Source organism: Poecilia reticulata, chromosome 8 (genome assembly GCF_904066995.2).
Source record: "Poecilia reticulata chromosome 8, P_reticulata-male-v2, whole genome shotgun sequence".
Lineage (NCBI taxonomy): Eukaryota > Metazoa > Chordata > Actinopteri > Cyprinodontiformes > Poeciliidae > Poecilia > Poecilia reticulata.
The window spans coordinates 5,902,846-6,164,373 of NC_088837.1; the positions used below are offsets into that span (position 1 = coordinate 5,902,846).

Below are 261,528 nucleotides of genomic sequence, written 5' to 3' on the forward strand. Positions count from 1 at the left end.
ATATATATAGAGAGAGAGAGAGAGATGTAGTACTTTTATTGTTTCACAGACAGGAAGACAGACATTAAAAAACGCAGTAAATTTTTTATTTTGCCTTATACCTCACTTCTTTTAGTAAGTGACTAAGCCTATTTTAAATTACTGTTTTTCAAGAACAGCATTTGTTTGCGTCACTATAAACGCAGTGTCACAAAGACAGTTACCTAAAAAAAAAAAAGAAGAAACAAATTGTTTTTTAATGTCATTTTTATCGTTATCACAATAGTACCATAAAATATCGCAATAAAATTCTTAAATCCATATTGTCCACCTATATCGCCTATGACGACACATTTGAAATCAGTCGGTCACCGCAGCGTTACTGCATCTCACATGTAATCTGGATGTAATCTGTTGGCACACCAGTAGATCCAGCTCAGCTCGAGACACGGTCAAGAACAAAAGTACAGAATCTTGTTGCATTGTGAGTTCCCACAGCGGCAAACGCTCCGTTCTGTTATCCAAACAGCGAGCATTGGACAGAAACAAACCGAGTCATGTAGCTGTTCCTTTAACTCCTTTTCTGTTCTGCCTCTTCAAGCACACCGCATCACACGTGTTCCCAGTCGGGCTGCTGATTCAGCTTTCAGTCAGCTCTTCTTCCACAATCAGCCCTCATCCGCCCTCCACACACCATCAACAGACCGTGACGCTCTTACTTCACGGACGTGTTCCCAAAAAAAAAAAAAACAGATTTGTTGCCACCGTTAAGATAAGATCATTCTCATAAAACTTCAAGCTAGTTTGGAACCCTTCAGGCTTAATATGTTGCGTTCATTTATTAAATCTTATTATGGCGAACCTTAAGTTTAATAGTCATCTCCAAACAGTTGTTGGCTAACCTTTTTTACTTGTGATGACAACATCTGCTGTAGAAGAAGTTTGTCTTTATCTCTGGTGGTAAGGTTATGCAGTTAGGTTACACAACAGAGCAATATCGCACGTCAAACAACCACGTAGGGTGAGGTTGCTGAAATTCTGGCATGGTTGTGACCTCGTAATGTACAGGACGGCATGTACACCATTATCTACTGTCCAAAAATGCAACATTAAAATGCAAGATATTTTCTTTGAGACTCTCGCTGAATCTGGTTTGTGGAGGAGAACAAATCACTGGTAGAGCTTTCACAGGCTGCCAAATTACTAGATGTACAGTCCACCGTTAATGGTCCTCCACTGTTAGATAAAACCATTTTTACTGTTGGGTGTATGAAATATTCATGCAAAAGGCTTCCTAATTCTCACTGCCTATCGCAACAAACCCACACACTACACGAGGAAATGCAGGATCACAAAGACGGTGTGGTTTATTCTTTCCCATTAGCCGCATTCCAGAAGCAAAATATCTGGATATTTATACAACCAGAACTCTCACTCAAGATTGTTTGAAGTGTCAGAGATGACCTTAACACTTAAAACATACAGTTTGAATGGCAATTGTCTCCATCATTGTGTCTAGACTCTGACAGACGGTGTGTCCTGAGGACACATGGCCGTTCAGCGGTGACAGATGGCTGTATAGTGGCCAGCGTGGTTGGCCAAAGAAGTTCTTGCACAGCTAAAGTGACCGGGACGGCATGTGTTTGTGCATCTCTTTAGACCAATGTGAATGAGATGGAAGAAAGTTGTGTGGTGCTGCTTCCTCTAAATCCTTGTGTGTGCAAGGACTGAGGCAAATGTAGAGGACTGTGGCAAATGATACAAGTTTTACTTGTGTGGGGTCGGTTGGACCCCGTTTCTAAACACAAGGGTTAAACCAGTGTTTCTCAACCCTGGTCCTCACCGCCCCCCTGTTTCTGCATGTTTTAGATGTGCCTCTATTCCAGAACAGCTGATTCAAATGATTGCATGACCATCAAGTACTGGAGAAGTCTTATAATTACCCAGAGATACAATTCAGGTGTGTGGCAGAAGGGAAATACCTAAAACACAAGAAACAGTCTGCGGCACAACCTCTTTATCCAGCTACTGGTCTGACAAACGCGTACATCAATTGAAATGCTGTCTGCATACATAGAACTGGACACCCTGAGAGACAATGTACCTTCCAAAATATTGATATAGATTTAGTCACTTAACAAACACATATTCAAATGTACTTATTGAGATTTTTCTGACAGGCCAAAACATCCCTGTCCAACTAATCATGAAGTAGTTGGAGAGGGTTATGTGGTTTTCATTTTTTAAAAACGGATGGAAACCTGAAAAATATGTTGGAGATATATAAAGGGAGGCATCATGCAAAATTGAGTTTTTGGGCTTTATATTACACTATAATGACATTCCCTCATCAAACACACACCTGGAGTGTTGCTTTGGTTCATTCATGCATGTTTGAGAAAGCCTAGAATCTCCCGTGTCAATAATTCAGGAGCCCCTAAACGCCCTCTTGGATCATCTGAGTTTCTGCCCTCCAGGGCACCCATCCCTTAGCATCCTCCCCACACGGCTCCTTCAGACTAGCGGCAGCAGCAATAACAACTGAAGATAACACAATGAGTTGATTGTGCTATAAAAGTGGTCTTATTTTGTGGGGTGAAAAAAAGCAATATTTATGATATTGTTGCTCTGGCTAAATGCTTCTAGTTCCATCCATCAGTTTTATGCTGGTTCCTAACCACCATCAACTAGGACGGTGTATTCATTACTGGTTAGGGTTTGAGTTAGGATGACCTATGGCAAACTGCAAACAGGACTTGTTCCAGCTTTCCTTACATTCTGAATTTCTTCATTGCTACTAGCCCAAAAGGTCCAGATTTGAGGAGTACATGACTACAAAATGTATTTTAAGAAAAAGTAGCTTCATAGCATTGTATTTTTTACCCTTACTTGAGTAAAAATATGTTAAAATAGTGCTACTCTAACTTGAGGAGAATTTTTGGGTACTCTACCCACCTCTGGATTTAATGAAGTCCATTTGTAGCGCACGCAATCAAGCAAAACAAAGACCCTCGTCAACATGAAGAAACCCCAACATTCCACTTGGGGGCAGCATTGTAAAGGTATTCCAACATTTCCTCTGTTCCAGACCAAAATTAAAAGCAGATGTGCAAAGAAAAAATGAAAGCAATATAAGAAGACCAAATATCCCAACAGCGATCAGATAACATATCATTAGACCCACTCAGTTCGCTTATTTTCTGACCGAGGCTATTAAAACATATTTGAAGCGCCCAAGAGAAAATTTCAGTGGCTCTCTTTGGAGTTAACTGGCAGAGAAAGTTGAGCCAAAGTGTAACCCACTGCAATTCCTTGTAATTTGACACAAACACATGTAATGTCTGCTGACTTCAACTACTTCAAACTTAAACAAATAATAATAACACAAACTGCAATCAGCTTATATAATTTTTTAATCAGTTTAAATATATATATTTATAAAAAAAAATTTAAGCAGGCACGATTATTATCTTTTTTCACTCGGTGCATCATATATATATCTACATGACCAAAGTCAGTGGGCGGGGCTAATACTTCTTCAGTCACAGTAATTGGTCAACAGTTTAGTTGCTGTACAGGTTAGCCAATCAGATGAGACACAATGACAGTTATTGTTTCATCACTGACAGTATTACATGAAATATTAAGCAGTTAAGAATTGGAATAACTATATTATTACATAGAAAGCTTAAAATTTAAGATTTGACTAATGGTTTCAAAAAATAATTAGGTATTTTAGGAACGTTTGACACAATTTTTAATTATATTCGGTTACTATTTATTCAATGTAGATATCGCATAAAAACACATTTTAAAAATGTCTTTGCTATTTAACATTGTTATTATTAAATTGTGACACTTTTATCCAACGACCCAATCATACAAATTGACAGGGAGGAGCTGAAAAGCAGTTAACTGCTCGACGGAAGGAAGCGGAAATAAACGTCGAAAACCTTCTGCTACCAGCTAGCTTCAGGCTCACAGGACAGGGCTGTAAGCGACGTTGTACATACTGTGGGGGTATCTCTTTAGAGGAAGCTGGGAGAGCGTCAGACACAGCAAAGGGTTTTTTTTTTTTGCTTTTTACTTGGGCAGCTTCGAAACGGAATAGTACAAGTGGTAAGACACTCTTCTGTTGCTCCTGTTTACACAGACAAAACGTGTAGTCCGGTAATTTCTCGACGGTTAGTCAAGTTCGGCAGTGTTCTGAGCTAGCTGCGCCTCTACGCTAGCAACAACAGCTTGCCCTATGAAAAAAAGGTGTTTTCTTCCCTTTTCACGTTTGCCAGAATTTCCCCGGTAGGGGCCTAAGTTATTTGTTAATGTTTCGTTTTCTCGTCGTTTTCCCTTTCACCGCATCTTCCATAAATACGTCGTCGTCAGTTGGCCGCCGGTTGAATTAGATGGGAGTAAGTTTGAGAATCGCATCGCAGTTATTGTTGCCCGACCGTTAGCCGGCATGCTAACTCTAACGTTCTAGAACAGTGGGCGCAGTCTATTCCCTGGAACCGAATCGATCTTTTCTTCTTCTTTTTCCTCATTTAGAGACCCAAAAAGTCAAGAGGAAACGGTTCGTACGTGCCCTGTTGTCTAAAACGGGACAGACACGATCCTGCCCGAATTTATCCTCATGGCCTGGGAGTCGAATGCTGATGGCGTTTGAAATTTTTTGAGGGTATTTTAATGACCCGTTTCTCTGTCGAACCTCGGCTGCCAAACGTTTGTAACGGCACAACTAATTTTGCTGTGTTCGCTCCTTCCTGCTAAAATAGTTTTGCATACCTTTCGCACATCACGACATGGGTTGTTTTTATTTATTCCACGTTAAGAGTTATGGTTTGAACTCGGTTGCTTTTAACTGCTCGGTGACAGTTTGTGTCTGATATCTGCGTCCGCTTTAATGGACTTATTTACACCAGAGCAGTATTAGGGGAAGCTCATCAAAACGCTACCAGAGGCGCACCGGGAAGACAACATAATAGGATAACGCACCTTTTATCCTCTAACTCGGGACAACTTCTAGGTTTAGTCACCGTATCGTTCTCGGCTCGGCTTCACAATCAGCTGACCTTTTTTTTTTTTTTGGTCGTATCTGGTGGTTTCTGCTCAGGAAATGGTATTGGAATTATCTCTGATTGTAGTAAAAATGTCTTACTTTTTTCTTTTTTGACTGTTGACAACGGCAGTGGATGTCTAAAGCAAATCGTAATTGGATGCAGCGATTGGAGGGACTTGTGGAAGAGGTCCCAATCACAAACAAGCTCTGACCTGCTGCTTCTGTTTACAGGAGATTCCAATTTTGTCTTCCAAAGCTCACAAATCACAACATACTTCTTTTTGGTCAAGCCAGATCTTTTCCTAACTTGGTTTTGCATTAATCTGCCACAAAACATACATTTTACTGTGATTAATATTAATATATATTTTTTTATTATGAAGCCAGCATATCTACGCAGAACATGCTTGTTCTCTGCTTTGTGTCTAATCAAATGTCACACATTAAACCTTGTTGTTGCAACAGATGTCAGTATTTAAATAACATTTTACAGAATATTACTGCAGTATTCATCAGATTTATCCTCATTTTTACTTCCTTGCAAGCTGATTTAGTCAACGTTTTTCTTGTTTTCCACACGTGGAAATGCAATACGAGTCAAATCGCACGACTGTCTGCAGATGAAACTGTCCGACTTGATGTTTAATAGAAAAAATAAGCGTTTTTAAAATTATTATTTTTGCTGTCTGTTGGATTACCTATTCCTTCATTTCCTGCGATCACGTAGGAATTTAAAGTGGCCTTTATGTCGAGCTTGATTATTAATAATTGATGTCTGGACTACAGCCAGCGTCACACAGTGTGACAGAGAGAGGGATGAATCTGTTACGTTGCTGCTTTTTCAGAGTTGGCATGATTTGCAAGATCAGACTTGTTTCTGATTTAAAAATACCACTGTCCAAAAGCGAAATTATCCGGTTCTGTTCATCGTAAGATTTCTTCTTTATTCTGAGTGTTTTTGTAGTTTTACTTAGAAATGTCTCGTCGATTACGAGGACTGCCAAATTTTAGTGACGAAAGCGACACTTAAAAACTCAAAAAGCGATGATGTGAGCATGAGGTCCTAATGGAACAACAATCTTCATTCAAAACATGCAGCATCAATTATTGATAATGTTATCCTTTCAGTTATAACGGCGATTATTGATACGTGTGCTAGAATTTTGGACACAGACCGAAGCAGAAATTCTGCTAAACTAACTAAATTTACTAATCATTTTCAAGTAAATGTGTCTTTATCTCTGAAAAATTCTCTATAGATTCATTTGTTTTCTCTCTGTCGAGTAAAACTGGGTGTGTAGCTAATATTTGCCGGTTAAGCTATCAGCCTGTGGTAGTTGCTTAACGAAGATGCTGCACAGTTTGCTAACTGTAGTCTTTTTAAAACTGTGTAATTTTAAAAACTGTTATGTTTGATGCTCCTTTAGCTACTTATATTTATTTTTTTTCTTCTTCAGCCAGCTGACTGACGATGTGCAGCAACGTGTAGGATGCTTCACACTTCAGTAGAAAACTCTTAACTCCCACCATTTCCGCTGGCATCTCATTTAAAGGAACAGTACATAATATAACGGGCACATTCCCACAAAATGTCGCTGAACCCGCTTTAATCTGGAGCTTCGCTTCCTGGAGTGAAATTTAAATGTAACATTTTTAACTAACAAGTTATGTCTAGCGAAAGCTTGGGAGATGTCTCTTAGCAACCGTAACCACACGCGCACGCACATGGCTGCAGCAAATATGAACCGCAAAGGAGATGACTGACTGAAAATGTTTGATAACCAGTTGCTCTGAAATGTTCAGCCTCCATCAATTATAAAGGTCCACTTTTAATTTAATAGTTTCTCAAATTTCGACCCTTGCTCCACCCCAAATTTGGCTCCCATTTTTTCACTGTTGATGTTTCCTTATAACCACAATCCCTTGTGCAGTCACTCCGCAAAACAGAAATCTGAGCTGTAACTGCGCTGTCCTGTGTTTGCAGGTGCTGTCCTGTGACCTTTATGTAAGGTCAAAGCCCTACAGGAACGGGTCATCGACGGGAGGAGAGACTCGGAGAAAAGCTGACGACCACGGAGGCCAGGACAGCGCGTCGGTTTCGAAACAGAAGAGTATCCACAGCCGAGTTGTTTTGCTGTGAGTCACCAAGACCATGGAGGCCATCGCCAAATACGACTTTAAAGCTACTGCCGACGACGAGCTTAGTTTCAAACGCGGAGAGGTCCTCAAGGTAAGCGGCGGCTTGTCAGGCTGATGAACGGACTTATGTATTTTAGGAGAACATGAAATGTTGGAGATTATTCACCTGGTTTTGTTTTGGATTTAAATGGAGGCTTGACAGCAGTGATATTCTGAGAAAAGCTGCACTGAAAAGAGAACGTTCTCCCTTGTGCTGCTAATTCTAGCAACTTTCATGCAGGATAAGTTTTTTTTTTTTTTAAATGGCTGGGTTTTCTATAAGATGAAAACGATCATTAAAATAAAAGGTAATTATTGTACAAAGGAAGCCAAATTAAAGTTTAGAGACTATTAACAATTTAAGAACTTTTTCTGGATCTACTTAGCGATTTATGCTTTCTGATGTATTTGTTCACAAAATAAGATTTCACTTGAATTCAGTTCTGAATCTTCTTTGCCATCTTTAAGGATCCTAATTTCTGTTCTTGGCTGTAGGTTTGATCAATTTTCTCTCTGGAGAATCAGCCATTATCTGTAGTAAAGACAGAAATAAAAGGACTACTGTTAAGCTTCCAATGGATTAAATTCTGTTAGCTTAAGAAGAACACATGTGAAAAGCCACTCAGCTCTGTGGGCTTTTAATGGAATCTGTTCGTCTGAACAACAAAATGCTTCTACAGGCAGTGCTGGATTTACATTGATGCAGGAGGAGTTGGCTCATTGGTTTGGCTTTTACAGAAAATTATACACTTCAAACAATGTTAGATTTAAAATATTTTTATGTAACACTGGGCGTCGAGGATTACTTTACTGTTCTTAAAGGGGGATCAGTGCTGTTTCAGCAGAGAGTATTGGAAAGACTTCTTATCTCAGCAGGAGGCCTAAAAGCACAGAGAAAGTCAGCTTAGGAAACGCTCAGCCAAACAGGACTTCTACCATATTTACCTAAGTGAAGAGAAAGTATTCTATTCCTCTTAAGTTTAACCGTTTATGTAAAACTGCTTCTTCTTTTGTTTACATTTTTTTTTCTAACTGTCCAAAAAGTTGACGGGGAATATCACCTTTTGTATTTTTTATTTATTTTTTTATTTTTTTACAGAATTGGATATCATGTATTAGTTTGTTTCTGTGGAAATTTGATCAGTGATTACCAAGACTGGGGTCATTAGCCAATAAATGTTTGGTCTTTTATGTCCTGTTGGAAATTAACTTAAGTTAAAAAAAAAAAACAGTAAAAGGATAATTAAAGGGTGCACTGATAAATTGGCCTCAATTTTCTTAATTTTGTGTAGTCTGATACCGGCTGTTGCTTGCACAGGGTGTCTGTGCATCCTTAAAAATCTTAAATTTATCTATCTAAAATTAAGGCCTTAAAATGCCTTAAATGTACTGAGAGAAAAAAGTTGGCCTTAAATACGTCAATCAGATGTCTTAAAATTTGTCAGAATTATCTAATGTAATTTTATGTAGGTTCCTCTATTTTTGCAGGACTGTTGCGCAAAACCTTGAGTTACAGTCAGACATCTTCACTAGGCAGTTGGGTCTACTGCTTAGTAGCTGCTAATATACTATGCAAGGTTAAAGCTAGCTAGCTTACTTCCATCCATCATGGGTAAAGGCAAATTTATCACCAGTTAGTGGACAATGTTCATCTTAGCCATTGGACAACTCCTTATGCTAACCCTTATCATTGATTTATTTGCAGTTTTGTGCATTCCAGTCGCAAAATGGGTCTTAATTTCCCCCCCAGAAAGGTCTTAAAAAGTCTTAAATATGAGATGGTGAAACCTACAGAAACACTGTACAGGAGAAACCTGTCTCATCCTTCAGACTTCATATTACATGTGTGCGGTTAACACATTCCAACTTGGCAACCCTATTGCTATATTTTGTGTGGTTTTTTTTTTGTTGTTTTTTTTGGTAAGACAAAAAAAATCGGTTTTGGTCAAAATTGGAACTGGCAGGTCAGGTTTTTGAAAAAATTAGTGGTTGGCTAGAAAACTGCAGTAGGTGCACCCCTACATATACATGCTGACAAAATGTGACGGAAGATGAAAACAATTTGGTTATTTATGCTTTTTTCTTACTAGTTTGGAAACTGAAGTTTCCAAACACATAAAAATACTTTCTTTTTTGTTTTTACTTTTTATCTGTAGAAGTCAGTCAGATATTAGCAGAAAAATCCCTGACACTGACACACTTTAAAAAAAAACAACCCATCTTTCTATTTTTTTGAGAACCTTTTTAGTGGGATGAGTGAGGATGTTTTAGAACTCCTTACCGTAGTTTATATTCAGAAGAAACTTTTTTTTCCTTTTTCTTTTATGAAGGTTGTCTCAGCTCATTTCTTCTGCCTTCAGTTTGGTCACGACTTGAGCTCACATAAAACCTAGTCGGGCGAAAACGCGTCCTTGTTTTTTTTTCTTTTTCTTAAGTTTTTCTGGCTTTGCTTTCATTCCAGTTAAGTAGCTTGATAATATGATAATCATATTAATAAAAACTATAACCATTTCCAACTTTGACTACTCCAAATAAAACTAATTTTGATTGGGACAAATCGAATCCCTCGTGGAGAAATGACCGCAGATGGGAAAAGCACCAAGAAGTTGAGGTTCAGCCTTACATGGCCTTATGGCGTGTAAGGCCGTTTTTTCCTTTGAGACCGTCCACCCTGCGTCCTGTGCGTCTGTCACCAGCGCTATCTGCTGATGCTAATACTAAACAGCTCCGCTCCCAATACAAAGAGTGCCTCTCATAAGAGGACGACCCCGTGTTAAGGCTTTGCATGTATACAGCATCCCTTAATCTCACTCTATTTTCAGTATCACTCAGAGATAGTGGCTACGTTACTAACATGGGCTCTTATCTTGATGGTGCATAAAACGACCTTTTTCCACCTACAATGTAGAGGCTTAGCAGATATTCACTTTTACCAAAGACGTGCTGTCATTTGATCTTTACATAGTTGCTGGGGTTTTTTCCCTCTGCATTAGATCTTATGTAATTTTTGGTTTTTGAAGATTTAATTTTTAGAAAATCTGGATTTTTTTTTTTCTTTCCCCCAATCAAAGGTCTTCTTGTGTTTCCATAGTTCAGAGCGATGTCAGCAAGCCCAGGGCTGCCATCTCTTGTTTTATTGATTTTATTTATTCATGGGTTTTGAATTCAGGGTTAGGGTTAGGCAGGGTCAGGCTATGTAAGGGTCAGGCTAATTTCTTATTTTAATTTTTTTACATTACCAAAATAGTCGTAATATTACCAAAAATAGAGTTGAAACGATGCAAGAATAAAATCATAGTATTAGCAGGATGAAGTTGTCATTTTTTTTGAAAACTCCAATTCGAAAAATAACAAATTAATCATTCAGGCTTTTTCCCTTTCACTAAAACAACTTTTTTCTTGCAATTTTAAGACGTTCTTCTGTTAAAATTTTGTCTTCATTCTGCTGATACCATAGCTACATTCTTGTAATTAAACAAAACCCTCATAGTCGGGGCATGTTGATTACTGATGCAACATGGCGCTTCTGAGGTCTAAACAACACCTTCAAGTCTGTCGATTCTGTTTGTGTATTTGTGTACTGCATGTATTTTTTATTTTTATTTTTTTTAAAGCACTGTTGCCTCACAGCAAGAAAACCTCCAGCTCAGCTCCCTTCAGAGCGCCCAGGTTCTTCCATCTATGCATACATTGTTTGTTTTCTGTATCTCTGCAACCAACCTAAAAGCTTGCGGTTCCTTTTAAAGCAAAAGAAGACGTTATTTTCAAGCAGGAAATTAAAATTGACATGAATTTTATTTTAATCTGTCTGATCTGATATTTTTTTCAATCTCTAATTTTGTCAGACTTTTAGCGTCGTTGAGAGATTTTTAGGTATTGATAACGGTACCAGCTACATGTGTTAAAAGTTTATATTCACATCTGCGTTAAGGAAGTCCAGGTTCCCCACTAAATGGCAATCCTATTGCATTTCTTTCCCGTTTTACAATCATGACGTGTTGTTGGTGTGTGTGTGCATACTGTATACAAAGCACATTTCCATCGTTATCTGTACACGACAGGCAGATCTGTTGAAAAACCCTTCCTGTTTTTTTTTTTAATCTCTTCGATCAGTTTTAGTCGATAGGTTGTTAAAACCAGCAAGTTTTCAATCTTGTTTCATTAAGACATTGTGCTAAACAACCTTGAGGACTTGCGTTAAAGATTCTTACAGTGCAAATGTAAAAGTTTAAGACATTCTGCCGTTAGTTGAAGGTGAGTAGCTTGGTTTCACAAAATGATATCTCATCATGCGTGGACAAAAAGGGGAAGTTTCTTGCCTTTTGAGATCCTTTTTTTTTATTTTTGTCTTTTTGTGCAAGTGTCTGGTCTCGCTTGCAGATGTTTCCACAACTCATTTGCGTGTTTGTGTATTTAACCATTTTCTACCTTTCTCTGGTTTTCAGGCCGAGTGGCTCAAGTCGCCCGCATGTACGCATTCAGTTGTAAATTACATAATATACCAACCGGCCATTATGAACATTTGAGGTCGACTTGGGCCAGATGTCTTTCCACATTACTGTCAATTTCATCCGAGGAGAACAAACTTAATCAAAATTTAGCTTTCTTTTTTCTTTTTGTTCATTTGCTGTGTGAGCAAATGGTTTTGGAGTCGCACAGCAACAAGCAAAGTGTAGGCCACAGTGACGTCTTGTCGTTGCCTTGAGCGTTGGACACTTGTTCTCATTTCCTCTTTAAATAAATAAAGATTAACAGCCTTTATAGCTGACCGAATTTGCTCCTATTAGCAGATCGCTGAACCATGCCCCGGCAGCATGTCTTGCAATCCCTCTTTATCTGTACGGAACCTGCTATTAGTTCATATCGTTATATAGAATCCGATGATGAAATGGGACATTAAATAGCTTTCCTTTTCTCGTGAAGCAGGGCTGAGGTGCGACGTAACCGTGGACTGAATGGTTTGTTCCTTCACTTCCTGTTTGTTCCATTTGGCACTATAGCTGAAAATAACACTTTTATTGTGCTCATTCAAAAAAACGAGGAAAAACAACCCCCTCCCCCCAATGACCTTTTTAGTTCTTTAACCTCCTACCTCCCAAACACACAAATGACCTTGGACTTAACTGTACAGGGATTGCCTGAGGAAGAGACAAAACATTTCGAAACACACTTTGAAAATATCCGTGTAGGCATCGATCTAATCCTTAAACTTTAGAAACTGAACAAAATATGACTAGTGATTTTTCAGCTCTTATGCAGCAGAAATGGCAGATTTATTTATTTATTTTTTGTACAGCTTTTAGGTCAGTGACCTGATCAGTACTTTAGATGTTTTAAAATAAAAATCCTATGTTAACAGCTTTCCAGTTCCCAAGAATCATCAGGGTCTACCTAGAAGTGCTTAGCCTAAAAAAAAAAAAAACAACTTTCAACTTAATTAGCAATGGAGCTAGAGATTCTGAAACCAGGCTAATACAGCTATGCTAGAATAACTTATTTGACTGTAATCATTGCTGAAACCGAAAGTGCATCGATGGGTTGTTGGAATATATATTATGTTCTGTTGAAACCTTCATGAAGGACATTGACCTGTTTGAGAAACCTGAGCCAGCGTTGGGGAAAATCTGAATTGCATATTCGGTGTACCACGGCAAACCGTCGTCTGGTCCATGTAAGCTCTTTGGCTTTGCTCCATTTTCAAGTATTATCGCTAAACCATCGTCGATTTCTCCCATCTTTGTCTCGTTGCATCTCATGCTCTGGTTAATGCTACAGTTTAGCTGCTTTCACATCCTACTCGATCTCTTTTTCTCTCTCTGTCTTCCAACCCCCAGCAGCTTCCTGTATCTAAAAGAAAACTCCCACCAATTTTACATGCGCACTGTAAAAGTTGCCGGAGTTTCACATTGCAACTTTGTGTCTCTTGAAGCTCTTTCATAATCACTTCTTGGAGCCACAATTTACAAAACTCGGCATTTATAGAATTACATAAATGTAATTCTCCTAAGATCCCTGTTTTTGTTTTTTTAATTAATGATTCATCATTGAATGTTGATGCTTTGCATATTGATTTGACCTCTATTGTACTTGATGAGGAGTAACAGATCAGAGCTGCCATGCATGTTTGGAATTTCTTTCGAAATCTTACTCTAATTTAAGATGGGTTTTAACTTTTTTTCTAAACTTCAATTTCCCACTCTTTGCTGATTACTCTTTTTTTAAATAAGTCGCATATTACGCTGTTTAAAATGGATCAGATTCGGCAATTTCCATCTGTTTCAACACTCGAAGCAACAGCTGTATCTTTTTCCCTTCGCACTTTTGCCATAGAAGGTTGCTTACTACTCTCTCAACCAATCAACTTCCACGTTGCTGCACATTTTTATCAGCAAAGACTCTTTTCGACGTATCAGCTGAGTTTTCCAGGGCTTGCTTTCTCTCCCACTGTAAATCTCTTCTACAGAAATCCTGTTATCTTGCATAAAATAATATTGCATCTTTTTTTGTTAATTTTTGTTTGTTTTTTTGTCTTTTCATTATTCTCTAGATTAGACCAGCTAAATGCCCACCTGAATGATTCACTTTTAAAGCGGTACTGGGAACATGTAAAAGCTCAAATATTGGCTTATTTTAGTAATGGAAGTGCTGTTTGAACTTTTTTCTGCCTTGTGTCTGTGTATTGAAAGCATGAGCACAAAGTCAACACATGGCATGAACAATTGTGCATTTAAGCTTTTTTTGCATCAGCAAATGCCTACTACTAGGGCTAAATGGCTGCAAAGCCAAGCAACAGTTCTTTTTGAGGAAAAATGCGGGTTTTTTTGCACTACATGTTGCTCACACTTTAACAGTTTCTTTATATCTGCTAAGACAAAGCAAGATTGAGTATATATTGTTGGGTTTGAGTTGTAAGTAGCCAAGTGAAAGATGTGTTAATCACTGAAAGATAACCAGTATAGAGTACATGTCCCCTACAAATATAGGCTCTACACAGTATCTTCCAATAGTTTTCACACCCTTTGAACTTTCTCATTATTTCTCATGTTACAACCTCAGATTTCATGTCGCCAAGAAGTACAGCATAATTGGGAAGTAGAAGAAAAGTTAGGTTTTTGCAAATTTCGTTCCCTGTTTAGTAACTGGACTAACTGGACAAATGTCCAACGTGGCATTATACTAGTGACTTCGAAAGTGATCCAATAGTATGTCTCTTCTTGACGCAAGCAGTGATGGCTTTTCTATTACTGAATCAACAGACGGATACCAATAGTGTCACCCTAACTCTACCATTTAGAGTTGGGGTGCTGTCTTCATACTGTATGAAGACGGTATTATCTACTGTCTTCATACAGTATAAAAACACTGTATGACGACAGCTCATTGTTAGTTATTGCCTTGTGCAATCTTTTCATTTTTTGGGTTCTAATTCAGATTTTCTGTTTAATTTTTCTTCAGTTACAATTGAAACGGATTTACACCAAACCGCTTGGTGTAAATGAAGCAGATGTGTGGTAGAGAACTAAGCACTCCATGTCACTCTGAACACTCAAAGCCCATAAGAGACGCCTTTTCTTCCCCATAAATAGGACAGGTTGTCAGTGGAGATGAAGCTTGACCAAACTAAATGCAGCACAATCCTGGGAGAAAACCAGGTTGAGACTTCAAAAGACTTGATAAGGATGGAGGTTTCATGGAGGGTTACATCAAAGACATTAATGGTTTGGAATTGTTTAGTCAAAATTTAGACCTAAATCTAACAGCGAAACACTAGCAAAGCACAAAAATTGACGTTTTGACAGTCTCCATCCAATCAGACAGAACATGAGGGAGTTGCGAAGAAGAATTGAGTGTGAGAAACACGATGCCTCACCAGACTGTCAGCTTTAACTGCAGCAAAAGGTGCTTCTACAAAGCATTGACTCTTGTAAGAATATATTGATCACTATCCACTTGGGTCTATCATAAAATCCCACTAAGATGCAATGAAAACTTCCACAAGGCACATGAAAACAGACTGAAATGCACAGACTGGCTGTTCTTGACTGAAGTAAAAAAAAAAAACAGCTCATTGTTAGTCATTGCCTTGGGCAGTCTTTTCATTTTTTGTGTTGCAATTCAGGGTTTCTGTACAATTTACTTTTTTTAAATTTTTTTTTTTATGTATAACCTGGGTTCACAGAAAGTTCCCTCCACATCCTGTCATCGAGTTCTGCAGAAGCCTGTTAGGGACACATCACTTGAAATGAGGCGTGTTGAGGCAGGAACACTCTTGACACATGCAGCGAAGTTGTAATCAATTGAACATTTAAAGAACAAAACTGTTTGAGTGGGGAAAAAAATTAACTGCTGGTTTGCTGTTGTGTAGAATGTTCATCAAAAACTTAAGGGTGTGAATGTTAAAACAATAGAGGTTTATAGCAAAATGTTCTGTCACTTTCTAGTCACATGTTTCACTATGCAGAATAAACACTTTAGGTGCTTTAACACCAGCCCTTTAGTCAAACTCTAATTTGTCTAGAACTTGGTTTGGGGAAGTTAGAATGTTCAATCAAACTCTGGTGTGCCTAAAAACCTTAATGTAATCTTTGGCGAGGTTCGAATGCAAAAAAAAAAAGAAAAGTAGGAAGCAAACTGTAGCGCAGGGCATTCTGGGTAAATTCAACCAAAACGAACACGTGAGTCTTGCCCTAGCAGGAGAAATTGCCCGTCTTGCAACTGCTAAAATCTTGACGCTGCTCGATTTTTGTTTTCATTTTGTGAAGATGGAAGTCGTCTTGGAAGAAGAAAGAAGATGGAAGGGTTTTTTTTGTCGTTTCCTTGTCTGGTTCTTGGTGCAGCGCCACCACAGGCGAGGAGGAGGAGAACAGGTCTTTCAAAGTGTTTGGTTTGTTAGACACAGTACTGTTAAAGAGAACAGCACCAACTGAGAATGTAACAAATGTTGCAATTTTGGCCCCCAATTAAGCAGAGTTTAAAACCCCCTTAGAGGAATGCCCTCTCTTCTTTTCTTAACCGTTAGGTCCCTGAACTGATCACAATGTGGTTCTGTTTGCTTTGTGTTGCTCTTGCTTGAATTTTATTTGCATGTTGTGCCACCTCTTTTTTGGCTCTTCTTTCCTCTTTCCTCAACAGTCTTTTTTTTTTTTTCCCCTGTACTTATCCCCTGAGTGTCAAACCAGAGAACTGTAATTAGGTCTCACTCCTCATCTCCATATCACTCCCTGCAGATGTGCCATAAAGACGTCAGCTGCTGTATTTAAAGATTAAATTATTCTCTCTGTGTGTTCTTTACACACATTTCCTTCCTTTTCCGTCTAACGAGAACAGTCCAAACAGAGACTTGTTTGATGTGGGGGTTTTGTTTTTAATTTTTTCTTTCCCTTCATAGTTTGATTTGCTAATCTGGCTAAAGTAGCCTATATTTTACCACATAAATGAAAGTAGAATGGTCCAGATTATGCAGATTTCAGATGCTAGCATTAAAGGCTTGTGGCACTAAAACAACAGCTGTTTAGTAAAGCTGCACTTTGCATCGAACGGCTACAAGATTGGTGTTAATACCTTCTAAACCCAGCAGTTGCTCCAATACAAACACACTTGACATCGATTTAAGGTTGTATTTTTTTTTTATTTTCCTCACTTCTCAATTTAGTGTAAAGTTCACCATTCGTTCCCTTGCTTCTAAAAGTGACAGTGTGTATAAATTGCCTCAAGCTGAACAAAGAACAGAACGATGGCTGTATTTAAATTCCCCTATAGAAAAGGTTGCGCTCAGTTTGTTTTGGCCATTTAGGTTAAAGATGTAATGTTCGCTTTGTGAAGCTGTGACTTTGTGGTCTAACATGGCAGTGGTCCATTGTCGTTTTGTTTTTGTTTTTTTCCCCCAATCTCAACATTCATCTCAACATTCATCCTAACACCTCCAGGTTATTTTAAATCGGCACACTAATGCTTCATCACCCATTTTGAAGACTTAATCCCACAGTCATCGTCTCTTGCTGTGCTGACTGGTAGCTGTTGTGGGCGTGAATCATTCAAAGATGTGAAGCTGTCACTGGGATCCTCACTGCTGTCTGTATATAAGAAATAATCACTTTGTTGTCTTTATTACAATTGTTTGATGATGAAATCTCACTTCCTGCTAACCCACAGATCCTCTACTGAAGATAAAATTCTACTTTGTATCCCTATAGTCGGTGTAATTTAACTGAGAAAAAAAATGTTTTAATAGGGTGTACATCTTTTTATTCATCTTAATTTCAATGTTAAGGTTGAGAATATTGAGGTATATAAAAACGTTTTGTGTCAATTCGTTTGTGTTTACATGAGTCGAGTCGAGGTGGCGTTCCAGCATGGCAGCAGATTCATTCTTTTAATCCAAAATTCAAACTCCTAAGTAGTTGACGGCTGGGTCAAACGGGAGCTTAGTTTGTCTTCTGTTGGTGCACACTTTTTTATTGAGTTGTGGGCAGTTAGTGTGTCAAAATGCTACGCCACAATTTCCTGCAGGACTTCAGTTATACTTCTTTGTCAACGATGTGGTGCGAGTTGAGTTTAGGGTAAATTTCAGATGAAAAATAAAAGGAAATCAAAACATATTTCTTGTGAAGTTAGAAAAGTGTGTGTGGTGGCTTTGTTTTCTGCCACTTCTGATTATAAAACGTGAATCATAAACACCTGATGTTTGTATAAATAGTGATGGGTGAGATGTTACTTCATTCTCTCATGTAGTTTCAGTTGAAAAGGATGATGCTAGCTTGTCCTGTTTTGGATGTGATTTTTTTTTATTTTTTCTTCTTGCTTCTCCTTTTTAAAAAATACTTTAATAGACAAATGGTTCCAGTCAACCACAAAGGTTTACTTTAAAAAGTGGCAATCAAGTAACTGTGTTCTCCAATTGTTATGCTAATGCTGCTTAGATAAAAAAATAATAATAATAATGATAAAAATAAATTTGACCTTGCATCACCTTGAAATTGGCCTGTCTCTTTAAGAAACTCCCACCCTTCCATCATTTCCTCACAACAATGCTTTGCTGTAATGCCGCTTCTTAGGAGACTTTTACTGAGGAGTAGTTTGGATGATAGCTTAAGCAGACGCGTAGTTCCACCAGGTGTTTGCTAATTGCTGCTGGCGCTAGTCTGAAGTTAGCTGCCTGGAGACGGAGCTTGTCTTTGGACTTAAGTTGTAAATTTTGCCGCTTCTATTAGTGAGTATATCGCAGTATGGAACCTTAAAGGATCATTTTAAATAGATGGGGGGTTTTTTTCTTTGACAATAGGTCTGTGCCTATTGTCAGACGCATTACATTCATAAAAAATCTGCATCGAATCGCTAGGCAATGAGAGATTTGCCTCTCTAGTTAGCCATGATAGCTTGCTGAGATCCATGAACGTGAAGTTTCGTTTTTAGGGACTTTTAAGGCATTTGTTAGTATCACAGAGCTAACAACTTTTAATCTTTCCTAACAAAAACGACAAAATGAATTTGATAGCTCAACATTACTTTCTAAATACTGACGGCTATATCTGATTTTGCCTCAGCAAAATTACACAAGACATCAGCGTAAATATTTGAACTCCCATCGATAATGACACAGGAAATATGACAGACTAACATACGTATTATCTGAATGATCGCTTGTCAATTTTCTTTTTCCTTACAATAAAGACAGAAGCATCTTCCAAACCCTTTTTATTGGGAATCTTATGATCCAAAATGGAAGCACTCTTAAGGCACTGTGGAAAAAGTGAAAATGAACCAAAAAGCAACACTAATAATCAGAGGTTTAGCCATAATAACAATTATAACTGTTTTTTGCTTAAGGGTCTGTTTTAAGCTGCCGAACATATAAGCCACTGTTAGAAGAAACGGCTCTGACTGGAATAAATGGCTTGCTGCTCCTTCTGCTAATGTGTTCAGTTATCTTTGTCTGGTCCTTCCATTATTACATATCACACTGTTTTGTGACTCCAATTACCCGGATATGACTGTAAAAATCTGTATAGCAATGTTCGACTTCACATATGGAAGTTGTATCTGCTGCGCCGTCTGAGTAAATGAACAAGCACTGCTTTATGGACATCAAGATTGCTTTATTGTGTGCAAACAGGCGACATAAGGAGTTTTGATGGGTCCATTAAACCCAGCGTTTTGGACGTGGTACACTTTGGACTCAAAGGTCCCGGTGAAGCTTTAGCTCATCTGTCTTGATGCTTGGGCCCAACCCGCTGCAAAAGTCCGATTAATTCATACTCGAGGTAATCCCTGCTCCTGGTTTGATTCAGGTTGTGCAGATTTTTCTTTTATCTCTGCAACTGCAACTTTTACGTTGAGTGCATCTCTGAGCAACATGTAGTTCTCCAACGCCTCATGACAATTGCATGAGGTTGCCAGGAAGGACAAATATAGATCTGGTGTAATAGTCTTTTACTCGGCGCTCATATCCTGCCGAAATCCAAACAAACGCAGAGGTCCCTAACTCTTGCCGGGCAGAGAATAAACACGGGTCTATTGTAGGGTAAACTACAACAGCCACACACGTGTCACTGACCTCGTAACAGAAGGAGACAAAAGGAAGGAATCATTTTGTGCTGCAACTCTCTCTCTTTTCTTTCCCCATATCGCTCAAAATTTGATGAAGCCGAAAAAGATCAAACTGGTGTCTCTGCATGTGATTCATCAGATTATTCGAGTGAATATTTTCGCAGGACTTCCTGACTAATAAGTTCCACGCTTGAGTCTGATGTGGCACATGCTCATGTTTGACACACACATGGGTTTGTGGCTAGAAATGCTATATTATTTTTAGATTGCAGGCTTCTGAGGGAAGGCGGAGGTGGGGACAGTGGCAGCTGTGGAGGAGATAATCCCAGGCCGAGACCATAGCCTGTCAAAGTGAAACTCCTACAGCTATTGTGCTTCAACCAGATTAAAACAGACCCAAAACAAAAATCTAAAAATCAGATGAGTGAATGCACGAGTGAATGGAAGTGGTTGGGTTTAGAGCTCCCAAGTTCATGCAAAGCAAAAATACAGTTCCTGTTTTGTTTAGTTTTTTTAAAGAAAGAAAAAAGCCAACCTAGCAAATATTATTTCTCTTCCCCCTCCCCACATGAACCTGCGTCACGTTTTCTTTTTTTTTTCTTTTTTTTTGGGATGCATAAAGAAGTGGTCAGAAGTTTGTGCACTTCACAAAATGCTTTGCATATGATCCCATCACGTATGGTGTAGAGCGAGCTGCTTTAGTGCAACTGGAACACGTTATATTTTACAACCTCCGTAGCAAGACTGGCGACGCAGAAGAACAAGTTTTTATGCAAACCTGTGCACTCGCACGTCAACGGGAACTGAGCTGGATTATGTAATGAGCTGAATTAACAGGTCCTATCAAAACGTAGAGGAAGCATCCCAGAATTAGCCCAGCGCTTCAGGAACTGCTCAACAAAACTTCCTCAGCTGGTGGAAGATGATTACATAAATAAAACAATTAAAAAAAAAACTTTACCATATATGTTGAGTTCTGCAGTGTGTTGCTGTAGTAACTTCAGAAATGTACTCCATGAATATCATTTAAAACTCCTCTAGTGCAGAATTTAGTGGGGGTTTTTGACAGACATTCCCCTTGGCTTTTACTGCACTCAAAATGCAGAAAAACGATCTTTGGTTTTCCCTACTCAAGGTTGTAACTCCAACACATTTTAAGCCTAAAATATATACAAATTATTCAAATATTCCACACATTTTCCTCTTTCTCAAGGCTGCCAAACCCCCTGCTTCCTCTCTCAGGGAAGGCAGACTTCATGATGAACCTGAATCTTTGGATTAGTTTCACTTCAGCATTCAGAGCTAAAGCCAGGCGGTCACTCTGAGCGTCACATGATGCTCATGACTGTGCGCTCCAGGCACTGGACTAGCCCTCAAGTTTAGCTTTACTGTACACAGGCAGGACTTTTTTGTTTCTTATAAAAGCTGATAAATGTGCACCTTGGAAAATAATTTTGTTGCCAAAGCACAAAACAAATGTTCTGACAAAGTGTAGTGGTTCCCAAACAGGGACAGGACTTCACTTGGGGTCACAGATATGGATGTGTGGGGTCTTTGAGGACCTCTTGAGAAAATAAACTGAATGCTAAAAACGGCAATGAGCAAACATGTGCATTTTCTAAACGGTGTGAAAGACATTGGGGGGTGGGCAACTTGAATAAATAAAGGCAACATATTGACCCTTGATGCTGACTTGGTGAAAATTTTAGTTAGCTCAACCAAAAGTCAGGGTCATGAGCCTCATGCTTTTTTTTTTTTTATAGCAATTTAACAAAAAAAAAAAAAAGCTCTAACCTGCTTATATTTTTAGCCTTCTATGATATGCAGAGGACAAGTTTGGAGGGAAAAATAGAAAACTATTTGGATTTAACATTGTGCACTGTTTAGTATCAGGACAGTGATTTGCATTCATAATAACTGTAGTAAGTTATTACTTCTGTAAGTATATTAGCGTGGTTGGGATCACAAACCTTAACTAAATGCTTTACCTGTGAATGTAACAACTGTGTTTAAATGCAAAATGGCAAAGAAGCCAAACAACCAGAACCTGTCAAGGTTTAGCTATTTGTAGCTACCTGAATGAAGAGCCAACAGGCTTCTGTTAGATGAGATACTTGTTTTGTAAAATGGTTTCTTACACTTCAGTTTCATCTTCATGCTTAAACACATTATTGGAGCTAACTTTGAGTCTTCGGGCAATAATAACTTCCACACCGAAGAGTAGTGTTAGTGCGACCTAGTAACTCTTACATATGTTGTTTGATTTTTCTCTGCGACTTTTTGTTTTTTAGCTTTCTTTTACTGTTTGGCTCAGACTGGACCAAAGTACCTGCCCCTATAATATCTGGTACCTCTCTTTACATTCTAAATAGAATTGCCAGTAAAGTCACTGTCACGCGTGTGAATACGGACACATGTACTTTGACCCACTTCTGCTTATGACTGATCTTTGGTTCTGGTCCAGGGTCACTCCCTCATCCTGTAATGCTGGTCTTATGCAGAATTAGCAGCTGGGGGAAGACCAGGGACAGCTGGCATTCTGAGGGGTCAAAGGAGCAAATAGACCACAGTCACTCGACAGCACATTAACCAATCCAACAGCTGGGATTGGCAAACCGTAGATTATGCATTTAAGAGGCAATAGAATGAGAAAATGGCAGACTTTTCCTTTAGTATGTTTCTATTTATTTTATGTTTCTCGTTCACCCTGTTACACTTCTGCTGTTATCAAAACAATTCATTGGCTTTATTTAGGAAAGTTCATCCGAGACCTCACACTCTGTCTCTTAACACGATAAGCAGTGAGTCTAATTAGGACAAAAAAACACATTCCTCTTCAGGGTTCATAGTCAGTTTTGGGAGAGAGAGAAAAAAAAGGAATTTAAGTTCTGGATAAGAATTGAAGAAAAGAAAAACTGAATACAGTTCTCTTTATTTTAGGGATGCGCCGATCTGAAAATTTGGACTGATATTGATATCCGATATAAATATTGCTTTTATTGCCAGTAATTACCTCTGCTGTATAACTTTCACTACCCTTTTGACACCTTGGGGTAAAAAAACAAAAACAAAACGCAGTTCTGAATTCACCACTGCTTCTATGCTTCAGTTAAACTCCCCACAATCCTTAGCTACATCACTAGCTACATAACCATTTACCTTAAATTGCTTAATGGAAACATTCACAGACGTATTTTTCGAAGCCTCGTCTGCCACCTCGGTTCCTTCTGCTGTTTTTTTTTTTTGTTTTTGGAAGGCTCTAGTAACCGAGATGGAAAATGGAGACGATGTTAAATGCAAACTTGGCTCTGTAAACTGAAGCGACATAACATGGTTTGTGGAGGTTGCATCAAATGAATAAAACATTTCTTTTCCTGTTTTGCATTGTAAAAGGATAGCTTCCAGTGTTTCTCCCTGGACAGTTTATGACAGACTCTGCTTAAAAAAACAACAAAAAAAAAAAAGCTCCAGCAGCTTTTTCTCAAAAGTCCCTCTTTTGAAACAGATTTCTCCACTTCCTTCTTTCATCAATTCAATTCAGTTGCCATATTGTGTCATGTCTAGCCTTCTGTTTATCCAGGTTAAGACAAACATTTCTGTATCTTCTTTTTTTGCTTAGACAGAGTTTGACTGACTTGTTTTTCTTTCTGTGCTTTCAGGTGTTAAATGAAGAGTGCGATCAGAACTGGTATAAGGCAGAACTAAATGGGAAAGATGGATTCATTCCCAAGAATTACATAGAGATGAAACCCCATCCGTAAGTATTAAATGTAGCTGTTGTGTGTAAGAAGTGTCATTAATTTTCCTTTTTAAAGCATTTATCAGAAAGAACCCTGCTGCATTTGGTTGATTGTAGATCTGGATGACATATTATAAAAGTGACATCAATATTTTCATCGTGATTTCTGATTTGTGGTAATATTTTAAAATGCATTTTTAATCATTGTTTTCAGCCGTATAATACGGTGGCTAACAGTGAATCAGACTTTGAAACTCCTTCCAGCCACAGACAAATGTGAAAAGTCCAGCAGTAAAAGTGTCTTCTAATCACTCTGGTGCAGTCCGCCTGCTCACTTTTTAAAATGGTATGTTAGCTTAGCGAAAGTATTGGCAAATAATAAGCTCTGTTTTGGAAAAATGATAATCTGACTACTCGGTATGTGTCCTCTGATGCTGAGCAGAGCCTTTTAAGAACTGGTTTTACACATTGGACACAGCACTCATGTAGATTTAACGTTGAGAAATCGATATTTATCGATCTGAGTTGAAGTGGAACAGGTAAAAAAAACAACATAGATTTGAATAAAATGTTTGCCAAAGCAGCTAATTTACTCACTCCTTGTTGACGGCATTAACAAGCCTCTTCAGCCAACCCGTTTCTCTGTTAATCATTTTTTAATAATAGTAATTCTCAAAATATTTAAATGACAGCCAAATCAGAGCTTTGCAATTTTGATGACAGTGGGCCTGTTTTTTTTTTTTCCTCTTACACGAGTCTCTTAAAAAGATTGATAGTTACTTTTACTTCTGCGTCTATGAATGTAACATCTCTGATTGTGAATGTCGTACTTTTTTCAAATAGTTTGATTATGCTTTTTTTTTTACTTTCACTATGATGCTGCATTTACTTTTTTTTTTTTTTTGTATGGAGAGTTTTCAAAATGCTTGATTAGTGACAGTGACTGTTGCTTTGAGAATAATAGATGAAGATGGGTTGATGTGTGAATTTCTATTAAATTTTGGCATCAAAAGCTGAAAATTCTACAAGACATGCTTTAAGTAGCCAACCAGAGTTCCCTGATAGCTTTTGAGCATTTTACATGGCAACCTCCGAATGCAAGAAATTGGTAGCATTTGCTGTCGCATCAAATAATCTAAAACACACATCTGTTGATAAAAGCTTTACGTTTCGGACTAAGAACCAGTTGCATGCAAGGTATAGTTTGCCTGCAGCTTCTTCAGATAAATCTTGGCAGGATCCTTGGACACGTTTCCCTCTGGACCCACATTGAGTGCCAGATTACCTCTCTGTTTAATAATGTGCTCAGAGCCTCTTACACTTAATTGAATATTGACCTCACTGCATCGTTGCTGTGGTGCCGTCAGAAGTAACTTTGTGGAAGGATGGCTCTCACTCTGCTGGGCGTGTCCTTCTTTACTCTCAAATCTCTCTCTTTTCGTCGGTGCTGGTGGCCAGTTGTTGTCTTGGCAGTAAAATATTTGGACCACCGTCCCTTGTATTTTACAGTAAGAAGAGCCTTGGTTCATTTGTTTATATGTAGCCTGGGATTTATAGCAACAAAATTTGAAATGGTTGCTTTCTGTAGATCTATTGTTTGGTTTTTGATCAACATTTCTGGTTGAAATGTGTATTAATTTTTTTTTTAATTATATCTTTATTAATTCTCAAGAAAGTAACATTTACATGACATTAGGCATCACCAAACTAATTTCCACATTTGAAATAGTGTTCACATGTAGTCTATTGCCTTATAACAGTCAAAACAAAAATATAACTATACTTCTGAGAAAGATTATAAAATGATCATAAGGAAAAGAGTGTGAAGGAAGAAATTAAGGGAAAGAAAGAAGGGAAAAATAATTGAAGGAAAAGGAAATGCAATAACAAAATGCATTAATAATTTAACATGGACTCGAACGTTACAACTAGACAAGAGCTGATAAGGGAGATTCATTGTTTTATTACTTTGGGTAAAAATATTATCAAAATATTTGAACAAAAAAAAATTATAAATCATGTCACAGATTTAATATCAATATTTTTTATTTATTTTTTATTGAATACAGCCAATATTTGTGTTGGCAGTTAAAAAAGACTAAGAAAATATTTAAAAGCCACTTAGATTAAACAGTAGGTTGTTTTAAGAGTTTACATTGAAACGCTTAAGTTGATTTTGCTTTTTCCACAAGATATCACATCTTGCTTTGCTAATATTACCTAGCTAAGTAGCAGAGCCTGGTTATTTAGCACTCTTACATATTGTATTGTCCCAGACGTTTAGCCAATTTTACTTTTAAAAAACACTTTTATGTTAACGGTAATAGCTGACATCCTATAGATTCCAGCCTACAGACACGTTACAAGGTCGGTTATGCTAGCTTGACTTTGATAACCTTAACATGTAGATGTGCTGCAGAATGTTGTGTGGTTTGATTCGGAAAGAAGAAAAATAAAGGTGGCCCTCACACTAACTCTGAAAAACCATCAGCAGCACAAGTGTTTAAATTAGCTAATCGACCTCCTCTGTATTCAGTCACTTATTAATCGCAAAATAAACATCAAGCCAGAAAACATAATATTGTAGCAGGCTGAATGTTCTCACGATAAACAGTGGAGCTGTTGTCAGTCAGTTGCTATGACAACAGGTCTCTGTGTGGCGTAGTCAGCAAAAACTTTGAGGAAACAAAAGAATAAGAATGGTTTTGACTTGTTCATCCATTTTTCTGTTATTTTTTCCTTTGCTGTTGCTCACTGCACTAAATTAATACCAACATCTCCAGTTTTCATTTTAACGGAATTGAGATATTTTCCCCCTCCACTCCTTGAACATGTCTTCATTTAACAGTAATTTGACAGGAAGTAGGTAGGAAATAGGAGAAGACTTGCAGCAAATGGCCCGAGACCGGGAACCGAACCCAGGACAACCGCGTTGATGTTGAGGAGTATAACTTCTGCTTATGGTGCGCTTCCTCTACCAGCTGAACCACCCAGCAGCCCTTTAAATACGAGAAATGAGATGTACTGGCGCGATAGCATGTTGAAACAGGAAAGGGAGGAGCAACTCCGCTCCAATCATCTTCAGAACTTTTATCTGGCATTTAGAGCCAGTATATTTCTTGAGCTCCCTACTTCTGATCAGAAACTTTGATACGAAAAAGGGTGAGGATACATGGTGAAATGTGAAATTTATGGCCTAACTTTTTGCTACATTTACAGCTGAATTGTATTGTTTTCTGAATATCGCAATATACATCGTATTGTGAGCAGAATATCGTGTATCGTGAGGTTATTGTATCACTACAGCCCAAGTTCAAAATATAAATATGCATTAACCATAGGACATGCCCATCTTGAAAACTTCAACAAAAAATGTTTCCAGATCAAAAAATTATCAATAAGTGACCTCTTTTTTCTTTTTATTTCTTAGAGGACAAAGGGGTTCCAATTATGTATTTTTTTTAAACACTAAAACAAATTTTCCTTTGTGATCATGTTTTTATTTTTTCTAATGGCAAACCCCTTGCAACATCTGTACCAACATATGCTCTTGTATCCACATGTGAAATATTAAATTATCTGCTTCACTACCTGTAAACATCAGCTGCATCAACACATGAACTTTCACTATAATTATTCTTTGAAGCAACACCTTTTGAACCTCTGGCTCTGGTAGTTGTGCTCATGACCTTGCCTGATGTCTTTTGTTATTTTTTAACCCCCAGTTTGTCTTGTGGAGTTTTCCAGTCATATTAACAATCTGCTCCAAATGTACCAGGCTTCCACACAGCTCTATAGACATGCTCACACTGCTTTGCTGTGTAACAGAGCACAATGGTGTGATTCAGCACCCAATCAGTCATGCCTGTCTGTAGACAGATCTTTGACCCTGCTGAACAATGATTGCGTTTTGTGACTCGTGAAAACTTGTGTGTGTGTAACCATAACAGTAGCATGTATCTTGCCGATTGTAGTTCTGATTTTAAACGTCTTTTTTTTTCTTTTCTTTTTTTTTTTTTTTGGGTGCATTAATTGCTCTGCTATCAGGGCCGATCTAACAGGGAAAGGGAGTATGTGCAGACTTTCTGTCCTGCCAAGTCGAGATGCAAAGTGGATTAAGAGTTGGCCAGTTCATCACTGATTCCCAGCGACGTTTGAGGGAGCCAGGATCCCAGCTTTTGGATGACGTCTGGTTATTTACACAAGTGTAAAATCTTAACATGATTTGTCTTTTTTGCAAATCTCAGAGCAGATCAATTGAGTTCACACCACTTTTAATGGCTTAAACCTGATTTAAGCAGAAATAATTATGTTGCTCGGCTCATTGTAGACCTTGAAGCATACAGGTTGTTCTGTTTTTAAATCTGCGAAGCCATAAAACTCGCTTTGCCATTATCGTTACATAACTAGTCTGGCTGTGGGTGTGTTGAAGGACAGCTTCATTAGAACAGTCGGTGCTGGTCTGGTTAATGCTGTAGCTTTTCCAGCTATGCCTCAAACAGACCTGCACGTTTCCAATGGGAGGAAAGCACTGATTCTTATCATTTGATTTAAGGCTGCAGCAATCGATTACGTAGTAATCGATTATTCTGGCGTTTAATCGATTAACCTGACTTATTTTTTAATTGAACATTTTGTAGGTTTTTCATTTAACCACATAAGCTTTTTTTTGTACAATATTAGAAATGCATTAAAAGATGCAAATATGGATTTTTATTTTTTATTTTTTTAATGAGAAAATTAACATTATATTGCCTGAAATACAACACCATGGTATTGCTTTTGGTGTATGCTTGATCATTTGTAGCAACGGATTCACCTAAAAAAAAATAAAAATTTTTTTAATGGGTAGCAAAATGTGCATAATATGCTTAAAATTTGAACCAGGTGAAGCTAAAAGATGCCAATTAAGTTCTGAGAGGAACATATTTCCAGACAAAGATGGTTTTTTGTCTTAAGTGCAAAATGTATCTATTTTGACTTAATGACTGTTCTTTCAGCAAATTGCCATTTTTGGAGTCTCTTTTTTTCCCCTCCATGTAATGTTTAATTGATTACTTATATTGACAGTTATTTCTATAATCGATGAATCATGATTCATTCGGGGGGGGGGAGGGTTTCTTTAGCTTGATTGCATACATGTTACAACATGGTGGCGACATCAGTTCAGTTGAATTCTGTTTCAATTCGTCACAAATGTCTCCTCAAGCTGCTTCCCTAAAATGTTTGAACCCAGATTCATAGTCATAGTCAACAGTTAAGGTCAGGTTATCATGCCAGTTTGCCAGTGAAAAGTTTTTCTCTCTCAGTTAAATGGCCACCTGCATCAAGTCACTAATGCATGAAAGAGCATGTAGAAACAGTAGACATTTAATAGAATCAACTTAATTAAATTAATCTTGATTTATCAATTATATCAACAATAGTCAACTAACTGTCAAATTTATTTTATCCACTGCTTTTGGAAAGGTGTAAAGAAATCATTCACAGGCTTGTTTGTGAGAAATGACTGACAGACCCGCCCATGGTTAACAATAGTCACCTCACTGTTGACAACTTAGCAACTGTGTTGCTATATTTAGCAACTTTTCAGACAAAAACAAATCGTTATCGTCCAGAATCGGAATCGGCAGGTCAGGCTTTTTGAAAATTGGTGATTGGTCAGAGAAGTGCGATCGGTGCAGGCTTAATTTTCAGCAATCCCTCCTACTCAGCATGACTTGGAGTTTAAGGAGGACATAGCAGACACATTCACTGACGGGGGGGGGGGTAAAATGCAGAAGCTCGTTCTATGCTAAAGAAGTAAATCGCTATTGGCAGCTGTGGCTCCATACAGGAGGGAAACACGGCTAAATATATGAGCTTTGACACGAAACCAAACCAATGTAAAGCAAATGGCCTTGTTTCCTGTTTCAACATCGGCTCCTCCATTTTTTTCTGCAGCTATTTAAATCTTGGGTTTATTGCTTCCTACCTGTTGACCAGCAGGATTTCCTTCCATTTTTTTTCTCCAAAAAAGGTCAACCTGAAGCTAAATCCATTTGTTTGTATGCAGTCAAATTTCTACAGTACAGTGACGGAAGTGGCTTTTGATGACGACAGTAAAATAATATTTGCGCCTTTTTCTTTCTTTCTTTTTTTTTGTGGCGTTTGCCTCTGCAGGTGGTTCTTCGGGAAGATTCCCCGCGCCAAAGCAGAGGAGATGCTAAACAAACAGAGGCACGACGGGGCTTTTCTCATCCGAGAGAGCGAGAGTGCGCCAGGAGACTTCTCCCTGTCGGTGAAGTGAGTAGAGCAAAGTCAAATGTCAGATGTCACACACATGGCAGATATGAGTCAGGGTTCAGTTTCCTCCGAACTCGGCTTTTATTTCCTGCTTCTAGCACTTATATGTTGGGTCTAAGAACTTTTCTATTTGGCGTGGCTGTCATTTCCTTAACCTGGTGGTGCTGCCATGATGTCACCGATGTTTCTTCGATTTGTTTTGAGTGCCAAACTTAAGAACTGTAATTACCTTCCTTTTTGAACCATCCAGGCAGATGATTAAAAACAAAAATTACTCTGTAGCATGCAGTGTATCTAAACACCACTGTGGGATAATTGTTTTTTGCTTCTTTTTTTTCTTTTCTTTTTTTGTCAGCGTTTATAATTTTGCACCTTTATCTTTTTCCAGGTTTGGTAATGATGTCCAGCATTTCAAGGTCCTTCGTGACGGGGCTGGGAAGTACTTCCTCTGGGTGGTGAAGTTCAACTCGCTCAACGAGCTGGTGGATTACCACCGCACGACTTCAGTCTCCCGCAATCAGCAAATCTTCCTGCGAGACATAGAGCAGATCACCCAGGTACGAAATGACACCCTGTGACGCATCCTTAACTAACAGTTTGACACAGTTCTTGTACAGTGACAGAAACTAAACATTAGGGGGTTTTTTTTTTGTTTTTTTAGTGGTTAAAAGGTTTGCAGAGCATTGCTCATTTAACCACTAAGCCAGATTACATTGACTTTTAATTAACTTGGTATAATTTATCTGCTTTGCAGAAGTATTTTTAAACTTAAATTTATAACTTTTTTTCCCCAGTGTGTTTTATAAATTTTTTTTTTATTATTATTTATTGGATGGACCAAAAGTATAGGGCTGAATTGTGATATGGAAGGAAGTACAGACGCACCACTCCACGTTTTCTCCCTTCTGATACCGATATTTGATGTTTAGTATCGGACGATATGATCCGATACAGAAAAACATTGCTGAACTGACTGAGAACGTTTTATTTTTTAAATTCAGACATAAATGTACTGAATTCCAAATTTATTTAATAACTCTGCGCCAGCACGGCACACACAGCTTCACAAGCTGGTCAAACATGTAAAAACAACAACTTTACTTTGTTTAGTCAGTGCAATCAAGAGTAGAATAGTCAATGTAAAATGAATAATAAAGTGACACTGGCAGAAACGATAAGTTGACTGCCTTTGGTCAAACTTGCAAAAATGAACTACACCAAACCTTTGAAATTAGTCAGAAAGAAATTCTAAATATAATGTAAAGTAAATAATAAAGTATGATGTCGCTCAGAGCATAAAGCATAGAATTACACTGACTAGATCTGCCCTCACAGATCAGGCACAAATGTCACAATATACCACTTGGATATTTTTCAATATCTGGACTGATAAAGATATTGACATCGGATCGGTGCATCTCCAGAAGGAAGACGATACAGGGGCTTTGAATATTCTATACATATTGGAAATCTGAAAAGTGTGGAGCTTAAAACTGGACTTTATCTGCATCATTTTAACACCTACATGTGAAACTGTTTGTGGTTATTCTGACTGGCTCGTTGTTTAGTGTTGAACTTTTCCCCAGACTCGAGTTTTGTGCAGCCTGTTATTGTTGTTTTTCTTCCCATGCTCCTCCTGCGTTTAGCTCCATTAACTCTCCCCACAGCGCCAACATAAAGGTGGGAACGTCTTCCTCATGCCAAACGTTTCTCAGCTAAAGGTTCAGTTTGGTTCTCGTCTGACGACATCCATTTGTCCTCCCCATTTCTGTTGCAGTCCTTGCATCACACAAAACCAGACTTCCGATGACGTTCTTTCAGCAACAGTTTTCTCCTTGTTCATCCTCGCATTCAAACTAGATCAGTAAATACAAATGCCTTCCCACACTCCTCGGGTTGTTATTTAAAACATTTCAAACCACGTATTTTTCCCTCTATTTCACAATTGGACTTTCTGTGAGTCAGTAACTTAAAAAAAACATTAAATTTGTGGTTGAGACGGTGAAAAAAGTGCAAATACTTTTACTAGTTTAATGTCGTCTTTTTGTGGTGTGTATGTTTTATGTTTTTTTTTGTTACTTTTTTTTTTAAGATAAAGGCCTGAGCCTCGTATATAAATATAAAAATGTATCTTCTGTGTATTATATTGCGTATAGATTCATCGTCGAGAAAGAAACATCTGTCACGTTCTGCACAGACCACAAGCCACAAAATGCTAGCAGCAAACAACTTACATGCACATGCTCTATATAAATCTTCATACACTGAAAAGATGTTTAAATGCTGGGTAAAGTGAGCTGATGGGGGTGGGGGGGGGTCATCATTTATCTGTACTATTTATTTGGTGAAGATCCTGGAGTATCTCTTTTTTTTTTTTTATTTCTTCCAAAACAGTTACATTGGAAAAAATGACTAATTGTTTTGCATCAGATTTCAAAGACGGTGCAGATTCTCCGACCAATCGGATTCCAAAGCAATGAAGGATTTTTTTTGCGTTCCGTCTAAATCTCTTTCACGGTTTGAACTCCTCCTCCATAGTTTGAGGGTGGCCTGCTTTAAAAAGGGTGGGGGGCAGAAAACACCCCTGGAAATTTAGTGGTGGTTAAGTTGCAGGCTGCAAGTTTGAGGGCCAGCGGCAGGGGAAGGCAGAGAGGAAGCAACCCAAACCACTCAGAAATGAAATGATGCTGCAGGTGAGACAAAGGGAAAGGCTGAGTTTGTGTGTGTGTTGGTTGTTAATGTAGTATTGTGTGTATGACGACAAATTCACACCTTTTTTTTTTTTTTTTTTTTTACAAAAGTATAGAGGGGTTTGTTGTTGTTTTTTAAACCGAGGGTGACTGCAGTCCATTTCATGTTGTTTGTTTCAGATTTGTTTTATTCAGTTTAACTGTATATTATACATTTCACATTAAATGTGAAAGAAGTCTTGAAATTATCTTGTTTGACATCAAAATTAGAGATGCACTGATCCAATATTAATATCTGTTTTGTTGCCAATATTGGACAAAAATTGTAGGTCTGTTGACGATGTGTCCGATCCATAAAGACAGATCTGTTCAGTCTAATTCTTTGCTTTATGCTCTGAACAGCGTCATGCTTTATCATTCTACATTATATTTAGAATTCCTAAAAACACTTTTTGAACCATTTGAAAAAACATTTGGTTTTATATATTTCACCAAAGTAATTGACTTATTGCTTTTGTCAGTTTCACTTTATTATTAATTTTACATTGGCTGTTCTACTCATAATTGCACTGTACAAAGTGAAAGTTGTTCTTTTTACATATTTGATCAAACTTATAAAAGTTTGTCCATGTAAATTGTTTGCTGCTAGCATTTTGTGACTACTGGTGTATTTAAATGTGCTGTACTGGTGAAGAGTTATTAAATAAATTTGTGCTTCAGTACATTTAAAAAAACAAACAAACATAAATATATATATTTTTTTGTCAATTCAGAAATGTATTTTTAATTTTTATTACCTAACCTCTTATCGGAAGTGGGGGGGGGAAAGTGGATCGGTGCATCCCTGGTGACACTTGTTTGTCTAAGTGTGCTCTCTAGTTTTTGACTTACTACACATTCAAACCGTCACTTCAGAAAAACCATCATCATTATTTTTCCATTTAATGTCTCTCTCCTTCCCCTTCAGCACCCTACGTACGTGCAAGCGCTCTTCGACTTTGACCCGCAGGAGGAAGGCGAGTTGGGCTTCAGACGCGGCGACTTCATCCAAGTCCTGGACAACTCCGACCCCAACTGGTGGAAAGGAGGCTGCCACGGCCAGACGGGCATGTTCCCCCGCAACTACGTCACGCCCGTCAATCGGAACATGTAAAACGAAAAGAAATTTCAGACCAACACAACAGCAACCATCACCACCATTATCATCATTGTTCTTGACCTCATCCACCCCGCCATCCAACCCTGCAACCAACCCCCCCTGCCTCCTCCCCCTGCCCCGGCCATCCCATGGTGACCATAAAAAAAAAAACGAACACGAAGAAGGCAAAAAAACTGAAGAAAAAAAAAAAGAGACGGAGAGAGAAAACAGGAGTAGAGCTGCCGTAGGCGTAGCTACGTGGGCGGCAGCAGAGCGGAATCGACCTCTATCCGCGCCGAGAAAAGTTTGCCTCCCTGCTGAACGCCTCGGCGAGGACCGAACTGTCTGAGGGAAATCAAAACACAGGAGGGAGGGGGAAGAAAGAAAACAAAACAAACAAAAACTTAACTAAAGCATAGTGCACCAACCGTGAAGATAACCAAATGATTGAACCGCTCCCACAGCTGCTTCTGTCTTCTCAACTTCTTAAGATTCTGCCTGTTTCTGTTCCTTTTCTTTTCTCCTTACTTCTTTGCCGCATGTTGTTTTGTTTTTTTGTTTTTTTTAAAGATCACGTCAAGGAATCGTCTACCAATTAAAAATCGTAAGTCGTTTTAAAGAAAAATGGAGAAAAGGCTAAAAAAAAAAACCTGTTTTAAATAATGTACAAAAAAAAAAGAGAGAGAAGCGAAGCCATCTACGACATCGCAGCTAGTTTCCACGTTCTAGACCGTCGGCATGTGAGCGTTGTGCGTCTGTCGGCTTTATAAATGAATCACGTATAGAGAGAATCCATTTTTTTAAGAATATATATTATATATTTGTATGTTTGTCTGTTTTACCTCTCCAATTTTTTTTTTTGCCCATTTGTAAATTATGTTCAACCTTCTCGTTAGCTTAGATAAGACCTAGTAGCTCTAGAATGTGATAACTGTCGACATTGATTTCCCCTTTTTTTCTTCTTTTTTTTTTCTTTCTTTAACTTATCCGAGGTCGCTCGGATAGCGCGACACGACGTTTTCTTAGGCTTTCAGAAGATTTCTTGGCTTTGTCATGCAAGTACGGTAAAGTTTAGTCCTCTGAAGGAGTTCGGTCTGGTCAGGAAGCTAACGACGACCGGCAGTGAGAGCCGGCAGTGCTGGAAAAAGGCCGGCCACAGCCTACGCTAACACACCGATCGCGAGCCACGCTGGGGTTTTTTCTGTTTTTTTTGGGCAGTGAATGTAGCTGATCGCACCGACAGACAAATATGAGGGAAGCACGGTCGGAGAAACTGAACCATACAACCACCACAAGGGATTTCAACAAAAAAAAAAAAAAAAAAGGAAACGAGACATGCTGAAGTAGTTAGTGTTGTCTATACATTTCTAGAAAGTTTGAGAGAGTGGTCTATATGTACAGGTAGTTAACGGTCATATTCAGACACATTAAATGCATGCGTTAGCAGACACTCTCCTGCAAAGCAACAAAAGGGGCTGAGTTCAGATAATCGCGTCGTGAGATCTGCAAGTGGCAGATTCACACTTTGGAAAACTGAGATTGTTTTTTCTTTTCTTCTTTTTTTAATGCTAAAAGTTGAGAGATCAGCTGAAATAATGTAAACATTTTTTTGTTTTTGTGTTTTAAATGTGGTGTGTGGTCAAGCACTTTCTTTTTTTTTCCCCGAACATTCTAATTTCTTCTTCTTCTTTTTTTTGTCCGTTCCAGTGTGCGTTTTGATTTACTGTTTTGTGTTCACCTTATTTTCGTTTCCGTTTCTCGTTCTCTCTGGATAGTGCCTTTCTCTCTGGTGTTTGTGTCTCTGATCTGCTACTATGAGCCCCCTGGTCCCCACCCTAAAAACATAACCACCACCTCTGCTCTGGATCTGTATTAATAATAAATGTAAATAATCCAAAATGTCCTATCTGATTTTAAAAAAGGAAAAGAAAAAAAAACTCAGCCTCCTGTCCTCCATCAGCCCACCTTCACCTTTTTTGCCCTCACCATCAAGGAACTGTTGTCTCTTTCTCCTCGTCTTGCATAATGACACTGTTTTTGCTTTTTTTTTTTTTTTATTTGCGTTTTTTGTTTTCAATTAATAAAATGCAATTATTAAAAAGGTTGTCTTTTATTTCCTTTTTTTTTTACCAATACAATTCTCCTGTTGCTAAAAGTAAAAATTAATTCCAAACAACTACTCATTTAGCAAAAACCTTTTTTTTTCTCCTGACACTTTTAGTCTAAAAGAAAGTAAATTAATTTTGACATTGTAAATAATATGTCACCGTAGCCATAGCATGAAGTATTCTGGTTTTGGAAGCAGCGACTTCACTGAAGTAAAAGAATAAACAATTTCTGGAATAGTTAAGATTTTGAATTGTATTGCTTTTCATTTTTCTGTTCTTTTATACCCTAATTATAAATACCTAATTTTCATTATATAGTATTTAAAATAACACCCAGTATGTGCTGATATTAAGCTAACCATCTGCCTTGGCTAGCCTGCATTCCGCTCCTTTACAGTATATGTACAGTATATGATTGAAGTCGCTTCTGTAAAGGGAGTTATGTATTTTCCACATTCCATATATACATACTACCATTTTATTGCACAATCAAGTACCTGCTAACTTCAATTGTTTATTGTATGTACCAAAAAATAACTTAAAAGAATTTTGACTTTGCAATATAGACTTATCCGACTCTTTGAAATTGGCCTCTGTCTCTTGAAGGCCCTCCGACACGTCCAACATTGAGCCTTCATGATGCCGTTTACAACTATATAGAAGCTCATTAACTTGCACAACTCTGCCCAAACGTATTAGATATTTACTCTAGAAAAACTGGTAGAAAAACTCGTCTTTGAGTACATTTTATTTCCATTGGCTGCTTCAGGGTTTACTCTTAGCAAAGATCAAGTTCTTGTTTTTAAACTGAACCCTGAAGGATCAACACCACAGCAGGCTTTGACAACCAGGGGTTTCCCTAAAAGTTAGCGCAGGATGTCGATACACTTACAAGCCTTAGTTATACTTCGGGTATTACAGTATGCATCACTAAAGAATTTCATACGTCGTAATTTTTATTTTCCACCAGTCACTCTATTCCTAAAAATTAGTGTAAGAATCAGGCTACAACCAATAAGGGTTTTTCTTGTGCCTCCTGAGACTGAGATGATTCAACAGCCGATCTAAAAGAGGAAGCTGAATTCTTTTTTTTTTTTTTTGAAGTAGAAGGTTGCATTGCTCTATATGCTGCATGTAGTTGCAACCCTGCAAGATGCACCAACCACCCGTCTGATGCTCCGTATGCGTCACCTGTTTCTTTTCTTCATAATCGGCGCTCGAGAGGTCAGATTCTGTTACATCAGTGCCGCTGTGCTCTTTGTGGGCCTCTCAACTGGAATTATTCCAACGCGTTGTGGCTCTGAAATAATGCCATGCTGCCCGAGTGCATCTATTCATCTCTTTGACAATCAAATGAACGAAGTCATTCACACCGCGGCCTGTGCGATTGAGATGAAAGCCGATTTCTGTCCCGCGGCGTGTGTGTGAAATGATAAAACGCAAAGATGCCTTTACTAAAGTCTGAGGCTAAAGTAGCATTTCTGCCCCGGGGAGGAGAGAGGGAGGGTTTGCCTCTGAAGTCTGACGAAGCTGCCATATGGTGCCTGCTGTAGAAGTGGAGAGCGAGGCTTTAAAACCCCCTGCCCTCCATTCAGTCGTGACACGTTAAGATGATTTGAGGATTTGCAAGTTCCGAGTTTAGAAGATTATCATCACTATGCGAACCAGTGCACGTTTGTGCCACGGTTATGTGAGGTTTTTGTTGTTTCTTTTTCAAAACCACCCAGTGGTTTCCATATAGGATTTTTACATACCTTGAACTAGAAATTAACCCTTTCTTGGCGTTTTAATTCAATATCAGTACAAGCTATGGTATTCTTTGAAGGTTTGCGAGGGTACATTTATACGGCAGGTCTTGAAGCTCAATTCTTTTTTTTTTTTTGGAGTGGTGGTTCAAACTACTGAATGATTGCACCACAATCATTCAGTAGCAGTTTGAATGGTTTGCAACCCGCATTGACCAGAAGAGGAATGTAAAACGTCACACAGCAGCGCACCATTTACGGAAGTAGAGATGGATTCAACCATACGTGGATTGATTTTAGTTATTCAGAGCTGACAGTGTTGTCACAAGATCGTAACAAGAAGGAAGCTAATAAAAAAGAACATCTACTGGCAAATGGCCTTTTGTGGAGCATTGACTGCAACTTCGGTGGGCAAGTCTGTTTAGTCGTGTACTCGGAACTAAGAGTGGTGTGATGCACTTCAGTGATACAGATTTCTTTCATAATTGTCATTTTCAGACATTGTTTACGTCCTGATTTACTTGATCGGACTTCTTTAGTCCAAAATTATGATGGGTGTCATAAAAGTCGGATTAAATGTGGCATAACCATTCAGACTGCACGCTCTTTGAAAACTGATACATATCCGATTTAGTTCTACGTGAGGAAGTGGAACAGATCAGATTTTTTGGAGGTGAAAAGGTCAAAGTTGGGCTGTTCAGACTGACGTCAGAAAGTCAAATTTAAGTCTCGTGTGCTTGCTGTGTGCCTTTGAGAGCCTTTGAGAACAAATACCATCATCAATACCAAGGAGCCCTTGTGGTTAAGGTGATGGCCACGGTCACTTGAAAAAGAGATGGAACTTCCTGGATTAAAAACTATTTCCCAAACCTGAAACATCTCAAAGAAGACTGTTCAATTCATTATCTGTACGCAGCACAACTGCTATTGTGGCAGTCCATCGATAGAGAAATTCCAGGCATTAATCAAAGCAGCAGAGGGACCCACGGTAAGTCTGCAAGAGAGCTGCAGAGATACTCAGCTCAGATGGAAGAATTTGTCAACCACACAACTGTTAATCCCCACAAAGCTTTTATGGAACAGAGGTGGAAAGAAAGTCACAAGAAGTCCTGGTTAGATGAAACCATGACAAAACTGTTTGACCCACATGCAAAACACCTCAACCACACTGTGAAACATGGTGGCAACATCATACCGTGGAGGTGCTTTGTCGGGATAGGGGAGGTGGTTCAAGCTAGATGTAGGCCAATAGAAGGGAAATGCTCCGGACCGCAAAGGATTGGACATTGGAGGTTCAGAAACGTACCCCAAAGGACTTGTTGCGAAAGTTAGCTTGACAAAGCATTGACTCTAAGAATCTATACACAAAAGGACTCCACACTTGTCAGATTTCCATATGTAAGCAATGTCGAAAGAGATAAACTTTGTTGATTTATGTGTAAAATAACATAAAGTGAACTTAAATCACAAATCCATGCAAACAATAGACATCTCTGTAGAGGTGGAGGTGTTTGATACGCATTAAAGTTATCAGATCACTTGCTTGAGCTGCATGAGTGCATGCATTTATCTGGCACGCAAAGGTTGAGACTTTCCACGCCACTCCCCATCAGCGCCACAGGTACAGGTGATGAGTTGCGACTCTTACATCACGACACGTCTGGCTGTGTTTGGACTGACATGAGGCCAGCTGTACTCAGTACTAAAGCTCCATTTAGGACACGCATTTTCCGGCTTAACCAGTCAAAACACTGTAGCGTGGTTCTTCATCTTATTAAATCAATCTTTATGCAAATTACATGTGTACTGCAAACATTGGATTCATTGTAGCCATGTCAGGGAGTGTTTTTGCGCCTGCTAAGTATCCCAAATAAGCTTTACAGTCAGGGGGAAAAGCAATTTAAAGTACTTAGTCAAATAAAATTGGATATTGGATGCAGTTCACTTCCTGGATTTTTATTTGTTTATTTTTTAAAGCCACATACAAATTTTAGTACTTCTATAATAATTTCTGAAATTAAAGTTTCCTGGTCCAAGATACGCTGAAGATTTCTTCATCTCTGTTCAGTGATTTTGTGCTAGTATACTACTGCCACCTCCTGACTTTTATGCGTAACTGCATTTTTTTATTATTACGCAAAAACACTTTTATAAGTGTTGATTGCTTTCTGTTGGGATATATTTAAGATATAACGGATATAATTTTTCAATTTAAAATTTTTAGGATTATTTATTTTTACAATATTAGTGCTATTTTATTGCTAGAAGATATTTTTTTCTTTTACTGTAGAACTACCAGTGTTGATGAATGGTGAGTCTTTATTGACTTTGCACAAAAATCAGATATTGAGTATAATCGGTGCCGGTGCCAGCCGATTGTTGCGAAGTATTGTCCAAAGTAGCACATAATAGCATTTTGGTAACCATTTTTGTTGGCGCTGCTATTTCCTGTTGAGTCACATGACCGTCTTACGTATCCTGACGTAAACTGTTAGGACTTGTTAGGAATTTTCGGAACATGAGTTAGAAATTCCTTAAATTTTGTTAGGACTTTGTAGGATTTGTTTTACGCTCTGGCCCTCAAAGGTGGCTAACATTTTGAAGGCGCTTTATAGTGGAGGCGCTATTTCATCGTGTATTTGTTACAAAGGGACAGCACATTCCGCAACTGAAGAGGTTAATTTTCTTCTTTTTAATCTTGAACACGGAAATTAATCAGCAAATAGGAACGCGTGCAATCAAATATGTTTATTATGTTAAATCGTAATATAACAGTAGCATGAAAATTTCTTTCATAAACCATAAAGAAAATGATCGTTGTCGGCAGGATTCGAACCTGCGCGGGGAGACCCCAATGGATTTCTAGTCCATCGCCTTAACCACTCGGCCACGACAACACATGTATAATCGGCGTACATGTTCTTCTTGAATGGATAGTCAATTGAGTAATCAATATTTGTGCGATTACAAAAAAGATCTGTAATCGCACAAAGCTGATGCGTTGGATACGTTTGAGTTATACATAAGCAGTTCGTATCTTAACTTTTATTAAACCAAGTACCACTTCTGATAGAAAATTCATTCAGTTAGCCTCTTGACAGTTCTAAATTATTGTGTTAAATACCAGATTGAAAAACATGTAAATAAATTTAAGGTTACTGTGCGGTTTCATTTTATCATATTATTTTATTTCCAGAGCCTCTCCGTATTGTTTTTCAATAATCTATTCTCTCACACACATTCTTGTTATTCATACCCAACAATTGGGAAATAGAGGATATGGTAAATTACACTGGTCAACACAAAAAAAAAATTGTCTACGTTTTTTCAGCTGACTATTTTGATGAGCTGAATCCAAAAATCACATTCGTTTTGCTCCATCAGGTCAACGTTTTGAGCCATAGGCAAATCTTGATTTTTTACAATTCTGTTTACATGCATTTTTTTATTTCATTTCAATTTGATTTTTTTCATGTTCTAGAAATGAAATTACTTACTTATTCAGACTACAAGTTAATGGGTGATGTCATCAATTGCGAAACCTCATTTCCTTAATTCGCTTCCGGTCATAGCATTTTAGTAAGAGTAAAGTGAAAATCCTCTATATTGCATAAAAACGAAATGGCTTCAGCCAGAAGATCTTGCAAAAATAAACCTGACGTATTCTGTTACATCTGCGGCGAATACACCCTTGTGCCTAACAGGAATCCAGTCACAAGTTTCATAAAGCGTGCTTACTATGCTTATTTTGGTATGAAACTTGGAGATCAGGACAAAGCTTGGGCGCCACACATGGTATGCAAGGCATGTACCGAGTATCTGCATCAGTGGACAAAGGGCAACAAGAGTTGTCTGAAATTTGGAATTCCGATGATCTGGAGGGAGCCAACAAACCACTTCAGTGACTGCTACTTCTGTGGCATTGATGTTACTGGGATCAACAGAAAGAACCGGAGCAGCCTAAAGTATCCTGATCTTCAATCAGCACGTCGTCCTGTAGCTCATTGTGATGAAATTCCAGTACCTGTCTTTGGAGAACTTCCTGATAATAGTGACGACGATTCCACCAGTGTTGAAGAAGAAGAAGAAGAAGAAGAAGACGAAGAAAAAGTGGTTTTTGACAGTGATGCTCCACATCCTTTTTCCCAAAATGAGCTGAACGATCTAGTTCGCGATCTCGGCTTGTCAAAATCCTTAGCCGAACTGTTGGCATCCAGATTGAAGGAAAAGTATCTCCTCTCTGACAGTGCTCGCATCACCTTCTATCACAACAGGCATCAAGAGTACCTCCGCTTTTTCTCTGAAGAGAAGGACTTGGTGTACTGTACAGATGTTGCGCAGCTTCTGCGTACACTTGGAGTGCCAAAATACGAACCCAAAGATTGGAGACTGTTTATTGACAGCTCCAAGCGATCCCTGAAATGTGTTCTTCTGCACAACGGCAACCTGTTTGCCTCTGTACCCCTCGCTCACTCGACTACACTAAAGGAGAAGTATGAAGCTGTGAAGTATGTGCTGGAGAAAATTCGTTATGATCAGCATGAGTGGTTCATTTGTGTTGACCTGAAAATGGTTAACCTTTTGTTAGGACAGCAGTCCGGGTTAACGAAGTACCCATGCTTTCTGTGCATGTGGGACAGTAGGGACAGAGATCAGCATTACACGAGGAGGAACTGGCCTGTGCGGGAGGAATTGGTGCCTTGCAGAGTAAAGAACGTCATCAACAACCCTCTGGTGGACAGAGGCAGGATACTCTTCCCACCACTGCACATCAAGCTCGGCTTGATCAAACAGTTCACCAAAGCTCTGGACAAGAATGGTGGCTGCTTCACTTACTTGTGCCAGGCTTTTCCAGGATTGACCATAGGGAAGTTGAAAGCTGGCATCTTTGACGGCCCTCAAATCCGTCAGCTTATCAGAGACTCAGATTTCGAAAAATCAACGAATGGAATGGAACTGGAAGCGTGGAAGGCTTTTGTTTTGGTCGTGAAGAACTTTCTTGGCCATACCAAGGCCAGCAACTCCGCAGAACTTGTCACCAATATGCTGACTGCTTTCAGAAACCTCGGATGCAACATGAGCATCAAAATGCGTTACTTATTCTCACATATGGATCGGTTTCCGGAGAATCTGGGATCAATGAGCGACGAGCAGGGCGAGAGATTTCATCAGGACATAAAAGAAATGGAGACCAGAAATCAGGGACGCTGGGATGCAGTCATGATGGCTGATTACTGTTGGACTCTGAAGAGAGACATCTCTGTCGCTGAGCATTCTCGGGTTTCCACAAAACGGAAGCTCAAGCCCTAAATTTGGAGCAATGATGATGGTAACATGCACTTCACATGTCCATAACATTCATTAATTAATCAATGTGGACTGCTACATTTACAGTAACCGATGTTTGTAACATTTCATCGATAAATTGTGTTAGAAAACAATTGATATCTTAAAAATCTAATTCGGATGAGAAATATTACTAAAAATCGACCGATAATGTAAAAAAATTTAATTATCCATAATAATCCATTTAGACAAAAAACTCGGATTTAAAAATGAACTTAGCATAAAAACGTGACCTGATTGATAGAAATGGATGTTATTTTTGGATTCAGTAGTGGATGTTTGTAATAAATCAGTTGTCAAAAGATAAACTATTTTCAAAAAAAAATTTTTGTAACCCTGTGTTATCGTTGTTGATGCCAGATTGCTTCTCTGTTAGATCGCTGGTTACTTGTTACAAAGGCACCAAGATACTTACAGTATGTCAGAAACCATTGACATATTGGGATTTTCATGCACAAAAATCCTCCTTTCTTTGTTCTGAAAAACAGAAACTATCCGGTGACTGTTAGGTTTACAGAAAAACTGAGATGCTGGATCAAGAACAATTATGGACACCAGAGTGAAGGTAGAATCTGGTTTATTTCATGGTTTGAAGATAGATGCAGGCAGCATGTAGGCGGTCCAACATATGCTCTATAGAGGAGAGGTGATGGGCTAATATGCTTTCATTTGCAGAACATTAGTGGGGATCACAGAGGTAAGTTTCACTGTAGCGGATGAGACTGGGAGATGCAGTTGGAAGTATGCACACCTGCAGAGGGAGAGACATTAAAAAACCCACGCACACATATTTCTGCACACAGTGGTGTGCAAGTGATAGTGAACTTAGAGGACCAAAATGTCTCGCTGACTGAGGAGCACAGAGCAGAATTTGCCAAGTGGTGATTTTTTAGTATTTACAAAAGGCGCCTTGTGGTGCCGACCTGAAGGTAAAAGTCTAAACTGTTTGTGTCCAGGATGTGTGGGGTCAGCAGAGATGTAAAATGCCCTTTTTTCTGACCCTAGAGTTATGGTCTTCCCTATGAGTTATGGTCTTCCCTATGGAGAGGAGAATATCTGTTTTCTGGATCGTCAGGTCAGTGTTTACCTCAAATCGGGAAGGTTAAATTGCTGTGACTCACTTACATGGAGCAGGAGATAAACGGACAGATTGGAACCTCAACTTTTTTCTTTTCTTTTTTTTTTATTTGCAGACATTGGTCAGTAATTCAAGAAAAAGAGCTGAGCCAAAAAGCTAAATTCTAGATTTCCCTGCGTAATTTCATTCAATATGAATCACAATTTCATTCAATATGAATCACAACAGAAAGAAATCTACTTGTTTTGTGTTGTTGCAAAATTTGACTTTTAAGACGAAGGAAAAAATAAGTAACACTGATCTGAACAGTATTAATGATGGCTAAAAATATTGTAGTAAAATATTTGAAATTAACAATTTATAAGCTTATTATATGTTTCTGATATAAATAAATCAACTTGAAAGCAAATCATGACATACAGTGTGTTTTGTGTCTACACTAAAATTATTTATGTTTGTTTTGTTTCGTGAAATGATATAATAATGCACAATTGTGGCGTTCTGCCGCCACCTACATGAAAATACTTTATAGCTGGCGTTAGTAATCCAGCTTCCAAGATCCATTTTTACATTTTATTTTATTTATTTTTTTTGTAAATGCATCATGCCGTTAAACAAAACCAGAGATGATGATGTGAATAACAACGTGAGAATATTTTAGTTACTGCTACATTGTTGCCACTGAGCAAGAAGCTGTATCCCCACGTGACTCCTGTAGTGAGGCCCTGCTGTTTGTTCAGCCAGAGAGGCAGAGAAGAAAAATGGCGGCCCTAGGCGAACCTGAACGGGACGCCGGGCTAACGTTTTGAGCTTTCACATTCGAAGGGACACGGGGGGGGGGCTTCGAGGTGTTGTGCCGTTTCTGGGGTCCGCGCTCGTTCGGCTCCGTAGGGGCACCGTTTTCGCTCGCATTCGCGTATGCCATTTGCACGCAAACCTTGGCATTCTAAAATAATAGATTTCGCCTATCATGAGAGGGAAAAGGGGCAGGCCGCCCAAACCGCTACAAACCGACGAGGCATCCCCAGCTGCAACCCGGGGTCTGCGACCCAGGAGGAACCTGAAGCCCAGGTTTAGAGATAGCGGGGATGAGGACGCCGAAAGCCCGACGAGGGAGCCCCCCAAAACGGCCAGAAAGAGGAAGGCAACGTCAACACGGGGCAGGGGACGAGGCAGAGGTGGCGGTGGAGGAAGAGGAGGCAGAGGTGGTCGCGGTGGAAGACGGACTGCTGTGTCCAAAACAGTGGTGTACGACGACCACGAGAGTGACGAGGAGGACGATGCTGTGAGTTTACGGTCGGAGGAGGACGAGTTTGTTGAAGAGGCACCTCAGTCCGAGGAAGACGAGGCCCTCAATGAGGAGTCTGACTGCCTGGAAGATGATGTGCTGGACGAGGAAGAGGATGGTGCCAGCTTCTGCACAGAGAGTAGCTTTCGGAGCCAGAGCACTCACGCCAGCACTCCCGGTAATCACTGGTCACTGAACGGACCCTCAGCTCTGGAGGTCCCGTCTGGGTCAGAGCATGCAATAATAGGAGCTTGTGTACAGTGCAGGAAGCAGTAAGGTTATTGTTCAAAATGGAGAATGCACACTGTATGCAAACAGGCCGCATTGAAGCCACTGCAGGTGGATTGAAGCATCAACCGTATCAGTAGCCCGACCCGTTTCCGTCGCCTGACGTTATCGTGTAGTTCACACTCATTTCCAAAAAGAATCTGAGGGTCTGTGTAGCTTTAGCTGCCATAGCCGGAGCTAATAACTTAGCTTATAACAAGCTAATGTTAGCACTGAAGGTGGCTGTTGCCTACTGTGTGACAGCTATTAAAAAAATAAAAACAAAACGCACTTCATATTTGCAGCCCACACTTTTCAAACCTTTGCTTGAAACACGAACTTTAATTCTTTTTTGTTTCATTAGCCGTAAAGAAAACAAACACACACAGCTAACTAACACTAGCCTAGCTAGCATGCCTGTAATTTTTTTTATGCTTTGACAGCTTTCCTTAGGCAGAACAAGTTGCTTTATTTGTTCGAGACTCTGGATAGTAATTACACCTAATGTCTTCGTAGTAAACCCATCATCATAGAGAAGTTTAATTAGCGTTAACGTTGTTCACTAATTTGACAGCCACTGTGCTGTATGAGGATGAGGCAGCCTCATTAGCTAATGATGAGCAATTTCAGCCATAGTAGCTCTTGTAGAAGTCTCCAGCTTTGTAGAGTTTGCAATGTCTTCAAAAGCATTTAAGTGATGAAATGTACTTTGTTTCAAGCAGTTATTGAATAATTTTTTATGTTATTCTGCAATGATGTGCCAGTGTAATCAAATATTTTTTTCTTTTTATCCTGCAGGAAAGAAGAAGTTACGGGCTCCCCGTCCTCGCACTCCAGTTCTGGAAGACAAGGAAATCCCTCTTCTTGAGCTTCCGGAGACCTCTGAGGATCTCTTGGTGCCCAGTGTGGAGCTGCTCAACATCAGCTCCATCTATGAGGTGCTGCGGAACTTCAGCTCGGTCCTGCGTCTCTCCCCGTTCCGCTTTGAGGACTTCTGCGCCGCCTTGGTCGGCCAGGAGCAATGCACGTTGATAGCGGAGATGCACATCTCCCTGCTGAAGGCCATCCTACGCGAGGAAGACTCCTCCAACACTACTTTTGGTCCCGCTGACCTGAAGGACAGCGTCAACTCTACTCTGTACTTTATCGACGGCATGACCTGGCCCGAGGTTTTGCGGGCGTACTGTGAAAGCGACAAAGAGTTCCACCATGTTCTGCCGTACTTGGAGACAGATGAATATCCGTGCGGTTCTCTCGAAAGCAAGGTTAAGGTGCTACAGTTCTTAGTAGACCAGTTCCTCACCACTAACATTGCCCGCGAGGAGCTCATGTCCGACGGCAGCATGCAGTACGACGACCACTGCCGCGTGTGCCACCGTCTGGGAGACTTGCTGTGTTGCGAGACGTGTTCTGCCGTCTACCACCTGGAGTGTGTTAAACCGCCGCTGGAAGAGGTTCCAGAAGATGAATGGCAGTGTGAGGTTTGCGTGGCGCACAAGGTGTCTGGAGTCACGGACTGTGTGACCGAGGCACAGAAAAACAGGCCCTACATCCGCCAGGAACCCATCGGATACGATCGCCACCAGAGGAAATACTGGTTCCTAAATCGAAGGATTGTTATGTGAGTTGGGGCCATCACCGCCTGTTTAGCTTACGTTTTTGGTGACATTCTCTGGTAATCCATATTTAGTTCAGATTACATAATTTACACATTAAGCAATACACAGTAAGCCCAACAGAATAAACCTTCATATGCCTCTGTATATGTTCAGATATACAGAGGCATTACAAGAGCTCAACATTTTCTGCAAAGCATTCAAACACAAGAGAATATGTTTAAAGCTTTTGAAAACTCAGATCAATTGTATAATCAGAAGATGATACAAGAACTTCAAATTAGCAATCCATGACATCCTGTTTCCCTGGGAAACGGAGGTTAATTTCTTATTTCTGCTATCCACTATGTTGGAACCATAATTATTTGTCCACTCCAGACAAACTGCAGGTAAAACAAACATCTCCAAAGCTCATGGTTAGGGAACCAAACCATGATGCCAATCAGTCATTACACAACAAACTATTGACAAGGAGTGAGGCTTGTTCTGGTAAAGGTAAGCAGTTTACTAAAAGCTGCTGTTACTTTGACTTGAAATGTGTGTTTTGGACACACAAGAAGAAGATTAAACTAGGACATAGAAAGGTAAAAATGAGAAAAGGGATGTCATGCTTACTGTTAGTAAAGGTGGATGGTTTGTGGTGCAATGAGACTATTTGTCTTTCAAAGGGAGTGGCAACCTTACTTAAAACAAAATCTGATGAACTCTAACCTGTAAAACAAAAATGGGTTATCGCTGCTTTTTTATTTTTTTATTTTTACAACGAGATTATGATCAAAAATTGATGGTAAAGGAAAAACAGTTCTCCAGACATGGTTCTCCCATGGCAATCTTAAGAGACTAACCTAAATCCAAACTCGAAATCCTTTGGACGTGAGAGCACAAGAAAAGACCTGGAATTGTTTTGAATAAATGTTCTCAAATTAATGGTTGGATTGTTCAAAACGTTTAGCTTTCTATGCATGGTTTTCAGGGCTGCACACCAATTTGTCCGTGTTTGTTCTTTATCGGCTGGTTTATCATATGAAGTTTGGAATCAAATAGATTTAGTTGAACACATCCCTGCGAAGAACGAGACAGAACCTATGGTGATGAGTTTAGACGCAACTATGTCTAAACTCATCATAATGTTGCTAATGTGTAGCTACATTAGCTTTTTGTAGATGTGACCGCAGTAGGTAATTGTAGCTAATTATGTTATACATAATATGTACAGCGCTACATTAGCTTATTAGCCTGTACCATTACAAAATTAGCCTGTACAAAGTCACTTAATCCATAAAATTTATACGGGGCAAGTAAAGCCTGGTGGCCCGCCAGACTTATAATGCACTGGGGAAGGAAACCCTACTAGACATCCATTGATATTTTGGCAAGGATCGAATATTTTTACAGATTAGACCCGTCCTCACATCCTCCGTTGTCTCTTCCCAGTGAAGAAGATGGGGAGTGCGAGAAGAAAAATATCTGGTACTACAGCAGCAAGGCACAGCTGGAGGAGCTCGTCGAGGGTCTGGACAAGGAGTACTGGGAGACGGACCTCCACGCCACCCTGGAGGAGATGAAGGAGGAAATGCACGCTCACATGGACATCACAGAAGATCTTACCAACCGAGCTCGTGGAAGCAACAAGGCCTACCTCACCGCCGTCAACGGTACGCCATAAACCTGCTTGCCCTCAGGACTCGAGGGGGGAAACATGTGGCACCGTTAAGCAAACGTTTGATTTGCTTGGGATTATGTCTGGCTCAAAACGTTTAGGGAAAGCACACATCTATCACATCGCCAAAGGTCTGAGGTATTTTATCAAGCTACGTGTTTCGACGCCGGTGACAGTTGGGTGTTGCCCTTTGCGCTCCCTGACATAACGAGCAACTGTTTTCCACTCGGCCTTCCTCCAAGATGCTACAGTGGTTTGAAGACCTTTTCAGTTCTTAGCCAGCAGTTTCCGTTTCTGTTTGGCTGCCCTATCATCTCTCTCTTTCAGCCAGACTTCCTTTGTGTGTCGCTACAACACTTAAATCTTGTCAGCAGTGAGATTTCTTGGCGCCTTTGGCTTAAAGGAACACTTACGGGGGGTATGTTTCATTGTCTGAAGCGTGCTCCTGCTGCAGGCTGCTTCCTGGCATCAATCTCATGTGTTGGTGCACATGATCATCCAGTAAAGTTTTTGGAAGGATAGGAGTAACAGGGTGACTTAACTCACTTTTGGTTTACTCATACATACTCAGAGCCAAACCAATCAGAGATCACATTACTGATTTCAAATCAAAGATCTTTGTCAATACACGTTTTGGCTCATCGCGATTTATCTTGAAAAATAAATCACTTTCAAAATATAAATTAGCTTCTGAAAAATGAGACCGGATTTCAGAGCGGCCAGTCTGCGTTGATGAATAGCTACAAACCCAGTAAACATTCAAGTGTTTACTACTCTGTACTACTGCAGCTGTAAAGGAGTCTCTTGAGACTACTATTTCTGTTCCTACTAATAGTAATACTATTATTCCTACATTACATTACTACATTATTACTGCCTCAAAGAATGCCTCTATGACAGGTTGTGCTGAAACTACAGGGTGTACTTACTTTCAAAATAATTTTCACCAACCAGGAAAACTGTATCAGTTGAAATTTGATTCCGCATGTTTTCAGCAATTTTCTTTTTTCAGTCTGTATGGAAAGTGAGCAAATGACAGCGTGCCACTTTTAAATATTTCATTCTATTCTGAACAAAGCGCAGTGTTTGGATAAGATGGTCGTTTTCTGGAACCGCATTGCAACTTCTTCACCGCGTAACAACGTAGGGATTAAAAGGAGAGCAGTAGATTAGTTGTACATGGCAGATTATTGAAATCCAAAAAAATTGATCAACAAAACATAATTTTGCTTCTAACGACGGTGAACTAGTCGCAGTTTCAGACCGCCCAATCGATTTGCCCAACAGAAAAAAATGCAATTTTTCAACAATTCCAATGGTGCCTTCAAATGATATGGCCTGAAACGGTAATGGCGCCTGGGTTTCAGTCTAATTGCATCTTTTCATCTGCAGAGGTGTCCGCGGAGCGTTTGAAGATCAGGCGAGAAGAGCAGGAGGCAAAGAAACGAACGGCGGAGGGGAAGAAGGAAGCAGAAGGGGGCTCCGTAAACACGACCGAGCTCCCGACACAGAAAAACAAAGTGGAGGACGGCGAGCCCACAGAAGACACTAGTTCACAAGGTAAAATAAAAAAAAGAAGATAGAATACGCTCTACTTGCTTATGTTTTTCAAACACGTTTTGAGTGAATCTGTGTCGATATGACTCCGTACCACAGCAGCTACCGCTCAGCCTCCTGCAGAGGAGACACGCGTGTCCGATTCCTCTGCCTCCCAGGACGCAGCTGCACCCAACACTGAATCTCTAGAGCCAAACAATGAAACGGCTCAAACTGAGAACCACGAGGACTTAACTCAACTGGCAACAAAGGGACAGACAGGTACCCCCCCTTCACCGCCCCTGAGTCATTGTTTGTCCTAAAGTCAAGCTTTCACACCCTGCTCAAGGTTTTCCCCAGAAAACTTGCTAAACCCGGTTGTAGGGGCGCTAGTCATCCAGCGGCCCACCGTGTATTGTCAGAAGACACTATTAACGAGACCTAAAATCTTAAAAATTCCAATTGTTAGAATAAAACTAGCAATGCTTAGCCTAGTGGGGACGAATGTGAAGTCTGGTGACCCGCCAGGCTTATAGTACACAGCTTCCTGGCTGTGAGATAAATTAAAACAAGCTTGATCGTTTTCATCCTGGTTAATATTTTGTTTACAGAGACCTCGTAATCCATTTTATTTGTGGTTCTAGTTGTATGTAGGTTTTTATTTCAGTTTTATTTATTGTTTTGCTATGCTTTAATTTGGATATTTAAAAGATCTTCCACTTCCAGGGTTAAGAGTTTGTTACAAAATGAAAGACTGTTGGTCTTTGAGAGGGCGAACTTGACAACATAAGTGGTCTGAAAACAACATGATTATCGTTTATCGCAATAATTACTCGGACAATTTATCGTCCAGCAAAATTTGTTAGCAAGTGTGTATTTCTGATCCTCAGCATGTTTGAATTGTAAAGCTCGCTGGTAATCCTGATTATTTTTATTGTTTACCATAGCCTATCAACTGCAGCTGGCTTTTTTTTTTTAGAAAACCTGCTTTCACTGCTTCCTGTTCTTGGTTTTCTTTAACATAAATAATGTAGACGAGCAGCAGAAGTCTGAGTCCACATGCGAAGACGCAGAAGGTGATGAATCGTCGTCACCGAGCCGAAACAAATCACACGAGCGGCCGTGTCAGCTAGACGCGCCCAGCGACGGGGACCCGCTCTCTGCACCCAGGGGCCTCAAGAAGGTGGAGCCCCCCGATCTGGCCGACAGGTCCTCCCGGTCCTCCTTTACCAGCCAGGATGGGACCGGTAAGCACAAACATGGAAAATTGAAACATCGACCTGATTTGAGTTTCGGCTGTGTCGAATTGTTCTTGTTTTAACGATGTGAGGGCGGCTTGACTTCTTTCTACCAGAGGACTATAATGAAAGGATGAAGAAGGAGAGCGGAGCAGGACACGAACCGAAAAATCTAATACAGAAAGGCAACGAAGGGGTGAGGTGTCCTGGTGGATTCTTTTTGTTTGTTTTAAATTAAATGTAGAAGCGTAAATGTGACATTTTTCTTGTACTTCAAAAAAAAATATTTATTTGTAATGATTGCAATATGTCTGTGGAACCTAGTCTGCTGTATTAAATCGAGCAAAGTTGTGGTAACAGCATGTGAATCATGCTGCTAGCCTTAAAGTGGAATAAGTCACGTGTATAGAAACCAGGGGAGCACTGATTGCAGTTTTCTGGCCGATCAATGATCTTTTAAAACTGGCCAATTCCAATTTCGGCCAATGCTGTTTTTTTTATTGGTGTTTTTTGTTTGAGAAGTTAATAATGGTGACAAAGTTGGCAACAGTAGAGAGACTTCTGCTAAATATACACCTGCAGATGTCTGACTAGATCAGTGCATACGAACAGTTTCACATACAAGTATCGGCCGGTCTCCCAAAACGAAGGAAACTGGCACAGATTCGCCGCCCCAACAGAAACTGAACCCTCCTGCTGATGAACTCCTAACACCCGTCCCATCTCCGTTCCAGTCGTCTCCCACTGCCAACACGTCGCTCCTCACCTTCCTGAAAAGGGACCTGGCGGTGAATTTGAACAACCTGTTCAAGCTGGGTCAGGAGGGCAAATACAGGGTATACCAGAACCAGTACAGTACCAACACCTTGGCGCTCAACAAGCATCAGCACCGCGAGGACTACGACAAGAAGCGCCACCTCTCGCACAAGTTCAGCCTGACCACGGCGTCCGAGTTCAAGTGGAACGGCTCCATCCACGGGGCGCGGAGCCTGACGGTCGCCACGCTGCGCCTCACCATCATCCAGCTGGAAACCAACGTCCCCGGACCGTTCATGCACCCCAACTGGGCGTCGCACAGGTACGTCTGGGTGGCTCTTTCTATTAAATACAGAGAAACGTCAATGTTTGTGTGTATTATGTCATTGAACTGTATATTTTTCATTTTTCTTTGTAGGACCAACTGGAACAAAGCAGTACAGATGTGCAGCAAGGCCAGGGAATTTGCTCTGGCCTTGGCCATCCTGGAGTGCGCAATCAAACCGGTCGTCATGCTGCCCATCTGGAAGGACTCTCTCGGCCACACGAGGTAAAGGAGGAGCAAGGCTCAGCTTGGCGTTTCACTGATACGTGTCCTTGTCAACGCTGTTCGTAAGTTTCGCGTCTTGTCCTTCAGAATGCACCGGATGACTTCCATGGAACGGGACGAGAAGGAGAAGGTGAAGAAACGAGAGAAAAAACTTGAGGATGAAGAGACTTTGCAGCAGGCGACGTGGGTGAAGTACACCATCCCCATCAAACACCAGGTAGAGTACGGAAATATTATTTGGCTTGGAAAGGATTTATACGAAAACATGTTACACTTTTCAGACTTTTTTTGTGTGTGTCTGTGAGAAAGTTTAAAACCTCATTTCCTTTTACTGCAATATTCTACTGTGCTCCGTTTTGTTTCCATTGTCTAAAATCCCAATAAAATTACATAGAAGTTTGTTTGTTTTTTAACCTGGGAATATGTTAGTTTTATGTAAGGCGGACACAATTAATCAGATTAATTGTGATTAATCGATTGTCGAAATAATTGTCAACTAATTTAGTACTGGATTAATTGTTAGCTGATGTATACAGACTCAAAAAAAGGCAAATTATGGAAATAACACCATATCCAGAGCAATAATTGATAAAAGACTGTACAAAAAAATATATATATACATTTTGCATTCTTTGTCTGTAAATACCCAGAACTCTTCAAGTGGAATAGTTTTAGTTTCACCTAGTTCAGGTTCAAATATAATTGCACTTTAGGCAATAAAATGTACAAAATCAGCTAATGTGGTTAAATAAAAAATCTGCAGAATGTAACGGTTAGTTGCAACCCTAATTCCATGCATACCGATCCGTGTTGCACATATAAATGTTTTCTAATAAAGTGTTTTTTTTCTCCTAAGGTGTGGAAGCAAAAAGGGGAAGAGTACAGAGTAACAGGATATGGTGGTTGGATCTGGGTCAGTAAGACGCACGTGCCGCGCTTCGTTCCAAAGCTGCCGGGGAACACAAACGTAAACTACCGCAAGGAAATGGAAGGTAAGGCAACTTCCTCCAAATGTGTCCGTTGTCCTCTGTTGTATGTTTTTACATTTGAGGCTTAAGCTGGTTTTTGATTTCTTTTTTCAGCTAAATCAAGAAAAAGTGCAACAGCTTCCATGAAAACTGAGGATTTAAAAGAAACTGAGAAGCAGGTTCCTGAGAGTGCAGAGGTCAAGGAGCAGGAACCCGACTCATTGTCCCAGGATGCATCTGTGGTTAATGGCAGCCAACCCCTCGGCAACAACGTGGAGGACATTTCTGTAAAAGATGAGCAATCAAAACCTGCTGGTGAAGAGAAAGAGGAGGAAAAAATGGATGTCGACAAGAAAGGTAAAAATCTGCAGTTGTGAACGTGGTTTTAATTCTTTCGTAGGCTAACCTCTGAATCTCTTTGTCCAAGATGAAGTCGAAAGCAGCTGTCCTTCCCTGGCTACCGCAGTAAGGGAAACATCACAGGCACCGGAAGAACCCAAAACCGAGGAGATCCCCGCTAAAATCTTCTACGACGTCGTGAACGTCAGCGAGGGTTTCCAGCTGCGAACAGCCTACAAGAAGAAAGTAAAGCCGTCCAAACTGGACGGGTTGCTGGAGCGGCGGGTCAAGCAGTTCACCCTGGAGGAGAAGCAGAGACTCGAGCGGATGAGGCAGGCAACCCTCCTGTCAAAGACGACGGCCGCGAAACCCGCCGCCGGCGTCAAGATGGAAGGAACGGCAAACGCCAAGCAGCAGCTGGCTCTGCCCTCAAGCGTTAAAACGGAGGAGAAGGAAGAAAACCTACGAGGGCCAGATCCTGTCGTCAAAAAGCTCGACTTTGATGAGGAGAGCACAAACTCAAAGGCGGACGTCAAATCTGATTCCGCCATGTCCGGCCAGAGTAACTTGGCCGAGGCGAAGGCCGTTGACTCTCATAAGGAAGTGAACGGAGAGCCGGAACTCAACAGCATCAACAGTCGTCTGCTGGAGACGACGGGGAACAACGAAATAAAGAGAATCGGAGAGAATGTCAAGAAGCGGGGGTACGAAGAAGTGGATCAAAGCAGCGGACAAATGGACTCGGAAAGCAAAAGTAGTCTTTCACAAATAAACGGCAAAACCGTCTCCGCAGACTCCGCCTCTCCGGTCCAGGGCGACAAGTCGGATCCCGAGAAAGAGCCCGTCAAGTCTTTGATGAACGGGAACCTCTCACGAAACGATCTGTCCAGCGTAGCACACCCGCCACCACTGAAAGTCCCCAAATTGGAGAACCACGTTGAGGACAAGGCAGAGTCTCTGAACAGCGGTGATTATTCAGCCGTAACGAGTGAGGGGTCGCTGCCTGTCAAGCTGGAATCGTCCAGTACGTCTTTCCACAGCAGTAGTACTACAGACAATTGCACATCTAGAGAGGATGTAAAGACCTCAATCGCTAACGACTCCTCAAAGGAGCCTCAGAAATCTTCTATGCACGACACATCCAACAGCTCCAGTAAAACTCCCTCAGCAGAAAGTAGCTCGGTTTCCTCCGATACCGTTTCTGCTACCCCCCTACTGGGCCTAGCGGCACCCGTCTCCCTGAGGAGAAAACCCAGCGATGCCAAAACCACTGCGCCCGTCTCCACGACGGCTGGCTCCATGACGATCAGTAAAGAATACTCCACAAGAGACAGGGTCAGCTTGCTGCGGTTCTCCAAGTCCAAGAAGGCGCGCTCTGGCACGGCGCTGCCGTCCTACCGCAAGTTTGTCACCAAGAGTAGCAAGAAGAGCATTTTTGTACTGCCTAATGATGACCTGAAGAGGCTGGGGAGGAAGGCGGGCATCAAGGAAGTGCCCATCTTCAGCTACAATGCCAAGCCGGCCACCGATATCTGGCCCTACCCTTCGCCTCGGCCCACCTTTGGGATCTCATGGAGGTCGGTGACATGCACAGATTGTACAAATCTTATCTTTCTTGCTTCATAAACATCTATTTATGTAACTTTTTTTTTTTTTTAAAGATACCGTCTTCAGACTGTGAGGTCACTGGCAGGCGTTAGCTTGATGCTAAGGCTGCTGTGGGCCTGCCTCAGGTGGGACGACATGGCTGTGAAGCCTTCTGCTGCGGTGGGAACGACTCGGAAAGGTGAGAAAAATTCATCATTTGCTTAGGGCTGAAACGATTAATCATGATTAATCGATTACTGAAGTAATCGTCAACTAATTTAGTAACTGATTAATCGTTAACTGGAGTTTACAGACTCCAAAAAAAGAAAAGAAAAGAAGGCCAGTTACTGAAAGAACAACACAAACAATGCAAAACATTAATTTGCATTTAAGATATTTTAATTTTCAAACTTTAGCAATAAACATTTATTTTCTGACATTAAAACATATCAGTTATTATTACAGCTGCTTCTCTTTTTAGTAACAGTGATGAAATTCCTGTCATGTCAGTTTGGCAGACTGTTTCCTTTCACTGTAAATCTCTCATTTTAGAGCCGTCCACAAGTTTTCAATTGCATTTTTCTTCTTCATTTTTCTTTCTTTATTCAATTTTTATTCTAAATAATCTACTTTTTTAATGTTTGACTTCCTTAGAGCCGTAACTCGTCTAAACTAACGAGGCTTCTTGTCCAAATGGAGACTTTCTCCTCATGCGTGACTTAAAACTAGGAACCGTTTTGTCTCTAGAAACTACAGACACAGACATAATCACGACAGAGATTATTCGACGGAGGGACGTCGGGCCCCATGGCATTCGCTCAGAGTATTGCATCAGGAAGATCATCTGCCCCATCGGAAACAGGGACACTCCCAAAGGTAGGAGGTTTTGGGGGGGGGATTAAGTACCACCAAATGTAAATTTTAAGAGTAATCTGGACAAAGCGCATTATAAGAGAAATAATATAAGACAAACAAGAAGCATTTAACCCTTTCTGTGATTAGAAACTCCAACTCCTCAAAGGAAAGGTCTGCGCTCGAGTGCCTTGAGGCCTAAAAAGCAGGAGCCGGCCAAACAGACGGGGCCTATCGCTGTGGAGACGTGGGTCCCTGAGGAGGAGCTGGAGCTTTGGGAAATAAAAGCCTTCGCAGAGAGGTTAGAAACACACAATCCAAATTGTCAAAACTATGAATATATTTTTGGGTGAATGAGTCATTTTCAGAAGGACTGTCTCTACTCTTCATTTTTCATATTTTTTTTACTTGGTTGTCCAGAGTGGAAAGAGACAAGTCACAAGGCTTAGATCCATCCAAAACCGGCGGGACTCTGAAGACCGCAGAGGAAGTGAAGGCCCATTTGGAGAATCAGCTGAAGCAGGCCAGACTGGCGGCCCAGCAGGTGACGACATGACACAGCTACGGCTGCAGATTGAGACGGAACACTGCGTCTGTCAGCAGTGTGTCTGCGCAGCCTTGGAAAATCTTAATGTGTCTAATATTAAGGTCTTAAAATGTCTTAAAAGTCATTAAAGAGAAGGGGAAAAAAGTTAGCCTTAAATACTTTAATTTATACTTTAAAAAGGTTTCTCCAGGTCTTAACTGGAAATGTTTTTTCAGAAACGTCTCGAGCAGCAAAAACTCAGCACAACCGCCACTACTGCCACGACCACCACCACCACCAGCACAACCGCAGTCAGCGCTCCCAGTACACCGACCTCCACCGGCCAGAGGATGAGTCCAATGACATCTGGAGCCAAGATGGTCCTGGCCTCCAAACTGGGCTCCCCGGCTCCCTTCCAGCAGGACAAGAACTTCCACCAGTCCTTCGCTTCCTGGGTGAAGCAGGGCCAGAACAACAGCAGCAGCAGCTCAGGTAAGGAGTCATCTAGTATCATCGTCACAAACATTCATGTATCGGAGACGGAATCACCAAAAAGTGTTGCTTTTCAAGCCCAGCCATTCATACAACGTCTCGTCTCTTTTTTTAAATATAATTGTTCATCACATTCCATGTCACTAATCGAAAATGCCTTGCCAAAAAAAATTATTTCATAACTCTCGGTGTCCACTTTCAGTCCTACGAAAATCAGCAATTTTGTGACTCTGATGTTGGATCCGAACCTGACGTGGGAACTAAAATAGAACAAAAAAATAAAAATCCAACTTTTAAGCGTTCTACTCGTTCTTGCGGACTTGGACCTCACAGTGGACACCTCGGCTGTAGGTCGGCCGTCGCCGCGGCCCCTTTGTCCGGGTTACACGTGACTCCAGGTGGCGTGGTGTGTCTTGCAGCCTCGGCGGCCACGGCGGCCGGCAGCATTGTCGCCGCCTCAGAGCAAACCTTCCAGATCGCTGGCGGCCCAGTGACTGTGGCCGGCCACGTCCTCGCCACCAAACTGCCGCTGCCCGCTAACAGCAAGATTGTCACACTCAATGTGCCTTCTACTCAAGGAGGTAGGGAGCATGAGCGCCATCCGCTTTGGCAAGGCCAGTGGGCTGCGATTGCCAAAACGGATGGGAAAACTGTCCTGTGGAAGGCCTAAATTTGTTTTACGTGTTGACCCTCAGCATGATGAGTAAATTGTCCCCTCGTGAGTCTGTACCGATGGAAATGTGCATGCCAGTTCAAGAGTCTTAAAACCACTTAGGTGTTTATTAAACACACAGCCACACATGCAGAGCATGCCTTTACACATTTGTATATTAATCTACAACGCTCCTCTGCTGACATGATGGATTTTGTCAGCAGGTGTAGTTCAACAGAAGGTTCTGGGCATCTTCCCTTCTGGACCTCCAGCAAACCTCCGGACGTACAGCACATTACATCCAACAACTGGGAACATCAACCTCAGAGCCGCAACCTCCAGCATCCAGCAAAAGGTCTTCTGGTTTTAAATCCATCCGTTTTATCCAATACACAGAGTGTTTTTCTTGATAATCTTAAAGGTTGTTTTTTTTTATGTTTCTTCTAGGCCACAACAACAGTAAGCCAGACACCCGGTGCAACAGGGAACCAAATGACTTCAACAACGGTTCGAATTCCAGCAGCAGCTCAGCAAGGTGATTTGACAAAAATCAACTTTTTTTTTTTTTTACTTCTAAGCCATACAGAAACAATAAATGTCTCAAATGTGATCCCAGGTCAGCCGACTGCAGTCCAGATGGGTCACACTCAGCCTGCAGTCACAGCCGCCTCCGGTATGCCTTCCGCTCCCAGAACTGCAGGCCTGCCAGCCTCTTCGGGTCCAGTCACCACGACTCCCGGACAGGCCCCGAGGCCGCAGCAGGGCCAAGTAAAACTCACCATGGCTCAACTCATGCAGCTGACGCAGAGCGCACAGGTGAGTTTTTGCTTTCTTTCCTGTTTGCCTGTCTAAAAACGGAGCTGTCGCTCCCACTGTGAAGGAAAAATATTCATGCATTCACTAAAAAAAAAAAAAAAACCTTAAATTATTTAGATGTGATGTTAAAGATGTTGAGTTTTTGCAAGATCTCAAGTTACAGATGTTTTCTGTAAGCCTCTAGTTGAAGGCTGGTGACTTTTTCCCAAGGACGTGATGGTAACAGAGGTTTCTGGACTTCTTGTTTATTATCAATTTCTGTTATTTCAGGTGGATGAAATTCTCTTAATGTCCAAGTAACTGGAACTTGTGCAAAACAATAAAAAAAGGCTTTATGAAATGTTTCAAATGTATATGATCTGTATGAATTTCCATTTTACACATGAACAGTTGGTGGAGATTGCAAAAGTTTAGGCGGAGGTCATATGTTTCAATTCTGCAAGATTTGGAACAGTAACTCTAGTAACAGTGACTGGCCTTGTAGTTGTAATAGAGACTCCAGGGTGCCAGAAAATTATGTTGGGGATATTGGAGGGCAGTTTCAGAAAAAGCGACTCGCTGTGGGGTTTGAGTCTGTGAACCTTTTTCTGGGCTCAGAAAGTTTGACTGAAACCATGTCTTAATTTTCATTTGATGTTGAGAATATTGCTTCTGACATTTTTCAGGGGGGGAACCCGGGTCTGACTGTGGTGATCCAGGGTCAAGGCCAGACCCAGGGACAGCTTCAGATCATCCCGCAGGGTGTTACGGTCATCCCCGGACCCGGTCAGCAGCTAATGCAGGCAGCCATGCCCAATGGACAGATCCAGCGCTTCCTCTTCACTCCCATGCCCCCGTCGTCAACCGTTTCAACTTCATCCCCCATGAACGCTACCCCTACAAAGCCCACCACAACTCCAAGCCCTCAAACCCTAACATCTTCTCCTCCTCAAGTGCGAGCCGCAGCCCAAGTCCAGACGACTCCATCAGCCTTAGCCCAAACGCAAATGACCGCGCCTCTTCCTGCCCCTACACACGTCGGGAGCCCCTCACCAAAGCCGAGCTGTGCCCCCAGCCCAGCTTCTGTTCCTGGCCAGAACCAAGTCACGTCCCCTGTGACGCCTACACCTCAAGCCTCTCCACAAGGACACATTACAGCTGCTTCATCCGTCCCCGCACAGGCACATATGTCTTCTCCAGTGCCTTCTTTAGCACAGCCTTCCACACAGGTGTTAACCCCCCCGCCATCAGTTGTTGCACACCCGCAAGTGGTGAGATCTGTCGGTGACTCTCCACAAAACCTCAACCCAAGTTATAAACCAGGCTTCTCCTCCACCCCCACACAAATCCAAGCCATCCCTCAAACCCCAATCTCCACCCATACAGCAGGTTCACCTCCAGCACAAACCCAAACTGCAAGTTCCCCTCCCATACTGGGACACACTGCTCTCCAAACCCAAGTCCAGTTCCAGCCCCAGTCTGTCTGCTCACCTCCAGGCTTGACCTCAACCCACCTCCAGATGCAGACCTCGAGTCCCGTGTCTGCTCCAGTGTCGGTCAGGCCAGCTGTCCAGGTCTCACCCCAGGTTCCCGTTTCTGCCTCGCTACCTTCGCCTGTCCAAATACCAATGCCGGCCCTGGCGCCCGTCTCAGCTCCTGTTATAGCTGTCGTGTCCACCCAGGTTTCCATCCCTTTCCCAGCCAAAGCTCCAACCCAAATACAGGCCGCACCTTCTGCGCCCCTTCATGCAGCCATGGCAAGCGCTGTTGTCACACCTGTCACAGCCACGTCTACCATACCTTCAGTGGCAGGTAAAGAACCAAAACCCAACACGTCATTGTACTTTTTCTTTTTTTTTTTAAATATTCACTTCCCTTTGTATTTTTTCTCCTTTCATAGCTCTGATAGAACAGAGGGCAGCTCAGCCCAAAAACTGGACTCCATCATCGTCTTCGCAGGCTCCAGCTCAGGCTGTAACTCCAGTCACACCACCCGCCATGGCCTCCGTTCCTTCGTCTGCTCCCGCACCAGTCTCCATTCACTCGCCCATCGCTCCTTCGCCTCAGACGTCTCAGACTCCACACTCCCAAGTGCTGGTCCAGCATCCTACCATTGTATCTGTGCAGCAGGTGTCCCACGTGGCAGGATCAGCGGTGCAGGTCAGCATGAAGGGGTTACCCGTTTCCTCCGTTGTGTCCGCCGTAAGGCCCGCGCAGATCCAGACCTGCAGCCAAGTCCAGCAGATTCCACACCTCCAGCCTCAAATTCAAGCTCCAATTCAGTCCCAGATCAGAGTTCAGTTCCAACCGCAGGCTCAAATACAGCCACAAACACAACAATCGCCTCAACCCCAAGTGCAACCCCTTACTCAGGTTCAGTCCCCCCCCATGCAGCTCCAGGCCAGGACGCAGCCTCAGTACCACCCCCAGGTTCAAGCTGCGTTTCAGACGCAACCTCAGCCGACGCAACAGCCTCTGATTCAGTCGCAGCCTCCGGCGCAACCTCAAGCCCAGACTCCGCTTCAGCCGCAGCAGATCCAAACCCAACTCCACACCCAGGTCCAGATCCAGCAGCAGCAGCAAAACCAGATTCTCGCCCAAAGTCCGCAGAAACCCCACGTCCACGTTCAAACCCAGGTCCAAACTCAGCCTCAGTTTCAGGTGCAGTCGCCGCCACCGACCCAAGTCCCCCAACCGCTGCAGGTCCAGCCCCACGGCCAGGTCCAAGCTAAGCTCCAGGTCCAGTTCCAGCCTCAGAGCCAGCCTCAAGTTCAAGCGCAGCCTCAGTTGCAGGTCCAGTCTCCCATCAGGCACCAGCTCATCACCGTGTCGGGCCTCCAGCAGCCGGTGCAGCTGCTCTCCGCCCTGCCGCCTCACGTCGCCGCCCAGATCCAAGCCCAGATCCAGGCGCAGGCTCAGCAGCAGGGGGGCACGGTCCCCCAGCAAATCAAGCTGCAGCTGCCCATCCAGATCCAACAGGCTGGGGGCCAGATCCAAGCCCACCAGATCCAGAACATGGTGACCATACAGGCACCAGCGAGCATTCAGGAGCAGCTTCAGAGATTGCAGCAGCAGCAGCAGCAGCAACAACAGCAGCAGCAGCAGCAGCAGCAGCAACAACCACCAAAGAAGAAGAAACATAACGAGGCTAAAAGGGAACCCAAAGACCAGAACCTGCATGTCATTAGTCCTAAAGATGGCATTCAGAAACCGGTGAGACGCAATGGCATAACAGTTATTCATGTTTTTTTTTCTATATGAATGAACTCTCTCTCTAGATAAGTTGAAGGTTAATGGGATTTTTTTTTTTTGCTTGTCAGATGGCAGTAAAGCAAAATGCTTCAGCAGAACAACTAAAACAAAGGAAGAGCCTGGCTGCAGCAGAGCGGGAGGAGAACCAGAGGTTGGAGCTCAAGTCATAAGCTAGATATCACTATAATTAATATTTAAAAATACTTTATTCATCCCAAAGGAAAATTAAACTTTGCAACTCATATCCAACCCGATCACATTTATTCAAGTAACTTTAAAAAAAAAAAAAAATTACATTTAGTAGTAATTTTACTTTGCTGTACTTTGTACTTCTACTTGAGTAATTTTACTACAACGTGTCGCTGCTCTTGAGTGAAATTTCTGGATTCTTTACCCACTGTGAGAAACTTCACTGAATGAAAAACAAGCTTGCTTTTTTTTTTGCAGTTTTTTTTTAATAGCTAGGGCTGAAATGATTAATCGGAGTAGTCAGATTAATCGTGATTAATTGGTTATTGAAATAACCGTCAACTAATTTGGTAATCAATTAAACATTAACTGGAGTATACAGACTTTAAAAGAAAAAGCCATTTACTGGAAGAACAACATATTCAGAGCAATAATTAAGTCAAAACTGTACAGGAAAAATATACATTTTCCATTGAAGATAAAAAAAAAACTTCTTTCTTTGTCTGTAAATGTGTTCTACCCAGAAGTGGCAGTTTTAGCTTCATGTTCAAATTCAAATGTTTTTGCATTTTAGGCAATAAAATGTTTATTTTTTAATTTTAAAAATGAATTATTTATTTGTATTTTTTCGCGTATTTTTAAATTGGAAAAATCTGCAGAATGTGGAATGTTTTCCTTACCCGATTAATCGTCATAACGTTTGATTTAAAAAATAATCATCAGCTGTAGTTCCACACAATTAAAACAGCAAAGCCACAGCTAAAGCTCTACCTTTCTCTCCCTCTCTCTCCCCTCAGAATGATCGTGTGCAACCAGGTGATGAAGTTCATCCTGGACAAGATTGAGAAGGACGAGAAGCAGGCTGCGAAGAAAAGGAAGAAGGAGGAAGTGGTTGAGCAGAAGCGCTCCAAGCAGAACGCCACCAAGCTGACCGCTCTGCTGTACAAGCACAAAGAACAGCTGAAGGCCGAGATCCTGAAAAAGAGGGCGCTGCTGGACAAAGAGCTGCAGCTGCAAGTTCAGGTTGGTTTCCGGAACTAAACCGGGCCAGGATTTCTAGAAATTGCGATTCCAGACTCTTGAGAAGTGATTTGTCTTCCTAGGAGGAGCTGAGGCGGGACCTGGCCAGGCTGCAGAGGGAAAAGGAGAAGGCGCGCGCCGCCATCGCCCAGGCCGCCGCGGCAACCATCAAGGCAGCCTCCTCCCACCCGTCACACCTCGCCCACACGTCGCACTCCTCTCACAGCTCCCAATCCTCCGCGTCCTCGTCCCACAAGCGGAAGCGGGAGGAGGAGCGGGACAAGGACAAAGGCAGGGACAGGGACAGGCACCACGAGAAGAACAAGAAGCGGGACCGGGAGAAGGACAGGGAGCGACACCGAGACCGGGACAAAGAGCGGGAGCGCGAAAGAGAGCGCGACAGACACCGGGACAGAGATCGGGACAAGGAAAAGGAGCAGGACGGCGACGCGGAGCAGGATTCCGGCTCGCTGAAACACAAGAAGAAGAAGAAGAAGCTGTCTTCTACCTCAAAGGACCACAAGAAGGACACCAAGCTGTACTGCATCTGCAAGACGCCGTACGACGAGTCCAAGTGAGCTCAGAGGGCTTCCCCGCCATATTTTGGTTCGAATTCAGTTCGAATTCTGCAACGAAAGAACATTCTCTCCTCTCTCGCAGGTTCTACATCGGGTGCGATCTTTGCTCCAACTGGTTCCACGGCGCCTGTGTGGGAATCACGGAAAAGGAGGCCAAGAAGCTGGAGGACTTTGTGTGTAACGACTGCAAACGCGGCCAGGAGGGGCAGAGCAACGAGGAGCTGTACTGCATCTGTCGGACGCCGTACGACGACACGCAGTAAGGCTCCGCCACTCGTCTCACTTCTGTCCATGGCTGCTTGTCGGTCAATGAGTGCAATTAGGATTAGAACAACCAATGTAAAATATACATTATAAAGAAACTGACAAAAACAGCAGGTTGACTAACTTGGTCAACTAACCTTTAAAAAGTAAAATAAATAAATAAATATTAAAGCACGAGATCTGAAATTGCGGCTCGTTGGTGGACGTGAGAGCACAAATAATCGTGGCACATCATGTAGTAAAACCTCGGATAGTTTGCGTCTTCTACGTCTGTGTCTTTCCATAAACCCTGTGTCGTCCCCGTTCAATCCTCACCCACAGGTTCTACATCGGCTGCGACCGCTGCCAGAACTGGTACCACGGGCGCTGTGTGGGCATCCTGCAGAGCGAAGCCAATCACATCGACGTGTACGTGTGTCCGCAGTGCCAGTCCACGGAGGACGCGATGACGGTGCTGTCGCCGCTCACCGACAGAGACTACGATGGGCTGAAAAGAATATTACGGTCATTACAGGTACGAGCTCTCTCTCTTTTCTTTCTTTACAATCTGAACTCTGGATTTTTACCAACCGCTTAACGTTTGTCATGTCATCACCACAAACCTGAATATATTTTCTAGAGATTGTGAAGTCTGTGTTGATCAAAATAGATGGACTTTGTATTGAATGTTTTTTTTCAGAATTTTACTAAGTGTGTAAAATGTGATGTATCTTTTTCTGACAAATGTGTCCTTTACTAAAAAAAAAAAAAAGATAACTTTTGCCTGTTTGTTTTTCGTCAGTCTCACAAAATGGCGTGGCCTTTTCTCGAGCCGGTGGATCCCCACGATGCACCGGATTATTACCGCGTGATCAAGGAGCCGATGGGTACGGCCTCCGCTCGGCACATGCCTTTTAGTGAACGCAACGCTCGTTTCATACTCATTTGTCTCTCTTTCAAGATTTTTCCACAATGGAAACCCGTTTGCAAAAGCGACATTACCAGAAGCTCACAGAGTTCGTGGCGGACGTGACCAAAATCTTCGACAACTGCCGCTACTACAACCCCAACGACACGCCCTTCTTTCAGTGCGCCGAGGTGCTCGAAGCCTTCTTTGTACAGAAGCTGAAAGGTTTCAAGGCCAGCAGGTAGGGCGTGCTGCTGCTCCTGCCGAACCGAGGTTCTGAGGATTTGCTTGTTTGAGCCCGTAAAGATTTAATTTATTTATGTAGAAACTCTGCCATGTTTATTTGTTTCTAACTTCATCCGTGTTTTTATGTATGCCTGTCTTGTTTTTTTTTTTGTTTTTTTTTTTAACTACAAGCATGAGTGACGCAGCTTGAAGTCATAGAGTGTGATTTATTTTCTACATGTGCACATGGTCACAGTCATTGCCTGGAAAAGTGTTCATACTATCAGAAGTTTTTACATTTTGTTGCGTTAAACCACAAACAGCAATGTGTCTTATTGGGACTCTGGTGGGCACCGCTAACTGAAAAGCTAGCTAAACTAAAGCACTAATCATAAACGTTGGTTCCACTAACCACCACACCAACATGGTATTTATGTAGCAGGAGCTAACGCTAAAGCGCTAACTTCAATTCAAGCAGCAGTTTAATTTTGACCTTGTAATTTGCATGTTCTACAATGCCTATACATTGTTTTTATTGAGAGAGCGTGAGGAGAGGAAACAGAACTGCCACGTCAACACTTTTCACCCATGGTCAAAATAAGAGTGCAAATATAAACGTTGAACTTGAAAATTTCTTAATAGTCGATGAACAAAACTTCATCACCAATGTCAAACTATATTGAGCTGAAAGTTTACAAAACGAAACAGCCAATTAAAGTAGAGCAGAAGAAGATAAATTAGGGGACGCCAAGTGTGCTAAACGCTTTCAAAGTGCTAAATGAGAAATTAGCTTTGGTGTCGGCATGTTAGCAGAAAAGTGCCGGTAATTGTGAACTGGAAAGAAATTGTAAATGTTTTTTTTTATTTTATTTTATTTTTTTATTAGGCCTGCAACCTATAATCAGTTAATCTATTGATTAGTCTAACGATTAATTGATTAATGGATAAAATTCTACTTGTTTTTATTTAACCACTTCAGCCTTTCATGTACGACATTAGAAATACATTAAAAGATGGCCTTGTTTTTGAGTCTGTGTACTCCAGTTAACGATGAAGCGATCACTAAATTACATTTTTTATTGGGTTAATAATCAATTAACCCAATTAATCGTTTCAGCTATGGTTTATATTGGACACGATTATGCATATTCAGCCCCCTGATGAATGCTCTCATCATCTTTGCACATCTTTAGATTAAATTGATTGTCCTTCCATAACTGAAGGACGTCTGGAGCTCGGCCAGATTAAAGTGTTTGTGAATAGATATTTTCAAGTCTTACCTCAGAGACGGTTGGCTCTGCTGTAAGAGAGCCAGCGGACCTCTGAACCAGTTCTTAACTCTTTTGCAGTCTCTAACATTTTTTTTCCCAAGGATTTCCCTGTTTTAAACTCGGCTCTTCAACTCTTAGCATCTTCTCTGTTCAGAGTGAGCCGTTGTGCCAACTGAGGCTCATTTGCTGTAACGGTGACCGGTCAAATAAACCTGTTCCTATTCTTGTGTAGGGGATTTTTATTTGTAGAAAGAGTTGAGTATAATTTCTCTTCCACTTCACAATTACGCAATATGTTGGTCCAACATAAAATCCCTGTAAAACACTGAGGCGTGTGGTTAAAACGTGACAAAATATGAAACACCTCCATGAACGCTTTTCGCAAGGCGCACTACGTCTCACCGTCTCAACACTGACTCTGGTTGCGTCTCTGACATGTTTTTGCGTCTGTGTGTGTGTGTGTGTGTTTGTGTGTTTGTCCACCTGTGCTGCATGCCTGTGATTTAAGCCATTCCATCTTCTTTTTGTTTCTTGCAGATTGTCTGATTCTTAAGTGTGCCAGTCTAGCTGGAGTCTGGACTGGATGCTGGGGGGTCTCTCTGTTGACACTGAAATAAACAAACAAAAAGAAATGAATTATGTGTTTCCAAAACGGCAAAAAGTCTCAAGAAAAGCCCCCTCCGCACACACGTGCACACACGCAGACTCACAACCACCAAATGTGCTCTTTGTTTTTTGTTGTTTTTCTGAAGAATGAGTTGTAATCATAGCGGAGCAGGAAACATGGCAGCCATTTTGTTCTCTTTCAGAAGAAATTAGGATACCAGCGTTTGTGCTCAATCAAGCGTTTTAAATGCTTTTTACTCACAAGCGCCTATTTATTTCTGTTGAAACATCTCAGTTGAATTGGACATGTTGAAGGTGTTGACTAAAGTATATATATAAAAAAAAAGCTGCATATTTTTTTATAAAGGTATATTTATGAAACATTTTTGTATGTTACTTCACCTTTAGTTCTGGATGTTAACTACATTTTATGATGTACAGTGGTTGTGAGATTATATGTCTGACTGTATTTGACCCTTTTTTAATAATAAAAAAAATGATCATTTTAGATTATTAATATTTTCTTAATCTAAAATGGTCTGAAGAGAGAGAAGTGCGTCTTCCTCGACTCCCAAGGTTTTGCGGTCATGAAAGGTCTGGTCTCGAACGGAGGCGTTCGCGCCAACATGGCCGCACATCATGGCCGCACAACCCCCCCCACCCCCCCCACCCCCACCCGAAGCGTTTTGCATCTTCTGTCTGTGACTAACTGCAGCAATAAAGAACCTGAAGAGCTCTCAACTCTTCCCCTTCTTCTCCACATCCTGTAGGTCTCATAACAACAAGCTTCAGTCTTCTGCCGCCTCTTAGAAAGCATCGCACGTTGCGCAAACACAATGCACTTGCCAGGAATCTGGCTTCTTTCTTTTTCCTCCCTCTCCGCTAACTGTGACTCTGATGGACGCAGGGTTGGTTGGGGGGGGGGGGGGGAGGGGACCTGTCCTCACAAAGCGGGCCAGCGCAGAGAGAGGCAAGAACAGAGGCATTTCAGATGGAAGTTTACCTCGGAGAAAACTCTTATGGAGCTCTCATGTCTCCATTTATGTTTTTATTATTATTCTTTTTTTTTTTTTAAGTCATTTTTCACCCAAGCGTTGTAAAAAAAGAAGTCTGGGTTTTCTTGTTGTTTTGTTTTTTTTTTGTTTTTGTTTTGGTCTTCTCAAACAGGGACCTGCTATGGAAACGCAATGACTGAGTTTATCTGAGCATCATGTTTCAAGAGTTTTGTGTCTGAATTCAGATGTCACAGTGGAGCAATGTTTTATTCCTCACGCATTTCCACTCATCGTTCATTCTGAAGCGGCATGAAAGACGGTTTTAAGTACTAAAGTACTAACTATGTGGACATCAGTAGTCTTGGTTAAACGTATATAAATATTCTACTGAGAGTATGATAATAAGCTATTGTAAATGACTTGCTTTGCAGTAGTGACTGAGAGAATGAAAAGATGTATTTCAAGGTTTCCTGCCCCTGTTTGTAAAAATTCATTGAATTTTGACTTTTTTGTTTTGTTTTTGTATTACAGCTGAAGAAATATTGATGTATATGAAACTTAATAAAACTTAAGACTAATTTTCTCTATTTTCCTCTCCCCCCCCCCTCAAAAAAAGTGAATATGAGATTGTTTACTTCACTTTTGTCTCCATATATGGTCACATAAATATAAACTCAGAGAAATGTATACCAAATTCAGTCTGTTAAATTGGAGCCAGAAATTACAAAATATTTTTTTTTTGTTTTAAATCTAAATTCATGGTTTAACTCCATAAACTGAAAAACGTATCTGCTTCAACTTGAGTTTTAATTTTGAGAAAACGCTTAAAAATTTTTGCAATACATTTCTGTTTGGTCATTTAAATGTGGAAAAAAATGAACTGTTGCTGAGAATTTACATACTTTTTCCATATATTGTAAAATTTCCTTTTGTGACATGAAATGACTGAAAACTTAAGATCAAGTTTCAAAAACGTATTAAACCACTTTCATTTAATCGTTTCAACAGAAATGCTTGTATGTTTCACCGTTTGAATTTAATTTTATTTAGTGATATACATTAATTTTTACAGAAAATGTAATCAATAGCTTTACAGCTGTTATAAAGCTTTATATTAACTTTACGGTTTTGTATAAAGAGGGGGCTTATTGTAGGCTTTAGAACAAAAATAAATGAGCCGAACTGAGGTTTCTGTTGAATAACTTCCTGGTAGAGAATTTTAAAAATCACCGTCGAACTCTCTCGATCCTGGAACAGTTTGTTCTCATTGTGACCGTAGGTCAGTATTCAGCCTGAACTGATCCTGGGTCAGGGCGAACTGGAGTCCATATCTCGCGATGTTCTCGTGAAGTGACGGTGTTTCCGGTGACGCATGTAATTTGTTTTCAAAACGACCAATGAACGCCGGCGAATGAATGCTTTGACTTGAATGGCCCAATCAGAGGTCTTTTTTCTGGAATTTAAAGGTCTGTGCGGCATTTTCTGACTACACAGCTCCTGTTCCAGCATTAGGTAAGTGTCCCGACTGCTACCTCTGATTTTTATTAAATATTTTATATGCTTTGTGGGGTTTTTTCACGTGGTATTTACCATTTTCTGGCTTAATTAACAAATGTAGTTGAATTTAAAATTTGAACGTGGTGTGTTCTTATCTTGACATTTTCTCGTGCCTTATTATCACGAGGCAATTCAAGCGAAATAACAAGCGACATAAAACCGTTTGTTTGCACAGGAATTACACCACTACAAGACCTGTTCTCTGCACTCCCTGATCACAGCAAAAAAAATAAATAAAAAATGTCCGAGAACGTCGCACGCCTGAACAAATTCAAGAACAAAGGCAGAGATGCTAACGTGAGTTTTATACGACCGGCCAAAGCTAGAGCTTACCAAAAATGCTGAATCCATAATTATACGCTTTATCTGAATTTAACGCAGGAGCTCCGACGCAGGAGGGTGGAGGTGAACGTCGAGCTTCGTAAGGCCAAGAAGGATGACCAGATGTTCAAGAGGAGAAATGTGGCCACTGCCCCGGATGAGGCGACGTCTCCCCTCCAAGAAAGAAACCAGAACTGCCAGGTGAACCTTTTAGCGTCCTCTTAATTCAAATTATTGTTAATAGCGTTAAAAATGCCTTGGCGCATAGCTTGCCAAAGCCCTAAGCGACATAGTTTTCATATAAAGTTGATGTTTTTGGGTCCTATTTTTGTCCTACATTACTGCCAGACTACAATGAGTAAATTAAGGGGTTAATTCTTCACACTAATGTGGTCCCAAGGAGAAGAGGTCAGGTATATTATAAACTACAATGTGAAATTAACAATTACAGTACAATATAAAAGGTCACTCTGATTTTGATATAATGGTTAAAAAAAAAAAAAAGTCAAATTTTAATGGGCTTTGATAATCATTGACTGAAATGTGGGGGAAATAACTTGCACTTTTGTTTTTTTGGACTTTAACAAATATTCAGGCAGGGTGATGTAGCAATTTAGGGAGATCAGTATTATTCAGATATCTCGATTTAACCCAAGTATGACCTGGGCAACTATGCCATGAGGCTAACGACGTGCAACTCCAAGTAGGATTATTTGGTATTTGTTCTTATATCTGCTTATAAAATGTTGTGTGTGGCAGAATACTTCCTTTCTGTTAATCCTGTTTTTTTTCTTACCTGTGCAGGCATTCAGACAGTGGACCGTCGAGGAGATTGTTGCAGGAGTGAACAGTGACAGTCGTGAGTCCCAGCTGCAGGCAACCCAGGCTGCACGGTAATTCATCATTTATGAAAATAAAGCTGCAAGCCAGAGCTTTTTTTTTTCCCCATTTTATATATATAGATATATATTCTTAACCCCAATGGTTCTGGTGCAGGAAGCTGCTGTCCCGTGACAAACACCCTCCCATCGACCAGATGATTGCCTCCGGCCTCATCCCCAAGTTCGTCTCCTTCCTTGCCCTCACCGACTGCCCTCCGATCCAGTTCGAGGCGTCCTGGGCGCTGACCAACATCGCCTCGGGGACGTCTGATCAGACGGCGGCCGTGGTGGACGGCGGGGCCATCCCTGCTTTCATCAGCCTGGTCACCTCGCCCCAGCAGCACATCAGCGAGCAGGCAGTCTGGGCTCTTGGAAATATTGCTGGTAATTAGCAAAAATATATGCGTGTTTTTTAGTTGTTGTTTTTTTGTGCATAATTATTCACATTTACTTCTCTCTTCAGGCGACGGGTCGGATCTTAGAGACAAGGTGCTGAAGCACGGCGCGGTGGCCCCTCTGCTCACTGTGCTGGCAGTCCCTGACCTCACTGTGAGTAGCATTTTCTTTGAAATTGGTTCAAATTATGGTTTGAAATTCACCCGAGTGACATCACCCATCCCAACATTTTCAAATTTAAGCAGCAATTTTTTCTTTATTTTTTTTCTCCAGCTTTTGCTTTGGATATATTAATGAAAGTTTGAAGGTCAACCAGCCCCTCCCCTCCACATTATCAAATTCTACTAAACTGGTGTCAAACGTTTGTGCAGTAAACATTTTTGTTAATATTATGTTAAATCTTTCGAGAGGTCATGAAAGGTCAACCAGCCCTCTCCTCCGTCAAATCAGACAAAATTGTCGTCACCTTTATTGTGGTCGTCCAGCAAAAAAAATAAATTCTGTTTGAGCTTTTATATTGAAGATATTAATTAAGGTTTAAAGGTCAACCAAATGTTTTTGCAGTAAAAATGTCACTTGCGCTGCCATCATGTTGAATATATTTTTTAAAGTCTTCATAGGTCAGCCCTCTTTCATCCCCCTTCTGTTCACATTTACAAAAATAATCTGCTCTGCTACATTTGTGTAGCAAAAAAGGCTTCTGCTGCTTTTGCTTTCACTATAGTGATGACTCCTGCAAACTTTTTTTAAATCTTTAAAATAATAGCAGCACAAATGTTTGACACCAGTTTTGTAAGATTTTCATTTGTAATTCACCTCATCCGCCTCTAGGTGGTGTCCTAATCTAGTTAAATCTTCATTTCTCCATGCCAAGCTTTTTTTATTTTTATTTTTTATTCCTTCTCCTCTTGATCTCTTCACAGCCCGGCTATCTTAGAAATGTGACCTGGACCCTGTCCAACCTCTGCCGCAACAAGAACCCATCCCCTCCCACGCACGCCATCCAGCAGATTCTACCCGCCCTCATCCGCCTGCTGCAAAACGACGACCTGGAGGTGTTGGCCGACGCGTGCTGGGCCATTTCCTACCTGACGGACGGCTCCAACGACCGCATTGAGATGGTGGTTGAAACCGGCGTGATTCCTCGCCTGGTGAAGCTGCTCGGCTTCCAAGAGCTGTCCGTAGTTGTACGTGCCGAACTTCACAAAACTTGCCCAGTTCTCTACAGCTACCACGTTTCTCCCGGCTCTTGAATAATCCGCTTTTTGTCTTTTCTCTCAGACTCCAGCGCTCCGTGCTCTAGGTAACATCGTGACCGGCACAGACGAGCAGACTCAGGCTGTACTTGACGCCAGCGCATTGTCCATGTTCCCCCAACTGCTGCGCCACAAAAAGGCCAACATCCAGAAAGAGGCAGTCTGGACTCTGTCCAACATCACGGCAGGGAAGGACACCCAGATCCAGGAAGTCATCAACGCAGGCCTCGTTCCCTACATGGTCGACATGCTCGTGCGGGTACGTTCTGGGCACAGTTATCGTGGTTCAACTAAAACTAACAAACTGAAGTTGAAAACATTTTGGATAAAAACGGTAATTACTAGGGGGGGAAAAACCAACTACGAACTACAGGACATTGTGTGTTTATTTAAAACCTACTGAAATTCTAGATGCATCTTTAATTTTTGTGTTTATGAATCTATTTACAAGTCTATTGAAATGAACCATATTAAACTAGCAAAACCACTCTAAAAACTAATTAAAACAATCTGAAGTAGACAGTCGCAACAAAATAAAGCTTTTTTTTTTTTTTAATTATGAAAACCTAAAACTACTATAACCCTGGTTCTCGATCAAAGACGGCAATATGGAACTAGATTCATTAATCAGTTGGAATCGGTTGTTTGTAAATTGAATAAAATCTGAAAACTTTAATGCACAAAGTGGAAATTTCTTATCTTTCATATCAAATTATTTAGTTTGGTGCTTTTGAAATGTTCATTGAGAACCAGTTTCTTAAAAAAATTGTTTGAGGCGAGGATAAAAATGTTTAATTTCCTTCCTTGTGTTTGTTTCCTCTTGTCTCTGCAGGGCGACTACAAAACCCAGAAAGAGGCAGTGTGGGCAGTAACCAACTTCACCAGCGGGGGCACTGTTCAGCAGGTGGTCTACCTCGTCCAAGCCAACGTTCTTGAGCCGCTTCTGAATCTACTTTCCTCCAAGGACAGCAAAATCGTCCTCGTCATCCTGGACGCCATCACCAACATCTTCATGGTGAGATGTTGAGACCAAGACGCACGAACGCCACGGCTTTATGTGCAGCTTCTCACATTTCAAATTTCCCCCATGTCAGGCCGGAGATAAAATCGGAGAGTCGGACAAACTGAGTCTGATGATCGAGGAGTGCGGTGGCCTGGACAAGATCGAGGCGTTGCAGGCTCACGAGAACGAGATGATCTACAAAGCCGCACTCAACCTGATTGAGAAGTACTTCTCTGAAGAGGTGGGTAGAGATGTTCAACCATTAGCCTAGCCTGACGTGTTAAACCGTGTGTGACGTGTTCTCGTCTGCTTTCGTTGAAGGAAGAGGAGGTGCAGTGTGTGATCCCTGAAGCTACTGATGACGGTTACGCATTCCAGATCAGTGAAAACCAGAGCACTTTTAATTTCTAAACGACTTGTTGCTTTCATTCTGTACTGTAACCTCCCACTGCTACGGTCTGTCCTGTGTTCATGTGACGTTTGCTGATATTTGTATGTATTGTACATACTCCTTTTATAACGAGAACAAATGTGTAAATAAAGCTGTTGGATCGTGTTCGCTCTTTTTGTTTTACTTTTATAAAGTGCATTAAACTTTAAATACTGACCAGGTTTAGTCAAAGACTTCATCTTGCAACAAATTAGAGAAGTGTGTGAAACATTTTTACACATTTGAAATGCCATCAAGTTCCATCCCTTGTTGCACGTTAAGGTTTTTTTTACTGTGTATTTCTGGTCTAGTTTTCAGTGTCAATATATTGGCGCACTTGAAATGAGACAAGTAACTTTTCAGAAAGGTGTTAATATTAAAGTATTGGCAGATTATCGCATTAATAACATGAGGAAAAATGTCTTTGAAATCTCAGTGAAACTAGTACTTCATCAATTGACTTAAAACTCATATTTCTGAAAAGTTACCTGTAAGTCAGTTTTTGCCTTTCACTAGAAACTAGATCAAAATTACTTGGTAAGATTTTTTTTTGTGATCTCTCAATTGACAAATGAACCAGATAAAAGTTTATTCTAATTAGTGGTGGAAAGGCTTCCATATTTTGTTGCATTATTTGCTGCATTATCTGAGTTCCCAGCTTTCAGTGTCAGATTCAGGTGTAACATCTACATTCAGAACTTTCTAATAGAAAATAGATGGGCATCTCAAAGGAAAACTGTAAAAGTAAATGATTTTTATATGTAGTAATGTACAGAATATTCAGAGTAAATGTTGGCAAATCAAATCCATGCAAAGCAGTTTTTTTTTTTTTTTGCATGTTCTAGTGTTTCAAGAACAAAAAATGCTCATTACTTCCAGTTAAAAGAAACATGCTAGATGAAAGGATGGAGAAAATCTGTGAATATTAATTTAAGACATAACAGTCTGTTGGGTTTAGATCTGGACTTTGAATGGGCCAAGATGTTTTAATCTGGTGTCAAACGTATGGCTCCTGGGCCATTTGTGGCCTTTGGAACGACTCCATGTGTTCTGTGACCAAAATTCAAGATTGGTACGAACTTGGTCCATCAGCACATGCAGCAGCAAAACTCACAATAAGATTATTTTCTTAATTTTCATTTTGTGTGGCAGATGAGTGCTGTCAATTTTGGCTCCTGTGACAAAGTCTGGTGCTCTCGGGTGCGTCATCTGGAAGTTGGATCTCTGTGCCAGTCTCAACTCTTTATCAAATTACTAACAAGATTTGAAAAAAAAAGACTTAAACAATTATTAAATCAACCAATCTTCATATTAATTTAGAAAGTTTTCCCTACCCCTGTGAAGAAACGCATCCGCACAGCATGATGCTGCCATCTCCGTGCTTCACTGAAATATGCAGTTAACTTCCACCAAAGTGGACTCTATTTAGAAATTAGGTGACTTCTGAATGAAAAGTGGTTCATATGGACTTTTTTGTCGATGTGTCTCAAAAAATACAATTGCGCGTTTTCATTGGTAAAACCGAAAATTATTGATTTGGTGTTAATGCATTTTTAAGATGACAGATTTGTTTGAAGGTAAGTAGGTGTCGCTCACCGCCGCCGCACAAAGCGCACAGTGACCCCTGTGTGTGAGTCACGGTTCAGCGCCACATGCTGAAGAAATGCCTGTCTCTCCCCCAGAGAGTGCTGTCGTCACCGGTCAGCTCTGGAAGCGGGACCTACCCCGGAGGCTCCGCACTTCAGCCGTGGAGGAGCTGAGAGGAGCCCGGGCCAGTCACACAGGCTCTCTCCGAAGATGTGAAGATAAACACCGCGTTACAGCACCGCGTCCTCCTCACTTTCCATTACCGGAGGAGACATTTTTCATTTTTTCTTTTCTTTTTTTTAATTATTTTTAGTTAAAGCAGTCTGCTGCAGCGCTTTTTATATTTACGTTCTTCCCTCTTTTCTCTCCCTTTCTTCTTTTTAATTTTTGGCATTCATGAGCGGTCGCTATGGCAGTTCTGTCCACATCCGGGCTACAATGCTTTGACTCCATTATTGTCTAAAACTGGCGGAGAGGTTCATTAAACCTTATTATTATTTTTTTCTACATCCAACGACACGTTTTTAGTAGGCGCAGTGAAGGCTCGGATCAAGAGGAGATGTCTAACCAAGGAGTCCGGCGGAATGGCCCCGTCAAACTGAGATTAACAGGTAGCCAACAACGCTTTTTAAATCCCCAAATATATTCCCACACACTTAGCTAGGGGAGGCTGGGTGTATTTGCTGGAGGTGAACAGTTCCCATGGGCCATGGAGTTGGCTCTCCCCTCTTGTTGTTGTTACTCTTTCTACAAGAGCTCCACGTTAATTTAATTATGAATTTATTTCACGTTGCTGGCTTAAATGCGGGAACAGGCGAGACTGAGCACGAGCGAGCGCTGCATTTTGATATTATTGTTCTTGGAAATAGTCTGAGCCCTGCGATTGTCGCCAGTAACCACCTCCACCAGACATAACAGGGTTCCCGGGGTTGCGCTGCTCGGTGCAGTGCAATGCGATGCAATGGTTTGGTTCTGCCTATTTTATCACTACTTTGGGCTTAATGAGGAGTGGAAAAAAGATGAGCACATTAAGAAAAAAGAGCACGTGATGTATTGCATTTCCAGATACTTGAACACATGTGTGCCTTCCAACTGTGGCACCGCTCTGCTTGACAGACGGCTTCCCATTTAAAGTTGGCTAGCTTGGGCTAGCCTAGCCAGTTAGCTCTAACCAAGCCTTTCTGGCAGAACAAGGCTCGGTTTAGATAACAAACAGCTCCACCGGTCACGAGAGTTTATAACTGGCTCTAAACAGTGTGCAGTGGCCCTTAACTGTCTTCAGACAGGCAGCTGGCTCCTTTGTTTGTTTTTTCTGGTTAAAGCAGGTTATTATTAACCCTTTCCTGCATAACAGTAGATGTTTTAGGAACATTTTCTAGAGAGTTGTTTCTCAAAGGAAACGATTTGATGCTGAAGAGCATTAAAATACATTTTAATTGATGTCAATATTGATGTCTATGTGGGTTTCAAAAGCTGTAATTTAAAAAAAAACCCGAATATATATTGAAAAGTTGTGATCTGGAATCAAAGACATTTGGTCAATTAAAAATAAAAAAATAAAAAAATAGTATTATTATTATTATGAAAGAGCTACCATTTTCAGTGCTTAAAATAAATATGTCAGTTATGAAGCATGTAGGTTTACATGAAAATTATAAAAATAAAAAGAAGAATACCATATTTGAGTACAATAAGGGCAAATTTATAACATAGGAAAATACAGTGTAGTAATTAAAAATTGCATATCCTGATTTAAAAAAGTTCCAGAGTGAGAATTTAAAAATGCACAAAATGTGCCTGCATATTTGTGCATTCAAAACAACAGGGTTAATGAGTTTGATGTTAGCTTTGTTGGTTATAGTCTAGGAGAAATGACCTTTGATGAGGCTCTTTTATGCACCTAGGATGCAGTAGAAAAACATCTCTAAAATATGTAACTTAAAAAAATATATACTATACTCAGTGACTTGAAATAAAAATGCGTTACATCATTTAAAAAAACAATCCTGCAATTGAGATGTAATTTTGTCTGTTTTGATTGGAATCCAATCCTAATTCAGTAACAAATAAAAGTATTCACTACAGTAGGCAGCAATTTGAAAGCTGCTTCCTTGTGTATATGTTTTGATTTAGATCTACTTGAATAAAAGCCACTTTGTTTGATAGTATTCTGCCCCCTACAGGCCAATGAGTGTAAGTCAGTAAAACGTTTCCTCAAACCTGCAGAGCAGTTGTCAGTCAAAAATGCTGAATCATCTTTTATTGTCATCATACAGAAGCACAATGAAATTTGTTTCAGAAACAAAAAGACAAACAACCAGCATAAGTCAAGGGCAGACAGGTGCCTGATCTTATATCTTAGCAGTGCTTCTATAATTTGACACATCATATATTTTACACCAAATAACTCCAGACTCATATAATTTTCAGAGTGTTGAAAATTATATGAGACTTGATTTTAGAGAGTCGCGATATACCAGCCTTTTTATCTGCATTGGTTAACTTTTAATAAATCAGGATGGATGCCATGAGTAAAACTGGGCTGGTATCAGTAACCGATGTTTGTTTCCATCTCGTTTCCCTTTATGTATGTGTTTCTGGGGAGGGAATGTAGGGCGGCCATGTGATATTTGTTTTATCAGAGTGTCAGAAGGATTGGGAGATCTGTATAAATTAGCAATACGACTAAATATCGGTTACCGCTGATGGCAGCCCAGATTTTCATATCGGTGCATTCCACGTTGATTTTACGTTGGGGAAGAAATTGCAAATCTTCTGTCCATGATTGTGGACATCCATGACGGCATTTGACCTGAAATTTATACCGTTACTGCTTTGCAAATGTTTTCGTATTCATAGAATATGACAGAGTTTTTGAAACCAAAATAACGTGCTTTGCAGATTACTGTGGCTGCATAAATTTGAGTCTTTTTTTTTTTTTTTTCCCTTTTGGTTTATAAAACTGAAGTAGAATAAATCGCAAGTGCAACTACATACGTGGAAGTGGAGCTGGTGACCGTGTTTGTTATTGTAGAGGAAGCAGGTCAGTGTTAAACTATACTATTATTGTTATTATTATTAGATCAGCAGTCCCGCCTAAACCAGTGACCCGCTCTCACCTCTGCGTTGTGATTCATTGTGAAACAGTAACATGTGATTCCTCTGCAGCCGCATTATGCTGTGCTGCTCTCTCTCTCTCCTGCTCTCTCTAAACCACTTGGTTTGTGCCTTTTTCAAACAAACAGGGAAAAGAAGAAGAGGAGAGAAAAAAAAAGGGTTTACATGAAAGCAGTTTGGTGTTTTGACTGGGACGGGGGTCACACAGCTGCCCTTTACTTGATCAACAGCCAGGTCGTGACCTAAATGCCTTTTAAAGGGGCTGTCTGCTTCCACCAGGAGGAGGGGGGCAAAATGAATGTTCAAGCCCTCTGCGGTTTCTGTCTGACAAAAAGCAGAAACTTTGGGTAGTTTTAGTTAACGTGGTCAAGGACGGCGAGCTTTCGACCGTGTTTGTGGTTGGTCCGTGTTCGTTACTGGGAATTTTCACGCATGACTTGGGGGCACTGCAAAACACTGCAAGGGTTTACTTTAGAGAGAAAAAACTCCCAACATGTTCCATGACAGAGAGAGGTTGAGAGTCAGCTTTGCTGTACGTCTTTCAGCCTTCCTGTTATCTACCAAAAATATTCCTCTCTAATGTTCTCAAAGAAGCAGTTTACTTTTTAAATGGCTTCTTAAGCACTTTATGAATCCTAAAAACTTTGATCTGAAATTGGACTCTCTTGTAAAGATATTGGAATATTGCTTTTTCTAGGCATGAATATTATACAAACTGTAATTATGAACGGTATATTGAATTCTCATAACCACATAAGACCATTAGGAATGCACCAATATGGAAAATTTGGGCCGATATCGATAGGTGATGTTAGTATTTCTGTTGTGGCCAATAAGTAGGGTGCACCGATTGCAGTTTTCTGGCCGATTTATGATCTGTAAAAAGCCTGACCTGCCGATTCCAATTTTGGCCGATACTGATTTCTTTTGTCTGAAATGTCGCTAAATTCTGCAAGAAAGTCGCTAACTTTGCAACAGTAGCCGCTGACATGAGCTGGTGGGACGGTCTGTCAATCAAACCGGAGCAGAAGAGGACAACAGTTGATTTTTAGACCTTTGCCGATAAGATCGGCTTCACATGGAAGTATTGGCTGATCTCAGAAAATGAAGAAAATCGGGCAATATTATCGTATATCGGCGTAACTTTTGGGACAATTTATCATCTAGCAAAATTTGTTATCCCGACAGGCCTACTTATCGTAGCTTCATATTTTCACATTTATAGTGCAGTCCTAATTCTCAGGCCGTAATATTTACCCTCTCAGTGATTGGTGTTCTGGACACATTTCCTCCATATCTTTCTTACTTGCAAAATATTCAGAACCAGAGCATTTTGTCATGAATTCATTTCAGTGCTGCCCTGGTTGACCTGCAGTTCTCTCCTGATGGAATGCTGGGAATGTGTGTGCTGTGAAAAATGGCAGGACCCTGCAGACCAGCTCTCCTTTTGATGCTGAGTAACCCAGCACAGCATCTTAAACACCCTCGCTTCAGGAACAGCTGCACGTCCGGATCATTCTCAGCGCATTCGCTCACATGCATTGTTCTTCTGTGGCCTGTCTCCATGACAAATGTTGCTGCGTATTAAATGATCCCAGAAATGATTGCGAAAAATTATATTGTCATTTTGAGATCATTTTCAACTAACAAGAATGACATATTAATGCAAATATACCGTCTCAAAATTTAACTCAATTGAATTTCTGAAGATTTAACACTGAAACTGAAAAACAAAATGGATGGATGAAGTTTCTGTGGTCAAAATTACGTTTCAAAAGATAATAGTAATCAGTCAGCTTAGACCAGGAAAACAGGGAAAAGTGGCAGGAAGTGCAAACTACTTCAAATTGGCTGTCAAATGTTTGCAGCGTCTCTCAGGATGCCGACTTTTCAATAATATTAAACTGGAGCATCTCTTTAACAACTGTTGTCCAGATGTAAACTGTTTCACTTGTTTCTGCTTATCATGCGATGTATTGATTTATCGCTTATTGGGACGGGCTTACTCACTCTTGCGTTTTCTCCTGGGTCTCAGTTAGGTTCCTTTGAACCGTACAGGGTCGGTGTGACAGAACCTCCACACCGCGGTTGTCCACGCAGAGGCGAGGCTCGTCAGTCGAATGCGCCTCTGCAACACGACTTCTGGGTTTCCTCATTTTTTGGATCCTGACACGTAGCTGCTTATTAGCGTCTCCTCAGCGAACGAAGCGTCGCTACATCTGAAGCAGCTCCTACAGCTGTTTGCCTCGTCCATTTGAACCAGATGTTCCACATGTTTGCCAGCTTCTAAACTTGAAAAAGAAAAACAAACAAAAAAAAGCTTCTAAAACCAACACTTTGGAGGGTGTCTCGTCCCCCTCTTCCTCCTCCTTCCTCCTCTGCTGCCGTACAGCTGATCACTTCTATGTTATGTCACATGTAAACAGAGCTAATAGCATTACATGCTCCGCCGTCTGGGGCATAAATTACACCATGAAAGCACGGCTCATTGCTTTGTGTGATCATTCATAAATTCTCCCCTGGCTCTTGGAGTGTAGTAATTGAGTAGGGGGCGTGGAGGTGGGGTGGGGGCACCTTCTGTACAGCTTCAAATGGGATGACATCACTGGAGGCAAAGCCACACAGAGCGTATTCCTTCGGATGGGATTAGGATTTTGCAATGAAAAAACAAAAAGAGAATCTGAAGTGTAAATACTTTTTTTTTTTTTTTTTTTTTTTTTTTTTTTATTACTGTTCAGCTCCACATTCTCAACGTCTATTGTTGCTCCGTCCGGGGGTTTCACGTGTGACTTGTCGAGCATATGGTTTGCTCGTCTGAATTCTTTGGCCCGATGCGGAGAGAGCTATCTCAGTGGGATTCCCTAAAAGTCTCTACTCACATTCCCACTTCTTCCTCTTCCCTCCTGTTCTTTCCGAGTGTAAGCGTCTTCCCCCCCTCAGGCCGAAGCATATTTCAATATTTCACCTCCCACCCGTACTGACTGAGCTCCTACGCACTCCTAAAGAGGGGGCATCCCTGAATCTTAAAAAGTCTTACATTTATGCATCTAAAATTAAGGTCTTAAGAAATGTCTTAAATTCACTTTAAAAGTTAAGTATGGTCTTAAATTTTTGTTGTGGCAGGGCTATTTACTCATTCATTCTCAATAAAGTTTTCTGTCAGGCAAACATCTTCATTATTTTCTGTGACAAAGTTTTTTTAGGCTACCGCTAGCTAGCTGCTAACAGGGTTGGGCAATAAATCAATAATATGTATTGCAATACACGTGATCAAAATCAATAGGTAGTACGTCTGATAGGACATTCACTGAACTCTGATTCAGAAACGTTTAATTGCTGACGATTAGCAGTCGATGATGCTGCAGCTGTTTCTGTGAAACTGGAGGTTGCCAGTGCCGTTATTTTTGGAGTAAAACCTTGTTTTAAAAAAAAGGGGGTCCTGTCTGTTGGATGACTGACAGTTGAATGGGCACAGATGCCGCCTGAGAAGAGAACAGACTTGTTTTAAAGATGCAACAAAGGCTCTTGGGGTTTCACACTGGCCCCACTGTGTGGTGTGGCCTGAAAAGGCTCGAGGTCTCTCCTTTTTTGTATGCTTCTTAGTCTGACTGTAGTCCACAGATGAGGGGGGTTGTCTTTGGATCTTTGTTGGTTAATTGAAGAAGATTTCCCTGCAGCTGGGCTGGGGCTTTCTGTAGACGCACAGGACCTGACGATCAAGGAAGTTTTAATGTGGTCTGCGCTAGCTCTGGGTGCATTCATGTGGTCTCAGTCAGAGCTGGGTGGTTTTTTTTTGTTTTTTTTAACAGTGGCTGTATGGAAGTGATTTGAGTTCATCTGGGTGTTCAGACAGGATACGTCGTAAATACGCCATGATTAGCTACATGTGGTGAGAGGGGCCTCAGTGTGGAGATGCATTTTAAGGGCAACATTTCTCCATTTTCTTTTCTCTTTTGCTTTGAGAAGAAACGTGCAAAAGTAAACAAAATGATCTCGAGCGACGAGGGGGGAGCGTTGAAGAAAAAAATGACGGTGGGAAGCTGAAGCTGTTATGGCGCATAATTGGTAAACATTTGGTTTCTCTCCCGCTGAGAGCCTCCTGACAATTTAAATAGTTTCGGCAATTAATTGACTTGCCGGAGTTTGGGTTTGGTGTTGGTTCAGCTGCGCCACGGCGATGACTAAGCTTTCCGCTCTCGGTCCTCCTTCAGAGGGATTGCTCCCTGGCCCGAACATTTGTCCAGACTTCACCTCTGGCAGAACGTTCCACCGTTTGAAGCTCACTTTTAATCATAAAGGAGAGGTGTAGTGCTTGTGTTACTCAGCGACATGCCAGAAACGTCATAACGCTGGGTGGCTTACAGCTTTAGCCTGTCCCTCTGTGTAAACAGTAGCCGATGAGCTAGCTGAGTGGATGGCTTGTGTGGTTTAGGGAGGCCAGCCAACCAGATCATCAACGCGTCATTACGTCTGCTTTGTTGTAGCAATTTCAGAACCATCTGATTGGAAGGAGAGCGTACACGTAGCAATACAGATCTAATTATTTTGTTTTATCCTTTTCGATTACGCACTAACTTTGTCATGGTGTCTTTAATGGAATCCCAGTAAAATATTTGTGGTTGCACCCAGACATAAAAAGTGTGAGAACTTTTGCAAAGTGATGTATATCGACTTATAGTTCCAGGACAGATTGGTTTCTGGTCATCTAATAATTCAACAAGCTGTAAAAATTAGGGATGCACGGGATGGCGGTTTTCAATTTGGGCGGTTGCCCAGGGGAGCATCAGAAAAGGGTGGGGTACCAAAAAACTAGAAAATACAATAATTGTCTGTCGTACCCTGATAGTTGTATGCATGTGTGTTGGAGTACGTTTCCCTTAGGTGCTGTTGAGAACTGGAAGACTGCATTACCTGTTTTCTGCTTTCATTTTGATGGGTTGGAGTTCAACAGAAGGAGGGGCTCGTTCTGGGCACCATTCCTGCAGGAATCTGGTTCTTGTGACGTATCGGCATCAACGTCGGTATCGGATAATTTTTGAAAACATCAGTTTAATTAGTTAAACTGGGCCAATATTAGCAACCAGTGTGTTTGTTTCCTCCTTGTTGCTTTTTTTTTTTTTTTGGAAGGGAGAGGAATGGCTGTATATGGTATCAGTAAATATCGGTTATCGACCACAACGGCAGCATTGATATTGAACGGCGATATCGGCCCAAATTTTCAAATCGGTGCTTTCCTTTTTAAAAATGCAATAATCTATGAAGAAATGCATTTAATTGTTATTTAATCACTAATCACTTAACTTAAATACCTTCAGTCTGCACTGATAAATTAAAGCTGTGTTTGGACTGCCATTGCTGTGCAATCTCTAAAAAGCTTGCTTCTATTTCCAGAGCCTATGTGAAGTATTTCAAAATAACTATAATTAACCACAAAGAAGCAACCCTTAACTTGCGACAAACCTTCATATTCAACACCTGACAGAAACCTTTGATTGTGCGTCTGAACCGGACCAAATCTACAAGTAGAAGACATCATCCGTCTCTCATTGCAATGAAAAGACAAAGTTCTGTGTAACCTCTTTGAAAATCAATTCTGAATAAAGTTGCTTCGCCTCCAGTCAGAGGGACAGAGTGTGTTTTATGTAAAGGTCCATCGTCCTTCTGTTGGGTTTGAGTGAGACCGTCTTCAGAGGCCGGTTCTGTCAACCTGGCTGTGGTTTTTAACGGGTCAGAATTGGATTAGTGGTGAATGTGAGGGAAGGGAACTTCCACTGATGGCTTAATGGATATTCGGCTCCTGGCTTTACTTCTATCTTCCCTGCCTCACTGTCTGCGTAATCCTGCTGTGGCTTTGCCCCCCGTTTTGGTCCCATTTCTTAAACTAGAAATCCCTTTGAAGTTGGGCCTGTCGCAATTAGCAATAAATCCATTAATCGCATAACAAATGACAGCATGATTTATTGTTTTTCTCTTTTCTCTTTTTCTACCAAAAACTCAGTGACTAAAGTCTTCAATCTGGTGCGTTGGTCTCAACTAGCCCCCTATTTTTAAATTAATTTTGTTTACAGAGACTTCTTATTTCATTTTATTTATTGTTTCTGTTGTTTTCTTTATTCATTCAGGATATATCTAGTGTTAAATGTTCATTAGAATTTAAAGAGAATTAATCTCTGGCATTGTCATACCATAACCATTTTACTACGTCTCAAAACAACATTATCATTTATCGCAATAATTTCTGGGACAAAATTAAAACATTTATCATGACTGCCTATTTGAAGTTGCACTCTGTTTAGTCCTGATTGTGATAGAGTAGGGGTGTCCAAACTTTTTGTTACATCAGTCAAAATTGTTGAGTATTCATGGGGTAAGAAAAAAAACCCTAAAATCAAGCTAATAGTTGTCCAGTTTTTATTTGTAGGACATTTTTTTGTATATCCACAACGTTGAAATGTTTTTTTTTTTTCGTGTTTTGCTGTATTAAACCTTTTAGTTTCCAAAGTCTTTTAGGCTCACTTGAACTAATTTACTGCCAATTATAAGAACAGGATTTCTGTTTCTTGCGTTCAGAAGCGCTTGGTACATTTAGCTGAGTTTAACGCGTTCAGTAAAAGCTGATTCGTGTGCAACAAAGTGGGGTTTCCAGAAACGGTTTCTGGATAGACGTGGTTCGAGCCTTTTATACAGGCTTGTTTGTGAAAAGGCTTTGTGTTGTGGTTAACAACATAAAATGATGTCTGTAATAATTATTAATCTGGTTAAAAACAAAAAGTTTAATTCTTGAACAAAAAAAAAAATCTGACCAAAGGCCACAGATGGTTATTTCCACTCACTCATTTTCTTTTTCTTTGCAAAATACTAATACTTTTTTGACATATTTTCCTTTTTTGTGACATTACCACAACAAACTATCACTTATTGGTGCAGAACTCTGAAGTGGAAAAGGAAATTTCTAAAAACATTTCTAAAAATGTGACATGTCTGAATTTTTCTCATTCTACTCTGACGCCGCCAAATAAAATCCAGCCAGATGCCTTTACGTGAAACACGGTGGTGGCAGCACCATGCCGGGAGGATGGAACTAAATCTGCAGTGCATCAGACTGAGCGCTGACTTACCTTTCATAAGAACAAACAAACTACAAACATGCATCCGTCTATACAACGGAACGGTTTGATCAAACTACATCTATTTATTACACCGAACCGATGGCTTCTTCCTAAAACCTGATAGACATGAAGCCATTTTGCAAGGAGCAATGGGGGAAAATTGTCTGTCTTTTGAACTCCTTTCAAAAAACCTGCAGCTTTTCCAAAGTATCGATTTATGTGGCTGGTTACAAGAGCATGCCGCACTTTTTAGATTGTTTAAGGAAAAGAACAACATTGTGCGAGTATGGATCAGCAAACAGGGATTTGCTCAGGCTCTGCATCTTACTATATCCTTCCAGGGTTAACTCTGTATAACATATGGAAGGTCCTCCAGTCTGCCGTGTTACGGACTGAGGGGTCGTTGATGCAAACACAACAAGACGCCAACAGCTGTATGTTTGGATTCGCACAAGATCGCATTTCAAATGGAAGCTCTGCTCAAATGGAGCAAATCCACAACAGGATTGTAAAAAAAAGAAAAGAAAAGAAAAACAGATTAAACGCACTGTAACCTCCCCCCACCACCACCACCACCGCCGCACATGGCGGTTGTTACTCATCCACTTGAATATCGGTTTCTCTATGAGAGCGAGTTTCATTATGTGTAACCGTCTGGTTGATAAAAGTTGCGGTTTGCTCCACAGGAAGACGGTAATGAAGCTAACCTGCAGATCAAAGCTGAAACAGGAGTGCCTGATGATTCACCTCTCGGGCAGCTTCTTCTGCAGACACTGTTATCAGTCTTATTGGGAAACGCTGGTTCCGGTGTGTCTGACAGAGCTACAATAGATGTGGGAATGATGGTCGTTTTCCTCTTTCTTTCATTTTTAATAAACCAGATGTTGGAATTTTCCATTTTATTTTTGACTGAAATAAATTTATCATCCATCCAAAAGTCAAAGATTTGTAATTGACGGCAAGAATTTTAACTTTGGACAGATGTCAATGTGCTGGCTACTAAGTGCCTCTTTGAAGTGTTTAATGTCAGCCAAACACCTTAAATTTGGGTTTCTATGTAACAGACCAGTGGTGGGCATACGCCTGCTATTAATCTGCTAATGCGCTAATAGAGCCAATTTTTGTTTTAGCTCTTTCGCTAACTTTGACAACTTTTATCGCACTTAGCTACCCTTAAGAAATCAAACAAACTAATATACTTGGCTGTTTTGTAAGCTTTCTGTTGAACAGTTCGACATCTGTGCTGAAGTTTTGCTCATTGCTGCGTTATGTTATGAATTCTTCAAGTAGTTAGATGTTTGTATTGATACTCTCATTTTGAAGTGGATGAAGACTACTTATACGGCAATCCCATTTCTTCTCTTTTTCCCAATAACTTTATTTCAAACAAAAAACAAAAAGGAACAAAATAAAACATGGAAAATAGTGAACAAGATACAAATACAATATCTAAGGACATTATAGAACATGCAAAGTAAAATATATCAAAATTACATTCTGCTCAAATAATGTCTTTAAAGGGGACATGTAATTTGAATTGAAGTTGGCGCTTTAGCACTACCTTCTGCTAAATCCCATGTTGGTGTAGCAGAACTAAACTTTTTAGTTTGCAGTGCCCATCATTGTAATAGACCAATGCAAATTAGATCCAAGATTTGAAATGAATGGGAAAGTATACATTGTTTTAAACAACCTTTTCAAATAAACTAAACTGTATTGGTTCAAGAAGCACATTTTTCTTCAAGCGTACCTGTAAACCCTTCAGGTATTTGCACATCTAGAAACTGGGATTTTTACCGATTCCTCCAAAAAAAATTCTAGCTCAATCAAATTGGAGAACATCTAATTAATTTTTAAGTATTGACACAGATGCTCAATTATACTAAGTGGGGGAAGTTGAATGTCCTTTGATTTAAAGCAATGCATTATATAAGTAGGGTATTTGTCCTACTCTGCCCTAGTCTCAAGTCTTTCGCTGCCTTCAACCGACTTTCTTAGGGTTTCCCTCAACACCTCTACTTACACCAAGGTAGGGTAGAGTGGCCTCTTTGGGTGGGGAATGAGGTCTTGAGACTGGGGCAAATGGAGGAGTTTAAGTACCTTGGGGTCTTGTTCATGATTGATAAGAAATGGTGTGGTGTGGGGTTGCAGAGATTCGGAGGCTGTACCGGTCTGTCGTGGTGAAGAGAGAGCTAAACCAAAAGGCGAAGCTCTCGGATTTACAGATCGATCTACGTTCCCATCCTCATCTACGGCCATCATCTTTGGCTAGTGTCCAAAAGATCAAAATTGTGGATACAAGCGACCAAAATGAGTTCTCCGCAGGATGACGTGCAGGGGGGAGTATGTTTCTTGGCTGGCCTGGGAACGCTTTGGGATTCCCCTGGAGAATGGGAAAAGGGAAGTCTGAGGAAGTCGTGAGTCTTTCTACTTGGACTTCTTCCTCCGCAACCCAATACTGGATTAAGCAGAAGACAATGGCTGGAAGGATCTTTATGTTTTTCAAGATTTGTCAGAAATCTTGGGAACCAATCAAGTTCCCTCCCCTTTACTTTTGTTGCTTTTGTTTACTACGTCAGATCCCAATAAAACACATTGAAAGTTGTGGTGGCAGCATGACAAAATGTTCAGGCACCAAGAATACTTCCAGGGTATTTCATTTGGGCCGGTCATGCCACTTGCTAATGGTTGCTATATGGATGACTGAGCGCATTGTGAAGGCTGATTATTGCCTGCAACTACATGCAGCGTCATTCAGCTGTGCCTTTTGATCAAGGAACCACCCCCGTGAGTTAATTATGACAATTTAAGAGAACGCTTCACATCTCAAAGTACGATGACGAAGCGCTTTAGCAAATTGCACTGTAGCGTTTCGTGTCTGATTAATGCAAGTTGTTGGGAGTATTAGACGGTTGTCTAAGTTCCTTTATTGGCACGTCAGACAGCAGAAAACGGGGAAACGTGGCTGTGATGTAACAATAGCTCTATGGCCGAAACTTCCAAGGAAAGTTGGCGGGCAGGGAAGCAAAGTAGCAATTTTCTGGCAACGAAGAGGCAAGTGTGGCCATCCACCTCTACTAAACAGGATGGTGCTACTGCTCCCGCAGCTTGATCCTCTATCTTCCTCAATTACATCAGAGGGGACGAGGAGGCCAAGAAGCGAGGAAAGGCACGCAGCCGCCCACAACAGCCCTTGTCCCAGCCAGCGGTGCTCCGCTCCACTCGTTGTTTTCACTTCAGCCCCAGCCGTGATGGCACTGTGGAACACTTTACTCGCCTGGATGACTTTCTGTTGGACACGTTGAGTCGTACACAGTGGAAAGAGAGAGTGATGTAGTCTGCAGGGGTAACAGGAATGCCACTGCAGATTGCCATTGTGGCATAGTTTCCCACTTTTCGCAGCTGAAAACGGGGAGAGGAGTTATGCAATTACAGTGGACTGTATCTTGGAAGGAAAAGGTGACGTTAGATGGATGAAATGTTCTCACACTAAGAATGTAGCCAGCCTCTTTCCCCCCTCACATGTGTGGATATGTGTGTTGAGCTTCTCTTATGTTGCTGAACAGGTTTGTTAAAAGAATTTCGAGTTAACTGTATCTTATTGGAGTTGCGTTGCTATTGTGGTTCTTTGTACCTTGTCTTTGTTCATGGTCAGGTTTGGTTGCAGGGCAGGCTCAGTTTAACGTCACTGTTTTCTTCAGGTTCTTGGGTTACTGTGACTACATTTCTTTGGGCTTAAATCATTTTTAAAGTTAGTTTCCTGGCTGTTTTTATATAATAATCACTGTAATGTTATAGATGTATCCATCTTGTTGTGACGGACATAAAAAGTATATTTTGTGTGTCTTTAATTGTCTGATTGTTAGAAAACTCAGTGATATGCATCAAGAAAACTGATGTAATTATTAGAAATGCACCAATTATTTAACCAAAAGTTAAGAGTGAGACAATTTTCCCTTGATTGCCTGTAATCTATGATCAGCAGATCAACTACTAAAAATATTAATATTTTCTCCCCACTCATACGCCTCAACGTGTCCAACTCCTTGCATTTGCAACATAACTCTTATTTTTTCATCTTTTTTGTTCCATAGCTCATTAACAAAGAGCATATACTTTGATTTTTTTTTTCTAACAAAAGATTAAAAGTCGGATACATGTATTCATGCAAAATGAAGCTCATCATTCATTAGGCTATAAGCTTATAATGTGCTGCTGAATTTGAATTAAAGAATTTGCAAACCTTTTTTATTGCTAAAATGTCAGATTTTATTTATTTATTTTAAATTTCTCTATAAATTTGACATTTTCTGTATATTTTTTTGTTAATCGCCGAACATCAAATTAACCCAGGTGTGTTTATCACCCACTCGTTCCTTCTCAAATTCTCGATTCTTGACGAGATTGCTCTTTCGTTTCCTCACACCAGGCGCATGCAATGGTAATGGATCCATATCTGAATGAGACTGTTATTTTTAACTTGGAAAGTACAGTATTTTTTTTTCCTTGGTAACCCTTTTTTCTTCTATTTTTTTCCCCCTCAATAAAGATGATGTACTGGTGTATTCTGTTACTGCTGTTCCTTTTCTATTTGTCTAAGTCTTGGAAATTACGGCTCCGTAGAAAGTATTAAAGGATATTCCTGGCACTTCAGGATTCCATGATCACTTCGCTTCCAATGACTTAATAATATTTGTGTTATGTGACCGAAAGAAGTCTCGTCAGATTTGAATATTACATAAGTGGATTTGTTAAGGTTTAAGGAGCAGGCCAAGGGGATGTATTCCTGTGGTTGTAAGTCGGTGCGCAACTTTTGCAGACCTGGGTTTGGTTTCTGAAACTCCCCTCTTCTGCCTAGTTGCATTTTTCAATCATGAAGTTTGTCCCTGTAAGAATATTTTTTAAAAAGGCCACCTACTTCTGAAGGAAAATGGTCGTTAATGATTTACACAGCATATTTTGACAGTCAAGCCGTTCCCGTTTCTGTGACACGTCCAAACTAATTTCTAAGGGGGAAAAAAGTTTTATTGCCTGGAAAATATACTAATTAGCTCTGTCTGTATTTGATAGTTTCTGTATCTTTGACCTTATACATTAGGGGTATATCAGCTGAACAAATAAAAAATTATTTAAACAAATCTGGGCCGATTATTGGTACGCCTCTGGTAACATTAAAGTAATCGGGTGTACCAATAAGTTGATCGGCCAAATTTTCCCAATTTTGAAAGACGGGTGATCGAGCGATATTTACATCTTATCCACCAATTTTATCTACCTCAAGTCAGAAAATGAGCCACTGTCCTCTTTAGCAACAGTTATCCCTGTTGCCCAACTTAGCAACTTTATTGCTATATTTAGTGACTTTTCAAACAAAAAAATCAATCCCAATCTTCAGGTCAGGCTTTTTAAAGATCAGTGATTGGCCAGTAAACTGCAATCGGATCACCCCAGAAAGTAGTGGAAGAGCTAGGCCTGGCCAGTAAGCGTCACCGTGTTCCCGGTGTTTATTGGGATGAATAGCTTCATGTCTGCGAGCTCGTCATGCGTGGAAGCTCCAGAGCTCTCCTAATATTAGCCCCCATCTGCTGCGGCCCCGATGATAATGATCTACAGAGACCATGTGCAAGACTAAACACTGGAAACGGATCAGGAGACGCTTCAGACACCAGATGACACGAGATGAAGAGCAGCTCGACTGGTACGCTTGTCGGCAGCAACTTGGAAGTCCGCGCTCTCACCTTCACTCTCCTTTCAGGCGTCGCGTCCAAGAAAACGTCGGGGAAGGAGTGGAGAGGGGAAAAGGAAGCCCCTTTTGTTTGTGGAGTAACAATGTTGCGCGTGAGATGGGAGTCGAGTCGTTCAGACAAACAGGCAGACGAAAGGTTGGGGAGCGGGGGGGGGGAGTATGTTCCCGAAAGATGCCTCAGACTGTCTGGTGGTGCTGGGTCAGTGCGTACGACTGGAGGAACCAGGTGGACAGGAAAGGGAGGTTCAGCACACGGTCAACCTGAGCTAGAGGCCTGAATAGATTTGTTTAGGTTCACACAGAGTTACAGTTTCACGCGAGCAGACGAGTGGCTGGTTCTCTGAAGCGGCTCCTTCCTCTTGTTGAGCCGCGCTTCCATGTAGTTTAGACTCAGACATGGACGGGAATGGAGGGTTATTAGCAGCCAGTCGTGTTAGTTCCCACAACCCCACTTCCTCCTCCTCCTCCTCGAAGGCTCCGGCGTAATGGTTAACCACAGCACAGCTGAATAAAAGGAGTCCTTACTTCCCCACAGTGCACAGTTCCTTTCCCATGATTTCTTCTTTTTTTTTTTTTTGTCGTAGCGGGTGTCAAAATGACTGCAAAAGTAGCAGTATTTGTTCGGATCACAGGAAATGAAAAAACTTTCTTACTTTCATCTTGACTCGATCGCTGATTGCTGCCATGGCGACGCTCCCCCTTCTCTCTCTCTCTCTGCCTGTCTCCCTTAGATGTCACGTGACGGTTCTCTCCCCAGGTGTTTGGCCTGCGCCTGGCAGCCTTCATTGATTCGTGCACAGTGAGACTCTTTGTGCGTCGGCCTGGGAGAAACTCTCTGCCCATCCTCTCCCCACAGGTGGGGACGTTAACTCCGGTCGCACTGTTGCTGCTGTCGCCAATCAGAAATAGCTTTTGATTAAAGGCGTCGAGGGAAGGAACTGCGTCAACCCGGGGCCGATCGTCGGCCGTTGGGTTCGCTTGGTTCTGCTTTCCCAGCTGTCCTCTGGGAAACTGTTCTGTTTGGACTCCGGTGTGAAAAGCCATGATGTGATTTAGTAAGGGAGAGAGTAGCAAATCCCCCCTTTTTTTAGCTACTTATGGTTGTATTTCTGCTTTGCCGCTGACCATTTTCACGTTTGACAATATGCGATTGGTACCCAAAGCATTGTTTTGTTTTTGCTAACTTTTTTTCATTCTTGCCATTATGGTGAATGTCTTTAAGCAAAAAAATAAAAAATAAATAAAAATATTTTTCACTTTTGGTTTCATTGTGACTTCAAATATCTTTGCCACTCAGTGGTCTTCCTGTTGTCTGCGCCCCGCCATGACTCCCTCCCCATGTGCCCTCATCCCCATCCGTCCACGCTGCGAGCGGAATGAGAAACGCGGGCAGCACAGAGATACCCTTCTCTCAGCTTTGCCTCAATACTTGCCGTCACTATGACAACAGAGGATTTTAGAGGGAGGAGTGGAGGGGTCTGGGGTGCACAGGGCATTTTGAATTGGCGTCTGCCTTTTTTTTTTTTAGGTGGTAGCAGGGAAGAAAGTTACCCGTCTTGAGTGTAAAGGCATAAAGTGACCTTATTGTTTTGTACTGTAGTCATATTTGTCTTGTTTTGTAATCCAGGGGCTGCAATTTCTGGATGGAGAGCTTATGCTATAGAGCTGCACAGCATATCGAATCACATTTGTCATTGCCAAGGACTGTTCAGATACAATACTTGGCAGTATATATTATTTCAGGTGCTGTGCATTCATACAGTACTTGCCAACAGTATAACATAACACCTTAGTATCAATTTTGGGGACTAAGATAAAAGTCCTGCAGAAAAATGTTGTCACTGCAATGAGGGCACACAAGAATAGCGAGGAAATATTGCTTAATCATCAGTCAATGTTATGATCACAACTAGCAGTGGTGCGCACACGTCTGCTAATGCGCTAATAGTGGAGCTAGTTTTTCATTTGGTGCGTTAGCCAACTTTGAAAACATTTACGTAGCGCACTTCCCCCATAAATAAATTTTTCTGGATAAATTCTAAAGTGCTAATTTACTTGCATGTTCTTTAAGCTTTCAGTTGAATAAAGTTTGACATCCGTGTTGAAGGTCTTGTTAGCCACTGTTAAGAATTTGTTGCTATATTTAGAGACTTTTCAGACTCAAAAAAAAAAATATATAAATATCGGCCTTTATCGCATTCAGCAAGTTGGGCTTTTTAAAGACCTGTGATTAGTTCGAAAACTACAATCGGTGCACACATGATTATGCAGTGATTTTGTAAGTCAAGCTATCGCATTACTCTTTGATTAAAGTTTGTTTAATTAATATTGTACTGTAACAATTATATTCCCCTCTGTGATAGTAATCTAGTGTACTAATGACTGTAATTGTAAGTCGGTGCCATTTAGCTTGTTAGATTAACGGGAATAATTTTTCAACTAAAACCTGGGCACTGCAGGTATCATCTAGCTGTTACCTTTAAGCTAATTGTGTAAAAAAAAATCTTACTTCTGAAAGTAGTTTTTTGTAATTACTCCAATGCTAAATATTCATAATTGTTTTAACGGCTCTTTAGGGGCTTCCTTTCTGCTGAAGTCAACACTCTTGCATGTTTTACTGGTTTTTAGCTCTGTTACTCTGCCCCTTGTATGTTTTCATAAGGAGTTTATTTAGGTATAATTGTAGTGTTGCCTTCCTGCTGTGTGGCTAGCTTAGGGCTGCTAATGCACTCACAGGAGGGTCTGCATTTCTTCCCTCCACTTTAGTTTGATTTAGACTGAGGTGGCTGCTCTTTGGGTCTTCCATGTTTAATTGTCTTTTTTTTTTTAAGTGTCTTATGGTCTTGCCATTGGGGGTCGATTTCTGCATAGGAGTTGGGATTTGTCAAGCTAATTTTTGCTAAAATTCAACTACAATCAGCACCTGAATTATCTAGAATTTTTAGTAATCTTTATCTCGTCAGTGATTTGTGACTAAATCTACAACCTTCCACTGATTTCCACACCACCAATCATCTCAGACAAACGCAAGGCTTTAGCTCATTCCCTTATCTGTGTCAACAATGAATGAAATCAGTGGAGTCGGAGAGAAGAGCAAGGTGTCTGCAGCACCGAGTGCGCGACCGCACACTGTGGGCAAGTGCTCGCCTGCAGTTCGCGAGGAATGCGACAGAAAATGATGCATACCAGATGTTTGAGAAATGAGGTGGGTTTCACTGGAACGTAACACATTCCCAGGGATGTTTGTGGAAAGATTCTTCCTCATCTGACGAGCATGTTCTGCAACGCCGCCGCCGCCTCCCTGTCACCCCGCCACCCTTACCCCCCAACATGGCCGTGCAGCCCGCTTAGTCAACTGTTTATCCGTCTGCCTCCGTTTCTTTAATCTCGCTTGGGAGTTGCGCTTTAGTGCGATTTTTACACCGCTTGTGTGTAAATATTGACACGAGTGAAGTTGGTGATGTTTGTGGACACGGCCCTTTAAAAAGTATGAGAGCCAGCACTGTTTCAGTTCCAAGTTAAAGTGATTCAGAGTGACATTTGACATGGTGTTAGTGTCTGGGTATGTGTGACATGGAGCGCAGGGCCAGAGGAAAAGGCAGGAACTCATGACTGAGTAGCTTTAGCTTAAACTTGCAACTATGGGAATGTCTTTTGAGCATTTATGTCGGTAAAACAGGGGAGTCTTGCTTGAAACGTCTCCCTGACCCGTCTGTTGTGTTCCTTGATCTTTCTGATGCTGTTTGTTGACGAAGATTCTCTAACGAGGTTTTGAGGCCTTCACAGAACAGCTGGATTGTTGCTGAGATAAAAAGTTCACACAGGTAGACTCAATTTGCCAGCTAAAACCCTGTCTCCATTGTCAAGTGTCACTCTGCGCAATCCCAATCCTCAAAGACCATTGTTCTGCAACTCCTAGATGTCTCCCTGGTCCAAAATATTTCAATCAAATAGATGAACTACCTTGGGTTTGTCTTCAATGGGAAGGTGTTCCTCACTATGTTGGCGTGCATATGGACAGGAACGTGGGCAGATCTGTAGAAACATGGATGGGTGACACTCTGGTGATGTCACTTTGCGCAAGTACCCTACTCTCTGAAATCTCTTGGTATATTTGTTCATTGTGGATTGGCTCGTCCAATTGACGACGTTTGCGTTCTACTTGGGGAAGAACAGGTTAAAGCCGCTACCTTGGAGAAAAGGCTTTTATTATTTCTGTAGGCAGTTGGTTATGGGGTGAGCATTTATCATATCGTTTATCATTTATCGTGATATATTTCTTATAATTTTGATATATCGTTGTCTCGATAAATTCCAATTAATGTTGAAGAGGCCCCAAAAACTCTCTGTGGAACTTTATTGTAGGAATGATTCATTTTGCCGTTTTCTCCATTTTGTTCAATGAGTATAAATAAACGTCAATACATTTGAAAATATGATTAAATGCAGTTACTGTGTGTGGTTTAGTGATACAAATCATATAATAAACGAGTTTATTTTTGAAGAGCAGTATTTGTGTTTGTGGTTCAATAATTGCTGCGTCATGCAGTTTGAGTCATACAGTTACCTAAAAAAAAAATACATAGCTCTCATCGTCACTTTTATCATGATCACAATAGTACCCCAAAACATCGTTATAAAACTTTCTGTTCACATCGCTCACCCCTAGTTGGTCGCACTCAATTTTTTTTGTTGACATAAAGGTGCATTTTTCAGGTTTTATATCAGTAAAAAAAAATGTAGTTTTGCTACATTAATTAGTTTTAAAGGAGGTGTACATGATTCAACACTATTAACACCTGGTATTTATTCATTTTCTTCACCAAAAGTTAAGCAGGAGTGATGGCCTGCTAATCAGTTATCGAGCGACGGCGAGCAAAGTTTCAGAGCTACAGACGATAAATAATCCAACGTTATTACTGCCAACAACAGCTGGACTGTAAGAACCAGCTAATACAGCCTAAAAGCGGCAACATGTGTCTGGTATCATGTAGAGCTTACTGGTGAAAACAAGTGAAACGGCAGCGATTCGTGCCCCTGAATCATCCCAGCTGCAGGTTCAAGAGTTGCCGCGCAGATGCTACAATCGGGGAAAATCCTTTTCAGGGTTTCCCCCAGTGTTTTATAAGCCTGGCGGGCCACCAGGCTTTACTTGTGCCCCCACCAGGCTAAGCATTGCTTGTTTATTTTAAGTCTTTTTAAAATGTTTGCCATGTTTACCAATGTTTAAAATGTTGGTAAGGTATTAATTTTCCAATCTTGCCTCTCGCCCAAAAAGTTTGCTGGAGATAGGCACCAGCAACCCTCCCAACCCCACTAAGGGACAAGGGTGTAAAGAAAATGGATGTATGGATGGATTTTCCAATCTTTCAATAACACATAATTATTGATTGATATTTTCAAATTTCCTGTCAGCTTTAAACATTTCTTAACTCAAAAACTCAACGGGCTGCTAAACGAATGACTGCCCTGCCGCCCTGCCACCGGGCTTAGCATGTTTTCTGAGGGAAACCTTGCTTTTGTAGCGGCTCATCTTGTTTTTCCTTTGTTTTTTATTTTTACCATAGTTTCTGTCAATCTTAGGCGCTTTGGAGCCTTCCCAGTTTCAAAAGAATATGATTAAAGAAAACCACTTACTCAGTACTTCATAAGTCTGTGGTGACGCTTTCAGAATGCATCATCTCTTTAAAACTGGGAAATTCAGACGCGTTGATAAGCCAAACCACTTAGGTTTCTCAGTGGGACTTGAGGGGGGGGAAAAAAAAAAAAAACCTTTCCAGTGTTTCTGACTCACTGGCTGTAACTCTGAGCCCCAGACACCCAGGTGGTCGGTGAGCTTCCTCATCAATCCATATTTTACACTGGTGGGGGATGTTAGCAGCTCTGCTCCGTCACCTCGGCAACCGCTTCTACATTACTTACAGTAGAGGGGCAGGATCAAACTCTTTGCTGCAGGCTTGCTGGTTGTGATGGAGAACTGGAGAATGTAGATTTTTTTGTTTGTTTGTTTCTTCTTGTGAGAAAAAATTATTTAGTTGGAGCAAAAATAACCTCCTTTAATTACACAGTTTCATATTAATACAAATGAAAGCAATGCCAATGCTTTCATACTGGAACCTAATGAGTTTGATTTTTTTTTCTTTCTCTTCTAGTCCTGTGTGCCAAAAACCTGGCAAAGAAAGACTTCTTCCGTAAGTAGCCAACTCCTGCAACTGCTTTGTTTAAACTTCTATGATTGGATTTCTGTTTCATTCATCTCTTCGAGGTGTTGCCTTTTTAGACTTGTGGAGATTCGACATGAACACTGTAAAGTCGTCTCCGTCCTAGGAATGAGACGCTGAATTTTAAACTGTCTGGCGTAGACAATGACGGCTCTCCAGGGTCTACATATTTTTCCATTGTGTGGATCGCCTGTGTCCTACAGGGTTTTGTCTCTTTAAATTACATCATCTTAATTCTGATGTCGCATAAACAGGTGTTCCTCCTGCTAACTCTTGAAAATAAACTGATCTTTTTATGGCGGTAACATAATCTCACTCTCGAGGCACGACTTCCTCAAAATGCAGATGCTTTGAAAACCCTCAGTTTCTCGAGAAAAAAAAAAAAGATTAAAGAAAACTGCAGGCTTTAAATCTGTCCTGTTGCTCTCAAAATGCATCATCTCTGAGATTCAGATACACTGATATCCAAAGTTTGTCTGTTCCTGTTTGCTTCAGAATGGGTAAACCTTTAACTTCAGTAAAGTTACTGGGTTAAAGGTTGAAAAAAATAAACTTATTGTTCTTAACAAAGTCACCAGTAGCACAATTATCGGTGCCTCTAACATTTCATTGGAAATAAATGTAGAGGAACTTTGTGTTTCCTTTGACTAAATAATTGTGCAAATTGGAAATACAAAAATACATTTGCTTAATGGAAATACGGCAATTAAAAAAACTTGTTTTTCTCTAAAACGTTTTTACACTACGATGAGTTGGTGTTTTGGTTGTATTTAAATTAGTATATTTCGCAAAACTACAACGGAAACACTTATCGCATCACACAAATCATGTGATCAACAACCAGATGTTACTATTGGCAGAAAAGTCAAAGGAGATGGCAGGAAGTGGTGGGCGGACGCGTGTTTTTTAATTATCGCTTTAACTAATTTATTCACGTGTGAATGGAATCACCTCAATTGTAAAATTGTGTTTTTTCAACATTACCAGAAAAACACTTACATTTTGCACATTTGTAATGGAAACACAGCTATTGTGGGTTGTGAGTTTTAAATCAAAATCCAGTAGATTTGTTTTGGGACACTGAAAATGCATTGTCGCTGAATCTTCAATCCATGTCCACATGTCCTTAAAAAGTCTTAAATGTTGCTAATATTGCTGCCAATTTACCCCAGCTGGATAAGCCAGCTAGTTGTTAAATTTATATGGTAGGACTAGTGTAGGTTTTTTTTTTCCTCTGGACTTTTTTGATAACTTGAAGTCCAATGTAAACATCTTCATTGCATTTTCTGACTAATGTTGAGGCTACCGCTAACTAGCTGTTAATAAACCCTGGCTAGCTGGCTAGCTTTTTTTGTCTATCATGGGTAGGTGTAAATTTATTGCCAGCTGGCTGGTTTGTTTTCATCACTGGACGACTTTTGATGCCAACACATACGATGCTAGGCGCAATAAGACTTTTAAGCTAGGCACCACTGGGGTAAAGGGTGTAGAAAACCATACGCAGTGTGTGAAACATAAAGCCGGGTCCACAGTTTTTGCTATCCTTGATTCTAATGCAGCAAATTCTTCCAACCATCCCTTATGTTATTTGTATTTTTTATCTTAAATCTCATTCAAGGTGGCATTAAAAAGGTCTTAAAAAGTATTTTATTTGACTTGACTAAACCTGCAGATACTCTATGCAGGTTTTTTCTTTCCTGTCTTTCTTTTACAAAGTATTATCAGCCGGGACGCCAATAATCGTGACACCTAAACAGTTTTTTTACTCTCAAAGTGGAATTAAGTAAAGTTTTATGAGCTTCTGCTCCAGAAAACGTTTGTTTTTTCATGCGGTTGGCACAAGAAAGGGGACGAATACTGTGCCGAGTCGCCGTGGACAGCTTGCACTCTTGCAGACCAAACTTCCTGATACCTTCTTGTTGGGTGTTGGCAGAGTTTTTGTGTGTTTTTAGCAGGCTGTCATGGTGAAAGAGCATATAAAGTTCCTCCGCTCTTTTGGGTGGTTTTTGCGCCTCCCGTTCCTGCCCCTCCCGTGTTAAGGAGCAGAGAGTACATTCACCCTGAAAGCTGTCGGGGGAGTTGCACCCACAACCCGGAGTTGAGTTGAATTCGGCTTTACACAAGTCACAAAATTAAGTCTCCTGCTCTGTTTTTTGCACTTTGCAGAGTGTTGCGCGCATATATAAGTGGATTTTTATGTTATCTGTATTGCTCATGTGCTGCAAAGCAGGCTGCAGCTCTCTGCTTGCTTGGATGAAAATGTGGCAGAAAACAATTTCTGTTCAGAATGTCTCGTTTAGCGTCGCGTTTACTCAGCTCAATAAATCGAGATCTTAGCATCGACCCTGATGTTTACTTTAGTCTGTGATCTTACAGCCTCACATAGCACTGAACGACTCAGGTTTTCACTACGCATATCTTTTAAAAACTGAAAATTCTTAGTATCTGCTTCTTGTTTTTTTTTGTTACAGCTGTAGACAATGAAATGCCCACCAATTTCTTTTAAGACTGATGCGTTATGTTCGTCTTAAAATGTTTCAACTAATGATGGGACTCAGTTAATTGCAAGGTCTGTAATTAATTAATCATATTTTAATTGAAGACTGTATATTGACAAAATAAGCCGAAATATCAATTCAAAAACCCTTTGTGCTGCCAAATTATTGAATAAATACACATATGCGGAAGTTGCTTGAGTCAGATTTACGGCCGTACCAGAAACACAACACAAAGGTTACAACTCTGTGCTTTTGAATCTTAAAAAATAAAAATGTGATTAGAGTGTTAAGAATGAAAATCCTGATCGATGAATCATAATTTGTATTGACACATTGAGTTGGACATCAAAATTAATGGATTAAAGTTCCAGCCTTAGTTTCAACTGTTAGTTCTTTAGACTATAAACCGGTGCTGATGAAATGCATCAAACTTCGTCTTTCAAAGAACTTTCTAACGTTTTCCCGGACTGCAGCCAAAGTTGAGTGTCTTTTATTACCATTTTGAGTGAAATACCAACACAAAGACGTCCGTAGCTGTAAAGTAGACGGAAAAGAGCCCAGACCACAGGTTCAAGAGATTATCTTGCGAATGGTTAACCACAAAAGAATGGCAATGAGTCTAGATATGCAGAGCTGCTGGAGTCAGGCCACAAAACACTTGCAGCTGTAATTGTAGTGAGAGCCAAAAGTATTGAGGCAGGGGATCAGAATCTAAACGTAAACTACAGATTAAATGCGTAAAACAAAAAGCTTAATTTATTTTTGAACAACTTTTTTGATGGTCTGTCACATAAACTCACTTGACATAAAACATGTCGACGTTTGTAGTTGCAACAAGAGAAAATCTGAAATGTTCAGAGCATATAAATTTGGAGTGCTCCAATAAATCGACCAGCTAATCGATTGGCCCAGATTTTCTTAATTTTGGATGATCGCCGATCGGCAGATAGTTGCATGATAAACCGATCTTGTGATCCACCTCTGTAAAGTTTGAAAGTCAACCACTGTTGTCTTTTACTCTGACATGAGAGCGAGCTGACCGATAGACCTGCCCATCAGGTCAGGTTTGCACTGCAGGGTTAGCAATAGTCAACCAACTGTTGACAAATTAGCAACTTTTCAAACCCAAAAAATCGGCATGGGCTAAAATCGGAATTGGCAGGTCAGCCAGAAAACAGCAATCGTTTCACCCTTAATATAAATACTTTTTTTTCTTATCTATATGCGTTTATATCACACTCATCCCCCCCCCTGTCCTCCTGCAGCCTAGCAAAGACATTTTGTGTCTTTGTGCAATGACTGTAAAATCTATTTTTTATTCCAATGTAAATAAAGTCAGCTGAACTATTTAGACCATTTCTACACCTTAAGAAAAGCTTTTTTGTTTTTTCAAATATTGAAACTTTTGACGTTCTCCGGTGTTTCCCCCTCCCTCAGGTCTCCCCGATCCGTTTGCCAAGGTTGTCGTGGACGGTTCAGGCCAGTGCCACTCCACAGACACTGTGAGGAATACGCTTGACCCCAAGTGGAACCAACACTACGATCTGTGAGTCCCGGTGGATTTCTTTCTTCTTGTTGTTTTATGACACTTCTGACATCTGTTTTCAGAGATAAAATGCCCTCTGGCTCCCCCTTTTCTATCGGTTCATGCCTCACACTTCGCACGTCTGTCTTTATTTAACCTTAATGCGTCTCGGGCTAAGACGCTAACGGGACCTAATTGGCAACAGACGAACGGAGTTCTGACATCTGGCTCCTTCGGTGTGTGCGGATCCTTTTTTACGATGACATCACGACTGAGTCCAAAAACGAGCAGCACTTAACGAAGCGGAGACGAGCGGGATGTCGGCAAACACCGCTTTCCTCCATTGACTGAAGCACGTGCATGTCTTGTTGTACGGCGCTCCGCATTTTCTCCCCTCCCAAAAAGACGGTCTGCCCTGTCAAAAGAAAAAAGAAAAGAAAAAAAGCAACCTGGAAAAAAAAACAACAAAAAGCGTGTGAGAGTGAAAGTTTCCAGCATTCGCCCCGGTTTATCCAAACCGTCAATCGTGGCCAACAACGGGAGGCGGCACGTGTATCAGTTTGTTTGGTTGCCGTGGATACGAGACTCTCTCTCTTTTTCGCTCCGTCTTCTCTCTCTCTCTCGTTTCTTTTTTTTTTTTGCAAAGCCGTTAAAAGAGCAGCTCGTGTCGCGGAGCTGCAGGAGGAGGGGGGGTGGGGGGGTGGGGAGGGGAGGAAATGTCACGTGCGCGCCGTGGGGACGTTCAGACTGGAGAGGAGGAATCGGCTCGCCGCGTTTTAACTCGTCCCACGGGACTGACGATGCAGCCGGCTGGAGTTCACGTGAAGGCGCGATGCGTCTCACGTCAATGTTTCACCGGCTGCGGTGTTCACTCCTGCGGCTGGGTGAGGGATTCCCAGGTGGTGCAGAGCTTTCAATTGTCAAGAAGCCGCCTCACGTTTTTTCTTTTTCCATTTTTTAAGCCCCACAAATATTCAATTTTATTTCCGGAAAATGTTAAACTTGTTGAGACATTTTTTCTTTTTCTTTTCTTTTTTATTTTCGGATAGGACCATCTAAATTATAAAGTAATGGCCTTTTTTTCTTTTTTTTTTTTTTTTTTGCGAAAAGTGATTTTGAAAAAGGGGGGGGGGGGGGGACAAAGATCACCATCCTTTTCTTTCCAAAAGATGTTTTAGGCAAATAAATTAATTTTGGCAAAGAATTAAAAAAATAAAATTAGGAAGGTGATGAGATTACACAAACACAGAATTGGTCACATGACTTAAGTAAAAAAACAAAAAAGAAATAAAGAAAATGAAAAACATGTCACACTCCACAGCCTGGCTTTGCTCATGTCACTCTTTCTTTCCTCTCTATTTGGATTTTGTTTGTAAAAACAAACATATAAAGGCGAGAGAGGAGAAGGTGCAGCATTATGTGGAACCATAGATCAACATTACAATATTCTGAGTCAATGAATCCTGGTAATAAAATGCAAACTAGAATCAAGTGGCATTCTGTCTTATGGCTTTAATCTTGTTCATTTCTCACAAACATTCAACATTAATTCCAGCATGTATATTTTCCCTATTTATTCAAATTTTTGAAAAATAAATGTATCTTTGAATGGACTGTGAAGGTTACTTTTACCACTTTGTAAATGTCTGCCACTCTCTGACCCGTTCTTTGGTGGTTTGTTTTTAATGCACCACCTTTTTATTTATTTTTTTTGTAATTGCCTTTTGTCCAGCTGCTCCAACAATATCTCTATAGCCTCACATATTTAAAATACGTTTTCCTGACACTGAGATTTTAAAGATCAGAATGTGACGTGTCGGATTTAAGCTAGTTTATTTTATTTTATTCCCCCCCTGTGTGTGTGTTATGCGAAGGTCCAGAGATTCTGAGTGCGTTTTTGTGTGTTTCCAGGCCTGTGGTGAGCCGCAGCCAGCAAACTGGCCCGTGAACTCTGACCCTTCAGCAATGTTGCAGGATGTGGCTGGCGTGCCAAAGATAGTAGACACAGTCTGGCTTCTTTTCTCTCACACTCAATCTTCCTACACTGGATTTGTGTAAAAACGGATCTGTATAAAAAAAAACAAAAAAACTAAACGGAAAAACTCAGCCGTTAAATAAGTTCAAACAAAATAGCAACCGTTTGTCAGCCGGTGACGGTTAACCCCTCCAGATCATTTCTTCGGAGGCCGGCGTTCATTAGCTTGAAGCGTTTCAGCCACGCTCCTGGGAGTGTCCACTTTTATCACATTAGGTTAATAAAGAGTCCTCCAGATACTGTTAACAAACACTTAAGAGCCCGATGTAATGGAAAATTATGCACGCCCACTCATCCAGCCCGCTTCCTGTGACCCTCTGAGCCGCTTGCTGAAGACCTAAACTGCGAGCTGTTAATTCGCAGTGGTATTTTTAAGCCAAATCAATACGTCTTGTCAACTAAAGCATTTATTTCTGTGTTTAATTAGTTTAATTTATATTCTCCATTTGTTGTGCGAACCATAAATATGATGTGAGAGCATAATTCAGAAATCTAAATGTGGAATTGTTTGCGTCGTTGTGCAGAAGCGAAACAAAATCCATTTTTAGTGCCTTGCAGAAGCTTTCATGTCCTTCTTATGTTTACCCACATTACAACTACAAGCTTTAATATATTCTATGGTTTTATGTGATGGAGCAACACAGTTATCGATGCTGCTTCATGGTGGCCAGCATCTTTAGAAGTAAAAGTTTAAAAGCTGTGTTGTGAACTTGTATTCAGCCCCTTTTACTCTGATGCCACTAAAAAAACAGTGGAACCAGTTATGCATCTAAAAGAAAAAATCTAAAAAATAATTTAAAAAAATGTTTGGATTTTTCTCATTTTCTCCTCCAGTGTTGAAAAAGTGTTGTCTTTCTTCTTTTCTTTTCTTTTTATTTCTGTCTTTCTGCCTGTCTGTTTCTTTCTGACTTTCCTTTGTCTCTTTCTTTTTTCGTCTATATCTGTGCCTGTCTTTCTGCTTCTCTCTTTTTGCCTGTTTTTCTTTCTTACCGTTTCTTTCTGCTTGTCTTTCTGCCTGTCTCTTTCTGCATATTTTTCTTCCTTTTGGACTTTTACTTTATTTCTGTTTCTTTCTTTCTGTCCTTGTCTTTCTATATTTCTGCCCATCCTTTCTTGCAGAAACTTTCTTTCTGTCTTTGTCTATCCTTCTTTCTGCTTATATCTTTCTGTCTTTCTTCAAATCTTAAGCTGCTGTTGAAGCAGAACCTTTCAGAGTCTTGTTTGCCGTTTTCCGAAAGCCATGTAAGGCTTTATGTTCACTATATGTTCCACTATATGTTCCATCTGTTTGTTGATCTCTCTTAAAGGGGCAGTATCATGTAAAAATCACCTTTTCTATGTTGTAATGTTATTCCTTCATCTAAAACAGACCTGGAGTGTTGCTTTAATTTTTCCAAGCATGTTTGAGAAATCATTCAATCTCCATGGCAACCATTCAGCTGTGGGAAACACCTGGGTGGACTTGGGGCCGCCTTCAAATCACAGTTCCTCCTCGGAAAATCGGCAGTTTCCAAACTTCTGATTTTTCAGCCATATAGAGCGCAAAACAGCTCCTTCAGACTAGCCTGCAGCAATTAGCAAACAACTGGTGGAACAGCATATCAGCTGAGCCCATTGTAGGAGCTACACTGGTGAAACACTGGTGAAAACTGTTAAAGGAGCCATGTTGTTCTGACTTACTGACGACGGAGTTTCAGAAGGAGCAGGAGCTTCTTAAAGAGACAGAAGCCCAATTTCAAGGTGTTAAATCAGGAAGTAAAATTTATTTTAAAGCATATTTCATATATAGAACATTTTGTAATAACTGCAGGTAATGTGATTACTTTTTGTGCTACAAAATGGCACTTTGTTGCTGGAAAGCTCATAATACTACCCCTTTAAAGTCTTGATAAATGCAGTTAGTGGCTGTGAAGGGGTGTGAAAACTTCTGCAATGCACTGTACTGTTTATTTTTTCCCAGCCTGTTTTCATGCTGCAGCCCTACAGAGAGACTGTCATAATTAACCATACAGTAGAGAATTATGGATCTAAAAGTGCCACTCCGAGAGAAACGTCAGGTTGTGGTGCCAACTTCTGAATACTAATTGCATAGGATTTATACTCCTTGCGTTTTTAAATCATATTCATAGCCTGATTTTCCTTTTACTGTGACCAGAAAAAAAAAAAAAAACTTTGAATGTAATGGAAACGTTGCATCTAGTTCTAAAAATCTGCTGCCTGTTTTATGGTCAAGCTCACTTTTATCATCGGGACTCTGCTTGGTTTTATTGTCTACGACTGCGTTAAAATTCTTCGCCAGTCTAATGAGTTTTACAACACGAAGGGTGATCCAAACGACTGCGTTTTTTTTGTTGTTTTTTTTCTTTTCTCGCTTACATCCACGTCCTCCCATCGTGTCTGACTTGACGGAGCTGCTCTCTTCCCATCGCACCCCAGACAGGCATTTGGCACGCGCTCAAAACGTCCAGACGTCTTACTCACAGCCCCATTGTTTCGGATCCCTCTTGGTGAAAAGCGGCGGCGTAATTACACGGGGGACGCGGCTCTGCAAATCGCTCAGACGATTCGCTTTAAGCCGAGGGAGGGAGCCCACCCGAGCAGATGTGCCACGACAAGTTCAGAGGGTGACTTCTTTATTTTTCTCGCAGTCCGGCCTCACACACTCACACACGTTGTAGAACCTCATTAGAGCTCGTTAGAGCAAAAGTCCAGCAGCAGACAGACATAAACAATAAATAAATCCACTTTTTTTTTCTTTTTTTTTTTTTTTTGCGCTAAATGTGTCTTTCATTTCCAATATGTATCTTGGCTGCTGTGACTTGTTTGAGCTGCTGGCTGGAGTTTATTTGTTTTTACTTACCCCAGAAGGCAGGTCGGTTGATTCGTTGTTGTTTCTGCCAACAGCAGTAGCCCGGGTAAGATGGTGGTCACGTTGAACTGTTTGTTTTTTCTTTGGTGTTACAATAATTTTAGCTTTTATTGCTCTATTTGATTAATTGAAGTCATTTTTTGGTTTGCAATTTGAAATTTATTCTTCGGAATTACTCAAAAAAGTATTCATTCCCCTTGAACGCAAAGTGATTTAAAAAGTGACAGAAAAATTCTGACTTTTTTTTTATTTTTCATTCTTTGCCATTTGAAATTACTGCTCTAGTTGCAGCTCTACCTTTTTTCCACATTTAGGGAGTGACAATTCTTCCCTGTAAAAAAGGTTAGACTCAAAGGGATTGGATGCAGAGAATTAGTGAATATTTTTAAATCTGGACATTGATTCAAAGTTGCATTTATTTCTTTACTTTGACTTTGACTGGGACCTTTTATCTAATGCAGTGGTCCTCAAAGTCGGTCCTCGAGGGCCGGCATCCTGCATGTTTTAGTTTTCTCCCTGGTTTAGCCACATGGATCAAATGATGGCTCATTTGAAGGCCAAAGAAGAACATTGACATGCTGAAAAGGTTGTTACTACCACCAGGGAGAGAACTAAAACATGCAGGATGCCGGCCCTCGAGGACCGACTTTGAGGACCACTGATCTAAAGCTTTCATTGAAGTTGATTCTGATTTATTATGTAATCTACATTAACTCTTTGAAGAACATTTCATTTCTCCTGGGGTTCGATAAAGGATTTTTGGATTTGAATTCATTTGAATTTTATAAATTCCAATTAATAATGTTTAAAAAAACAAACAAACAAAACTGACAGTATTGTCAGAAAATAATGATGAATTACTTTATACTCCATTAATTTGGCAAATGTTTGAATTTTGACGTTGGGGTTCCTGGGTAAAAGGCAGTCTGAGTACGAATGCACGCCACTCTTTTCGTTTATCCACTACTTTGATTTGGTCCATCACATAAAATCCCAATAAAGTATAAATTTGTGGTTGTGACTTAATTAAATGGACTCAAAAGCTAATTATCATATTTTTCTCGTGGCTACCATTCAGCTGTGCAAAACGCCTGGGTGAACCTAGCTCTGCCTTCGATGACGAAGCTCTTTCTCAGTGATGCCGTTTCAGAGCTCTCGCCTCCCATGACACTCCCACTCAGCTCCTTAAGACTAGCCTGCAGCAATTAGCAAACACCTTGTAGTGTCCACACCACCAAGGTTAATGTTGGACCCTTAACCTTCAATGCAACGTTGGTAAAAACATTGTTGAAGTGTTAATAGAGGAGCACTGTCGTGACGACTTCCTGAAAGCGGAGTTTCAGAAAGAACAGGGGCTTCTTAAAGAGACAGAGACCCAATTTCAATGCTTTAAATTACAAAGTCAAAAGTCTTTGAAGACTTATTTGATACTTACAGAATTTTATAGGAACTGAAGGTAACATAGTTACTTAATTGTGCTGTACAAATGATACGATGTGGCTGGAAAACACATTACTGCCCCTTTAACAATTTCTAAATGAATCCAACTTATACTCCAGTGCTTTTATATGTTTTTTGGTCTTCATGCCACATTTTTTCACTAATGCGAGCGACGTATAGTCTAGAAAATACGGTAAAATACGATAATTTCCCCTTCAATGCAGCCATTGAAGGGGAAATGACTTCATCTTGCCTCATCATGAGCTTGAACCTTTAGTTAGCCTAAAACCTTTCTGAATAAGCCTTTGCTTTACCATTCGCCTCAGAGTGCTGGTGCTGTAAGGCGGGTTCACAGATCAGTCACTGGTTCTTCTGTTAGCATGTCCTTGATGAGGTACAGCTGGTGTGTCACCGTACAGCGTTACGCTGCTGCTGTTCTTTATCTCCCTTCCTACAGTCCCGTCCCGCTCTTCCTGCTGGGAACGTTATAAAAGACTCAAAGGGTTCACACTTTGCCTGTCATGCTCCATCACACGCCGAGATGCTCAGGGCCAGATTTACACATTCGCTGGAAAATCCCCCTGAGCCGCCACACCTTCCTCTTCCTCGTCCGTCTCCATGTCCTGAGTGTCGTCCTTGATGCAGAGCTTTGTTTGTGGCCCCTATTGTTGGGAGCCGGTCTGGTGGGAGGGGCCCAGGGCATCCTCAGTGAACTTCATGATGGCTCTCGCGAGCACATTGTTGCGCCTTCATCCTAACGTTGTTTATGATTTGTAAGCAAACATCCGTTCTGCTCCCGTTTCACCTCAGGTACATCGGGAAATCGGACTCGATCACCATCAGCGTGTGGAATCACAAGAAGATTCATAAGAAGCAAGGGGCTGGGTTTCTGGGCTGTGTCCGCCTTCTGTCTAATGCCATCAACCGCCTTAAAGACACAGGCTGTAAGTATCAGTGACGCTTCAAAGTAGCAATTTGCCTCAAGACAACTGCAGTTTTGCCTTTTTCATTGCTTATCAAAGTGGGTCTCTTTGGTTTCAAGTAGAACAATTAGCTTTATATGTTTAACATGTTTCCTGTGTCATATATACATATATAGTGCAAAAATACCAAATAAATGATGCTGACTTTTAGAATTTGTAACAAAATCTAACACGATGCAACTGAAAGATAATTATTGTCTCAGTGGTGGCACTGCTAGCTAGAAAGTTATTTTCGCCAACACAAAAGCACTAAATACCAACGTTAGCTCTGCTAAGATTCATAGATGACCTGAACTCAATATGTTGAGGCACCAGTTACCATTATGAAAGCTTACCAAACACCAAACAGGTATGAGCTGCTATGAAATGAAACATGACATGCCACGCCTTTTCTTCACTTCAACATGGCCGTGGTTTTCTCCATGGCCATTTTGGCCAAACGCTTTAATTTGAGTTTCTTCAGACCACAACATGTATCCCAGAAACGCAGTTCTTTCTCTCTGTGTGCAAACTGTAATCTGTAACAGTTCAGTCAAATCAGAAGCTTACAAAGCCTTCCCATGTTATAGAAAATCATTGTAATCTCCACTTTTTACTCTTAGCAGTGAAAATGTCTCATAAAATTTCTCAGATTATTCAGGTATTTGGCAAATATAGATACTTATTATACATAAAATGTGGAGTAGCTCCATTTGTTTCACTTTTTGCCCTTAAACTGTTTCTTCTGTACTCTCTGCCATAGCAAACCTTTTCTATGTTCAAACACAACCATGTCTTAAAAACGGTTTAAACTTTTTATGCAATTTCTTTCACAGTCAGTGACATTGTGTCTTGGTAAACGGTGTTTGTCAAAGCCACGTTTACTCGTCTGTTTTAATTTGTAGTCACTTCCTGTTCTGTCTCTAAGTTGACGTAAACAGCCAATCACACACACACACTGAAACGTCAGCTGGGTGCTTATGGTAAATGAACTGAACTTATTTAGCGCTTTTCTAATCATTTTGACCACAAACGGACAGAAGGAAGTTGAAATCCAACCTACAACCTTTCGATCCCAAGACAAGTACTTTACCCACTGAGCCACAGTCGACCCCCGCATCATATCGTTTATCGTGATGCATTTGTTGTAATAATTTTATCGCAATAAATTTCAATTAATAACTGTCGGTATTGTCACGACTGATAGTTTTACTGTTTACTTCACTGCTTGTTCAATGAAAACATCAGTTAATACCAATAAATTTGCAAATCCCTTCGCAGTTTAGCGAAGCCAATCAGACTTCTTTACGTGACTGGTGTCCCAAAGAAGCGAGTTGCAAATGGGAATGATTTTCAAAAGCAGCTTTTGTGCTTTTGGGGCCATAATTGCTGAGACACAAAGAGATAACTAGTAATATGGCTAAATGGCGCCCACCCATAACCAAAACATCAATACAACGTCAAGGAGAAGTTGCCGATAGCGTCCCAGTCGTGTGACAGCGGCCAAACTGGACTCTGGAAAGGGTCGGCCAGAACAGGAAGAGCCGCTCAGCATCGCCCTGCAATTACAGTAAAAAAAAAAACCTCATGTCAGAAGCTAGCCGGGTGAACGAGTTGGAGACTTCTGCAAATCGTCTTCCTCTAAAGGGCCGGGCCCAGACAGATTTAGCTGACAACACGGCAGCAGTCTGGAGGTTGTGTTTTGAGCTGGTACCTGCTCTGTGGGTCTGCGGTTATTGTTGGCTGAACTGGGAAAGAATCCCGTAACTTTTCCTAGAAACTCCTGACACGGTTTTCCTGAAGCGACACAGGAAACCTGAAGTTTATGCAGCAGCTGTGAGTGGTTTGCTTTTGCATTTCCCACTTTTTTTTTTCTTCTTTTTTTTCCTCCTCTCCTGGCCTGGCCCTCGCCCCTCGGTTTCCCCTCCAGTCTCGTCCATGAGGTGGCAGAATGTGTGTGAGCGCACACGCACACACAAACGAAATGCCATTGTGACTAACCTCCATCTCCGTCTGCCGATCTAGACAACCGGTCATTTTGCACAGACATACATAATTGTACAGCTATTTATGTTTAAGCGCAGATTTGTAGTTTTCTCTCTGTTGTGGTCTTCGTCATTCTTGTTTTTCCTGCATTTACCGTCACTTGCCCCTCCACAAGCCCTGGAAATGGCATCGACTGCAACATTGGTGTATAATTGCAGTGTGTTTTTGCTTCTCTGGAGCAGTTATGTATAACTGTACAAACTTAATTGTTCTTGTGAAATTATTCGCACACCTAAAACATTTTCACATTCTGTTCACTGGGGGGCGCACCGGTTGTAGTTTTCTGTTCGATCACCGATCTTTAAAGCCTGACTGATTCCGATATTGGCCTATACAGTTTTTTAAAAACATTTATTAATAGTTTACGCTGTGACATGGCATGTTAGTTGGTAACAGCGGCTGATTTTTCACACCTTTTCTGAGGTTGGCAGGATCACTTGATCAGATCGGTTTCACATCCAAGTATCGGCCGTTCACTCAAAATGAAGGAAATCGGAGCCTGTCAATTGGTGCACTCTGAGCTACATCCACAAGTTTAATAACACATCATTATGAGGAAAAATGCATAGAATTCCAATTTTTGGGGGATCAGCCTCACGTGTTTTTCTTATGAGGTTTAAAGGTCACAGGAAATTTTAAAATATCACTATGTGTTATTGGAGGATATTATTAATAATATCTAAAAAATATCTAAACACCAACTATAAAGTGTTAAAAATTACACCGGTGGTTAAATAATTTGTACTATTATTTAACCGCGGTTGGGGAAGGTTCAAAGGGCCACACACGTTGGACACCCCCGTCGTAAACCATTTATCCATCCACTTAGTAATGATGCCCTACTTTTGTGTTGAGCTTTCATTAAAAAAAATCCCAGTAAAATATAAGTTTGTGATTGTCCAAAGAGTATGAATAGTTTCCCAGAGAATATTCTTTTAAAAAAGTATGTGTGTGTTTTTTTTCTCGTTTGTTTTTCCGGTGTGTTTTCTGTTTTCTGTTTCCTCCTGCTGGCTGCTGACCTTCCTCCAGCCTTGTAACGATTTGACCATTTTGGTCCCTGTTTAGTCTAGACGGACATCCTGAGCTGATCTGCATGACACCCAGACAGGAGAGAACAGATAGTGGCATTTTTTCATGTCTGGAGGCAACTTGGACTTTTTTTTCCTTTTCTTTGCTGTGTGTGTATTATTTTTTTTCTCTCTCTCTCTTTTTCTCCCTCGCTCTGAAATTCCACAGACTTTAAGCAAAAGTTCAAACAAAAGAGCTTCCAGACTTTGGCAGGGGGTTCACGTGCGCGCCGAGCGGAATGGCGCGCGCCTCGTGCTGAAATCCGTCAAACGTTTGAGCCCGCCGCGTTTGAACCGAAGCCCGCGCCGTAGCGAAAGCCTCAGTGAGACTTTTACGGCCCGTGGCGGTTCCATCTGCATTCTGGCACGGCCCGAGCCGCGGCCTTTCAGACGGGAGGAATGAGAGATGGATAATGAGGGAGGGAGGGGGGGTGGGGAGGCCGACTATTGAGTGATGTAAACGATACGCCGCCGTGGGACTCGTCCAAGCAGCGCGGAACGCGTCCAAACACATGCTGGTTTACATGTATCTCTCTCTCACATGAATCCTTTCTTCTCCTCCGGTCCCATTCCAGATTGTTCTCCCCCCTCTCTCTCTCTCACTCTTTTTTTTATCTCTGTTTTCATTCCTGTCTGTCTGATTGTGCTGTTTTTCACTCATTACGCTTCTTCTGTTTTTGATCTTCAACAGACCAGAGACTAGACTTGAACAAGCTGAGCCCCAACGACAGTGACACAGTCCGGGGGCAGATTGTAGGTAAGTGCACCGAAGGAATCGGCAGGAAAAATTCACGTTTTCTCAAATCACAGGATTTGATGGTAATTGGATTACAATTTCAGGCTACAAAAGTGGGAAAAATCCAGCCTTTAATTTGAGAACTATGGAAAAAAATGAGGGATTTAAGGCTTAGAGCTGGGAAGTGTGGTAGGCCTGCATCCAGGAAACAAACTTTGCCGGACGATAAATTATCCCAGAAGTTATTGCAATAAACAATAATATTGTTGCTTTCAGACCATTTTAACCATTATACATCTGAACTGCTCTTTCCATTTGAAGAAATGCACCACTTCTAAAATCAACCAATCAGAGCCAGGAGGAGGGTCTCGGTGCTGTTAATCCACCTCATGTATTCGCTGCTAAATGTGCTAATTAGAGCAAAGCTACTCATTATCACAGGAAAGATGTTTATCTCCCGTCATGGGTGGCTATGCTAACTAGTCTTAACATTCATAACAGGCTAGGCTAGCCACAGCATAGCAGAGAGCAGAGGATGAGCAGCGCCACACAAGATTGTGATTGACAGTGCTAAGATCCGTCTCCTGGCTCTGACTGGTTGTTTCTAGATGACACCAGGAGAGCTTGGAGGAGCTCAATATTTTTCACAGATTATATGTCTTATACCAAACTGTCACAACATGATGACAGTTTCAACAAATATGCAAATATATATATATATATTGTTTTATTAAAGTTACATTACATTCTGCAGCCTTAATATTGATATAAGTACTAACTCCATTGGCAGATTATTTCACTTATAACAAGACATTTTTCCAAGTGAAATAACCAGTGGAACTTGTGCTTTTTAAAAAATTATTATTTACTTAAGTTACAAATATGTTAGCTTTGTCCTATTCCAAGTGTATCAATATAGTTGTCCTAGAAACTAGATCAAAAATACTTGGTAAGATTGTGTGGAATAGTGTCCACACTACTGCATAAAAAAAATAAATCTACTGCATAAAATCCACCTCCATTGCTTTTTTCCAAACTTTGCATTTTGATTTGAGCCATTTTCCCGATTTTTATTTTTTTATATATATATATAAATATAAATATAAACCTACACAATTATTTTTTTTTTCCATCCTTTTGTTTTTTATTTTTATCAAATCTGATATCTGCTGTCTAGTAACCCTAGCATCTGCATCTGCCTGCCATGTGTTCCTGCAGTGAGCCTGCAGTCGAGGGACCGCATCGGCACCGGAGGCCCCGTGGTGGACTGCAGTCGGCTGTTCGACAACGATCTTCCAGATGGGTGAGTGAGGGCAAAGCCTCTTCGGTTTCTCTCTCGGCCGCTGAGAGTCACACACAACCACGCGTGCGCTCGCACGGTGGATTAATGCAGAACCGATGTAAGAATGCGAGGTTGGCGTGTCGGCTCACCGCCGCGCCCGTGTGTGTGTCTGTGTGTGTTTTTGCCGCCAGCTGGGAGGAGAGGAGGACGGCGTCTGGACGGATCCAGTACTTGAACCACATCACACGCACCACGCAGTGGGAGAGGCCGACCAGGTGAGTTGGAATACCAAACCTGGACTTCTTTAGCGTCAAACGGCAGGAGGTCCGCAAATGGAGAACCTCGCCATCTGACCTAGGTTGATCCCCAATAGAAAATTGGGGATCCTCAGGGAGAACCGAAGTGGGTTTCAGGGAAACGTAGTTTGAAAACTTGAAACATCTCCTTTTGCAACCTGAGGGAGAGCGTTTCCATGGCACATATTTTACGTCTTCTCGCATTCTTTGTTTTATTCGTCACGTTCACTTCCATCCCTCCCCTCCGCTCCAACCTCCTCCTTCCTGCCGACTCTCAGGCCCGCGTCGGAGTACTCCAGCCCCGGACGGCCGCTCAGCTGCATCGTGGACGAGAACACGCCTGTTAGCACGAACGGCGCCACGCCCACCACCGCGTTGCCTCCGAGCGACGGCGACCAGCGGGCCCAGGAGAGGCGGGTGCGGTCACAGCGGCACCGCAACTACATGAGCAGAACCCACCTGCACATGCACCCGGACCTTCCTGAGGGATACGGTGAGCGGAACGGCAACACCACATAAAACACACACACATGCTTTAACTTACAACACTTTGCAAAACGTCTTTGACGAGGTTGTTTTAACACGTGAACAACTCTGATCTAAATCCCTGGTTCTCAAACGGTGCTACTTCTGCTACCAGAGTCCGATTTACAAGGATGTGGTTCCCTGGGCTTGAGCCAGTTTTGGTCACTGAGGGAAAAATCTGCTATTGATGCAAGTTGTAATACATTATTAATAGGTAGTCCTATTCATAAGCAAGTATGAATTGATGCACGGTAGGTTTAATGCATCCTTTGAGCAGTGGCTCCATGTTGTTTCCAAACGAAACATACTATAATTTCATAACTTTCAAATACTTGAGTTTTGTTTATAGTCGTAAAAATGACTAAATATTGAGGTGTGTGAGTTTTATATAAAGTACAATAAAATTATTCCAGAACAGGAACATTTAGTTCTTATTATTACTTGGAAACTGTGGAGTACTCATTATGTTTACAAATTTAAAACACACTTAGAAAGTCCAGAGAATATTTACTTATTTAGCAAACCAGAAAAAGAATTAGAACAAACTTAGAATCCAGAAAAACTATAAGAGCAGCTACTTTTTAGACTCGTATTCTTCCAAACCAGAAAAAGAATTAGACCAGACGATACTTACTTACTTATTTATACTTATCTAGCAACCCTGAGCAGGAGGATCTAGTTCACAAACTTTGGATCAATATTATTAGATTCTTTTCTTCTTTTGCTGCATTAAACCTGTTATTTTGTTTGTATTTCCTTTTAATTGCCTTGTTACTGAAAATGTGCTATATAAATAAAATTGCATGTTTTACCTTACAATGTAAAATATGTATTCATTAAAAAGAAATTGCTGAATTCCCCAAAAAATTGGCGCCCTGGGCTTCTGCCCCTTTATCCCCTCTGTAAAGTCTCCTCAGTGTGGCGCTTTTGCTGGTTTTTGTGAAAATTTAGTATTGTCCATTTACAATTTGAAAATAAAGCAAATTAGCTGTAATGTAGAGATAAAACAAAATAGTTAAAAAATTGACTAATTGTTTTAGACAGCTGATTCTCATAAAGGAAGTGAACTCGGAACAAAGTCCAGTTTTTTTCTTTTTAGCATTTTTGTGACAAATTTGCAATAAACTCACAATAATGCATTAGCGCCAAAATCTGTTGACTTTGCGTGAATTTCCGCAATCGCAGAATCCTGAAAGAACCGATTGACAGAATCGGCTTTGATTTGATTGATAAAATGATATTTAAGCAATTCAACTATCTTGAAAGCTCTGTTTATGTGCCGTCCCTTCAGAGACTCGCATAAGAAGCTACAACAGGCTGAATTTGGCCTTGAGTTTGACACACTTGGTCTAATAGAAGTTGTTATAAGCTTGGCAGCAGCCACTCTGCCCTCCTTCCCTCCTCCTCTTTCAGCCCACAGTGAAACAGATGCATTCATGTAAAAGATAGTGCAGAGTCAAGCTGCAGTCTCGCCCTAAAGTCCGGGGAAGGTTTGTTTTTCCTCACGGTGAAGGAGGAACTGTAACGCATCGCTCAGATTAGGAGGCTCTCTGTCGCTGTCTACTCCTTTAGATAGGCCGTCTAATTTATTAATCTGACAATAAATTAGCATGATACACTCGTGCGAATATACACAGTCACTTTGTTCTGAATATGCAGAATCAGGATCTGGTCGTTTCTTTTTATATTTTAAACACAAAAAAAAAAACCAGGTGAATCAAAAATGATTCAGCATGAATGTTGCACCGCAATCGCTCCTTTGCGCGGTGGAAACATTAGAGGGGAAGGTGTAACCGGACCCAGAGAGTACTTCCTGTGCCCTGCGGTCTCGCAGCTCGGTGTTAGGATATCGTAACAGTCCTGGCATGTCTGAGAAAGCATTTCGCCGGCTTAACGGGGCGAGCGATGATACGCTTCACTCCCCCTCCGCCCTTGATTCCTGGAACCTCATGAGAAGCATTTCGCGATGCAGCTCTTGTCAGAAACAGGAAGGTGGACGCGGCGAAGACGGTGGCAGAGGACTGGAAATCTCCGTTGGGCAGTGATGAATGAGCTAACCAACTGAAAACTCAGACGTCCCCCAGCCCCCCGCCACGTCTCGTCTCTCACCTCCTCCCTGCCGGCCGCCATTTGGGATCTCGGCCGACTCCAGTCGTCCTTTCATCTCCCATCTGTCAGATCGCTCTTGTTCGCTGACAGATTGGGTACAAGCTGTCTGCACGAGGAATATGAATTCAACTTCGCAGAAGTGCTTTTAATTGACGCGATTAACCCCTTTACGTTTTTGTCGATGTCTTTTCACAGAGCAAAGGACGACGCAGCAAGGTCAAGTTTACTTCCTGCACACTCAGACGGGTGTCAGCACATGGCATGACCCCAGAGTACCCAGGTATGAGTCACGCAGTCACTACTACTGTTTTCTACTTCACATCTAATATTTTCATTTAGCTCTTAGCTAGAACTGAAACGATTAATCATATTAATCGCAGTGAATCGATTATTGAAGTAATAGTCAACTAGTTTAGCAATCGATTAATTGTGATTAATCGATTATTGAAGTAATTATCAACTTGTTTAGTAATTGATTAATCGGCTTAATTGTGATGAATCGATTATTACAATAGTTGTCAACTAATTTAGTCATCAATTAATTGTTAACTGGACTCAAAAAAATCTGTGCGCTCTGATTGGTCATAAGTTTACTCTGAGCGAGTCACGTCACATAGAGCTTCCATACAAAAAAAACAACAACTCCCCAATGATTTAAAATCGCCATTTTAAATCATTGAGTTTTTTTTTTATTAAAACATCCAACTTTTACATCCTAATATTTCAGCCGACGGAGGCGTTACGTGGCTGAGAATAAATATAAAATAAAAGATAAAACCAGCGCGGCAGATGTTTTGACGATTGGTCTGTTTAATAACGGCATGCTTGCGAAGATTTCCGCCGCCTCTCTTTTGCCGCTCTCCACGGAAACCAAACATTAATTTACAAACAGCACGACGCCCGGCGTCAACGAATGTATTATGTTGTCGGCTCCTATTTTACAGCGAGTTCCGATGCAAACACACACGCTGACATGTGCAGCGTCCATTTTCCCCCCTCCCACATAAACACACTTTGATTATCCTCAATGGAGTCTGATGGTGAGTCGTATGGAAAATTATAATACGAACAACCACGCTAAAAATCACACCAAAGAAATCTCAGCGAGAAAATGGAATTCAGTGTGAAGAGCAGCACCAAGATTACCAAGTACTTTTTGTCTTAGTTTCTTGTGCAAATATCAAAAATTATATACAGATAACTATTCATTAACATTGGCAAAAAATTTACTGGTTCCACTGCTGGATTATTTCACTTATAACAAGACATGTTTCATATGTTTTAAGAGAAACGATCTACAAGTGGAACTAGTACTTTTTGTAAAATTAATATTAAGAAATTATTGACTTAAAACAATCAAAATGTGTTGCTGAAATGTAAGTTGTGAGTTAGTTTTGTCTTATCTCAACTGCACCAACATATTTGCACTACAAACTAGACTAAAAATACTTGGTAAGATTTTGTGTGTCAGCAGTGAAGTGTAAATGTTGTTTTAGATCATTGGGAAAAACTTTCTTTTTTTTTTTTTTTTATCAAATCCACATGTTGCGAAGTTTGTAATATTCGCCTGTTTTGCAACGCGGTTCTCTTAAAAAGCAGTGAACTTGGCTTGGATTGACTCTCCTTTTGGACCAGACTGCGCTTTGAGGATGGCTCGTCTACGTTTTCAATGCCTGTAACCAGATTAAAAATGTTTTTTTTTCCTCTGCTGTAGCAGCGTTACCCAACCCGCGTCACGTCAAAGCCTGTGGGACGCGTACCCGGGGCTGCCCAGCTGCCCCTGTCGGATGCTCCCAGACATGTGGGTCGTGTCGATTACGGCATCCCAGAAGAATGCGCATGCAAAATATCTGCACATACTTTTCAAGAACATGCCTCAGTGCGCTCCCTTAAATAAAACTTGATCGATCGCGTCTCCCATCTGCTGAATATGGATGACTTTTTTTCATAACTTTTCTGGTCACGCAGCAGCTTACCGTGAGCTGCACTCGTTCTGAATCTAGTTTGTTACCAACTGCTGAAAGTTTGAGGGGATTTATTTATTTTTTGCTCCCTTTTTTTTTGCCTGTAAACACAAATAATTAAAAATTCCAAAATTCTTAAGAGTTTTTTAGTCTAGTTTCTAGTGAAAACATCTTAGCACATTTGAAATAAGACAAAACTAACATACAAGTAACATTTTCATCCAGAAATAGAAGCTTTTTTTGGTCAATAATGTCTTAATATTGACAAAAAAGTACTAGTTTCACTATTTCAATTATAGCTGGGGATGCACCGATCCAGTGATTTCACTTCCGATACCGATATCTGAGTACATTTTTGATTAATATTACTAATTATTGACTTAAAACAAGCTCCTGTTTCTTTCTTAAAAGTTAATTGCAAGTTAGACCAAAAACACCTGGTGACATTTTGTGTTTTTGCAGTGAGCATTCGGCTCTCTGTTTCAAGTTTAACTGAAAGTAGTAAATAATCGTTTGTTTGTTTTTTTTCTTCTAAAACCTGGTTTTGCTCCTCCGTTGCGCCTCAGAGACCTGAGCAATGTGAACTGTGAGGAACTCGGTCCGCTGCCGCCGGGATGGGAGATCCGTAACACCGCCACAGGGAGGGTCTACTTTGTCGACCACAACAACCGAACCACGCAGTTCACCGACCCGCGCCTCTCCGCCAACCTGCATCTAGTCCTAAAGTAAGAGATGGGCTTTATTCCTCTCAATAACACACAAGCAAGTAAAAAAATAAAACAGAAAACGAGATGAGAAATTGTGTTTTTATTTTTGTTTTATTTAGTCCAAGTTCCAACGGCTCTCGAGGAAGCAGTGAGAGTCAAAACGTCAGGTAAGGACCAGGCCCTACATCTGACCGATGGTTTTACACCGTAATACCGTTCCAAAGTGTGTTGACCACCGGAGCCAGTCGGCCATTAGAATACAGACACGCGTGCGTGCGCACACACATAGAAATGTATACATATTACAGGCTTCCCACATCCTTTACTTTCCTCCTGACATTTCAGAAATTCTTCAGAGGTTTTAATCATGAAAGCGTTTTTAGTACACGATCCGTCACAAAGCCGTCTTTGGCCGGACATCAAATAGCCGAGTGAAAACCGACGCTGTCGTGCGTGCGTGTGTGTGTAGGTGTGTGCGTGTGTGTGTGTCAGGAGCGTCTCATGTCCAGGAAACGGAGACATGCATCCCGTGCCCAAGTCAATGAACGAACTGTATTTGAGCGTCTATGCATGTAGTTATGATGGTTTGAACCCGTGTGCAGCTGTAGCAACACAGTCTCCGAGCGACGGAGGGCAGTTATTTGAAAAAAGAAATATAAACTTTTTAAAAATCTTTTTATCTTTTATTTTATGGCTGAAAGAGTTGAGGTTGTGCTCATTTTTGTGTCTGAAAAGTCCGTAAGTTGACAACAATGTGGCGATTACTATTAACCGACAGAGCTAAAGGGGACAATCGCTGATTTTAGATGTTTGTGGAAGTAGATAAGATCGGTTTCACATCCAAGCCGATTTCCGACCACCCGAAGTTGAGGAAATCAGACCAGATTTATTGATACACACAGAAGCCTTCCACCTCTGCCTTTTCTTTAAAAGTCTCACGCTTTTATCCCGAAGGAGATGTCTTGCCTCGACATCATCACCGTGTCTTGCAACGAGTATTGAGCCTAAAGTTTGGAAGGGACAATAGGATATAACCGGAGCCTGCGTCAACCTGTTATGTTTATATTAACAGCACATTGTATGATCTACTGCCTCTTCTGTTTAGCTTCAGAACGAACTCTGAAGGGACTCTCAAGCTTGGGACAAATGTCTGGAAAATCCATCAGTCCTCCTGGTTCCCTGTCAAGACATCTGCCTTTTATCAGGCCGGAGATTGTAGACATTTTCACCTCGTGTGCCGTCATCCCGCAAAAATGTCAGATATATATGATGTCCATCAAAGTTGCAGTTTATAGCGTTGCATGGTTTTGGTTAAGACGTTCCCCGGCGCTGTTGCCGTCTTGCTCCCTTCTCTGGTCGAGGTCAGCGTCCAATAGGTAACCGAATCCACGTCTGCTTTTTCTTATCCCCCCCCACCCTCCCGTCTCTCCCAAGACCAGGCTGTGGGATTCACGTGAGAAAAGGACGTCTACTTCTCTTGGAGATGTTTGTGATTGATTAAAGTGTGTCGGGGTGCGTTCAGGTAACATGTTCCAGTCACTCGTCAATAAGCGGCTGGAAAGAGAACACAGAGAGAGAGAGAGAGAGAGAGAGACGGAGCGGCAACGTTTGTTTTATGGGCGAGAGAGATGCTCCGTTCCTCTCCTTCCCTCCCCGCCGTGTTTGGGTGCTGTCAGCAGAGTAACCTTTGCGCCTCCCCCCGTCTGCTCCTCGGTCTAGTCGGCAGGAAATAAAGGGATTCATGAGGAGGGCTCGAGCGTCCTATGGGGACCATGTGGCGTTCTGGGATGGCAGGAAGTGATTCCATTATGCTGCACCAGACCCCAGAAACCAAACTATGGGACTTTTCTATAGAAAAATGGCCACTGTGGTGAGGTGGAATGCAGTCTGTTGGGTGGGTGGAAACATTAAAGGCTAAACCGACTCTTTACAACTGGGATCTGTCTCGAGGTCATTTGTTACCACTTCCAGTTAGTTTTTTTTTTCTCTTTTTAATAGGAGCTGCATAGTGGCAACTATCCGTAAATCAGTAAGATGGTAAATATTGTAACCTTGGCAGTAGAGATGCAAGTTATCAATTAATTAATAAGCGGATATTTTTTCTCTCTTGTATCAAGAGGGTCCAACTGTCTGTTTTTCATGATATGGTGAATAAAATTAAAAAATCTTTTTATTTTGATATTTTGTGTCTGATGTGCTAAATACTGATTGAACAAACAAAAATGTGTGGTTTTAAGCATATTCACAAAATATAAAATAGGAACTTATTAGGTTGCTTAATAGAAAAATAGAAGATGAAAAGAATGTGATACCCTTCATTTCCCATGAACAGAGAGACGTTCATACAGACCTATTTCTGTGGTCGTTCTTAAAGGAATGTTAAAACTTCGCTCCATGAAGTGGACAGCCCTCAAAACTAACTGTCCTTATTGGAAATGCTTTTTTCCATCGTGTTATATTTCCTGACTCCGTTTAAGGATGACCAGCGGCGCCTTTTGCTGGATGGCGGCCAAACTACAACACTAACAGAAGATCTCAACAGACATTATTAATGGATTGGAACTCATTTTTATCTAACAAACCATTAATCGACTACTAATCATAAATAGATTAATTGTTTGCATCCCTACTTGGCAATAGTTTATATGAATAACAGAATAATGTGTTCATCTTTCGACTTCAGTGTCAACATCGACTATGATCTTTAAGCAATGGCCTGATGACAACTCTGGATTCTGCATCTCTGTTAGTATTGGCAAGATCTTTAAAAGCAAACTAAATACAGCTAGTTGATTTCAGAACTGCTTTCAATTAGAGATGCTCTGAGAAATCAGCTGCTGTCCAGAATGATTTTATTCTCAGCAGGTCACTATTGGCTATCAGCAAGTCAGAACCTGAAGACCAGTCTGCCCATATCCAACGACATAGTGCAAAAAAAAAAAAGTGTATTCTGTCGATGTGTCATAATCTGTTTCTTGAAGGAGTAATCTTTTTTTAAATCTATTTATAGTTACCTCTGTGCCAACACTTGTTCAGTTTTTATTTTTAGATTTCCTGTAATGCTGAGAGAGAGAGAAAACTGAAACTGATTGTTTTACACAATTTAATTCTTAAATTATATAAAGATTTATAAAACATATTTTGTCATTTGTTGGCTTTAAAGAGAAATCAGGATGCTTTACATGTTGACCTGAAGTCACCTCACAGTCCCTGATGTGGTTTTAACAGTAACCAGATTAGGATGTAATGTAAACATTATAGCCAGTGTTTTGAAAAATGGTTATAGGTTTTCAGAGTGGTTGATTCCCCCCCCCCCTCACCAAGATCTCAAAAAATTCTGAGCATCACTACCTTGTTTATTTTAAAGTCGCTTTTACAGGCTCCTCATAAATCATGAAAAAAATATTTTTGTGTGTGTCTATCCATCAACTCAAATGTTGGACCGTCTCTGGGTGTTAAGAGTACGAGTTGCCCCCTGCTGGTCGTTTTCAATAATGCATATTTTGGTGTTAATTTCTTTTACTTACCTCGAGGGTTTTACAGTGTGTGAGTGTAATCTATTTTATTACAACACTTTTTCCAATTACATCCATTAAATTAGCTTAAGGTTGGCAAAGCACTTTAACTACACCACAGTTGGTGTGCTGTGGTGGCGCAGGGGCAAAGCACAACCCACATATGGAGGCCTTCGTCCTCGACGTGGCCGTCGCAGGTTCGATTCCCGACCTTGCAACCTTTGCCGCATGTCTTCTCTCGCTTCCCACTTTCCTGTCAATTAACTATCAAAAAAAAAGGCCACTAGAGCCAATAAAACCTTTGAAAAAAAACTACACCACAGTCAACATTTAAAGTTGCAGCCATTGTTTTGTTTTTTGTTCCTTTAGAGAATTACAATAATATGGGCTCACATGTGGCTGAAGGGCAATTTGTGGCCAATTTAAAACAAAAACACACACACACAATTAATTTTAGATTGATGAATCTTCTAATGTTTGATGTGTGACTTTTATTTGTTTTCACTGAGTTATTTGGTTTGTAACCTCCTCCTGCCCGTTTGTGTTTTTCTTTCTCTCTCCGTGTTTTCCACCCGTGGGTCCGCCTGGCGGTTTCCAGCCGTCAGAACCAGACGAAGGACCAGGTCCAGCAGGCCCTGGTGTCCCCGGGTCAGCTCCCAGAAGAGGCCGAGTGTCTCACCGTGCCCAAGTACAAGCGAGACCTGGTCCAGAAGCTGAAGATCCTGCGCCAGGAGCTGTCCCAGCAGCAGCCTCAGGCCGGCCACTGTCGCATCGAGGTGTCCCGCGAGGAGATCTTTGAGGTCAGTGCGCCACCTTAAGCCTTCGTGGACTGTAATCGCAAAGTAGAACGTACAGTGCCTTGTAAAAACGGTATTTATTCCCTAGAGGCGTTTCACATTTTGGCACGTGATGACCCGCGAGCTGAATTTTATTGGGCACATACCGTCGTGGAGGGAAAATTGTGGACGGTTTTGAAATTTTTAGAATAAAAATGTGGAGCGTGTTGTTCTTATTTATAACTGCGACATTGCAGCAACATCGCTCAGGTCGTCTGTGTGCAAGACTTCATATTTTGACACCAAAATACTAGAAAAATAGTTTGGCCTCAGTCAGCCTGGTGTTTGTAAACATCAAACTTCAAGTCTTTCCACATATTCTCGATTGAATTTACATCTGGGGTTTGACTGGGTCATTGTGGATGCTATAAAGGCTAACCCGGTAAATTTTGTTATAATCTTAACTGAGAACCATCATTTCGTATTGCCTGTTCAAAGGTCAGCTTTGTGTCGTCCAGGATTTACTAGTTATTAAACATAATTTAAAGGAACTCAGTGTTTCAGCAGTTTTGCCGTTTTCTGGAAGTTTGTTCCAGATTAGTGGAGAATAAAAAACAAACGCTGCTTCTCCATCTTTGGTTCTGCTTCTGGGGATGCAAATTAGACTAGAATCAGAAGACCTGAAGCTTCAGATTTCGTTTTGTAACACAACCCGACTCGATTGCGTTATCTCGACATGTCTGCTTGGTCTTCTTGATGCTGGTCGTTCACCAGCAAACAAAAAAAAAACAAAAAACAAAAAAAAAAACAATGAATTCCTCACAGAACATCTAGACTTGTACTGAGAATAAATGGCACACAGCTGGACTTTTTTACTAATAAGTGGTTTCCAGAGCTGATTGTTTGCACTGGATTTTGCTTAGCAGTATCCGGGTAAATGGGGCTAAATATAAATGCATGCATGACAGCTCGTCATGGTAAGAACATTCATACAGAAGAACATAAGGTATGGATGAATTTCACAGTTATGCGCTTATGCGTGTTGGTAAATCACAAAAAATCCAAACAAAAGTCTGTGGTTGTGACATGACAACATTTGAAAATAGATCCTTAAAAAGTCTTAAAAAGAAGTCTGACATTCACGTATCTCAAATGAAGGCCTTTAAATGTCTTGAAGGCTTTAAAAACATTGGCCTTAAATACATTAATCACAGGTTTTAAATTTTGTTGTGACAGGACTATTTAATGTTGCATTGTATACGTATATATGTCTGTGTGGGGATTTTTTTCTCCTGAGACTTTCCTGTCACTTTGAGTCGCACACAAACATCGTCATTTCTTGCTGTGACTCGTGGAGGCTGAGGCTACCGCTAACTAGCTGCTAGCTTGCTAAATTAGCAAGTGTCTATGCTTGCTAATATAGCAGCAAGCAGATACTCTTGCTGCACATGCTGGTTTGATAAGTTTTTTTTTTTTCAATCCTTCAAGTATATATTTGTATTTTTGAAATATCAGTATCAGCTAGTTAATTCTAGTTTTAGCTAACTATTAACTAGCTAACATTTTTGTGTCTCGAATGAGTAAGTTCAAATTTCTCGGCAGTTATTTTGGACATCGTTTGTTTTCACCACTAGCTTATTTTTTGTTGAGGTTAGAGGTTCATTGTGTGCAAAACAAAAACTTGCTAGAACCCAGAAACTTAACAGAACCCAGAAATTTCACAGTTTTGTTTCTATGCTTATGTTACTGTTCTTTATTCCTTTCAGGTCCAGCAGGTTGTCTCCACAACAGACACTCAGACTCACTGTATTTATTTCAACAAGAGATAAAAACAAATCTTTACACAAACTGTAAAAAGCAGCACAGCTTAACTTGTATACCAATAAAATGTCAGGAGAAATAACTGACAAACTGCACATCTAAAATATTGTTAAAATAATTGTTAGAGTTGATTGTGACACAGCAGGATCCCCCCAACTACCTTACGTTTTATTCAAAGTGGATAGGTCTTTAAAAGTATTAAATTTTACCTCCTGAAACCAGCAGACGCTCTTAAAAAAACTCTGAAATGCAAATACTTTTGAAAATGCTGCTGTCACAGCTTGAACACATGATGAACCTTGTCAATGTTTTTCAGATTTTTTTTTCCCTCGGGAAATCACTAATTCCCCACTCATCGCTAAAAACATTTCTGTCTGTCTGTTGTCTACATAGCTCAAAGAATTGCTCATTCCGTGACTTATTTTAGGTTGTTGTCCTCCTGCTCTCCTCTTTACATTCCCCACAAAAGGTCGAGCGGGAGCGTGTTTCACTCGCTCGACGTTATCTACGATGTGCGAAGGCAGCGCCGCTCCAAATCCAAACCAGACCGCTCGTTTGAGAGGAGCATTCTCTCAGCGGGGGGAGTGTTTTAGTTTTTTTTCTCTCTCCCTCTTTCTCTGCATCTATGAGGTGCAAGGCCTTCACCAGAACAACACCACCTGCAACAGACTGCATGACCCTCATAAAGCATGCGCTGGAATGTGCTGGAACAGTCGAGTCTGTTAATCTCGGCGAAGACATTTTTGTTGGCTGATCTCAATGTTTGACAGGGTTGAGGGCTGTGGGGGCGAGAAGGGGGCGGAGCAAGTCTTAAGGTTCAGAGAGACATAGCTGCATAGCTTCTCCAGACCAAGTTGAGCAGTAAATTCTGCCTCCGTAGGAAACTCTACGTCGGCCGACGTTCACAGCTGTTCCCCCGGTTTATTTTTACGGAGCAGATTTCTCCCACAGCCACCCTTGAGTTTGTCTGCTCCATCCTCAGGGCACGGCAGAGCCTGGCAGAGGAAGAGGCGGCGCTGTTGGAGTCTTATGCTTGTGTTTATTGTAACGGCCTCTAATCCACTCAAGGCGAACCCTCCCGCTAATGCTGTAAGCCGCCTACACGTGTGGCCAACACTGGCGGCGGCGGCGTAGAGCGCTCAGCCTCAGAATAGAGTTGAAAAGATAAAACCGACTCATTGTCGACAATGAAATGTAAGTTTCTTGTTTCTGAGGAGGCTCTGGACCTCCTACTGCTGCTGCAGCTGTTTCAAAAACATGTGGGGTCTCAGTTGTTATGACGCCACCTGTCAATCAGGCCAGTGGGCTCGTCAGCAACAGACCAATCAGCGGTCGTAAGGGGTCTTTACTTTCCCGAAGTATAACTACAACATGTTCGTCCGTATGATTGATTGATTTTATGTAAATGGGACAGTGAGTATTAATGATGAATGTACAATGTACGTAATTATGCTGGATTTAGCAAAATTCTAATTTCCATCCGTAGTCCCACAAAACAAACACATTCACTCAATTTGATACAGAAAAATATGAAAAACGGTAAAAACAAAACAAAAAAAAATACTACATATAATCAGGAAGCTCTTTTTTATTATGTGTTTTCCAGGCATGTATTGTCATTTTATAGCACAATCAAGTAACTGTCACCTTTAGTTGCTATAAAAATGCTGAGTTTATCAAATATGACTGAAAAGAAATGAGGGGCTGAGGAAGCTCAGAGGCTTTAAAGCTGCATGTCCAAGGAGGAGCTTCGTCCTCCAAGGCGGTGCTAGGAACACCAATTCATTTTGCACGGTTGAATGGTTGTGATGGAGAACGAAGGTTTTCTAAAGCTGATCTGTGAATTACAAAAGAAGAGACATCAATGCTGTGGATCTGGTCAGTTAGAAAAGTTGAACTATGAGCCCAATGTGACTGTCGCTTAGAAAGAACAAAAGACATTTTTGTTGATATTTGACTGATCTTGTCTGTGTGCAGGAGTCATATCGGCAGGTGATGAAGATGAGGCCGAAGGACCTGTGGAAGAGGCTGATGGTGAAGTTCAGGGGTGAAGAAGGTCTTGACTATGGAGGAGTGGCCAGGTGAGCATATCCAGTGGTTGCTGTGGGTTTTTTTGTTTTTCCTGTTTCAGCCAAATCATTTTATGGGTCATGTTTCATCACACACTGTATTGCGTAAATACATTATATATATTTACGCATCAAATTTTTACTCGTGTCACAATTTCTACTCTATCCATGTTTTATAAGCAGTTAATGAAACGAATATTTAATAGCAGCTTTTTGGATGTTATTTTGAAAAGGTGCTTTTATTGTGACAAAGCGCCTCATCAGAAGGCGTTTTTATGTTTTTTGAACATATTCCACCTCCTGGTCTGAGCCCTGTGTGCTTCTCTTCGCCTGCAGAGAGTGGCTCTACCTGCTGTCGCATGAGATGCTGAACCCGTACTACGGCCTGTTCCAGTACTCCCGCGACGACATCTACACGCTGCAGATCAACCCGGACTCCGCCGTGAATCCTGTAAGTCGCAGGCTGATGAAAGCAGCAGAAACGGAGGAACCTGGAAACTTTTCCCCTCGATTTGTACCATTTTTCATCCGTAGTCTTCCGCTTAGACCCGGCCCACTTGGGCAAACTCTTCTGGGGGAATCCCATTCGTATCAAGCTCCATTTTCACCGGTTTATTGTGAAGATAAGAGTCGGGACTGTTGTGTCAAAGCAAAGACTGAAAACATGTTTCTGAGAAAGGAACCGTCTTTGTAGACAAAACAAAGAATATCCTGCTGGAAGTATGAAACTTCAATCAACTGCTTTCGATTCAAAGCAGATCAAACACCATCAGAGTTAACACGTTATTTTATCTCTCACATCTTTATCACAAGTTTGCATCAGTCTGTTGAACCAAAGCGTTCCCGTTTAGCTAGAACGAACTTGTAAAACTGCTTCTGCGTCTCTCAGGGTTGGTACGGCCGCTTGAAATTCTTGAATTTCAAAAAGATGTTTTCCAAGGTGTGGATAGCGCTTGATTTCTGTAAAAAGTCCTTGAAAGTGGTTGATATTCTATCTGCACGGTTTTGTAATGAACTCTATGCAGTACGTCAAGGGATTATCTACTTTGTGTTTTGTATACACAATACAGATAATCACGATTTGTTCAGTGTAATGAATATTTCTTATTCCCAATGGCTCAATGAGTTTTTGATCTGTGGTATTGAAATCCTGCATCGCCAATACCGTCGTTTATCGCAATAACTTCTGGAACAATTTATCATCCAGCACAATTTGTTTTCTTGACAGGCTATTTGCATCTTAACATTCTCTGTTATTTTTTGTCTGATTATTTTTCACAAAAAATGACTATGGAGAAAGAACGTAAGAGACTAAATGAAACATTTGTTGATCTTTTGCTCTTTCCAAATCTTATTTTTGTGGATGGATTTTGAATATAGATTTTAAATTGGGGTTTTTTTCCTCAATATTTCGTGGCACTTTTATGATGACGATAAACGTGACGATAAGAACTATTGATTGTTTCTTTTTTAGATAACTTCAGGCACGGCTGTGATCGTGTCACAGCAATAACAAGCCCCAAAACTCAAATACTGCTCTTGGAAAACATTTTCTTTCTAATACGCTACTTTAGCACGCTAGTCACGTAAATATGATGCTTATTGATACTCTCATTGAACAAACAGTGGAGAAGATTCTAAAAATAACAATCCAGACAATATTTACATTATTAATTGGAATTTGTCGTGACAATGTGGTATCTGTATCACGATAAATGATAACCGATACGATAAATTCCCAGCCCTCGTTTCAGACTAATTGTATTGCGGCTAGAGTGTCTTTGTTTCCACCAATGAGCAAAACGGATAAAATAAAGTAAGAAAAAAAAAATATATAAAATGTTTGGAAATGATTGAATTTTTCTGCAGGGTTCGACAGTACGAACCCTGATCAGCTTGTCTAACACCCAGCCTGAATGCTTTTGTTGTTTCCGCCTTGCAGGAGCATTTGTCGTACTTCCACTTCGTAGGACGCATCATGGGGATGGCTGTGTTCCACGGCCACTACATCGATGGCGGCTTCACCCTCCCGTTCTACAAGCAGCTGCTGGGTAAACCCATCACCCTGGACGACATGGAGTCCGTCGACCCCGACCTGCACAACAGCCTGGTTTGGATCCTGTACGTCCAGATTTTTTGGTCACCATTTGTTGTTTTTTTTGTTTGCCGTGCAACGATTTGAAATGCGATTCTGCCGTCAGGGACAACGACATCACGGGTGTGCTGGACCACACCTTCTGCGTGGAGCACAACGCGTACGGCGAGATCATCCAGCACGAGCTCAAACCCAACGGCAAGAGCATCCCCGTCTCCCAGGACAACAAGAAGGAGTATGTCCGCCTCTACGTCAACTGGCGCTTCCTGCGGGGCATCGAGGCGCAGTTCCTGGCGCTGCAGAAGGGCTTCAACGAGGTCATCCCCCAGCACCTGCTCAAGGCCTTCGACGAGAAGGAGCTGGAGGTACGTCGCTCGAGTCCGCCGGCCGCTTTTTTGATTCCGATGCGGTAACCCCTCCGTCTCCACCCCCGCTGCAGCTGATCGTGTGCGGCCTGGGGAAGATTGACATCAACGACTGGAAGTCCAACACGCGGCTGAAACACTGCACGCCGGACACCAGCATCGTCAAGTGGTTCTGGAAGGCCGTGGAGTCGTTCGACGAGGAGCGCCGGGCCCGACTGCTGCAGTTCGTCACCGGATCTTCCAGGGTTCCCCTGCAGGGGTTCAAGGCCCTTCAAGGTAGATAGAGACGTACAGGTGGTTGCTATGGCATCTGGAGAGGTAACCATCGTGGGTTTTCCAGGTCCGGACAGGGATGGAAAAGGAAAATATAATTATGGGGCCATACTTAGAAATTTTCGATTTATTCCCCAGTCCTTTGTCTGTCTGTCTTTTAATTTCTTCTTCTTGTCTTTCTCTTCCTCTCTCTCTCTCTCTTTCTATTTCTCTTTCTTCCTTTCTTGTGTTCCTTCTTCCTTTTTTCTTTCTGTATTTATTTTTTCTTCTGTTCTTTCTTGTGTGCTTTTTTCTTTCTGTTTCTTCCTTTTCCTCCTTTCTTTAATTCTTCCCTTCCTCCTCTTTCTTCCTCTCTTTCTCACTTTTTCTTTTGATTTTTTTCTTCTTTCACTTCTTTCCTTCTTCCTCTTTCTTTAATGTCTCTTTTCTTCTCTCTTCATCTTTCTCTTTCTCTCTTTTATTTTCTTATCTTCTTTTCTTCACATTTAGAGTCTTGCTACTGTTTTCCATAAATTTGTGGTGCATTTTTCTACACTTTATTAAAATTGCTATAAAAAAAGAAGAAACGAGTCTGGAATTTTGACATGGGAAAAACTTTTCACGATGTTTAAATCCCTTCACCTTCATGACGACGCCGGTGTCCTCATGACCCCGTTGGCTAACCTGTCATTGTTTTGAAGGTGGCGGTTAAAGGGTTAATTAGTTTGAATGGAGGAGCTGAAGACGTTCGTCTCTTGCTGTTGCTGATCTCAGTCTCTCTGACACTGAGGAGTGTTTGGCTCCGTTTGTCTCTGGGTTGTTCTGCTCTTGGATGAACCCTCTGTGGTCCAGTGGGTCCATCCAGACAGACGGCTCTGCCCAGACACTGAGCCACCCAGGCATGATGGGTAAAAGATGATCCGCTGGCAGACCTTGGGTAATATGACCGTCTTATCTTGGGCCAAACGTCAGCAAAAAGTCACAAGCTAAACAGATTTCATAAACAGAGTGGAACTTCAGTCATGACGTCAAAGAAAAGGGGATCATCTTGTGTTCGCGTCTCTTCAGTTTTTCACATTTTTCGTTAAATAAAGCCTGTTTGCTTTAGGCTTCATAGATAATTGTGAAGAATATGATGTTAATGCTTCATTTACCAAATCCTGTTGTTGGTTGTATTAATTGTTATGTAAATATTTATATTTCTTAAGATATTCACAGTTTGCATCTAATCTGCTTCATGTAAATGGTGGCATAAATATATCCATTTCTGTCAGATAAACATTCTTGCTTGTGGGCAAACTCAGCTGTTCTTAGTTGAAACTGTTGAAGGTTTAATGTTTGGACCCATATCCACATAATTCAAAGTACCTTTAGCATGTGAAAGGGCGCCATTATGTTGCTTCCAGGCACGTAGATTCATTTTATATCAAGTTACAATGTCACCTTCAGTTGCTGTAAGAAAGTTATGTATATCAAATATGGCTCAAATGAATTTGACTTGTAATGTAATTTAACTCCTTGAAATTGGGCCTCTGTCTCTTTAAGAAGCTCCTGAAACCCAGCCTTCAGGAAGACATCACAACATGGCTCCTCCTCATTAATCCTTTAACAACATTTTACCAACACTGAGAAATAGCTTCTATAACGAGCTCAGCAGATGTGCAGATCCAGAGGTTTTTGCTAATAGGCTAGTCTGAAGGAGCACCTTGAAGGCGGGGTTAGGTCCATCCAGGCGTTTTGCACAGTTGAATGGTTTCAGGAGGTAAAAGGATTTCTCTAACATGAATCAATTCAACACTCCAGGTATGTTTTCCATGAGGGAATAACATCATAACAGGATGTAAAGCTAAAAAGAAGTTAATTTTACATAATACTGTCCCTTTAACTTTACTAATGAGATTAGAAATTACACAGAACAATATCTTCTTATACATATTTGAACTTTTTCCTTGACTTTTTTTCTATGCTGAGCTTATCACACTGATGTCTGATCTGAACTCTGGTCTGAATGTCGTAAATTACATAAATAAACCCAAACCTTTTGAGTTGGTAGTAGGACAACAAACTGAAGAAGTGACTGTTATTAAAATATTTCTCTAAAATGCTTCCCTCTGCAGGCGCTGCAGGACCACGACTCTTCACCATACACCAGATCGATGCCAGCACCAACAACCTGCCCAAAGCCCACACCTGGTGAGGGATCAGCATCCAATCAGCGGGCAGATTGTCACTTTTAGGATTGATTAGAGTCTAACTTAAGAGGGAAGCACAGCAAACTCCACATTGTTGGCACCCTACGTGAAGATGCTAAAGATCTTTTTTATAAATCCCCTTAAATGCAGCAGCATAATTTATTTTTGGTACAATTATTTAATGGTCTTAAAGTGTTTTGCTTGTTATAAAATCATTTGTGCCATACTGTACTGACAAGTAAAATTCTTAGGAAATGAATGTATCTGAAACACTTTTTTATTATTTAAACTTTACATTTTTGATCAGAATTTCCAGTAACTCTTATCAACAGTTTATTATTTTGGGGGAAAAAGCACACCTTGTTGTGTACGGTAGAGGATCTGTGAAGCTGTGGGTCGTTGCTTTTCTAAAATTCATGGCAACCTCGAGTAAATGGCGTCATTACTTTGAAATACCAAGAGATTCTGAACAAAAATTAGGGCCGCCAACATTAATGGATTAATCTAAAAGGGTTTAATGCGTTAATATTACATAACGCAGATTGACTGCATTAGTTATTTTGACTTAAAAGCAGTCTTGTACTGCGGTCAACAATGCAGAGTTGCAAACATGAGTGAAGTCAAAAAGTGGTGAGCTCAGCAGCAACTTTCAGTCTAAATAACAAGCAAACGACGTTTGGATAAAAACCAGGAGGTTTGTACATATTGCAACTATGAATTATCCTTCCACCCAAACACAACCAGATCAGTTAAAGTTTCTAACTTTTGGAACAGAATGACTTCTCTGAATAGTAAAACCTGGAAAACAGAGAATCTTCAGACATGTTTGGTTTGAGACAATGTGCATATTCTCATTTTAGGCTCAGAAAGTTAACCATAGTGAGCTGACAGAGAGTCGGTGTGTGAGTCGCCTTATTTATTTTTTTTTTAACTGAACCACAACACACCAAATTCAGCAGCTCCTCTACGTGTGAAGATTGTCAAAGTCAAGCTAGCATGACCGACCGACCCACTTCTCTCACCCTCACTTTTTTTTTAATTCAAACTTTTTATTTACCTGTGTAATCTGATACCACTGGGTATTGTTATCTGCTTGTAAGAGAGTTGACAATTAATTATATACCACACGTACATTTAAGATTTAGCGCGTTATGTTGACAACTTGACAGCTAAAACCAATGGTAGTGGGTGAACTTTTTTTCATCGAATGTAGGAAAAGGGCATTAAAAAACTGCTGCTGGTAGTTTGTTGTTGAAATCAGTTAATTACCAAGAAAATATGTTTTTGGAAAAGCTTCACTTAAATTTAAAGGTAGACTTTTCAACGTTCCAAAAACAAAAACTGAATTTATTTTGAATTTTACACGTCTTTAATAACGGGAGTGTCAGTAAATGTGGAAGATGCCGTCGCCTTCAAACTACTTTTTACTGACTCTGTTGTCTTTCCTCCAGTTTCAATCGAATCGACATTCCTCCCTACGAAACCTACGACAAATTGTACGACAAGTTGCTCACTGCCATCGAGGAGACGTGCGGCTTCGCCGTGGAGTGAACGGTCGACGCCTGCAGGACTCGGCAACAACCAGAAGCTGCGGGGGGGTTTGACCTCAGCAGACCACCAACTCCAGAGCGAGGCGTTCGGTCCGGGGCGGGGAGGGAAGGATTCATACTCTGACATGTAGCCAAACTAAAAGACGGGAAGAACACCAGAAAAAAGCCTTCTTCCCTTTATATCATTTTATTTTAAATAATTGAAAAGGATATTTCCAGCTGCTAATAACTCTATTTACTAACTTGTGGAACCTTCAGATTTTGCTGGCTCTTTTTTTTTTTCATCTCGGCATTTAAAAACAGACTTTATTCCACGTAGCAATTCATCCTTTTACCCAGCAGAACGTGAGAAAAATCACATTTATAAACGACTGATTTTGTTAGCCGCAAGCAAGGATTTTATTTTTTTTAAATGTTTTTTTACAAGCATTCGACGGTCGCAGGTCACACTAAATCCAGATGCAGATAAACCGAAGCCTCCGAGCGACTGCGCCGGGGCCCGTCGGCGTTACCACGGAGGCGACCTGTGAGCAGAAGAGGAAGGGAAGGTCACATACTGAGCTGCAACCGACTGTTTACAACCTCCTCCAAAGACACACGCGGGGGCCTGTGCACCCTGAAACCCTGATCCGCACATTTCAAGAGCTAGTTGTGTTTGAAAACGAGTAAATGAATGAATTGCCTGAAATGTGATTTTTTATTTTTTTTTATAACATTGGGGATTTGGGGGGGGGGCAAAGGAGAAACAATAAAATTCTATGTAATATATATAATTTATTGCTATTCTTCCAGAAACCCTTTTTCTTTTTTCTTTTTTTCACCGTTTCTGGGGAAAAAAATCTTTGAAATATTGCCCTGTTTTTTTGTTTTTTTACTTTTGTTTGCTTAAATTATGGGAGACAGTTTGTGGAAGCTTCACTGACTTTCATGGAAGTGTATGCTGTGGTTAATGTGGACAGAATCTCTACTACTTACATTGGGAGAAACTCGTCCTAAAGGCAAAAAAAAAAAAAAGTGCCATAATCATTTTTGGAAATCAACAAACTTTTTCCTAAATATTTTGCTGACCCTTTAAAAATCTACCGATTCTTTTCTTGGTTGTCCTAATCATTTCCATCCTGGAGTTTCGTATCGTTTGTAGCTGGACTATATTCATGCAACTGACGGTGATCTTAAACGTATTGAACTGAAGAGCACAGAGTTCGTTATCCGCTTTGTGCCGCCTCCATGTTACACGAAAAGAAGAAACCTCTACTACCTTTCAGCCATGTGGTGCTAAATAGCATTTACTTTTGATATATATATATATCTATATATAGATATATATATAAATATATATTAGCAGACCTGCTCACTGACATACTACTGCTTAAAGTGCACATCACTCTACTCATGCGTATGCCTGTTTTGTGGCCCAGAAGAGCTCTCACTGGCCACATCCTCAGGAGCTGCCATATGTAGTTTGTAATATTTAAAACTAATGCTGGCCATTTGTCTCGACTTTCTCAATGTTGGAAGATTTAAAAAAAAAAAAAAAGTCTTTTGCATTCGTATTTTCACAGCAGACGAATAACATTTTTCATAAGCATTTTTTTTTTGTTTTCTTTTTGCATGTGTCCGTATGTGCTTTGGCTTGAAAGTCGACTGAATGAGATGAACTCAAATGAATTATTCAGTCCTATCTAAGATGGGAATTTGTTCGGTTTATTGTTTTTACGATTGAAATGTAAAATTCTTGAATGTCTTTTTCTTTTCTTTTTTTTTTCTTTTCTCAAAGATGCTGCCTGTTGAGCAATCTCTAAGACCGTGGACTGTTCTTATCATTTGCATACACTTACAAAAAGAAGAAAGAAAAACAAACTTTCAAAAACGTTTGCAAAGTGAAAAAAGTGTCCTCAAATGGTGCTTTGTACAGTAATATGATGATGTTCATATATGTGGATCAAACAAAGTGTAATTTATCTTTAACTTAAGTAGAATTTCGTTGGTTGTGTTTTAATTACGATCTGCAAAGAGGAATTGCACACAAACAAGATGAGGTTGCTGTGAGTAAAAAAAAAAAATGTCCAGTGCACAAGCTGATCCCAGCTGCTTTCATGGCAAAGCAAAGCCGCTTTTTATATAAAAAAAAAAAAGGTCAAAATTAATGAGATTTTTTTTCTTCTTCCCCAAACAGCATGATCCACTAGCAGGACTATACTTCTCATAGCCGACTGATGCAATTTTATGTATGTTAACACTATCATTTTGTAAGAGTATCTTATTTTTGTGTGTAATTAGTTTGAATTAAACTTGCCTTTGTCTAACAATGTAAGGCCTTGTACAACAACACGTCCTGAGTTTTCTTGGGCTACGTCCATAAGAGGAACGCGTAAACGCTTGATTGGCTTAGCAAAGGTTGTAAGTGGTTACACTTTCAAATGTAAAGAAGCGGAGTGGTCCAATCTACCACTGGTACTCACAGATACCAGACGGCTGAAAAGGAGCAGGATTGTTTTTGGAGGGGGGGGAGGGAGGTGTTGATTACGGCCTCTTTGTTTCATCAATGTGAATCGTGCCTTCAAGAAAATGGATACTGACCAAAGTATCAGTTTTATGCTCATCGTGGTTTATGATCTAATGCATTTTTTTTCTATGTGAAATGTGTTGCATAAAGCGAAACACTGACTTTATGGAGTCAAAATGGAATGCAGGGGAATTTTTAAGGGTTATTTAATCTGGTTGGGCGTTTGTTTTGTAAATTGATCCATTTTATTAAAATTTTGTGATTGGAAAGAGTGCTGTATAATTGTGAAGTAGACGTTTAGGACATTTTTATCCCAACTATTGTTTGGTGACAAACTTCAATCAGCTAATATTCTTTAATTTTGACTTTATTGGTTAATTAATTAGGTGACTTCTGAAAACAATGTATTGTACTTTTATTTTACTTAGGGATATCTGAGGAAAAGAAGCCAGAAACAAATACGCACCACACTTTTCAGATTTGCATAAAAAGTACCACAATGTATTTATTTTGTTTTTACACCACGTACATACTTTCTGGAGATCAGGTAAAATAATAATAAAAACAGGTAATAAGAAAAAGCCAGGATTAGCAATAAAAGGCACGGACACATGTCAGAGGTTTCACTAAAACAAAATACAACATTTCTGAAATTATTATGAAACGTTAATATTTTTCTTCGAATCAAAATATTGCAAAGTTTAAATATATAAATATATATAAAAAACTGGGTTGGTCCTGATTGCGTCATTTACTGTAATATGCGTAGGCATCGGAAGTAGACCGTATTACCCCTTTTTCTGTCTGGTACATATTCTTCCGCCAACATTCGTTGCAGTGAAGCCATAAAGTTAACCATATATAATATTCAACAAACGAATATTTATAAAAATTGCTTTGTTGTTTTCGCCAAGCTTTTCAATTACAGTAGATCTGAATTATATTCGCTGACATTTTGCGTATACACCGTTCTCTTTGTGTGTGTGGTTGTGAGACACGCTCTTGTCTTCCCTTGTATGAATGTTAAAAGTGCAACGACACCAGTGAATAAAGACTGTAAGTCGATTTCACGGTGAAAGTCATACAAAAGTCAGTTTTCTTTGTTCTTTTCGCGTTTTAGGAAACGCTGGGATCGAAACTGGTGCGGCGGATGAATCCGTCGGAAGTGAGACTTTCTGGACCATATATAAACCGGGCCTCATTTCGAGGTAACCGGCATTTCAGCACCACTGCCGGCCCTGTTTTCTATCTGACGCCGAGGCCGCTTTGTATTTATATACTTTTTTTTAATTCGTACGTTTTGTTCACAATATGCCTGGATATTCAGACAGAGACCGCGGCAGAGATAGAGACAGAGGGTAAGTCCGTTATTTGTTTTGTACTTATTGTTTGAAGATTTTCACTGTCGCGTGACATGGCTGACGACACTTAAGATTAATTTTAAAAAGTGTTGCTGGGGTCTACTACACTTCCCGAAGTCACCACATTTACCACACAAAGGTAGTTTAGGTGTTTTTATCGGTAGAACGTCAATGTTTTGAGTCTTTCTTGGCTTCATTTAGCCTGAGGCCTTGTTTGGCCTCGTGCCCCGGCGCAGCTGCGTTTCGCTAGCTAGAGGCTAACTTTTGCTCAACCGGCACCAAGGCTAGCCACTACTGTGAGCTCTTAAAAAGTAAACCCAACATCATGGAAAACGTTTTAATGGTTTCTGATGTTTATTTAGTATTCGGGTTGGCGTTATGCCCGGTATTTATTTGTGGCGAAGATACGGTTATGGAACACTGCTAATATGACGCTAACTTGGCTAGTCGGCTTCTCGCCATGTGGCGGCGTTGGAAAGCGGACACAAAATGCCGGCACTGCTCTTTTTTTTTCCCCTCTTGTTCCTTTCTTTCCAATTGTTCTCATCTGGTTGGAAGGACTCGTACGCAATAGTTTCCTCGACCCAATCCGATTAACTTTTTAAGTACGCCAATAAAAAAAGTCTAATGACTTCTGTCTCTACAAATGGCTTTAACTTTTCCAATAAGACGAAGATTAGGTATTTGGTTTGAAACTATTGAACTACGTGTTGCCACCATTTTAGTAATGCAATAATAATAAAACAGGGTGTACCTCTCTTATTTTTGAGTTCTTCAACCATATTCAAGTGTTTTCCCTCACATTGTCATGATTTTTTATCTTTTCCCCGTTTGGTATAGCAACAAAGGACTCTGACATCAAAAAGACCTTTACAGTCAAGTTTTTATTAAAAAGCTTAATTTTGAGGAGTTTTCCTTATTCTAATGGTTTCATGATTTTTTTTCAGTCAGAACATCTTGTTCTTCCTGATATTTTTAACACTTACAATATGGGATTTGGTTTAAAAAGCTCATGCATTAAAGCAAGACAATTGTGGTACAAAGCCACTTAAAAATACTTTTAAGATCAATTTGTAATACTGCACTCATCACAAACACAGTTTAGTTGGATCAAGAGTACTTTTAATTGGAACTAAAATAATTTAAATCTTGGAAGTCGACAGTGATTCTCAATGCTAAGTTATGTGTTTTTTGCCCAACAGCTATGGCGGTGGTCCACCCCGATTCGGTGGCAGCCGGAGTGGAGGTGGAGGTGGAGGAAAGTTTGGCAATCCAGGTGAGCGATTGAGGAAGAAACACTGGAACCTGGATGAGCTCCCAAAGTTTGAGAAAAACTTCTATCAGCAGCATCCCGATGTCGCCCATAGATCACTGGTATGTATAGGTTATGGAGCAGCAATAGACGAAGGTTTCTGTGTATATGTTGGTGCTTTATGATCATTTCTGACCACTGAACTCTTTGTTTTAATTTGCAGCAAGAAGCTGAGCAATACAGAAGGTCCAAAACTATAACAGTGAAGGGGAGGGACTGCCCAAATCCCATAACTCAGTTCCATGAAGCAAGCTTTCCCTGTAAGTTTGTAAGAAAAAGGTACCAAAAAACTCTTAAGTAGAAAATGGATGTCATTGAACAGTTTTCCATATTTTACTTGTTTAGCTTATGTGATGGAGGTCATCAATAAAATGAACTGGACTGAACCAACACCTATCCAGGCCCAGGGTTGGCCTTTGGCTCTCAGTGGCATGGACATGGTTGGCATTGCACAGACTGGCTCTGGCAAGACACTTTCTGTAAGTTGCATGCTTTCTTTGGCCCACGGCATAATTTTAAGCAGCTAAACTGCAGTATGTAGTGTTGCCAATCAAACTGTTGCTTTCCTTTGCAGTATCTTCTGCCTGCAATCGTGCACATTAATCACCAGCCTTTCTTGGAACGTGGGGACGGTCCAATTGTAAGTTAAGACTTTAAAGTGGTGTCGTTTTGTCAAGACATGCATGTATTAACCAGAGTTAAATTAAATTTGTTGCTTTTTCTTCCTGGCAGTGTCTGGTGTTGGCCCCCACTCGTGAGCTGGCCCAGCAGGTGCAACAGGTGGCTGCTGAATATGGCAGAGCTTCTCGTCTGAAGTCCACCTGCATCTACGGAGGCGCACCAAAAGGGCCTCAGCTCCGTGATTTGGAAAGAGGTACAGTTCTAGTGTCTGTGTTCAGAACTATGCATGGAACGTGTTTCAAAGAGTTTGCCTCTTATGGTGTGTTTCTAATGGGTTTTAGGTGTGGAGATTTGCATCGCCACTCCAGGCAGGCTCATTGACTTCCTTGAAGCAGGAAAAACGAACCTTCGCAGATGCACTTATCTGGTGCTGGATGAGGCAGACAGAATGCTGGACATGGGGTTTGAGCCACAGATCAGGAAGATTGTTGACCAAATCAGGGTATGAATTGTTTATTCAAGCCTTTACTGCAGAAGCTGTTGATTGGCCGATGTGTTGTATTTGGCTGACTGTTGAATTGTTGTTGCAGCCTGACAGGCAGACTCTGATGTGGAGTGCTACTTGGCCTAAAGAGGTTCGCCAACTGGCAGAAGACTTTCTGAAAGAGTATGTTCAGATCAACATTGGTGCACTGCAGCTTAGTGCTAACCATAACATCCTGCAGATTGTGGATGTCTGCAATGATGGAGAAAAAGAGAATAAGTATGTACTTGTGACTCAAACTGCAAATTGTGCACACAGTGCGTTTCAAGAATTTTGAACTTGATGTGAATTTTCTTTCAGGCTAATCCGTCTGCTTGAGGAAATCATGAGTGAGAAGGAGAACAAGACCATCATTTTTGTTGAGACAAAAAGGCGGTGTGATGACCTCACTCGACGAATGAGAAGAGATGGGTGGCCAGCTATGGGAATCCATGGTGACAAAAGCCAGCAGGAAAGGGACTGGGTTCTTAATGGTATTTATCTGTTCTTATGTTGTAATTTTATATTTCATTTTAAGAAATATGCCAGTCTAATTCTCAGTCTTTGATATTCTTTAGAGTTCAAATTTGGCAAAGCCCCCATACTGATTGCCACTGATGTTGCGTCCAGAGGCCTAGGTCTGTATCCTCTAAACTTCGCCCTTTCATACGTTTAAAGCATTTCTAAAAGAAAGTGTTTGCTTTCTTTAACACTTCTGCTTCTTTCTGAGTTTCTCCCCTGACCTGAAGGAGCAGTCTGTGTGGCAGGGCCTTGGCATGACAAGCCCAGGTATCCAGAGGGGGAAGGAGGATTCTTGGAGGTGTCCAGACTGGCGAGGCACGGGTCTCCCAGTCATGCAGATGTACAGAGGTGACCAGGCCCAAACGAAGCATAATGTGCTGGCCTGCCTAAAAATGGGGGAGAGTTGAGGGCTGGCCAGAGTTCCTCCCCCATGTTTGTTTTTTCTGGCCATGGTTTGGACTGCTTCACACACCCAGGTCTAACTGTCCCAGCTAAAAGCCAAGCTACACTGCCTCCTTTTTGTCTTGCATGTACTTTTGGATTCTGCATTGCAAGTCATTTGAGACAATTAAGCTGTTCTAGCGAGACATTTGAAGCATGGCTAATGATGCAGTTCCATAAACCTCAGTCTGAAGAGCAGTCCGATCTTACCTTCACCTCTGTAATGACATGGCTACTGGCGCTTTTGGTGACAGTGGGACATGGTAGTTGGACACGGTTGGACAAAATCCAAGCTCACATTCCTCCCTCGCCTGCGTTTCAAAGTCATGTCGAGACCTGCCAACGAGAGACATTATGGTCAAGTGAACGCTCGGTATGGAAAAAGATGGCATGCTGAGAAGGGGTTGACCTGTAGGCTTCTTTCCAAGGGGGTCTGGTCTACAGGTTAACTGCAAAGTTTCAATTCAGTAGCCAGCAAGGAGCTATGAGGGTGGGAGGGTTTTTTGGGGAATTTTTTTCTAAGAGGAAGTAGAGTTTTATAGAAACCTTTTTAAGAGACTGTGGGGGTTGTTCTGCAATGGGAATGGATTATTGAATGCATACTCCTGAAAGGTAAGAGTTTTGCTCAAAGTATGAGAAGCAAATGGAGTGTGCATCATTTTCTTTTCCCACCGTAGTCTCCCTATCTACAGTTAATGCTAGTCTTTTCCGCCTCTTTGATCCAATGATGAGACTAATTTTCTTTTTTTTTGATCTGGTTGTTGTGTTGGCTCTGGCACACACAATGTGTTGCCTTTCCTTCTGCCACACTGCAACGTCTTACAGATGTGGAAGACGTGAAATTTGTCATCAACTATGACTACCCTAACAACTCTGAGGACTATATCCACCGCATTGGCAGAACGGCTCGTAGCCAAAAGACGGGCACGGCCTATACCTTCTTCACTCCCAACAACATGAGGCAGGCCGGGGACCTCGTCTCTGTGCTGCGCGAGGCCAACCAGGCAATTAACCCAAAGCTCCTCCAGATGGCAGAAGAAAGAGGAGGTAAATCTAATTGGTGAGACGCAAAAACTGTGCCGTAAAAGGCAGTTACTTTTCTTCCGCCGTTTGTTTCTGGGCCGGATTAAATATCAAGCTGGTTTAAAAGGTAGTTGAGTCGAATTAAAAATTGTTTTCTTTACCTTCCAGGTCGTTCAAGGGGCGGCAGAGGTGGTGACTACGACCGTCGAGATAGGTATTCCTCTGGAAGGCGTGATTATGGCGGCGGTAGGGATAGAGATAATAATAGAGGATATAACAACGGACCAAACAAGAGCTATGGCGCAGGTTCTCAGAATGGAGGCTATGGAGGCAGCAATGGTTACGGTGGAGGGAACTACAACACCAATGGACAGTCAAACTTTGGCACCAATCAAGCAGGAGCTTTTGTTGCCCAAAACAACTTCCAGGCCCAACAGTTTGTTCCCAATAAGCTCATTGCACAAAATGGCACAAGCCATCCTCAGTACCAGTTTCCTCAGGCCCAGGTGCCTCCTCAGCATCCACCCCAACCTCAGCATCCACCCCAACAACTTGGCCCTCAACAGCATCCTCCACCGCCTCTGGTGCCGTACCCCATGCCTCCACAGTTCGCTCAGTAAATGCCCCACATACTTGAAAGAGGTAATTTATTGTATTTTGTCTTTTAAGTTCTATACCCAATTTGAAATTTTTGTATTTACACAACAGGGTTCTGTCAACCTATGAAGCCTTTTAAGATCTGCAGTGCAGCAATAGTTTTGGTTGCACATTTGGTTTTCCTGTATTTAATTTGTTACATTCCTCAGAAATATTTAGTTTGTTTTGTACCAGAAAATTACAAGTGTATTGGTTTCCATGTGTAGCATTCAGTGGTCAGCTCTTACATTGAAAGTGCACTGCATGATCTTTGAAATAAAACCATACAAAATATTGTTTTTGGGTTTGTTTTTCCTGTTTTTGCTCAACTTATGTACTACCTTTACTGTCCAGCAGGTGTCATACTTTCCAAGATTAATAATAAACTGGGCTTTAGATGGGATTTTAGTGGTAGATGACAAGTTTATTTAGAATTTGGGGAGGATAAAGCACCCCAAGGTTGAGTGGGAAAATTTGATACAGAGGTCTTAAATTTAAAAATACTTTTATTAATCCTAAAGGGAAATTATCGGTAAATGTCTCACTAATTCAGATTCTTCAGTTATTGTAGTGAGTTGTTTGCATAATCATCTCCAGGATACTTTCACTCCAGTCGTCTCAGAACCAGTATTATCGGACTGTTGTGCCTTTTTAGGTCCCTAAAGCAAAATGAGTTTGTGGCAAGAAAAATACTATATCCCACATCGGTGTACTTGGATAAAAGAAACTAGAGATGACTCCATCAGATTGGGACTTAAGGAGGCTCTGAAGATCTGAGACCACAGTGTCAGGCCATTACAGTAACATTAAAATAAAACGGACTTAAAATCAAGGGCCCCCTGTTCAAGCCAGCATAAGTCCAGGCCTGTCTGAAGTTTGCCAGTGATCAAGAGGAAGACTGAGACCATAATGGAACATTTTGGTATAAACACTCACTGAAGGACTAGAACACTCCAACTGTGACGCATGAAACTTGTATGAGAATACTGTTCTGTAAAGGAGATGGGATGACTACTGTCTTGAGTGGATTTAGGGAGCATGTAGAGATTTTGGGCAACGTCCTGTCAAGGGCATTGAAAATGGGTTGATTCTGGGCCTTCCAGCACAATGGTGACCTGAAACACTCATACAGGGAAACTAAGGAGTGGCTAAGAAGCATGTCAAGGGTTTAGAGTGGCCTAGCCAGTCTCCAGACTTGAACTGTAGAAAATCTTGAGATCTATGTTGACATTTTGTGTTGCCCTGAAACCTGAAAGATCAGGAGTGGGGGAAAAAAACCCTGCTGCAGTGTTTGAAAACTTGGTCAAGAACTACAGGAAACATCTTTCTTTTAACAATTTATTTTCTGAATGTTTGACCAAAATTTGATCAATACATTTTGCAATTGTGATGTTTCCATTAAATAAAAAATTAAAATCTCACATAATTAAAAGTCATAGTAAGTTGTTAAAAAAAACACTATCTTCCTACCACTTCTTCCTTATCGTCTTCTTCGTAGTTTTCGCCAATGGCAACGTCCGGTTGTTGGTCACATGACTGTACGTCACCACTACTAGTGGCATATAGGCTATTGCAATTTTACGAAAGACAAATTTTGACACAGAAAACCCACCCAAAGCTTTTTTAAAAAAAAGATTGGAAAAACTTTTTTGTCGTGTTTTTATTTAGCAAATTTTTGTTTGTACTTCCTATTACGTGTTCAATCTAAACGCAGCCAATGTAAAAACAAAAACTAACAAAAAAAAACTTCAGGTGTGGTTTCACAGCAGACATGTTTATTAAAATCATCCATAATTAAAAGTTAATCATAGTTTAGAAAAAGTCCTGCCAATAAAATCAGTAAAGTGTTTTTTTTTTTTAAACCTGGTTTCTCATAAGTGGAGGGCAGAGGAGTAAAAACAGAATGCCAACACTCCAACTTTTAGTATTCTTAATTTGCAGAAGGAAATTCAGAACAACCCGTCCATCCGTTTCATTCAAATTTACAATCTACTTTGTGTTAGTTGTGTTAGATCACACCAAAACTGAATGACACCAATTGAAGTTTCAGGTCATGACTTAATTAAATATGAGTAAACTCCAGGGGCATGAATACTTTTACAACACCTGTACACGTCAGCTGGGTGGCAGGTTGAGCTTGTTTTCCTCAGCGGCTCTGCCAATAATTAAATGAAGCCAAAAGAAAACAAGACATATTTCTAGGTCTCTTTGACATCATGCTACCAACACCACCACAGTGCTGTTTTTAATAGCAGCTGGGGTCAAAGGTCCAGGCCAGGTGTGACCCCCCCTCGCCCGCCCCACTTCATGTCACCCCTCCTGTCCCACCACTTTATCCTTCCTGTTTGATCTCAGTTCCTCTCACATCTTTGTTCCTTCTCCTTAACCCCTCCCTTTCCCCCGCAGGTATGTGAAGGTGTTGGCTTCGAGGAGTCGCTGCTGTGGGTGTGTGCGCCTCACACACACCCACACCCACGCTAAGCATGAGACGGGGCGGCATGCTGGACTCATTTCTTCCCAGTGACGCGGAAAGAAGTCTCTTTCAGGAGCTGTCAGCTCTGTTTGCCTCGACAAGGCGCGCGCATGCTTGGGTTTAATGCAAACAAACACAATGCTAGCTTAGCCGCTGCGGAGCGGCGTGTCCGCGTTATCAGCCGCAGTTAGTTTTCTGTCAGTCTTTTTTTTTTTTTTTTTTTTTTTTGACAGCAGGTGAACTTTGCATTCCTCACCACAGACCTTGACTCTTGGATAGCTACACAGGGTGTGTGTGCGTGATAAGCACAAATACATGGAAGTTCAGCTACGAGGAAAATGCTGGTCGCACACACCCTGTTATATGCTTGAAACTCGATATGAATTGCAAATATTCAGTTACTTTACATGCTTATTTTGGAACAAATCGTGTATTTTTTTTATTTTTTTTAATCTCACTATCTGTTTTTGCTCAAAATTCATTTGGCACTCTGAGATGTGTTATTCCACATTCCTTCACTATCACCGTTGTGAAAGCCAAGTTATTCACAGAGCCTTGTAAAAAAATTATTCCTACCAATTAAAGTTAACACTTTGTCACATTACAACCTCAGATTCGCGTATATTTTAGTAGGTTTTTGCGTAATAGACCAACACAGAGCCAAGTTGTATGGCACATTTAAGTAACAACGCAGTTTAAAGTGTTGTACACAATAAAAACACAACACAATAAATAACTTTGTTGGGAACATAAAACAAACAATAAACATCACGTTTCCTCAAACGCCATCATCAAATTGTCAAGAATCGTCATCATCAAATATTGGAATAAAGACTTCCACTCCAGTTGCCAGGAATCAAAGGAAACTAAGCAGTTGGGGTTTTTTAGCCTTGATTTAAAGGAAGTCAGTGTTACAGCAGTTTTGCAGTTTCCTGGAAGTTTGATCCAGATTTGTAAATAAAGATAAATGCATGGATGGGTTTCTCTAGATCTTGTTGAGACCATCCATCCATTTTCTGTACACCCTTTTCCCTTAGTGGTGTTGGGAGGGTTGCTGGTGCCTCTCCAACTAACGTTCCGGGCGAGAGGCAGGGTCACCCTGGACAGGTCATCAGTCTAATGTCTCACTGAGACATTAGTCCTTAAATCCTGGAGATGTTCATCAGGTGACAGAAGGCCGACTTTGTAACTGTTTTTGTGTGTCTGGAGGTTCAGGTCAAAGCCCATCACTTACACCTGGATTCCAGGCATGATTTCTAGTTTCTTGCTCTAATAGCTGAAGTTGTGCGTTGACTCTAGATCGTTCCTCTCGAGGTCGAAAGATGATAACTTCAGATTGTTTCTAATCAGCTGGAGAAAGTTGTGGCACATCCACACATTTATCTCTTCTAAGCATCTGTTCAGTGATTGGATGGGTTCAGAGTCACCTGGTGACATCACAATGTAGAGCTGTGCATCATCTGCATAGTTATGATAGCTAATCTTATTTCTTGCTATGATCTGAGCTAACGAGACGCTCCGACGAGAAGTTATTGGCACAATGTAGTCCCTGTTTTTTATTTAAGATTCGAACCAACTGCGTATTGGACCAGCGAGTCCGACCGCGCTGTCCTGTCAGTTTTATAGTAAGAGTCAAATGGTCCAATGGTACCGACAAAGTAGTGAATGTAATAATATCTGTCAAAAATAATAATAGAAAACTAAAAACAGTCTTGTAAAAATAGCATTTCTTAATTTTTATTCACATTTTTACATTACGAATAATAATAAATGCCATACCAGAAAAAAAGTCTCATAATTGCTGAGCAGCTTTTTGAGTTTCTATAAATCTTATGATGATTTACGTTTGGCGATCTAAAAGTCTTTGAGGTTGGAAAGCCTCTTTGCCATCACCCTAATCTTACATTCTCTTTTTGAGATTGAAAACTCTTGATTGGACTTCAAAGCATTCTCTCATTATGTCTTGTTAGAAGAAACGAATCCAGATAAGCTAGATAGTAAAGTTTGTGAAACAGGAACAGGGTGCTAAGTATTTGCAAGGGACTATAGTGGCCAAATTCTCTTATGTGAAATTAAAGTATCAGAGTTATTATTTTATCATGTTTTCTATTATTTATTGGTTTAGCATCGCATGATAAAAACAATTTAAAACTGTCCAAAGCAAAAAATCTAAAAAATGTGGCTACGTTTTCTCAGGTTTCTGCACCTGTTCCCCGAAATCTGATTTGGAACAAAACAAAACAAAACAAAAAAACGCCTATCAGAACCTGATCCATGTGCAATTATTAGAATAAACGCATGACAGGTAAATCTCCTGGGATATAAAAGTCAGGCGGCAGAGTGGAACAGGTTGATCCGGTCTGCATCGCTCCGTGTTGATGGCACACCTACACCTGCTGCGCCTGGGAGGAGCCGGGGACAGGTGGGACGCTCTTTAACTGAGAGAGAGAAACACACACACACACACACACACACACGCAGGTGGATCGAGAGGAGGAAGAGGAGAGAGCGAGAGTGGGCCGCTGGAAGAACCATAGCAGGACTCTGATTACAGCGACAGGTCTCCTCCCGAGATGGCGAAGAAAACCGAATACAACGTCTCTAAGATTAACAAGTGAGTTCTGGCTCAGGTTTCCTGTGTGTGTGTGTGTGTGTGTGTGTGTGTGTGTGTGTGTGTGTGTGTGTGTGTGTGTGTGTGTGTGTGTGTGTGTGTGTGTGTGTGTGTGTGTGTGTCTGAGTCCCTTCTGTATTCCTCTATTTTACCAGCTGCTCAGGTATCGTTTTTACTCATGCAGAGGAATGCTCTCTCTCAGTCTGCATGCATTATGGTGCCATTTTATTCAAAGAGGTCTATTGTATAATCATAATGACAGACAGTAAAAGTGCAACAGGAAATACTTTTATGTCCCTATTCATACATGCAGTTGAAAAGAAGCAAAACTTTCTTCTGTTTGCCACTTTTTACACATTCTCTCCTCTCTTGCTGATTCTTTCGGAGGAGTTTTTTTTCCAGTATCTTTGCCCAAGAGATAAATAATCAGCCACCACTGATCAGAACCACTTGTGGTGCCGTTCAGCTCCTCTGACTCACCGAGTCGGTACGTCACCAGCCATGCCTCGAAACTGCGACCCAGACAACACGGGGAGACGTGGGCCCCATCAGGAGTTTGGAGCTCAAATCAAATCCCTGCTGTAAAATGTAACTCGTATGAATAAAAGGCAGGTGTGAACAGGTTGTAGGCTCCAGCTGGGTCACGAATAGTTTGAGTTGTCCAGCATATTTTCCATCTTCCATTTTGAAAGTCCATCACTTTGGTCGGATTTTAGGATTTCTCTCACTGTTTTTACAACCGTTATAGATGTTGGATGGAGAATATTTAGTCAATGTTTTGTAAATGAAATAAGCATCTGATGGGAATATAATTTGTTTTCCATCATTTTCTGGCATCTTGACTAATGTAAATAATTTAGAATCGATATTTAAAGTCCTAAATGATGAGTCAAAGTAGGACCCAAGCACAGTTTGTGATCTTTAATGCTTTATTTTATTTCTAACAATTAAAACCTGGATCTCATTTTGAACCAGCTCTCAGTCAGTAGCTCAGAAACAACATGTTGACGTTTAAAATGTCAAAGTCAACTTTGTACATTCAAGATTAAAACTATTGAATTTAAAAAGCAAAATTATCCAACAAATTCAGATTTCCACATTTTTGAAAATATCGTAAAGCCTCGATAATCCAACGTTTTATTTTCTGTACTTATCCAGAAAAGAAAAATAATAAAAGCAGCTCCTGCGTTCACTTCCAGACTTTATAACATCCTGCATTTAATACCCATATGGGTCCCAATTTTGTCCTGCTTCCAACCTGTGCAGCCAATTAACATGCAGCCGATAAATAACATGTGACCACCGGGCACCTATTACCCACACACAGACCCAGTCAATAAATTAGAATATTACTGCAAAATTCTTTTCTTTTTTCTTTTTTTTTTTTTTACAAACTTTATCACAACATGAAACACATTATATAGATTAAAAAAAACACACAGATGGATGTTTTCAAGCCTTTATTTCTGCTCATTGTGACGATTTTCTGCGGACAGCTGGTGAAAACAAAACATTTCAAATTAGAACGTGGCATCAGACCGATAAACTATTTGTAAAAATAGAAATGTTGCCTTAAAAGTGTGTTCAAGACCTGCTGCTTAAAGCTTGTTCTCTTCAAAAGGTGCTTTTAACCCAGCTGGTGTCTGGGTGGGAGGTCAGTTTTTTGCCCCGTCTTCTACCTACCTGTCGCTAAATGCAGTAGAGCAGCGTCAGCTCTGCAGGTCTCTGTCACCTACAGGGATGGAGATGGGGGCGGAGAGGTCACATACCTCCAAACATGATTAGAGTTTCATTACGGGGTGTGGCGCGTGAATCCACAAGGGAGTGGCGCTGCAAAGTCTGCTCTTTGTCTTTAACGACACACTGACACTGAGAGAGTGAATGAATGATTCAGGCTGTCACAATTAAAGCAATTTTCCTGCGTCGTTGTAGGTTAGCTTTTAGGAAGGAAATGGGTGACTGGCGAAGAGTCCGACTGAAGACCAAAGAAAGACATTTTATTTTCCTTACAGGGGGAACTTTCTGTCACAAAATCTGACCTGTAAAAATCAATATTGCGTCCAAATTATAGGTCACTTCCTTACAAATAAGCTGCATTCCTACAAAGGGAGTGATTAGGAAAGGAGAGGAAAAAAAAACCTTCTTTACAGAAACTATTTGTCACTCATTAGTCTCCCTACTACGAGCCATAAACCTTCGCTCCAGTAATAACACTGCTCGTTTTGTTTAGCGTGTGTGTGTGTATCAGGTGATGGAATGCCTTTCTCACACACACACTCTTTGCAAAAACCGCATTCTTGGCTGTCAAACAGGAGGAGAGCGGGGCAACTCCCCTCCACCCAGCGAAATGTCCTCTGCCGTCTAATCCGGGGCGGGTCGCCAGAAATACTTTACTCTCGTGTCTCAGCGAGAGGAGGAATCACAAACCAAACAGACCGACCGAGCGAGCGAGTGAGCGCCCAAACAGGTCGTTCGGTTTGGGCGACCTGTTTGGGCCCAAACAGGTCGCTGGGTTTGGGCGACCTGTTTGGGCCCAAACAGGTCGCTCGGTTTGGACGACCTGTTTGGGCCCAAACAGGTCGCTCGGTTTGGGCCCAAACAGGTCCCTGTTTTGTGAGCAGGTGCCTCGCTCCTCTCGGAGGAGGCTGATGTGATTTTAGTCACATCAGCCCAGAAAACGGAGTCACACATTCAACAAATGAGAGCTTTCACAAGCAATAGGGAGGACATTATTGTTAAGAACTGCGGATCGTCACCTTCCTAAAAATAATGGCCTATGTTATTATTATTATTATTATTTTTTATTTTTTTTTTACATTTTTTGCCAGAAGTTATTTTTGCAATAACAAAAACAGCACCTCTGTATTGCCAAGAGATGATTTAGGCACAGAAATATGAAAACTTGCTATTTTAGAAAGATGATGATATGATTCTTCTACCATTTGAAAAAAAATAAAAAATCTGAACAGTGTGGTGTACATGTGTATCAAGTACGGGACTTTTGTAGAACAACCTTTTATTGCAATTCTGGCTGCAAGTCTTTTGCGGGTAGTTCCTCCATCAGCTTTGAACAAGTGCAAACGGTAGAGACATTTTGACCTTTCTTTGCAAAAATACAGACCCATTCAATAAAACAGAACATTATGACCAAAGGAAACACATTATCAATCAATCAATCAATCAATCAATCAATCAATCAATCAATCAATCAATCAATCAATCAATCAATCAATCAATCAATCAATCAATCAATCAATCAATCAATCAATCAATCAATCAATCATCAAGTCTAGTTTTATAGCACATTTCAGCAACAAAGCAGTTCAAAGTGCTCCACATCATAAAAACACACAAATAAAGTCATAAAATCAACAAACAGCCGCCAGTTGAAAAACCAGAAACAAACATGATGTTTTATCGAGCGCCTTAATCAAAATCATCAATACACATCAAATACACTTGTCAGTTTTATAGACTGATTAGAAAAGGTTGATGTTTTAACATCGTCTATTTCTTATTCTGGGCGTAGCAGATGCCCAGGGCTGCAAGTCTTGGGGCGGCGTCCCAAAGATTTAAAATGTTTTTATAATGAATACATGTTTTACATTATACACCTTATAGGTCTGTATAAATAGTGCTTTGATATAGTTACATTTTTATTAATGTATAAAAACTAAAATATTTACAGACCTCCCTATTAATGTACTCCAACTTACATGAGGGCAATGCCTTTTGTTTTTGTTGTTGTTTTTTTTGACAGGGCACCAAAACTGATATATATATATAAGAATATTGTCAGACCAAGAAAAAGTTTTAAAATCAGAGATGTGGGCTTCATAAAAAGTATGTTTAATACCCGCTGAATACAAATATCACATTTTTCAATTGTTCTTTTTCCTTTAAAATGACAGCTGTGCTCTCCTTTGGGTCACGTTTCACATAAAATATCACCATAAACACAGATGTAGTTTGGGTTTATAATGCCTTTTCATTTAAAGTACAATAATATATATTATGTTTTTGACAAAGACAAAGAAAAGCAAACATCTGCAGTAAGGTGGATTGTAATGACGTCCTGTGTCTGTTTCCAGGAAGGACATAACTGAACTCTCTGAGGTGATCAAACGCATGCAGAGTAATGCAAACCAAGTGGAGCAGAACATCCTGCGAGCCGAGGCGCTGCTGGCGGAGGTGAGACTCCCAAACTTCACCGGAGCAGGCCGACGGCCGTCTGGGCGCAAAATCCCTTCTCCACTAAACGCGTTTTCAACTGGGGAAATGTCTGCTGCTCTCGCTTTTGTTCAGGACCAAGAGCTGCAGAAGAAGAGCAAGAAGGTGATTCACCAGCAGGAGAACTCGGTGAACCTGAGGCAGGCCGAGCTGCTCTTCAAGGACCTCTTCGTGGACGCGGACAGAGCCAAGAAGCTGAAGCACCCGCAGGCCTCTGAGATAGACAATGAGTATGTTTGTTGCGGAGCGTCTCTGACTCGCTAAAGCACAAACCGGCATCAGTGGTATGAAACTCGACTCAAACCACTGAGAGGCGCCGCCCAAACACTGTTGTTTTTCATATTCCCTTTCTCTGCAGAAATAATAATACTAATAAAAAATATATATACATTTTTTTGTTTCTCGTTTAGTGTGAAAAACCTGCACGAACGCTGGGCTAAGGGCTGCACCACCTACCGGGACCTGTACAAACAGCTGCAAAACCTGGACCCGAAGCAGAAGATTGACTGGGGCCCTGTTCTTCAAGAAAAACTGGTCAGTCGAACCCGAACATGTCTGCAGCCCAACCTCACCAAGCAGATCAGTTGCTGCTCTTAGCACAAATAATTAGTTTTATTTTGGTAGCAGGTAAAAGAAAACCAACACACTGATGTGTCATCACATGTATGCTGCTTTATTCTTTGCAACTGAACCATTAATAGAAAAGCCCATTCTCAGAAATAAAAGTATTGTGTTGCTCAATCAGTGCGTGAATTTTTGTGAGTCATCATCAGGTGGATGTTAGTTGTGAGCAGCACCAGTAAGTGTAACTTACTGAAGTTACACTTACTGAAGTAAGTAAGTGTAACTTACTTAGGGTTAGCTAACCCTAGCTAGGTTAGCTAACCCTAACCTAGCTAGGGTTAGGTGTGCTAACCCTAGCTTTAGGGTTAGCACACCTAAAGCTAGGTGTGCTAGCGGAGCGGAAGCTAATGCTAAAGCGCTAAATTCAAATTCTATCTACCCTTTAAACACTAACATCTTTGAGCACCAATTTAATTTTGACGTCATAATTCACATGTTCCATTATACCCTTAGATGTTGTATTTACGTTTATATCTTGTTCTATATTGTCTGTTTTTTGTTTTGCTGTCGTTCTTCTAGGTTTTTTGGTTATAAAATTATTGGAGGGATAGAACCTAAGGAGGGGAAATGGAACTGAGCAGACTTCACCCACTTCAAAATAAGAGCATGAATATAAATGTCTAACTTCGTCAAGAATTCTTAACAGTCAATAACAAAAACATAAAAATGTATTTAGAAACCAAAGGGTGCGTTCATACTGCAGCCTGAAGTGACCCAATTCCGATTTTTTGGCAATTCCGATTTTTTGCCGCGGCCGTTCACACTGCAGGTAAATAGACCTGTATGTGTTCTGCAGTGTCAACAGGCAAACGACCTCAGAGAGTCCCGCAAGCGCACCAGAGGGCACAATAGCGTCAGCGTTCTCGGTGTTCTGCCAACCGCCATAAAAAGAAGAATTGCTCAGTGTTTGCGGAGGTTAACATGGAGGCTAACGGTGGAACTTAGCTTACACATTTGAAGTTGTTGTCCGACCGGAGCAGCATATTAACAACTTCCTCCTCATATAGTTCGTCATGGTTGTTGTTTTTCTTCCCGCTTGCGCGTATCAGGACGTAGAATAGTGAGATTTGTTGAGAATCAGTGACGTTCAGTTCGGATGAATGCGACCTGAACGTTAGGTCTCATTTAAACTGGATACATGTCGGATATGGGTCACATTCAAAAAAGAATCTGACCTGTGCTGTTCACACTGCCATGAGAAGATTGGATACAGGTCACATTACGTCAAAAAAAAAAAAAAATCGGAATTGGGTCACTTCAAGCTGCAGTGTAAACGCACCCTAAGTTAGCAAGTGCACTAAAGCGCTAAATGAAAAAATTAGCTCCGCTATTAGCGCATTAGCGAAAAAGTGCCCACCACTGCTAGCTCTATTGAATTCCTCTTTAAACACTTGAGTCACGCCAGGCAGAAGAACAGGATAAGTTGATTAATAGTTGACAGAGGGGGATACACATAAAGGAATGCTGAGAATGCTACTGTGCTCAGCTAAAACAAACTGAATTTAAGACACAAAGCTACATTAAGATAATGGTTCTGCTATTATTATATGAGGCTATTTCTTATACCCGGTGTCAGGCTTATTTATCACATAACAGGGATCGGTTGGAGTGTTAGACGATGCTTAAAGAAGTCATGTTGGCTTTTGCTGGTATGCAAATACACCAGTAAGGAAGATGCATTGCGGTTTGAGACAAACAAAATGAAAACTGTGGCGAGTCCAGCCCAATCCATGTACCTTATTTTGTTACCTAAATTATTACCTAAATTGATAAGAGGAAAATTGCTTTTTTTGAGACGAAACCAAGGAATGCAGAGGAAGGGTTGTCCAACCATCTTGGGCTGGAAGAGCTGTTCACTCTATGCAACACAGATATATGAAGATGTTATCAAAACCAGCTAAATATTTGTTCAGTGATTCATATTAAAGCTCATTTAAGTATTTTTTTTCTCACTTAATCTAGCAAATATTAGAGTTTGTGAAGAGAAATGCTGACACTGCTTGTGAACATTCTGACTTCCCGTCAACAAAGAAAAATATATTCCACGCTGGAAGACCTGGAAATAAAAAAAAACTTGGAAAAACAAAATTAGTTTGTAGGAGTACTTTGGCGATGAATTTATGTTTTCAGATTTTTCTTTTGTTTTTGTAAGATTTTTTGCAAATGTAACATTAAATATAACGTAGGACAGTGCTCCATTTTGCATTTTGTGGAAAAATTACACATACTCGAGACAATGTAGTAATTATCCCCCCCAAAAAGTAAACCGCATTTTATGTACTTTTATTTCTGGTACAGATAAACAGTGACGTTGCCTAGCCGACGTTTTTAAGTTGATGGTGTGACTTTTGAAACGTATGCAAATTCACAAAAATACACAAATTCTTATATGCAAATTTTCTATCCAATAACGTATCATTAAGTTTAGGTTAAAAAAAATTGTTTCAAATGGAGATGTCGTAATATTGCAACACTGTAGTTTTTCTGCAGTTTTTCAATGTGGAATAAATCATGTAGTGTTGGATTTGTGTCTATAATGAAATGAAATCTACTGTAGCTACAGTACAGATTATCTTTGGTTTGAACTGTCATCGCTCTGTGCCTGGCAGGAACGAATACAGGGAGAGGAGTACGGCCCCAACCTGTACGACGTAGAGAAGCAGATTGCGGAGCACAACATCCTGCACCAAGAGATTGAAGCCTACGGCAGCCAGCTGCAGCCCAGCTCCGCTGTTTCCCCGGTAACCGCATCTGGCCGCGTCACTTTCTGCACGGCTGTTCCTAAACCAGAATGCTTACCAGTCTTTCTTGTACGTTTCCAGGAGGATTACAAAGCCTTCAAAGAGAAATACGACCAAGTTTTGGTGAGTCGATTTAGTTTCACAAATCGTCGTTCGCCGGGAGCGTTTGCCGGACCTGGTCTGGACGCTCCCGCGTTTTCGTTTTGCGTTTGCAGGAGAGCTCCAAGCTCAGGCGCAAATACCTGGCATCTCTGTACGAGTACATGCAGAGCTGCACCAAGGAGCTGGTCTACCTCTCCGGTCAGCAGGAGAGGATCATCAACAGAGACTGGAGCGACCGCATGGTCGACCCGTCAGGAGTCCGCACCGAGTACGAGGTGAAATACCTCGACAGCACCGCTATGATCGCAGCAGGTCACCCTTCTTAGAGATGCTAGTGTTAGAAATGTGTTTGTGTTTACGTGCAGAAATTCAAACTGAATGGACTGATGGCGCATGAGGAGGAGGTCAACAAGCTCCAGGTGGAAGGATCCAAACTCATAGAGATGGACCACCCTGGCACCCCGACAATAAATGTGAGTGCAACACACCAAGAGGCACATTTCTGTCAGGGGTGCACCGAAAAATCGGCCCAGGTTTCCTACATTTTGTGAGATCGGTGAATAAGCCGATACTTGCTTAAAAAAAACGATCTTGTCTTCCTCCACAAGCATCTAGAAATCAGCCACCGTTCCCTTTTGTCCTGCCATGAGAGACGGCCGACTGACAGATCACGTCTGAATGTGCGCAATGGAAAAATAGTCACCCTACTTGTGCCAACTTAGCCAATTTTTAAGTAAAAAAAAATCGTTTGACTAAATCAATATTCGCAGGTCAAACGTTTTAAAGATCGGTAATCGGCAGTCGTCCTCAAAACTCCAATCGGTGCGCTCCTGCTTTCTCTGCTGGATTTCACAAGAGCTGCAACACAGTGAAAATGAATTTTAAATTTGGGTTTGAACGTCTTTTATTTTTTCTCGGTTTTTCTCCCAGACCACGATGGACAGAGTACATCTGGAGTGGCAGTCCTTCCTCAACCTGTGCATAGCGCAGGAAATGCACCTGGAGAACGTCGACAACTACAAGAAGGTAAGTTGAGCTCCAGCACTCGTCATTGGTGAAATCCCACCTGCGCTAGCCAGCGGTCCCAGCTGATGTGTTGGGCTGTTTGCTGTAGTTCCAGCTGGACGCAGACAGGCTGGCCGAGTCTCTGCAGAAGCTCAACTCCACCTTGGATCCAAAGTCCCTGAACAACAAGAGCAACCCAGAGATCCTGCTGGCGCTGGAGGTACGGCCGGCGTTTCTCAAAACGTCCATTTGACGTTAGCTTACAGGCTCAAGTTTTCACCCCTAAAGCTGCAACTGACAATTATATTAGCAATCGATTATTCTGACAATTAATTAGAAAAAATTTGGCAAATTCTGCTAGTTTTTCATTTGATCACTTAAGTTTATTTGCGTATGCTATTAGAAAAAACATTAAAAGATTCAATTAAATTCCTTTTAAAATAAAAAAGCAAAATTTTATTGTTTAAAATACAAAAAGCGGGTGAACCTAAAACTATGCCACTTAAGAAGTAGAATATATTTACAGACAAAGAATGTTCTTCATCTTCAATGCAAAATAAAAATATTCACTGGACAGTTTTGACTTCATATCTGCTCTGTTGTTCTTTCATCAAACAGCCTAATTTTCAGATTGTATACTTCAGTTAGGGATTAATCAACTGCTACATTAGTTGACGATTATTTCAACAATTAATCATAATGAATCTGATTAATCGTTTCGGCCCCAATTTTCTAACATTACAACCTCAGACTTTACAAGAGCTTGATGGGATTTTATGAGATAGACCAACCCAAGCCATGACACATCTGTGAGGTGGAAGGAAGATGATTCCTGTTTAAATACTTTTTATCGTTTTAGAAATAAAAATCTAAAATACGTAGTGCATTTATATTTTATCTTCCTACCCCGATACCTCTAAATAAAACCCAGTGTTCTTATAACTTACCAAATTAGCAAACATGTGCAGAAGGGAGCAAAACTTTTGTATTAAATTTATTTTCTTCTTATGTAACTTTGTTTATACTTTTATTAAGCTACATTCAATAAAGTGAAGCTCAAACTGAAAAGTAACATCCTCACGGAGGTGGTGGCAGCATCATTTGATGGGCAGTCCGGGAAAATAAAACCTGTTAGAGGGAGCAAAAGCTGCGCAGGGCAATGACACAACAGTCATGTTCTACAATGGTCCAGTCAAAGTATATACCTGTGACAAAATGGAGGGCTAAAAACAAATGAACACTCTTTTTTTTTTCCTTCCGTTTCACAATGATGCGCTTTGCTTTGTGGGACTTGTGGTAGTAGATAATAATTTTAATAGTACCGTCGTCCACTGAGACAAAGAAGTGAAATCAAAACAGAAGCAATCTGTGAGACGTGACCTCGTCTTGTTTAGCAACTTTACTACCCACTATTTAGGCGTCTCCCCAGCCGACTTGTCGTGTTTATTTACTCTTTACCATTTTCAAGGTTCAAGGATAAACAGGTGTCAGGGCGGACATTTTTACTTTCACTGCTTTGCAGATTTAGTAAGATTTAGACTCTTTCAATGGGATCCAGAAGGGCTGGCTTTCTTCTCTGAATTCCTGTTACATCTCACTTAAGGGTGAAGAACCGTCGGTGAAAAGGAACGAGCAGCGGGTGGAAGACCTCAGGAAGCTCAGCGGCAAGGTTGCCCCTCTGAAGCTGCGCCGGACCCAGCCGACCAAGCCCACCACCGTGGTGTCGCTGTGCGACTGGGCGGACGAAAACGTAAGACGATCGCAGCGTTCATTTCGCCGCAGCAGAACGAAATGAGAGCCGCTCACCTGTCATTTATCGTATCGTTTATCGTTTATCATGATGAGTTTCTTTGCATAGAAAGAAAGTACAAACTCCACACGTAGTAGGCCTATGTTAGTTTGAAGAAAAACTGAATCGCTTTATCGAGTTAAGTGGAGTTTTCTCGTCTCTGGTTTTAAACCGCCATCTTGGAAATCGCCATATGATAAGAATACTCACTTATAGTTATCACGATAAATTTCAATTAATGATGGGCATTTATTTGATCATTTATCGTGATACATTTTTTTAGTATGATAAGAATTCTGATCCATTGTTGTCACGATAAATTTCAGTTAATGTTTAAACTAGGGTATCATTTATCGCTTATCGTGATGAATTTCTCAGCAGCACGATAAGAATTTTGATTTATTGTTGTCACGATAAATTCCAATTGATGGTGTTGAAAAATCCTCAAAACTGTCCGTATTGTTGGGATTGTGAGTTTTGACCATCTTTCTCCGCTGTTTCTTCATTGAAATATCAATAAATATGAATTAATTTAAAAATATTATTAGATGCAGTTAAACTGAGTGCAGTTTGGTGACACGAATCTTTATGTAACTGGTGTCCTGAAGAAGCACGTTTTTACTGAAGATGTGAATGTTTTCCAAAAGCTGTATTTGTTTTGTATAATTGCGGTGACAGTCATACAGTTACATAAAAAAAGAAGCAATTTTTCTTGCGCCACAAAATATCGTGATAAAAATTTAGGTCCGTATCGCCCCTCTCTAATCACGTGTTTCTTTTGCCGTGTTTGTTTGATTGCAGGGGTCGGTGGAGCGTGGGCAGGCCATGATCCTGAAGTCCAACTCGGACAATAAGTACTGGGAGCTTCAGGACAGCCAGGGAAAGACCACCAGCCTCCCTGGGGCCTGTTTCGAAATCCCACCACCTGATCCAGAGGCTCTGGAGACTTTGAAAAGGTGCAGAATCCATCATCCTCTTCTGTTTACTTCATTCCCCTCCTTTTTTTCCCCCACTCTGAGCCTTGAATTGTGATTCTCTGTTCAGCCTCGACGGTAAGCTGGCAGACCTGAAGAGACGCAGGGCCGCGCTGATGGACTCCCTGAAGACCCCCACGGTGGAGGTGATCCGTCCCAAGCAGGCCGGTGAGAGGAAAACACCTTTTAAAAACCGGATGACGACGGATCTGCACAGCTGGAGTTGTCAGAGTCAACATTTCTTTCATTTTTGCTTTCCCCCCTTTATCAGCTGTTGTTAACAGCGAGCCTGAGGATCCGAGAGTCGCAGAGCTCAACACTGACATAGATAAGATCAACAAAGCTCTGGCAAGGAACGAAAAAGAAATCCTGAACAGACTGAGAACCCCGCTGGACAACCGGGCCCCCATGCAGAGCTTGGAGAAAAGGCAGCAGGAGAACGAGGTGAAGATTTGCTGAAATGATGGGCTGTGAAATTTTATTTTCCCCCTAACACAAGATAATATTTTAGATCATCAGGCTAATTTTACAAAATGCAAAAAAACAAGAGAGTTTTCCAGTTATTGGAAATGCAAATTAACATTTTTTTATATAGAAACAGGTTGATCCGGAAAGTTTTTCCTCTAAATAAACAAAATCATAATTTTTGCTTTTTACTCAGATTACCTTTGCCTGATACTAAATCTAGTTCGATGATCCGAAACATTTCACACTACAATTAACACCATTTGTTTGAATGTGATCATCATTAATGCTTCATATTCAAAATATTGTTAATTTCCTGTAGAAATCTGCTCTGGCAGTCAGAAAGCTGGAGTCGGACAAGTCTGCCATCCAGAGGGAGGTGGATCCGATTCTGGCAAAGAAACCTCTGGGACCGACGGCCGCCATGCTGCCGCTCAAACTCAGCGCCGCCGACAACAAGATCCACAACGTCAACACGCTTGTTGATCTCTATAACAAAAAGTATGACTGTTTTTTTTGTTTTTTTCTAAACCAAAGATACAAAAGTGCACAGACTTTGCGAAATGTCTCAGCAGTTGCTAAACGTCCCTCTTTGTCTCTGTTGCCCAGAGCAACCGCCTCCATGTTCCTGGAGAAGCAGCTGGAAAAGACCGAGGTCACCGTTTCCTGGTTTGAGCAGCAGCTAGCTAAAGACGGAGTCATCCTCGATCAGCCCGACGTCCTCCAGAACCGCACCAAGAAGCTGGAGGTGTCGTGTTTCACAAACCAGAACCACACCGCTTTTATTCTCGTTTTGTTTTTTTTTGTTTGTTTTTTTTCTCATTTGCGTTTCTTTCGAGCAGAGCACGTACAAGGACGTTGTCTCGAAAAAAGAAGAGCTGAACAAGCTGGGCAAAGACCTGGACCTGACCAAGCAGGCGTGCAGCCCCCTGCAGCAAAGGTTCAGCGAGTACTGCCCCGATGTCCGCCGCCAGGAGAGTCAGGTGCAGCTCCTGAAGAACCGCTACGCAAACGTTAAGAATCAGCTCCAGGAGAGGTGAGGAGGGCGGGGGGAGAGAAGCAACCAGACGGGGAGCTTACCAACGCCACAACGGTTTTCTTACATAAACAATTTCTTTTCTTTATTCTCTTAGGGTGGCTCTCCTTAAAAAAGCATCCAACAAAAATCAGGAGTTTAATAACGTTGCTCAGTCGCTGGACTTTTTCTTGCTCAACTTGCCCGACAACACGGTGAAACCTACTGATGGTGTGGAAGAGATACTGACGAAGGAGAATTCCCAAAAGGTAAAGAGTGATTTTAATTCTTTTTCAAATAAAAAAAAGTATTTTATTATTATTATTATTATTATTATTATTATTATTATTATTATTGTTATTATTGTTATTATTGTTATTTTTACATTAAATCTCTAATTTACCACTCCCTATATTGCCAAACTTTCAATGTTTGATTATGTTTCTGTTTTTAGAAAGTTGTGGAGGACATTGAGAAGAAGTCCGGGGATTTACACCAACTCAAGGACCTGTCCAAAGATCTGCAGGCCATTTTAAATGTTAGTACGGAGAACATGACTTTATGTGCACAGTTAGCATCCTATGAATTCTGGTTTATCAGAAAACACACATTACATGAAGAAATAAGGCACATTTTGTGGATCATTAAGTCCTATTCTGCTTATGAAGTGTGTGTTTTACTGTTGATGTGCCTTTGTTTTGTACAATGTGTCTATTGGGATGAAAAGTGTGGAATTCACAGCATTCTGTTTAACTAGGACAGGGTACATTACTTTTTCTGTGACGTCACTATTTAAAATTTCCCATATTTCATGATGGAGTTAAAAGGAGGAAACATTTCTGGCAAATCGGTAATATTGTCATCTTTCTAAAATAATGGCCTAAATCGTTTTTCTTTTTTTGACAAAATAAATTCCCAACTGATGAAAGTTTGCTGCATACATTGCATCTCGGAATTGCAACGCTTCATGCTGGCTTCACACTATCATGGTTGCTAGGCAACAGGAGCTACACTGATGTGGAGACTAGACAGCTAGCTGAAGGCTAGACCTGTCCGAATTCACAGCTTTTCTCTTCCGGCCTTTATTTATTCTTGGCCTTCAAAGAACCCGTCCTACGTAGACCGGGTCCTTCGAAGGATGCGGACCCTGAATTCGGACACACCCATACCATCATATATAAAAAAATCTATGGCAGGCAGCCGATGATGAAATTCTGTAAGCATGACTCGTCTTTACACATATTGGGAGACAATTCTGGAGTCATATTTAACCCACTTTAACTCAAGTACGATATGGGACATTAGCATCCTGACACACAGTCTTATAGTGAAGGTTAGACATGTTGATCCATCTGCTAAAGCCTTCCTCATACTTCCCTTTTTAGGAATATGAAATAAAGTCAAAAACATATCATGGAACTCTGAATGACAATGATGACGTTGACAATGAGGTCTATGAGAACGGCGAAGAGAACACGTACAAGGCAACGGCTCCAAAGAAACGTCTAACATCAACTCTGGCTCAAGACGTGCAAAGAACGGTGGGGTTTCAAGGAAGACCAAGATGACTTAAGATATTCCTGCATCACCTTCCGATTTGAAACTAATGCTTCTCTTTTTGCTTTCTGGTGCAGGAGAAAGACCTGCTGAACCGCTTTGCTGAGATCTCAGCTAAAAACAACCAGCAGCTCAGTCAGATGGGGACAGCAAAGAACATCACTGCAATGGTAGGAGATTAGAGCACGTTTAGTAATCACCCTTAGCGTTTTCCTACTCATAGGTGTGTTTTTCAGTTAACCACTCTTGTCCCCTGTTCTGTATTCCCTCCTCTGCAGAATGAAGAAAAAGTGAGTCAGGTGGCTGTTAGTCAGCAGCTGCAGCTTCAGACCCAGCAGAAGAACGTGGAGGCAGCTGATAGTCTGAAGAAGGAATTGGAGGAAGAAGTCAACAGGCGTTCACATGCTGAGAATAACCTAGAAACCTACCGGAAGAGGTTTTTGTCTCTGAAGCACAGGAGAGGAGTGGAGAGGTTGGAGGAGAAAGAGGTGGTGCAGTATTACCGTGACCCAAAACTGGAGGCGGATCTCAAATCGCTGAAAAATCGCATCCAGGATGAAGAATTCAGTAGATCAAGAATCCAGTCCGAGATAGAACTGCTCAATGAGAAGATCGTCACAGTGGAACTGCAGCTGACAAAAGTGGAACCTAAACTTGTGACTAAGGTGCTCACCGAATATGAGAGAGACCCCAAACTTGACAAAGAGGCAGCTGAGATCAGAGATGAGATGGAGAGGATCCGGACCAAGCTTGAGACGAGAAATACTGAAACCGTCCATGTGAAATCTGAGCTCACGCTTCTCTCCCAGCAGAAACAAAAAATCAGGGAGAAGGTTGTGAAAAAGGAAGTGGTGAGATTAGAGAAAGACCCAGAGATGCTGAAAGCTGTTCTAACGTTCCAGGGTGACATTGCAGAGGAGGAACTGCGCTGCAAGTCTCTCAATGATATCATTTTTGGCACCAGGTCCCAGATTAACACGCTGGAGAGGGTCATTCCATCCATTGAACCCAAGATTGTCACCAAAGTCGTGAAACAAGTGCAGCAAGCTCCCGAACTGATAGATGAGTCACATAAAATCAGAATGGCTTTGGAAGAAGAGAAGGACGAGAATGTCATCCTGAAAAAGGGCCTCACCACCCTTCAGCTTCGCTTTGGCGAACTGGAGTTGCTCAAGCCCAAAGTGGAAGTCAAAGAGATTGTCAATGAGATCTACAGAGTGGATCCTGACACCGAGATCGAGCTGGTGCGTCTGAAGAAGGCACTGCAGGATTTGAGCCAGAACCGTTTAGACCTTGAGAACCAGATTGATTCGGTGACGGCAACCCTGACTACCGTATGCACCCAGAAACCCAAAGTGGAGTACAAGGAGGTGACCCAGGAGGTGATCAAAGAAGAGAAGAGCCCAGAGGTCATGAGGGAATTGCAAAGACTGAATAACCAAGTCTCCCGACTGCAAGTCAACTATGACACCACCTTGGAACTGCTAACACGCCTACGTAAGGAAAGAGATGAACTGAAAACTGAAAAATCCAAAGTGGAGACGAAGCTTCTGACAAAAGAGGTCATCAAGTATGAAAACGATCCTCTTCTGGAAAAGGAGGCCGATAGACTTCGAAGAGATGTACGAGAGGAGATCCACAGTCGCCGAAGTGTGGAGGAATGTCTCTTTGAACTACAGAACCAATACATTACCCTTGAAAGACAGAAGCCAGAGGAAAAGATTGTCACCAAGGAGGTTATTCGCCTTCAGAAAGATCCCAAGCAGATTGTGGAGCATGACAAGTTGAACCGGAACTTGGATGATGAAATGAAGGCACGCAGAAAACTTGAACTGGAGGTCAGACAGCTGAGGGCGCTGATTGAAGAAAAAGAGAGAGATTTGGCTAAGATGGACGACCGCCAGAAGAAGATCAAAACCGAGTCTGAACTTAGGCAGATCAAGACTCGCATTCTTGAACTGGAGAATTCTCCACCACCCGTTGAAGAGAAGATCATCATTGAGGAAGTCCTGAAGGTGGAGAGGGACCCCAAGCTGGAAAAACTCACCGAAGGTGTTCGTTTTGACATGGAGAAGGAGAGCAACAACATCGACCGTCTTGAGAGAGAAATTCGGAACCTCAGACTGAAGCTGGAGATTCTGCAGAAGGAGAAGTCCATTGAGAAGGTTGTTTACAGAGAAGTCGTTCGAGTAGAGAAAGACCCTGCAGTTGAAGCTGAGAGGGACCACCTCAGAGAGATTGTAGCCCATGAGAGGAATCTAAGACGAAATCAAGAAGACAGCCTCCAGAGCATAAACAGTCAAATAAACCATATAAACACATCAAAATCTGTGACTTCTCAGGAGGAGACAGCTCTCATTACTGGTAGGGATGCTCTGCAAAGAGAGAAGGAAGATCTCCTCAGACAGCTTAAGGCACTGGAGTCTGAAAGACAAACCACCAGCATTACCTTCCAACAACAGTCCAGGTTGATGAGTGAGAGGAACCAGATGGCACGCCAGAGAAGTCTTAAAACTTCCTCCGAGGTCCAGCGGCTGGAGAAACAGATCCTGAATGAGAAAGATAAAATACACCAGAGGGAGACCCTCATTGCTGAGCTGCAGAACGGCATAAAATCAGAGGACCATTCAGAAACTCACACTAGAGAGACAAACCTCTCAACGAGGATCACCATCTTGGATCCAGACACTGGCAAAGACCTGTCTCCCTATGACGCCTACGTACAAGGAGTAATTGATAGAAACCACTACCTCCAACTGGCTCAACTGGAGTGCGATTGGGAGGAAGTCACGTCAACCACCCCAGATGGAGATATAATGGTTCTGCAAGATCGAAAAACTGGGAGGCAATACTCTGTCAAGGATGCGCTGAAGGACGGCCGTCTGACTGAGTACGACGTGAGCCGCTACAAGGAGGGTAAGATGTCTATCTCTGAGTTTGCCCTCCTTGTTACAGGAGAGAAGCCAAAACCTTACATTCCTCCAGTAACATCAAAATCCCCAAGCAGGCCTATCTCATCTTCCCCACTGAACTCCATGTCTTCGCCCTTGAAGTCTTCTTACGGCAGCCTGAACACTCTGCGCAGCAGCAGCAACAGCTTAAACAACCTCACTGCTGCCACGGGGGATGATTATTTCCCAATCTCTGGCATATTTGACACCACTACTGAAAGCCGCATGTCTGTGAGAAGCGCGCTCACCCGCAAACTCATCGATCCAGACACGGGCATGAGGCTGCTGGAGGCGCAGTCAGCCTCCGGCGGGATTGTCGATCTGGGCAAAAAGGACAAATTCTCTGTCCACAAGGCAGTTGAGTACAACCTAATTGAGCCAGGCCACAAGAATAAGCTACTGAATGCCCAGAAGGCCTTCACTGGAGTCGAGGACCCTGTGACCAAAGAGCGCCTGGCAGTGGGTCAGGCAGCACAGAAAGGTTACATGCCCCTGGAGAACGCCAAGAGGTACATGGAGGCCCAGTACCTCACCGGTGGGTTGGTGGACCCCAATAAGGCAGGACGCCTATCCATTGAAAAGGCACTTGCAGGAAATCTGATTGACAACACAATGGCTAATGAGCTGAAAGACGAGGCTTTGCACTCCAAAGAGCTGGTAGACCCCATCACCAAGGAGAAGATCTCGTACAAGCAGGCTATGGATCGCTGCAAGAGAGACGTAACCACTGGGCTCCTGCTGCTTCCTGCGGCCTCAACAAATGCTACAAATGCTCCATCCTACTCCAGCTACCGCTTTTAGCAACCAAATTAATAGAGATGACAATTAGCTACAGCTCGTGGTGCTATAGGCAAACTAACAGGAGCAGAGAAAGAGAAATGCTTCATCGGAGGAAAAAAACAAACATGTATTTTGGTGGGAATATACTTGTGGATTGTTTCTCTGTAATAGTTCCGGTTTTCTGTGAAAATAAAGGTATTTTTATCATGCCATTTGTCACACTGTAAACAGTTTTTTTTGTCAAACCTTGTGAAGTAAACCTCAACTTGCATGTTACTATTAAACTCAACTGACTTGCATTCCATTTTTGTCCCTCTTTTTTGTAACTGTTACCTTCAGTTGATATAAAAATTGTATAATTATCAAATATGATTTAAAAAGAAATTTGACTTGGTAATTTAAGGTCTTGAATTTAGGCATCTATCTCTTTAAAAACTCCTGCTCTTTCTAAAACTCCGCCTTCAGGAAGTCCTCACAACATTGCTCCCCGATTAGCCCGTTAGCAACCTTTTTACCAGCGTTGCCTGAGTAGTAAGTAGCTCATAGATGCAAAGTTCCACCAGCTGTTTGCTAATTGCTGCTGGCTAGTCTGAAGGAGCAGAGTGGGGTCATTGTGAGAGAAGACTGCTCAGTTTGGCAGAAACTTGGAAGCTGCAGTTCTGAAGAAGAGCTTTGTTCTGGAAGGCGGGGCTAGGTCCAACCAGGCGTTGTGCACAGCTGAATAGTTGCCATGGGAGATTAAAGGATTTCTCAAACATGCATGAAAGAATATAGGCAACACTCTAGGTATGTTTTTGATTAGGAATTAACCTTATAATGTAAAGCTAAAAAAATCTCCCTTTTACATAATAGTGACTCTTTAATATATAAAGTGGTATTTGTTATTAAGGCGGCCATACTTTTTAATTTAAAAATGATATCAAAGGTATTTGAAGAGTCCTTTTTTTGGTTTCTTTATTGGAAGATATTTGAGGCTGAGGCTGGTCCATGAAAATCTCAGCAACTCGGTACTTAATACCACATTCCAACTTTTCCTTTTCCAACTTTGTTCAAATGTGGTTGCCATCATAAACAGGCTAAGCTCCAGGAAGCTGCGGGCGTCCCACCACGCTCCTGTTTTTGTTATCAATATGAGGGCCGTTCCTTCAGTGAAGCGTTTCCAGGAACAACTCGCTCCGAACGACAGTGACTCATCCTCTTCCTCTGGAGCGGTCGGCGCCGACCTCAAGGTAAAATTCCTGTACTTGATGTACGCAGCTTGTAAACTGAAGCGAGTCACACGGGCTTGGAATCACAGGATTAAGGGTTTGGATTAAATGCGTCTCACGCATGTTAAGGGTAACGAGGACAAACCAACAAGTGACTCTTTGGCAATTGCAACGAAATTCAAACCACTGAATCTTTGTATTTTGTATTTCACCTCAACATATCTACATGTATCAGAAAATGAGCACCGCAAAAAGTACTTAACCTTAGTTAGGTCTGAAATACTTCACTTTATCTTGATTATATTTATTATTGGAGGAAGTGTGTAAAAGACCCCCATCTGACCCCTCAGAGAGGGTTCAGAGTAATGGTGGCTGGGATGTCCGTCTACCAGATTACCTGATGACTGCAAGGACTTTGTGGGATTATTACCTATGAGCCTGTCTGGAGGCTGAAGTGACCCCACACTGTGTACAGAGAGGGATGACAGTTGGGTCATCTCAAGCAAAGCCAGCACAGCTTGGCAGGTATTTTGTCGCATTTTCATCTTTTTGTTCGTTGTCATTTATGAAAGCAAAGTAGCGACAGTAACAGTTTGCATTTCTCGTTCTGATTGTACTGAGAGATGCACAACAGTCGCTGCAAAAAGCTTGCCGAAAGGCCTGGAGCGCAAAGGCCTGGATCGCAGATGTGCAAATTATTTCCTTTGACTGAACTCTAGCCTGACTGACGCACATAATGAATGACTGCTGCTTTTTGTGTTTTGCTTGATTATTGTTGTTTTGATTGAAACGCAGCGCTAATAATACAAAAAGTGAGCGCCTGTGTTTTGGTGGCCCTCAATTACAGCACAAAGGACGAAGCTGATGACTCCAGTAATGATAACTGTGCCAACACCATATCTGCTGCTAACAGTGTCATAATTCAGTAAAACCTTCTCTAGATTTCCGTTGTTAAAATGCACATCAGTGTATTATTTTCTATCTGTAAAGAGTTTGATATCTAATGCGAATTAGCATCTTTGAACTAAAACTTTGTTAAAACTGGAGAAAAAGGGCATGGAGTCTACATATAACTACCAAAAATCAATAATAAAAAAAGCTAAAAGTTCACTCCATTTTCTTTTCCCGTTTCTACTTTTTTCTTTTTTTTACCAAATACCAAATACCAAAATGTTCCAGGACAATCAAACTGATTTTATCTGACAGAAATAACCATCATAAATACAAAATGCAGCTTTAAAATGATTCAATTTATTGATGTTTAAAAAAAAACACTCTTCAAACCAATGAGAAAAGTAATCACTCTGTGTTAAATCATGAACGGTGATGAAACTGCTGGTTATAGTTTTTGTAGGACTTTGTGGGAATCAGAGTTTAACATCACTGGTCACTCTTATGCCTGTTTACTGTCAGACCTCTTTACCTCCAGTGAACCACAGCAAGGACGTTATCCACAAGTTAAAGAAAAATACGGTGTGGCAAACTTTCCCAGGAAAGGTCAGTCTACCAAAAACATACCCTAAGAGTGACCGGCCCGTTTATCCTTCAGTGGAAACGCAGCTGCTCACCTGTCCGTGTTAACAGATTAAGACCTGAGTCTGGGACTGAGTCACGGATTAAAGCGTGAAGCTCCACACAGAGACAGCTGAGGGCAACGCTGAACAGAAATCACTAGTAGCTTTTAACAGTGAGGACACTTGCGAGATTTTATTTTGACCAAAATATGACAATATATATATATATATATATATATATATATATATATATATATATATATATATATATATATATATATATATATATATATATATAAAAAGAAAAGAAAAGTCAACCCAGGAGCAGTTTTCATCTTTAGAATAACAACATCAACCATTTTCTTCACGTTTGTGTAGCTGCAGCAGAAACAAACTTTTCCACCAAAAGTCAGGGTGATCAAAATCTGCATAGTCCATGCAGGTTTATGTCAGGTCACAGCAGGCTAATGGCTGAGTAGCTCTAAATCCTCAAACGTTCACAACAGCTAAAGCCTCCATAACAGAGCAGCAGGAGCCGGAGGAGCTGTTGCTGCGAGGCTAAAGGCCTGATGACTGACGTCAGCCGGTAGTGTGGGAAGCCCTGGAAACGGCTTAGAGCCGCTGCATGTTACACCAGGTATAGACACAGGTCGAGTTCAAGTCAACACTTGGTTTATTATGTACATAGTGAAATAATCCACACAATTCTGGTTAATGGGATTCAGTTAAAAGCTTGAGAATAAATCAGAATATCACATGTGAATTGAACCTGTGAAGACTTTGCAGAGAATATTGATTTATTTCCCTACTTTTCTTTATTTTAGCTTCAAAACATTGAGTTTGAACAGTGTTAGCCTAAAGTATAGCTGAATTTTGCAAGTAGGAATAACAGGCAGGCTTTTGGTTTACTAAAGGTGGGCGGATTGATACAAAAATATCAGTGATACCGAAACAGCCTGCATCAGTTCTGGATGGAGATTAGCATGGTAAAATGGATACTTTAGTTCCAGAATCCCTCTTGAAATTTTATCATATATTTTTGTATTATAGTTTCGCAAATTCCCAAAGCTACCCTAAAAAAGATTTTGTATTGATTTGCTCTCAAATGATAATTTTTCACACTTTGTTTCACTTAGTCGTTCTGTTGTTTCCGTCTATCACGTTAATATATTAAAGTATTTTGTACATGCCTTTAAACTTTCTCCATATTCTGTTCCAGGGTTTTATAAAAGTAATTCAAAGGGAAAACTACAGAAACAACTAAAGGTCAGACGTTTGAACTTAAATAATTAAAAGTATCGGCATCAGTATCAGTATCAGAATCGATATCTGTGATACTGGCTCAGTGTTTATCTGGTATCAGATACCAAAACTGCACACCTATATGATATTCTATGAATAACAAAAATATAAATAAATACCTAAATAGCGCAACACAGGTAAGCTTATGTTCTTCTTTCTTAAATTCATTCCTTGTTATTTCCCTGTTTGGCCAGAGGAGGCAGCCAAGAGCCCAGAAAGTTTTAAGGCTGCCCAAGTTTGGAAGAGTTTTATTGGGGCTTTAAGTTTATTTAAGTTGCGCAACCCTTCGCGTTCGCCATCCCGTTCCACTGTAACCCAGATTTGATGCCATCCAGACATTCATGGACATCCTACAAGTCTTTGAGCGACTTTGTTCTGACTGAAAAACTGTTTGTTTTGAGACTCCAGTCGTTCAGCTTGGATGAAGTTCAAGTTTCGGTGCAACATGTTGATCGAACACAGGTCGGTTGTTGGAATCGTATGTCCGTAGAGACTCAGGCAGCTTTAGTGAGAGCTGAAACAGCAACCGGTCGAACATCAAGTAAAACGCTCTGCTCTTTATTCTGTGTGAGGTCTGGTGCTGGCAAAGTCGACTGATCACCAAGAACTGATCACCCTGTCCAACTTTTCCCTTTCAGGTTAAAGTTCAGTGTCAAACTTTAGAATTAGGTGATCAAATTATTTCCTTCCTGGTTCTAAGAGGTTGATTTCTAAATAAATTCGGAGTCCTAAGGAATACACAGAATCCTCAGTGACTTCCCTCAGTGCAATGTACAGAGCTCTGTGCAAAAGAAAAGTACTGATGCTTACTGACATAATCTAATGTAATTCAACTTTCTCACATATTGTTACAAGACAAGGAGTCGGCCCCCAAATAAAACTCTGCTCACGGCCTCACACAACCTTGGAACGGCCCTGTCCAAGTGCCTGATGTCAGTCAGAAACAAACCACAACAACAGCAACCAAAAACAGAGTCATAAATCGACTTGCTCATCAGTCTTTGTCAGAGGGAGAGTCAGCAGATGCTGGGGGAACCGGATGGCCTCGCTGTTGCGGCGCATGTACGCATGGCCGCTGATCGGGTACCACATCTCGGTGAAGGTGAGGTTGGCCACGGTGATGGCGCAGCGGCCCAGGACCTTGAAGCCCGACTTGCGGTAGAAGGGGATGAGGAAGTCCTCGCACATCAGCATGGCTCGGCGCACATTGGGCAGGCAGCGCAGGTACTGCAGGTAGCGCCACATCAGAATGGGGCCTTTGCCCTGCTGCCTGAAGGTGCGATGGACCGCCAGGACGTGGATATGGACAGTGGAGCCGCAGGGCTTGTGGAGGGTCAGCGCATCCTGGAGGAGGACGGAGGAAAAGGGCAAAATTTTAGGGTGTTTTCACTTCTGATTGAAATTTTCAGCTGGTGCGGTTCGCTTTAACATTGCCCTGTGCCAAACAATCCAAACTAACTGAAAAACCTGTTTCCCTCCTCGCCTGCGGTGGCGCTGCACCAAGAATTACTAAAGGAGATGACACAAAAACCTCAGAAGAAGACATGAGTACAACTTCCTTCTTCATAAAATGTAAGCAAAACTGGAACAGCGTCAGATTTTAGCGGTTGTAGGTTTTCTTTTTTGTTTTTAGTAAAAGACTACGAACCATTTTTCCCGCTAGACTCTTGCATTTGTTTAAGTTGCATATACCCAGAATGCCCTGCGCTATGGTCTGCTTCCTGCTTTTGTTTGCTTGCGTTCACATATCCTTTCAAACCGCGCCTAAGAGTTCACTTTAATCTATACTAGACCTGGATATTTAAGCAGATCAGAGTTTGCTTCTTTGGTCCGCATGAGGCCAAAAAAAGCAAACAACAAACAAATCAGTCTTTGAAGACAAATGGACTAGAGTTCAGTTAAAGCAGACTAAACGTGACTGGTGTGAACGCACCATTAAAGCCAGTTTTAGCTTTAAGATAAGCTGAAGAAAGTTGACATTCTAGAATGAATCCCTTAACAAACCCTTCCTGCTAAAACTGCGAACACCACATCGGTCGCCCCCTATGATTTAGCCGCTCTGGGTGGTGAGCCATGTAATTATAAACCATAACGGGCTGGAGACCCAGAATGTCTTACTGAGGTGAGCCTGTCCTGGTCCCACAAAGATCCGATGATGAACGCCACCAGGCGGCCCTCTTCGAACCAGCCCATCGACAGCTCTGGACACAACGTGAGGAAATGACGCACTTCATCCAGGTGCAGCGGGCACTCCCCTGATACTGAGATGAAAGCTGGAAAAGACACGATCACGATTTAGCATGGATTTCAAAAATAGACAGTTCATTGTGCATAATATTTGAAAAGTAAGAATTTTATACAATTCTAAGGTTATGATGCCAGAATTGATTTTATGCAACTACAGAGGACACAACCATTGCAATTCCTATTCTATGGAAGACCAAAAGTGTCAGAAATGAATTCATGGATAAAATGTTAAATGAACAATTAACAATATTTTTATGTATTGTGATCATCTAAATTCTATTTGATTTTACTTGATAAAGACATCCATGGATTAAATACATATCTAAAAAAATATTTATATTTTAATGTTTAAAGAATTTAACATAACTGCATACATAATTAATTCAATGTAAAAAAAATACATAAAACAATGTTATTCACTGCTAAAAACACATGCAAGTATATCTTTTCTTTAATTGCTTATTGAATTTGCACATTTATTTGCCCTATTAATTGAAGTCGGTGGGCAGGGATAACTCTGGTATGGAGAAGGTAATTGGTCGACGGTTAACCAGTAAGGTGTGAGGGTTTATTTAAAACCAAAAAGACAGTTGGAATTATTTTTTAAAATAATTTATAGAAAATATTCTTTAAAAAAAAAAAAAAAGGCTTAAATAATTTTATTTACTTCAAAGATTTAGTATTGTTTCATAAAATACCCACAATTCTTTAAGAAATGAATTAATTAATTTAGTCATTCATTTATGCATTTTTCATATTTTATTACAAATAATCACATATAGAATAATTGAATTCCTAGAGTTTGTGGCCCTCCGTAGGGAGCCAGCCGGCCCACTTACCCTCCCTCTCGATTTCAAACACGCTGATCGCGTCCTGCGTGTTGAGCGGCCGCACCTCGCTGGCTGGTAGCGTGTGTCTCCGCTGGATACCGGGCGAAACTGAAGGTGAAGTCTGCATTGGCTTGATGAAAGGCTGGGCGCCCACCACAGACATCATACGAGTCACAGCTCCTGTCCTCCAGAGGGATCAGAACTTTTCTATATTCTTTTTCCTCTTTCTTTTTTGTGCACGTGTGTGTGTGTTCCTGGTCTCCCCCACTCCCCGCTGCAGCAGGATCACCTCTGCGGGGGCCCTGCAAGGAGAAGTGGACGGTCAGCGTGTGTATTTATGGTGCAGCTCAGCCTGGATGATTCACGGGCTGATTTGCATTTGAATATTTGCGGAATGAATGAAAGTCATAAAAAAAAAAAAAATAAATTGGAGCCCTGCGTCATAAAAAAAAAATAAATAAATTGGAGCCCTGCAATTAATCGCGATTTGTTTTGGTCAGTTAAAGTGAGGGGACGATAATTACTTAATAACTGACTCCCAGTAAATCGCCGCACCTCCGGCCTATTTATAACAGCTGTGGGATTGACGTTTTAACATTTCTGCACTGCAATTAAAATATCTCGCAGGCAATAAACGCTTTTTTTTTTTTTTTTTTACTGGTCCACATGTATGTCAGATTTATTGACTACAAACAGAACTTCCCCCAAAGCAACACAAAGGCCCTGCAGATACTTACCAGAGAGGAGAAAGGTGCGGAGGAATATCAGAGAAGGTTGTGAAGAGGTCTGCTTCTCCCCGAGTGTCTTTCCTGTTTGCGCGGACGTCTTTCTTCATTATGGGCTGATTATTACTATGAGTCACATGATGGAGGATTACAAAAGTTGTTTCCATAACTCGGCAGCATTAGATCCTTTATCTCCTCCCTGACAGAGCGCATAATGCTCTACAGGTGTCAGAGAAAACAATCGGCTTTTTAAAGATATATATAAGTGGTCACCTTCCTAAAATAATGACCAATAACTCATATTTTTGACTCACTGGCAAAAAGCAGAAAAAAATAAAAGAAAATGCATAATAATAATAATAATAACAATAACAACAACAACAACAACAATAATAATAATAATAATAATAATAATAATAATAATAATAATAATAATAATAATAATAATAATACAACATGATAATGAAAAAAAAAAATAACCTTGAGAATTGGTCAAGGTTTCATGTTTGCACCGACATTGTAAACTTGATAGACATGCCTTAATTTCAAAAAAGCAATAAAGAGCCTTACATATTCAATACTATGTAATAATGGTTATTAAAGTTATAGCAATATTATCAAAACATGTATTAGTTACTTTGATTCCATAGACTCAAGCAAAAATGTGGAATAAACCCATAGTGAACGTATTTGCTTCTGTCGTGTTTGTGCTTTCTGTAGCATTTCTCATATTATGTCTATGGACATTATGGTATTGTAGTTACCCCTTCCGGCAACAAGAGGGCAGAACCTAGAATTTGCAAAGGACAATATGACTAACGAGAAAAATATATAAATCTATTTAGAGACTAGATTCTATCTATATTATATAATGAGTATACAATAATTTATTATCACTGGAATAATAACATGTTTTTGAACACTAAATATAAACATAATCCTCAAGAATCCAAAATAACAGTCATGGTTTTACTTTTTCTTCGTTTTTGTGACGTCAGCGTTGCCTTTCCGCTCCTGCACGCAGCAGCAAACATGGCGGACGGCTAACACATTCGTTGTTTTAAAATAAGTCCTGGGTGGGGATTTTATCTTTAGGGCCACAAACAGTAACTCGTCCCGTGCTGAGTGTACCCGGAGGGCTGTCTGAACCTCGCCGCGGCCTGTATTTCTTTACTAAAGAAAGGTAAAACCAGCGATGCTTCCCTTGCTGCTGCTGTTGATGCTAACGCGGGTTTAGCTTCAGGTGCATGCTAATATGACCACCTGGGAGTTCTGAGTTTCTATAGAGTTTAAGTCCGTGGAGCTAATTCTTTTCAAAGTATATGTGTTATCGTATCTCCCCTGCATCGAGTCATACAGATATGTTATTTTAACTTAAGAAAGAGTCTTGGCTAACCTGTTAGCTGAGAGTGGCTAACTGCCACAAGACATTATCAATAAGTCAAACTAAGCAGTAGTACAGTGATATGTTTGCTTGGCGAGAATTTTGTTTTGCAATTCTTCATTGGAGCTACACGATGTTAAAGGCAGTCAGCCACGACGTGAAGAGATGTTTTAATTTTATGAATATGTATGTCCTTGAAACTCTCAACAATCTTGTATGAATGTTAAATCTTTTTCTCTGGCTGGAATAAATGTTTATTATTTTACTGTAATAGTTGATTTATGTAAAAACCAGAAGAGTGTTTTACATAAACTAGTCAAGAACGAGTCACAAAAAGGTATGTCAGAAATGACTAAAATGATCTAATTTCTTTCATTTAAAGTGCAAAATCGCTTATAATTCTTACTGCTGCTACAATATTATAAAATATCGAACGCTGTAAATATCTAAATATTTATATATAAATATATAAACATGTAATTTATTGATTTCATTTTTCAGTTTTATATGCAAACACAAGTTGTCTATATATCCTGCTAATTGATGCATTTATGGACCAGAAATGGTGGGAATTCTTTGTTTGAAAACATTTAGTGATTAGAAAAAAAGTCCTAGATTTTTGTTGCCATTTGACTTGCAGTTCAGAGACGGTTGAGGAACATTTGGATAATTCCCATCTGGCCTCTAAATCAGTTCACCTCAGGTCAAAAGGTCAAGCTTGTTACAGCAGAAAATATTTTTATTATTAAAAATAACCTTCTACCTCTGGTTGTTTGGCTTTTTAAAGCAAATATTCTGGTAAAATCCTGGAACGTAGTCATCCAACTTAGCTCAGGCTTGGATATAGAAGCACTTGAAAACATTAACGGATTGTTTGGTCTAATTGGCCTTGTGTAAATTAAATCCTAACAAAACAAAACAAAAAAATAGTTTTTTAGGCTTATTTGATTTGCTGTATCAGAAATTCTCTGTTTCCTAGAACCCAAAATGCTCACAAATCCAGCAAATGAAGCAAAAACAGCAGCTGCCACGTTATTAACAACACGTTAATAACGTCTACATACACGTTAACAACGTGTATGTAGATTTGCATTGTGAACTTTATTTTAAAAGATTTTTGCAACTAAGGTGAAGGAGACACACCGCAAAAATGGGGCGACGTTCCACCTCCTCCACCAAGAGTGGGAAGTTCATGAATCCCACCGACCAGGCTAGTAAGTATGAGGCTGTATACAAAGCCGCTGACCTGTTCAGCAACACCGGAACAACGTTTTTCCGTACCAGTAGGTTGATGTCGGTGCATTAACTGTAACTTTTTTTTCCTGCTTTCCACAGGAAAGGAGGCCAGGAAGAGGGAGTTAAAAAAGGTAAACGCACAACATTCGCTTAAATCTAGCAGGTGTTTTATTGAGTCGCTGACGTGGTGGATTCGTTTGGCAGAACAAGAAGCAGAGGATGATGGTGAGAGCAGCTGTGCTGAAGATGAAAGATCCCAGACAAATCATCAGAGACATGGAAAAGCTGGATGAGATGGGTGAGAGGAGGAATTTGTTGCAGTCAATATTGTTTCATACAGCTGAATCTATTTTTCTAATGCCTCTTTGACTTTTTCTTTTTCTTTTTTTAAAGAGTTCAACCCCGTTCAGCAGCCCTTGCTGAACGAGAAGGTGCTGAGGGACAAGCGGAAGAAGTTACGTGAGACGTTTGAACGCATCGTCCATCTGTACGAGAGGGAGAACCCTGAGACCTATAAGGAGCTTCGCAAACTGGAGCTGGAGTACGAGACCAAGCGAGGGCAGCTGGCTCTTTACTTCGACTCGGTCAAGGTGCGACCCAAACTCTGTTCACATTTCTGTCTGACACCTTTTCAACTTTATGGTGACGTTTTCCAAAAACAGCTTTTCGTGGGGTGATGAAAATCCAATCCAATCCATTCCAGCTCATTTAAAGTTGAGAATTATTCAGTCTCTGTATCCTGTGAGCTTCCTAACTTTAGATACGCTTTGTTTTCCAGAACGCAGAGTCAGTGGAAGTGGACAGCATTCCTCTACCCGACATGCCTCACGCCCCGTCCAACATCCACATCCAGGACATCCCGTTACCGAGGGCTCAGCCTCCGTCCATCCTCAAGAAGACCTCGGCTTTTGGGTGGGCTCCTTTTGTTGACGCTATCTGGAGAGCATCGTTTTGCTTCGTCAACGGGCAAAACAGAGATTCTCAGCTTTGATGGAAATTCGATGTGCTGGATTCAGTCAATCTGTTATACCAATTAGATGATAAGACAAGTTCACTTTGAAATCGACAACATACCGACAAGGAAGCAAAAATCAGACTTGGATTGTAACCAGGTAGATTTACTCAAGTTACTTATTGGAAAAAAATGTGACTTTTAGGAGTATTTTTTTTTTACTTGAGTCATTTTATTATGAAGTATTGCTACTCTTATTTCAGTAAAACCTCTGAGTAACTTCAGAGAACGTAGAACAAGCTTGTTTAAACCAAAAAATTCACCAGACAAACACCTGCAGTTTTTGTTAAAGTTTCATAAATTTTATATTGACAGAAACAGATTTGGAAAAATGTTACTTCCCCAAACTAGCGCTATGCTACAAAATTAATTGTTTCCATTCGGGTCCATAAAAATACCCAAATTTCCACATAATGTTGCCTTTTGGTCCGTCAGATCGTGTAATTTTTAAATATTAAATGATTGTTTTTATCAGTTACTCAGTGCTTGAGTAGCAGTTTTACCAAATACTTTTTTACTCTTACTTGAGTAAACATTTTGGATACTCTGTCTGACATCAGCACTCTAAACAAATCCAGAAAGAGTTTCTCTTCAAAATATATGGAATTTTAAAATGAAAAGCTATCATTGAGCCAAAATATACCAACAGAGACCATATCTCAAATTAACATCTATTTAAATAAAACGAGAGAAAAAAGGAAAATATTTTTAGAATTGATCAGGGATTAAAAATAAAAGCAAAGTGAAAAAAAACACACATTCTACAAGTACAAAACAGAAAATGTACATTGATTTATTTTACTAATGTGTAATTATTGATATTTGTAGCCCTTATTTCCATGATGAAGCCCATGCAAATAGGACCAGTAGGGGGCAGCATTACGCTAAGCCATCCTGCAGCCTGAACACTGTCAAAGCGATGGTTGTGTTTAAGGTGACTGATCAAATTTGACGTGTTAAATGCTTTGTTTTTCTCCTCGCAGAACTTTCTTTCAAAATTTGTTAAAGAAAGGAAGTCTTGTGAAGGAGTGGGAGCTTTTGTTGAAAAAAGATAAACAAAAACAATTATCGTAATTGCACTTAAAAAATTGATTCTCCAAAGCCTCGACTCAGTGGTGCTGAATATAAATGCTCATCTCACTTTTTAGGTTTTTATTTGCTTACGGAAAAACAAGTTTGACTTTTAATGTCGGAAATCTTCACACTGAACCACAAATATAAGTTATTTTAATTACATTAGAAGCACAATATTCAATCCCAAAACTATTCATGCCTCTTTCAGGTGTATATCAGGTTAAATTGTTAACTAACTTTACCAACACGTTTCTTCTGGTTGGAAGTAATTTGAATCTGTAAAGGGAGTTAAAGATTAGGTGACGTTCACACAGCAGGCGAATGTGACCCAAATCCGACTTTTTTCACAGCAGTCTGATTGGACCAATTCTGATCTTTTCACCTAAAAAACAAAATAGATTTGTCCCACTTTCACAAGTGTAGCTAAATATTATATCTGATTGTTTTCAAAGCGGGCTGCACAGTGGCGCAGTTGATAGAGCTGTTGCCTTGCAGCAAGAAGGTTCTGGGTACGATTCCCGGTCTTTCTGCATGGAGTTTGCATGTTCTCCCTGTGCCTGCGTGGGTTTTCTCCGGGTACTCCGGCTTCCTCCCACAGTCCAAAAACATGACTGTCAGGTTAATTGGTCTGTCTAAATTGCCCCTAGGTGTGAGTGTGTGTGTGCATGGTTGTGTGTCCTGTGTGTCTCTGTGTTGCCCTGCGACAGACTGGCGACCTGTCCAGGGTGAACCCCGCCCCCCGCCCGGAACGTTAGCTGGAGATGGGCACCAGCAACCCTCTCGACCCCACTGAGGGACAAGGGTGCAAGAAAATGGATGGATTTGCTTACGGTGTCTTCATGATGCCACAAACTGTTTCCAGCAGCAGTAATTCTGTTTTTCCCTGAATGTCTCAGCAAACCGACGACCGGTCCCGGACTGGCGTCAGTCCCCAGTCTCCCTCGATTACCCCCTGGGAAGAAACCACCCGGGCCCCCACCGGGGCCCCCGCCACCGCAGGTTCTGGCGCTGTACGGCATCCCGTCTCGACAAATCTACAGCGCCGAAACAGGTGACGCTCAAACTGTTTTCCTGACTCGCTAACCAAACCTAGCTTCTTCTCGCCGTGTTTCATCTCTCCATTTGTCCCCCCCCCCCACCTCCCCAATCTGTCGGCGCAGACCTGTCCATCCCTGGGCTGGACCGGGACTCCGCCGGGGACCTGGGGCGAGACCGGGACAGCGGGAGTGACAGCGACAGGGACCGGGACGACGCGGACGACGACAGCGACTCAGAGGAAGACAGCGAGGAAGATGGAGACGAAGGTGCGGACGGTGACCGGGACGAGGACAGGAGCGAGAGACACGCCGGTGAGAGGCGCCGGAAATGTCCGACACGTTAGAGGGTCTCCTTCTCTCATTAACTTACTGCGTGGACGTCCGTCCCCTGCAGGTCGCAGTGTGCGTTTTGCAGATCTCGCAGCCGACGAGTCCCGGGATGGAAAGAGGAAGAAGAAGCGAGTGGTGAAGAAGACGAAGGCCATCACTCCCCTGCAGGCCATGATGTTACGGATGGCAGGTACCCTCAATCAGAGAATCACAATTACTAGTCTTGGGAATTCTGAATCGATTCAAAACGCTTAAAATTAGATTTTTTTTGTTAAATTATATTTTGAACAATTGTTTGATATTTATTTATTTAAGAAAAAGCCAGACAGCTAAGCTAACCTAAGCTAACCCAGCTTAAGTTACTGACTTTTATTCATCAGTTTAAATATAAATTGATGAATTTTGATGCAGTTTGTAACATTACAGAATTGGTTTAAATAAATGTTCTGTTTGTAAAATAAATAATAAATCATGAAGTCGCTCAGAGGACAAATCATAGAATTAGGCTGAATAGATCTGCCCTTATGGATCAGGCACATTGTCACCGAATCTTAATTTATTTTTCAGCATCGATGTAGATATTAATATCAAATCAGAGCATCTCTAATCGTTACTACATGTACTTGTTTTTTTTCTAACGTGAAAAGGTGCTGCATTCTGTTTGTTTCTTTATCTTCAGGTCAGTCCATTCCGGAGGAAGATGAGGAAGAGGAAGTAGAGGAGGAATACACGGACGAGTCGGATGGCTCCGACACTGAGGACCGGGGCCCGCCGGGGGACCCCCAGCCCCACATCATGCCCAACCAGCGCCTGCCCCCTCCTCCTGGGGCAGTGGGGCAGCAGGGACCTCCCCCCATGCAGGGCCCACCGATGACCGGGCCCCCTCCTCTAGGACCTCCGCCAGCTCCTCCAATGAGACCCCCCGGTCCGCCCTCTGGCCCGCCCCCGGCGCCACCTCCAGGTTGGTTTGGTTCACCAGAAGAAGCTCATTGTTGTTCAGAGTTCAGCCTGTAACCCAGAGGAAATACTCTACCTTTTCTAGGCGCCCCTCCGTTCTTGAGGCCCCCTGGTATGCCTGGAGGGATCCGGGGCCCGATGCCTCGTCTCCTGCCCCCCGGTCCCCCACCCGGCCGACCACCCGGCCCTCCTCCGGGCCCCCCGCCCAGTCTCCCTCCAGGCCCTCCGCCGCGTGGACCACCTCCCAGACTACCTCCCCCAGGACCACCAGGTAGGGGTTATGTGGAGGTATTCACACCTCTTAAACTTTACTTGAATAATAGAAGGAAAAGAAACCCGTTTTTCAATATTTCAGAAAAACAATATTTCAGAAAGAACTGAAAAAATGTTTTACTCTGATGGTTGTGAATAAAAATTGTGTTCTATTAGTTGCTTTCAACAGTGAGCCATGGTAACTCTGGAGGAGCTGCAGAGATTCACAGATTAGCTTTGTTAATCTGTAAACGAGTCTTAAAGCTGCAGTATTCAACTTTTATAAAAAATAAATGTTTTTTTACATATTAGTTAAAATTGTCACATTTTCCCGTCTGACAGTATAATATGAGACAGATAATGTGAAAAGATCAAGCTCCTTCACTTCCTCCCAAAAATAACCAAAAATAACCAATCAGAGCCTGGAGTGCTGTCAAACAATTAAGCATCATTAATAGGAATTTATTGTGACAATAATAAATCAAAAATCTTATAGCCAATTTTATTTTATGATTAACGCCCACACCAACTAACAAATTTAAAAATATGATGGGAAGAAGCAATAAATACATCTTGTCACTTTTATCGTTATCCCAAAATATCACAATAAAACTTTTAAAGCTCGCTCAGCCCTAGTGTGAATACTTTTACACGACACCTTGACCTGCCCACGTTTTCTGTACTTTTCTGTATTTGTTTTCATTAAACTCCCATGTTTTGTGCGTCTCTTCACTCAGGTATCCCCCCTCCTCCTCCGAGAGCCGGAGGCCCCCCTCGCCCCATGGCGCCCCCCCTCTCCATGTTTCCTCCGCCTCTCAACTCCAACGTGCTCAGCGCCCCTCCCAGCATCTTGCCGAGGCAGAAGGCCCCCGGCTCCGGCCAGGACGGCCCACAGAGCAGCATGCCGCCGCCAGCCATGCCCATGCGGCCCGGCGTCATGCAGATGCCGCCTCCGCCCGGCACGGCCAGCAGCCACCACCACACGGCCACCATCGAGAAAAGAGCCAACATCACCTCTGCGGCGGCCGGAGGGGCGGCGGGCGCAGGGGGCGCCACCATCTCTGCCAAGCCTCAAATCATCAACCCCAAGGCGGAGGTCACCCGCTTCGTGCCGACGGCGCTGCGGGTGCGTAGGGACACGAGCGGGTCAATGCGGGGGCCGTCGACGGGGCCCCTGGAGAAAGCGGGCGGGGTTGCGGCAGGACGGAGGGGAGACGACGGGATGGGAGGACAGTGGCAGAAACAGCAGGTGGCTGCTCCTATGGGGTTGGTCAACCCGTCGCAAGTGGGGTCTGTTCCTCAGCCCAGCATGAAGACTAAAGACCAGGTTTATGAAGCATTCATGAGAGAGATGGAGGGACTGCTGTAAGAGTCTACGAACTACAGAAAAGTTGTTTTTTTTTCTCTCGTTTGCTGTGCAGAGTTGTAGAAGTAGCTGTATTTAGAACATTCAGTAATATCATTTCTCTCATCGAAAGAAAAAAAACCTATTTGGGCTACAACTTTAGCATAATAAATTTGATCCTAAGTGTGTATTAAAACATTTCTATTGGTGGTTAACTGAACACTATGCTCTGCACGGCATTGTTTTGTTTGTTTTTATTTTTTAAGTCTGACATGTGCTTCTTTTCCAACAAGTTATTTGACCTCAGTGATGCAACTTTGTGTAATTGATTATTCTTTTTGTTTTTACGGTCGATCATCTAAATATGACGTGTGAAGCGGTTTGTCCTGCAGCCAAATAAAAATCGGTTCAAACATGTTTTGTCGTCATGTTGCTGCTGAAGAAGATGGAAGCATCGACCGGATGAAACTTCCTAAACTAATTCATTTTGTCGTTGTTTAAAGTGTAAAAAAACAACTATTGCTTAAAGCTTCGTGATATCGATAATGAAGTTGTCAGAAAAACTCCACTTCCCATCATGCTTTGGGTTCGCGTTTCCGCAGCTGCGCAGTTTAGACGGGAAGACACGTTGGGACGGGGAAGCATGGAGGACCGGAGTCCGGAGCAAAATACCGGTGTAAGGCCGGAGGAGTCTGGAAGCGACGATGATGAAGAACAGGTTAATACTGGAGGAAGTGAGGAGGCGGTGAAGACCTTCAAGGATCTGGTAGGTTTGTTTCCCCAGAGCCAATAAAAGGAGACACGTTAGCAACAAAGCGTTGTCGGATTTCGCATTAGCTAAGCGAAGCTAACGCATTGTGTAAACACTATTTTCTCAAATGAGACGTCCTTACTTTGTGTCAGTGTCTGAAATATGTCTAACTATTAAAAACGCCATAGCAGCCACCTTTTAAAACTTTTTTTTTTTTTTTTTTACCTCTGCAGGGCGTTACCGAGGTTCTCTGTGAAGCTTGTGATCAGTTGGGATGGAAGAGTCCAACCAAGATCCAGGTGGAAGCTATTCCAGTAGCACTTCAAGGTTTGATACAAGTTACTTTTCTCACTCTCGGTGCTAAATAGTTTGCAATGCTTTGAAGAGAAAACAAGTCAGGTGTACAGGACGCAATGGAGAAATGACGGATGGTTAGGGCAGAAGTTAGTAGTGTGTTGTTTTGAATGCTCAATGACAAATAGTTGGAAAATAAAGTAATTATAGCGATAAATAATATTGTGGTATAATAGTAGTGACATAATATTGCACACATTCTTAAAGATCAATAAACTTTAAATTCTAGTGAACATTTAACACTGGAACTGGAAGACACTTATAAAAAAATATCCCAAATGTATAAACAAACAACAAATTAAATGAATTAACAAGTCTCCGTAAGTTGTCCTTAAAAAATGGCTAGTTGAGACCAAAGCACCAGACTGAATATGTTTGAGATCCATTTTATGATAGAGAAAAGAGAAAAACACTACATTATGCAAATGGAAATTATTGAGCTCGTTTTAATTTTTGCGATATGCCTGATCATAACCGTTGAACTTGTTCCTATTTTGTCACTTAGTTGGATTATTATCGATACACTGCATGACTGCCCAACACAAAATAGTGCATGTTTGCCAGTTTTTCCAAGTTCTCGCTTTCTTCCAGAAATGCAGATCTGCAAAGTGTGGTGTGCGTTTAAATTCGGCACTCCCTGAGTAAATATTTTGTAGAAGCACCTTTAATTTATAGACCTGCAGTTTTTTGGGGGGGCACATCTTTTTTCTAGCTTAGCCAATTCCTTTAGTTTCAAAGTGGGTGTAGAGTGTCTGCGAACTGTTTTCTAATCTTTTCCCACAAATGGATTTTGATCTGAACTTGGACTAGGCCGTTCTAACACACAAACATGCTTTGGCTTTAAACCTTTCATTCCACTGTTGATATTTTCAAGCATAGATGTAAAATCCAACAGCCAATGAGTCGTGTTGATCCTCCTGAAACCGCAGGCAGAGATGTCATCGGCTTGGCAGAGACAGGTTCGGGTAAGACCGGTGCGTTCGCTCTGCCCATCCTCCAGTCTCTGCTGGCTTCACCTCAGCGGCTCCACACCCTGGTCCTCACCCCCACCAGAGAGCTGGCCTTCCAGATCTCTGAGCAGTTTGAGGCTCTGGGCTCCAGCATTGGGGTCAAATGTGGTACGTGTCCATGAAACATTACCTGGTTTGTTGTTGGGGATGGAAACACTTTAAAAAAATTTTAAATTAATTTTCAACTCGTCTCACATCTGTTGCAGCTGTGATTGTTGGAGGAATCGACATGATGTCCCAGTCGTTGGTGTTGGCAAAAAAGCCACATGTTGTTATTGGTAAGAGAATAATTATTAGGGATGCAAGTTATCGACTTAATGAGTTAATCTAAAGTTGATGAATCGTATCAATCGACTGATTAACTGATAAGCAGCCATTTTCTTAAAAGCCCGAGTTTTCTTTTGTATCAAGAGGGCATATCGTCTTTCATAACTTTCTTATGTGGAGTTAAAAAATAAAACATAAAAACAAAAACGCATAATTATCTTTAAGCATTTTTTGTGTCAGCTGTGTTAAATTTTGACTGAATAAACAGAAAATTGTGAGTTTCTCACATTACTAAGCATAAAAAGCCCTCAGAATCAACCGTGTTTATTAACAATATGTTTTTTTATGCTTCTTGTTCTCGGTTTCGTAGCGAATCAGTAAACTTTGTTGATAAGTGGATGCTGCTCCGTCATGCAGCTCTGCGCTATTAAGGTTTAAGAAGGTTTGAGAAGGTTTAAGAACGTTAATAATTCATAACAGAACCGCTTGAAGTGCATTTTTAATCTCATTACGGACTCCGTTTGGACCGTTTGTCTTATGAGATGCGTCCGCCATCTTCAATTCTGTATCATCACCCAGCGGCGCCCTCTGCTGGATGGCGGTGAAACTACCACACCAAAAGAAGTACTAAACGGGCTTTATTAGTTAATTGAATGGAACAAATTTTAATCTATTAAACCATTGATCCACAATTAATAGTTGGTCGATTCATTGTTTTGCGTCCCTACTGTTATGTTTTTTTTTTTGCAGAGATGTTATCAAAAAGTACGTTAGCCATCAAGAAAAGAATAAACTTTGTACATGTAAAAATTAACAATTAAATATATATCCTTTTTTTTTTTTTTTTAGCCACTCCTGGTCGGCTGATCGACCACCTGGAGAACACAAAGGGCTTCTCCCTGCGAGCTCTGAAGTTCCTGGTCATGGACGAAGCAGACCGGATTCTCAATATGGACTTTGAGACTGAGGTGGGTCCGGACAGGACGGACTGGTATTCGCTCTCCTTTAACCTATTCGCATTTTTAACGCTACTTCAACAAACTTAAATGAAATAAAAGGAAACAAATCCTCAATAAGTAATTTGTGACTACAGCTGTCCTTCTGTTGGCATGGTTTTTATTTATTTTTTTTTTTTGCGTGATCAAGCTTACTCGCGTGCGACTTTAATTGCATTTCTTATTTATTGTCGTAAATTGTGTTTTTACGACATTAGCGACAGAGTTTTGCACACATTTGTAATGGAAGCTTATTCTGGCTTGCAACTCTGTTTTGATGGTTTTGTGATCCTCAATATCGCAGCGTTTTCAAGAGACTTTGTCATTTTTGACCTTTCACAGTCAGTTCAATTGAAATTTTTTGGCCCATTTTTGCCTGAAGAAAAGATGCTGCCCGATAATTATGCACACCTTGATGTAGGGTGTTCACCTCCTCAGGCCATATTCTCTCTCATTGCACAAGCCTCTTTTCCATTCTAGTTGTACTAGAAGAAACATCAATATTCCGCTAATCTGAAAAAAAAAAAAAAAACAGTTTCGCAAGTGCCATCAAATAAGAACCACAATTAAAATCACACGTGGATAACTATGTCCATGCTGCGCCGTGATCCTCCAACTGCTTCCTGTCATCTTTCTTTGTGGTTTCCGTCAGTTGACTCGTGTGATTACAATTTTGCAAAATTTCTACACGTTCATAAAACCATCTCATCCTAGTGCAAAACCTTTTTTTCTTTTTTTGTTATTAAATTGCCGTGTTTCCACTAAGCGTATTTATTTTCAAAATCTGAAATTTCACAATCGTACGGTGGGTAGAAACGCAGCACCAACCGACACACAACACCAGAGCGGCGAGCGTCGACGTCACTTCGGCTCATTTCAACACAGAATCTGTTCACCTGTAACGCCTGTGTTTGAGTTTTGCTTTTGTTTTTCCAGGTGGACAAGATCCTGAAAGTCATTCCCAGAGACAGACGTACCTTCCTGTTCTCGGCCACCATGACCAAAAAAGTATTCACGCACACCTCTGCGTTTTTCTATAAACTCCCCACGTTGTAATACTTGTTGGTCCAGCTCAGATGTTGCGTTGCGTTGACTTACAGGTCCAGAAGCTCCAAAGAGCAGCTCTGAAGGATCCTGTAAAGTGCGCCGTATCCACAAAGTACTCCACAGTAGACAAGCTGCAGCAGTACTACGTCTTTATTCCATCCAAGTACAAGGTAGGAAGTGGTTTGATCTGATCTCGAGCGAGTTTCCTTTGTTTTATTTTCTCTGTCGGCGCGTTTTAAATTGCCAGTTGTGTTGCAGGACTGTTACCTCGTGTCCATCCTGAACGAGCTGGCCGGGAACTCCTTCATGATTTTCTGTAGCACTTGTAACAACGCCCAGCGGGTGGCGCTCATGTTGAGGAACCTGGGCATCACCGCCATCCCTCTTCACGGACAGATGAGTCAGGTAGCTCTCGCTTTTTTCCTTTAAATCGTTAAGCTGAAAAATGATAAAATACCAGACTCTGAAACGAAACAACCGCTCCGCTTCGGTCAGAATAAACGTCTCGGCGCGCTCAACAAGTTCAAGTCCAAGTCGCGCTCCGTTCTCCTGGCAACGGATGTGGCGTCCAGAGGCCTGGACATCCCGCACGTCGACTGCGTCATCAACTACGACATCCCTACGCATTCAAAGGTAGGACGGGGCTTTATGTCGTCGTAAATATTTTATTTAATTTCTCCGATAAAGTGGTGACGGTGAATCCATCTGTTCTCCCAGGACTACATCCACAGAGTGGGGCGAACAGCCAGAGCGGGGCGGTCTGGGAAATCCATCACTTTTGTCACACAGTAATAAAAAGATTTCATTTGATCATTTTTACATTGCATTCTAATTGCTTTTTTTTAATTGTTATTATTAATCTTGCCATCTCTGATCCTGAAGGTATGATGTGGAGCTTTTCCAGCGGATCGAAAGTTTGATCGGGAAGAAGCTGCCGGCGTTTCCCACACAAGAGGAGGAAGTGATGATGCTGGTGGAGAGAGTGAGCGAGGCTCAGAGATTTGCCCGGCTGGTAAGTCGCCTTTGGACGATGCTCGACGTTCTCTGTTGTGGTTTGGCCAAAAATAATTATAAATCATTGTAAAATTAGCAAATTAGCTTAAAACTTCCAAGATGGGACACCACCTGCTTATCAGGAAAATAAAAGCCAAATAGTTCAGCCTCCAAAAATACCTACCTGCTCAACTACTAAGTAAAAGATAAAAGAATATTGCAAACTAATAAAACTATCAAAAAGTGAAAAATATGCAAATAAAAATAGACAAATGAAATGATGTGACAGTTGAGAACAAACATTGACTGTTGAGAAATTGGGTTTATTTATGAAAAATTAAGATTAGTTTGCAGCAGAATATTCTGTGGATTCTTCACTCAATAACACCAAAAATATGTTGGAATACAACATGAAATAACCCACAGAATGATAAATAGTAATATCACACTCCAGTATGGATGTGTATGATTAAAGACCAATGTTTGCTTTCAAGAGTTTTAGAAATAAGGCCAGAATAACTTAATCTAATTAAGGTAAATCAAGAACAGCAAGTAGTATTTGTTTGAAATGGCCAGCTAACAATTAAAACGGAAGGAAAAATAAAACATTAATTTTAGAAAGTAATTTTTGATTAAATAGTTAGCTGAATTAGAAGTCAATATATTCTTGGTTAATTACTTCTTAATCTATAAGTCGCTGTAATTTTGGATCTGATTTAGTATTATTTGATAATAGGATTAAAACAGACATAAATTAGCGTTTTATTGTTTTAAACAATCAATTTTAGGTCCAACGTGAACTTAAAGCACCAGAAATAAAAGTATTAATATTGTGCTAATCCTGGCCGTTCAAGTAGAGAAAAGCTGTGTCTTGGAATACTGGGGCTAGCGTTAGCCTCAGTAGCATCTAGCTTTTATCTTTAGCTTAGCATTACGCTAAGATAACGGACTATTTTATCTGGCTCAGAGAGAAGAGAGGAAAGGAGAAGGGACTAAGGTCACATTACTTGATTAAAATGACTTCTTATCAGTCAATAGTCGTATTAAACTGTTTAATAACGTTTTAAAACCCAAACAGTTTGAAGGTATAAAATCCTCCAAAACCAATCACAGTGAAACTCAATCTTTTATTGTGTAAGCTAACTTTTTGTTTCAAGGCTTGAACAATTCCAGAACACATAAAATTTTATTTATTTTTTTATGGTACACCTTTCAAATTGGTGACTGAAAATTATATTAACCAATATTTCATCAAGCAGCAAAAAAAGGGAAGTTCTTTCCCCTTAGCTCTTTCTTAATAACTGCTTTTAAGCAAATAGGCAACATTCTGGGTAACCAGAAATAAACTTCCAGTGGGGAAAAAAATCCAAACTGTGGTGAACCACAGGAGAAAAAAAAAGAACTCATCATCAGGAATCACTTTCATCTCTGGCTCTATCAGATTTTATATGTTTGAAGATTTTTTGTCAGTCAGACAATTTATCTGCATGGAAATCCTGAACAGAAACGCCTGCTGAATTACATCACACACTCAAGAATGGAGACGTAATTAAAAAAACAAAAAAAAAAACAGATTTCTGTTTTTTTTCCCTAAAGTTTCTTATTGGTTTAAGATGGCACTCTTGCGTTATTGGTGATGGGTGAAAATAACGTGCCAATGTTTTTTTTGGGAACAAGTCTGGAGTGATTTGTGATGAAACCGATGGCTACTCTCGTTCAGGAAATGAAGGAACAGGGAGAGAAACGGAGGAGGCCCAAAGGTGGAGACGGAGACGGGGACGAGGACGACACGGAACAGGCGAGCGGAGTGAGGAAGAAAGTCAAGGGAGGGCCGGGCGGAGGGAAGAAGAGGGGCGGTGCAGCCTGGAGAGGAGGACGCTGAAGCGGGAAACCAAGCAGTAAAATGTACATAACCACAACACAAAATGCCTCTCCGCTCTCTGATGTAAACTTTACTATCATGACGGCTTGTTTTCCACACTTCGCTTTGCGAGCCGACGACTATTTAATGGCACAATAAGTGCTCTCTTTTGTCCATGTAGGACTTTTTTTTTTTCTTTCCCATTTGTAATAAAACTTTGCTGTAAAATCTCAAGCGTTCTCATTGGTGTTATGTCGGAATTCAGATGTCGCTGTCGGTCAGAGAGGAGGAGGAATGACTGGGATTTAAACCTCTAAGGGAGGAAAGACTCATGGTTATTAATATTTTAAATTGTATTTTTCTTAAAAAAGTATTATGAGTATTAATTATCAAAATATATTGCACTACAACGTAATAGAGCTTGTGTGATATGGATTTTACTAATTATTGTAGGTCTTCTAAATAAAAAGATGAGAAAACTAGCGTCTGTTCCTCCTGAGCTGTCAACAAAAATAACTTTCGAGTGAAGCAATTGGCATTTCGAAAATAAATTTGCTTAATGGAAACATTTGATAAAAACTTTGGCCCCAGGATGGGGTGTTTGCTTTTGACTTTTTTAAATTTATTTTTTAAAATCTCTATCAAAATTGGTTTATTTCACAAAACTGCGATGAAATTTGTTTTTCCTCACCACACAAGTCACATGATCAACAAATGGATGTTGCTCAAACAGGAAGTAGTTGGAGGATCATGGCCAGGTATGTTTTTTAATTTATCTTGTGAACAAACTTGTATCTGATTTTAATAGTTTGTTTATTTTTTTTTACATTAGCGGAATGTAAAAAAAACATTTTTGGATTGGAAACTCGGCTATTGTGCTTGTAAAGCCTTTTATTAATGTGCTGCAATGTTTCAGTTTGGAAAAATATAATTATATGGAATTTAAATATTTTCCAGACGTTGATGAAAACAGAGTATGGAAAGAAGAGCATGTTTAGATTTTATTCAGTCATCCATCCATCAACCATGCATTTGTTCATTCCTCTGCTGGTCCATCCACCTGTCGATCCTTTTTTTGTCCATTTGTCCATCGTCACACTTTCATCCTTTCATCCATTTGTCCATCCATCAACACCGATCTGAAAAAGTATGGCTTTAAATACATAAAAATCCTGATAACTGCAACTCCTGCAGCCGATTAAAAATCATATTTTGTTTATTATGAAATATAGATAATGTGGTTACTCAGGTGGCTGTTTGGGGGAAACGATATGCTCAGGGTCGAGGGACTTGCTTGGGGCGCGCGTCACGCTCGAACCGCCTCTGGAGCAAAAACAAAACAAAAAAACAGTCGTAAGAGGTTTTATATATTTATTGCATTTATTCCCACCAAATTAAAGAATTGTGTCTTAATAGCCAATAGTAGATGAAGAGAAACACAGCAACCTGAAACCCAATTGTTTCTAAGCTACATGCAGTGGGCGTGCGCGGTACCTAGATATTTTTGTGTTAGATTTTAAAGGGACACACAGCAGTGCCACGACAAAAAAAAAAAGTTCAATTTTGTCCATATTTAAGAATGCGATGAAAACGACTTTATCTTGCAATTTTGCGCCTGTTTTCATTCCGTACAGAGCTTCCCTCTATGTGGGCGCGTTGATCTGGGTGATGTGGATCTAGGTGCGCTCGGGTCCATCGTAGGCGGGAGCAGCAGCAGTGGTCAAGTCTGCTCGGGTTTGGAGGGGGGCTCCCACTTCAGAGGCAGCGCTCTGAGCCTGTGGTGCGCACTCACATGCCTGCATCTCGGCGGTGTGGAGCTGTTTGCTGCTGCTGCTGCCGCCGCATACGAGGGGACGTCGAGCCGACCGCTGATTCGCTGACAAACACCAGGTAAGTTGCCTGTGTGGCGCGCGGGGCAGGTTAAGGGGATGATGGAGCGCGTGGGGAACAGACCATCACGACCAACCGGGTCTCCAGCAGAGAGAGGAGCTGCTTCGAGAAACTTCATCGTGTTACTGTTAATTGTGTGAGTGAGTTCAAAGTCACATTTTGAGCGGCTCCAGTTAAAACATAGACCCGCTTTGACTATTTAATTGTTAACGAGGTAACATTGATAACAATGTAACGGCGCTTCACTTATCTTTCGGTAATTGACATAACAGTTTATAAATGGCTGAACATTACAAAAATGTCCGAACTGCGTATATGCTGTTTAATTCGCTAATATCCGAATAGTTCACTTTTAAAAACACATTTCATCCACCGTGTAATGGCACATTTCTGTACCCCGTTCTGCTTCAGCTAGTTATAGCTGTGGCGCAGGTTTTTTGGTCTATCTTTCTGTTTGCTGCAGATAGATATTGATCCAATGCATGCGAGCAGCAACTTTTATTAGCCGAATGACGGCATTACGGGCCGAAGGGGGTAATTTACAGCGCAGTGAAGTCCTCATACAGGAGGAGGAGAGGAGAGGAGAGGGGCTGGATATGTGTGCCATTCACGACGCCACTGCTTCCCGTATGATCTAATGCGTAAGCGTGGAGCCTACGCAGTATGCGCATTACTGCTGGGCAGGACAATCCACTAACAAACCTCAGCCTCAGACCAAAACTTGGCATAAAGGAAAGTTTGTGCTCGTTCATCTGGATTTTTTGACCGGACTAAGCTGCATTCCTTGCTTCGTTCTCTGAATCTGGTGGCATTACACCAGGGAGAAGGACAGGGCTGCTCACATGGAGGATGTTTGATGCCTAATTTGCCAATTTAGATCAGGATCTCAAGTAGTTAGAGGGCGGTTATTTATTCCAAAATGAGTCAACCAACATGCAAAGCAAAACAGTTCTCTCTCTGTGAGAGAGAAATAGGTCTGCTAAGAGACCAACGTGAAGAAATGGAAACAGATTAGAGATGCACCGATCAGAGATTTTGTGCTGCCCTGCCGATGCCGATTTTTGTTGGTTGGCTCTTCTTTTGCTTTAGGAAATCAAAATAATAATAAAAATAATTAAGCATCTGGCTAATATATTATTAAACAGCGTTGACAATAACATGTAGATGAAAAATGAAATTACTTTCTCAGACAATAATCCAAAGTTACTCCAGAGTTGACTCTCTCAGCAAAATCTATAAATGAAGTAAAATCCTGCAGCTTATAGAGGAGAGTTATAAATTAATAAAATTAAAGAACTACCAAATATCTCTTACTATTTTACCAGTAAGATTACAACATTTTTTTTGCATGCAATATGCACCATATTAAAATATATTTTGTGTGTTGTTTTCATTTCAATCATTTCAAAGTAAGTACTCGTCGATGTCTGAGTTAATATTTGAGATGGAAAAACGTTCAGATTTGCTCTCATGTTAGATTGTCATTTGTTTACCTTAGAAGCAGAGATGAGAGATCACTCTGTGTGCGAGTTAGAGAGAGAGAGCAGTCAGTGTTACACAGCTCCGCAGTTAAACTGGGATTTACAAATACTTTAAAACAAAGAAAAAAGGTTTCAAGAGTTAACATTTTAAACCAACTTCAGCATCTTATGTTATTGTTTTGAACAACTAGTACAATGCTAACTTGGTAGCAAGATAAATAGCAATGCTAACCCTGACCGGCAGGGATAGCATTGCTAACTTCAGTCTCTGTGTGTTTCCTGTAGACCACGATAAAACAAAACATCATAGAAATTCAAAGGAGATGAAAAAAAGTGATTAGTCCTACAGCATCATAGATCTTTCACTATGGTTTACAATTTGAATTAAGTGCTTTTCCATATATCCATCTCATCACAAGCCAGGTCCTCTCAAAATGTCAGTAGAGTTCATCAAAAATATTTACATTTATGTGTGTGATGGCAGGAAAGAAAGGTCTTTTATCTGCTATGCCTTTTAGACATCAGTTAGCATGTAAAAAATGCTTTATAGTTGTTATGTAGCCCTTGTGATCTAAAGATGCTATCTGCAAATTGGGCTTAGAATATAAGATTCATAAGTTTATTTTAAGACTTTTTACACCTATTCTCAAAGGGAACCAATAATTGTGAATGGTAAAAATAAATGGGATTTATTTAACTTCCTACCTCCCGCCCCTCTGCCCTGTACAGGTGTCTACATCGCACTGGTAAATCCCAGGGAAGATGTCTCATCGAAGTGGGCAAGAGGACCCGGAGCGGTACCTGTTTGTCGACCGGGCCGTGGTGTACAACCCGGCCACGCAGGCCGACTGGACGGCCAAGAAGCTGGTGTGGGTCCCCTCTGAGCGCCATGGCTTTGAGGCGGCCAGTATCCGGGAGGAGCGGGGAGAGGAGGTGCTGGTGGAGCTGGCGGAGAACGGTAAGAAGGTGGTGATCAACAAGGACGACATCCAGAAGATGAACCCGCCCAAGTTCAGCAAGGTGGAGGACATGGCGGAGCTCACCTGCCTGAATGAGGCGTCAGTGCTGCACAACCTGAAGGACCGCTACTACTCTGGACTGATATATGTGAGTGTTCAGGCCTGAAGCCTTCTGCAAATTGTGATTTTCAGAAAACTCTCTATAGACTGTTATCTATATTAATAAGTAACAATCCAGTTATTGTTGTGTGGAATTTGATCATTTTTGACCATCTGTGTTTTGCACTCTTGTTGATTTGGAAAATGGTGTTTGAAAAAGTAGTTTTTAGTTTCTTCTGGTCACCCTCCTCGTATAAATACGTCACAAAGCATGGAAGATCCTGGCCAAGCAGAAAAACTGCTTGCCAACAATGACTACCAGTGGTTTTACTTTCAAATTGTCAGCATAACGCGCTAAATCTTAAATGTAGGTGGAATATATAAAATATGTTTGGCTACTAATTGTGTACCATGGCAGCTAGACAACAAGATCCAGTGGTATCACATTTCACATCTTTGCAAAAGGTTTTAGTCAGATTAAAAAGAAAAATGGCGAGGGAGAGGGAAGTAAGCCAGTTATGCTAACTTGACTTTGACAAACTTAATATGTAGATGTGCTGTGGAATTTGGTGTTTCAGGTCAGTAGAAAACAAAATGATGTGTGCTCTCTTACGCATCTTTTAGTTTTCCAAATGAGCTAATCTACCACTAACAGACTGAATGCTCTGCTCTTTGTGTGGGAAATATTTGCGTGTTTTTTGGTTTTGAATCCTGATACGCTTGAACAGAATAATACTATGAATAAAGAAGAATATGAGTGATTTTGAGTTGTTTTTACACAGTTTTTCTGTGTTATTTTCCATTTACTGTGGCGCACTGCACTGAATTAAAAATACCTACATCTCCAGGTTTCCTTTTGTAACAGAGTTGTCGGTAAAAGAATTGACCTTTTGCCCTCCAGCGGACATAAACAATAACACCCAACGTGTCTTTATATACTGCTACTTTCCTTTAGCTGGTGTGTAACCTTCACTACAGAGTGACCTCTTCTATAACCACTGAGTCTGTTTGTCTTTTACTCACTTCTGCTGGCTTGTTTAGTTTAGAGCACAAACAAAAAATCGCATGACCTTGTCACAAAATGAACGAGAAAACTGTGGATTGTTCCTTCTCCTTATTATCTTCCAAATATTTCAAGTTAACAAAAATAGGGCAATTTTCTGATAGCAGATGGGATTTTTAAAATTGTTGTACATGAATCTGGAAAATCACAAATCTTTTTCAAATGTAATTCTGGATGCATGGCCTTGGAAAAGTATTCATAAGCTTTAAACTTGTCACCACAAATCACATTTATACCAACCTCATTTTTTCTAACTTAAATAAAAACAATGTGTTGAGCATAATTTCTATCTTTCTAAGATGGGTCTGAATCTGAGCGAAACAGGATTGAAATGTTCACAGTTAAAGTTTCTTCTGTTTTTAACACGGGTTTGTCCCCATGATCTAATTCCAGCGGAGCTGCAGCTCCTCTGTGATGCCGACCCATTTAATGGCTCGTTTTCCATGAATAGAATGTGGGCTATCACTTCAGAGACTCCGACTCGGCCAACGCAAGGCAGACTTATCAGTTGTCCTTCTGCAAGACAAAACATCACCGCTGATTCCCTACAGAAGCCAGCAGCTATTAGGATGCTTCTATGCCAAATTGCAAGGAAAAAAAACATATACAAAAAAAAAGTCAGGAATTTCCAGTAGTTTGTGAATGATCCCATCTGGTTTAGATTTGATCTCATTCCAGCAGCTCACTGTGCTCCTCTTCAGCTCCCCTGTAAACCGCAGTGTCATGGTTTCTGGGTTTTCCTGGTTTAAATTGGTTTTGGAGCTTGCTAATTGTCCCCTTGCCTGAGAAAATTGAAAACATGTGTTTGGCTGCGTTGGCTTTCTAACAGGAAGAGCATTCCCCCCCCTTCTTCGGCTCAGTCATATAAAACAATCTCCCTACTTTCTTAACCTTCTCCACAGCCTTTAGCCCCTTCTAACACCTCTGTAGACATAATATCACGCCCCCCGCAGGCTGTGCTGTTTCTCAGGGTATTGGAGAGACTTATTTTTCTGAGTCTCACTACTACGTAGATGGTTTACTTTGCTGATATTTATTTTCTTTCCTACTTATCACTTAAGAAAAAGCCCAGCTGTGATCTGAAGCGACAGCCTGTCTGCTGCATTTGGTCAGACACTTTTCTGACTGAGACATGAACAAATATTAAATCCTGCTTGATCTCCTGTTAGACTCACCATATGGACTATATTTGATACTCTCACCGCATTATAGGCATGACATTTTATTGGTATTGGTGTGTTTGCAGAAAAAAAAATTGGAACAAAAATGTGAGCCCAAAATGTGAAATATTTTTAGTTATCGTGTCAAACCAAAAATATTTCTTCCTTACTGCTGTTAAAATACTATGACACACTAATTATTACAGTGATAATCATGCTATCTATACAGTTTTTGTATTTTTTTAAAGTAATAGACTGAGGTGATAATAGATAACAGACACTCTCTTAGTTGTTTTCTAGGAGCTTTTTGCTTTTCTGTTGTTTATAGTTTGCTGACTGTAATTTGAAAACAGTATTAAGTTTCTATACATTTGTTATGGGTGATTCTGCTTCAGCTCCCAAACCATCACTATCTTTATTTTTCATGACTGGAAATATTTCCATATAGGAATGAAACTCTCACAGGTTGATAACTTTGAGTAAAAACGTCATAGCTTTTATGCTATTATCAAAACAGAAATAACTAAATAATGAATATAGATATGACCTAATTTCTTTTATTTGAAAACAAAAAGGAACAACTACTGTCACTGCTGCTAAAGATCATAAGTTATCACAGTAAGACTATCTATATGTTAATACATAGACTTAAGCAAAAACTAGAGAAATGGGATAAATACTATTTTACTTTGAATTGCTTATTAACCTGGGAGTGAAACAAGCTGATAATTAGTCAGGTTATCTGCTCATGTAGCTAGCCTGCATTCTGCTGCTTGACAAAATGAAAGTTCACCTTAATGAGAGTAATAGGTGATGCTCCTTTAATTATTAAATCTAATACAGAAACTGCTAAACGGGGAAACGGTTGTAGCAACTTGTATTCAGCCAAATGAGTGGTAGCAAGACGTGATTGAAACTTTTGGAACATTATAAGAGAATATTTTCAAATCATATGTATATATTGATAGCCACCCTATAGCTACCACGCACACCTTTTTTTTGCTTTGCTCAGACCTGCTAGCCTTATTATTTCTCTGCCCTCTGCTGCATGCTAACATGCCCCTGTGCCTTTTTTGTAGATGTGAAGTCAGTTGGCTTGTTGGTCCAGGTTCTGCATTGTTACAGCTTTCTAACTATGAGGTAGTGAGTCACAGGTCTCTGGAGGGCTACATGCTGGCTAGCTGCACTCGAGCCGCGCTACAAGAAGGCCTTTGTGTAGTTAGATAAGCCTCAGCTGTCAGAAAGCCTCAGCATTTCTCCATGGCAATAAGGCTGTCTGTCTATCTGCTTCCTGACGCCCACTGCAGCCCGAATGTGGCTCAGTCTCTTGCCTATCTCCATCAGCTCAATTGCCAGGCCCACGCCTTCTGCTTATCCAGGGTTTCTGACTCACTGATCTGACAAAAACATTATTAACGCACACAGCTTTGTTTCTCTGCGTGTACCTCCACCTTTGCTTGCCGTGGCTTTTTTATTGATTTCTCAGTGTGTGGCAAGCAAACGTCCCTCACTGGACAGATGGGAGGACAGAAACCTTTTATCACCGAGCATGAAACTTTTTAAGGAATGAATTAAACGTCCAGCTTCTAAATGTAAACGAGGCATGTGAAGGCGGATCAATAGTTTATTTTCAGAATACCAAAATAAAACTGCAACTTTATGTCATGTTATATTGACTTGCAAAAACATGGAAACCTCTTAAACTTTTCCACAGTTTGTCATGTTGCAACTTCTTGCTCCTTCAAGTGTTTTATTGAGATTAAGCAGTAGGTAATGGTGAAATTATGGCTGCCCTTCTTTCCTTCTACATGTGAAACCGATCTTATCTACCTCCGCAAAGGTCTGAAAATCAGCCAGTCTACTTTTGCTCTGCCGTGAGAGAGCACTGACTGATAGAGGTCAACAATAGTCACCTCAATGTTTCCAACTTGGCAATTTTGTTGCTATATTTAACGACTTTTCAGAAACCCCCTCCCACGCCCCTGCAAAAACTTTATCAGACAAAATCGGATTTGGTGGATCAGGATTTGTAAAAATTAGTGATCGGTCTGAAAACTGTAATCAATGCACATCCAGGTAAAACGGTCGAGAATACATGATCTACCATCGTTTGGTCTATCACATAAAAATCACTCAAACATGTTAAAAATCAATACAATACTTTAAAGATCTTTTTCTTTTTCTAAATGGAAACATTTAAGGTGTATGAATACTTCTGCAGGGCTGTCACTCCCACATCTAAACTGGAACATCTTGCTGTGAAGTATGTTTGAGAAACTTAACAAAACCGTGCCGTTTCCTCTAAGATCATCTGACATCCTGCGTCTCAGTTGTTGTGATTGTGTTTTGAGCTGTGAGTGTCTGAACACTTTGTTAGCTTTGTTATGAAACCGCTGAAGCGTAGCTTCAAGAGAACGGTCAAAGTCTTGTGTGCTCCCAGCAGACCCTGGGCTCCTGTGCTCTTTGTGGGGAGTGTCCCTTTAACGCTGGCATGCCGACCGTGTGATCACAGGCGGCAGATGGGCTCGGCTGTTGTGTCTGCTGTTGCTTGTGTGTTGCTCAGCTGTTACCAGGTCACAGCATCCCCTTCGCTGGATCTGGTTTCACTGTGGAAATTTCACCTTCTCTTTCCTGGACCGAGCTTGGAGTGTTGAGTTCGTCGGTCTGTTGCAACTCTGCGTAAAAGCTGCAGCCGCTCCAGCTGTTCCAGCTCTCTGTGGCGGCACAGCTGAATGGAGAACGCAGAACAAAGTCTTTATTTATAGCAGCTACAGTTTTCAGATATGGGGGGAATTAAATTTTCATTAAAAAGGAGAGTGCTGAGCTAGAATTTCAGCCTGGTCTCTGTCTCTCCACTGCTTAGCAATTTACAGAATAGCTGAGAACGCCACACAGTGTTCGTTACACCTCTACCTTTCGTCCGAATCCGACCTCTGGGAGTTCTGTCAGCTTTATCGCTTCCCTGCTCCTCCTCCTTTCTGTCTGCCTACCTCTCTCACCTTCTTTTTCTCATCTACCTTTTTGCTGCATCAGCACTTTAGCATCGGTTGCTCAGTGCTGAGTGGAGGCCCAGACGAAGCTGTTACACAACGGCTGCATCATGCCGCCTGCTTCTTGAAAGTGGATTTAATTATTAAGGAAATGTTTCATCATATGATTCTCTGATCTAAAGAGATTAATGTGGGTCATACCTTTTAAAATGTTATGAAGTCGTTTTACTACTGTAACGTACAGCTTCACAAAGCTCGGCTTAGTTGGACTTAGTCCAAGGAAAGCATGTATTTCAGTGCCAGTTTGCAAAAATAAAAGGTTATGATGCCTTGCAAAGGTGTACGCATATTTGAAACCAGATGTTTACATATGCTATTTAAAAAACAGAACCTTTTTATGCTCACTGTGACACTTTGACCCAAAATCAGAAAAGATTTTTTCTTTTTTATTTCCGTTAGAATTAAGCCTGTCAAGATTAGAAATTTTTCTGGACTGGAGGTTATTGCGATAAACGATAATTTTCTTCTTTTCAGATCATAATGATGATGCAAGAACACATTGTGAAAGATCAATAAATTTCAAATTCTAATGAACATTTAACCCTGGAACTGGAAGACATTTTAAATATATAAAATAAATAAACAAAACAACAAATGAAATGAATTATGAAGTCTGTGTAAACAAAATTGTCCTGCAAAAAAAAAAATAGGCCAGTAGAGACCAAAGCACCAGACTGAAGACTTTTGACGTCGAGTTTTTGGTATAAAGAGAGAAAAGAGAAAAATGATGAATCATGCAAATGTAAATTATTGAGTTTGTTTTCATTTGTTATGCGATTAATTGATTTATTGATTTATTTCTTCCTGTGACTGGCATAGTCATAATTACTAAAATTAAACAGCAAGGAATTTACATGTAATACATAAAAGAAATATACATAATTTATGGAAAAAGTCTGACTGAAAACTATTGGTCTAAATAAAAAATACACAACAAAGAACAAAGATGAATTGCTATATTAAAACATGAAACTAAAAATATACATTTATACCTAATTAATAGGTTAAGTATTAAATAAATCTCTCTTTTTTTTACTACTTCGTTAGCCTTTAAGGAAACACTAGTTTATTTGTCAAACTGCCTTTTCACCTGTAATCATTTCATTTCATTTATTTATTTCTGTATTTATTTTTAATTATGGCAAGATTGGTCCTCCTTATTTTTCTGGTTTTTGTTTGATAAACGTGTGGAAACCAGCGTATCATTTTCCTTCCACTTCACAAATATGCTTTACTTTATGTTGATCAATGACATCATATTCTGACAACGTGAAAAAGTTAAAATGTTTTTTTTGTCTCCAGTCTTTCAAAAAAAAAATTTGTTTGATAATTTTAGGGTTTTGTTGGCAGTTAAAAAAGTTCACCATTTAAATAAAAAAAGTCAGCTTTCATCCGTTTATACAGCGTTGATTTTCTTCATCGCTGTTCCTTTTTCAAACTTTCTGCTTTTTGTTGAGTTTTGCATTATGTGTGCTCACCCATGTTCTAGGCAGACAAAGGAAGGACAACCAGAACCAGAACCAGGTTGTCTGTAGGGATAATTCAAAGCGTCCGCCATGGCCTCTCACTCAGCGCTGGCCGCCTTTCTTACTGCCTGCTTGTTTTATCCCACCGCCCAGTGAAGAAAGATTCTTACCACACGCGCCCTCCAGGGAGACATTGTTGGGTTAATTGCGTTTCCAAAAGCAACACCACAAATCAGAAACGAGGCTAAACATTTTTAGAGGATTCTGGACGAAGCATCAGGAAACCATCGTTAATGTGAAACGTCTCATCGCAGCGCTGTGGGAGTTTTTCTTCCTACTGTCAAAAGGAAGAACAGTAATCACAGTTTTCTCAAATCCTTGTTTCAGTCTGCTCTCCATCTGTCAGTGTGTTGTAATGACGTAAGCTCCTAAAAGTGTGCGATGATAAGTCTTGTTGGACTGATGGAGTGCAGGTTAGATGACTTATAAAGATAGGAATGTGCAGCTCCTTGTAAATCGAAAAAGCAGATGATTTATTAATTCTCTTCTTTTTGTGTCTCCTCTTAAAAGTGCTTTTCTCCCTCTTTACGCATGTTTCTTGTTAATTTTCTTTGTTTTTATGATTGCAGACTTACTCTGGTCTTTTCTGTGTGGTCATCAACCCCTACAAGAACCTGCCCATCTACTCAGAGAACATCATAGAGATGTACAGAGGAAAGAAGAGACATGAAATGCCTCCACACATTTATGCCATCTCTGAATCAGCGTACCGCTGCATGCTCCAAGGTAAAATTAACCCCCCATGCATCATCATATGCTGTATCATAAGGGTAGCAAGTGTCATCTTTAAGCGTTTAAAGCTCTTAATTTGCTCATTGGGAAATGAAGATCAGAGAATAGTTTTTACATTGCATTAATGTATTAGTAAGGTTTCCTCCATAAAACTAGCTAAGCCTGGTGGTATGGGCACTAGGGCTGTCATCTGGCGACTTTCTGCATACAAATTAAAACAATGTTTAAAGTTGGCAGGAAATTTGAAACTATCTCTAGGTAATTCTGTTCTATTGGAATACCTAAACACCAACTCTAAAGTTTTAAAAGCCCCTAAAATAAATAAAACAAACAAAGCCTAGACTGATAGGGGTGCAAGCAAAGCCTGGTGGCCCGCCAGGCTTATAATACACTGATTTCCAGTAAAAACGAGAGGTTAAGTAAGTCAAACCAGTAAATTAATGTCTTTTTTGTTTATTATAAGCTTCATTTGCATTTTATCTCTCCTGGTCTGAACTTTAGGTTGTTTGCAGCAAACATGAGGTTCAGTTTCACGGCACAAATGACAGTAAAGTGGGTGAAAGTGTCAGGGTCATAGAGGATGTGAGGCAGAATGGAGGGTTGTGACTGAAACGAATGCTTGTGTTATGCAGATTTACACAGTGTATGCAGAGTCTTACACCATAAGACCAGTGCAGATGGTGATTTATTCATGCTCAGCTATGTGCAAAATCTCTTCCCAATTCTCTGCCTCAGTCCTCTCTGACAGTTCCTGTTCCCGTTTCCCTCGTAAATTTAACTCAGTATGGTTAGGAAAAATCCCACACAGTGCACTGTAAAGTAAATCAGCTTTGCTGTTTGTTAAAACATGATTTTCTCAATAATTGCAGTATCACAATGCATTCATAAGAATACATTTGTACTTATTTGGGGGAAAAAATGGAAACACTGCTTTGCAACCTACTACCTTCATAATAATAGACTTTTTTTGACCGTTGTAATTAACTTGTTGCATTTATAGTGTGGATTTGTGTTTATTCCACTTTTACACAAATCAGTCATGGCTAAAGCTGCAGCTGCCTCACACTTTTACAGCTGTTCATGAAGCACATGGACTCCTTACCTGACAAAACAGTGAAGACACACTTCTAAGTTTTAGCAAATCAGGACATACCATAAACATTCTTGAAATAAATTAAATGCAACCTCATTTGAGCAAAAACACATGAAAACTTACGCTCATTGTTTTCTTACGGGAAAATTAGCTTCAATTACTTACAGAGTGCATCAAGAACTTGAACACACTCATCAATTTAATGGCTCAGTTCTGCTTAGCAACAGAGACTAGAGATGCAGATATTTACGTAAAATTTCAGATCTCAGGTTTTTCTAACGCCAGCCATCATTCAAAAGCATTGATGTTTTCTTCCCAGGTGTTTTCGCGAATTGATATTTAAGATGAGAAAAAAGAAAAGGTGATGTGGAATAAAAGTTATGTTCCCAGTCAGTAGCACAATGTGGATTTCACACCATTGTTTTCGGTTTACATGCTCTACTCAGAACAGGAGTGCATCATAAGCCACACACTTACATTAAAGACGTGACAGGATGTCATTGTTCACAAAATCCCTATTTTTATCCTCACATTTAGATGCATGTAATGTATTTTTCAAAGCTTGCACTTCACTTCAGATTTTTGTGGATACCAAATTCATAAAAAAATCTGGCATTGACATGTAATGCTGTATTTGCCAGCATGAAAGTATGATTTTCTAAGAGTCAATAATTACTTATTTTAGGAACATTGGAGATGTCATGTGTGACTGTATGAGAGAACAGTCACTAAAAAACATGGTTTTACTAACTTAAAGTTGCCATTTTAAACTGCCGTCATGCTACTGATAGGAATAAATTGTGTGTTTAGCATTTCAAATTATCATCCATCTCTGTATGGAGATTGTAGACTGCTACTGTAACTCATAAATGTCCAAAAGACAGAAAAACATTTACAAATCTAACATACTCCATGACAGACATAGTCTGAACGCTGAAAGGATGATACAGTGTAACTTTCCTGTAATTCGTTTAGCCTTCCTGGACTCTGCTGAAATCTTTGCACCTTTACAAATTTGACAAAACGTCTCCAGGATTTGCATGAATTAATGTCCTGTGCTGACGGCTTCCTCTACAAAATGGAAATGTAACAAAATGATTTGAACCCACTGAAGCGTAGCTCTCTGTTGTAGCAACCTTAGTTAATCCTCTTGACTCAGTACACGCATCCACACCGAAGAGTGTGTATGTCATATTGCCTGGTATTGCATTGGTATGGTATGATCACTGACGATTATCAAAGAAGAACTGTAAAGTCGTAAACGGTTCATTTCAGCAACCGGGGGAATTTCTTGTTGCGTCTCCCACACCTCTGAGGCAAATATCTGGTTGTTTGTCGGCCACATTGCTGTGAAGGAATCTGGAAATAATTCCACCATAAGAGCCGAAGAGATGCAGGACAGTGAGCCACGTGTGTTCGGTGAATTTGGGACATGTCTGCGGTGCCACCATTCATTCCCCCTGACCTCTAATTCCCAGCTCATTCTTTCAGAGCGCTCACAACGGGCAAAGCCGCCTGTGGAATGAGGTCACTGCCGTTCCTGCTTCCCGTACCGTGCTGCGCTAAATTCTGCAAGCTGAGTCATTGTCAAAGTTGACATAGCTGTCTGAACTGCCCATCAACCTCAGCTGGACCCCTGTTGGAGGGGATGCCGTGGTTACCATGGATACATCAAAGCGTATCTGTGGGTTAGGCGAGAATAACGGTGCATCTCTGTGAGGAACTGGACTTTAAATGGTTGCAACAAGGTACTTTGGATGTGGATATAAACTCCTGTAACGCTTTGACTACAAAATATTTGAGATATTCTACTGCTCTATATTTGCTTTCTCTCTTTTTAGCTACTTTTTTTATCTATGTTTTAAATTTCAGTCATTTTTCAAATTTTTTTTTCCACCTTTCTCTGAGTCAGAATGTTCTGGCTTGGAAGAAATAAGGAGGAAAAGAAATCTCCCCTCATCCTGCCAGACATTTTAGTTGCCTTTCACTAAACATGAAAAATACAAACCACAGCTCTGCTGGAAGCTCTGCTGCAGCTCAGTCTTCTTTGTCCCACTTTTCTCTAGTCTTTAATTAGGAAACACAAGGGAACAAGTGTGAGGAATGTCCACCTTCTTATCAATGCTCAGTGTCAGGTTATAGCCAGGGTTGCCATGGTTAGCCTTTTCTTTTTGACTGCTTAACCCAGTTTGAGATTTCCCTTTTATTTCACCTTCTAGCTTGTCAGGTAAAATAAATTATTTTAATGTGTTTTTCACTTATAACCGTTTTTATTTCTTGCTGTACTTGCAGCCTGTTGTTAGCTGCTGCAATTTGAGGCCATTACAGAACTGGTGTAGTCATTATTTTATGGGAAAAGAATCAAGAGTAAGTTAGCAACATAGATTGGCAGAAAATGTTTGGAGACGACTACATAAAAAGAGATGGAAAGCTGAACTTCTTTTTATTTTGAGAGTTTTAGTTTACAGCTAAAAAGTTGTTAAAGTTCTGTCTGGCAATTTGTCATGCTAAAAATATTGGCCATCATTATGCAAACATCCATAGCACTTAGTACTTATATCATTAAAAAGCAATGTGTTATCTGTAAAAAGATTAAGCAAATTTGATGTTAATCTTTAGTTTGAACACACACACACGCACACCCCCACACGCACACACACAGACACACACACACGCACACACACACGGTGTGTAGCAATTTAAATACAAATCAAAAAGCTATATATTAGCCATTTGTGGTTTTAGAACAAGAAAGGGGGTTTGTGCAACTACCTCACAGTAAGATGGTGTTGCATTTTTAATTCTCTGTGCTGAGTGGACAAAAACTATTCTACAAAGTTCAGTGCCTGTAAATTAAACTCTTAAATATGAATTAAAGGGTGATATGTAGTTTTTTTTTTCCAAAGTTTTGAATTATGTTTCACAGCTAGTCCACTACTTGTAATAGCTTTTCAAAAGTCGACAGATAAGACAGCAAAGAGGTAGAAAATGGTCAAGAAATGCAATAGAGGATTGACACAGCAAAACTCAAGACATTCACAGATGTCAATGGATTTGCTGTGGAAAATCCAGACTGATAAGTTACAGATTGAAATAATATGAGGCCAAAAGCAAAAAACTGTGAGGGAGTTGGATAAGAACAGTAGGATGCAGAAAGTGAAAGAGTTTAGGGGGAAGAGAGAAGAGGGTACAGGGGAAAGGCAGAGGGGGCGGCCGGTATTGTGCCTTACAATGGGGCCTTTGTGTGGTCCGAAGGGGGCTGGGATCACGGTGGTGTGTGCACGGGTGCAGACCGGGAGGCCTGGAGCTCCAGAGCTCTTCCCTGGGAAATGGGGACTTTTGTTGGGGCAGCATGAGCTGCAGAGCAGGGCTGGTGAAGGACACACCCAGGGTCTGAGTGACGAGGCAGGTGTCTGTTTGGGACTCTTCCCCTGCCCCATTGGTAAATCTTCCAGAGGAATGAAGAAGTGTCCAAACAATACGTCTTCACTGATGTACTTCCAAGTTTCTATCTCTTAAAGAATCATGGAAGAAAAAAATAAAATAAAACACATGGACTGTTGGATTTGATTGTTTCTTTTAAAAGAAAAAAGGTGAATGAGGAAAAAATAAAATAGACAAAGCCATTCTTTAAAGGAGGTCGTAAGAAGTTTACAGTTTGCCTCAAGCCATGTAGGGGACACAGGACAAGGTTTTTCAAATGGTTTGGTTTGTTTGACACATTGCAATGTGAACACAAACCGCACCAGCTGAAAATGTAGCAAATGTTACAATTTTGGTCCCCAATCAAAGTGAGTCTGCAGGACTGTCAGGTGTGAATACACCCTTAGTTTCCTTAGACAAGGTTTTGAATCATATAGAAAAGCTTTTTTCTCTATCTCTACATTAGCTTATCTAACCCAGTTTCAAATGGAGAAGTCATAAAAAGCAGTTGTCTAACCTTTTATCACTGTATCACATTAATTTGTGACACAGTGAACTTCCTGCAGCTCTTACCTGATGCCCCTGTGTTTCTGTAATTAATGCTAGGCATCGGAGATTATCATCCTGATACTGGACTTGCCACAAAATCACCCATGCACCCACCCTAACCCAGGAAAACGGCCTTGTCCTCTTGGACACAGTGGCCATCACAGAGAACCAAGGTGGATCAAGCAAGCCACCGAACGGCTGCCATCTGCAATCGATAATATTGCAAAATAGTTTTTACCGTATCTCCCACAGCAGCTTTTTCTCCCCTTTCATTGGCCTAAAGGCAACACCCAGCAGCTTGAGGCTATTTTTTGCTCCCCCTGTTGACACGCTGCTTTGCATCATAAATAAAGCTGTGCACATAGAAAGGTCTGTCTTTAAGCTGCTGCTCAAGTCATCCGCTGTCTCTATTGTATTCAGGAGAAAAACAATGGTTAGAGAAGGAGTTTTAATGCAGCAATGAAATATACTGTCTTGTTTTTATTATTGTGCTAGGGATAATTAATCCTTTCTGACAGAGACAAGCAAGGGAAGCACATGGATGTAATGAGGAATGTCAACATGAGACATTTAGAGAGGATGTATTTGATGTGGTAGGACTTACTTTAAAGGTTTAGTGACTTTTAGGAAAGCTTAGTGTGCCTTTAAATCTTTCATATGGTTTAAGACAGAGTAGCATCCAGGTACTGATAATGTGGTCAGAGAAATTGCCACAAAAACCTAACAGGGGCTTCTCAGACTGTACAGGCCTCTGCCAGGATGCTAAATATTAAAAATGTATGGAAGACAATTCATTAAAGACTGGAAATGTATCATTTGTTGACCTGAGTGATGGACAAAAATGAATGTCAATGACATAAATTTTAGCCATTTTTAAAAGGAATGGCTGGGTTGCTGTGGTGGCACAGGGGTTAAGCACAACCTACATATGGAGGCCTTAGTCCTCGACGTGGTTGTCCCAGGTTCGATTCCTGGCCTGGTGACCTTTGCCGCACGTCTGCCCCCTTCTCTCATCACCCACTTCCATGTCAATTCACTATCAAATAAAGGCCAAGAAAACCTTTTAAAAAGGAAAGGCTACGTAAAGACAGACTACTCTCCTGTCCCGTTAAGACTCTGCGCTGTGTACAGTCTGTAGACACGTGACTCCGCCCCCTAACAGGCTGTGACAAGAACGGGATGAAACGGAGGTTGAGAAAATGGAGAAAATTTCAAACGTTGACGTGACGCCATGTTATGCCATTTATCGGAATTGAGGTTAGCTGCTCAATACAGTATATCACGATCTCGACTCTCTTGCTTGGAAGTGTTATAAGCAGAAAGCCTTGTCATTAAAATCAAATCAGACAGCAAGACTTACTGTTTGTTGGACCTAAATGAACCACCAGACATCTGGAACAATGTCCAGAAATGAGAGTGAAGGAGAAATACTTGCCCATATTTGAAGAAAACCAAACAAAGTCATTTCAGCACAAACAGCCTCTCCTCTTTTTTTTGGTTTTACGTTGTCCATCCAAAAGTTATATTTGAAGCCATCTGTCCGGCATCTGCAGACTCGCTACTATTAGATCATGCAACACGACAGGGACTTTGATCACAGCAGCACATCCACTAAAAAGAGGAAAGAGTCGAGACCTGATGGGTCTCAAATGCCTCAAAACAAATAAACTGAAAAAAGGTTTTAAGGAGTAGACCACAATTCCTACAGAAATCAGAGACACACAAAGTCCATGAAAAATTATTCCTCCGTAACAGGAGCGGCAAACTCTGCTTCATTATTTTGCCTTATCAAAAATCTGAATCTTCTTAAAGGACCGGTTGTGTCAGAATGTGTTGATAAAACCCATTAAACTGTTAAAGTATTAATAAATAGTTTTCCCTCTAGGATTGTGTGATTGTCTTGTGGTTTTTGTAGTCAAAATCATAAATTTTGTGGTGCTAATTTAGAAATAGTTGTGAGGAATTTTTTATGATATTTGCACTAATATATGACTTTAAATGTGACTTTTTATTAATTGCTATTTAGGTCACGGACTATAACTCGACATCAAGTGAGGCTGAGGCAGCATTCAATAAAACCCAAAGTTTTTGATCAATTTTGAGAAAATCTTTCAATAAAATCAATCAGAAAGAAATGTGGGGATCTGTTGACTTTGAGTGAATTATTCAGATTTGTGAAAAACTGGAGGGACTTATTAATGTAATTTGAAGCCACATAAAAAGCTACGGCGGGCCTCAAGTTTGAAGCATGTGCTTTGTAATCTATTGCCAAGAAGATTATAACTGGTTCCTTTTCATTCTACAAGTTTATTCTAGTGTTTTTGCTTTATGTTAGATACATGCAGAGACTCTGGAACCATAATTCAGGAACTTTATGTAAAAGTTGAAGCATCGTATTTGATAAACCTCTTCTTGCCAAACGTCTGAGTATTCAGCTCAGCACGATGTGTTTGGACAGAATGATAGATGATGCTGTGATGAGCGACAGAGTGGTACAACATGCCTCCGCCCTCCTTCCCTGTTGTGGGAAACGAGAACACGGCTGAATGTTTTCCCGCCGTCAGTTTTTGTCAAAACCGGTGTTTGCTTTCTGAACCAAAAATCAGGACATACCAGGTTACGTCTGCGTGTGGCCGAGCCTCTCCGGTCTGCATGCGGCACTTTGTGAGTTTGTGTGAACGATCTTTTTAGACGATTTCTGCCTTTCTCTTTATCGCCTATCGACCTTCAGAATCTGTAGAACCATTCAGTCCAATTTGGGGGTTAAATGCATTTCCATTTCAGTGTTACCACAAATACTTTAGCGTCATTACATCATTGTAGAATGGCTGGAACAGATTCTCAGAGCTAATCTAATTTTGACTCAAAGAAAGACTCGTCTTTAAAGCCCAGTGATGTTTATCTCATCTTCGTAGTACCCCAGCTTGTGAAACATGTGGTTCTCTGCTACACCAGTCTCTCTTCCCCAGTCTGTTATGTCCCCCAACTTTTTTTTTTTTCTCTTTCCAGACTTTTCTCATTTCACCCCTGCATGAGAAGCATTTGAAAAATGTGCTTTGTGGGGCTTGAAAAGGGAAAGATTCCAGAAGCCCATCTGATTTTTTTTTCTTTTTCTGTAGAGCAAAGCTCAGCATAGCACAAGTCTTAGAAGTCAAATCCAGGCTGACAGGACACAGACTAAAGTAAATCGATGTAATATGGGACATATTTTACCTGCCACATGTGCAGTAATCCTTTCTTCACTGTTTTTGCTTAACTTTCTAAATTGTATTTTCCTTCAGGGGAATTTCAAAGCCATTGTCAAATTTTTATCTGTTTTCACTTCATAGATCTTCCATGAACTAAAAGTTTTGTACAATAAGTGAAGTTTATTGTACATTTTGTGCTGAACAGTAAGAAACTGGCTGGCCTCCAGGCTCACTTTACCACTTGGATAAGTAGCTGGCAACTAAAAATATTAACACATAGATGTATGAAAGCTGTTATTTATCAGTGAGTAAATACTTGAATTGGTAATTCAGATTCTTTGAAGTGGGGTTGTTAATTATGGGAAATAGTTCAGAAGCTAAAACTGCATTAAACCATCTAAGGTCCACACCATTATGCAGTATTTAATAAAAGTTATTATAGTTTTTGTTTCCATTCACAAAAAGACATTGGAAGCAATGAAACACTCTAAAACAAAAGATAAAGAAAACTTTGTCAAAGTTATTAGCTATTAAAAAAGAGAAAAACATAACATTTATATAGCAGTGCCCTTATTTCTCTTTACAAACTCATATTTTCTGTATAAACTGAAAAATGATTAAAGAATAAGCTTTAAGGGGAATCAATAAGCTGGTATTGAGTTCTTTTATGGATCTGCTTCACATCTGTGTTTCATAGTCGACCAACTTCTTGCACCTGGAAACGTGTATTATAGCCACAGATGACTGGAAACTTTTGCCTCAAAAGCAGCCAGTTTGATGTCATGATGCATTCACACCAACCCTGTATAATCCACTTTAGTTGAACTCTGGTTCATTTGTCTAGAAAGTCTAGTTTGCTTTGGGAGGTGTGACCGCGCAATTGAACTCTGTCGCAGGCCAAAAAAGCAAACTCCGGTCCGACGAGCTTTTCACATGTCGATTTCTTATATTTTTTTAGCTGCAAATGGTCAGGCATTCACTGAAGAAATGCTGTTATTTGATTTTATTAAATAAAATGTTTAATTTATCTCATCCGATTAATCGTAAGAAAAATCGATAGAGTAGTTGATTACAAAAATATTCTTTAACAACAGTCCTAATTTGCATCTTTTAACGTTTTTCTAAAAAAACAAACAAAAAAAAAGGCTTAAAACTCTTAAGCCCTAGTTGTGTCTCTTAGTTTGATCAACTGAGATTGCATTAAAGTTTGGCTTATTAAATCTACTAGAACTTAGCTTTAAAATTATGATTAAATTTATAGAAGACTTGCACGTTGTTGTCTGTGTGTGTCTCTAGTTGCGTGTGTTGGATCTGTCTGCACCCCTCAAACGCTCCCCCAGGTGGTTCCCTGTTCTCTGCTGTCATTTCCTCGAGGGTGGAGACATTCCACCACCCATTATGAGTGTCTATTTTTGTCCCTGATCCCAGCTGCCAACTGGCATCACAATCTGCTACTAAGTCACAAGTCCTGGAACGTCTCTAAAGATTTATTTGCCAACACGTCAGCTGTTGGGTTGACCACATCCGCTGATGCGTATTTTCCCATTTTGTTCCTTTTTTCTCTCTCTCTATTTTCACCCTTTGTGGTGTCGCTGGCGTTCCTCTCTGATATCTCCGTTTTCCCCTTTGCGTTCTGTTATCGGATACCTTCCCACCACGCCCGCTCTGGCTCTGCCTCTTCGCTCTCCTGAGACGTATTTCCTTCCACAAGGGAGCATCCTGCAAATGGCAGAGGAATTTACTGCCGCCTCTCCATTTGGTGATTTGCTGACGTGTGACAAGGTTGCACCACTCGAACCCCCTGCCATATATTACAACGCCACTCCAGACATTTTGTCACTGATTGGCAAGAGCCAGCACTGATGAATAAATAGAAACAAAAGAACCTCAATCCATCCCTGTATTTTTTTTTTACTGTGACGTTTTTGTTGTTGTTGCTGAAAACGCTTGTTTCTAACCAAAGAGCTCCGTGTACAAAGGGTGAGTTTAACCAGGTCCGTCCAAATTCCAGCTCACGTCCAGTCACCTCTGTGGGCGTCCTGGCCTTCTCTTCTTCTGCCCTGCGAATGCCTAATTGGCAGCTGGTTCAACAGAGTTGCTCAGTGGCTGTAAATGATTGTACCTTAAAGCAGGGGTGTCAAACTCCAGTCCTCGAGGGCCGGTGTCCTGCAACTTTTAGAAGTGTCTCTGCTGCACCACACCTGAATAGAATAATTAGGTCATTAGCAAGGCTCTGGAGAACTGAGGAGGTAATTAAGCCATTTGATTCAGGTGTTTTGTGCCTGTGGCACATCTAAAAACTGCAGGACAGCGGCCCTTCAGGACTGGAGTTTGACACCCCTGCCTTAAAGCAACAGATGTCTGTCAAACTCAAGACCCAGGAGCCAAATCTGGTCCTCCAGACAAGGCATCGATAAATAAATGAATCACACAGTCAATTAAAACAAGCTTATCCAAATGGATAATTTATCCAAATTTCCATTTGGATAATTTATCATGTTCCTCTTTCCCCTCTCTCTGCCAAAACGGGGAGACAAAAGTCATGAGGTTTGGTAGAAACTCACCGTTGTGACCAATGGTGGCTCATAATTCATTTTCTTTGCTCTTTCTGTTCTGTTTGTTTATTTTGGATATTTCAAAGGTCTCCCAGTGTTTTCCCAGTGAATTTGAAGTTTATTTGTCTCTGCATAATTATTATTATGCCTTTACCGTTACATTACTTGAAAATGGTGTCAAACAATAACATTATTGTTTATAGTAATTTCTTATTATAAACTTATAATAACTTATAATAACTTCTGAGACAATTTTTCGTCCAGCAAAATTTGTGACAGTGACCGGGCCTACTCTACACTCTGTAGGGCCCCATAAAAATAAACTTTTAAAATTAGTTGTGCGGTAAAATATTATTTTATCAATCAAATTAAAGCAGTTTTAATCTAAATACTGCCAGATTGCATTCATGTGAAAAGAGGTTTAATATTATTTCATGTTTAAAAATACTAATCGAATGCACAGACAGCTATTTATTAATAAACAACGAGTTTTACATTCTTTCACAACTGGACTTTTTTTTTTCCTTTTTCAAAAAACTTTAGTTGGATATCTACATTTTTGTAAATCATCATTTGCATTAAAGCTGTATTTAGTTCCAAATGTAGGCTAAACTTCTCATTGTTTAAGATTGCATACCATGTCAGCATGAAGTTTGGATTCGCTCCAAATTTGAAATTTTACACCGATTTGATTCTGCCTCATGAATGCAAGGCTCTTTGTGAAAATAAACTTACTTAGATTTTAAAGAATGCATATCTGTCTTTTCTTCCTCACAGTTGATATCTCTATAGATTATACATGATTGTCTGAAAAAGTAGTTCCCTCCCTCCTTCATACCAGACGACGACCACGACATTAAAAACCAGTTTCAGCGTGGGTGGTCTGTGCATAGTGTTGAGAAAAGTATGTTGGGGTGCAAAAAGAAAGCAGTTTGAGCCCCATTATGTTTGATGAAGTGAGACCTCCATGACTGTTTTGAGCACGCAAAAACAACAGCAACAACAACAAAAAAACGCGTTGTGGTGGGATTGTGCTCGTTAATTATCGGCTACAAACAGGAGCCTGGTAGCAGCAGTGTCAGTTCATGTTTTACATGTGGTATTTGCACACTATTCATTCATCAGAGAATTTGATGAAGGAGAGGGCAGCTGCCCAAAGGCCAAGGCTACGACCTCATTACGCCCACACCAGGCTGACAGGGCTGGAAGTGTTTTAATATACTGTAACTCTTAGAGGTCCTGCAGCTACACCCACAAAAATCTCATTGAGTCGTAGAAATGAACAGCAAATAAGTACAGTGCCATGACTGAACTTCATGCTATTCGCTACGTTTCCTGTGTAATGAAGCTGTTAGCGATGGTGAATTGTGCACATCTCCAAATTGCGTATGCAGATGGACTGATTGAAGAAAGTTAACCGATTTTCAGACTTCAGTTTAAAGCAAAATGTGCAACATATATGCAATAGATGCATGTTTTCTTGCATCTATTGCATATATAGGAAAAATTTGTACATTTTTAAGAATCACCTTATTGTTGACACCAATGGCAGTTGAAAATCTAAGCATAATAGAGCAGAGCTATGATTGCTTTTACACCAAAGTCACATTTTCCACATTTGCAGCAATTCATCAGGGTTCAATGACGGATGCACAACATGTCGGCACTGACATCCGTATCGGCCGATAGAAGTCAATTTAAAACCCGTTGAATTGGTCCATTTGGCCGATATTAACAACCGATATGTGAATCTTATTGTCACAAACATTCTAATGAACATTTAATACTGGAACCTGAAGACATTTTAAATTTCCAAAATAAATAAAACCACAAATTAAATGAATTTTGAAGTCTCTGTAAATAAAATTATCCTTTACAAAAAAGGGTGAGTTTAGACTGAAGACTTTTGTCATTCAGTTTTAGTAGAAAGAGAGAAAATAGAAAAATAATAAATCATGCAAATGGAAATTATTGAGCTCGCTTTCATTTATCGTGCGACCAACTGATTTGTTCCTTATTGTGACAGGCCCACTTGAAAGTTACTTTCACTTTAAATATTAACTACTTTTTTGGGAAGGTTATGTGTAAAAATGTACAACTTTGACCACTACTTTTTGAAAAATGTGCTTCGAAATCAGTAATTTTAGGCTGCAACTACCACAAAAAAATATATCACAGCATCCCAGAGGGAACAATATTGTATATAATATCAGTAAATATTGGTTATCTGCTGCCATAACAGCAAAGTTAACATCAGAAATAAATATCAGCACAATTTCTTTTGTATCGGTGCATTTCTAGTTCAAACTGTATTGGCAGTCTGGGAGACTAAAGTGAATCAAAGAACTTCTTTGATCATAATAAATGAGAAATGTTTTTGTTTTTTTTCCTGTTTTAGCTCTGAAGTCAACTTTTTTCCTAATAGAAATTAGTTTTTTATTCCATTATTAAACAACATACAAAACGGTGTGTCCACTTAATCCCTACAAAGAGGCTGGATGTTATCGCGGTTGTTATCGCTTAATGTGACATTTATACTCTGCAGGTCTCCTCAGACAAGGACACTCTCCAGATCTCTGCTTCTGCTGTCTGGGAATGTGAATGAGCTCTGTCTCACTCTCACTTGCTTCGGTCATCTGGTTTTAAAGCAGCCCTGGACTCTGTCCTGCCACTGCTCCGACTCTTTACGAGCAATCAGGGGGACGTTTTCATTTCACCTTTTGTGCTAAAACAGTCGTCGTATTCCACCGCGATCGGGGAATTAGGTTTGCGTGAACGTGCATGTCCGTGTGCGAGGCTTACCCGATTCGGACATAATAGTTTACGTAAGAACGGCCACTGGCTGGCGTTCAGGATTTCCCATGTGTGTCAGGAGGTTGCCATGACGTTTGGATTTTCACTGTGTGCTGCTGAGTTTTATGACTTTTTTTATGAAGCAAACTGCGCAAGCACTTTGTGGAAAAACTGTGATACATCCAACTGCCAGGATCCCAGAAGATTAAACGTCATGTTGTAAAGCCAACAGTCTTTATCATTATTGTTTTCTAGCTTTTGTCGCTTAGCATAAAGTAGCTTTTTTGGGGGGTTAGTAAAAGTGAATTTGAAAATTTTATTTTTCCTTATAGAAACAGCTGTCTGTGTCGTTTCTTCACATTTTGTCACAGAATGTGAAACTAGGATGTGTTTTAAAACTATACGAGGAAAATTCTGTGTGGTTTTTCTATGTCTTTTTGCTACAAATAAATATTGTGAATGTTTGCTGTACATTGTATCCTCTCTGAGTCAATACTTGGTAGAATGATGTTTTTCTGCAAGTCTTTGGGTAGGTGTCCAATTTTTGCCCATTATTCTGTGCAAAATAGACTAAGCTCCGTCATGGATTTCATTTTAGAGTGTGCAAATTGTGCAGACGTTAACAGCCAACAGCTAGCTTTTCCAGGATTTCAGAGTCAAATGATGGATTAAACAAGATGCATGTTTGTAGAGGGCAAAAGATTTGGATTTTCTATTGGCGATAAGGTGTTAAACCAAAGTCATCCTGTATGAATCAAAACTTCCTCGGCTTGTGAAAGCTACGGTTTGGCTAAATAATTGGCGAAAGGACGATGGATTTTATTATGGCTGCCCTCGTTAAAGATTAGGTCATTTGGTTGTAAATATGTTCCTAAGACGTGGCTGCAAAACAGCTTTTTATGTTGATTTCTGCCAATGTTTGAGTTCAGTTGGACTTGTAAGTTAATGACTTATTTTCTCCTAAATGCTTTCTTTTAACGTTTGCTGTTTACATTGTTCATTATTTATTCTTAGTCTAAAAAGTAACAAAATGCTGCGCTAATCCCTCCTCCATGAATACCAATGTAATGATTGATTTGCATTTGCAATATACTTAGAATTTCTGTCAGCCATTGTCATTGTCCATTTGTTAGTGTTATCCTTGTTGTCTTCTTGATTCTGTCAGGATTCATTCATTTCGTTATCCGACTCATGACTATAAATACTGATTGTTTAACAGAGCTTCCCTTCACATTGTTCTGTATTTATTATAAATATAAAAAAGAAATGTGCCATGTATTTAAAGTACCGCTCGTCCAGTCACTAGTCCTTGAATCTTGGTCTAATGTTTCAATACTCAACACCTATTTTTATTTAGTGTTGTGTGTGGTCTGTAGATTATTTTGAAGTTCAGTCACTATTTAGCATCTGTGTGATCTAATAGTTTGACTGACGGATTTGTTTTTCTCATATCAGGGTTTAGCATCATCCAAACCATATTGTGATAATAATTGTAATTCATCCCTAATTTGGGAAGAAACTTTTTTCGCCGATAGTGCAACTATTGACAACAAATGAGTGCAGTGAGGGTCCGTGTGGTAAAAATCCCCCCCCCCCGGTTAAGGTCTGGTTTCGGCTGAATATGTGGGGAATGTTTTTTTTTTTTTTTTTGCGGCTGTGGTTAGGAATCTTCGGGGCTTTCTTTGTCGAGAGTTGATTTGGATGTCTTCTCTCCCGTTCTGGATCCACGATCCGCGGCTGCCGAAGGCAATTTCACAATCTGCCCATCTGAAGTCACAGTGTTTAGCAACAAATTAAGGACATTAGCACATTTAAAACAAATCATGTATAATTAACACTACTTACAACCAAATATTTTAGTTTGTTTTTCTTTCTTAGAATTTCCTTCCAATTTAGTGGTGAGAAGGAAATTCATGAATTGGGATAGATTATTTAGCAGAAAAGGGAACTCTAAATGGCAAAAAATATAATAAAGAACAGATTTATGCATTTGTTCCATGATTGTACATATGTCAACGAGTCACAAAGCTTGACATGGCGTCCAATGAAATTTAAGAAGTACCTACTTTATTGTATTAGCCAGTGCTTTGACATTTACGACTGCCTGCGCTCTCTACATCTGGAAATGCTGCATAATCTGAAAAAACAAAAAACATTGTTTTCGTAACTTCCTGCTAACATTATCCCTGATATATGCAGCAGTTTCGTATCAGGAACTTTGTTTTCAAAGTTCATCAGTTTGCCTGAATAATTGGCTGTGAGTTGTAGAGGAAATTATAAAAGGAGCTAAAAGCAATAATAGTGCTCAAACGAAAACCATCTGTTGCAGAGAAACGGCATGTTTCTAATCTCTACAGTCAGGGCGGTAGTTTTAGGAGTAATCTGCCCTTCCACCATTCATAGGCCAAAAAAAAGGAAATGAGAGCAACTGAGGGAAAGGTGAAACACAAAAGGAGAGAAGATTTACTGAGGCGGTAATAAGCTACTGGAAGGGAGGAACGTTCTCTGTCTTATTGGTTCACTCCAGCCTAGCTAGCAAGACATTCTGGGTAAACTGGATCCAGGGGCTTCTCCACAGCGGACGAACACAAAGTAGAGAGTAGTTTTGAACTAGATGTGATACATTGTTTTTGAGATTCAAACCTTTATGGAAGATTGGCAAGAAATTAAAGTACAAGATGTTTGCAGTTTGTAAGAGAGACAGCAAACATGTGGAAGAAGGTTGAACAGATGAAATCAAAGCTGAACATTTAGACCCCAAAAAAGCTTATAACTTCCTGTTTTAATAGTTCAAACCCCTGATATACATCGACATGCATTAATAAACGCACAGTGGAAAGCATCTTCGGATGGTCTTCCTTATCTTTTCTCTTGCGGTCCAGCCAATCAACACCAAGGAACATGAACGCTGCTTCTGGATTGGCTGGTTTGCAAATGTCAATCCAATCCAATGTTAAACAGGATTGCTCCCAGGTATTTCAGCTTCAAAAGCTGCATTTCTTTTGAATATTTTAGACATGATCTATGAAAAAAAAAATCAACAAAACGACTAATTTTTGCACAAATAATTTGAAATTATGCTGTAGTGCCTCTGTAAAATTGTTATAGGGGTAGCCAGAGTTGGCCAGTAAGAATTTTAAGATTTATGACTCTATGACCTGATCTAAAGGTGGAGGTGGTGGTCCATCCGACTGAACTCCAGCTTAATCAAAATAGGCAAAACATCCACCCAATAGATGCTGAAAGCTGGTAGAGACATACCTAAAAAGATTTGCAGTGGTTTTACATTTTCACTATAAATACACCACACTTTTTAGATTTTTCTATAAACATTTTTCCAAAACAATGCACACTTGCTACATTGTTTTTTGTTTATCTCTCATGATTAGTCAAATAACAAATGCTGCATCGATTAAATACCTGAATCTTTGTAATATGGCAAGACAAATACTTTGCGATGTGACTGAACATGATCCAAGTACAAAGAACCAGCACATATTAGATACACACATCAAACAGAACCAAGTGTTTCCATGGATCATTTCCACCTGATAAGTTAATTAATTGACATTCAAACATTCAAAGATTATTTTTTAAATTTACTTTAAGTTAGCTACCTAAAAGTATAAATGAGAATAATTTAGTAGAACTATTATTGCTCTTGCAGCCACTTAAGGTTCAGCTCTGTTTCCTACAAAATCAGAAGGATTGTTTTTATAAAACTATATTTTATTAAACTTCACAAGAGTATGTGGGGAATTTCTTCCATTAACAGAACATTTTTGATTTTTGATTTTTTTTTTTTTTAGCACCGAAGGTCAAATCTGTTAAATTAGTCACAGAGGAATTTGTTTTGTTTTGTTTAAGATTAGAAACATGTGTCAGTGTCAGAGGATGAGGTTAGTGATTAAATTCCTCTTCTGCTCAATCATGTAATTCTTAGCTGATGATGTGTCTTTGATTACCATATTGTGGGTTTCACAGTCTCCCGTACATTTGATCACCATCAGGCCTGTGGAGAGCTGCCTACAAAATAAGAACAGGAAAAGTAATCAAGCTTTGTTATCAAGGGACGCAGCACATTTTAAAAATAAGCAGCTCATTTATCATTCAGAACACGAGCTTGCATGTTTTATTCTTAGTATTTTTGCAGATGTGTCAACCTGACTGGTTTACATTCAATGTGTAAACAGATTTTCATTGGAAATGGAAATGTTTTTATTGGATAATAATCTGCAGATGTACACAGTTAGGCAGGTTTACTTGTTAAAAGGAAGTCTGGGCATATCATCATCAGTGTGTGTGATAATCAAATCACAACAGTCTGTTTTGGGTGCAGAAATTGTTGACTAATATATCCCAAATGTTAAAAACTTAAATTTTACATGCTAATGTAATATTTAGCCAGTTGGACAGAGTCTCAGACATACAACTGATATCACAACTGATCTTGTCATTGCAGTATTTACCAAAGTTATAACAACAATCACAAGATTTTCGAAAGTTGTGCCACCTTAGTTACAAACCTCAGCCGCTTACCTGGGTTTACACGTCAGTGTTTGATTAAAAGGTCATATTTCTGGTGAAAGACAACACCTTAAAGCTGTCTGAGCCACCAGGAAGGTGTGAGGTCTGTGGAGCTGTCAGTTCTGCTAACCCATTCAGATCATGAGGCTTTCAGGGACACGTTCATTTGATGGGACGTTTACAGCTCAACCCAAAGCCTTTCTGCAATGTCTTTTACCATGAACATGTATGTGTTAGCATCTGCCTTCAGTTGCTAACACATTTGTTGAGATGTTGTTATTAAAAAAAATATTTTTTTCAGAATTTTTCACACGGTACCAGAATAAATAAGCCATAGATTTATTACATTATGCAATATTTTGTCCTGTTGCCTCAATATGGTGCACCAGTGTGTTTTCTGTGTTGATGTTTTAGAAATGCTAGGCTAATGTTAGCATGTTTGTCTGTTTTGATCTGTGGATTACAAAGCTAAGCTGTTCTGGCTCATGTTTCAGTGAATGTCCACCAAGACTTTAGTCCACATAATCTTATGTGGATTGAACTTGGAAAAACACTATTTTCCTGCTTCATAACATTTTTCTTTGCTTTAAATGCCATAAAGTTCAATGATGGCATTTCCGCTGCTTTCTGTGACGGCTGGGACATTTGAGTGCAGCACACAGGAAAGGTCAAATGACAGACAGGGAGCTGTAGCCGTTACACTCCTCTTCCATTCGATACGTTTGACATTGTAAAAAGGTGAAAAACACATATTGGTGTAGAAAACTTGATTTGCTAGATTACCAGGATATTGTCCAAAGCCTCTATTGCTGTATTTCAAGCAATGCAGTTTGAGATTTTTAGTATTCAGACTCTTTAGGGACTCAGATTATAATTATTTGAAAATGCATGGATCGGGATCTCCAGGATAGTACCTGAAATTGATTGAGACATTATCTAGTATTTAGATAAGTAGTTCAAGGTTTATTTAATGTGTTTGTTGATACAAATTAAAATTACCTGATGAAATAAAATGCCTAAAAGTATATCTGCATTTTTCTTTTGGCTCTTTGAATTGCCAGTATGCCTATAAACAAAACTTAGGACAAAGTAACTAAAACAATGTAAAAGAAATGTTTTCCCCACCGTAATCAGCCTGCGTGCTCATTAGTGACATGAGAAACGGCGGTCGGTACGTTGTACGTATCAAACACGTTGTGTTCTTGTTGAATGTTGATTTAAAGTTTACTGTGGTGCACAGGAGGTCTTAGAGTTGAGAGTTTACCCTTTTCAGGGGGCAACACTAAACCTGTCATCTGGACCTGGAGGGAAGTCTGCAGAGATGAAAGCTGTCTGTCTGAGCTTTGGTTACTGCTCTGACAGTCAGCGTCGGGTCAGCACGCAGCATGGCTTTGACCTATTAGTGTTTCTGTGCCAGGCTGAGCGGCGGCTGTAAAACACAATGTCAACACTCAGTAAGCCCAACTTTGAAGCATCAAGTTAGGATGTCATCTATTCATAATTTATTAATTGTGAGCTGGAGTAAAGAGACTCAAAAAAACTGGTTATTTGCTGAAAGAAAATATAATATATAGTATAATTAAGCCAAAATTGTATGGTTTTTTTGAGTAAAGAGACTCAAAAAAAACTGGTTATTTGCTGAAAGAAAATATAATATATAGTATAATTAAGCCAAAATTGTATGGAAAAAATATAAACATTTTGCATTTAAGAGAAAAAAAACAAGCCTTCTTTGTCTGTATATGTTTTATCCAAAACTACTCAAGTGGCAATTTTAGCTTCACCTGATCAAATTCTGTAAATAAAATAAAAGTAAATTAATCTACCACTAAGCACCCTTTTTCTATCTAATATAAAGTTAATTTAAAATATAATCAGAACAGCCCTATGACTTTGCTACAATTGATCAAGCATTCACTAAAGTAATTCTATGAACCTGGATTTTAGGCAATAAAATGTTCATTTACTTAAATGAATATTAGTTTATTTACATATTTTAATGCATTTCTCATATTCTATAAAATAAACTTAAGTGGTTACATAAAAATCTGCAGAATGTGCCAATTGTCAGAATAATCGATAGAGTAATCAATAACTAAAATAATTGCTAGTTGTAGCTCTAGAAAAAGTAAACCCAGATATGGTAATAGATGCAGTATTATCTGTCATCATGAATTATGGATCCACAGCTGGATCAGCAGAGAACATGTTTGTTGTTGTGGTTGAACCAGAAGTACTGACAGTCTTCCTTTTCTTTCACAGATCGAGAGGACCAATCGATTCTTTGCACGTGAGTACTGCCCTCGTCTTTTCTCTGCTTTATTCCCAAGGTCGTGTCTAAGGACAGCTGGTTAATGTTTCCTACTTGGTTCTAGTTCTGGAGCTGCTCAGTGGGCTGGTAAATGAACCTTCAACAGATAGAGATTATTTATCACCTAATATTCTTACCTTCTGACCTCCGTTCATGTTCTTGCACTGCCTGTATTTATAACGTAAAAGGTCACAAGAAGAACTTCAGGATGTCTTTCTTCTTTTAAATGTGGTTCTCGTTTTCTCTCAGTAAAGCCCTTTTCCATCTCCCTCTATGCCCATCGTCCTGCTGGGTTTTATTTAAAGACGAGTTACAAATAGCTGGTTTTGCGGATGCAGGGCTGTGCAGCGGTTCTGCCAAATACTGAGGGAGTTATGAGTGTGGTTTGGTGGCCCGCCCTCAACCTCTACGTCAGAGCGTCATTAAGTGGCACTTTCTTTCAGCTTGGCATGAGTTGCCAGTGACATCAAAACCCACGCTGAAAATAGCATCCCTTGTTGGTGGTAATAAATCAGTTTCTCTACAGTCGTTCAGTCACTGCATTGTGTATGAGTCTGGAGAAACCTACTAATCTCCTACAGGAACTACAGCATCTAGAGTAACTTAAAGAAGTGATTCATGGAGCCCCAAACCGCCTGATCAAATGTCTGCGGATCCCATAAAAGCTTGAAAATAATCAGCTTTTTGTTATTTACCAAAAGAGTTTGTATTGCCAAAATGCCTCAGTTATCTGCACCAGGATTCTCCCTAACAATCTGTCCATTTAAGAGGTTTCTGTGCATCAATTATCAATTTCATTGTAAAAGAATGTTGTGGGAGTGTATTATAGTCTGATGGTTTTTCTGTAATTTTAGTATTTTATCCTTGTTTATGAATGTTTGACTGGTGTTTAACTTGTAGTTTCTTGGGATTTTAAAGTGGCAGTGTCATGTAAAATTCACTTTGTTGAATTATGTTATATTATAAGATGATGTAAGTTATAATGTTATGTCATAACGGCATTTCGTTGCCAATTTCAATGTTGTGTCTTTGTGCAATGACAATAAAATTAGTCTAAGTCTGTTCCTTTATCAAATACAAACCTGGAGCGTTGCCTTGACTCTTTCATACATGTTTGAGAAATCCTTGAATCTCCATGGCAACCATTCAGCTGTGCAAAACGCCTCTTTGGAGCTGCAGGTTCCAAGCTTCTGCCTCATATAGCAGCCCTCCTAAAGCAACTCCCCCACTCAGCTCCTTCAGACTAGCCAGCAACAATTAGCAAACACCTGGTGGAGCATCTGCTAAGCTCATTATAGGAGCTGCTTCTCAATGCAATGCTGGTAAAGACATTGTTAGAGGGTTGATAGAGGGGCCATGTTGTCATGACTTCCTGAAGGCGGAGTTTCAGAAATATTTACAATAATCTGTGAATTGTTTCCTGGAGTCATACTCCAGATTCGCTGTGAAACTTTAAAATCTAAAACCAAATGCAGAATGATGCTTAATTTGACCTACATTCTGCCTTCGAGGACTCGCCCCTCAGATTCTAGTGAAGCATCTAAAAACCTCAGTGTACTATGTGCAGTAGAACTAATGAGCAGCTACACTAAAACCACTGGCATGTAGCTGGATGTAGTGCTGCTGGCCGGGTTTTTGCTCTTGGCTCTGAGACCTGACTGTGGGAAACTGTGGAAGGCCCTGCCTGTACACAGCTATCATTAGAGACGACCCAAAAGTAGAGCCTGGAAAGTTGGAGACGGACTCAGCAGACCACAGCATTCTCCACTCAAACACTCACAAACAAGGCATATATATAAATATATAAAAATCCTGATGACCTTGGTGTTCGTCCAGTCACTCATCGCCACAATAGCAGTGATTTTGGGGGATTTTTTTCATGGTTTTCCAATGTTCCTGTTTGTAACACTTTACACACATCCCCATAACAATGATATTTGGCAGAACCGCTTTCTTCTTTCATTCATACTTCACTGGCCGTCATTTTATTTATGTGTTTCTGTTTCTAAACTCTACTTTTTAGAGGTGAGTCGGGAGCGGGCAAGACGGAAAACACAAAAAAGGTCATCCAGTACCTGGCCCATGTTGCCTCCTCACACAAAGGGCGCAAAGACCACAACATTCCTGTGAGCCTCACTGCCGACATTTCCCTACTCTCTTCCTTTCCCTTTTCTTTTTGCTCCTGCAAATCATCCCATATGAGCTATCTGCGGGTAAATTAGTTGCTTTATAAAGCCTTGTAGTAAATAAATCTACTGTAAAAGAGCCATAATTTGACACTAAAATTTTAAAAATCCTAATTTAAACATGTCACTGGTGGCACAACCCCCAACTATTTAGAATATACCTATCTAAAACTGCTAGTTTTAGTTAATCAAAATTTCTAATGATTTCTAATTAGTAACCCAGGACTTCCTGTTTCTCTGGTGCATAAATATTACATCACCCAAATGTTTTTTCCCTAACATTCCTATTAAGCAGGATGGTGAGGGAGTTAAAAAAAATCTCCAAACTCACTTGTTAAGAGAAATCTTGCAAATGGTGACATTTTTGGACCACTGAGTATCCATAGCAACAATTAGATGGCGTCTGAATAGCAACAATTTTTAGGACAATTATAACCTTGACATGTACCTAAATAAGACCTCAAATAGTCTTATTTAGTGAGATGAGAATAAGATTGGGCTTTTCAGAAAAAAAAATACAAAAGCCACAAAAAAAAAATCACTTTAGGTTTAACATTAAAATAGGAATGAATTTACAGAAAGAGTTGTGTATAGTGGTGGATCTGTGATGATGTGGGCTTTTTTCTCTTCCAATCTCCCTGGGAACTTGGAGTTTATTATATTAGGAAATCTGTGAAATACCAGTGATTTTTAGTGAAAATGTGATGGATTTTAACAATGAGCTGAAAATTGGCCGTCATACGATCTTTCAGGATAACAACGGTTCAACATATATGGTCAGATCAAAACAGAATCTAAAGAAAACCTTTGGGTTGAGTTGAAGAGAAGCAAGTATAGGACAGGATCCAGCTATGGAATTCTTTAAGCTGATGAAATGTAGAAGAGTGTTGCACAAATTATTGACAGCATGATTTACAATAACTGTGCCATCAGTGAATACAAAAAAATTGAAAAAAACATGATTTTTCCCTCAGAATTTAGAGGATTTGTGTTGGATTATATTAAAGAATAAAAATTCATTTTGGACTTTTTTTACTGATCTGTTTACTGGTGTAAAGGCAGAAATACAAACTGAAAACACTGTCATGCTTGTTGTCTAAATAATACGTTGAACAGAAGATTTTAGGCGATTACCTTAAGCTTACTAGCCTGAGCTAGCCCGCTAGCTAGCTTAGCGTCTATAATTTTTTAAGCTAACATGTTCTCACTTCTGTTGCTGAAAGTATTGTGGGTGTTTTTCTCAAAATGCGAAATGAATTATTCATGCTCTGATTTTTTAAGAAAGTAAGAAATGACATAACAATCATCAGCTTTTCTAAGAAGTAGCGTGATCTGTCTTCGAAGCACTCAGGCTTTCTACTCTTCTGTTTTCTGTTGCTTGTGTGCCAGATGAGCACGTCACCTTTTAACACATGCATTTGTTTATCCATAACGCACAGCCCGATTCTCCCAAAGCATTCAAGCTACAGGCAAGTGGATCCCCCGGCGAGGGTGTCGTCTATTTTCATGTTTGTACTGATCTGCATGCCCTCCTCTCTAAATCTCTGGCTTTTCCGTAATGATGTGGACAGACTAATGTTAGCTTATGACGTTGTGAGGTATTTGTTTGTGCTGGCTCAGTCTTCTCACATGGAAAGAAGTGATTCTTCCATTAACCCAGCAGGCTCGTGACAACAAAACGATGTTTTATCAGTTGGTTCTGGTTTATTAAAACAGTTTGGAGCGAAGGCTTCATCAGAAACGCATGCTTGACAATAAAGAATGACTATTTATGAAGTTCTAATGGGGCCCGAGTCTGTGGAGCCGTGATGTTGAGCAGTGTGCAGATCAGATGGCAGCCGCACCAAACAACTCTCCTCCATCTTCTTTATTTTCTATTTGTTGATTCAAGTTGATGAAAAAAAATAAAATGTATGGCATATTCCTGCATGTTTTTATTTTGTTACAGTTTTAAGTGCATGCCTGTAGTTTGAGGTCCATTTAATCTGATCTTATTTTGTGTTATAGTTAGGATATTATATCTCAATGTTTTATTCTAAATTTTTGTTTGGATAAAAATCTCATTCCAACGTCTGTTTTTCTTAATTTAAGGCAAACTCTGTATTTTCTTGCTCACCTTTTTTCTGCAGAGTCTGTGTTCTTGCCTTTTTTCTATTTTTTTTCCCCCTATCCACTAAATCAGAACCGAATGTTGGCAAATCTAATAACTGCAGACGCAGAGTGAGTCTTTATGACTCCTCTAACCTGAAACATTTGGCTCAGACACGACCGAGTTCACGGTTATTACGCTCAGATCCAGTAGCCGAAAGTTAGCAGCTGGACCTCAGTGCCTCTGCGGCTCCTTGGCCTAGCTGCACCGTCCACCCTGACCTCCTTAATGTAGCTTTCCTCCTGCTTTGCATTACAGCTGCCTCTGTGCACAAGCCAGAGGAATGCAGGGTTTGAGGGAGAGCAAAGAAAATAATGCCGTAGCAGTGACTGAAAAGTGGTCAGGAAGAAGTGGAGAAGACTTGGGTTAGACCTCTCCGGTGTTAGGTTGGAGTCAAAAATGACTCCAAAAGCAATTAATGTTGAGTACATTTCAGTTGAGGCTATAATCTTTGTTTTCTTTTCATCTGACTGAAATGTAATCAGAAGTAAGTCAGTCCTCTACATTGTTCAGGCTGTCAAGGTGGACATCAATATGGTTTAAAAGAAACGTTCAACTAAACATTATCTACACATAAATGGCTGGAGATTCTCTTAAGATACCTTATAACACCTGGTAAAGTAAGCATATAAACGGAAAACAACAAGGGACCAAGTATAGTAACTTGAGGAACACCACAGATCAAGTAAGCGTTCACAGAAGAGGAGCTGCTGGTGTTTAATAGGAAAAAAAGTTGTTTAAATGGGAGGAAAACCAGCCCAGACTGGATGCCTATAAGCCTATTGAGCAAAATTCTCACCAGGCTGAATCAAAACTGAGGTCAAGTAGATCTTTATGTAACTTTAATAAGACAGAGTTTGGCAGTTTGTACAATACAATGCTTTGAAAACCCAGATTGAAACGGATAATTTGCTGTCTGATTAGTAAAGATTTGTCTGCTAGGCACCCATTGTTATAGCATTTGAAATAGTGTTTAGTAATACTTTTAAGAGATAGAATTAGTTTTATGATATTTGTAACTGTTAATAGCCTTACAGTAGATAAATAAGAGCAGTTAAAAACTCTGGAGCAAGTCAGGGACTTGTTGAAACAAACTGTTCATTCTGGGCGATGCAGAGTCCATAGATGATCCTGTTTACAGAAGAAGTTGCTTCTGTTCTGCCATCATCATGGAAAATAGAAATGGTGAAAAGTCTTGGAGAATTAAATATTTTAGATCTCAAGCTTTAAGATTTTTAAAATGGGCCAGATTTGGCTACAAAGGCTAATGTCCTTCTGTAGCCTCCGACATAAAATGAGATTAGGACAAGTTTGCGGAAGAAGGCATTGTGCGATTGGCTGGTTGTTACTCTTTTACCACGTTCTATACAGTTCATATGATCTCGACCAGAGGAATGTAGGGGGCAGGAGAAAGTCCTCACAAAGTGACTTTTCTCCGTTGAACGTTCAGACCGCCACACTTCCTTAGTGCCTCCGTGGTTTAACACGGCTTCTCGATCTGCGTGTTTGTCTTGGCCCCTGAAACTTGTTGAATTCTCTCGACAAAAATGCCTCTGTTCATTTAAGCGACTGCAACACAGCCTTAATGGAGTATAGCTGAGCACAACAACTTGGCTTTGTTCTTTTTCTCTGTTTTTATGAAATATATATTTTTGCCATCGCCTACTTGTGTGTGTCTTGGATTAAAAAGACAAACGTGAAAACAGAGATTTAAAAAAGAAATTAGATGCAGTCGAGAGCCTGTTCACCTCTTTGTGTTTGTTTACAGGGGGAGTTGGAACGTCAGCTCCTGCAAGCCAATCCAATCCTGGAGTCGTTTGGCAATGCCAAGACGGTGAAAAACGACAACTCGTCTCGCTTTGTGAGTTTAAATTATCTGTTTAAATGAACATTTTCTTTGTTTAAAAACATCCAGGGAGTAAATTGAGCACTCACCCCCTCAAGATGAGTTTTTATTGAACTTCTTTTACTTGGACTATGTTTATAAAATAATGTTTATTAGGAGTGGAAAAGGTCCTGTGGGATGAGACTTACAGTAGTAAACAATGAGTGAACAGTGACGTCTTTTCATTTGACAACATGTGATTTATTTCTGTTGAAGTAAGTCTAAGCCTTTTTTATGCACTCTAGATATAAAACCTCATACGCTTTATACTCTGAACTTATTTTTTCACTTTTATTTTGTAGTAAAAAGGAAGTCGGTTTTGGATTTATCTGTTGTGTCGACAGAACAGATAAATTCTGTCGACACAGATAAACACTTTTGTGTGATAAACACTTTTGTGTTTATGACACAAAAGTGTCATAAACACTTTTGTCATAAAGTGTTTATGACAAACACTTTATGATTGTTTGTCATAAAGTGATGGATCTTTATGACAAATAATCCTTGGTTGTAATGGCATTGAAGAAGCCTGCACCACTTTAAAACCACTTGCGTGATCCAGGTTATTCTGGTTAATCTATGGACAAAAATAAACCACAACAGACAAGATACAAATTTGTTGTTAGCACTGAAGGCTAGTAAGAATGTAGCTTATAGCTAGACTTTGAGAGTTAGCATCTGCTTATATTTGTTTGCATTTCCGCTGGTATTTTGCTGATTTATATTTCTGGATGAGGTCCAACACTTTGAGGAAAGAAGGCCTCTTGACATACTAGATTTTAGCTCTCTTTTATTTTTAAATGGCATTTGTTGTGGAAAAAATTTGAATTTTACTGTAAAAGATTCTGTAAAAACACAAAGAAAATTAATTTGTGGTGAAAAATCTCAACAAAAAACTGGTTTCTAAAATAAAATTTCCAACTCTTCCCAGGAACATCATGAAATCATGTCCGACTGGCAGAGATCTGTTGGAAAACCATGATACACATAAATATTTAAGGTTTTACTAGGTCGGTTGTGTAGCATTTAGCACTCATCAAACTTGGTTTGGCGCACGGTAATCGAATCAATGTTCGCCCCCGAGCGTTTCACATTTCTCTGTGGCTGAGTAAACCATGTGGTGAAAATTAAGCGCCGCGGTGGCCAGGTCCACATTAATCACAGGTGTGTCTGCCGAACAGCAGTGGATGCACACGTTCCCACAGACCGAGACACATTTACTGTCAGGAAACCACACACATGCCTCGGATTCCTGCTTGACATGTTAACCTGGCACCTCCTAATATGGGCATTTTGGTTCCTCACTGCATTTTTGTCGTGAGCAAGAAACCACTTGGGGGTGGTATGAAAACAAAGCAGAGCCCAGAAGGAGGAAAGAAACGTAGCTGAATGCAAGATTGATGGCAAACCCATGAAACCGCATAGCCGTGTTAGTGTGGATGTGTGATGGTGTTTTTGATTAATAACGACTCATTCATCTGTCTTGTTCTGCAGGGGAAGTTCATCAGAATCAACTTTGACGTTACCGGCTACATTGTTGGGGCCAATATTGAAACCTGTATCCTTAATGCCAGGTTCTGCTGTAAGGAACAATGGATCACTTCTTAAAGGAAAAAAACAAAATGTGTGTTCAACTCAAAATGTGACTCTCTCTGCATGCTATCCAACCTGTTTTGTTTTCCTTTATTTATCTCTTTCTTTAGTAAGGGAACTAATATAAAAATGTTACAATATTTTTTTAATCCTGTAACACAGTTGAAATGATAGAAATAAATTGCATTTTTAATAATAATAATAATAATAATAATATTATTATCCACTGTGAGTTAATATGTAGTTGAAGCACATCCATCCATTTTCTTAACACCCTTGTCCCTTAGTGGGGTCAAGAGGGTTGCTGGTGCCCATCTCCAGCTAACGTTCCAGGCGAGAGGCGGGGTTCACCCTGGACAGGTCGCCAGTCTGTTGCAGGGGAACACAGAGACACACAACCATGCACACACACACTCACACCCAGGGGCAATTTAGAGAAACCAATTAACCTGACAGTTATGTTTTTGGACTGTGGGAGGAAACCGGAGTACCCGGAGAAAACCCACGCATGCACAGGGAGAACATGCAAACTCCATGCAGAAAGACCCGGGGCCGGGAATCGAACCCAGAAACTTCTTGCTGCAAGGCAACAGCTCTACCAACTGCGCAGCCTATACACTGTGCAGCCCCTAGTTGAAGCACAAGATAGCTAAAACAAATATAGAGCGTCTGTAAACATCTACATTTGAATGTTGCCTCAGATTCAGTTATTATAGAGATGGACTTTGACTGGACCGCTCTGTCTCGTGAACATGGTTTGACGTAAACGGACAATTGATGGCAATTAACTGGTTGTACTGGATTTTCTTTGAGGGTATTCGAGTAAAGTGGTTTGAACGTAAATGCATGCCACACTTTTTAAGGTTTTAAATTGCAAAACGTTATTGAAAATCATGTTTTCCTCTCATGCCAAGTTACATTTAACTCCCACTACACTGTGTTTGTCTAGTGTGCACGTGTTGTTTGGGGCTGTATAGTGGCAAAGCATGAAAATTCATTGGGTATGAATACCGCACGCATTTATTTCTTTTTCTGAAGGGAGTTTGATTGTTCAGATAATGTTTTCCTTGCCAGTCCTTAACTCTGGCCCCACAGATCTTCTAGAAAAGTCGAGAGCCATCAGGCAGGCAAAAGAGGAGAGGACTTTCCACATTTTCTATCGCCTGTTGGCAGGAGCTGGAGAGCATCTACGAAGTGAGTTTCTGTCCTCTTAACGAGCCGGTTGGCATCAAACCTTTCATTTGTTTGCTGCAAAGCTCAAGAGACCCGGTTTAAATTTGCTTGTCTGATTGGCTCACACCGTTGCAGGATGAAGCAAAAGATATTTAGATAAAAATACAACAAAAACTAAAAAGACAAAAAACTGTTACTGTGACTTAGCATTGACTGTCTACTTCTGTTTTGCAAAGCGCCTTGATATTAAATTTGTTGCGAGTTGCGAACTTAATCCAATCAATTAATAATTAATATATGGGAAATGTATGTTTGATAACAGTTTTACTTGTTTTCCTTACACAGCGGATCTGCTTCTTGAGGGATTCAACAGCTACAGGTTCTTGTCAAACGGCAACATTCCCATCCCGGGTCAGCAGGACAAGGAGAATTTCCAGGAGACAATGGAGGCGATGCACATCATGGGCTTCTCCCATGACGAAATAGTCTGTAAGCTCTGCTTCCAGATGTGCCGTCCACGTCTGCATCCCATTAGCGAAATCTGTTTTTTTCCTCCCTTCTCTTGTGGTGCTGTTAGTTTATCCTCCATGGGGCGAACAAATAAAGTTTTATTTTGCTCTGAATTCACCAGGCATGTTAAAGGTGGTTTCTGCCGTGCTGCAGTTTGGCAACGTCGTGTTCAAGAAGGAGAGGAATACCGACCAAGCCTCAATGCCTGAGAACACAGGTGAGCCGGATGACACCTCCCTCTGTGGGTAGCATTAGAGAACCCGTTTTATATCCTCTCTATTTTCTATACTGAATAATCAGGTTTCCGGCTGTTTTTATGGTTTTAATTACACAGGAAGTTACTCACCTGTGGTGTTCTGGTTTTTTTTTTTTGCTTCTCTTAGCGGCGCAGAAGCTCTGCCATCTGCTTGGCATGAATGTTATGGAGTTTACCCGAGCCATTCTAACCCCGAGGATCAAAGTAGGACGAGACTACGTGCAAAAAGCTCAGACCAAAGAACAGGTGAAACTCCGTGCTACTGTTACCAGTAAAGGTCAAGTAATCTGAAGAATGGATTATGAAAGACATTGATAAATGTAATGTAGAAATGTGAAGGGACTTTCTTTTTAGACTTTTAACAGGTGTTTTTCCTGTATTTTCTACTTCATGTCAAAGTTCGTGAGATTTACTGTAACAAATACAGAAAACTTCAGTTTTAAGACAATGGAAATGTTTGTGAATGTAAAAATACAGGAAATTTGTATTTTCAGAGATGTGAAAAAATGTAACACGACAAATTGTTAAATCTGTCTAAAGTCTGTTTTTTAGCTGACGGAAATGTTCGTAAAATTAGCGGAAAATGTCCTGGTAATTTTCTGAAAGGATTTTTTTTTTAGTGGACATTTTTCTTACAGTGCACATCTTAAACTTTTTCACATTACCAATATTTTATTAAGATCAGTGCAATAGACCAACATAAAGTTGTCAATCTTCATACATAAGTGGAGAACAATGACACATGCCTAAGCCTGTCACAATAACAAATATTGCTAGACAATAAATTGTCCCAGTAATTAATGCGATAAACGTTAATATTGTTGTTTTGAGATCATTTTCAAGTAATGTACTGATAATGGAATAATAATGCAAGTTAATTTCCATCTCACTTACCAATAAACTTTAATTTTGTGAAGAAAGCTTTACACTGGAACTGAAAAATATCTTAAATATCCAAAAGGAAACACGACAACAAAAAACAATAAGCAGCAATAACTCAAAGCCACACACAACAAAAGCCAATAATAAAATGGATCATGATGTCTCCATAAACAAAATAACCCTTCAAAAAATATGAATCATCAGAATGGAAATATTAATTTATTATGTGATTAAATCACTGATAGCTTTTCCTGCTACCAGGAAGCTGATTTGTAGATCGTCCCGTTTGAGTCCAGCTGTCTGACCTCACTCTGGAACAGATCTTGATTTCCTGAACAACACTCGGATCACTCCTGCGTTACTGACGGTGGGGTTTTTGCTCTCTTAACGAAGACTGACTTTGCCGTGGAGGCCCTGGCCAAGGCGACATATGAGCGGCTGTTCCGCTGGCTGGTCCACCGCATCAACAAGGCCCTGGACAGGACCAAGCGACAGGGCGCCTCCTTCATCGGCATTCTGGACATTGCTGGCTTTGAGATCTTCGAGGTGGCGTTTTACCATCTTATGCAGTCGCGGTCAACGAGAAACGTTTCGCTAACTCGACCGGTTTGTTTTCCAGCTGAACTCCTTCGAGCAGCTGTGCATCAACTACACCAACGAGAAGCTGCAGCAGCTCTTCAACCACACTATGTTCATCCTGGAGCAGGAGGAGTACCAGAGGGAGGGCATCGAGTGGAGCTTCATCGACTTCGGCCTGGATCTGCAGCCGTGCATCGACCTCATTGAGCGGCCGGTTGGTCTACTACCGCTTGCGTCGTCTGTGCGTCGTCTCCGGGGATTTCCCGCTTTTGACCGTGCTTGTCTTCTCAGAACAATCCTCCAGGAATCCTGGCTTTGCTTGACGAGGAGTGCTGGTTTCCCAAAGCCACAGACAAGACATTTGTGGACAAAGTGCTGCAGGAATTGGGCACGCACGCCAAGTTCCAGAAGCCGCGGCAGCTGAAGGACAAAGCAGACTTCTGCATCATCCACTACGCTGGGAGGGTACGTACATGCCGCTTTCTGATCGCTCTCTTTAGGAGTTTGGACTTTGAAACTTTTTCAGCAGCTTTAGGAGTCAATATTTGTAGTTTGTCTTTTAAAAGAGACGTATTCCCACGAAGGGTGGGCATTTATCGTATTGTTACTATTTATCGTGATAAATTTCTTATGATGAGAATTTTGATTTATCTCAATCACAGTAAATTCCCACTAATTATGTTTAAAAAAATTCCCCAAAACTCTCCGTATTATCAGAATTAATAAGTTTACTATTTTTTCCACTGTTTGTACAATAAAAACATCATTAAATACAAATAAATCTGAAAATTCAGCAGCTTAGTGATACACTTATTTGCATGACTGATATCCTAAAGAAGCACATTACAAATGGGAATGTTTTTCATTTTCAAGAACATGATTTTTGGGTTTGTAGGTCTTTAATTGCTGTGACACACAGTCACATTCATACAGTTACCTAAAAAAGATGTAATAAATAGTTATCGTCACTTTTATCATTATCACAACACTACCGCAAAATTTTGTGATAAAACCTTAAGTCTATATCGCCCATACATCCTAGTTTAAAGCCAGTTTTTCTCTGAGGCTCCTCTATTAGCGTAGCTGCCCAGGTTACAGCGTGAAAACAAAGGCACAGTTGTTGAATTGCTGCTGCAGGAAACCCACATCTGGTTCAGATCGGTATGAGATGGGCTTTCTGATGCCTGCTGGTTACATAACACAAGTTTTCTTTTTTCTTTTTTAGCTTTCACCTTTCTCTGTGGATGTCTGGCGTCTGTTAAAGTTAAACCGATCCTCCTCAGCATTCCTGAGAAGGCTCCTGTCATAAAATACGACGTTACGTCTGGAGCGCCAGCTCCATTAGGGTCTATATGTGTTTTGGTCTCTGACGTTGCGCTTATTTGAAACACTCAGAGTCCAGGACCCGATCCGTAATCAGGAATATGTGAAGTGCCAGGTTCACTTAGACAGCCGGATCCAGGAATAGCGTGGAATTTCATGAAACAATTCCTGCATGACTGCAATATTGAGGGAGAAAATAGCTGTGAACATTATGTTGTTGTTTTTTAAGAGTCCTGATTGAAGCCACGTGCAGAGTTTCCTCTCAGGTTTCTGAGCATGTCACTGGTTTCTCATTATCCAGCTCGGTTTGCGTGGACAGTGCCCTGCTAAAGCATTCACGCTCTGAACTTTTGTGACAAACTGAATATTTTATTAGGATTTTTATTGAGCAAAACCCAAAGTAGGAGGAAAACGATACCTGGTTTAATAGATGTTTTACAGGTAGAAGATGGAAAAATGTGGCTAACTAAACTCAATACTGCTAATAAAATCCAATGCAACCTTTTGCCTCTATGTTATTAGTAGATGATTAGTGAGATGTTTTGTGAAAGCATCAGGGGTTTGGTAGAGAAAATTACTTTACAAACACCATCATGAAGACCAAGAAGAAAAAAAAATCTATAGCATGGAGAGACTTATATTTTCCTTGAGAGTGGAGTTGGAGAAATTTACCAAATGTTGGAAAAAAATGGATTATGTATGCCCTTTGTATTGACCAATAAGTAATGGAACTATGGGAAAATGTATCTGTCTATTTCAGTTACTTAGCTGCTTTTATTGGGGCCTGCCATAGCAGAGCATTGAAATGCCTTGCAAAGCAAGCACTAAATTAATATTATTAATTTGAGAGATGTCTCCCCCTCTGTGTCTCACTCACACACACACACACACACGCGCACACACACACACACACACACACACACACACACACACACACACACACACACACACACACACACACACACACACACACACACACACACACACACACACAACAGTTTTCAGAGAGGATTAATTACCATAGCAACAGAGCAGAGATGTAGAGAACTACAGAGATGCCAGAACACTCAGTTCTTACAGAGGAGGGCAGAGCTTCCAGTTACAACTACAGAGACGCCACCTTGGCTGAATGCTTACTGCAGACAAGTATATATATTTTAAAATATATTTACCACCAATGACAAAAAAAAAAATCACCTTTTTCCCAAATTCACCAACTGCACAATTCTTGTTTAGTATTATTAGATAAGTAGTACTTCAAAAAACATAAGATTTCTTCTGCTCTTTTGAACAGTAACAATATTTGTTGCTAATCTGTTGCTAAGAGATGAGCATGTTTTCTGGTAACCAAGTGCCACGAAGTAAACATCTGTTTTTTTACTTTTGCAAAATTTACCAAATGAAAATTTCTTGTGTCAAAGCAGATAAACAGTATTTAAAAAGAGCTTATGTTTAATAAACAATATTATTGTTATTAATTTGGTGTTAATATATGAGCAATGTTTTTCTGATAACGAACTGCCACGAAGTATAAATCAGATTTTTACTTTTGTGCTGAATGTCTGTTTTATAATATATTTGCCATCAATGACCAAAAACCAAAACAAAACAAAAAAACATTTTCACTTTCCTGCCAAATTCACCAAATTCTTGTTAGGTAGCAATTAGTGGAGGATGAGCAGAAGAAATCTTCTGTATTTTGAACAGTAACAATATTTGTTGTTAATCTGTTGCTAAGCGATGAGCACGTTTTCTGGTAACCAAGTGCCACAAAGTAAACATCTGATTTTTATTTTTGCAAAATTTACTGACTGTAAATTTTCATTACTAAGCAGATAAGCAGTATTTTAAAAGACCTTATGTTTTATAAACAATATTACTTTTTAGTTTGGTGTTAAGTGATGAGTGTTTTTTTTTCTGGTAGCGAACTGCCACGAAGTACAATCAGATTTTTACATTTACAAAAAAATATAAGTAAAAAAAAAAAAAAAATTACTTTTCTGTCAAATTCACCAATTACACAAGTCTTGTTAAGTTGTAATTAGTCCAAGATAAATAGTATTTCAAAAGAGCATAAGAAATATTGTGTTTTTTTTAAACAATAACAATATTTGTTGTTAATCTGTTGCTAGGAGATGAGCACATTTTCTGGTGACCAAGTGTAACGAAGTAAACATCTGTTTTTTACTTTTGCAAAATTTAACAAATGAAAATTTCTTGTGTCTAAGTAGACAAGCAGTATTTAAATACAGCTTATGTTTAATAAATAATATAATTCTTATTAATTTGGTGTTAAGATATGATGTTTTTCTGGTAACGAACTGCCATAAAGTATAAATCAGATTTTTACTTTTGTGCTGAATGTCTGTTTTATAATATATTTGCCATTAATGACAAAAAAACATACAAACAAAAAAAACAAAATGAAACATTTTCACTTTCCTGCCAAAATCACCAAATGCACAATTATTGTCAGGTAGCAATTAGTGGAGGATGAGCAGAAGAAATCTTCTGTAGTTTGAACAGTAACAATTGTTAATCTGTTGCTAAGCGATGAGCACGTTTTCTGGTAACCAAGTACCACGAAGTAAATATCTGATTTTTATTTTTGCAAAATTTACCGACTGTAAATTTCCATTACTAAGCAGATAAGCAGTATTTAAAGAGTTTGCTTTATAAACAATATTACTTATTAATTTGGTGTTAAGAGATGAGCAATGTTTTTCTGATAACGAACTGCCACGAAGTATAAATCAGATTTTTACTTTTGTGCTGAATGTCTGTTTTATAATATATTTGCCATCAATGACCAAAAAACCAAAACAGAACAAAATATTTTCACTTTCCTGCCAAATTCACCAAATGCACAATTCTTGTTCAGTAGTATAGTATTTCAAAAGAGCAGAAGAAATCTAATGTTTTTTGAACAATATCAATATTTGTTGTTAATCTGTTGCTAAGAGATGAGTGAGTTTTCTGGTAACCAAGTGCCACAAAGTAAACATTTGATTTTTACTTTTTACTGCAAAAGTACAGATCAGAAGGCAGTGCATTAACATTAGCACAAGCATTGTTAATGCTAGCAGCCCACATTAGCCTTTTCCCTAAACTAACCTTTTTAGCTATTTTGTTTATTTATAAGCCATTTTTAGCACAGTGAATGGAGGAAGTCAATGTAAGATAACATGCTAGTTGTAGCCCACATGTGCACTGGCAGCATTTAGGCTAACATTAGCATTTTGTCTAATTTTAGCTTATACACTAATTTAAACATACTGAATGGAGTAAGTCGATATTACGCAACATGCTTGTGATTCTCCACATGCTATTCAGTACATAGTAGCCTACTTTAGCATTGGTGCTAATTTTTATCATCAGAAAGCTGGGTTCCAACCGACAGGCACACTTTGGCAGGCCGTATTTGAATTTCTCCAGAAATTTTCTAGTTGTACTGTGCTATTATATCCCTGTTGTCCATATGTTCGTTGCCTGTAATATTTTAAATTAAAAGAGAAAAAAAAGAAACATAAAAGCATGCTTGTGCCTCAGCTTTAAATATAAATGCTTACCTGACAGGTTGGTTATTTTAGAGCATTTATTAGAACACCAGAGGCCTGGGATAGGAAAATTTTAGCTATCCAACAACCATTCCTCTAATATCAACATAATGTGCTGCTAGTGAATAATACTGGGCTTGACAATTTGAACTTGTGATCCCAAGTAGTGCCAGTCGTCTGATTTTCTTTTTCTGTCAAAATCAGCTTCAGATGTACTACTTAGATTATTATTAAAAAGTGAAACAAACAGAGTGCAGACTAAAAGCCTCTTCTACTGGTGTTAACTTTAAAATATGCATTCAAGATTCATTATTTCCATAGTGAACATGGGTGAAATTAGTGTGTAATTAGAATCTGATATAATAATAAATAGTTCTACATTTCTGTTTTCAGTATAAATTACTCAAAAAACAGATTTTATTTGTAGAACTACCTGATTGTATTTTTTTTTCATTGGGATTTTATTCGGGATAATTAATGGGGATGAAATCATTTCTAGAAAATTTTGCTTTTGCAACTGCTTAGATAAAAACTGAATCACCTGTCATGTTTCTGTAGGTGGACTATAAAGCTGATGAATGGCTGATGAAGAACATGGATCCTCTGAATGACAATGTGGCCACGTTGCTCCACCAGTCAACTGACAAATTTGTGGCTGAGCTCTGGAAAGACGGTATGTCTCTCTTCGCTTAAAGCTCACTATGATTTCAGCTGCACAACCGTTTACCTTAAATCTGCATTTTCTGTTTTATCTAATCTTGAAGAAGTTCCTACTAGACCAGGGCTGTCCAAGCTTTTTGCCACATGGACCAAAATCCTTTAGTCAAAAAGACTCGTGGGTCAAAAAAATTAGATGAAAAAAGGAAAAGCAACATACTTTGATTATTATTTTTCTGTATTTTTTTAATACATTTTCTGTTTTAAGATTTTAAAGTGACAGTATTATGCAAAATCAACTTATTTGAGATTTGTTTCATGTTATAATGTTATTCCCTCATTACAAACATACTTGGAGTGTTGACTTGATCCTTTCATTTACATTTGAGAAATCCTCTAATCTCCCATGGCAACCATTCAGCTGTGTCAAACACCTGGTTGGACGTAGCCCCGCCTTCAAGACGAAGCTCCTCCTCAGAGCTGGAGTTTCCACTTCACAGATTACTCTTCACATTACTCTGTGACTCCCTCCACTCAGCTCCTTCAGACTAGCCAGCAGCAATTAGCAAACACCTGGTGGAGCTGAGCATCAGCTGAACTCATTATAGGAGCTGCTTCTCAGTGAAACCCTGGTAAAAAAAGGTCACTAAAGAGTTAATAGAGGAGCCATGTTGGGATGACTTCCTGAAGGTGGAGTTTCAGAAAGACCAGGAGTTTTTAAAGAGACAGAGACCCAATTTCAAGGACATAAATTCCAAAGTCAATTTGATATTTACAACAACTGAAGTGCTGTAAAATGGTACGATCATTATGCCCTGATTAAAGATAAAAAAATCTTCATTTGCATCAACCACCGGTGCAAGGGGCAGGTAAATTTTTATCATTCTCAAACTGCAGCCATGGGTCGCACAAAATCGGTGCCAGAAATGGCCCTCTGAGCCGCAACTTGGACACCCCTAGACAAGATGGTGAGTTTCCTCCAGAGAATCAGCTCCACTCCAAAACCAAATGCTTATTTTACACTGTAACAGGTTTCTGTATTACGTAAATAATTATAAATTAGCTTTAAAATCATGCTCCTAAACAGTAGCCAGCGTTCGGACCAACTTTTACTCTTTCAGGCCTCTTTCTAACGTCTTCTCAGTGCAGTAATAACTTGTGCCTGAGGGAGTGTGAACAATGGGTGTTTGTGTATGCATGCCTACTTTCCTTCTCTCTCTCACGCCTGTCTTCTCTCTCTGTTGCTGTAGACATTCAGACGTTTCAGAGAGCCTCTTTCTATGACAATGTGTCTGGGCTCCATGAAGCTCCAGGTGAATGTTAGTAACCAGCTTTCTGTACTTCTCACTGTCTCTCATCGCTGCAGCTGCCTGGCCCCCATTCATCCCCTTTTCCGTGACATCAGTGTATTCGCGCATACATCACAACGCATTCCTCCAGCTTTGTATGGCTCCGCTTTTGTTTTGGGTAAAACCTCAGGCACGGAAAACGTGATGGTTGCAGCTTTCTCCAACTGTGGTTATTTTAGTGAATGTTTCAGGAGTTTTTATAATGTTTTACAGTTCCTGGAGTGTTTTGTTTGGTAAAAGAGGGAACATGGTGGACAGCATTGCCTGCTGCACAAACTTGTGTGGCTTCATCAGAATTTGGCCTCATGTCAGAGCTTCAGCCTCATTATGCACACACCGCTCGGCAGTGTTTCAAATTAGAGAGCCCTGGTGATTGTTTCTGCAGTTTATCTCATCCTGCAGCGACGGTAGGAACCAAAATGTCCCTTGCAAATGTTCTTTTTAGTACGTTTTCACTTTGAGATCCAATCCACCGGTGCTGTTATGAGTCTACTACCAAAGCATCGTTTGGCTTCCAGCAGCCTCATCCGAACCTTCAGCAGATGGAAATTTTTTCTTTTTTTTTTTCTTTTCCCAAACTCTCTGGATCCAAGGATGATTTCAGTTTGCAAAATATTGTTGCTGTCATTTATTGGCCCGAAAACCATGGAAACTTCTGCTGGCCAGATATCTGATCCAACTTCAAAATATTAATTTGTTATGTGGAAAATATGTGTTGCATAACATCTTCCATTTAATTCAAGACATTATTTTATGAACTTGCTGAAACGATTCAATAGTTTCACAATTAGATTTTTTATTTATTTCTGCAGTGCATTAAAGCAAATCAGTAATTCTTCAGCTGTTTGGACCAAATTTCTCGTACTTGATCACATTTATAATTGAAAAAATACTTTTTGTGCACCTTATTGTTATTCTAAAGCTCAGTGTTTATAAGGGAGGTACACTAATACACAATAACAAAGAGTCAGATCAGGTTCCTGTATTGTATAAAAATGAAAACCAAAAAAGAAGGAAAGAAAACAAGGACTAAACATTGCTATCTGATTAGATACTCATGTTGAACAGTTCTCATTGTTCTGCTCTGCTTTATTATTTAATGTTTGTATATACAACACAGTATATACAAACAGTATATACCCTATATACAAACAGTATATACCCTACTGTTTGTATATACTGTTTGTATATACAAACAGTATATACCCTAACCTTTTGCAGCTGTTTTTTTTTTACATACACAAACAGCTGCAGCCGAACCGCTGATGTCCTCTGGATTTTTTCCATTTTACCTGTTGAAAAGCACAAAGAGGACGGCTGAATCACTGGCTCCCGACACATTTACACCCATTCGGTTATTTTCACATTTTGTCTTCTCACACTACAGATCTTCAGTCAGTTAAGTCAAATTTCATGTGGTGGAACAACGTCAGTGCTGGGAAGTATAATAGCCTTTTTGGGATTTGGTGATATGTAATGTATTGAAAAAGTTTTAGGTTTCAGTTTTTTTATCTATTTATTTTTTACAAACTTTAACTTCTGTTTCTGCTACCTTTCATAAACTCCAACCAACAGACTGGTTTTCATGTCTGAATGTTGTCTTCATGCTTTCATTGCAAAAAACAAAAGAGAAAAGAAAATAATTCATACAGCTGTACATTTCAGTCTTTATTTGCAGCATTTCCTTATAAACATCAAGACTTAATTTAAACTCCACAAGAGCTTTACGTTGCTGGCTTTCCTTTTTTTATTTTGTTAAAGTAGCTGAAGCATCACAGCATTTAGTAGTAAACAACATCAGAAAAATAAAAAATCCCATCTATATCTTAAGAATCTCCTATTATTATGTTTTGTTTTTCCTGTTGTTGTTGTTTTACCATTAGTGGACCGGATCGTGGGTCTGGACCAGGTGGCAGGCATGAACGAGACGGCCTTCGGCGCTGCCTACAAGACCAAGAAAGGCATGTTTCGCACGGTTGGACAGCTGTACAAAGAGCAGCTGTCCAAGCTGATGGCCACACTCAGGAACACAAATCCCAACTTTGTGCGCTGCATCATCCCCAACCATGAAAAACGAGTGAGTCAACATGTGAAGTGACTGAGAGATGATTCACAGCTTCCTCTTTCACACACTGATGTCTGACGGCTGTGTGGGATCACAGCTGGACACCTACAGTCATATATTTAATGACAGAAACTGCATGAAGTGATTAAACTAAACACATTTCAACTTGGACTTAAATCTGCGAGCAGGCTATTCAAGCTTTAGGTTGTATTTAATAGGTTTATGCTTGATTTTACTCCATTTCAAACCAGAGCTGAAACAATTAATCAGATTAATTGGGATGAATCAATTATAATCTTCAACAAATTTAGTAATCTATTAATCATTAATTGGTGCATAAAGACTCAAAAAAAGCCAAATTGGTGTTAAGAACAACATATTCAAAGCTGTAATTAATTTAAATTATACAGAACATTTATGCATTTTGCATTTAAGAAAATATTGTCTTGTTATTATGTCCTACACAGAACTCAATGTCATAGTTTTAGTTTCAAATGATAAAAAGCCCTACACTGTATTGATAAGTTGAGCAGAAAAGACTGAGCTTTTCACATATTAATGTTTGCAGCATTTTTATTCCTGCAGATCCTTTGATACAAATGTTCAAGCATGCACTCATGTAATGCTACGTTCCAGCATTTTAAACATGTTTATTTTCTTATTTAATAAAATAAATTGAGTTATTTGTTTACTTGTATCTTTTATTATATTTCTAGTAAGGCACATAAAGCTTAAATGAGAAATAAACACAATGTGGCAGTTTTTTAATCTGATTAATCAATTAATTGTCAGAATAAGGTAAGGTAATTCTATTTATATAGCACATTTTCAGCAACAAGGCATTTCAAAGTGCTTTACATGAATTAAAAGGAAATACAAACAAAATAACAAATCAAAGGAGAGAGCAAAGAAGAAGAAAAAAATAATCTAATGTTAATCACCAGATTAATCGATATCTGAAATACTCGTTAGTTGCAAGCCTGTTTCCAGCACAACATTAAACTGGTGATCTGTAAATAGTGTGAAATCATCGTTTATATGTATTAATTTTACTTACCAATGTTGTATTTTGGGGGATTATTCTACTATTTTCCAATCCTGCCTGAAGTTAAGTTAAATTAAGTTAAACATACAACCCGTCTCCTCCAGGCTGGGAAGCTGGACCCCCACCTGGTTCTGGACCAGTTGAGATGTAATGGCGTGCTGGAGGGGATCCGCATCTGCAGACAGGGATTCCCAAATCGGATCGTTTTCCAGGAGTTCAGACAGAGGTAATGTTTCAGCTCTCCTTTGTTTTTATTATTAATAATCACATGAGAGGCTTTTTTTCATAATCTCGTGGTTCTAGTACTGCATTTTTAAATGAACAGCACCGTGGTTCGTTACCAAACTCAATAGTGATGCCTGTTGTTGATTTAGTGTCTTTGATTTTATGTCAAAAGGCTCTAGCTTGGTAATTTCTTCATTAACCAACAAAATGTAGTTCATTATATCACATATCTAACAAAGGAGGTATTGATATTTCACAGGACTAACTTGTTTTAAAGAACTTTTTCTCCCACAAATAAATCTTTCATCATCTGAAAATTCAATTTTGTGTTGACTCAGGTTATTCTTGTCTGATAAATTTGTCACAAAAAAGCAAAAACCAGAGAAACCAGTAAGCAGGGACTGTGTGTGTTGTAGTTTAGAAACATCAGGATGTGTTGGGAAGGAAAACAAATATGGCTGCATTAAGACCATGTACTTTCTTATTTTACTACATTTTAAATGAGCTTTTAATGCATGCTGAATGAAGTTATTGAAGTTGGACTCAAAATATTCGTATTTTGCATCCATTGTTTAATTTGCATACGTAATACAGATAAACCTTTTCCTCATTGTATGCTTTCTTTCGCTTGTAGAAATGTTGCATCAGAATTTGCTTTAATGTTTAAATGCTAAAAAAAAAATTAAAAGATAAGATAAATGTCTGTTACTCTCCTGTTGTGACATTTCTTGTCTCTACTCCATGTCCAGGTATGAGATCCTCACTCCCAACGCCATTCCCAAAGGTTTCATGGACGGGAAGCAGGCCTGCGAGCGAATGGTAGTGGCTTCAAACATGTAAACATAATGTTTATTAAAAAAAAACACATCAAACTTCACTCACAAAACCTTCAACTTGTTCTTCTTTTTGTAGATTCAAGCACTAGAGCTCGATGGAAACCTCTTCCGTATCGGCCAGAGCAAGATATTTTTCAGAGCCGGAGTCCTGGCTCATTTAGAGGAGGAGAGAGACCTGAAGATCACCGACATCATTATTTACTTCCAGGCCGTCTGCAGAGGATACCTGGCACGCAAGTGAGGCCGGATTGTTGAAATATGAACCATATAACCCAAACCGGTGTTTAATTTTTTGTTTCACTCGCTGTTTCTCGTCTTCAGATCCTTTGCTAAGAAGCAGCAGCAGCTCAGCGCCCTGAAGGTCCTTCAGAGAAACTGTGCTGCTTACTTGAAGCTTCGTCACTGGCAGTGGTGGAGGCTGTTTACCAAGGTATACCTTTTGGTTTTTTTATTATTATTTGATGTTTTTAAAGTGTTATATTAAGTCTTTGACGCTGTAACTGCAGGTGAAGCCGCTGCTGCAGGTGACCAGGCAGGAGGAGGAGATGCAGGCTAAAGACGAAGAGCTGGTCAAAGTGAAGGAGAAACAGATGAAGGTGGAAGGAGAGCTGGTGGAGATGGAGAGGAAACACCAGCAGGTTATTTACAACCACATATTTAATATTCAGTTTGCAAAAAAAAAAACTTACACCCCCTGCGTTTACTCATATTTTGTCTCATTACTATAACTACAAACTTCAATGTATTTTTAAAAGTCTCTACGTTAGACCACTGCATGCTTCTGCAGTAAAGAGATTTAAACTAATGAAAGTCTGAAAAGTGTGGCCTGCATTTGAATTTCCAATTTCCACACATTCCTGTTAGAGAAATAGCTGAAGATAAGTCAGATTCGATGTCTATAAACATCAAATTCAAAATTTAATTTTTAGATTTGTTTTCACCAATGAACTTGTTGCGTCTCCAGAGTTCAGAGTGATGTCAGCACACCCACGGCCGCCATCTTTACTGTGGGTTTTATGACTTCTGTTTATATGGACCTTAATATTAGGACAGAACATTAGGGCCTGGCTAAAATTTTTTTGCTCAAATTACATTAATAAGGTCATAATATTACATGAATACAATTGCAACATTACCAAAATAAAGTGGAAATTTTATGAAAACTTCAATACAAAAAAATAAAAAACCACAAATGAAGAATGTTGAGCGTCTTGTGAATTTCTACTTTGGTGTAAGTTTTATTTATAGCAAAGTACTAAGTTTTTGTTCAATGCTTCTTAGAAATATTGAATATTTTAACATATTAGCATCAAGTTATTGTCAGTAGCAGAACTTTTGAAACAATCATTAAACAACTGTGTCTGTTTTGGGAAAAGGTTCAATACTAGCAGCTTTTTTTTTCATTAAAACAATTTTTCTTGCAATTTGAAGGTGATTTTTTTTGTGGTGAAATTGTTGTCTTTTTTCTACTGATATTATGATCACATTCTGATAATTAAACAGAAAATGACAGAAAAATAAATCATTTGTTTTTCAGAAAGAAAGCAAGCGAGCAAGAAATAAATAAATGAAATCAATTAAAATCAGATCTGGTATGACTACCATCTGAGATTTTATTTTTAAGTCACTCTCTGAAGTTCTTCCCTAAATAAACATTTCTTCCAGGTTTTCTCCAAATTTTTTCAACTCATGTCTGTTTCTGCTCTCCTGTGCGGATCAGAGGGTCTAACGCTGCTTTTCTGCGCAGCTGATGGAAGAGAAGAACATCCTCGCGGAGCAGCTGCAGGCGGAAACGGAGCTGTTTGCCGAGGCGGAGGAGATGAGAGCTCGGCTGGCGTCCAAAAAGCAAGAGCTGGAGGAGATCTTGCACGACCTGGAGTCCAGGCTGGAGGAGGAGGAGGAGAGGAACCAGGGGCTGCAGAACGAGAAGAAGAAGATGCAGTCCCACATCCAGGTGTGTGTCCAGTAGGCCTGGATCATTACAGTCAAACAGTGTAAAACTGTGAAGTTCTGGGTTATGAATGGAGATGCAGCGCTCTGATATAAACATCTGTATCGGTCCCGATATCGAAAAAAAGTCGGTGTCTCTGTGACAATGTGGCCTTGAGGGCAGATCTATTCAGTCTAATTCTATGCTTTGTGCTCTGAGCGACAAAATGCTTTATTTATTTTTACATTATATTTAAAATTCGTAATTTCGCTTTCTGAAACCTTTGAAAGAATTTTTGATACATTTTATTTTCACATGTTTTTGCTAGTTTCAGTTTGGTATTAAGCTTACATTGGCTGCTCTACTCCTAACTGCACTCACTGGATAAATTAAAGTTGTTTTTACATGTTTGACTAAGCTGTTCAAACTATTAGTTCATTTAAATGTGCTGTACTGGTGCAGGGTTATCAAATAAATTTGTAATTAATTACATTCATGTCTGAATTTTTAAAAAATGAAATGTTTTAAGTCAATTCAGTTCTGTTTTTCTGTATCGGATTGGTATCGGCCAGCACTACCGATGCCTTCAGATATCGGAAGAGGAAATGTTGATCAGATTTTGTTCTAAATAACAAAATGCTTGCTAATTAAACTGTATTTGCTGTAATTTATGTTTCCAGGACCTGGAAGAGCAGCTGGATGAGGAGGAGGCTGCCAGGCAGAAGCTTCAGCTTGAGAAAGTTACGGCTGAAGCCAAGATGAAGAAGTATGATGAGGATATTCTGCTGCTGGAGGACCAGAACTCCAAGTTCCTGAAGGTCAGAGAGGCTTAAAACAGATACAAATGTTTAGTTGTTTTTTTTTAGAAATCAAAATATATTCAGACTTATTCCAAAGCTTTCTCTATGCTTCATCAGGAGAAGAAGCTGGTTGAAGACAGAATCAATGAAATGACGTCGATGCTCGCTGAGGAGGAGGAGAAAGCCAAAAATCTAGGAAAGATGAGAAACAAGCAGGAGATGATGATGGTGGACCTAGAGGGTAAGTAGCTAATAAAGCAGAGATTAAAGAAATAAGACTTGTAATGTCTTATTTCCTGAGCCTCTGTGCTGCTCTAATCCCCATTTAGAGAGACTGAAGAAAGAGGAGAAAACCCGGCAGGAGCTGGAGAAGGCCAAGAGGAAGCTGGATGGAGAGACGTCTGACTTCCAGGACCAGATAGGCGAGCTGCAGTCCCAGATAGAGGAGCTCAAAGTCCAGCTGAGCAAGAAGGAGGAGGAACAGCAGATGATGCAAACCAGGTCTGACCATTTATTCAGCTGAATATATGAAACAAATTAATATGTATTTTTGTAGTCATCTACACCTTGTTTAAGGGTTATGTATGGGAAATTAGGGCTGATTTTACTTATCGATTAATCTATCAATTATTTTGATGATAATCGATTAAACAGATAAAAACCTGGAAAATTCTGCAGGTTTTTCATTTAAGCCTTTTTTATGCACTACTAGAAATACATTAAAAGATGCAGATAAGTAACTCAGTTTCTTTTATTAAGTAGAAAATTTTTTTTTTTTTATGACAACTCCAAAAGCATGATATGCAATAACATGTTGTTCCTTTAGTGTGCTCTTGATCATTTGTGTCAAGGGATACATCTGCAGCTAAAAAAACTCTTATAACATCAACATGTGAAAAGCTGAGAGCTAGAATAAGTCATCTTCTCTGTCCCTCGTCTGCAGGGGAGAAGAGGAGACCAGCCAGAAGAACAACGCGCTGAAGCAGATCCGGGAGCTGCAGGCCCAGCTGTCTGAGCTGCAGGAGGACCTGGAGTCCGAGAAGCAGGCCAGGAACAAGGCGGAGAAACTCAAGAGGGATCTGAGTGAGGAGCTGGAGGCGCTGAAGACGGAGCTGGAAGACACCCTGGACACGACCGCGGCGCAGCAGGAGCTCAGGTGACATCCTCCTCTGGTTTTATTTCCACTCTCCCTAATCGTGGCGAGGCACTTTTAAAACCCGGTCTCTGCTCTGAGTAGAACCAAGCGTGAGCAGGAGGTGGCAGAGCTGAAGAAAGCCATCGAAGAGGAAACGAAAAACCACGAGGCTCAGATCCAGGAGATGAGACAGAGGCATGGGACTGCCTTGGAGGAGCTGTCCGAGCAGCTGGAGCAGGCCAAGAGGGTATTGGACTATCACCACGCTTTTACAAACAGACGCAGTTTAGCTTAGCATTTAACATCTCTATTGTTTTTATGTTTTTTTTTATCCAGTTCAAAGCTAACCTGGAAAAGACCAAACAGAGCCAAGAGAGTGCCAACAAGGAGCTGGCCAACGAGGTGAAAACCTTACAGCAAGCAAAGACCGAGTCCGAGCACAAGAGGAAGAAGCTGGAGGGTCAGCTGCAGGAGTTCATGGCCCGGGTCACCGAGGGCGAGCGGGCCAAGGGCGAGCTGGCTGAACGCACACACAAGCTGCAGGTGATGGACTCATCCAGGCCCCCGGGATGTTACCATGGGTTTCTGTGACTGTTGCAGCTTAAAATGACTGATTTGCAGGAAATTTGTCAAAAATGTAATGTTATTATTATTATTATTATTATTATTATTATTATTATTATTATTATTATTTATTTATTTTTCCCTTAATAGGGTCTTTCCAGAAAGTTTAAATTATCATGCTTTCTTGAAATAGCACCCTAGAAAGGTCATTGTACCTGATGAATTGTGTATATAAAAAAATAATTACTTTTATCTAGTGAAGGAGAAGGTCAGTGAGGGGTAGAGTCGGGTTTAACCCAAGTAAGTTGAGACATCTTTCTCTTGGTAATGCTGTCATGAAAACAATTACATATTTACACTTATTGTGATTGTTTGATATTCTGAAGTATATTCAGGATATCCAAACTATGATTGCCCTGATCTAGTGATCCAAATATGAAAAATGTCTCATCTTTCCCTTGATTTGATGCTCATTTTAGCAAACCTTGTAAATAAAAAAAGGCTGTCATTTTAACAAACTGGCTACAAAACGCAGCGACAGGCTCAATGACTAACAGCAGAAGTGCAGCTGATGTAGAAACTAATGAACAAAATCAACAACAGGCGTCAGGATTTGAGTTCAATCATAGACTTTATACCAATCACTTAAAAATGCCATGAACGGGAACCGGATCGGATACCTGGAATCAGATCAAGTAACAACAAGAGGGGAAATATCTAGGAACATTTAGGAATATTCCCATTCATAATAAACTTGGATTTGAATTTAAAAGCTCTTTCAACCTTTAAGTTAATCAAATTCATTTACTTTTACATTGATCTGTTTTTGTTGCCAATGTTCAGATCAAGTGGCGATGATGGATTTATTTTGAACCATTTTCAAATATTGTCTTTATTTTTACACAAACTGAATTTGATTTTTTTTTTTCCTTTTTTTTTTGTTATTTATTTACATGCGAGTTAAAATGCTTAAAAAAAGATCACCCGGTTCTCCACACAGACCGAACTGGACAACGTGTCGGCCTTGTTGGAAGACGCAGAGAGGAAGGGCATCAAGATGGCCAAAGATGTTTCCGGATTAGAGAGTCAGCTGCAAGACACACAGGTCAAACACCCAGGATTTCAACATTACGTGTCGTTTTTTTCTTGAGTCCTCCTTGTTTTAACCGACTAAAGTCTCATGTACGGTCAATGCAGGAGCTTCTCCAGGAGGAAACCCGGCAGAAGCTGAACCTGAGCAGCCGCATCCGGCAGCTGGAGGAAGAGAAAGCCACTCTGCAGGAGCAGCAGGAGGAGGACGAGGAAGCCCGCAAGAACCTGGAGAAGCAGCTGCTGAGCGTCCAGGCTCAGGTAGGGGGCGGAATTTCTGCAGCATGGTGAGGGGTTTTCTTCTGACTCTGACTCTGTGTGTGCGGGTGTGCGTGCGTGTGTGTGTGTGTGTTTGCAGCTGTCGGAGAGCAAAAAGAAGCTGGAGGACGACATCGGAACAATAGAAAACCTGGAAGAGGCGAAGAAGAAGCTCCAGAAGGACCTGGAGCTGTCCAACCAGCGTCTGGAGGAGAAGACCATTGCCTTTGAGAAGATGGAGAAGACGAAGACTCGCCTTCAGCAGGAACTGGACGACCTCACTGTCGACTTGGACCACCAGAGGCAGATTGTCTCCAACCTGGAGAAGAAGCAGAAGAAGTTTGACCAGGTTGGAAGACGTTGTGTTAGGAACTTCTGTGGGGTTTCATAGAGCCTTAAAAAAGTGTTCATACCCCTTGAACTTTCTTACTTGAACACTGAACACATCTTTGCACAAACTTTCTTCTGGAAAATGAACTTGAGACGCATATTTAAAACTCCACAAATCGTAAACTCAGAGTAAAATCAGTTAAAATCCCCGATCTGATTCGCAGATGCTGGCCGAGGAGAAGAGCATCTCGGCCCGCTACGCAGAGGAGCGGGACCGCGCCGAAGCCGAGGCCAGAGAGAAGGAGACCAAAGCTCTGTCCATGACCAGAGCTCTGGACGAGGCGCTGGAGGCCAAAGAGGAGCTGGAGCGGATCAATAAGCAGCTCCGAGCCGAAATGGAGGACCTGATGAGCTCAAAGGACGACGTCGGCAAGAACGTGAGCAAAGATTTTGGAGCAAATTATGTTGTTGTTATATTTTTCTTTATTCACATGGCATTTTTTTGCAGGTCCATGAGCTGGAGAAGTCCAAGCGGACGCTGGAGCAGCAGCTGGAGGAGATGAAGACTCAGCTGGAGGAGCTGGAGGACGAGCTGCAGGCCACGGAAGACGCCAAGCTGCGTCTGGAGGTCAACATGCAGGCCATGAAGGCCCAGTACGAGAGAGACCTGCAGGGCCGCGACGACCAGAACGACGAGAAGAAGAGAGCTCTGGTCAAGCAGGTGACCAACAAAACACACATCCATTCTGATCGAAGGGGGGAATAAATCCTCTAATTAACCAGGAATCCAGCTCAGTCCTTTACTTTGTCTCTTTCTTTATACTTTCTTTTAAGTTCCACTCATGCATTTGATTTTTCCAATATACAGCAACCACTTTAAGCCGGTGTCTGTGTAGTTTTCTATAAATGAAAATCTGTATTTATGGGCCGCTTTTTGTCTTGCAGCGTCAAAATACTCAGTAGTGTTTTACAAACTGTAGAGTTCATCTTTCAGCTCAGACATCTGTGACATTGTAGATAAAGAAAAAGAAGGGAAGAATAAAAAAGTCTGCCAAAAAAATCGGAAATTTTGAGATTAATCTCAATATAAATAAGAAAAAATCGTGGACATTTCTGAGTTTCAAAAAGCCGAAAATGTTTATTTTTGAAAATTAAAATAAAGGAAAATAAAAAAACCTTTTGAACATTTCCAAGTTTTTTTCTAGCAAACCGAACTCTTCCTTGTTTTTTCTAGAAAACTTCTGAGGTTTTTTTGGCTGATTTTTTTTTTCTATGTTCATTAGCCCTCACACTGTTACAGACATCAGAATAACAAGAAATTAAAAACAAAACATGACAGCTTCATTTCCCAGTTTTCTTTTCTCAGAAAACATTAGAACTGGTGGTTAAAAAAAATAAAAAGAATAAATAAAATAATTATTTCCTCACTCCCTTACCTTACTCCCCTGCCTTGTCAGACTCTCCCCAGCCTCATAAATCTCAATAGCTTTAAACAATATTGAAGTAAAAATCCACAAACTCCTTAATCTCTTCCTGATGACTTTAATGGCGTCGGCTGCAGGTGCGAGAAATGGAAGCCGAGCTGGAGGATGAGAGGAAGCAGAGAGCTCTGGCTGCAGCTGCGAAGAAGAAGCTGGAGATGGACCTGAAGGACATCGAGGGACACATAGAGGGCGCCAACAAGGCCCGGGACGAAGCCATCAAGCAGCTGCGCAAGTTACAGGTGACGATTTCACCCTCGCTCGATCAAACGGCGAGGGACACGTCTTCTTCATGGCATTTTGTCTCCTTCAGGCTCAAATGAAAGACTACCAGAGGGAGCTGGAGGACACCCGGGCTTCCAGGGACGACATCTTCGCCCTGTCCAAGGAGACGGAGAAGAAACTGAAGAGCCTGGAGGCCGAGATCGTTCAGCTGCATGAGGTCAGGAGTTGTCTTTGTTGTCTGCTTGTTGAAATGTTGTTCAATTTGTCCTTCTTTGCGTTACGGCGACAAAAACAAAGAGCTACTGAATCTCTCGTCCCGTTTTCAGGACCTGGCTGCCTCTGAGAGGGGTCGGCGTCACGCTGAGCAAGAACGAGACGAGCTGCAGGATGAGATCTCCAACAGCACCTCCGGAAAGTAAGAGAGCGCCTGGCAAAATGAAACTCAACAAAATGATTGTGATAATTAACGTTTTCACTAACAGTAATTATCCAAACAGATTCCACTGTTCGTTTGTGCCGCTATCATTTTAAAGATATAAAGAAAGTTGGATTTCATAAAAGTTGGGGGGCTGGTTGACCTTTTGACCTTTACACTTTCACTAATATCTTCAAAGCCAAAGCACAAAATGAACATTTTTGCTGCACAAACCAGCACAAACGTAGCAAAACGTTTGACACCAATTGTATCTGATTTGAAGAAGGTGGGGGGACCAACTTCACTCAGGTATATTCTTGCTCTAAGTGAATAATTGTTGAATTCATCAGTACTAGTTCCACTGGCAGATTTTCTCACTGATAAAAAGACATTTTCCTTTTTTTAAGTGAAAAAATCTGCCAGAGAAAGTAGTATTTTTAAAAATCAAAATTTTTGTCTTTTTTAAATTACTTTTTTAGTTGCCTCTTTTGTTTTGAATATATACATATACGTATATATCTATATAGATATATATATTGAGTTACATAAAATAAAATCAGAAGACAGAAAGTTGCTCTTTCATTTTATTTTACTTTGTATTATTTTCATTTAGTTTTTATTTCCTATATCTACACGTCTGGTCTTTCTTGATAAAGCTGAGAAAATAATAGACAAATAAATATTTAAAAATAAAAAACTTAATAAACTCATTTATTTGTGTCTTTTAAAGTATTTCTAATAAAACGCCTATATGAAAAATCTGTAGAATATGCCATTTTAAAAATTCAATTAAGCAAAAAATCACCAGATCAGCCGTTAGCTGCTATCAATAAAACTACTGTAATTGTTAGTTGCAGCCCTACATTTTTTTTTATGGTCAATCATAGAAATATTTCAGTTCAGACTGATTGACTTCCTAGGGCCAATGTGGTGATTTTTGACTAGAAATGCAATGAAAATCAGAGACTTCGTGAAGTGACTTCCTGTGTAACTCGTCAGAGCCGCCCTGATGGATGAGAAGAGGCGGCTAGAGGCCCGAATCGCCCAGCTGGAGGAGGAGCTGGAGGAGGAGCAGGGCAACATGGAGCTGCTCAACGACCGCTTCAGGAAGACAAACATGCAGGTACTCCTTACATGACATTAAACGTGTGAGAATGCTTCATTTTCCCAGCATGCCCTGCTTCTTACCTCCTTTTTTCTTGCTCTGTGTCCTCGTCCTCCTCCCGTTCAGGTGGACACCCTGACCACGGAGCTGAGCGCGGAGCGCAGCACGGCGCAGAAGAGCGAAAACGCCCGGCAGCAGTTGGAGCGCCAGAACAAGGACCTGCGTGCCAAACTGAGCGAGCTGGAGGGTTCGGTGAAAAACAGGTTCAAGGCCTCCATCACTGCTCTGGAGGCCAAGATAGCACAGCTGGAGGAGCAGCTGGAGCAGGAAGCCAGGTGGGCGACCGTTACAGCTCCTCCTTTCCTTTCACTGACCACTGATCTAAGATGAGGTTGTGCTTCCCTGAAGGGAGCGGGCGGCGGCCAACAAGATCGTTAGAAGGACGGAGAAGAAGCTGAAAGAAGTCTGCATGCAGGTGGAGGACGAACGTCGCCATGGTGATCAATTCAAAGAGCAAGTATGTCTGCCTCTGACGGCGATGCCGATTGCGATTCATTGCGGTTTCTGGCCGGCGCCGTCTCACTCGTTTGTTCTTCCACTTCCCTGAGCGAAGCTGGAGAAGGCCAACTCCCGCATGAAGCAGCTGAAGCGGCAGCTGGAGGAGGCAGAGGAGGAGGCCACCCGGGCCAACGCCTCGCGCAGGAAGCTGCAGAGGGAGCTGGACGACGCCACAGAGGCCAGCGAGGGCCTCAGCCGCGAGGTTCACACCCTCAAGAACCGGCTCAGGTGCAGAATCTGTTTGTGTCTGCAGAGCTTCATGTAGAGCTGCTTCTGCCTGCATTGGTGCAAAATGTGCAGCCAGGGAAAGTTTTTTACAGAGAAACTTTAGATTTTATCCTGGCACTTCCACAGTTTGGAGTCTAAAACCGAGTTATGTAATTGATATTCCCAGGACTCATACACAGTCTAGAAAGGTCTGGACAAGTATGGAAATAGTTAGATATTGCAGACTTTAAGTCTTATTCTATGATAATCTGAATTTCAGAAATCAAAGTTGTTTTTTTTATTACATTGCTAATGTTTGGTTTTCACACACCAGGTTCTTGTCCAGCTCATTAATTGTTTAGATTTTTGACACTAGTGGATAAACTGAAAACATTTAAAAGGATCACTTTACTGTTTTAGTTTGGATCAAAATTGGTTCATTTTCTCTTTATCAGCTTTCATTGGTATTTAGCAGGTTAAATACTGAAAAATCGGAATGATAAATTAGAATTTAGTTTTTTTCTATTCGTCAAATGCATCTAAAGTAACAGCTCCCTCTGTTATCTGCGTACTAATTTATAAATAAACAGCCTGTTTGATGCTATTTGAGTTTAATGAAAATCAGAGACTTGAGTCTTGATGCATCAATGGAGAAAAAAAATCCTGTAATCCCTCAAAACGCCCAACTCTGTCAAACTATTTGGAACCATTTTTCTCTATATTTTGTAGCCATTAGATTACAAATAAAGCTCCTTATAATGGAGCTAAATGTGGGACAGAGCTGAAATAAAAGCTGTGATTTTCAAGAATAAAACTACAACTGATGAGTCTGTGACAGAGATTATACTTTAGAGCTCATGTAAAGTCTGTAAAAAAGTCTATGGACTGTGGTGTCCCTGAGGTAGACTTCCTGTTTCCTCACTTTTGATGTCAGAGAAGAAGAAAGCAAAGAGGGTTCATAAGGCGGTCTTCCACAGACGTTACTTGTGAGGTTTTCTCTGTGAAACAGAATTACGTTCCTGTTGGAGGAAGTTTGAAACACAGAGATATTTAACATTTAAAGAGACACGAGTCCCAAAGGTGCATCAACCACAAACACACAGAAGCAGCAGCAATACGTCAATGTGTCAATGATTCAGCTAAAGTAATAAGTCACCTGAAAAAGTTGCTCCTTCTTTCTCCGTAGACCAATTGATTGATCTAAAATCTTAATACAGTTTAGATTCCTAGAAAATATGACATACAGACAAATTTAAACTCAAATGGGAGAGTTGGGATGCTGAAAAACACAGTTTGTAGCTCTTAGTTGACTCTGACCCGCACAGCCAGTTTCTGGGGAATTTTCTCCCAGTAAAAACAGCGAAAAAGAAGAAGTAGTGTAATATATTAACTTTTTTTATCCTTCTGCCTCCTCCTCCTCCCACAGACGCGGCGGCCCCATCACCTTCTCCACCAGCCGCTCTGGCCGCCGCGCGCTGCAGGTGGAGGGAACCTCCCTGGACCTCCTGTCAGATGACGAGCTGGAAAACAAGATCACCGACAACAACGCCAACGAGACCCCGGCCCCCCAGCAGGAGTAGATGCACACATATCACTAAACCCGCAACAATCACTCAGACTCTAACTGCTCCAACAGGGAACCCTCCGATTCCTTAATCTCTTCTGTTTTACTGAAGTTTTTTCTTTTGTTTTTTTTATATTTCCCTAATTATTTCCCATATAATTTTAGTCAGAAGCCCTTATCAGATTAACCTTTAGTAGACACCAGCAGTTGGACCCCCAACAGTCCCTCTTTAGCAAGGCATTACCCATGTTTAGTTACTTCTGCCTACAGAGCTGTAGGCAGATGTTTAGAAACATGAAAACCCAACTTTTGTTCATAGATATTCATGAATATTGTCTGCTGGTCTAGTGGTTAGCTGTTCAATAATTATGCTAACAGCACTGGAAAATGATCCAATCAGAAAGGAGCCGTTTGGGTTCCAGCATCTGCGCAGGTATTCGGAAAACATTTTGGATTTTTCCACATTCTGTCAAATTAAAACTGCAAACTTTGGTGTATTTTGTTGGGATTTTATGTGATAGCAATACAAAAGAATGTCGTTGAAGGGAACTGATTTATCGCTCCTGGCTCAGAGGTTTGTAGGTTTACTTTGCTGCAGTTACGGCTTCAGGTCTTTTAGGTTTATCTCCACCAGCTCTGAGTTTTTGCCTGTTCTTTAAGCTTTGAGAATGTCTGGATTTATTCTATCTAAAGTTTGGACTGGAACAGTTTAACATGCTTTGATCTGAAACCTGCGGCTCCAGAGAAACATGTGGCTCTCGCAAAATCAAAACCGAAATGTTTTTGATTATGGACTCATCAAGAAATGGTGAGTTTTTCCATAAGTTCATATGCAAAATCTGCTTTTAATACCTGCAACAGGGTTTGGGTTTCAAAAGCAACTAGCTTCAAACTAATTCCATATTTATAGAAAAGGCTCATCTCATTCCACTTTTCTATTTTTTTTACTTTAGTTCTAAACTCTGAAAATAGAAATTAATTTTAGTTTTATTTTATTAGCTTTCATAATAAAATATTTTATGTGGACCATGTTTAGAAATTATTTTATTTTGTAAACCAGCTCTTTAAATTTTAAAGGTTTCTGATCCCCTCAATTGGAGCTGAAGAAAACAATCTGCACAGCATGATGCTGCCATCACCTTGCCTCACCATCGTTACGTTGTATTCTGGGTTATCAGACTAAAAGGGGCTGGAAAATTGACATTTTTATTTCTAAACTGGAAAAACTAGGGACACTTTTTCTTCCAGTTCACCAATATTTTTTGATCCATCATATAAAATCCCAATAAAATGAATTTTGTGGTTTGAAGGTGAGAAAATGTGATGTAAACCTTTGTGAGACATAAACACCAGCATGAGTTTCTTTTTCTTTGTCACTGCTTAACGTCTTGTGAATTAGTTTAATTCTCAGCCGAGTTGTGATTGAGTCGTGCTTCGTCAGCCCTCGGTTAGGATCGCTCGCTTCCTCCTGGGTATTGAACTGTGACTGTGTGCTGCCTTGTTGCCTCAGTGCTTCAGCTCTTTGCTCCTTCAGCGTCGACTCAGACCTGTTCAGGATCAGCGCTAAAAACAGCAACTACGCCCATGTTATCTCTCTTCTTCTTCTGTGCCTTTTTCATATTCCTGAAGCTGCACATCCATTTGTACCACATATATAGTTCATGTATTGAACCATGTATAATGTCATGACGGTATTTTCTTAAATAATATCATAAATTTGCATATTTAATGAAATATTAGTTGCAACCCAGTGGATGTCTTCCTTTGGTGTTGGATGTTATTAATGATTCGTCAGCAGTGTGGGAATCTCTGTAGGTGGGTGCTACGACTTTTCTTATTGGCAGCTTTTTTACTTTTTGAGTTCTTGAGAAATGAAGACAATCCAATAGATATCAGCTGTATTTATATCTCTGCTATTGTTTACAATCCAGACGGCATTCATATTCCGAGATACTCAGTATTGATCCGCTGGTGAGAGGAGAACCAACGCATCCACAGAGAGAACATGTGAACTCGGGCCGGGATTTGATATTTATCTGTGTATATGATTATTTTTTTTGTCCTTTAGTTGTACCACCCTAAAATGTTCTCTGGCCATCCCAATGAAAATGTTCTTGTGACGCCACTGGATTCGAACGCAGTGTCTTCTTGCTGCAAGGCAACATGGCTACCAACTGTCCCACCGTTCAATACAGAAAAAAATGTGTGTGCGCGCGCATATATATATATATATATATATATATATATATATATATATATATATATATATATATATATCCCATCTGAAGTAGAGTTTAAATCACCATATTAAATGAGTAAATATTAGTTGTGTGAGCTCAAGTGGATCCTCTAATGGGTTTGGCTGGTAGCAGGATGAACCAGGAAGTAAAAATAAGTTAAAGAGAGCACACTTCACAAACACAAAGCTTATTTAAAATTTAGAGCCAGATCACGTTGGTGGTCAAATGAGACATCCTGACAAGGTCTGGAAAAACCAAACAACTGAATTTGTGTCAACATGCTTTCAATCCAGAAAGTTAATCTGTTTTTTACCTACTTTGCATTATTTAGACAGAGGTGAAAGAGAGGATTTAAAAATCGAATTTCCATTGAAAACAACAAGACAAAGAGAGGTTGATCACTTCTGGATGTAAAAACTGCAAAATATAGAAGAAAAAAAATTTTTATTATAATGTATATAGTATATTAAAAGTGTATAGATTTTTAATTTCTTAAAGTTTAAGCTCCTATGACACTTTGAACTGAACTGCCTCTGGATCTGGAAGTGTGATATCTAAGCCATAACATTCTACTTTACTCTAAATCAAGGTAAAACCATAATGTCTATTTATTAATTCAGTCACTCACCAACATTTATTTGAATCGAGAAATACTTATTCACAAATATTGGTATTGTGGAAAAATGTGATCACTCATGTTTTTTCAAAAACCTTTTAGTTTATATTCACTTAAACATGTTGCACCTCTAGTTTTTCTTAGATTTAGGGGTGCAATAAGTTTGCCGTCATTGCAAGCTTATCTTAGCCATCTAAAGTAATGTTTGACATTTTATTTTTAAAAATCAAGGAGTAATTTTGACATTTTTAACTCAAAATGTTTTCTGGACTTTGGTCATCTTCATCACTGAACTGAATTCACAGTCAGTTTTCTCAAACACTCTTCACGGATTTGCATTTAAGCAACTGGTGGCATTATTGTTTTTAAAGTGTTTTCAAATGTCTTAAATAGATACATGGACTTATTTTCACATTTTTTGTGCAGGGTGCAGCTCACTCTGCGTTAGAACCATTTGAAAAATGAAGGTTTAACATAAACGTTGCAGGGCTCAGTGGTGGTTGTAGATTCCCACGGGACACAGTGGGACACGTCTCATCTCATCCTTCCTGTGGCAGTTCTTCATCCAAAGAACAACAGCAAAAAGCCTCCATGGACTTAGTGGATTAGAAGGATGCAGACATTCTTCAACATGAAGTTCACTCTTTAAGGTAGAGGAGCAACTTTTCATGAAATACATGCATGTCACAGTGAGCCTCATCCAGCAGGTCCCATTAAACATATATCGGCTTTTCCTTACCAGACGTTACGGATACTCCTCAAAACCACTAGTAAGTAATTCAGATGTACATGTAAATGTCATGTCACAGTTATGGGGGAACATTATGCTTATATTTTACTGATGGCATACTGCTATCAAAAAGTATTTGTGCTCTTAAAGGTCGTCTTTGTTTTGGATTTTTCCCTCTTTTAAATGTTTAAGATCATCAAAGTATTTTTATTATTTGTCAGAAGTAGCCAGAGTAATTCCAAGAATTTGTTTTAAAATTATATAAATGGTCCTGCAATTAAAAAGAAGTAGCTACCACCTCAACATCGTAAGTCTTTGTGTCACCCTGGGACCAACAGCTTCCATCAGTCATTTACAAAAACTGATACTTTTACATCACTGGAGGTATTTTGGCCCACTCCACGTTGCAGAACAGTTTTAATTCAACCTGTTGAAGGTGGTACCCCACCGTTTTGAATGGAATCCATTGTAATGATCAGGCCATGTTAAAACCTAAATCTTGCTGTATTTACCCATTTGTCTTTGACTTTCAGGGCAAAAACTAATGGTTGGGAATTTCCCCTCAGCATTTTCTGCTAGACAGAAAAATTCATGGTTGGTTGCATCATTTTTGGCAAAATCTTCCATCCCCTAAAGCCAAAAAACTGTTCATGACATCAAAACTGGCCTTAACTGAGCCAAGTGAGCCCTGCTGTGCTGTAGCTCTCGTCCCGGTAGCTCCTGGATGGCTCACCAATATCGTAATTTGATAAGCAACCCATTCCTGGGAAGTCAATGTTCCATGTTTTCTCCACAGAGGAGCAATGTTTTGCTTTTTGACATATTTCAGTCTACTTCATGTTATCAGACAGGTTCTGTTTAATCGATACTGGCCTAAAAGTAATGAGCCCTGGGTATGGTTAGTGAAACAGAAATTAACTTTCTAAGAAACTGATTAATCACAATTACAAAGGGGAAAGTATAGCTATTTTTCTTTTATAAGTCATTATTTGAAATAATGTGA

At 40.4% G+C, this 261,528-nt stretch overlaps 10 protein-coding genes and 1 non-coding gene across 25 annotated transcripts; 9 read left to right on the top strand and 2 right to left on the bottom strand.

Annotated features, from left to right (window-relative positions):
* The first annotated feature begins 3,960 nt into the window (after window positions 1-3,960).
* grb2b (growth factor receptor-bound protein 2b) lies at window positions 3,961-33,845 on the top strand. Its single transcript, XM_008415458.3, has 6 exons — window positions 3,961-4,098; window positions 7,020-7,265; window positions 23,419-23,516; window positions 29,661-29,783; window positions 30,172-30,340; window positions 33,441-33,845. The coding sequence occupies exons 2-6, from the start codon at window positions 7,188-7,190 to the stop codon at window positions 33,624-33,626; spliced, it is 654 nt and encodes a 217-aa protein (XP_008413680.1). The 5' UTR covers window positions 3,961-4,098; window positions 7,020-7,187; the 3' UTR covers window positions 33,627-33,845.
* A 6,434-nt stretch (window positions 33,846-40,279) lies between these two features.
* trnas-aga (transfer RNA serine (anticodon AGA)) lies at window positions 40,280-40,361 on the bottom strand. Its single transcript has one exon. It is a non-coding gene; the product is annotated as a tRNA-Ser (tRNA).
* A 4,300-nt stretch (window positions 40,362-44,661) lies between these two features.
* bptf (bromodomain PHD finger transcription factor) lies at window positions 44,662-68,874 on the top strand. 6 transcript variants are annotated; one of them, XM_081609706.1, is made up of 32 exons: window positions 44,662-45,354; window positions 46,242-47,064; window positions 48,494-48,714; window positions 50,112-50,279; window positions 50,376-50,537; window positions 51,290-51,502; window positions 51,610-51,689; window positions 52,228-52,571; window positions 52,668-52,799; window positions 52,887-53,016; window positions 53,656-53,791; window positions 53,882-54,124; window positions 54,195-55,683; window positions 55,768-55,892; window positions 56,441-56,569; window positions 56,696-56,846; window positions 56,966-57,089; window positions 57,308-57,563; window positions 57,983-58,144; window positions 58,437-58,570; window positions 58,663-58,750; window positions 58,832-59,031; window positions 59,697-60,822; window positions 60,911-62,223; window positions 62,331-62,413; window positions 63,249-63,474; window positions 63,555-64,045; window positions 64,132-64,308; window positions 64,635-64,827; window positions 65,095-65,179; window positions 65,254-65,440; window positions 68,072-68,874. In XM_081609706.1, the coding sequence occupies exons 1-32, from the start codon at window positions 44,859-44,861 to the stop codon at window positions 68,109-68,111; spliced, it is 9,927 nt and encodes a 3,308-aa protein (XP_081465832.1). In that variant the 5' UTR covers window positions 44,662-44,858; the 3' UTR covers window positions 68,112-68,874. The 6 variants fall into 6 exon arrangements, with proteins under 6 accessions (XP_081465832.1, XP_081465833.1, XP_081465834.1 ...); XM_081609707.1 differs by having other exon boundaries at window positions 58,440-58,570; XM_081609708.1 differs by having other exon boundaries at window positions 50,379-50,537.
* An 811-nt stretch (window positions 68,875-69,685) lies between these two features.
* On the top strand, window positions 69,686-74,266 carry kpna2 (karyopherin alpha 2 (RAG cohort 1, importin alpha 1)). The gene is made up of 11 exons (XM_008415460.3): window positions 69,686-69,808; window positions 70,029-70,150; window positions 70,235-70,375; window positions 70,979-71,067; window positions 71,171-71,439; window positions 71,519-71,604; window positions 72,375-72,638; window positions 72,733-72,966; window positions 73,540-73,722; window positions 73,802-73,951; window positions 74,032-74,266. Exons 2-11 carry the CDS (start codon window positions 70,094-70,096, stop codon window positions 74,119-74,121), a joined length of 1,563 nt encoding a protein of 520 aa, XP_008413682.1. The 5' UTR covers window positions 69,686-69,808; window positions 70,029-70,093; the 3' UTR covers window positions 74,122-74,266.
* A 1,354-nt stretch (window positions 74,267-75,620) lies between these two features.
* On the top strand, window positions 75,621-136,947 carry smurf2 (SMAD specific E3 ubiquitin protein ligase 2). Its single transcript, XM_017306382.2, has 19 exons — window positions 75,621-76,338; window positions 97,852-97,890; window positions 101,856-101,964; window positions 109,098-109,231; window positions 113,054-113,119; window positions 114,317-114,401; window positions 114,572-114,655; window positions 114,955-115,169; window positions 117,506-117,590; window positions 119,841-119,999; window positions 120,101-120,148; window positions 124,095-124,296; window positions 128,071-128,174; window positions 128,499-128,613; window positions 130,105-130,283; window positions 130,364-130,622; window positions 130,697-130,898; window positions 132,992-133,067; window positions 134,518-136,947. The coding sequence occupies exons 1-19, from the start codon at window positions 76,287-76,289 to the stop codon at window positions 134,615-134,617; spliced, it is 2,313 nt and encodes a 770-aa protein (XP_017161871.1). The 5' UTR covers window positions 75,621-76,286; the 3' UTR covers window positions 134,618-136,947.
* Window positions 136,948-138,318: 1,371 nt separating this feature from the next.
* On the top strand, window positions 138,319-143,858 carry ddx5 (DEAD (Asp-Glu-Ala-Asp) box helicase 5). 2 transcript variants are annotated; one of them, XM_008415462.2, is made up of 12 exons: window positions 138,319-138,480; window positions 139,686-139,857; window positions 139,959-140,055; window positions 140,141-140,274; window positions 140,370-140,435; window positions 140,528-140,669; window positions 140,758-140,918; window positions 141,007-141,179; window positions 141,261-141,433; window positions 141,518-141,577; window positions 142,728-142,962; window positions 143,094-143,858. In XM_008415462.2, exons 1-12 carry the CDS (start codon window positions 138,434-138,436, stop codon window positions 143,119-143,121), a joined length of 1,488 nt encoding a protein of 495 aa, XP_008413684.1. In that variant the 5' UTR covers window positions 138,319-138,433; the 3' UTR covers window positions 143,122-143,858. The 2 variants fall into 2 exon arrangements, with proteins under 2 accessions (XP_008413684.1, XP_008413683.2); XM_008415461.3 differs by having other exon boundaries at window positions 138,320-138,480; window positions 142,728-142,949.
* Window positions 143,859-148,482: 4,624 nt separating this feature from the next.
* Window positions 148,483-167,182, top strand: LOC103468402 (envoplakin-like). The gene is made up of 22 exons (XM_008415463.2): window positions 148,483-148,648; window positions 152,737-152,836; window positions 152,951-153,105; window positions 153,286-153,409; window positions 156,109-156,240; window positions 156,322-156,363; window positions 156,456-156,617; window positions 156,708-156,815; window positions 157,273-157,368; window positions 157,457-157,567; window positions 158,951-159,097; window positions 159,938-160,092; window positions 160,181-160,278; window positions 160,382-160,554; window positions 160,898-161,076; window positions 161,185-161,323; window positions 161,418-161,611; window positions 161,709-161,859; window positions 162,045-162,128; window positions 162,976-163,131; window positions 163,225-163,317; window positions 163,426-167,182. Exons 1-22 carry the CDS (start codon window positions 148,608-148,610, stop codon window positions 166,897-166,899), a joined length of 6,114 nt encoding a protein of 2,037 aa, XP_008413685.1. The 5' UTR covers window positions 148,483-148,607; the 3' UTR covers window positions 166,900-167,182.
* Window positions 167,183-170,255: 3,073 nt separating this feature from the next.
* Window positions 170,256-174,973, bottom strand: LOC103468403 (serotonin N-acetyltransferase-like). Its single transcript, XM_008415465.2, has 4 exons — window positions 174,717-174,973; window positions 173,989-174,281; window positions 173,021-173,175; window positions 170,256-172,246 (listed from the first exon to the last, which is right to left on the bottom strand). The coding sequence occupies exons 2-4, from the start codon at window positions 174,143-174,145 to the stop codon at window positions 171,878-171,880; spliced, it is 681 nt and encodes a 226-aa protein (XP_008413687.1). The 5' UTR covers window positions 174,146-174,281; window positions 174,717-174,973; the 3' UTR covers window positions 170,256-171,877.
* A 718-nt stretch (window positions 174,974-175,691) lies between these two features.
* On the top strand, window positions 175,692-183,748 carry wbp11 (WW domain binding protein 11). 3 transcript variants are annotated; one of them, XM_081609712.1, is made up of 12 exons: window positions 175,692-175,887; window positions 177,174-177,302; window positions 177,424-177,455; window positions 177,529-177,622; window positions 177,718-177,914; window positions 178,103-178,236; window positions 180,307-180,461; window positions 180,571-180,759; window positions 180,842-180,967; window positions 181,457-181,738; window positions 181,820-182,005; window positions 182,724-183,748. In XM_081609712.1, the coding sequence occupies exons 2-12, from the start codon at window positions 177,239-177,241 to the stop codon at window positions 183,353-183,355; spliced, it is 2,091 nt and encodes a 696-aa protein (XP_081465838.1). In that variant the 5' UTR covers window positions 175,692-175,887; window positions 177,174-177,238; the 3' UTR covers window positions 183,356-183,748. The 3 variants fall into 3 exon arrangements, with proteins under 3 accessions (XP_081465838.1, XP_008413689.1, XP_008413688.1); XM_008415467.3 differs by having other exon boundaries at window positions 177,202-177,302; XM_008415466.3 differs by having other exon boundaries at window positions 177,217-177,302.
* A 145-nt stretch (window positions 183,749-183,893) lies between these two features.
* ddx47 (DEAD (Asp-Glu-Ala-Asp) box polypeptide 47) lies at window positions 183,894-190,843 on the top strand. The gene is made up of 12 exons (XM_008415469.2): window positions 183,894-184,097; window positions 184,316-184,409; window positions 185,366-185,554; window positions 185,653-185,724; window positions 186,563-186,681; window positions 187,645-187,716; window positions 187,809-187,925; window positions 188,014-188,160; window positions 188,251-188,388; window positions 188,473-188,543; window positions 188,638-188,767; window positions 190,469-190,843. Exons 1-12 carry the CDS (start codon window positions 183,909-183,911, stop codon window positions 190,628-190,630), a joined length of 1,500 nt encoding a protein of 499 aa, XP_008413691.1. The 5' UTR covers window positions 183,894-183,908; the 3' UTR covers window positions 190,631-190,843.
* Window positions 190,844-192,296: 1,453 nt separating this feature from the next.
* LOC103468406 (myosin-10) lies at window positions 192,297-259,064 on the top strand. Of its 7 annotated transcripts, none has more exons than XM_008415470.3 (43): window positions 192,297-192,499; window positions 194,710-195,087; window positions 202,407-202,563; window positions 222,960-222,987; window positions 225,032-225,134; window positions 226,634-226,702; window positions 229,112-229,204; window positions 230,723-230,786; window positions 231,917-232,015; window positions 232,340-232,483; window positions 232,626-232,721; window positions 232,888-233,006; window positions 234,036-234,188; window positions 234,262-234,435; window positions 234,513-234,686; window positions 239,660-239,774; window positions 241,009-241,077; window positions 242,991-243,184; window positions 244,322-244,443; window positions 245,192-245,261; window positions 245,355-245,515; window positions 245,600-245,708; window positions 245,785-245,916; window positions 247,026-247,232; window positions 247,889-248,026; window positions 248,126-248,249; window positions 248,338-248,509; window positions 248,952-249,164; window positions 249,246-249,390; window positions 249,480-249,686; window positions 250,708-250,812; window positions 250,905-251,057; window positions 251,155-251,403; window positions 251,609-251,821; window positions 251,893-252,105; window positions 252,946-253,107; window positions 253,179-253,307; window positions 253,417-253,505; window positions 254,505-254,628; window positions 254,737-254,945; window positions 255,019-255,127; window positions 255,224-255,396; window positions 256,802-259,064. In XM_008415470.3, exons 2-43 carry the CDS (start codon window positions 194,743-194,745, stop codon window positions 256,953-256,955), a joined length of 6,078 nt encoding a protein of 2,025 aa, XP_008413692.1. In that variant the 5' UTR covers window positions 192,297-192,499; window positions 194,710-194,742; the 3' UTR covers window positions 256,956-259,064. The 7 variants fall into 7 exon arrangements, with proteins under 7 accessions (XP_008413692.1, XP_008413693.1, XP_008413694.1 ...); XM_008415471.3 differs by having other exon boundaries at window positions 241,009-241,071; XM_008415472.3 differs by having other exon boundaries at window positions 226,634-226,663.
* Window positions 259,065-261,528: the final 2,464 nt, after the last annotated feature.

What these genes read in the sequence shown, in the direction of transcription:
- bptf (XM_081609706.1), top strand. Translation starts at nt 44,859, where the DNA reads ATGAGAGGGAAAAGGGGCAGGCCGCCCAAACCGCTACAAACCGACGAG. An exon ending in TACCAGCCAGGATGGGACCG is followed by an intron (nt 51,503 to 51,609) that starts GTAAGCACAAAC and finishes TCTTTCTACCAG; the next exon opens with AGGACTATAATGAAAGGATG. An exon ending in AAAGGTTTCAAGGCCAGCAG is followed by an intron (nt 65,441 to 68,071) that starts GTAGGGCGTGCT and finishes CACATCCTGTAG; the next exon opens with GTCTCATAACAACAAGCTTC.
- wbp11 (XM_081609712.1), top strand. Translation starts at nt 177,239, where the DNA reads ATGGGGCGACGTTCCACCTCCTCCACCAAGAGTGGGAAGTTCATGAAT. An exon ending in GGAAAAGCTGGATGAGATGG is followed by an intron (nt 177,623 to 177,717) that starts GTGAGAGGAGGA and finishes CTTTTTTTAAAG; the next exon opens with AGTTCAACCCCGTTCAGCAG. An exon ending in AATCTACAGCGCCGAAACAG is followed by an intron (nt 180,462 to 180,570) that starts GTGACGCTCAAA and finishes CTGTCGGCGCAG; the next exon opens with ACCTGTCCATCCCTGGGCTG.
- smurf2 (XM_017306382.2), top strand. Translation starts at nt 76,287, where the DNA reads ATGTCTAACCAAGGAGTCCGGCGGAATGGCCCCGTCAAACTGAGATTA. An exon ending in GGCAAAGAAAGACTTCTTCC is followed by an intron (nt 97,891 to 101,855) that starts GTAAGTAGCCAA and finishes CCCCTCCCTCAG; the next exon opens with GTCTCCCCGATCCGTTTGCC. An exon ending in CATGACCCCAGAGTACCCAG is followed by an intron (nt 117,591 to 119,840) that starts GTATGAGTCACG and finishes GTTGCGCCTCAG; the next exon opens with AGACCTGAGCAATGTGAACT.
- LOC103468403 (XM_008415465.2), bottom strand. Translation starts at nt 174,145, where the DNA reads ATGATGTCTGTGGTGGGCGCCCAGCCTTTCATCAAGCCAATGCAGACT. An exon ending in GTTTGAAATCGAGAGGGAGG is followed by an intron (nt 173,176 to 173,988) that starts GTAAGTGGGCCG and finishes TGTCTTTTCCAG; the next exon opens with CTTTCATCTCAGTATCAGGG. An exon ending in ACCAGGACAGGCTCACCTCA is followed by an intron (nt 172,247 to 173,020) that starts GTAAGACATTCT and finishes GTCCTCCTCCAG; the next exon opens with GATGCGCTGACCCTCCACAA.
- kpna2 (XM_008415460.3), top strand. Translation starts at nt 70,094, where the DNA reads ATGTCCGAGAACGTCGCACGCCTGAACAAATTCAAGAACAAAGGCAGA. An exon ending in TCCAAGAGCTGTCCGTAGTT is followed by an intron (nt 72,639 to 72,732) that starts GTACGTGCCGAA and finishes CTTTTCTCTCAG; the next exon opens with ACTCCAGCGCTCCGTGCTCT. An exon ending in TGGTCGACATGCTCGTGCGG is followed by an intron (nt 72,967 to 73,539) that starts GTACGTTCTGGG and finishes TTGTCTCTGCAG; the next exon opens with GGCGACTACAAAACCCAGAA.
- LOC103468406 (XM_008415470.3), top strand. Translation starts at nt 194,743, where the DNA reads ATGTCTCATCGAAGTGGGCAAGAGGACCCGGAGCGGTACCTGTTTGTC. An exon ending in GCAAAGACCACAACATTCCT is followed by an intron (nt 225,135 to 226,633) that starts GTGAGCCTCACT and finishes CATAACGCACAG; the next exon opens with CCCGATTCTCCCAAAGCATT. An exon ending in GGCTGAGCTCTGGAAAGACG is followed by an intron (nt 239,775 to 241,008) that starts GTATGTCTCTCT and finishes CTGTTGCTGTAG; the next exon opens with ACATTCAGACGTTTCAGAGA.
- LOC103468402 (XM_008415463.2), top strand. Translation starts at nt 148,608, where the DNA reads ATGGCGAAGAAAACCGAATACAACGTCTCTAAGATTAACAA. An exon ending in GCGACTGGGCGGACGAAAAC is followed by an intron (nt 159,098 to 159,937) that starts GTAAGACGATCG and finishes GTTTGATTGCAG; the next exon opens with GGGTCGGTGGAGCGTGGGCA. An exon ending in CTCAAGACGTGCAAAGAACG is followed by an intron (nt 163,132 to 163,224) that starts GTGGGGTTTCAA and finishes TTTCTGGTGCAG; the next exon opens with GAGAAAGACCTGCTGAACCG.
- ddx5 (XM_008415461.3), top strand. Translation starts at nt 138,434, where the DNA reads ATGCCTGGATATTCAGACAGAGACCGCGGCAGAGATAGAGACAGAGG. An exon ending in GATGGAGAAAAAGAGAATAA is followed by an intron (nt 141,180 to 141,260) that starts GTATGTACTTGT and finishes ATTTTCTTTCAG; the next exon opens with GCTAATCCGTCTGCTTGAGG. An exon ending in GATGGCAGAAGAAAGAGGAG is followed by an intron (nt 142,950 to 143,093) that starts GTAAATCTAATT and finishes TTTACCTTCCAG; the next exon opens with GTCGTTCAAGGGGCGGCAGA.
- ddx47 (XM_008415469.2), top strand. Translation starts at nt 183,909, where the DNA reads ATGCTTTGGGTTCGCGTTTCCGCAGCTGCGCAGTTTAGACGGGAAGAC. An exon ending in TATTCCAGTAGCACTTCAAG is followed by an intron (nt 184,410 to 185,365) that starts GTTTGATACAAG and finishes CTGAAACCGCAG; the next exon opens with GCAGAGATGTCATCGGCTTG. An exon ending in AAAGCCACATGTTGTTATTG is followed by an intron (nt 185,725 to 186,562) that starts GTAAGAGAATAA and finishes TTTTTTTTTTAG; the next exon opens with CCACTCCTGGTCGGCTGATC.
- grb2b (XM_008415458.3), top strand. Translation starts at nt 7,188, where the DNA reads ATGGAGGCCATCGCCAAATACGACTTTAAAGCTACTGCCGACGACGAG. An exon ending in ATAGAGATGAAACCCCATCC is followed by an intron (nt 23,517 to 29,660) that starts GTAAGTATTAAA and finishes TTGCCTCTGCAG; the next exon opens with GTGGTTCTTCGGGAAGATTC. An exon ending in GACTTCTCCCTGTCGGTGAA is followed by an intron (nt 29,784 to 30,171) that starts GTGAGTAGAGCA and finishes ATCTTTTTCCAG; the next exon opens with GTTTGGTAATGATGTCCAGC.